Here is a 232,636-nt window from a genome sequence, read left to right as displayed (position 1 = left end):
GGAGGACTCAGTTTCCGGAGATGTGTGTGAGCTTGCCAGGGACGCTGACCAGCTCCATGGTATTGGAGATAGAGTTCACTTTTGCTGTGTCTCAGTTTATTCATGGAGAGTTGAAATAATAATAATAATACTGAACACTTTGAAATGGAAGTGTTGACCTTCCATTCAAAGATACGTATTGTGTCTGCCAGGTGTCATTGGGAGACAGTTCTTTATCATCTCATGTTTCTTGTGTCCTGTACGTTGGGGCACTGACCACGTGTGTTTCAGCCAATCTTCTCAAGAGTGTTTGTACAGCAGGTGGCCTTGGAAAGTGAACTGGTATCTCCCTGTGGAATAAAGGGGAGGTTTGTTTATGTTTAGTGTAATAAAGATAATATCTCCTTCAGTAGCCTTTTAAAAAGATGGGGGATTTTTAGAAAGCCTGGCCCCCAACTCTTGTAACACACGCCCTTTCTGTTCAGGCCCCACGGGCCCTCTTCAGCTCACCCTGTGGACGTGGGGGCTTGGGAAACGAGAACAAATGCTGACACCCTGACGATGGTTACTGAATAATTAAGTCGCTTGTCTCTGACCGAGGAGTTTGTGTCTCCTGCCAGCATCCATTTAACCATGGCAGGCTCGCTTGGCAGCTTCCACGTAGGGTAGAATCTCAGACCCTCCTCGATGCTCACGTATGTTAAGAACTGTACTCATCTCCAGGGACCTGTTAGTGAACAGAAATGACAGTCTTCACCCTCCTGGAGCTCCCACTGAATTTTAGTTGGGGAAGACAGGTAATAAGAAAAAAACTATAAAGTGTATCAGATTATGATAAATATGGAGAAGATGGATAACGAAGATAAGTGTGCTGGAAGGCAGCTATTGTTCGATTGATCAGAGAAGGCCTTGCCGAGAAGGTGACATTTGAACAGAGACAGGAAGGAAGTGCGACATCCAAGCCACGTGAATATCCAGAAACAAGCACACCAGGCAGAGAAAAACAACAGCAAGTTCAAAGGCTCTGAGACGGAAAGTTGCCTGACTTGTTGGAGAGAGATCCAGGATGATAGATGAAGGCAGCAGGAGGGGCCCAGATAATAAAGGGCTTTGTTTTTCGATCAAAGGGAAAAGCCTCTGGAGATTTGTGGCAGCTGTAATGACACAATAGAATGTTCTTCTCAAAGGTCACTTTCACTGCTCCATGAGAATAACCCAGGAGGCAAGAACAGCAGCAGGAAAACCAGCGTAGCCCATCCTCGGCCAAGGCAAGAGACAGACGGTGGAAGGAGGAGGAGGAGGTCGATTTTGCATTTTAGGTGAATTAACACCTGCAAAGCTTTTAGAACAGTTTCTAACACATGGCAAACACTTAGAAATATTATCCACGACTATTACTTTTATTGTTGCTGTTTTTTCAGTGTATGTAATGCTGTTTCATCTAACTAGAATGCTCCTCTTTATACTTATACATGAATAAATTCCTCCTAGGTTTTTAAGACTCAGTTTGAATGTGGTGTCTTACTGGAAAACTTCCTTAGCTCCCTCTGGGCTTCTGTGGCATTTTAAGCATGCTTGAATAGAACACATAACAACACGGTGTTGAAACTGTTTGTGTCTATGGCTGGCTCTCCTGTCTTCCATTTCTGCTTCACCCTTCATATTCTAGCTTCCTCCTTTGCTGCTGCTAGTGAACTTGTTTTTGTTTAGGTCACCAATTCAGGCTGACTAATCGCCTGGAGATTCTTTCAGAGCATGTGGCCTCTAATACTCCACACTTGGTCACCTTCGATGCCATCTCTTTTCTTGGGTTTCATAACTGCACAGCCCCCTACATCTCCTCTTAGCTTCTCCATCCTTGTATCTTCTCCATCCCCTTTGAATCTTGTTCCTCTAATGTGTGAAGAATTGGAGTTTCTCAAATATTGGTCCTGGGCCCTATTTGTGCCTCACTGTTTATTTTCCTTAGATGAGCTCATTTATTTGCATTATATTAGTGAGATATATATATATATTTCTCTATATGGGGGGGGGGAGAGATCTCCAAAATATGTTACTCTTTTCTGTATCTCTCTTCTGATCTTTAGACCAGACATTAAGTGTCTTCATGACAATTTGGACATCCCATAGACACTTCAGAATTAATATGTCCTGCACTGCTGTTTGATCACTCACAACAAAATATTTTTTTTCAGTCTCTCATGGCTTCTGTTTCTTCCAACTGATTGGTGAAGCCAAAACCAATCAGTGTTCTCCTTGATGTCTCCCTTGGCCTTACCATGCACCATCTTTCACACTTAGTTTGTTACCAAGTTCTAATCTTGAATCTGTGTCCAAAATAACCTCAATTCTGGATATTTCTCACCACCTTACACTGTCACGTCTAAGACGGTGATATGGATTCCCCTTTGGCTTTCTGAAATTTCCATCAAGATGCCTCCTAACAACATCTACAGTTATTTCTTCCTCCAAGCTGCTATCCATTGAAGAGATTTCTCTAGAATGCAGGCGTGATCATGCCACTCTCCCATTTCCCTTTGATCAGGACCCTCGGGGAGGGGTTAGGGTCTTCATGGTTTGGCTCCTTCCTACCTCTCTCACCTCACCCCCTACCAGTTTCTTCTTGTTCAGCCTGTCAAGCTACATTGGCCCTTTGTCTGTCCCCTTTTACAAGGGGAGAAAAGAGCTTCTAGCTTTTAATCCTCAGGCTCAAGCTAAATATAATTTTCTCATGGAGCTATTTTCTGAGTCTTCCCTCACTGTCTTCTGCATTCAGATTAGACTTTGCTACTATATTATTTCTTGGTGCCCTGTATAACACTTACATTTTATTCTTTTACTGTGACAGATTATTACACAATATATTTTCAGCTTTAGGGAACAAATACGATTCTTTTGTTTACTGCAGTACCTAGCAAAGTGCCTGGAAAATAGTAATTTCTAAATAAATATTTGTTGAAAACATGAATTAAGACATATGTAACTTAATATGTAATATATATAAATTAAATATATACAAATTTTCTTGAAGTCCCAGATTAAGTCTTACTCATTTCTGTCTACGTTGTTTGCTATAGAAAAGTCACTCATTGGTTCATTCAGTCTTACTTCTTCAACCATTGTTACATTCCAAATATTCCCTGAGTTCCTACTGTTTCAAAGCTCTGGCCTGAGTGCTGGGGAAAAGGGTATGATTTCTGACTTCATGGAGTTTAGGCTGTGCCTTGATATACATTGGTTGGATGAGCACAGCTTTTTCTTTTCATCTTAAATTATAACAAATAGTTTTGCTGCCAATGAGAAGGTTCTACCAGCCACTGTACAGGGGGCTACTATTCGAGAGAGGGAATCGTCTTTGGTCTCCCAAGGAGAACTGATGGGGATGCTGTCACGGGAATTCTTACAGGAGCGGCAGCAGCAGTAATACCATCCCGACTCAGACCTGTCTGCGACGCCAAAGCCTGGGCTCTCCCCACCAGACACCCGCTTTGAAACGTTTCGCCTGTGGACCAAAGCAAAACCCAAATCTTGTGTGATGGCCTAGTGTATGTACACATATGTGTGCACATGTAAAATGGGCAAGAAACAAAACGTAGCCTTATTCTGCGTGATGACACTTGGTACTTTTTAATTGGTTCTACCTCATAGTTCATCAACCTGGACCTGCAGTTTGAAAAACATTTTACTCTAGTGGTATCCTTAGGGACTCAGTGTTCTTTTCTTAAATGCTATGAAACTCAGATAAAATTCTGCTTAGAAACTGGTCCCAGTATTGGGATGGGAAATGGCTCCTTGGAGGCGGCAAGTCGAAGAGGACGTGAAGAGACAGACCTGGCTCCCGTTGCTGTGCTGTGACTCCGGGGAAGTCATTCTCCTCTGCTGTAAATCTACGTGTCGTAACAGACTCATCCGGTGTGGGGATCGCCTTAAAAAAGCAAACAAATACTGTGCAAAAATATTATCCTCCATTTCATCTGGAAGAATAATTGCTAGCTGGTCATAATGTTATTCTTGTTTCCATGGGCTGGAGTACCGGTTAATACATTTAGGCTTCGTGTGATCAATGTCTTGACAGAATAAACATTAACTGCCTTCCCCGATGTGATAGGCGTAGGTTGAAACAACTCTGCTCTCCCAGTAACAGTCACATGCCCCCATAGACTGTTAGTCATGTTTAGTGTGCTTACATGGCCTAGCTTTTCATAAATCCTCCCTTTTTCTTCATTTCTCTGTGTACATATCTATGTATTTGTATCATCGAGAACTCAAGCAAACATACTGTGACCCACTCCTCTCTTTTTCAAGGACAAATTACTAACCTGAATAAAGAATGATGACAACACTTAAGAGCGCTGTTGTAATGGCTGCTGATAACACTGCCTGGAATGGGGATGTTTTGTTGGCCACCTGTTGATTTTCACATCCTGTGCCCAAGTTGTATTTTTTATTAAAGTATAACTGACATACACTATTGTGTAGTTTCAGGTATACAACATTGTCATTCAGCCTTTATATACCTCGTGATGTGATCACCATAAGTCTAGTAACCATCTTTCACCATGCAGTTATCACGGTATTATTGACTATATTCCCTGTCTGTATGTGACATCCCTGTGACTTACTATTTTTATGATTGGAAGTTTGTACCTTTTATTCCCCTTCACCATTTTCACCCTATGTCCAAGTTTTGACTAGTAAGAAAAATGACAGAAACTAGAGATTTGCAGCCTAATGTATTTAGTCTGACATTTAAAGACATCTTTGACTTGGCTGTGTCTTAGCTCTTCAACCTTATTTTTTTTATTACTTATAGAACTTCATGACTTTTCTTAATAATCCCTTTTCCTTCCACCGCCTACCCTCCTAACAGGGTCCAGTGGTTTTGATTGTACCCATCCTTTATAGCTTGGCAAAAATATCTGCAGTGCTTGTATCAATTAGTAAAATATTTCTCCCTCATAACAGTTCATAAAGCTATCACTAAATAATAATTATGTTAATTGCATCATTATATAACTATAATTATAACCACTATTGCTGAAAATTTTCAAAAGCTCCTATGCCGGGCACCGTGGTACTTTACTTTCATTTTTGTAATCCCTACATTGTTATTATTCCCATTCAGTTTACAAGGGAAACTGAAGCACAGATATTTCAGTTTTCATATTCCTGGTCGCAGAGGTCAAGTACATATATATTTATGATATATAAAACACATATTTATGATCTATACATACATAGACATACATGTATACATATATGCATGTATACATTCACATGTGTTATTCATGTACACATGTGTGTATAATATATACCTGACTTCATATCTCTTGTTTGTTCTTCCTAATGCACATCTTTATGTCCCAGCACTTTTCATTTTGAAACAGTTATTTAAACTTAATGACATGGTTAGAGCACTGGTTTAAGCTTCAGGAGGCCTTGGTTCCTAATTTAGTATTGCCGCACACCCAGATGTTTTGCAAGGTCTCTTTACTCTGCCAGCTTCAGTGTCTTTAGATGTGTGTTATAAGTATCTTCTACTGAGTAGAGTACATTTTTATCCTCTTAGTGATATCTTTTGATAAACAAAGATTCTTAATTTTAATCAAGTCCAATTTTCTTTATTGTTAATGTTTTAAAGTAGACCGTATCCTGTTTAAGAAAATGTCGCCTGCCCCAAGATTATAAGGATAGTTCATATGATTCTAGAAATCCTACAACACACTGTAATTAATTTTTATAAATTATGTAGCTAGGTGTCAAGATTTGATCCTTTTTCAACCTTGATTTGTGGATGGTCCACCCATTTTCAGTCATTGAAGTTACCCTTTCTCCCCGTCACAATGCAGTGGCTCTATAACTGTGGGTAAGTCTCTGTAGCCTTTTCCCTTTGGTCTGTCCTTGCTCAGGTACTACACTGGACATTTCATCTAATGTGTTTTTCTCTGAAACACCCTCTAGCCTCTCACAGATGCAGCACTTCCATGCAGCACTGTACTGGCCTGCATAGCAGATGGCAGCCTTTCCCCTCTGGGTCATCTTGGCTTTGCTATTGGCCGCTGTTTCCCGACTTTGCCGAGGCCCAGTCTGTGGCCCTGGAAAACACGCTTGCCTATCTCATACCACTTCAGTCTCATTGAAACCGGTCTTTAACTGACACCACTAAAACTCTAGCTGGAGTTGAAATATGCTTCTGTCTTGGGCTTGCTTTTTTATAGTCAAGGAATGTCGGAAAGAGTAGAGATGAGCACTTGCTGTGTCCTTGTCAGTGAGAGACTGAGCTGGGAGGCTCCTGAGTGTGCCACTCAGCTGGTGGTTGTAACATCATCGTCGTCATGGTCAGTCTCACCCTTAACCTTAAGGAATGCAAGTACTGTTCTTAACAACACAGTGTTAAGGCAAAGTGAACATCAGCTGGCTGTCTCAACACACCTTTCCAATGTTTCCAGTTTGCTAGAATAACTGTTCATCACAGGATTGGGAAAGACAAGAAAGAATGATCTGTTCCAACTCTCCATCTTCTGTTTACATTTCATCTACCTACTGGTGGGCACCTAGCCAGTGCTCAAATACTGCAGGTGATAGATGGGAATAAGCTTTATATCGAGATGAAAGCTGTCCTTCTGGAACTTCTATCTATTTATCTTACTCTTTGGCCTCAGAACAATTCTGCTTTATTATCACTATGATCCTCCTTCAAATATTTGTTCATAATGACTCTAGTCTACTCTAAATCTTCTCTTCCGTGAGATAGCCTGTCAGTTAATTACTTCTCATCTGATATTGCGTCAAGTTTGTCTCCCCCCGGACAGCTCTGTTCTGGCTTTGTGCTTTGTGAAGGGAACTAGCGAGAATGCCGCTCCGGGGCGACCGGACCACAGCAGCAGCGGCCCACAGAACTGCGACCCCCTCTCTCATTACCTGCACAAGGCTCTAATAGTAATGTCCAAAGTCTCACTAATTCACTTCTTGTAAAAAGCAGGCAAACAAACTAATTCGTTTCTAACCCAAAGTTATACTTTTACTTACTTTACCGCAGAGAACTTGCCCACGTCTCTTTCTTCTCGCATGATGCTGCTGAGCGTCTTTTCTCACTCCTGTCTTTTTGCTGACACTTGGCATATCAGGTCATGTGGGGAGAGCCAGATGGGGAAGTGCCTCAGTCTCACTACATGGAAATTGCATAACTGATGTACTTTTTTATTCAGCAAATACTTATCGACACTTGCTGTGTGTTAGGTGTTGGTAGAAGTAATATGTAAATGCCATTTAAAGTAAGTTAAACAGTGAACAGCGTGTCAGAAACAGACGCATAGGGAATGCACCTACTTCAAGAAATTTTGCTCTAAAGAAAGTTGGGAACACAGGCTGTTGCTGAAACTGGACATGGGGTCATAAAAGATTTAATATGGAAAATAATGTAGTTTAAATATGGATTTGTGTGGACAACCACCAGGCCCATTCAAAGCACTTCTTTGTTCAGGCTCAAAATTCTTAGTTCCTTTAATCATTTACCAGAGTGGGAAAAAAATACTGTCATAAACCCTTTACAGCGCCTTCCAGTATTCAATACATAAAAGGCAAGTGATAAGTATTTACTGTGGGGTAATAAAGGAAGATAACAGTCACTCACACGCTTTCTCTGGAGCACCACGCTGTCCCTGTCTTCTTCCCTCAAGTCTCTCCCCCCCCCCCCACCGCCCGCCCCCGCCGCTCTCTTGCGCCTTTCCTTCCCCCTCCCTTCCTCTCAGGCGGGTTTTCTTTGCCCTTCTTTCTCTGAAGCTCCAAGCGCCCTTCATTGGCCTCTGTGGGAGTTTCCCGAGTCCATGTTGCCTACCTGGCTCACTTTCTGCCTGTGACTTTCTAAATAAACTTTTACTTGTATTTGAAAAATAAAATAAAGGAAGAGAACAGCTTGAGACAATCATTTTTTAAAAAAAGGTTTTAGTTATTTTTAGAGAGAGGAGATGGGAGGAGAAAGAGAGGGAGAGAAACATCAACGTGAGAGAGAAACATTGACCAGCTGCCTCTCGTATGCACCCTGACCGGGGACTGAACGCAAAACCCAGGCATGTGCTCCAACCAACTGGGAATTGAACTTGTGATCTTTAGCTTTGCGAGACAATGCCCAACCCACTGAGCCACATGGGTCAAGGAGACAATTGTATTATTGAAAGAAGACTGCTAAGAAAGATCAAAAACAACTGTGGGACTCAAGAGAGAAATTTCTTCTAGCTTTGAGAATCCTGGCAGCATACATATATCCAAATAGTTATTGAAGAAGCACTTTTCAGTACCATGTGACAATGGTCTTCCCCATTTTGGCTGCCCTGAGGGTATATAGCCAGGATAACTGCAGTCAGCGAGGCAGTAAGCGTTGCTCCCTTATCGGTGCAAACTCTGCCGATATGCATGCTTCTATTATAGAATATTAAACCAGGATCTTGATTTTTTATTTTTTTTCCTGTCCTACTAAACTCCTGCATCTATGACCTTTTTTTTTTTTAAGTCTCCAGAATTAAGCACACTGTTTAATTTAGAGTACCTGATAAAATGGAAGAAAGTCCAGTTACTGTAAGTATTTGTGAGCATAGTAGACTTCAGTAAGTTTGCAAAGGAATGATAGAAGGTGTTGCATTAGACACCAGACAACAAAACAACACAGCAGCCCTTAGAGGGACTCTTCCTTGGGAGGCCTCCTTGGTCATTTCCCGCCAAGCAGAAGCCAACCCCACAAATATGTGTTCCTTCTCCTTCTTTCTCTTTTCTACCCCCTCCACTCCAGAACAAAACAACCAGTTTCTTTCTTTGTCTAAAGCAGTACAAAATGATATCTAGGTCTTCAAAATACTACACCCGCTAAATTCTTTTGAGGGTATTTTCCCCCTAAAGACAGTTCTTTTCCTCAGATAAATGCCGATGCCAGCAGTTGAGATGATAACATTTCTAACATGTTACCTAGTGAAAGGCCAGTTCTGCCTAGGTGACTTTGAGCTAAATGTCACACTTCTGACCCTCGGTTTGCACAGTCTATTTTCCAAAATCCCAATGCCAGAGGAGCTTTAGAATTCTGAGGGTTTTTTTTTTTTTTTAATTTTAGAAAACTCATACGGTGTACTCTCTCATCAAACATACAGCAATAATATAAAAAATACATAGCCTTAAATCATCTCTTGACAGGTTTTGCTGTCAAATGAGTTACAAAAATGAAACAGCAACTCCTGGTTTTCATAATTCTGTGGGGGTTTGGAATTATGAATGAGGGACTATGAACCTATACCTGCTTCATGGAGTTGTCATGAGGAATAAAGAAGACAATGCATGTAAAGCTCTTAGCTCAGACCGTGGCACTGGCAGCTGAATTAATAAGTGGTCACCGCAACTATTGCTGCCGTACTGTAGCTCATATGGAACTTCAGCCCTCTCTCTTCCCTCTTATTGGTAAAATATTTCTGTATTATATATCTATAGGAAATTTCTGAGCTGCTCTTACATTAACTTTTTAAAACACAGCAAGCCGTCGGTGTGGGAGACCACCTCCTTCGGGCCCAGAACAGCTGTGAACACCTCCGTCCAGGTTTCCTTGTTGATAGAGTCCTGAGTCTCCCTGTGCAGAAACTTTGTCCGTCTCCCAGCCTGGCACTGATTCTTCTCCGGCAATAATTAACTAAATGCTCAGACAGGAGAGAAGGAAGCATTTCAGTTGAGAAATGTAAATGTTTACTCGGAGAACGGAGAAAGTTTTTGTGATATATGGAAACAAGAAAAAATGAAAAGTCTATAGCTAAAGGTAGAGACATATATTTTGGGACAAAAGATCAATATATAACTAGCCACATCTCAAATAAGGAAATATCGGATGGGTATGAAGCAACTGCAGCAAGAGAAAGAGAATGTGTGAAGAAAATGAAAACAATTGGAGTAGATTCTGGTTTCTGATCCTACCACTCTTAAACTAACCTTTCACATTTTATTTACTAAATAACATTAACTAAATAAAAAGTAAATAAGTCATAAAAAGTGCTCATTGCAGGCTAAGAATTGTGCCAAATATAATGGAACATATTTAATGCTGCAAAAACACATAAATGGCTGTAATTCCCATTAACAGATGAGAAAACCAAGGTTATGTAGGTTTAGAATCTTGCTTGCCACACTGGAGGCTTGGAACTGGTGTTCAGAAACAGACCTGAGTCCACCACCATATTCTTAAACATGCTGCGAAACCATCCTCTACCCCCACATTCCCGACTTAGAACATTGGTGCAGATGAAACATTCGTGTGTGTCTCTGGAAAATAGGTTAAGCCTTAATCATGTGAGCAAGTTGTTCTTTTTTCTTTATTAGAGAAGGATTAAGAAGGAAGTCTCTAAAGAACAGTATGTTGAGTCTTAGGTTGGAATTTGCTCAGAGTCCCTTGGTCAAACACAGCATTGTCCACTCGGCACAGGACAGAGCCTGGGCCCAGTGACGAGTGTTCAAGTCCCATAAATCATCTGCTGAACTTTACGTAGGCACTTTTTAACAAACACCATTAACGCAGTGTTTACCAAAGGAAACACCTTTTTCTAAAGGGGTTTACAGGAAGGATCTAATGTTTAAAAACATTATCAAAACAGGTTTAATTTTAAACCTTTAAACTTTGATAGAAAATTTGATACAAAGAAATGAAGTATAAAAAGAAAAATTTGAAAAAAAAGAGAAAATTTTGTTGTTAGAAAAGCCTTCCTTTTTGGGCCTTCATGGACCTTCTAACTTCTATCTGATTGCTCCAGCCCAGGCTTCTGGCAGCACATGGGACAGGCCCACCCTCTTTTCCTTTGAGTGACCCGTTGTCCTGCAGTTGAAGACAGTGACCCATTCTCCAGCCTCCTCACCAGGCTGGGTCTTCTCTTCTACAGTGTAAACAGAATAATAAGAAAAATGAGTTCAATTGAGGATTTTGGCTTTAGAGGAATAGGGACCCACTCAAGGGAAAAGGTAATGGATAATATTAGGAGGGACTCCTAATACATTCCTAATACATTGATGCTAGAAAGCCATCAGCAGCTGAGATGGCTTTAGAGGTCAGCTCTCTTTTCTGCTCTCTTGTGGATCACAAAGTTGCCATCTTTAAATGTAACTTTGCTTTCTCTTGGCTGTCCCCTTTTGCTCTAGACAGCAACCTTTCTATATCTTTTCTTTTATTGAAGTTTCTGCCTCCATATAATTTCATCTTGCCATGACCCCTCTTGGCTCAAAGCAGCCTTAAGTTTTCAGCTTTTACCACCCACTGCTTCATTTACTGGTATTAAAACTTTCATGCGCCTTAAATACAAACCCTGACCTTGCTCTGCATCCCCCCTCCCTCCTTCCCTCCCTCCCTCCCTCCCTGCCTCCCTTCCTCCTTCCGTCTCTGTCTTTTAACCAGGTCTTTCCATACTTCTCAAGCAGCCTGTAGCAGTGTGCCCGAGAGTCGGTGCCTGGCCACTGGAGAGATGCATTAGAGCCATGGAATTGGCTCTTCTGGTGAACTCCCCGCCGTCCAGTAAATGGGCTGTGAGAGAAACAGCGGGGACAGCTTCCTTTCACCTGCGCAGCAGGCGTCCTGACCAGGGCTCAGCCTGCCCAGCAGCGTCACATGCCCTTCGAGTCCCTTAAAGCCTTTTACGTACAAACTGCCTTCAAATACACGTGACTTGACTGACTTATCAGCAACACTGTGAAGCAGACACTTTTTTCCAATTTTAAACAATAAAAAGTGACTAGCCCCAGCTGGTGTGGCTCAGTTGGTTGGGCATCATCTCGCAAACCAAAGTGTTGGTTCAGTTCCCGGTAGGACACCTGTCTGGGTTGTGGGTTTGGTCCCCAGTTGGGGCACTTAGGGAAGGCAGCCAATTGATGTTTCTCTCTCACACTGATGTTTCTCTCCCTCTCTTTCTCCCTCCCTTACTCCCTCTGTAAAATAAAAAATAAAATTAAAATTAAAAAATGAAAAGCAACTAAAATGAAGTGTCTGGCCCCAAGCCACCCAGTTAATAAGAGTGGTCTAGACCTGTGGTGTGTTTGATCTTAAGACAAGTGTTCTTTCGTCTATCTCAGTGGCTCTCAAAACTTAACATACATCAGAGTCAGTTGGAGGACTTACTAAACCACATGTTACTGGGCTGCAGCTCCGGAGTTTCTGATTCAGTAGGTTTAAGAAAACCTGGTCTGTCATCTTCACAAGCGTCATGGTCGTGAGAGTCAAGGAGAGCCTGAAGAACTCATCCAGACTAAAGAAGACTAGGAAGACCTGACAACTCAGTGTAACACAAGATTCTGAACTGGGTTCTTTAGCTAGAAAGGACATTAGTGAGACAATTGGTGAAATTGGACTTAGGTCTGAGTGTGAGATGGTAGTTATGTTAGATCCCCGATTATAGTTACGTAGGACAATGTCTTTGCTTGTAGTGTGCACTGGTATTGGTGAGTGATGGAGCAAGTGACTCTCAAATGGTTCCTAAAAAATTTAGTGTTATATACTCAGATTTCTTCTGTGAGGCCAAAATTGGCTCAGATTAAAAACGTAATGCCAAAAACAAAAACCAACAAACCCCTCCATTATTTGTTTAGTGGATACAGTATTATCCATTCCCTCCCTATTCTATGTAGCAAGCCAAGGAAATGAAATTCATTAAAAAGAAATTTATAAGTAAAATCACTCCAAATTAAATAACTGAGAAGTAGTGTTCATGAACTTGTTGGTAATGGTGGTTTGCTCTCTTTGAGGTTATGTTTAGAAAGTTGGAAAACTAAAAGTAGAAGTGGAGAGGGTGGAATAACAAATATATCATGAAACATATGTCGAGTGCCCATTTGGAGGCACTAATTTTTCTAAGCATTTTGTGTATGTTAACTCATTACTCCTCATAACTGGCCAATAAGGGAGATACTTTTGTTAGCCTCATTTTGGAAGGGGATGAAACAGGCCCAGAGAGACAAATTAATTTCCCCCGTGGAGGAACTAGGATGCGAATCCAGACAGGCTGGCTCCAGGACCAGCACTCTTAGTCACTAAAGGAAGAATAAGGGCATTCAGGGAACAAAAGAGCAGCCCCAACACTGGGAAGCTTTGGAGAAGCTGGAGACATTGTTGAGCAAACACTATCCACTATGCACATTTGTATGGGACTTGCCAGGCACTCACATGCATTATGAAAGGGCCTCCCCACCCTGTACTTGTGGTCACAAGAGTCGTAGTGTAAACATTTGGAAAGAGAGAAATGATTTATAGCTGAGGCACTGATTGAAGACCTATAACTTGGCCAAGTACACCACGAACTCTTGATGCTTTTCTTGGCGTTACTCCCACACAGAGAACGTGCACTGTGGCTTCCTACTGGCTGTGTGTCAAGCTCACACGTACGGGGCAAGGCAAAGCCAAGGTCTGACTGACAGAACTGCTAACGATCCAAGGAACCACTTTTAGATTTAGGCAGTTTATCACTTACACAGACAGCAAAGAGAAGCATAAGTCAGAGGTGCCAGCTCCCTGTCATCTTTGACTCACACATCAAAAAGGAGGATGCCCAAACCGGAGGGACTGGAAGACTGCACGCAAGTTGTCCGGTACCCTGTGGTTGAGGAGCCAATCCCAGGCTGCAGCTAAGAGGTTTTGGTTTTATAGTCTGCTGCCGCGTTCTGGGCGGGTGGGCAGGGCAGAAAGCCCCACACCTCACAGACCCCGGGAGGCAGTAAGGAACGTCTTTGACAGCCTCCTGGGGTAGAAGAGAAGGAGAAGAGAAGGAGAGCAGAAGGCGGCTTATAGCAGCTCCTACGGGGCTCCCTTCTACTCGTGTTCCAGGAGTGTCGCGATGCGTTCCCCTAAGTCTTGGATAAGCTACAGTCCCCCCCTTTGCCTGTGTGGGTCCCTGCCAGGTTGCCAGGGGTACACGGTGAAATCATTCCTCTGCAAAGGGTCGTTGAAAGCAGGACTTAGGATCATGGCGGGGAGAACGCTTGCTGCGCACTGAAGAGCTGTCCTCTGTGAGGCTTGGCATCTTGCTGGGGGTGAGGTGTAGCACACGCTGTCCTGGTTCCCTAAAAGGTGGTGACCTTAGCTGTGGATGTGGGGGTGGGCCGTGGATTGGCAGTAGGGGTCACCTGGGCCCAAAGTCCAGGAGCCTGAAAGGCCTTTCTGCCTCCCTTTACACTAATTTGCTTTATAAACTTTTATGACCAGGTTTCCTCCTGTGCAAAAACTCCTATCTGTCACTACTGATTAAAGTCTTGCCAGATCAACCTCAGACAAAGTTTAGTTTTTATAGTCATTCCTTCCCATCGAATTCGCCTGACACAACTCATTGATTGTCTGACTATAAACTGAATACCCGTTTGATATCTACTGCGATCAGACGCTGTGAATGAATAGAACTGGGCACAGAAAGATGAAAGACACTGTCCACGCGTCTTTTTCTTCAGCCCATGTCATTGTCTCAGATTGTTTTCTAAAAAAGAACATGGCAGGTTCTAGTTTTATTTCTTACCTTCTCTGCTTGTCCACATTTTTAAATTCAAGAACCACATGAATTTGTGGAGTCTCCGTTGAAAAATCAAGCCTGGGCGGATCTTTTACTTCCCTCTAATGTTCCTTTGATTTTGCTTTGATTGGGTCTTAGTTATTCTCTGGGTTGAGTCCTCCTGCATTCCCAATCCCTTTGGATTTCTCTGCTGTGCCAGAAAAGGGGCTAAAAGTTAGCCTCAGATGACAATGGACTACTTTGCTTGCACTGTAAATAGGAAGTGATCAGTATAGAAAGGAGCCAGGAACAGATATTTTTGCTTTTACCCACACTTTAGGAGGTTGATATACTGAGCTTTGACATTTGATTATGTGTTATATGTTCATAAAGACAAAATTTAAGACTACTTTCTGCCTTTTATATAGGCTTACATTTAGGTCATTTTTGGCCATTCAGTTTGCAGTAAGTTAAGAGACCAGGCTCTAGTTGGACGTTTCCAATGACTGTCTCCTTTCAGCTTGAAGGTACAGTGTTCGATGAAATCTCAGGCTGATTCTCTCCTCTGACATTCAAGAGACCTCTTTATCATTGCCATTCCTCTTAGAGAGGGGAAAAAAGGACTTAGTAACTTGCCTCTAACAGTTTTCTTTACTATAATTACAATGAGGCAAGATTTGTGCCTCATTTGGTGTTGCTGCAGTCCCAGAATCACCACAGAATCAGATGCACCAGACGTGCTCCCTAAAGAGTTGGTGGATGGCTAATTGAATTTCTGCTCCCGATTATAAATTTAATCTCCACAAGAAACCCATTCAGAAAGCACATCCAAAATTAACTTAGAAACACTGACATTAATTTCTTTCTCCTTTCATTTCTCTTCATAAATTATTTTACAAATGCTTACTGGAAACACATATTCATTAAGGGTTTAAAGGTAAAGAAATACAAATCAGAAAAAGAAAGGACTCAAATTCAGCCCCATTATTTATTGTCTAAGTGACCGTGGCAATTAATTCATTGCTTCCAGCTTCAGATTATCATTTATAAAATGGGATAAAAGCTCTTATCATGAGTGGTTTTGTGAGAAGGAGATGAACACCATAAGCAAAATGTAGTGCCTGGCACTAATTAGTGGTTCCTAATAATATTAGCAAGTGTGTATATTTCAGACATGAATAAGGCCAACCCCCTCCAGATGTTTACAAGTTAGTCCTGGGAAAGAAGACACTGGTTCAAGTAATTATGCTGCAGAGAGAAAAAGTCCCAATATAAGAAAAGGCTAGATGGCTCTTTTAAAAATGTAAGTTTTATTATTATTCACACTAACAGATCTGGAGATGACTGCCATCAAAAAGTTTGTCAAAATCACGGATCCCAAGAAAAGGGGGCATGCCACACAGGAAGCACCAGGTTTGTCAGGAGGTGTGGTAGGAAGTGGGCAAAGCCTTTTTTGTGTGTTTCCCATGGGAAGGGGTGGGGGAGCCAGGGTAAGCAGGTCGAGGATAGGCTACTTTGAATAATTTTGGTGGCTCAGGGTGTAGGGACTGTCCCTGGTTGTCTGGCACCTGGCCCTGGGGTGATCAGTGTTAGAGCTCCATAAAGGAGGGGGTTGCCGTGTGGGCTTTGGATCTGGTGGGTTTGCACAGGGAAGGTGCACTCCCAGGTGCATTGTTTGTTGTCTTCAGGAATTAGCTAGCCCTGCAGGGCAGCGAGCATCCCCAGGGTCCGCAACGCCTCAGGGTGTGAAAGCGTTGAAAAATACAGAATAAAAAGATGCAATGACTACAATGGCTCGGATCCTAGGAAGCCTGGAAGTAGCCATGGGCAAGCCTTTTCTTACTTCTGACGAGACTCCCCACCCACCTGCTCTCTAGTGTAGCACCCTGTCTGCCCCTTCCTAGCCCCTTACCACTAGTTCTTTTCCTTGTTTGTTTACCTGTTTATTGTCCATTTATCCCATTACACTGTCAGCTCCATGAAGGCATGACATTTGCTTGTTTGGTTTACTCCTCCAGTCCTCGTCCCTGACACAGTGCCTGGCACACAGTAGATGCTCAATGAATACTTGTTGAACATATTAGTATTCTCATACTGCACACAGTAGGGCCTGATGACTGTGTGTGTGTGTGTGTTGTGTGGAGCAAGTTCCAGCCGTTAGTGTGTACACCATTCATGTCTACTGTAAGGTTTCGGTCAAGACCATATGCCTGGCAGACTACTTGATAGGCCCATCAGAAATGTATTAGCAAAGGGGTCTGAGGAGCTTCCTAGGAGAGAACTCACCTCTGGGACCAGCAGACACGCTTGAGATAGTAGCAAGCACTTCCGAGGCTGGAAGGGAGAAGTATGTCTTTATGGGTGATGCTGTATTTCTCTTGGATGGGTCTTGTCTGTGCACCTCACAGATTCATAACTTGGTGCTTCTCAGAGTTTCAGAAGGAAAGACCTGCCTTTACCAAAAGGGCTACAGTGTTTAGGGTGCTGTATTAATCAGAATCCATCCAGGACATCCAAACCAGACCAGGTGATCAAATAGGAAGAGTTTGATCACCTCCTCCTTGGAGGAGGATTTACAATGTGTTAGAAATGCAGTTGGTGGCGGCAGTGGTGGAGGTGAGTCAACCCTGAGGTTACAAAATGCTGGAAGCTGCTACTGCTCCTTGGCCAGGAGGGACAGAGGGAGAAGCTGGGCCCGGAGCTGGAGCCACCCAGCAGAAGCCGGGACAGTGGCGCCTCTGCCTGGCACGGGTGGGACCACAGGCAGAGGGCGTTTTTGGAAGCGGCTGAAGCCATGGAGAAGATGCAGCCACTGCTCAAGACGTCCCCTGAAGCAGAAGGAGGGAGAAATGGCCTGGCCCTTTCCCTTTCTCTCACCTCCGATCTCTACCTGTTCCTTCCATTATCCAATCCTAACCAGATGCAGTTGGCCAGGAAGTCCGGAAGCCACAGCATGACAAGATCCGCTTCCTCTCTAGGTCAGAGCAGAAGAGGGGACATGTAGAGAGAGCATTTGAAAGGAAATGTGCAAATGTCAAGCACGGAGGAGGACAGCACTAGTTAGTGTCCCATGAAAAGATTATGACATAAAAATGAAAGATGGCATAGACTCAATTTACCACACGATCTTGCTCTTTGAGCGTTTTGGCACATCGGCATCCCTGGCGAGGCGGTAATACCCAGGACAAACAGAAGCAGTCTCTTGCAGAGAAAGCAGTAGAAGCGGCAGGATGGAGGATGAGTGGCAGTAATACCTGATCTCCTTCATGCAGTTTACAAAGTAGCAGAAAAATAAAGAAATGGCCATGACAACTCAGTTACTTATAGGAATTTATAAGAAGTGACACTTAGTGTTAATCTTGGTTTGGGTCAGTTACATCCTTTGTCCACAGTTTCATTAAATCCTCATAACCATACCATAACCTCCAGCTGGGCCCCAGCTGCTAGCCTTGCGCCCTCCAGGGACTGTGCCTTGACTTATCTTCCTCAGAGTGTGGAGTCCCTCTCTGGTGGTGGTGACAGCAGTGCCATTTCGCCAGGGAGCCTCGATCCCTGCTCCTCTCCTTCAAGGTTCTTTTTCCTCTCTTCTTTGCATGTGAGGCACCAGATTCCCCAGAGAACCCCAGGACTTGGGCTTGCATAGAGGGTCAGCCTGGGACGCCCTGGCCTTTCACGTAGATTGTTTCCATGGCCAGCCCAGCATTTCTTTTACACAATTACAACTGGTTGAACTTCCTGGTAGTTTTAAGTGAATATCTTGGTGACTCAGCTCGTTTCTCTAAATAGGTCTTGCAACAGAATATTTTCTCAGGGTCACACCTTTGGGACTGTCCTGCTCGTAAGGTCCCCATTGCAGATGAGGAGACCAATGCTATAGATAAAAATGTCCAATCTGAGATTATACAAAGCGTAAATATTGAATCCCAGGTCTTTAAAAAAGGCATTTTGATTTTAGATCCCGAGCCGCCTCTTCTGCATGAGGGCACACAGAAGGCACACCCCGAGACACTAGACAAGATAAAGATCTTGTCATAGGGGACGTATGAGCGGGGCTGGGATGGGCGGACGGAATCCTGGAGCAGGATGGGCCAAGGTGCCGTTAAGCTGAGTCTGTGCTATGCCAGGGCTGGTGGCACCTCCAGATTGCTTCCACAACTGGATAGCTAGCTCAGCGGGTCGTGGGGTTCTCCCCACCTGAAAGAAATAGGAAGCTGGAAGAATTCAACAGAACTTCCACTCCTTTGAATCCCAGTGTGAAACCTTCTCTTCTTTTTCAATCTTCTTCAAGCCTCAAAGAACAGGGAAGGACTCTTGGAGCTCTTTGTCTCCCCCTGGCGTCGCCGTGGTCCCGGCGCAAAGGCTCGTACAAGAGGTCCTTGAGAATGCGTGAAGCCAGGGCTTTGTTTCTTGTGGGAACTTGAGGGAAAGCGGAAAATCCTCCCATTTGTTTAATGAGGAAACGTGACCTTCATGCTCTTCTTTGCTGTGGCGAGTCAAGTGGTAGGAACTGAAATTCAGGTCCGTGGTGGGTGTATAAGTAGGTGCGGGTGCAAAGGCAGCTGCTACACTTGATGCAGCAAGTAGACCCCCCGGGCTCGGTGGGTTCACCTTTTAAACGCCAGGCAGACGTCACAGATAACCTGTCATGAAGCTGGTCACTGTGCTGCTGCTGGTGACCATTGGCATATGCAGTTACTCTGGTAAGTAGCCTGGAGCGCATATTTTTCTGCTTTTCTAGTAATAGAAACACAACTAGTAAGCCTTGGCCCCCAGTGGACTGTGGTAGAGGGAGTTTTAGAACCACAGAACGGTAGGGTTGGGAGGGACTTCAGCTTTACCTCGCTGACCCCCCCATCCAAGCCCTAATCCAACACCCCTGGTTCATCCTACATGAGAGGTTAGCCAACTCCTACTGAGGGTCAACCAATGTTAGTTGTTGACCATGGTTCACCATAGTTTTCCTTATCTTCCTTAATCTTTTAGTCAAAACCTGACTTTGTAACTTCTTTCTTTTATGCTTTTGAAATGATATGGCGTCATTCTTGCTATCATCTCAAATCAATCAGGGTGCCAGGTTGGTTCTCCTGAGACATAGTTACATTTATTTGTTCACACACGCAATTGATATTTCTCGAATGGCTACAACCTGCTATGTGCTGGATAAGCACTGGAAGAGTCAGACATGAATCAGACATAAATAGTGTTCTTAGGGTGCCTGTAGCATGGTAGGGGAGCTAAGACTTCTGCAGAAGCCAGTACAATGGTGCTCATCTAGAGCTCTGTGCAAGAACTGAGGGGCGACCTGTTCAATTTCTAGGTGGGGTATAGGAGTTGGCCTCTTCGAAGACAATGGAGATTGACCCATTCTTTTTGGAGAGAATCAATTAACCACCAGAAGGATATTTGGGTGCATCTGGATCACTCTCATTCAGGGCACAGGAAGCTTTGCAGACTTTCCCTTAGAAATTATGAGTACATGCAGAGAAGGCACCCACCAAAGTGTTTATGTAAGGAGATGAATTACAAGAAACTAGGTCCTGCCCACGCCCACATCGGCAACTTTGCCTTGTGTTTATATGGAATTTTGACAAATTTGTAACTTCATCAGTTTCAGCTATTGTGGTGTTCTTTTGTGTCCAGGGACAAATATCTGTTGGCAGAGGTGGCTACTGAAAGAGGAGCTGCGGGGGGGAGTAAGTATAGCCCCTCTGGAAGAGAACTTTGGAGGGAAAATTGGTGGTAGAAGATCAAGATGAGACAGGCGAACAGGCTCAATTTTTATGATCAGAATGAGGAAATAAAAAGATTCCAAAGGAAAATGAACTGATAGCATCTTAGCCAGCAGGAGGATATGTGTTCTTATGCATATGATCATGCACATGTATGTTTACATATTTGCACACATTTTATAAAAAAAGTCATTCAAATTTTTCCCTTCTTTCTCATTTTACACTGATTCATTTTCTAGGTGAAAGTTACCTTTCTAAAACTTAGGATATAAAGTGCAGTTGTATCACATAAAAGCCTTGATAGCTCCCCATTGCCCTCAGGGAAAAAAAAAACAAACACCTCAAACTCATTAATTTGCCATTCAAGGCTTTGAAAAATCTGACCCGACCCGTATTTCGCAGCCCCACCTGCCTTCTCCCTCCTCAGCGCGCCCCAGTGGAATTCTGAGCTCCAACCATTCAGGACGGAAGACTCACCATACTACATATGCACTTTTATTTTCCTATCTCAGTACCTTCATTAACTTTGTTCTCCATAAAATGCCATTCCGTTCTTTACCTTGTCATCCTGGCATTTGCCTCAAGACATAACTCTAGCTTCTGGGAAGGCCCCTGCACCACTCTCCCACATTAGAATTAGTCGTCCCTCCTCCTGGGTTCCCATGGAGCTTTGTCCGTAGTGTTAGCACGGCCTGTGCTGCACTGTGGCGTACACAGGTCTTTGTTGTCCACCAGACCGCGAGTTCTCTGAATTCAGTACTCTTGTCTGACTCTTCCATGTAGCTACCCCAACTGGTACAGAATCATGATGCAATTATTTTTGTAGCATTGAGTTAAATTGGTTAGGAACAGTTCCTGGGCTGTGCATGGGTCCATTTCCTGTCCCCAGGTGGAGATTCCTTATAGCGTCTCTGCTTTGGTTTCCAACTTGTGGGCTGTGGAGGCAGCCCCATGTGAAGTATATCCCTGTGCGGTCAGTTGTAGTGCCTCCTGAGTGCTTACTTCGTGCCAAGGTGCAGCAGGGTGTGCTAGGCATGGGGTGCAGTTGTGAATGAAACATAAGCTCCTTGTTCTCGTGGAGCCTACATTCTAGTGAGAGGATGAAGGCAAAAAACCACTTACTATTCTAGGTAATGGTAAGAAAAAGATAGAGGCTGACAGGAGCGCCATTTTAGATACCTCTCTGAGAATGTAACATTGGAGGAGAAACCATGTGATGTGCAGAAGAAAAACATGTAGCTATCTGGGGAAAGAAAGTTCTAGAGAGATGGGACAGCAGGTGCCAAGGCCCAAGAAGACTGTAGCTGGAATGGAGCCATTGATGGACAGAGTGGAAGGTGGTGAGGTCACCGACAGGAGCGGATGTTCCTGTTTCACTTGGTTTCCCCTTTTGCTCTGCAGCTACTGCCTTCCTGGTCAACAAGGTGCCACTTCCTGTCAAGGATGCCTTACCTTTACCTCTGGACAACGTTCTCACCCTGGATCCATTAAAACTGCTTCTGAAAACTCTGGGCATTTCTGTTGAGCACCTTGTGGAAGGGCTAAGGAAGTGTGTGAATGAGCTGGGCCCAGAGGCCGCAGAGGCCGTGAAGAAACTGCTGGTAACTACAGCCTGCGGGGTAGTTGGTCCAAGGGCAGGCGCGGCCACCCTGAATGCCTGCGCTGCCCTTTCCTCTCCCACCTCCCCCCATTCTCCCTGGCGAATGTGTATTTTCCCCTGACTAATGGCTCATGTACGGTCTGCGTGTCCAGACCCTTCAGGAAAGTGCAATATTTACATTTCTGGTAGGAATATTTGAATGACAGAGACCTGTGTTCTAGTTGCGACTTCGCCATTTCCCAGCTCTGGGATTCTGCACTGGACTTAACTGCTTGGAGCCTCTGTTTTCCTGTCAGTAGAATGGTGGCTTCCTAGGAGAGCAACTGTTTTTGGAAATGTGCTAATTACATGTAAGCTGCTCTCATTTGTATTCCTGTCCTTCTGCCTTTCAGGAGGCCCTATCATATTTGGTGTGACGGCAGGATAGAGCGAGAGTGGAAGGAGGATCTTGGTCTCCTCTTCCCTGGCTGGAACTCGGTCCATCCTAAAATGTAGTGACTCCTGGACAGAATGAATAAAGCAATGAATAGATTTCAGTTTGTCCTATTGTTATTTCTGGGGGCTCTATTCAGAAGGGCCGTAACTAGATCATTTTTTCTCTTGGGTCATAAACTCTAGAGAGCCCATCGTTATAAAGCTAACTCACATTTTCCGTAAGACATAATGATTCCTTCCCTCCAAGTTAAACATCTCCATCTTATGCAACTGATCTTTCTCTGACAGTGTTTCCAGATCCCCTGTGCTTCTAAAAAAAATGTAAAACATGAAATGGAGAAGAATTTTCAAAGCCTTATATGGCAACACGGGGTCCTCACAAACCTCATTGGTTTGGAGTCGACACCATCAGAATGCGAGTTTCTGTTAACGTAGTTACGGTTGGACCTCTCACTGACCCTCACACCAAGTTAGGCCTTTACTGCAGCCGCCTCTGGCAAGCGATTTCTGACCTCGCCTCCTCTCCCCTCTGTGCTGCCATCTACAACGATGCCTTCATTTTCTTTCCAAGACGTAATTTTGGTTCTATACAATCACCTATAAAACATCTTTCGAGCTCCTTAGCGTGGCATGCCAGGCCCTCATCGACTGGCCTTTGCTTCCGTGTCTAATCTTGTCAGTGTCCCTTTCTTCACATGGGCTCTAGCCCCAGCCATGCTGAAAAGATAGCTAAATCTCTTTGCTGGTGACACTTTTATGCCTTAATGAAAATCAAGTCGTTTCCCACCCAGAATGTCTGCCATAGTCTGCCTTCAGACCTGACCTAGTGCCGGTCTCGGGACTGTTTGCCCTCCGATCCGTTCCCCATTATTCCCCTGTTCTGCTCTGTGTTGAGGGAACACAGGGGCATGAAGCTGACCCCTGAAAGGTGACTTTCTCAGGTTCCAATGTCAGCTGACTCTTGGCCTCTGTTCTGCCCCTGGGAGTCGCAGGCAGGAGACAGGTGATAGGAAAGGGGAAAGCCAGAGTGTGACCACCTTTCCCCCTCTATTTGGAAGAAGTCTCTGTACTGTGTCAAGCTGCCAGGTCCTGCTGGACAGGTCTGCGTTGGTTCTGGCTTTTGCCAGCGACCTCCAGTCCCTGGCTCTGCTTACACCACCTCTTTTCTCTCTCTTTCCACTGGAGGTGGGTAGTGGCTTCCTCCTGTTACCAGTTGCTGCATTGCCTCACCATCCCCTGTCTTTCTTTTTAGGTCTTCTCTTATCTGTTGAATTAATTCTGTGCACACTAGTTCCCCTAGAGGCACCATTTTGTTTTGTGTAATTTCAGTTGCCCACAGTCAACCATGGTCCAAAGATATTAAATGAAAAATTCCAGAAATAAATAATTCAAAGGTTTAAATCGCACACCAGTCAGTCTTGCGCTGTCTCGCGCTGTCTCACTCTCTCCTGCTCCATCCGGCCCAGGATGTAAACCATCCCTTTGTCCAGTGTGGCCGCACTGTGTGTGTCACCCGCCCATTCGTCACTCAGGAGCCCCCTCAGGTGTCTCTCAGATGGACTGACATGTTATTGCAGTGCTTGTGTTCCGGAAATCCTTATTTTACTAAATAATGGCCCCCAAAATGTTCCTGTCACTTTTATTCAAGTATATTGTTATAATTGTTCTATTTTATTAGTTGTGATTGGGCCTAATTTCTAATTAAACTTCATCATAGGTTTGTATGTGCATGATAAAACAGAGCATATATAGGGTTTGGCGCTCTCTGTGGTTTCAGGCACCCCAGGCATCCACTGGGGGTCTTAGAACGCATCCCGTCCAGATAAGCGAGCAGCTATTACTATGTTACCTTCCTCTGTCCTAAGCGTTGCAGTACTTTCTGTTTCCTGGTTGCTTCCTGGCTAAGATAATGTTGACTGTCATCCCCTCTGTGAAGATTATATTGATTTCCTGCCATTTCTTGACCCCCCCCTTTTTTTTTTTTGCAACTAGAATTGTTGCACTTTATGAAACTTCTTTTCCTTCCACATTTGACCTGCATCTCTAAGAAGAGCTGAGGTCGCCCAGCTGTAGTAATAAATAAACCCAAATCTCAGTGGCTTCCATCCACGGCCTTTTAACTTGTTCCCGCTTTATGCGGCCATCTCCCCAAGCTGTCTGAATTCTGTCACCTGCACCTGAGGAAACAGTCTTTGTCTTGAGCCTATCTGATCATTGTGACATATGAGAAGGGAGAACTTAGTGAACCAGGGGCTAACTTTTAAAAATACATACATTCTTCTATTTTTGCTTCATTTTTCCCCTTTGGGTAAGCATATGCTACTTTAATGGTTTTCAAAGTGGAATTTTGAAGAAAATGTTATGTCAGTTAATACATATTAGACAGTAAATTCCCCTTCTCAACATAAAAGTAACTAAAGGAAACCCTATCATAGACTGAACAAGCAGTGAAGCAGAAAGCAGCAGCTTCAGGCTTGTACAGCCTTTTGTTCAAGTTCAGGCTTTAGCAGTAGCGACCTGCGTAACCACGGGCAAGCTCTTTAAACTTCGGGTTTTCAGTTGCATTCTTTCAAAATGGAATAATAATACCTAATTCTTGTACTTGATGTGGCGATTCAAAGAGGTAACATTGAGAAGGACCAAGCAGGGACCTGTCCCAATAATATCTGTTGCTGTATCATCTTAGGTAGCTTTTGAAGGACCGTCCTTGAATGACAAGCATTGTCACAGTCTGAGCGTTGATTTATTCTGTCCCCTCTGGTTGAATTGTCCTCACTCCTCCTTCTCCAGGTCTCCAAATTCTTTCTCTTCTTTCAAGATGGCACCTCAGATATTATTACTGCTGAGAAGTCTTCTCAGATCTCCCAAGGGAACATGAATGGCTCTTTGTCCTGCCTCGCACGCTACTTAGCACCTCTGTTCTACCAGAGCACACTGGGTGTGGGTAGTTGATCATGTGCTCATATTTCCTGCATTAGGATTGTGAGCTGCTCGAACACAGGAACCGTGGGATGTTCCATGTGCATCCTTACTTTCTTGTTTGTAGGTAGAAGTTCTGTGATTTTAATTTCTTTACTTAATACAGATTACAACAAGTATTTATTGAATAGCTGCTCTCTGCGAGACACTGTTCTAATTTCTTATGATTGTGCCAGGAACATTGCACAAAAGAGGCAAAATCTTGTCTCATGAAGCTTACATTCTATTGAGGGTAGGCAGAATAAAGAAAAAAAATAACATTTTTTAGAAAAGATTTTATTAATTTTAGAGAGAGGGGAAGAGAGGGAGAAATAGAGGAAGAGAAACATCAATGTGTAGTTGCTTCTTGTATGCCCCCACTGGGGACCTGGCCCACAACCCAGGCATGTGCCCTGACTGGGAATTGATCCGGCAACCCTTTGGTTCTCAGGCTGGTGCTCAATCTTTTTAAAAAACTTTTAACACTGTGTTAAAAGACGAGTGCTAGAAGGAAAAAAAAATGCATCTGCTAAAGAGGATGAGCAACAATGGCCGGAGGGTACCATTTTAAGTAGGACGCTCAACAGAGTTCTCACAGAGAAGGTCACCTCTGAGAAAGACTTGAAGAAATGAGGGGCAAAGCCACGTAGTGGTCTTGGGGAAGGTATTTTAGGCAGAAAGAAGAGTAAATTCAAGGCTCCGAAGGAAGAACATGCCTGGAGGATTTAAAGCAAGGCAAGGATTCCAAATGGCTGGAGTGGAGGGAGCAAGGGAATGAGTAACAGAAGCAGCAATGAGAAGCAGGTAACTCAGGTAGGGTCCTAGCCATCGCTGTAAGGAAATTTAGAAAAACAGCTTTTGCTGAGAATGAGATGGGATGTAACAGAATGAATTGCTATAATTTGAATTATATGTTCATAAAAGTACTCTTTCTGCTTAGCATCTTTGTAACATGCAAGATGAAAATCTCCTAAGGCCTGATGTCATCATGGGAGCTCTGGGGTTGGAGACAGCGCAGCGATGGTGTGGGTTGTGTCTCCAGGGGAGTGCTGTGTTGGAGGCTGGACGAACCTGGTTGGAGTCCCCACTCAGCCTGTACCAGCTTGCAGATCTTCATGATGTCAATGACCTCTCCTGAGCCTCAGTCTCCTCCCCTTTTACACAAAGGAAATAATGCCTGACCAGCTTATTTTATGGGGTTGCAGTGAGATAATAATGTCAGGGGATCATGAAAGAAAAACGCTGTGCAGATGTTAAGAGATTCTTGATCTTCAAAAACAGGTGCCCCTGTTGGCTACACAGAGGTCTTATGGGAGGGCTGGGAGAGAAGGTAACAACAGGTAGAAAGAGGAAACACATATTGCGAAGCAGTTGGGAAATCTTCAGGATCTCTCTGGATTGCTGGGAAATCTTCAAAGTCCCTCTAGGGTGCTGGGGATGGGGGGACAGTTCCTTCTTAGCGGTGCGTTAAATCCGGTACTGATTGGGCACCTGTTTTTATTGTTTTTATTTTTGTTTTACCAGCATAGAAGAGTGATTTCAAGTTGTACAACAAAGGGGTGGATGTAAAGACAGAGAAACTCTGATAGGACATGTTTCTCAAGCTCAGGCGATGCACTGATTACGGCGGTTATGGTACCTTTCCAAGTTATGGTTATGGTACCTTTCCAAGGCACAAGTTAGACCTCAGAATCAGAGAAGGGATTTTTGGGTCACATTTGTTGGGAATCAACAGTCTGCATGTCAGGGTGTAATACAGTAGAAATCTTAACTGATTATGGTTAAAAGGATGTAATATTTGAAATGAGCACAGTCTTGAAATAAAATAAAAAGGCAACATACAAGATGGGAGAAAATTTTTGTAAATAATATATCCGATGAGGGGCTAATATCCAAAATACGTAAGAAACTCATGCAGCTCAGTAGAAAAACAAAAGAACTTGATTAAAAAATGAGCAAAGGACCTGAATAGACAATTTTCCAAAGAAGATGTACAAATAGCCAACAGGTATATGAAAATGTGCTCAACATCACCACTTAAAAGGGAAATGCAAATCAAAACCACAATGAGATACCACCTCACACCTGTTAGAGTGACTGTTATCAGAAGACAAGCAATAACAAATGCTGGTGAGGATGTGGAGAAAAGCAAAGAACCCTTGTGCACTGTTGGCGAGAATGTAAATTGCTACAGACATTATGGAAAACAGTATGCCAGTTCCTCAAAAAATTAAAAATAGAGGTACCATATGATACAGCAATCCTACTTTTGGGTATCTATCCAAAGGAAATAAAGATCACTATCTTGAAGAGATATCCGTACCCCCATGTTCACTGCAACATTGTTTACCATAGCAAGACATGAAAACAACCTAAGTGTCCATTGATGGATGCATGGATACAGAAAACGTGATACACACACACACACGCAGGCAGACACATTTGTACATAATGGGATATTATTCAGCATTAAAAAAATCCTGTCATACGTGACAAGATGGATGAATTTTGAGGACATTGCTCTAAGTGAAATAAATCAGAAAAAGACAAGTACTGTATGATTGCACTTATATGTGGAATCTAAAAAAAAAAAAAAAAGAAAAGGAACTCATTGAAACAGAGAGTAGATTGTCATTTGGTTGCCTGGGGCAGAGAGTTGCGTGAGGGGGAAGTAGGTGAAGGTGGTCAAAGTGTACACACTTTCAGTTACAAGATCAATATAAGATATATTTTGGGGATGTAATGTACAGCGTGGTGACTATAGCTAACAATACTGTATTGCATACTTGAAGGTCGCTAAGAGAGTAGATCTTAAAAGTTCTCATTCTGCCACCCCCCCCAAAGGCATCTATGTGAATAATGGCTGTGTTAACCTTATACAGTAAAAATTTTGCAATATATACATATATCAAATCAACACTTTTATACCTTAAACTTCCACACTGTTTTATGTCAGTTACAACTCAATGAACCTGAGGGAAGAAAAGAAACTGGCACTGTCTCTGGAACATGCAGAGTGCGGGTTGTCTGAATTTGTTGTAGAAAGTTATATGCATTTTTCAGTAGTTAGTAGCTGTTGACTCTTGGTTTAGCCATTTATATTATTAAAGGATTTTTGTGTTGCAAGGCAACCTACCGTGACTACAGAAAAACGGGAAGATAGTCGAACGGCAAAAGATTTGTTGCACATGTACTGGAGTTGCTTTCAGAGTCAAAGTGCTTGGGAAGTAGAGCGCTGCCGTCCTCGTCATGCTCTGTGAGTTCAGTCCAGGCTTCCGGCGCGTAGTAAATAATTTGGGGAGACTCTCCCTGGCTCAGCGGGGTCAGGTTGTAGAATGGTATGATCCTCTATGACTCATTGGCGAGAGCCACAGCAATGGCCATGGGGAGCCTACCTCTCAGGGATGAAAGAGGTATTTGAACCAGTGACAGGGCCGCACTAGACTTTTCCCGGAATCTTCTGTCCCGGACACTCTGCTTTTCTATGAGAATAATAAAGCCTCTGTGGAACAGCAATACCCTTGTCATTATATTGAAAAGAAAAAAAAGTTTTTCATTCATTAGCCCAGGAGAATGGGCTTAAATAGTTTTGAAAAACTTTCCCAGAGAGGATGCATGAAACTTTATCTCTGAAACTTCACACATTTTTTAGGGTTAAGAGGGTGTTCTTTGGAGTCTGATTAAAATCCTCTTTTTATCATTTATTGATCCTGTGATTTTGAACTTGCTACTTTACCTGGGCTTTAGTTTCCTTATTTTGAACCATTCTTTGGTTATTCTTGCTAATAATTCCTATATACTTAATACTTTTGCAGCATTAAAAAGTTTAAACATGCTCAGGAAAAAATTAGTACCGCCAGTAAAAATCTTTTCAGTGAACTAGGATGTGTGACTTCTGAAGAGGACACATTTATTCTGACTTCTAGAATCAAAAGTGCACAGTCATGTTGCTCAAAATAGGCTGCGTTTGGTTGAAGCCAGGGCCTGAATCCTAAGAACTTGCTAGGAGGTGCTTTGAGGCCTGGATCCTGGAGGACTCATGAAGAACTGGAAAAGCAGGATTTGGCTGCCCTGGAATTGTTCTGGAGCCACGTAGGTGTGTCCTTACAAACATAAGCCAGACAGAGGGAAACAGTTACCAGCCAGAGAGGGTTTACGAAGCAAGAAAAATACAAAGACTCTTTCATCTTTTTTTTCATATTTTTATGCCTCTGCACTTTAGAATGTGAAATCAACTATAATACATATTTGAGGAAACAGGCAAGAACAACAAAAATGCAAGATATATAGGCCAAGAATCAGCAACAGGGAAGAAGGGCAGATGCACAAAGGTGCACATAAGAATGAAGTGAATCATCAGTTTCACTTTGAGTTTCCAGATAGGGAGGGAACAAAAAGAAATAGGCCAAGTTACATATATACTATAATCAGAAAGGAGGAGGCAGTCCTTAGGAAAGCCATTCTTTTCCCCTCAAAATTCTAAAATCCAAAATTCTTTCCCATAAGACTTCAGAAAGTACGTATTGAGTGATATCATGCCCAATGGCGGTTTTGTTCATCAGCTGCCTGTGAATTACCTGTTAAATGTCCTTTCCCCGAGGCATGACCAGGGCACATTACTGCACCTTCCTCATTCCTCTCCGCAGTCCCTGAGGTACGCTGTCCTGGGTGATAGCTCAGACCAGCGATTTTCAACCCTTTTCATCTCATGGCACACAGGAACTAATTACTCTAATTCTGTGGCACACCAAAAGATATATTTTTTAACCATCTGACAAAAAGAAATTTTTTTGATTCATTCACACCAATGGCTGCTGTTGACTGTTACCATTTTTTCTTTTTATTTGACCATCTATGGGAAAAGAGGTCAGTGCCCCTGACTAGTCAGGTGTTGCATGTTGAAAAATTCTTGTCGGCACACCAGTTGAAAATCTCTGGCCTAGGCTGTCAGCTTCTCAATGGCTGGGCAGTGTTACCTTGGTAGCACTGGCAAAATATGACACATCGTAGTCATGGATTAAGTAAGCATTCAAGGAATGTATAAGAAAGGGATGTAGGTGGTAGGAGAAAGATGAGATTATCTATCTGTCTCTCTATAGCTATGTATCTGTGTATCCTATCTATCTATTAATCTATCTTAATTTAAGAAATAATCTAGAACTTTGACCAAAAGTTTTATACTGGAGAAACAGGCATTTCTCTGAATCACTTGCTTTTAAAGTGATGATTTGCTTTTGATTAGATGAGGCAATTGCCATACAAATGACACTTTTGAAACTACTTATTAAATGTACAGTCACCAGGGTTTAAGGAGATACACCTAATCGAACCAGCCAAAATCTAATCTTTGCTTTAGAGCCTTCCTGCTCTGAGGCTAGATTTTTTCTCCTCCTTAGATTGAGCCATTTCTCTTTGTCCATTAGGCCCCATTGTTTCCTGAATCTACTCAAAGCTTTGTAGGTGCAGCTAAAAAAGAAAATAAGAAATTCTGGCCTTCAGCTCTGGAACAATTAAGTCCCTCACATTTTTAATATTAGTAAGGAGGAAGGAGAACCTCAAGGAGGACAAGAGACCTTCCCATGGTCACAATAACCAGTTCGTAGCCAAGTTAGAAGTTGAATTTGCTTCTTCTTTGTGACTTTTGCTCTTCCTAACTCCTTCATGTTGTCTCCCTGTTGGACTGCCTCAGACACGGAGCCCCTAGGAAGGCGCTCCGAGAATTCTGCTAATCCTCGGGGTGTGGATACCAAGGGAGGGAGGTATGTGCCAACAGTCTGAATGAAGGCCAAGGCTGAGGACGCCTGCAACAAGGGGTGAGCTGATCCCTGACGAGATGGGAATGGGAAGATGCAAACGTGAGTGTTTTGGGGAGCTTAGCCGGCTTGGGGGTGAGAGTCAGGAGTGTCAGGGTTGAGCATGTCCTGATTCCAATGCCCAGGCCTGATTTCCATCTTTCAGAGCTTATGGAAAAGGAGGGGCTAAGTCCTAGGATAACATGACAGTGGCTCACTGCGCTTGCACTAGTCACACCCAGGTTATGAAATAGAGCAGGAGAGAAGAGGAATGTTCCCAGGTCAGATAGGACGTGGAAGCTGGGAAAGGCCATGCCTCCTGGAGATGGAAATGAGATAACTAACCAAAGACATAGTGGTTATTTCTGTGGGCACCTTGAGGCATGTGTAAAGTCAAACAGCTTAATCACTGTTTTCGACTGCTTTCTCCTGCACTATTTCCCTTTGCTCTCCACTAAGCACTATGGGTTAGTGAGAAAGCACAGTTTGGAACCAGGCTGCTTGGGTTCAGATCCTCCCCTCCTGCCTTATAACTTGGCCCATACATGAATCTCCCTGAGCTTTGGTTTTCTTATTTATGGAATTTAAGGATAACAATACCTCTTTTAAATAGGGATGTTAGCATTGAATTAGGTAGCGCATAAACAGCACTTAGCTTCATGCCTAAAACAGAGGAAGTATGTCATTCGTGCTAGATACCGATACACTTTTCCAGCTCTCTATTTCTGTTTTTCTATTTCACTATCCATTCTCAGGAGAGAACTGGATAAGAAAACAGCAAATATTTTCGAGACCTTAAGCCATATTGTCTCTTCATAAATCTGACCGTGAAGGATTAGAGAGATTGCCAGTCCTTCCCCCTGGATTAGGTCCAGCAAATCTGACTCTTGTTGTGAGTGACAATGCCTGATGTCACGGGCCCTTGGGTGTTCGTGCATGTGACCCCATCGTCCCACAGGCTGGGAGTGCACGAAACAAGCTCCCAGCAGAGTCGTGACGGGAACCAGTTCTCCTCTTTCCTAGTGTTTGCTGGTTTCACGTCCAGTTGTGTCTCCTCCCTTAATCCTTATGGCATTATCATCTTTAAGATGATTAAAAATCCATTGAACATTAATCTTTAAAAACTCTAGCAAGGACAAAACAAAAACAAAGAAAGTACACTTTTTCTGCTTGGGTCTCCAACTTTATTAAATAAAATCAGACCCTTTTTTTTTTTTCTGTGTCCCATATATTATTATTAAGTTGTAAATTGTAAGTTAAAATCACCTGGGAGGTCACTTTGATGAATGTTCTGGTTTAGCATCAAATTCCACAAAAGCACTTGAAAAGAAAAAGATAAAGAGAAAAAATTAATTATAATACCGACTAAATAGAAATGTTAGAATGATCACTAGGGTGTCTTATAATGTTTGAGCCATACTTTTCTTTTCCAGATCTTCCTATGTCAGAAAGAAATAAGATCAAAGATTTCCATCATACTTCACAGTTGAGAAGTCATTTATGCATGATTATCTCTTTGAATATACAAACAAATCTATTACTTAGGTGTCTATTCAAATATATACTCTCTCTATACATATATTTTGATATATTTGTTCAGTAATACATCCCCAGCACTAGAACAGTGCCTGGCACATACTATAAATTAATAAATATTTGTTGAATGGAAAAATGAATGATGTTATCTCTTTTTACATATGAAAAAAAATCCTCTGAAGCTCAAAGAGATTAAACAACCTAAGTCATGTGGCTGAGGAACTGCAAAGCAAGATCTAAAACTTCGACCTGCAGAATCTTGAATTAATGCCAGAATCACTGCAGTTTACTGTTCAAGGATTGGGTACGAGGTAGCTGCTGAGAAGGTAAAAGATGGCTTAAAGGTGGTCTGTGAGGAGGTTATAGGCTAGTGGAGAAAATAGACTCATTGAGATACAAGCAACTTAAAATGGGCGGGGAGGGGAAGCTGTTATTAAGTTTTCTACAAAGCGTTATGAAATCCCAGAGAATGAGTTACCTGAGTTTTTAAATTGTGGAGGTCAGTGATGTTTCTAGAGAACTTGTCTTTGAATTGGAACTTAGAAAATGATTAGACTCGTCAGGTGAGGAATGTGGAGTTGGGGTTTGCGGGCCAGGCATTGCTGGCAGAGGGAGAAGCACGTGCAAAGATATTGGCAATTTGTACAAATGTGACCTGCCCTGAAACAGAAATAATTTGTTATCAGGGCATCAGGTGCTTGGATGCAGGAGCGAGAGATATGATAGAAGGAAATATAAGCCTCAGGGAAGAACTTTTAACATCAGGTGAATACGTTTGCTCTGATTTTGTAGGCAAAGGAAATTCATGACAGTGGTTTAAGCTTGGCAGTGGTAGAACCAAGTGTGTGTTTGTTATGTAACCCTGGGAGCAGGTAGAGGATGGACTGGAGTGAATATAGATAGAAACAGTGAAATGGATTAGTTACCAATCTAATTAAAGGATTGCAGGAAAGATGATGAAGGACTCGAATAGCCAACAAGTCAGTGGAATTAAGAAAAAAGAATGGTATGGGAAAAAAGTCAGTGGCTGAATATTCAGAAGTGGATAGAGCTGGTGATGAGCAGGAAGGGTCCCAGAAGACCCCGAGGCTTCTGGGTTTTATGTGAGCAGGGATGTGACTTACTGAGATGAGGAACATGGGAGCAGGAAACCGGTATGTACATGACATGATGGGCTTGCATTTAGAGCAGTTGAACTTGAGATGTGGAGGGAAAACCCAGGTGGGGTTTTGTAGCAAACAATTAGTCATTTTAGCCTGTAGCTTAGGAAAAAGAGCGCAATAGATGTTTGAATTTGGAACTCACTAAATTATAACTAATAGCCCTCATGCGAAAGCTATGATGCGAAAAAGCAGGCAAGTTACATTTGGAGCCTTGAGGAGCAATGTTGTTTAAGGGGCAGATGCATGAAGAAAAGTCAAACAAAGAGAAAGAGAAAGGATGGCGAGAAGTAGGGAGAGAACCAGGAAAATGTGTCATGGAAACCCAGGGGATCAGGGGACATTCACAAGAAATGAAGGCTTCTCAAAGGTGACCAGAATCCAGTTTGCATTGCTCTAAGATGATCTAGAAGGCAGGAGGAAGGAGCAGGCAGCGGGAGCAAGCTGGCCTCTTCGCTGAGTACGTGCCTAGCATTTATTATGTGCTGGACACAGTACTTAGGCATTAGCTTTGTTGGAGTAAATAAAGCAGGGTTTTTCACTTTATGAAGTTTCACCATTTTTGTCATTTTCTCCGATCAAATCTATGTAGGCCTTTAAGGGCCAAAGTGTATCTCACCTTTGCCAAAACCACTCCCCTATGCGTCCTGGCCACAATGACACGTTTCCCCCCCTAGAAATTACCTGTAATATTTGGCTGGTATTTATCTTATTTAGCATTTTAATTATCATTGCATTTGCTCATGTCACCTTACCACAAAATTTGCACACTCTTTGAGGAGGAGGAACTTTTAGTCTAGATTTTCCCTTCATGATTCCTGCCCCTGCTTTGTAGGTATTAAGTGCTTAGGAACACTTGGTGGTGGTCTCCTCTCATTTTCCATTTCCCAGTATAGTTACGGCCGTCCGTTGGGCAGAGCGAGGGCAGCTAGACAGCTAGATTTGTTACCTTGAGCAAGGACTGCTATGTTTTTTAACAAAGATCCCTCAGGATTCCTCAGCCGAATTGGGGTAGATGGGCTTTAGATTTGATCTCTAAGGTCATTTTCCTTCATGAGTTCAACTAGTATTTACTGAATACCTGATACAGCTTATATGGTACTGCGCTATAGCAATGAGCTAGATAGATCTGACCCCTACTTTCATGTTACAAATATTTAGTATTTTGTATTAAAAATAAATAAGTTATTTGAGATGGCGACATATGTGATAATGACACTACGACCAAGTAAAGTGGTGGAGATTAACCAGGGAGTGAAAGAAGGCAGTTAATTAGAGTGGTTATAGACCAGCTTTCTGAGGAGGTGACTTTTTGGTGAGCTTGAGGACAAAGAGCGAGCCATGAGAAAAGGAAAAAGTGTTTTAGGCAGAAATGAAAGCGATGACAGAAAGCCTGAGATGTTTGTAAGTTCCAGGAACAGAAGGAACATTATTTATTCAGAATATAAGGAAAGAAATAAAATAGTAGAAGATGAGGTGTCATTTCTGAACCCAGAGCTGACTGCAATATTTTAGTATTTTAGATAGTCAACTTCCAGGGTTAATAGAGGGGGAAAAAATGTTATTTTTATATTTGGGGAATTCCCCAGGGGAGGAATAAAAAGAACTAAAATTGTTCCAACCCCTTGCGTTGCTATTGTTGTGATTTATAACAATATGACTTCAACGGGAGCCTAATCTGTACTTTGTACATAGTGGTTATTGTTCTTATTGTTTGCTTGTCAGTTTCCTCCTTGTTTACAGTAACAATTATGGGGATACAACAGTTGCAAAAGCAACCACAATAGAAAGATAAGAATATAAAAACAAACATCTATACGTTTCAACATTTGTGCATGAGGATGGTATGCAGAATTCTGCCCATTCACATGGTACTATATTTATTTAAGTAGATCAGAGGTTACAAAATGAACCCTGGTTACTTCTACACAGAAGCGGTTCTTAGTCTGTTACTGGTCGTAGATCCCTTTGAGGAGCTAATAAAAGTTAGAAACATTTTCTCAGAAAATGCAAATAGTTACATTTACAAAAATGTGAATAAAAATTTAAAGGCTATAGGTCGCTTTCACACCCAGCCACGTAGTCCAGAACATGTAATCAAAGGTTTTCAAAATATATTGTGTATCAGAATCATCAGAACTACCTGAAAGCTTGTTAAAAAGCATATCCTTAGCTTTGTCCTAGGACGGTGCAAGATGGAATGAAGGAGCTTGTATTTTGTGTAAGTTCTCCAGGGAATTCTGAAGCAGGCAAATAATAGAGCACGCTTTCCCAAATTCTGCTTAGGGGACTCTGAAGGAGAAAATTGGAGAGCAGAGGCTCAGAGAGGTAGAGGTTGAAAGTACCTAGAAATTCAGAATGAATTGGATCCCGGAGAGCCGAAGTCAGGGAGATTAACACGGGGAGAATGAACAGGGTGAGGCAGGAGTAAAAATCAGAGCTATGGAGCCTGGAGCAAGACGTGTGAGCCGTTGGGCCCCGTGGCGTGGAAGCAGATAGAGAACATTGGAAAGATGTGTAATCTGCCACCAGGGCAGTTCCTCACGATCAAAACACTCCTGTAGATTGTCTCTGAGGACAGGCTAGCAACTGTCTCTAACCCGTTTGAGTTACTCGGATTAAAGGTAGGCCTCATCACAGCTGTAGTTATTGAACACACCATTACCCACCACCTTCACCAAAGAATTACAGTGTCTGCACTGGTTGGGTCCCTATTCCTTTATCTTTAAAGACCAGCAAACTGAGGTGCACAGAGTGAGGGTCACCCAGTGAAAGTAGCACCTGTGTGAAGACCAGCACCTGGCTTTCTGCATCCTGGTCTGGTGCTCTTCCTCCTCCTTCCTGGGCCCTGAGATAAAATATTTTATGGAACCATTTGATGGGAATATGCACACCCCCAAAGAGTTCAGGGAAATAAGACCTGGGGCAGCACTTTTCATTTAAAATTGCACATTGGCATGCACGACAGTTTTGATTCTCATTCATTTTGTTGCACTGCGATCACGACCAGCAGTGGACCGCACAGAAGCCAGGCTTGTCTCGGTACTCACCCGTGCCTCAGCATGGAGCCCAGGAAGAGTGCCACTGCATCCTCGATGATCTCTTTGCCCAGGGTGTTGAGAAATGTGGGGAAATCCTGCTTTGGAGGCTTGTCTGAGTCATCTGACTCCTTGTCTGGCTTGTGTGTTCCTTCTTCTGAAAAACACAACAGAATCTCAGAAGTGATTCTCAGCAACAAGATCAGAATGTCTCCTTTGTAGGAAGCCCCTAGCGCCCATTGTACCCCTACTAAGTAACTTCAGAGCCTTGTATACTTGTGTTTATTCAATATTTAATGCCTGCCCAGTGAACGTTTTTACTTGCATGTATCACTCATTCCTGAAAACAATCAAACAGACCAACAGACATTGGTTCTCTGGTAGGTGAAGTCTAAAGCGCTCATGGAGGCTAAGTGACTTGGCCAGAGTTAAGCAGCCTGTTTATGCCCATGCCAGGACTGAAATACAGAATGCCTGTTTCATTTCAATTGCGTGGTCTCTTTCTCCATGTAATCCCTGGGCCCATGGTAATGATAATAAGGAAGATGAAATAATAATGAATAGCATTCGTTAACCACATGCATACCTTAGTTTCTTCACTAAACTAAGAAACTGAAAAGATTAGGTGACTTGCAGAAGACTCACAAATAGCAAGAGAAGATGAAACTGTAACTGGAGACCTCTCACTCTTGAGTCTTAATCAAGTGCCCTCAGAAGGAGGCTAAGGATCGAGAGAGTGAGGCTGGAGGTTGCTGTCTTGCAAGTTCCCTTGGGCTGGCTTTACTAAGTAGTCTGAATGGTTCAGGAGGTTAGAAGGAATGAAAGCGGGGCGATTAGCAGCTCCTTGTGGCCTACCCACTGGACCCTGGTGCTTGGATGGAGTAGGATCCTTGTCTTTTTATTTCATTATAGCCTCACAAGTATTGCTGCCAGATTTGGTAAATAAATAGATGGGATGCCCAGTTAAAGCTGAATTTCAGGTAAGCAATTGTTTTTAGCATAAGAATGACCCATGCAGTATTCAGGACATACTTAAACAATTATTCATAGGTTATCCAAAACTCAAATTTAACTGGGTGTCCTGTCTTCCATCTGTAATCCCACCACAAGTTTTGACTCAAGAAGTCCCCACTTCTAGACAATGTACCCAGAGCTCTGAATGAAAAAGATTTAACCAGCTTTTTGTGTGGAGGCTATCGCATTATGTTAGAAGTCTTACATCTATATCATACCCTGAAAGAGAAACTCTTAGTAAAAACATATGGCTTTTAGTACTACAAACATTTATTGCTTATTATGCCACAACAAAAGATTTGATAGGAGCACCAGTCTGGGACATATAACCAAAATTAATATGCTAATCACCAAGTATTTATCCATTTAGTTGTTGGGTTTTTTTTTCATTCAACAAGGATTTATTTCTTGAGCCTACTATTATGTAAATAACATATGCTAAGAGTTAAGGGAGAAGTGACCATATGTGGAAATGAGCCTCATGTGAAGTGCAGGGCAACCACAGTGGCCAGAATAGCTTTGTTTTTTTCATGGGAAGGGGAAGCAAAGAGAAAGTGTGTTTGTGATACTGGGCCTATTGGTCAGACACTGGGGCAGTGCCTCTGTAGCATGCCTCGACCCTTAGACAATTCAGCGATGATGCTGCAGTTCTACAGTTTGACCCAGAGAAATTACACGACTCACTTAAAATCACACATCTAGAAAGTAGCTGAGCCAGGTTTTACCTAATTTTTTTAATTCCACAGACCTTGTTATTTATATGGTATAATAATGCTTTCAAGCTATTATCCCCAGAAGACATTTACCAGGTGCAAAACAGAGGTTCCTTGCATGAAAAGTGAATTTTTTTCTGTGTTCCTATCTGCCTACTTGAATACCAGGCTTTTTAAAAAATATAACACTAAATGGTAGCTTTTCAATATGCAAAGGAGCCCTGGATTGGAGTGTGTGAAGATCAGATCCTTGTCCGCAGTCCTTGGACCATGTCTATATTGAGTATTATTAGGGTCTGGTGAATCATATGATTTGGAGTCGAACATATCTGAGTTTGACTCATGTGTTCAAAAAATTAGCCATGTAACCACACACACAATACTTGATCTCAGTCACAGTTCCTCATCTTGTTATCAGGATCAAAAGGTGTTTCATATATTGTTCATATATGTCACATATGTGTATATGTACGTGTGTCATATCTTATATATACTGCTTATCACAATACCAGGCCCAAAGGAAGCCCACAATAAATGATCGCTGTGTTATTACTACTGTTATTAAAAATAATAACAAAATGATTTATGGTAGCTTTTTCCTCTAGGGCTTTTGGTGATTATGAAAATTAAAAAATGCTGTTAAAATACTAAGAAATTTGAAAATGTTGAAAAACAAAACAAAAAAATAATAAAATTAAGAAATTGATTTACTAGAAACAGGTGATCAAAGCCAATAATTGAATATTTTCTCTTTTCAAATATGGGTTAGCGTTTATTTACATTAACTACCTGGTTGAGTTTCTTAATGTAATCATGAAGTTCTACAAAAACACAACAATGCTGATATTGGCACAGTTTATAATTTACAAGTGATTACAAACACATGTTGATTTGATCTGATGAAATTTACAGTCATCCCATTTTACAGATGAAGAAACTGAGGTTCAAAGCAGTGAACTGACTTAACCAGAGTTCATGAGACACAGAGCTGGGGCTGGCCTTCAGCAGGTCAGTCTCACCTCTCACTTTGCCAGGGCGATTCCTTTAGGAGCGGACAGACACGGTGGTCTCCGAGGCCACCTCTGCGGTAGTTCTGCGGCAGTGTCTGCCTGTGTGCTGTGCTGTGCTGTGCTGTGCTGTGCTGTGCTGTGCAAGGTGGGAAGCTGAGGGTGAGCGCTGCCAAGTTATGTTTAGAACAGTTTCCCAGGTGATATTTGCACTGTTTTCTGGCCTGTCATTCTGAATAGAGACAAGTCAAGCGCTCACTGTCTTCTACAGACCAAAAAGAAATTCATAATTAAGAATTCTGCCTGGTCCTCTGTGGTCCTCTGTGGTCCTCTGTGTGTTTGAAACAGACACGAAATAGATGCTCAGTTACAATGGAAAGAACCAAGGGACTTAGGTTTTGGTCTCGGGTGTGCCACTGCTCCCAGTGTCTCTGCTCAAGTAACTTCCCCTTTGCAAGTTGGTTTATTAACCTGCGAACCGGTAAATAATAAAACTGTGTGTGTGTGTCCATAAGAGGATTATTAGGAGACTTAAATGAGATGATACATGGTAACAATAACAGTTAATATATATTGGTGCTTGTTATGGACCAAATACTTTTCTAATTTTTTTGTCTCTTTTATTTAATTCCATGATAAATTGATGAGAAAGTTAACCATTGATACTTGATGTTACATGGGAGGCCCGGAGAAGTTCAATAAAGTGCCTGAAGTCACACTTCTGATTAGTTGTGAGGTCAGGCCTACAAGTCTTATTCCAGAGTATATATTCTTCACTTTTGAACATGATCAGTTATAATTCTCAAAAAATAAACACTCTTGGCTCTCTAATTGATAACATAATAGTGTCACTATATCACCTGAATGTATAAGAAAAATCATTGCATACTTCATACATTCACTGAGGATGGAAGATGTAACGGAAACACATTGAGTAGAAATCTACAGTTCTTTTTGTTGGAAGATCTGCCTCTGGACTCCTAGGACCCAGTGCCCAAAGGTCCCTCCCCGTCTCTGCCCTTTATGTTCTGGATCAGTGCTGTCAGTCAGCTTCCCCTGATCAGGGCTAACTGCTGCACACTGCAAGAGCTGCAACCGGAAGCACTTACCAGCATGACAAGTCAGGATTAAGGCAAGCAGTCCCAGGAAAACTGTCACCCGAAGCACTGAGACAGCCATGTTTGCAGCAGTGGTTATTGGTAGAGAGAAAGCGTCCCAATGCACCTGTAACCTTGCTCCATTTATAGGGCATTTACAGGTGACATCACCTGCTACGGAATTTACATTGTTGCACAAGATTTCTACACTGCTTGCTCTTGGATCTAATGAGTCCTGCCCTGTCTTTCAAACCTACAGTTTTTCATATAGGGAAAGAAAAGTCTACTTGGTTTTTCTAATGTTTAGGCATAAAATGGCACTGCAGTAACTCTTTCGGAGGTAGTTCCCATGCCAGCATTGACAATTAGATGGGTATCAGGCAGAATTACCATGCAGTGCCAACAAGTAGTAAATCAGATTGGCAGGTGTGCCTACTCCCTCCCATCCCCTGCTCTGAGCTAATTACTTGTCCTCCCATAAACATATCCATTCCCACCCTCATGCCACCCCCATGGCTTTGTTCACGCTCTTTATTTTTCCTGGGATATCTTCCTCATTATCTCCCCTTCAAGCATTCCTCAGGCTCAGGTTCAAAAACCCCCTTCTCTGCGAACCTTTATGATGACTCTTCCACCCTCCTCCACAGAGTTAGTTGCTCCCTCAACTGCCACGTAGAACACTTGGACTATTGTTTGGGAAATAAGACCTTTAATAGCTCTCTCCTCTTCTAGCCTCTGCATCTCTTCAGTTCCAAATGTTTTATTCACTCCGCAACCCTCAAGGAGCCTCAGATTGTGCTGGGCACTGGCCTCAGCTTTGACTTCCTTGGGAAGCTTGTTATGGTTTTTCCAAAAAAGAACTAGGAGTTTCTCTCCTGTCTCTAATAGGTGCCTGGTTATGTGTCTCTACCAATAGGCTGAAGAGTCCTCGAGGGCAAGATTATCTTTTTCAGAGTTGAATGCACACTACTCAAGGAATATATATAGCAAACATTAAAAGTAATAATAATAAAATGATTGCACACAATGAAAAGAAATATTGGGTTTAAAATGCTGCTCTGTATTTCAGATGTAAAATACCCTCCCTTTTGGATATAAACATTCAAGGGGATAAAATTTGTTTCAAGTCTAGATGATACTGGTTATCCTGAGAAATGCTGTAAGTTCAGTTCATGGAGATGAGGACTTGGGGCTTCCTGAACTTACAGTTTGACCAAAACTTATACGTTGTGACTGTCAGAGGGCCCTTCTAATAAACGGTGAATTAACTGAGGTCTGGAAAAAGGACGCTTGTCTAGTGTCACAGAGCCACGGCTAGGACATGGCCCTCTTTCTCCTGGCTTTGTACTCTTTACAAGGCACCAAACTGCACTTAAAGGCTATCAAGCAGCTCCGCTTGGACCCTTCCAGGTTTCTGCATTTTATCTTCTCAAGAAGGCGCTGATCCTATCTTTCCTAAAGAGTTGTAATCTAGAGGTAGTGGTCCACTACAGGAAGCTTTCAGCGAGTTAGCATGATGCCATCAAGATCACTGCTTAGACCTGAGCACCAGGCCTGCCTAAGGGGCTGGTGGGGAACATGTATAAAGGACCCATGGACAAAACCAAAGCGCGGTAGGACTGGTGGTGGGAGGTGAGGGTGGGTGGGGGTAGGTGGGGCAGGGGGAAGTGGTGGTGGGAAAATGGAGACAACTGTACTTAAACAACAATAAAAATTTAAAAAAATTAAAAATTAAAAAAATAACAGTTAAAAAATACATAGAAATAACATTCATGTGTCCTCTATTAACCATGGACGCTGACTTGGGGCTTTACTTACCTAGGAATGGGTAGCAATACCATTTGCGTTGTACAAGCTTTGAGCCCTCAGGGTTTAACCAGCCGAGAGGGGGCATATTTTCTCTTTCACTGTAAGAACACTGCACAGGCAGGCGGAAGCTCTGGATATTGCAACCTAAGAGAGAGGTCTGGTGGCTTCTCAAAGACACCAGCTAAGAGGGACACGCAGACAGGTCCTGAAGCAGGAGCTTTAGGCCGTCGGGGGCCAGGGAAATAGCGCCAGCCTGAGGGTAGGGAAAACTGGCTTCTATTCCTGTCAGCACCACACGACTCCCTGCATGACCTGGTTAAACACCGGCTGGGCAGGATTCAGTTTTCTCTGCCGCATTTTCTTCTCGTCCTTTGGTTTATTATTTTTAGCTTTCCATTTCAGCTAAAATGTCTCTCTTTTGGTGAAAACTTCTGTAACCCACTAATCCAGCCCAGATCCCCCTATTATAATCTTTTATATTCTCTATATTCTTCCTTACTGGCATTTAAATATTATTTTTTTGTTTGATTATTTAATGTCTCTCTTCCGAAGAGATGACAGGTTCCAGGATGGAAGGATTCTGGTCTATGTTATTCATGGAGGCAGCTCTTGCTTTTAGGATAGCACCTTACACATGCAAAATAACTTCATGAAGAAAAGCTTGGACTCTTGTAATCTTACAGTTCCCACAGTTATTACCTGTGTGACAGTGGCAAATGACTGATACCACTCTTAAGTCTCAGTTTCCTCATCTATAAAATTGGGACATAGTATAATTTCCTGCCTACTTATCTGCACTATTAATAGAAGTTAAGAAGCTGTGACTTATCTTCCATTGGCACAAGCAAATGAATTTGACTTAAAATAGAGGAAAAAGTAGCTTAAGAAAGATGATTTTACTCAAGCTGGGGAAAAGACTATGAGGACCTTCTTCCAGAATGCTATTCTTGTTTAGTGAGAAGACAGGAGAATAAAAGGCATATGGAATGCTTTAATTCCTGTGGACATTTCCATGCGTAACTGAAATTCATCAAAATGTAGGAAAGAACTACATTTTGGGGGTGGAAATAGCATAGAGAGGTTTTGATGTGCGTGACATGGTTAAAATCTTGGGCATTGGGATCAGACAGAACTGGCTTTGAGTTTCAGATTTGCCACTTACAAGTTGTGTGACCTTGTGACCTTAGAAATATTTTCTAATTTCTTTATGCCTTGGATCCAATGTCTACAGAGTAGGAACATGCTGTCTCTGAGAGGTGTTATGAAGATTGGTTCACAAAATACATGCAAAGAGTTAGGACATTACCTTGTATATATTAAGTGAAAAATAAATGGCAGACTTATTCTGTTCCGTCCTGTCCTATTCTATCCCATCTGTTTACCTTGGGTTGCCCCAAAGGAGGGAGTGACAGCCATGCAAGCAGGATTAGGGCCAATAATAATAATAATTAATAATAATAATAATAGGCCAATAATAGGTACCTGGCTAGGTACCAACTAGATGCAACATATCAATAAAGCTGTTGGGAGGCGGCCATAATTATCCTAATTTTATATAAGGAAATTTAAGCTTGGAGAGGTTAAGTAATTTTTCTCAGGTTACAAATCATGAGTGAGCTAGAGCAGGGAATTGAACTTAAGGACATGTGACTTTAAAGTGTGTGCTCTTAACTACTATATTATGTCATGCGGGCATGAGCTCAGTACAGCTCCTGGCAAAAAGCCTGAGTCACGCAAAGAACCTTACAGTCAGGCCAGTTTGTCCACGGATTAGTCCGTGTCTCCTCTGCCTTTCCCATTAGCCTCTGAATTTCCCATTGACCCTTAGTGAATGTCCAACCCACATCATGCACCACTGTTTTAGCTCAGTTTGATGTATCAGATGTGCGGGGTACAGAGGCCTTCTTAATCCTTGGCAGAAAGTGAACTGGAGATAAGGCTGCAGAATAAATACACGATGCTCAATTAAATTTGAATTTCAGATACACTGTGAGTAATTATTTTAGTAAAAGTATGTCCCAAATATTTCATAGGACATGCTTATAGTAAAAAAAAAAATGTTTCTTGTTTAGCTGAAATTGAAATTTAACTGGGTAGCTTCTACTTTTAACTTGCTGAATTGGGAGTGTTTTCTTACATTAAACCTCAGATAAGCAGTGAAGGGTGAGATTTAGAAGGTCATTTCTATCTTTCTACAACATAAGTATGTCTCTTTCCTCTGTCAATTACTTCCCTTCTCTAATAATCTCCATGGCTTCTTATTGCATGTGGATAAAACGAGGCATATTTGATTCTCAGTCAACCATTCCAGCTTTCTCTTTGCCACAGTGTAGCCTCCTGCCTTAGGGTGCAGGGTCTGCAGTCAGATCGCAGGAAGGCATTTCTGACTTTATCAGGGCTGGTGTTTCCCCAGCAGGTGCTGGGATGCTGGCACTGGTGGCTTCTCTCCAGGCTGCTATGAAGGGTCAGGATCTGCCCTCTCTTCTATCATCCCGTTAGTTTTGCCTGGGGTATCCAGCCCTCACCAACCCACCCTTCAAATACGACATCCTTCAGAAAAACCCCGCGACCACATCCCTGACCCAACCCATGGCAAAACCAATCACTTCTGCTGTATGCTCTCTCTGCAGCACCTCTATTATAATATGCAATACATTGAATCATAAGTTCTTGTTTTGTATTCGACATCTTCATTCAGCTACAGGCTCCTAAGTCATCAGCCATGCTTTGTTTATCCTCGAATACACTTTACCCACAACTAGGACTGCGCTGAGGTAAATGCAGTGGGTATTCCATGGATGCTCACTGACTTGTGAGTGGACAGCTGAGGCCAGTGGCTGGAGGTGATTCCAGAGCTCCACTGGAGTGAGAGGCAAAGCTGAGGCCAATAGATCGGTCACAAACACTAAAGGCAGTTAAGAATCCAGTGGCTTCTGTTTTTCTAGCAGCTGGAGCTATGGCTGAGGGTGTGGAGGGAACACTCCAGAAGAGGTACTTGGTCATGCCCCACTTAGGTCCATGCCTCAGAATGAAGGGAACTAAAAAGACAATGAAGCTCTAATTAATCACATAGAAATAGTGACTTTCCCCTGAATTATGAAGAACCCTAGCACTAAACTCAGGAGTGTAGATAGTTCTATGCCGGTCATATGTAAGTGGCTTGTGTCAGATAAGGGTACAATAATACTTCAATCACAAAGTTTTTCTAGTATCATGTGATATCGTGGATACCAGAATTGATTTGAAAACTATAAATTGTCAAACTATACTTTGAAAACTCTAAATGGAAGGAAAGCTGTGATGAATTAAAAAGAAGCTTATAATTTTGAGTTAATAATGGAGATAAAAATAGATCCACAGAAAACAGTCATTTTATCCAAAAGTAGACATACAGGAGGAGAAAAGAAAGAACAAGTAGAATCAAAAGAAAACATTTAGCAACACTGTGGATTTTAAGACACCATATTAATAATTCCATTAACTGTAAACAATCTAAACATATCAATAAAGCAGATTGTTAGACTATGCAGAGAAACTCACTTTAAATATAAAGACATAGATAAGTGAATGTGAAAATATGTATCATCAAACACTAATCAAAAAGAACCTGGAGTGATTATATTAATCATAAAGTGATCAATTCATTAAAAAGACATGGCAATTCTATATGTATACACAACTAACCCTTGAGCCTCAAAATCTGTGTAGCGAAAACTGACAGACAAAGTAGAAGTATACAAATCAACAATTATAGGTGGAGGCTTCAAAACTAGCCCTTCAGTGGTTGATAGAACAAGCAGAAGATCAGGAAGGATACAGAAAACCCAAATACCGCTATTAACCAAATTAACCTCAATTACACTGTAAAATACCCTACCCCTCACCAGAAGTGTGTGAGGGTTCCACTTTTTCCATGTCATAACCAACCCTTCTTATTATGTCTTTTTTATTCTAGCCATCCTAGTAGGTGTGAAGTGTGATCTAATTTTGGTTTTGATTTACATTTCTCTCATAGCTGGTAATACTGCACATCTGTCGTTCATTGTACTCATTGGTCCACTAATTTTGTGAAACAAACTCTTCCCTTCTACCAAAATCAGAAGAAATTGTAAGAAAAGAAAATTAAAGATTAGTATCCTTCAGAAGCATAAACATAAAATCCCCAAAGAAAGCACTAGCAGGTAAAGTAAGTAAGGCTTATACCTAGAATGCAAAGCTAGTTTAATATTTGAAAAAAAATCTACAAATGCAATTTACTATACCAATAGATTAAAAAGAAGAATTACGTAGTCTCCTAAATAGATACAGAAAATAATTTAACAAAATTCAATATTCATTATATGCATTTACCTCTCAGCAAATTAGAAATAAAAGGGAACTTCCTCAATTTGATGAAGAGTACCTATAAAACATCTGTTGCTAACATCATGCTTAATGGTGAATGCTTTCCCCCAAGTTCAGGAACAACACAGTGATACTCTCACTACTCATTTTTGATACTGCACCAGAGGTCCTTACCAGTGCGATATGTCAAGACAAAGAATTAAAAGGCATACTGATCGGAAAGGAAGAAACGAAACTGCTTCTATGTATAGAAGACATAATTGTGTAGAAAAATCCCAGTCTACAAAAATGCTACTAGAACTGGGAAGTGCGTTTAACAAGGACGCAGGCAGAGCATAAGGTTAACATACAAAAACTAATCTCATGTCTTTTGTACTTCCAAAGAACAGGTGGAAATTGAAATTAAAATATATCATAACCAATAGCACAAAAAACATAACAAGTTAGGTATAAATCTAACAAAATGTGTGCATGTTATATATGCTGATAACTATACAATTTTGTTGAAAGAAATTAAAAAATTAAGAGATTTATTATGTTCATGGATTGGAGTACTAAATATTGCTAAGATGTCAAAGCTTCTCAAAGTGATTTTGTACAGAAACTGACAAAGTGATTTTAAAATTTATATAAAGCAAAAAACTAGAATAACCAAAACAATTTTGGGAAAAAAACAAGTATGAAGAATCACTCTAACAGATTTCAAGACTTCTATAAAGCTCAGTAATTAGAGCAGTATTATATTGAAGAAAGACAAGCATATTTATGGAACAGAGTCCAGAAATATATTCACACTTACATGGTCAACAGATTTTCAACAAAGGTGCAAAGGTCATCCAATGGAGAAAATACATTTTTTTCAATATATGACGCTGAAATAATTGGACATACATATGCAAAAAGAAAGTCCATCATCTCCATCTATACCTTGTATAATTTATAAAAATTGATTACGAATGTGTCGTAGACATATATGTAAAAACCTAAACTCTAAAATTTTTAGAAACACATCTAGCAGAAAATCTTTGTGCCCTTGGGTTAGATAGAGATTTCTTAGATATACCAACAAAACATGATCAACACACACAAAAGGACACTATTAAGAAAAAACAAAGGCAAGCCACAGACTAGGACAAAACTTGCTTATCTGCTAAAGGCTTTACTCATATAGCCAGATACATAAATTATTCTCAAAACTAATAGGAAAATAACCAGATTTTTAGAATGGGCAAAATATTTGGACAGATATCTTATCAAAGTAGAGATGAGGATAACAAATAAACACATGAAAAGATATGCTATACCATTTGTCATCAGAAAAATGCAAATTAAAACCACAGCAAGGTATCACTACCCACTTATCAGAATGGCTAAAAATAATAGTCAAAAACAGAAACCAAAACCTGACAAAGGTAAGTGCTAGAGAGTGTGCGGAGAAATTGGAACTCCCATAGGTTGCTGGTGAGAATGTAAAATGGGAAAAGTCTGGCAGTTTCTCATAAAGTCAAATGTATGACTTCTGTCCAGAAAAAGTCCTGCCATTGTTAATGTAACGAGAATGGTTTGCACCACATCGATGTAACCTGGCAGCCGAGGAGAGTGGACTGGGATGCGCATGCATGAACAATGACAATTTCACTGTACCAGTCAGTGGGGGCGGTAGATGCCATTGAGTGAGCACATGTACTGTGTGGCTGTCGCATTCAAAATGACTGAGTGAGCAGAGCGAAAAATCTACATCAAATTTTGCATGAAACTTGAACATTCCTTTGTGGAAACTATTTGGATGACTCAGAAGGCTGCTGCTATGGGCAGCTGGTGATTAGCAGCTTCATCATGACAACATGCCTGCTCCTGCATCACATCTCGTGCAGACTTTTTAGGTGAAACATCAAATCACCATGGTGACTCAGCTTCCTCTACAGACCAGATTTGGGGTCCTGCAACTTCTGGCTTTCCCAAAACTAAAGTCACCTTTGAAAGGGAAGACATTTCAGACTGTTGATGAAATTCAGGAAAATATAACAGGGTGGCTGATGGTGATTGGGAGAGCGGTGTGAAGTCCCAAGGTGCCCACTTTGAAGAGGATTGAGGCCTCAATTCCTGTGTATAAGTTTCCTCAATCTTGTATCTTCTTCAAAAAATGTCTCTCTTTCTCATAGTACATGGCTGGATACTTCTGGACAGACCTGAACTAAACCGTACAACCCAGCAATTCCACTCCTAGGTATATACTTAGGTGAAATAAATACTTGGATTCACACAAAACACATACACCACTATTTATAGCAGCAATTTTTCAACCAGTGTGTAACAATTTTTAAAACATGCAATATCTGACTGTTTAGTCAGGGACACTGACCTCTTTTCCCTTAGATTGTCCAATTGAAAAAAAATGACAACAGCTAAAATTATACCTTTTTTTTGTCAGATTGGCAAAAAGTATATTTTTTGCTGTGCTGCAGAATTTTAGTGTGCCATGAGATTAAAATAGTTGAAAATCACTGGTTTGTAGAACTTTATTGGCAATAGTCTCAGACTAGAAATAACCCAATGCCACTTGCTAGTGAATGGCTAGACAATCTATGGTACAGCCACTTAAAGGAATACTGCTCAGTACTATAGGAATGAATTACTCATACATGGAACAGCATGGGTGAATTTAAAGTGCATTATTTTAAATGAAAGGAGCCAAACTCAAAATGTAGTATACTGTATAATTCTAATTTCATTTATATGATGTTCTGAAAAAGGCAAGATTTAATGACAGGACATAGATCTGTAGTTAACAAGCATTGAGCAGAGAGGGAAGGGCTGACTCAATAGTTACGAGGGAATTTTTCAGGGTGATGGACATTTTATGTCATGAGGGTGGTCAGAGTTACAAAATGTCCTATTTGGCAAAACTCACAGAACTTCATATTTTATGTATTACACACACATTTAAATTGTGAGTATATTATACCTTAATATTTTACTGTATGTAAATTATGCCCTAATAAAGGAGAACAAAAGTCATTGTAATGAGCGCCCTGTGGATGGTGTTGGTGGTTGGACTGGTTAGAATGTGTAGTGAACCAGCAGCTTACATCTGCATCCCAGCTCTGCAACTAACTTCCTGGATGATTTTGGCACTTCTCTCTCCCCTTCCTGGGCCCAAGTTTCTCCGTTTTTGCAATGAGAACCTTGAATCGGATGATGGCTGGAATGCCTTCTGGTCTTGGCATTCTATGATGACTGAAAAGATGATTTCTCTGGTTGCTTTTTCAAGTTTCCTCAATTTGAGACCAGGCACCTTTATTTTATTTTATCATTTTTTAAATTTTTATTAAATTTATTTGGGTCACATTGGTTAATATAAAATTATATAGGTTTCAAGTATATAATTCTGTAATACATTTTCTGTATATTATGTCCAACACCCAAAGTCAAGTCTTCTGCCCACATTTTCCCCCCTTTACTCTCTTTACCTGTTCCTACCGCCCCCCTTCCATCTAGTAATTACCATACTGTTGTTGTCTGTGTCTTTGCGATTTGTGTTTTCTTTTTGCTTAATCCCTTCACCTTTTTCATCCAACCCTAGCTGTCAGTCTCTTCTCTGTATCTATGAGTCTGTTTCTCTTTTGTTTGTTATTTTGTTGGTTAGGTTCCGCATGTAAGTAAGATCATATTGTGTTTGTTTTTCTTTGGCTTATTTCGCTTAGCATAATACTCTCCATGTCCAGCCAGGCTGATACAAAAGGTAATTTGTCCTTCTTTTTTTTACATCCCCTAGTAGTCCATTGTGTAAATATATCACAGCTCTTTTTTTAACTTGAGAAAGTTTATTCAGAAAGTCATGGAGGCAGGAAAAGTGAGCCATAGAAGAAATGGGCTCAGGAAACAGTAGAGATAGAGGGATAGAGAGAGATGGATGAAAGAGGAAGAAGAGATGGAGAGGTCCAGGTGTGCTTCCGGGAGGGGTAGGGGAAAGGGAAAAGAGGGAAACAGAGATCCACAGAGACTCGTGCTGGGTCCTCCATCCTGAGGTTTTTATCTGGAGATCTCAGGGGAGGATCTCAATAAAATAGTCATCAGCTTTCCAGCTGTGTCTCCTCAGGGTCATCATGGTCTCCACAGATGGGTCAGCTCTAGGGCAGGGGGCCATTAGTTATCACAGCAAGTCCTGTTGACGATGGTGTAGCTCTGCCTGGCTTTGCTGCTTTTCCGGGCCTGGAGCTCAAACACGCTGAGGACTAGATGTCATCTCCAGGGGTTAATGTTTAAGGGGATGGTCATGCAAGGGCTGTGGTTTTGCCCGCTAGGCTCCTGGGGCCCTCTACCCTTGTGACCCTCTGCACCTGGCCCATCATTCGTTCCTGCTCGGCTCCTGCCTGTCTAACCGCCTACTACACTCCAATCTGGGATGTGGCGGCGGGGGGGAGGTTCTTGTATTTTTTCCATTACCTTTATACCCTCTTCCACCTCCTTCCCCCTTACCCCGCCACCCCGCAGTCACCACACTGTTGTCCGTGTCCATGAGTCCTTTTTCTTATTTGCTTGATACTGCCACCCGCCAATACGCCCTGCTCCAGAGCTGTCAGCCTGCTCTCCATCTATTGGGCTGTCTCTATTTTGCTTGTTAGTTCAGTTTGTTCATTAGATTCCACATATGAGTGAAAAAATATGGCATTGTCTCTCTCTGACTGGCTTACTTCACTTAGCATAATGATCTCCAGGTCCCTCCATGCTGTTGCATGGATTTCCTTCTTTTTTATACCCGAGTATTATTACATTGAATAAATGTACCACAGCTTTTTTATCCACTCATGTGCTGATGGACACGTGGGCTGCCTCCAAATCTTGTGATTGTAAATAACACTGCAGTGAAGATAGGGGTGCATACATTCTTTCGAATTATTGTTTCAGGCTTCTTTAGCTATATTCCCAGAAGTGGAATCACTGGGTCATAAGGCAGTTCCATTTTTAATTTTTTGAGGAGATTCCATGCTGTTTTCCATAGTGGCTGTGCCAATTTACAATGCTACCAACAGGACATGAAGGTTTTCTTTCTCCACATCCTCACCAACATATTGTTTGTTGGTTTATTGATGATAGCTATTCTGGTAGGTATGAGGTGATATTTCACTCTGGTTTTAATTTTCATTTCTCTGATGATTAGTGATGTTGACCATCTTTTCATATGTCTCTTGGCCACCTCTGTGTCCCCTTTGCACAGCAAAGGAAACCCATCAACAAAATGAAAAGACAACCCACTGAATGGGAGAACATAATCTCCAATGATCTATCTGATAAGGGGTTAATATTAAAATTTATATGGAACTTATACAACTCGCAGTAAAAAACCCAAAGAATTCAATAAAAAAAAAATGGACAAAGGACTTGAACAGACACTTCTCCAGGGCTTTGGCTGAGGTCTGGGCTGAGCCCATGTTCTGAGGTATTACCATACATGACAGGTTGCCATTTGATGGGAATATCTAGGCCTGGAGTTACTCTGGCCTCCACCCTTTATCCCTCACAGGCTTCTTTCACCAGAGAATTTATGGCTAAGCTGTGAACAGCTGCCATCAACAGCTACCCAGTGCCCAGGGATAAACAAAAGCAAAGCAAACAGTCACCTTGCACACTGCCAGGAGTCCTACCCTCTAACTCTCTTGATCGAATAGCTCAATTCAATTTAGTAAGAATAATTCTCACTCCTGAGGCCTCTCCCATGTGAGAACTCATGCATTTCTCACAGTTACCAACCTGAAATGTAGGCCAATATGAGTGTAATTATCCTCATTTTGTAATTATTACAAAGAAAACACAGCCCAACAGCTACAATAGCAAAAGCGAAACTGTGGCCATTTTAATTCACTAGTCTGATGTCATTGTACTATTAAGGGGCAGAACTTAGACTTGAACTCAATTCTATCTGATGCTAAAACCAGCGATAAGAACATACTAAACCGGGATCTAGTCTGAAATATGGGAACCTGGTTATTTTTCATATACTTATTTATTCATTCTTGGATTTACTCATTTATCAAGAAATACCTTCTCACCTATACTCAAAGAGAGGACTTGACATGAGATACAGAATTGGGAGTCATCACTGAAAAAATAAAGCCACATGTATAGATGAGACTATTCAAGGATAGTGGTTAGAATTTGAAGGGAAGAGGACTTAAGCAGGAGCTTGAGAAACACAAATATTTAAGGACCCCACAAAGCAAGAAGCTCAGCAGGAGTTTAGAAGGAGCTATTGGGAAAACAGAAGGAAGAAAGAAGATATTTAGATGCTATGGACATCAAGGGAATAGCAGCTTTATGGAGGGGGATCTCTTCTGCTGTGCTGGACACTGCTCAGAGAGCAGGGAAGTTCAGGATTGCGATGTTACTCATCTGGCAACAAAGACGTCTTCATCACTGTCAGAAGGATGCTGGTGTCAAGTCGTGCCACGGTATGGTGGTGATAAACCTCATTACCTGGTGTGAGTCAATTCCATGACAATAAGCATCTTGCAGGGCCGGGTGCCTTATCTGTGCAACATGGGTGTTGACAACCCTTCTCTACTTCAGACACGTATGAGATGTAAAAAATCTCTAACGTAAGGCAGAGTATAATAAAGTTCTAATCTTGACACACAGAGGAGAAAGCATAGCCTCCTCTTGCTAATTCTGTTAACTCCCGTCTTAAACATCCTGTTGAATTCATCACTGCATGCTATAAAATGTTTTAAACTTCAAAGTCTCATGTGATTGAAAAAGCTAAAATCAGGGTCGTAGTTGTTTTCAAAGTTTCCATTCAATTCTTCCTCATCTGCATAGAGCCCCTTTCTGTTGTTCCCCGGGCTTTTATACTTCTAAAGGTGGACAGTTTCCGTAACAACATAGTGGGCACTACATAGCAGACTCTGAAGTCAGACAGGACTAGGTTTGGAAGCTTACCAATCTACCAAGATATCTACCAATTATATCTTGGTCAAGGTACTTAATCTGTCTGAATCAGTTTTCTTATTTGTAAAGAGGAGACTATAATACCCAGCTCTCAGACGTGTCAAGAGACTCAAAGGTAGCAATTCATGGAAAGTAAAATAGCACCATCTCTGACCCAGATAATATGTTTAGAAAATAATAAATTTAAAAAGTTGTTTTCTTTTTGACCGCTTTGACTGGTGGAATAGTTCTCATTTGTTTTGGCCTAAAATGTTTTCCTGTCATTCCCAAATCTTGGCCCTCGCTTTTGTCCTTGGACCTGAACAGCAAGCCTAATCCCCTCTTCCCTAATGGCTCTTCCATTGTTCAGTTTTCTCTTCTCCATGGTAAACATCTCAGTTTCTTTAGAGTTTCCTCAAAGGCCACTCTTCATCCTTTGTGAAGCCTCGCCATCATTTTTGCAGTATTTTGAACTCCAAGTTGTCTCTATTCCTCTACTGGCATTCGGTTTGAGAGCTGAAGGATTATTAATAACAAAAGGCATAATTCGGATGTGGGGTTGGAAGTGGGGAGATAGTCAGGTAAAGGGCGTTGCTGGCCGAGGGGACAGGCAGCACGGAGACAAGGGCCAATCTAAGGGCGTTCGTCCGGAGATGGTGTAGAGTTAAGCCGAAGTGAGGTGGTGGGATGGGAAGTGCTTGGAATTAATCTTGAGACTACACGTTGGGCGAGATCAGGAAGAGGCTTGAATGCCTTTTGAAGGAATGAATTCTCTTCAGTTGGCAGCGGAGATTCCTCGGTGTTTCTGGAGTGAGTGTGAGCCATGATCAGGCAGCCATTTGGCACATTATTCTGAACGTGGAATGTATAGTTGACATAAAGGAAAAGAGAAAGAAAAAAGGCAATGGTCCTTGTGTGTCAAATGAGGAGCCATACTAACAGTGGTGTGACCAGGAAGAAAGGGACAGACGTGAGGCCTCCGTAAGCTATTTGTAGGAACACTGTAACTTTCTCTGCGTCTTAGAGGATTGAGTACAGACACATTTGTCCATTTTTTAAAATACATGCTTACTAATATAACCTGTTTTTTCAAAATATTATTTTAAAATGCCTGGAATAAGAAAATAGATGTAGAGGATTGGGGAAGCTCACAGTTCTATGCAGGGTGATCAAAATATCTTCGTAGAACAGGAGGCATTTCAACTTGACTATGTTTCTGCTCTGTGAGGAGAGATAATAGGGCACTCCAGGTGGGAAGGACAAAGTGAGCAAAGGAAGGCGGAAGGAGAACTGCAGGCTGACGTCCCCGATGAACGCAGCAGGGAGGAGAATGGTGGATGCCAGGGCCTGGAGGTAAAGGAAATGGGAGGTGTTGGTCAAGGTGTGCAGGGTTTCATTTATGCAAGTGAATACATCCTGGAGACCTAACGTATGGCACTGTGACTGTAGTTAACAATAGTGTATTGTATACTTGAAATTTAATGAGGTGGTGGATCTTGTGTTGTTACCACACACAGAAATGATGGTAACTGCATGAGATGATGGATATGTTATTTAGCTTGATTATGGTGATCATTTCACAATGCATCTGTATATCAAGTCATTAGGTTGTTCACCTTACATAATTGACAAATTTTAGTTGTCAATTATGCCTCAATGCTGGAAAAAAACACAGTTACACAAAAAATAATGACTTTGAACTATTACGGAAAGACTCATGAGGAACTTAACACTGTGTGTGGTGTGTGTGTGTGTGTGTATTTACTTAACTTTATATATGTATGTGTGTGTGTGTGTATAGTCATACAAAGAGTATTAAAATAAAATCCATAAACTGTGTGGCTGAGATTTATTGTTTTACTCGTATTCTCCAAACTACTCATGTAACAAAACAATTAAACACAAACAAATTTTTAAAAGACCTAAAAGCTTTTATCAAATAAGCAAACAGAAAACTAAGAGCTTTAACACTAGAGCTCTCTGGATCAGTATGAAAATAATCAGTTTTCCATTCAAAAGAAAAATTGTTGCTTTTTTATATTATGAAAACTTTCTTTGTTATTTTAAAAATAAGTTTAAAACATTATGAACAAAACTACCATTTAACCTGAGTAAGTCAGTTTTTTTTAATTGATGGCTAATAATGACTAACAACAATAAGAAAATGAGAAAAAAATTAGCATTCCAAATAAATTACTAGGGAATTTGCTAATGAGGTCATTAAAAATTTTTCTCCACATATAATATAATCATCAACTGTTAAAACTTATTTTGAATGAAGACAATGTGAAATAGTCAAAGGACTCCTTTTGATTAAAAATTACATGTTACTTACTTTCTATATAAATAACAGTAATGATGATTCCATTGCAAAATCAGGAGCATTAGGGGCTCTGGTTTTAGAATTATACAGTCATCTCTTTGCCTCATCCTTAGCATCTTGTTTCTTCTTTTTCACTGAAGACCTCCTTTGTCCTCTTCTCTGTTCTTGTCATCAGTAATGTGCATCTGGAAATTCTTCTTTTTCTGAGTATGAGAGACCTGTTTCCCCTGCTCACTCCCCCAGTTCTGAGCTTGCCTCCCCTTCCCTCCGTTCTCTTTCTCATATCCTCTGGGTGGACGGGCTCCATCCTCCTTGTTATTTTAACTACCTTTATTTCTGTCTTCATATTCTTCCTCTTCAGAGTTGATGTTTATTACCTCTCTGATCAGGCCTTCCGAGGTACGTTTTGATCCAGCAGTTAAAAAAAAAAAATGCTTTCCCAGCTTTTAGGATTGTGATCTCAGAGTTAAATAAGTCATAAATTTCCTATATTCTAATATTGTGCAGAACATCTATTGAATTGAGCACTTTGATTTTGGTTCCATTTAGATTGAGGTAGTTATCATTTGGGCATTTTCCTTCCAGTGCGTCTAAAACCCCAGAAAAGATATTGTCACTGAGAACACTAGTCAATGAAGTTAGTTTCATTTTGTCCATATTTAGAAATCTTGGTTCTTTAAGATAACTGTGCTTTTAATTTCCCAGTTAATGACTGGAAATTATTAAGGGCCAATTTGATCACTCAAGGTCTTCATTACCCTCCCCCTCCTCTCTTATGTCAAGTTATGTTTTTCCTGTCTTCCCTCTCATACTACATTCACTTCCAAAATTTGCAAGACATTTGGAAATGAATGAAAAGGAAGACAAATATACCACTTACCAGCAAAAGAAAGCTGTAGAGGTTAAAGAACAGAATAGGAAACGGAGTCCAAAGGAGTCGAAGGCTAGTTTTGCATCCCGCTCCTTGTCCCTACACATTCACAGTTCCTTTCTCATCGGTAGTTGTTCAGAGACTGAACGATTTTTTTAAGAGGTATTATGTGATCAGAGCTGTAGTTTTGGAATACTGATCTGATGGTCATGTATGTATTTGACTGGAGAGAATAAAAACAAGCATCAAGAAATTAATTAGGAAATAACTTTATTGGCCCAAGCAAGACAAAAAGGAGGAATCAAATAACAATTTCATCCATGGGAAATAAGCCAAAGATATAATTACTGGAGGTATTGTGAAGCCAGAATTTGATAGACTTGGCTTTGAGCCTGGGTAATTAGCAGGAGAGTAATAGTGACTTCATCATGAAAAGGAAGGAAAGGAGGAAGATGAGGGGAAAGAGTTAAGTTTCACGGGGCACTTACTATGACTGAAGGGTGGAGTTTCCTCCATAGCTAGGTGGCAAATGGAACTAGAGGAATGGAGAGGCTTGTGCATCCCAAAGACAGAATGGCTGAGGCCTTGAACAGATAGGACATTTTGGATTATCAATGAACAAAAACCCCTAGTATATTTAAGGTGAGATACTGAAGAATGCATATGACAAGAAACGATAAAATAATTTGTAGGAGACTCTTGAGTGTTAATTATCTAGAGGCTGAGAAAGGAGAGAAGTTAAAGAGGTAAGGGGTGCCTATTTAGAAGAAAGGACTGGGAAGTTTTTGAGGAGATGCTCAGAGCACAGGCAAAGGTTTATCCTTCCAAATGAAGACACAGTTGTTTTCCACAGACAGGAGTGAAATATTCAAGCACAAAATAAAAAGCACATTCTACCGACCCCCCTCACCGCCATCTCTCTGTACTTTCCTGACCTCCATTCCATTCCGGGTAAAAGAGGTGGAAACGAGCTTGGTCTGGCCTCTGCAGAGAGTCAAGTGCATTGGACACTGTGAGTTTGCCCTAAAACCACCCCCTGCTTTACTCTGCGGTTTGTCCTTTGAGGCTGACTTGATTGGATTGTACGGATGGGCTTTCTTGACTGCCTGTCTTCTCTTGGGTTTGGCTAATGGGGATTAGCGGTGGGAAATTGCGGGCAGTAGGGAAGTGTTATAGGGTATTTTTGCCCCACCTCTCTCCACGCTGTGCCGCTGTGCATCAGCTGTGTCACTTTGTGGTGCCTTGGGTGTGGGAGTGGGATTTGGGCCTAATTTTAGCTCAGATTAGTAATGTGAGAACATAAATACATGACCTAAGAGAGAATGCTTTGTAATATCTGGGCTTCATGTTTCTAACTTGATCACCTAAGTTTTCTCTTTAAAACTCTGGCATTTTATGATTTTGGACTAGTGCTTTGCTATTCAAAGTGTAGTCTGTGGACTAGCAGAATCACTGTCTCCTGGGAGCTTATTAGAAGAGCAGAATTGGCCCTGGCTGGTGTGGCTTAGTGAATCAAGCAATGGCCTGCAAACGAAGGGGCCGCCAGTTCGATTCCCAGTCAGGGTACATGCCTGGGTTGCGGGCCGGGTCCCCAGTGGGGAGCTCACGAGAGGCAACCGCACATTGGTATTTCTCTCCCTTTCTTTCTCCCTCCCTTCCCCTCTCTCTAAAAATAAATAAATAAAATCTTTAAAAAACTGCAGCATTATAGATCCTACTCCCAGCCTACAGAATTAGAATATACAATTTCAAAAAATATACAGGTCATTTATATGCATATCAGGATTTGAGATATACTGAAATAGTATACAATTATACTTACTTATTAGCCGTATGAATTTGTGACAAAGTTACTGTCCCTTTCTGAATCTCAAGCTTTTAATCTGAAAATTATAATAGTCACCTAGGTAGTTAATGAAGCAAGGTCCCTGGACTCGTGAAGCTTACGTTGTTTTTGAGTCCTGTGGACCCAAGTAATCCCTGTTCTGGACTGCGGCAGCATGGTTCTGTGGATTGATAATTGGCATCAGAGGTGAGAATACATGGGATTGAGCCCTCCTTCTTTTATTTATTGTTTTTCCCCCCAAGATTTATTGAGGAATAATTGACAAATAAAACTGTATGTATTTAAAGTGTAAAACTTGATGACTATATACACACACATATATACGTATATAATGATTGCCACAATCAAGTTAATTAATACTTCTATCACCTCACATAGTTAACTCTTTTTCAAGTGTGGTGAGAATGCTTAAGAGCTGCTGTCAGCAAATTTCAAGTACACAATACTGTGTTATTAACCGAATGCATGATGCTATACATTAGCTCCTCAAGTCTTATTCCTGACTCAAAGTTCGTATTCTTGAACCTACATGTTCCATTTTGTTCTCTCCCTAGCTCCCAGCAACCACCATTCTATTCTGTTTCTGTATCAACTTTTTGTTTGTTTGTTTGTTTTAGATTCGACATAAAAATGGTATCGGGCAGTATTTGCTTCTCTCTGTTGGACTTATTTTGCTTTGCTTATCGCAATGCCCTCCAGGTATCACCCATGTTGTCACACATCAGTTCCCCTTCTTTTAAGGGCACATTGTAAGACCTTAAACAAATCATTTCAGCTTTCTGAACACTACAAATCAGACCATCAGAATGTTGGACTGCATTAGCTACCTCAGTGTATGCTTCAGAGAACACTAACTGCATGCACTTTTCCATGAAGGGAATGAAAAAAAAAAGTCTGTGGCCAAATATATTGGGAAACTTATTTCCTTACTAGGAGATCACAATACCCTTTTACCATATCAAAGGCTTCAAGAAGTACCAAGTAAAACACTGCTTTACCTTGGTGTAATCCAGCATTTCTGACCCTGATTAACAAAGATTTCTTTTTTCTTTCCCTTCCTTCCTCCCTCCCTCCCTCCCTTCCCCCTCTCCTTTCTTCTTTCCTTTCCCACTTTCTGTCACAATAATTTGGGGAGAGTGACATTGGCTCTCTGAGGCCATTTACGGAGAAGGTAGTAGTTTGTGGGTCTATTTTAGGAAAGGCAGGAGGGAAGAGGATTCTATGGAGGGCAGTCCTCCTCAGCTGCTGGTCAGGACGGCTCCCTGTGGTTGTTGGTTTTGCCAGGAGGAAGAGTCATGTTTTAATAAAAGGGCAGGGGATTAGAAGCACAGTCTTTAGGAGTTGTCTGACATTGAGCAAGTCCCTGGCTCTCAGTTTCTGTCTCCATCAGGGTGTGAGATCAGACTGATGACTGGCGTGGTTTGGAATGCCAGGGTTATGGTGGAGCTGTGCAGAGACCTATTGTTGGAAGTGCCTGCTTCCATTGGGTGAGGAGAGAGTCACGTGCCGGTGCCCTGGAAATTCACAGGCGAACTCTAGTGCTCTCGTTGTTTGACTTGGAAATGGTGTTTCCCCCAGTGAAAGCGGGGCTTTCTTTCCCTGCGTAAGAATTTTTGGAGAGTCCTACATTTGGCTTGAAGAGGGCCTCCTGACTTACATTAAGTGCCCAAACCTGTTCCACTTGATTAGAACGTAGGTTTCAGAATGACGGGCACAGTCCAGAACGAAGCCCAAAGCTTATCTCAACAGGTATTTTAAGTTGTCTCTTCTCTCACATAAAGTTCTCAAGTCTTTAATGGGAAGAGAAGAAGCATTCATTAAGTTCTACTTCCTGAAGTTTACTTTCCTGTACACTAATAAATAGAAACTGTGTAATGAGTATGTCATGGTTGAGTGCCGTGGGAAAGGAAGGTAGATGGCGAAGCATCATCCATTTTGGACAGGCAGCTCAACAGGCGAGAGCACGCAGGCGTGGAGGAAAGGGCGCTGGAAATGCAGGGAGGACTTATGTCCGTTCAGAGGAGAAGTTCTTCCAGCTGCCGAGACTCAAGACAGGCCCAGGCACGGGACTGCAGAGAAGCCCCACTTATCTGGGCAGCACAATGCAGTTTTTAAGGACGTGGACTCTGAGGAAGACAAACTCGGAACCTGCTGGAGGAGGTCATGAGGGGATGTGATTGCTCGTTGACCCTGGAGCTGCACCCAGGCAATTGGAGGGTCCTCACCTCTCCTCTGTCCGGCAGAGTGGACAGTCTGCCCACCATTCCCACCCTAGGATCATTTTCAAGGACGCATCCTTGGGAGAGTAATGTGTTGGAGAGACCATGAGGACGGCATACATGACTGAACCCTGCTCACAGCCTCGGTGTAAACTTTTTAGATTCTGTGGTGCCGGTACAGAAATGTCCTCATTTTGTCTAAGACAAGCCTTGTCTGAAAGTTCCCTTGCTTATTAAAACGGCCACCTGCTAAGCTGGAGATGCCTCTGTCTTTCATAGGCATTCATATATTTTAATAATTCAACAAGAGATTTTTGAAGTATGGTGCTGTGAAAAAAGATTTCTTCTGATCTATGTTCAAATCCTGGTTCTACTACTTGGCTGGTTTGAGAAATTTATTTTAGCCTCCCTGAAACATTACAAGTTTATGAAGATCGAATGAATGACAAATATATTGCCTATTATTAATGCTTGCCTTATATCAGCCTTCAATAATAATAGCAATTATCATTGCTAATGTAAGATATTGGAGTTCTAAAATATAAATCAATGAAAAAGCTGGTGAATGTAGGACCATAGTGGGAAAACGACTTGTTAGAGAAAGCAGGGACTGGGTCCAAGGCCTCCCAGCTCAAAGCCAAATGCTTTTGCCTCTCCATACTCGGCAGTCTGCATGCAGTAGTATCTGAAGCACGTTTGCTCCGCGGGGAAGTGTGTGACCAGTCTCAGGGAGCCCAGTGGACTGGGTGAACCTGGGAAAGAACAAAGTTAAAATCTGCCCTGCCGCATACCGACTGCATGAACTTGTGAAAGCCTGGCCACTTCTATGAAACTTCTTTCCCTCATCTTATAAAACGGTGGTAATGACCCCTGCTTGCTTCCCAGGAATGTTGTAAAGTCCAAGTGAGATGCAAAAGAAGTCTGAAAACTGAAGAGCAACAGGTGCATAAGGGATTTATATTTATATTAGGTACTTACAGGTTGACAGGGAGCATAAATTTGCTTAACCTTGGCTTATCAATGTTTTGAGGATGACTTATACAACTGGTTCTGCTTTGCAGCAGGGGGTGCAAATGGGTAAGAGTTGCTCATTCCCGGCGGCATGGATGCCTGTAAGGAGTGTTCCTGTAACCAGAATTAACCTGAGAACTGCAGCAGCCAAAGTTCTGTGCGCATTCAGCTTCAAAGAAATCAGGTTCACGATCCGAAAGTAATTCAGAGTGATTCAGAGCTTTACTTGGCTTTCTTGGCAAATGTCAACAGAGATGTAATTCATACTGAATTCTCCAGCAGCTCTCCTTTTCCCTGTCCCTGCCGGTCTGCTCCTCTCTCGCACTCTGCTGATACCTTTACTATCAATCCTGTGCCTTGATAAAAATGCAAAACAAAACAAAACTGATTCCTAGTGGCTCTTCATTTTTCTTCTCCTCTCTTATTTTTAGCTTCTATATGTTATATTCTTAGGTGACTAACATTTACTTTTTGGATGAAAATTCTCTTTACTTCTCCCTTTGTCTCTCTTCTCATTTGTCAATTCTATATCAAAAATCGGCCAGGAGCAGAACCAGAGCATCTGCATTGATTTTTTAAAGTAGGGGAGGGATTGAAATCTAATCAAAAACCCAGAACAACGCAGAACATTCTTTAATACAGTGGGGAAGGGTAAAAGTTAATGAACACATAAATTAATATATATATATATAGTTTAAATTTAGTAGTTTCATCTCTCCAAGGGAATGGCTGAAATAACAGTGTAGATATGGGGATGTGAAATTTGTTATGGGGCGAGACATAGGGTAAACTGTTGTAGGAAGATGCTTATTTTTTGATTGACAGTCATAAAAATTTTTCCATCATATTTTTTCAAGCATTTAAGTGCCTCTCTTGTCCCCTAAACTTGTGTTACTGACCAAACTACTTATCTCTCCTCCTCCTCATTTTTATTATTTTACTTTTAAAACCTATTCTCTAAACAACTTTCAAATACTGAATGCAATAAAGTTATTAGCTATAGTCACCACGTATTATATGACATCCCCATGACTTGTTAACACTCCGTAAATACTGACTTAAAGTCCTGCTCTTGGAGGAAAACGCCTTTGTTAAAAATACTGGCTCACCACCATGGGGCCCCATTTTCAGTTGCTAATCCCTTTGCTTGTGAGTTTTAGCAGAACAAGCCGCTCTCTGTTACCGTGCGCCACCTTGTGGATAAATAATGAGCTATGCTGGTGTGATTGGCAGGCTATAGCAGTGGTTTGGGCCGGAATTCTTGGATAAGAATTCTCACTCTGCTACCTCCTAGCTGTGTGGCTGTCGGCAAACTGCTTAACCTAACTGTGGCACAATTTCCTTTGTAAATGGGGATAATCTACCAACCTTACGGTGCCTGGTACTATAGTAAGCACATAGAGCTACTAATGCAACGTCCTTGTGTATCACAGTTTGAGGCATTGTCAGATATGACTAGAGTGCTAGGTAAAAGCAATCATAATAAGAAGTATTAATAATATTATTAAGAAGAAAGCAGTGGCTAGCATTTACTGAATACCTCCCATACCTACCTGTAGCAGGTGCGGTGGTGTGTTCTTTACACGAACCATTTCATTTAATCCTCACAGTAGTTCTTTGCATTGAAGAACTCTTATGCTCACTTCACAGCGGAGGGAACTAAGACTCTGAGGGAATGGATTTCTCCACAGTTAAAACTCTAACAAAGGCAGAGTTGATATAAATTCCAAGTCTGATATTACAACATGCCATCTTAACTGTTCTAAGAGGCTTGTGAGAGGATTGGGCAAGGAAGTAATATTTTTTAGGAAGAAGACAACATGTGTGTGCATGTGTGTGTGTGTTACACACAAAGAGAGCAAGAGGAAGGAGTATGATGGAGTTATGGTAATTGTCTTCAAATTGTTTAGTAGTTGCCATAGGGAAAGGAATCTTATAATTTTTTCCAAATGACTCCAGATATTGTAATATTTAGGGTGATGAAATTTTTGCCCATTTACAAAGAATAATTATCTAATAGCTAGATTTGCTCAAATATGAAGTGACCTGCATATGGAGATAATCAAAATTTCATTATTAGAGTTTTTGAAGCAGATTCTGCTGATACTTGTTAGAGATAGTGGAGGGATTGTGTCTCATTGAGAGGGATAATTAGGTATTTTCTAATCTTAGGTGTCACTATTTCTCTAATAAATTTCAAAATGCAATAATTTCCCTGGACTGCAGTAGGTTTCATGGCAGAAGCAACCCTTCAGCTACACTTGTGCTGTAGATAGCACATTTTTTATTACAACTGTAGAATAAAAACTGGTTTAAGAAAAAAAAAAGTTAATTGTAAGTATTAGGGGGTGTCTCATGAAATCCTCAGGCAGGAGAAAGTTAGGGTTTGGAACATCATCTGTCCCTCCTCTCGGTTCCAGCAAGAAATGACATATTCTTCTCCACTTGCCTGCACAACAGCTTTCTCGCTGTTCCTCTGGCCACGTGGGAGGCGGGGGCTCTCCATTGGATTGTTTCTGAGCTGACCTGTCACAGAGAGTGCAGACCTGGCAGAGAGAAATAGCACTCTTTGTTCTAATTCCAACATAGTTTTGGTGTTGCATTGTTTTTAATGAGGCAAAATTCTCGTGCTATAAAATTAACCAGTTTACATGGTGCAATTCCATGGTGTTTAGTACTTTCACAGTGTTGTGAAACCATCACCCTATTTTAGTTCCAAAATATTTTATAACCCCCAAAGCAGACCCCTCACCCATGAAGCGGTCCCTCCACTTCTCTCTGCCCCCCTGGCCTTGGCAATCACTGATCTGCTGTCTCTGTGCATCTGCCCATTCTGCATATTTTATATAAATGGAATGATACAATATGTCAGCTTTTGGGTCCACCTTCTTTCACTTAGCAAAATGTTTGTGAGGTTCATGCACGCCATAGCAAGTATCAGCACGCCATTCCTTTTTATGGCTGAATAATTTCCATTGTATGAATATATCACAGCTTGTTTCTCCACTCAGTTGTAGGTGGACCTTTGGGTTGTTTCTGCTTTTTGGCTCTTGTGAATAGTGCTACAGTTTTTGTTTGTAATTCTTTTGAGCATATTCCAGGAGTGAAATTACTGGGTCATATGTAATTCTGTAACGTCCTGAGGAACAGCCAAACAGTTTTCCACAGTGGCTGCACCATTTTATGCTCCTGCTAGCAATGTACAAGGGTTTGAATTTCTCCACGTCCTTGCCAAAACTTATTTTCTTTCTTTCTTAAAAAAATTATAGCAATCCTAATAGATGTAAATGGTATTTTATTGTGGTTTTAATTAGTATGACCCTAATGATTAATGATATCGAGCACCTTATTTTCCCCAGTTTTATTGAGATGCAGCTGACATACATCACTACATAATTTTAAGGTATACAGCATAATGGTTTGACTTACATATATTGTGATACGATTACTGCTGTAAGTTTAGTTAGCAACTATCATCTCATATACATACAATCAAAAGAGAAATAAAAAAAAGGAAGGAAAAAAATTTTCCCTTCTGATGAGGACTCTTAGGATTTACTGTTTTAGCATCTTCCATATGTATCATGCAGCAATGTTAGCTCTGGCCATCACACTGCATGTACATTACATCCGTAGGACTTACTTACCTTGTAACTGGGAGCTTGTACCTCTTCCTTTCTCCAGTATGCCCTACCTCCACTCCCCACTTCTAGTAACCACAAATCCGGCACCTTTTAGATTCCACATATAAATGCTATCACACTGTATTTGTCTTTCTCTGATTTATTTCACTTAGCATAATGCCCGCAGGATCATCCCTATTGTTGCAAATGGCAAGATTTCCTCCTTTTTATGACCAAATAATATTCCGTTGCTATATATTCCACAACTTCTTTATCTAGTCATCCATCATTAAGCACTTGGGTTGTTTCTATGTATTGGTTATTGTAAATAATACTGTTATGAACATGAGGGTGCATATAACTTTTTGAATTTGCGTTTTCATTTCCTTTGGATATATTCCCAGAAATCGAATTGCTAGATCATATGATTGTTCTATTTTAAATTTTTTGAGGGTCCTCCATGCTGTTTTCCATAATGGCTGCACCCATTTACAATCCCACCAACAGTGAGCACTTTTTAATGTACTGGCCATTTATACATGTATCTTTGGAGAAATGCCTATTTATTTAAGCCTGTTTCCCATTTAAAAAACTTGCTTGCTTATCTTTCTGTTGTTGAGTCATAGCACTTGCATATTCTGGATGCTAGGCTCTTATCAGAGAGAGTTGGTTCTCACTATTTGCAGATTCTATATTTACCGACTTGGTAAATTTTTTTTTTTAAATCCCCCAATCAATACAGTTGTGTGGTCGTTTGAAGACAGGCAGAGCCATGGAGTACGTAGTTGGCGGAGGAACGCATGCCCAGGTGTCACTCTGCCCTCCGGTTGCAGCCCTCACGCAGGGGCGAGCCGAGGATGGCGGCGGCGGGGGCAGAGCCGCGCCGCGCCGGAAGCTCCGCTGGGTCCGGTGGGTGGGGGTTCAGTCCCGACGCTGGTACCTGCTAGTAGGAAGGCCTCAGGGGTAAGTCGCTTCTCTCTTCTGAACCTTCTTTTCTCTTTGTAAAACAGAGAAAATAGAATCTGCCAGTATGAGTTGTTTTTAGGATTTAAGAATATAATCTAAGTGATTATAGCCCTTCCTCCCCTTGTCTCTCTTAATATCATATATATATGTATATATCAAAATATATGAGCAATGTTTTTTTTCTAATTTAGTGTTTACAGGACTTTTAGAATGTAAATGCCACCAATAATGAGACTAGACTCTTAAATATCTCTCCCATTTGATCGGTTGTCTGTCCACTTTCTTGATGGTATACATAAAAGTTCTTCATTTTGATGAAGCCCAATATGACTATCTTTTCTTTTGTGACTTCTGTTGAGTTCCCACTGTTCTAACTGTTGAGGGGGTGTGACATTGCTTATTTCGATCATAGATGAAGCAACTGTGCTTACATGTGTGAGGTCCCGTTTATTGATAAATGCCTGCAGAAGTGGTTAGGAGAGCAAGCATTAAACGGCTAATGAAGGGAAGAGCTGAGACTCAAACTCACCCCTGACATTATAACCTGTAGCCTTAACCGCTCTCGTGATGTAGAACAGGGTCATTATGGTGGACTAGACAAACCTACAGGGTGATCAGCTTTCTCTCAAAGAGTTCTTAGCATTTTGATTAAGAGGAAATATAAAAGCCTTTCCTTTGTAGGGGATTCATGTTTGTAGAGGATGTGTTCAACAGAACAGATCAATATAAATAAGAAATGACAAACCCTTATCACTCCCTCAGCTTCTTTGTTCCTTGTGTCTCCCAGCCTTACCTTACGAGACACTGCTAATGTTCAGCGGGGTTGGCTGTTGTAATCATTAATTACGGACACAAGAGGGTGCTAAAGGATACCTTTTCTTCTGGCTCTTCAGGCCCAAGTGTAGAAAATCCGTTTTCTTCCATTTATGCTGCTTCCTAATGTTTGAGGCAAAGAACTTGGACTACAAAACTCAGGAAAATCTTAATAAAAATAATGAAAATACAGCCTAACATACAAATATTTAGGTTTCAGGTTAACTGAAGTTAGTCCCAGAGTTGTTGATTTTGGTACCTTTTTAGGTGAACGTGGTAGAATTTCAGAACTAGAAAGAACATTTGAGAGCATCTCCTCTCCTCCCCTCCTGCACCTCTTCTTTCCTACCTTATGCCTTCCTTCCTGGGACTTGGTTAAATGCAGTCTTCCCAGCTTGGAAAGCAAAACAAATATAAACAAAGCTGTTCTTTCAATGGAGGTAGGATGCTGAAGCCCGGTCTCGGATCTTACCTTTGCACCGTGGCTGGCCCGGAGGCATGTCTGGCTAACCCCAGTGCCCCATTAAAGATTCTGAAAAATCGTTGCCGAAAGTCACGTGGTGGCAAACGGCATCCTCGGATAAAACCCTGCCCCTGCCTGTCTCTGCGCAGCCTGCAGGCTAAACAGTTTCTATGTTTTAAATGGTTGTGAAGAAATCAAAAGAATACTATTTTATGACATGTGAAAATGATATGAAATTCATTTTTAGTGCTTATAAATACAGTTTTATTGGAACATATCAATGTTCATTCATATATTTAGCGACCCCGATAAACATCACCTATGACTGTTGCAATAGACTCTGTTTCTTAGTTTTTCTAATGTCCACAAAATTCTATAAGGTGATAATTATAATAAAGTTAGATTTTTAACAGATATGCTGTACTATGTATACCAATAATAGCACAACAAAGTGAAAGAGGTAATAGAGCTTATAGAAATAACATTTCTATATCTCACATCAATTATGTTAATATAAATCTGAAGTAAATTGTGATAAATTAAAATGTGTAGAATAACCCCTAGAGCAACCAATTAAAAAATTTAAAAAAGTAGAGAATTAGTAAAGAAATTAAAATGTTACATTAGCAAATATTCACTTAATGCAAAAGAAAGCAGTAAAGGAAGAATAGAAGAACAAAAAGATATGAGATGTATAGGAAAAAAAACCCAAAATGGCAGGGTTAAAAAACCAAGATCCAACTATATTTTGCCTTCAGGAGACACACTTTAAGTTCAGAAATATAAATAGGGTAATCTAAAAGGACGGAAAAAGATATATTATGCAAACAGCAACCATAAGAAAGCTGGAGTGGTTATACTAATATCAGACAAATTCTCCTTTAAAGCAGAGAATGTATAGACTGCAAATCCTAAAATATTTACTCTGATCCTTTACAAAAAAAGTCTGCTGGTGCCTGCTCTACATACTTATCATGATTTATTGGGATGAAGCAAAACATATACATTAAAATTCTAATCATTTAAGAGCTTTTATTTGTGGCATGTTTTATACTATACATAGTATATTAGAGAAGTTCATATGCATGAACTAGTCAGGGCTGTCTAATGATGAACTGATCGTATAAGCTTTGACCTCAGAGAAATGTGGATATGATGCCAGGCTTCATCACTTATTGCATAGGCAACCCTGGGAATTATTGTTCTGAAAAGAGATAATATTTTGCACTACTGTTTATATATTGCCCCCCACCCTGCCCTGCCTTGTCTGCATACCCTTGTACTGCATGCCTTCATTGCCAGCCTACACTGTTAGGATTTTGAAATTTATGGCTGAGACAGTAGTATGAGGAAAAGATTTTGAGTCTGGTTTTCAGACTCCAAGGCCAGAGCATACGGAAAGAAGGAGACCATGAAGCATGTGTTTCACAATAGGTTTGGAAATACAGAGTAGGAGTCATGCTGTACCGCCCCCTAAGACTGCCTAAAAATTCCATGGGCTAGAGGTGTGGAGGAAAGACAGCGCTGAGTGAGGCCGGTGGAGCGCGGGCTCAGTGTGCCTGGAGGAACCTGGGCCAGAGCAGCACGATCAGCACTAAGACTCATCAGCTCCTGACAGGGAAACACCATCTATCACGAGGCGAGGGTCAGGTCATTAATGAAGATCTGGGGATCACATGTGGGTCAGTGTTGTGTATCCTCCAGCTGTAGCGCTAGCTTAGCTGTCCTCATAGTGCCCGTAAAGACCTCCTGCTGAGCCACCTGCAGAGTGCTGCTCTTGTCCTGCAAGAGTTACAGCTCTTTGGGACCTAAATTTTGCTCGGCTCCATCTAACTTTTGTTCACCAGATATGTTCTAAGGCCCTGCTGAGATGACAGGAGGTCACCTGAACCCATGCAGGAGGAGCGATTATATGGAAGGGAAGCCTCACAACTGCGCCTTGGTAGGAATGAGTAGAACTGATTTGAGGTCCAGTCTGTTCGACCCCCGTTGCACTCACAACAGCAGTTGGACTTACATGTTAACCATTCTTTTATCCTTTCTATCCCATTACAGTTAACTCTTCTAGATATTTTTCTTTTGTAGATTATAACATGAGTAAGTTTTTATAAGGTAGCGCTGAGATAAAACGAAATAATGCATAAAACAGATTAGCATATTGATTGTTTTACGATGTGTTCAGTAAATGGAGGCTGTCGTTACTGTGCAAGAGAGAATTATGTCATAATCCCTTTAGGAATTCTTATGAAAGTGAATGACTACTTGGTGTTTATGTGGTGAAGAACATTCAATTTTCTGAATGTGGAGTGGTATCAGGGAGTGATCTGATTCAGTGTTTTTCAGCCTGCTGGGCATGGGCGAGTATAGGCTGGCTATGTCCGGATAGCTGGGCGTTGTTTTAAAAAACAGAGGAGTCTGGGTCCAAATCCAGATATTCTGATGTAGTATATCTAGAGGAGGGTTCAAGATTCTTTATTATTAACAATTTGCTTCCTTCCGGGGGCTCTACTAGAAGATTCCTTTTCCTGCCTTTGCCAACTTCTAGAAACCACTCGCATTTTGGTGTGTGGACCTGCATTGCTCCAACTTCTGTTTCCATTGTCACGTCTCTCTTTCCGATTCTGACCGTCTGCCTTCCTCTAAAAAGGATCTTGTGACATATTGGACCCTCCAGGGTAATCCACGGTAGCCTTCTCATCCCGACTCCTAACTTAATCATATCTGCAACATCTCTTTTGCCATAGAAAGTAACATATTCCCAGATTCTGGGGATTCTATGTGGATCTCTTTGGGAGGCCATTATTCTATCATAGATGGTAACCTACTTTTTGATCAGGACTGTAAAATACACAGAGAAAGATGATTTCATTCATCCCCACCTAAATCCCCATATGAGCTTTTCCTTCTGTGCCTCCACCTCTATGATGCCCATTTCATTGGCATACAGGTGTCCAGAGAGGCTCACGAAGAGTGGACAATTCTAGGGTGAGATGGATGGGAACAGAACAAACCTAAGAATGAGGTTATGAATGGCTGTCACTCCTGCTAGATGACCAGTGGGCTGGGTGCTGATTTCTTTCAAAGGGATGACCTCATCATAAGCACTCAACAGGCAACCTGTAAGACTTCATATCTGAAGGCAGTAGCCTCTGTAGCTGGGCTGTGGCTACGGATGACGCGCACTGAAATGGACGCTGGCCATTCCCTGGATGTTGCCTCAGTACCGTCCTCATGGTCCTACTGACTATGTCCCCTCATTCTTTGTCCAACTAACTTCTCAGTCCCTCCTTCCTCCTTCTCATGCTTGGGAATTTACCCTTTATTACCTTCCAAGTAGGATAATTTTCTGTTATCACATATATCATCATGTCATCTATTCTCACAAAATCTCCTGTGTCTGTAGCTGAGCCAGGGGAAGTAGGTGACGAAGTTCAAAAGCCAACAACTAACTATTTCCTCTGCTTTTTGCTGTCAGTTCATGTCTAAGGCAGTGATAGGGAAGGCTTAGCCAACTGAATGAGGGAAGAAACACAGTTGAAGCAAATTCTGGAAAATGAGCATATTAATTAAAATTTCAAAATCCTATCCATCTTCATGAGTTTTAGGATTCGTACCGGCATTGACATTCAGACAGAACTTCCTAAGCCCACAACCAGTGCTCATTCTACTAGACCACAGCCCTCTGTGCTGTCTTTCACTCACTTATTTTAATAGTTTTTCAGAAACAACGTCAGGACCTTGTATTTCCAAATTGGCAGTGACATATCCCACCTTCACCGACACACCACCTGCTGGTACGGTGTCGCCTCTCTCACTGTGTGAGAGCGTCCTGTTCTCCCACTCCCGGTACAGGCGTCCTGACAAGGGCCCTGCACCGCCCTGACTTAAGCTGCTTCTCTGCCTTTCCACAATGTCAGCCAACTCTCTGACTCACCTCGCTGCCTACAAAATCAGGCAAAGACTTGTAGACAGTATCTCTTGCTGCTTCTCTTCTCCTGGGGAGAATAGGATTAGCATGCAGTTCAGTGAGCACAGGGCAGCTCCTTTTCAGCTTGTTTGTCTGGTATTAAAAGGGGGTGGGAACTGGCTTAAGGTCTGAAATGAGTTCCTTCCCACACATACCTGCCCACCCTCTAATACTCAGGTACAAGTCAAGAATGTGGACTCTGCTTGGCAGTTCTACTGGTCCAGCTTCCTTAATGCAAGTGGCTGCTTGTCTACCTCTGTCTCACCATGCCAGCTCTTCTCTTCCAGCCTTTTAGTGAAGTAGCCAGAGCAGGGAAGTAGCCTAGATTAGTGGGTAAGTTGCTCTGTGTTTGCATCAGAAAATATATGGATTGAGTCCCAATTCTGCTACGTACTAATTATGTGACCTTGGGCAAGTTATTTAACTTCCTAAAGCTTCTATTTGCTCCTCCAGAAATCAAAACTGAAGACGCCTACCTCACTGGATTGCTATAAGAATTAAATAAAATAAAATAAAATATGTAAAGTCCTTCCTGTCCTGCCTGACACATGTTACTCCTTAAGTGGCAGTCACAGTTAATTCTGTCTTATTTGATAAAAATGTGCTGAGTCCTTATGGGAACTACCAGGCTTAGTACTGTGGAAGTAGATAAAAAAGAAGGAGATGTGGTCCCTGTCCACAGAGAACATTGCAGACTAACAGGAGAGAGAGACAATACCAAAGTAAGTGAAGGGGGTGGATGAATGGGGATAAAGTTGGAGCGGAAGAACTGAGTGGAGATGAAGTTGGAACTGCACAGTCTGGAGGTGGGGTTTGGAAGGAAACTTCGTCGCAAAGGTATGGGAAAGGCCACTTTGAGATCACGTCCCATCCTGTGAGCCAAAGCTTTTCCCCATGTCCCTGTGGGAGACTCTTCTGCTCAACAGAAGATGTATCAGGACCGTGAAAATATATGCCTTTGTTAGGCTGTATTTTTGGGGATTGCTGTGGGTTGGCACTACAGCGAGTTAGGGGGCCCTAGGAAAATGGGCAAAGAAACATCTCTTTCTTCCTAGTTCACTCGCCTTTTACTTTTATCACTGTGGTCATCTGGTTCATAATTAAAAAAACATAGCTTTCCCCCTCCCTCTCTCCCTCCTTTCTTTCTTTCTTTCTTTCTTTCTTTCTTTCTTTCTTTCTTTCTTTCTTTCTTTCTTTCTTTCCTTCCTTCCTTCCTTCCTTCCTTCCTTCCTTCCTTCCTTCCTTCCTTTCTTTCTTTCTTTCTTTCTTTCTTTCTTTCTTTCTTTCTTTCTTTCCTTCCTTCCTCCCCTCCCCTTCCTCCCCTCCCCTTCCCTCCCCTCCCCGTCCCTTCCCTCCCCTCCCCTCCCTCCCCTCCCCTCCCTCCCTCCCCTCCCTCCCCCTCCCCTCCCTCCCCTTCCCTTCCCTTCCCTTCCCTTCCTCCCCTTCCCTCGCCTCCCCTCCCTCCCCTCCCCTTCCCTTCCCTTCCCTCCCCTTCCCTTCCCTCCCTCCCTCCCTCCTTTCTTTCTTCTAGATGACATTTAATCACATAATTTTCTAGGCAAGTTTTAGCCATCTCTAAAATGTGGGCCAAAAATGAACTGAGGTGTACGTGTGCCCGGCTGAATGCAGGGACCCCTGTCACCCCTAGGTAGAACATGCTGATTCTCTGAACGCCTGACCAGAGAGTCGTCACGTGTGTGGGGAGCTGACTAGGTCATTCCTTGGCTGACTAGCACACGAGTTACACCCTTCTTTTGTTCCCCAAATGTCAAAGGAGGTCATGGAGTATTATAATGAGAATCAGGGCACCCACAATATTCCAGCACTAGCCCAGCTGTGACAGTTTTAAGTAAAATCAGTCAAATCTTAATTGTGTTCTCAATAAGCAAACGAGGTGATGTAAGCCTTGCCCATGACTCTATAGAACACGCATGTAATATTCTTTGCAGAATCAGATGCTTTTTTACTTATAAAATGATAAGAAATGATAACTTTAGCTTGGACCACTTTACCTGGATATTGTGAAGATAGATGGATGTAAAGAAAAATGTATTGGCAACTTAGCCTCTGAGGCTGGTTTTCAAGTGTCGGAGAAGATTGACTATATTCCCATTAAGATTCCTCCAGGTTGGTGATTTCCTGTTCTTCCAACCTCCTCGGACAGAGTTCCTAGTTGTCTGCAGGCCCTCCTAAGCTGGTCGCTGTAGGCCGGTGAATGGGTGTTGTCATCCACCATATATGCATCCAACAAGACATGGGGCGGCCTCAGGTTTTCCAGCTCTAGTAGAGAGACAATAGGAAAGGAAGTGTTTTCCAGGAATTGAGTTTCTCCAAATGAGACATTTTGCAAATATGATAACTGCATATCAATGTACGTAAGTCATTCTTGTGACTTCTCGGATTTGGGATAAAATCCAGACTGTTGCCAAAGACTGCCAGCATTCACAGGCAGTGGCCCCAGCCTAGCTTGGGCAACCTGCAGTATGATCTGATCACATGGGCCTTCTTTCTGTTCTTCGGGTTTGCATGACAAACCCGTTCCTGCCCTAGGGCCTTGCTCCTCCCCTTCCCTCGGCCTGCAATGCTCTCCTCCTAGATTTTTACCTGGCTGGCTCTCATTCCTCATCCGCGTTCTTGTCTCAGCTCAAATCTCACTTCCTCAAGGAGGCCTCTCCCAGCCGCGCTATCGGTGTTTCTCCCCTCAGCCCCATCAGCATCTCATTCCTGTATAGCACTTATCACAATCCACAGTTGAATTATGCAGTGTTTCACTCACTTGTTTCCTCTGTATCTTCTCAACTGAATGAAACCTGCTCTCCCTGGGTGATATTACAAAGAGTTAACCACCCGTATCACATGGATCCACTCAGTCTGAATTGACATGGGCCAAAGTCCTGGAACAGGGTCTGGGAAGCCCCTCTGTCTGCCCTTTACCCCTTATGTTGCTTTATCCTTTATGGATAGGAATCCTGACTGAGGAGGATTTGGATGTGAACTAGGAAGTTTAAGGAAATGGCTATGTACCCATTAGTATAAAGATACTTTAATATTTAAGCAATCAGCATGGCCCCCAGTTTGTACTGGTTGAATATCATCCCTACTTGTCTTCTGTGTTCTGTCAGGCCTAGAACAGTGACTGGAGCTTAGCAGTTCCTCACATGATGAATTACTTGAGTGTCATCGAGTCGTGTCCACATACCACTTTCTCCAATAGGATATTGTGTAGAAGAGCTGTAAGGTGCGCCGGGTTCACCAGTTACTCAAGGGGATAGGCCATAGGGTATTGAGGCCGTGGGGTCTTTCTCAATGATAACTAATATCTGTAACCTTTTATAGTTTATAAAGTCTACACACCAATTATCTCATTTTATTCTTATAACCATCTTGGGAGGCTAGCAACAAAAGAATGATTATATTCCTTTTTCCGTTGAGTAAACACAAACCCCTATAAGTCAACCAATGGCTCAAGGCTGGGCAGAGCTGGCAAACAGCTCACATTTTCTGGGCTGGGACTGTGTTCTTTCCACTAGGCTGTCCCCAGTCCTGGAAATACCTGAACCTGAGCATAGGAGAAGCTACTGGATATAGGTGTAAAGATTCTGGAATGTATAGCTTGGGATGTAGATGCCCTAATAGAACAACTGTGGCTGGCTACAAAATAGGGTATTTCAAGCAAGAGTGACCAGCCTCTAGGGGTCTGGAGGAACAGGAAATGACCAACCTAGAGAAGTCTTAATGGAGGTATAGTTAATTTTCTTAGATACGTAAAAACTAGTCTTGAAGATAAGATTGCCAGGACTCTTTCTCAGCAAGCTCACAGGGCAGAGTTAATACCAACAGTGAAAAATAATTACAAAAATAATGTTTTGGATTCAAAAATAAACATTTAAAAATGAGAAGTAATATAGCTTAAGATGGTGTTTACCAAAATATGTTACATACAAAATGATGCCAAGAAAGGTGTTTTTACTTCAAACATGGTTAAACATTTGAAAACTTTTATTAGTTATAAATTTATTTTAACATATAATAGGGAAAATACATAGCTAGTAGACAAATTTTGTGATTTTAGATATATAACAAGTGGTTAAAGTAGGTACTTGTTTTTTTAAAAAAAATAACAGAACAGGGTAATTTAAAGAGAAATTTCAAGTGTGTAATAGTAAAGGTGACTCTCAGACATATGACAAATAAAGTAATAAGCAAGCAAATAAAACTTTTTGTGTGAAAATCATATTTCTTGAAGCTTGCTTTATCACTTTGCATGGCCTTGAACACATTCTTAAGATTATGATGCTCTGTTCAAAAAATGTGTAGCAAGGATTTAATGGTTAAGTTGCATGGAAAGGGCTCAGTACAACCTGGCACATAGAACTCAAGAAATGTTCGCTCTTGTCTTTCATTTTTATCAATAACAATGAGTACTGTTTAACCCTGGAAAGCCACCTTGTGAAGCAGAGAGCTCCTCCTTATGGAAGGCATGTAAACAAGACTAGCTGGCGATTTGGTAGGGACGCTGTAGGGGACACCCCTACATGGCTGGGAGCTAGGACTTTGAGGTGACTCCAGGTAGGAGATTTCTGTAGTTCTGCTTTCTGGGGAACTCCAGGAAGCAGGAGGGACTTGGAACCAGAGTCTTCCTCCTACATCTTGGGAGGCCACCACTTACTGCTTATCAGAACTCAAAGACCATTGCTCCGTGAGCACCATTGTTGGCTGTGACACTTGAGCTTTTCCTTTCCATCACTCAGGTCACTGTCAGAAACCACAAGCTATTGTCTCGTAGCTCTTGCCCAACCAGGAAGATGACTGCTCTGTCTTCACACTCTTCCTAACAACCGTGGGAAAGGCTACGAGGATTCCTCAGGAGTATAAAGAGGTTCGTCCTAATTCTCAATAGGCAACAAATTCCACCTTAAAAGCTCTGGGTATGGAAAATCCTTCTTTAAACAAGCTGCAATAAGTTTCTCTGTAGCTTTCATCTGCATGCCCTAGTTTCATCTCCTTGAACCACAAAGAACAAGTGTCCCCATCACCTCCCGTGGGAACCCTTCACATGGTTGTAGTCTGATGGAGTGTTTCTATGTCATTCTCCATTGTTCCCACGGACACACTGTTCTTGTCCCACATAGTTTCCAGTTCCCTCCCTTCCTAGTCATCAACGTCATGTTCTAATACAATGAGTCTCTGCTCTTTTTGAAAGCCAGAGATTGTGGAATAGGGGCTCCTTTTTTCTCGCCATAAAGGGAGCTGCCCTTGGTAACAGTTCATTACAAAGGATCTAGTAAATGTACGTACATGAAGCCATTAGTGATAGATCATGGTGTATTGGGTGCTCTTCTGAGCTCTGGCCTCAATGTAACCACTACCCCAGCCTCTAACACCAGAGATTTCTCTTTCTTGTGTCTGAATTTAAATTAAGTAAATTCATAGTGTGTGCTCTGTTTGTGTTTGGCTTCTTTTTCTCTGTTTTTACCCTTCATTGTTTTGATATTTATCATATAAAATAAATATCAGTTATGTAGCAGTTACTTGGTTCATCCTCATGGCTGTATAGTACTACACTGTATCTCCATTCTATCTAATGACTATATAAAATTCTACTGTAAGGATATACTACAATTTATTTGTTCCCCTTTTGATGAATATTTGGACTTGTCCAATCTTTGGTATGTAAACAATGTTACAATGAACAACTTTGAATTTATATAATTTTATGCATATGCAAATATAACTACAGCATACATTTCTAGATTTATAATCTCTGGGTCAACAGGTATAGGAATTTGTAATTTTGAAGGATATTGACACATTACTCTCCACACACGATATTCCCTTTACAATCCCACGAACAGAGTATTACAGAGTTTATTTTCTTAGCATGTTAAAGTTTGGGGCTTGGAGACTTAAAACAACTTCATTGTATAGTCTGCTCATGGCTGTATGGATAGAAATAGAAGCCCTTAATGGTGCTCTGCACAAAGTCACAGAGCAAATTAACTATCATCCCCAAACATCGCCCCTCTCTGGTCTCGTGTATCAGAGAGCACCAAGAAAGCCCCAAACGTCCTAGTCTGCTGACTGCTATCAGCAGGCTGCCTTCCTCTGCACCGCTCTTTCCCAGCTGCCTTCAAGGCGCAGAAAGGCCCAGCTACACACATCAGGGCTGCCAGCCTAAGAGATCCCCTCCAGTTCGGCGGCTCTGATTTCCATTCATCGTCTGAGGACTCCAATATCTGATCCTAATGTCATTTCTTTCTTGAGTTCCAGAGTGGTGTATAGTCGCCTCCTGGGTATCTGTGCATGAATAGCTCACAGGTGTTTCAGCCTCCCCAAGATCAAAGACGAATTCACCCGCTTTCTCTCAGTCTCTCCCTCTCTGCAATGAGTGCTCGCTTTACAGCCTTGTTACAGAGATTAAATGAATGGCTGTGCATAAAACTCTTAGGATAGTAACCAATGAATTTACTATGTACACTGTTATTATTGGTGGGCATAGGAAAAACCAAAAACAAATAAAATATGATACATTGAATGCTGAATGGTGATGTGGGGAAAAAATGGAGCAGGAGAGGTTGAAACGTGCTTGTAGGAACACAGGGATGCCACAAAGCAATTTTGGGAAAAATGATTTTATGTTTTTTAGAGCATTCTTCTTGTGGGAGATACAAGTGTGAGGAAACCCTTGTAAGTCAAAAAGGTGCCAAATATCAAAGGCTATGGCTGTTCAGTCTTTCTGAGTGTTTCCAAGTTGATCAGAATGCTCAGCATGTGGGACCTTCTGCCCTCTGGCGAATACCTATGGATTAAGAGTCCTGGAATAGCTGATTTTTAATTTCCATTTCAGCTTTACAGATACCATAATCCTAAGAATACTAGACAGTTTTTTAAAAATTAACTGAGTAAAATTCCATGGCTTGATTTCAAGCCAGATAATCCGTCTTTCCGTTGAAATGTAACCACAGCCTAGACCCTGAATACGTTTCTTCCGGTCCCCCTGAGAGACACATCGTTTTCTTTGAGTGATTACAATTATGTCATCCTCCTGTGTACAGATCTCTTTTTCTTGCTCCTCTTAGGCTTCTGCCTTGAATCCAAATATTTTATAGGGAAACCGCCGTGTGCTGGGTGTTCGTGGACTGATGGTTCTGAGCTCGCCAGGAGTCCCTCGGAGGATGTCCTCTGAAGAAAGTCTAAGAAGCCAGAATTGTAAGGAATTTGGGTATTATTCTAAGAGAAAGGAGAAGCCACAGGGTGAGGTTAGGAAAAGAAGTGACATGATACGGTTTATGTTTCCAATATCACATTGATGACCTTTGGAGATTAGATTGTAGGGAGGCAAGAATGTAGACAGAGAATAGCAAGAAGCTAATGCCATAGTATGGGCAAGCTGAAGTGCGGTTTGGCTTAGGGGACCTAAAGAATATCATGCTATGTAACCTATTCGCAGTCCTTGGTGGTGCTGTGATGGTGAATTGTTTGTATGTCCTAGATGTTCTCTTTGCTGGACTGGGATCATAGTGCTGTTTTTTGTTTTTGTTTTTGTTTTTTTTTAAATGGTGTTATAAACAGTAGTTTGTAGGAGTTAACATCAGTTCTCAAAAAGTGGCTTGGAATTATTGCCAAACGTCCCATTCATATGGAAATACGGAATCAGAAAATGGGGAGCACAGAAATACTATGGATACGGGTGTCAGGTGGGAAAGGCCTTTGATCTTCCCTCTCTTCCACTTAAAATACAAAGTAATAAAAGTGCTGCTGTGTAGAAGCCAAAAGCCATCCCAGAGGAAGTGCTGGCTTATTGGGTTCTTAGGCCTGAGGCTACTCAGAAGATGAAGAGGCCTGTCTTGGTAAGTCAGCAGCCTTCAGTCACGCAGACCGTGCATTTGCTGACTCAGCACGAGAGGGCACGCAGCCATTCAGCCCATTTTATTTTGGACCATATCCAGGCATTTCACTGGGAAGTAAAAGACTTAGGGGAAAAATGAAGGACGCCACCCAGGTAAAAGCATTCTTGTGTAATACAATTGGTTGGAGGTATCCATCTGGGGAAGGGTTGGACTCCACAGATGACCAATATCTGCAACTACACCTTGAAGAGAGTAGCTTACGCTGAGGAAGGATTCCAGGAAACGCATGAGGGAGGCAGTGGACACTGATGCCAGTAGCCCAGGCTTGGGAGTTTGAGCTGAGATTCAATTCCCCACTCTTTCCTCTGCTAGCGTCTGTCTTCTGCTTATCTCATTACAGAGGCTGCAACCCCTCTGCAAGGTCGGGTAGATGCTCATTGCATGAGCATCAAGTGAGAACTAGATGAAAGTTTTGTAACTTATAAAAAGCCACAAACAGTTTGTTTCTAATAATAAGGCCTCCACTGAATTGCATCAGACTATATCAGCACTATGTGTGGAGTTTATATGGCTTGCTTGGTCACAGCACTGCTAAGTGAAACTTGAAAGACACTGTGAGAAAATACCTGTAGGTGTGGACTTGTATAACGTATAGATATTGTGATTTTACATGTACGAATGTGTGTGCGTGTTTGCACTGTATCAGTGTTAGATTTGCGCTCAAATAGTCAGCTTTGATGCGATGGGGTCAGAGGCATTATGGGACACAGGTCAGAGCAAGGGTGCTGGAGTCGGAAGGGTCACTGTTCAGACTCCAGCCCATAGGCTTGGTGACAAAATTACTTAATTTGAGCTTTGTTTCATCATTTCAAAATGGTGATGGTCATCTATAGTGGATGTGAGAATTAAATGGGATAAAGAGTGTGAAATAGTCACAACTACTGATAGAAATAGAAGACTCTGATAAATGCAAGTTGTTGTCATTGTTGTTATTACTATTAATAAAACCCACCCCATGTTAATGTGTGGATGGGTGGAGACTCATGCCTAAGTGACCGCCAGGCAAGCAGCAAGATCGCTTGTGTGGGGAAGAGACGCTGCAGCGGGGGCCTGCCAGCTCTTCCTAGGGGGTGTGGGAAGTCTCCGTAGAGAGCCAGGATTTGATACTCTATACCTTTCTCTCTAGCTTCTTCTAGAAATGGAAGACGCTTATGTGGTCTGGAAATTCTGCGTGAGAAAAAGAAAGCATAAAGCATTTTTCTATAGCCTCTTCTAAAGTCATGCACGGACTTCAGCAAGACCAGCAAGGAAGGCAAAGGCACCGACTGCACTGAACAGGGAAAGGAGAAGTGACATGAGGCATATTGGGACAGCTGACGGGGCTGTCCTTGGAATTAAGGAGTTGGGAGACTCAGTTAAACATAGTGGTTAACAGAAGTAACTTGAACACCGGGCAAGGCTGGGTTCAAATTCCCTTTCTATCACTATGTGTAGTTGTACAAGTTACTTAAACTCTCTAAAATACAAAGTGGAAATAAAAACAGCACCTTTGTCATTGAGTTGAGGTAATATATGAGAAGTGTTTGGCAAAGTGATAGTATGTTTGCTACTTTTAATAGCTAAGAAGAAGAGACCTCCTCTATTTCCTAAAATTATATATTCCCTAAAACTGTTGTCTTAGTTTTTCTGTTAGGTATAGACTGATAAAGCTGTTTATTAAAAAAACAAACAAACAACAAAAAAACTACATGCTTTTCATAGTATGATTATCAAAGAAAAAGGATTTTGGTTCAAGTGGGGCCACAGTTGTAAGTGGGGAAGGAGTAGGCTGTGGGTATCAAAGAGAAAAACCCAGCAGGGAAGGGAGAATTCTAAACCACCAAGTCAAAGCTGCCAGAACAGTCGCACCTGTTCTTCTGGTGATTATGGTCCTGGCACACCTTGCATTTCAAATCTTAGAAAAGTTTATAGTCTGATTTAACTAAATAAATGGTAGCCTGATTGATTGCTTTTCCCTTACTGTTTGTCATTTTGTTAGCTCCAAAAAATATAAAACGGCTGCTTGTTCTTGACATTGGAAGACAGTGGGATAATGACAGTTCTTGGCATTGGAAGAAACAGAGAGGACTATGATTTCTGTCCCCGCATCATTACAGCACAAGGCAGCACATGAGAAGAAACCTAGGGAACAAGAGTTTCATGAAGAAATGTGGCGTAGATCTAGAATTGGAATGAGAGAGTAATAACATATGAAAATAGAATTTCAGATAGAGATAGTGGTGTGGAGAGAGGCACAAAGGCATTGAATAAAGTGCGGTGTGTTTTCACAGACTAGTAAGGAGTTTGGTGTGCAGAAGTCAGCTCTCAAGAATGATTCTAGAATTAATCCCTTGTCAAGACAGTGACACATTTAAGAGTATTGTTATTGGAGTCTAAGCTACCTTGTTTCAACATCAGTTCTATTTCTTAACTAGCTTGTGTGATCTATGGCAAGTTGTATGCCTTTGTGCCTCAGTTTCTACATCTGTAAAATGTAGGCATAATGATATTAATAAGTCTTAGAGAAGCTGGGTGGTTAGATTAGGTAATCAATGGAACGTCATTAGGGCAGAGCTTGGAACATTGTAATCCCTGAGTATTGTAGTTATTATTATTAGAGCATTCTGAATAAATTTTAAGGAGACATGTTTTGTTTTGTATTAAGACTTGTTTTAATATACACACCAGTTTCTTGAAGCTTGGCCTATAAAAGCTTTGCTTAGTAGATAAAACAGTGAAGAGTTCTTTTTAGGATACAAACCCTTATAAAGGTATAACTTGAATCTTTGTTTTCCTTTGCATAAAACACGTAATATTGCTGCTTCTATATCTGTTGTACTCAGACCCAACAGAACACAATTAGAGCTCATTATAGGAGGTTAACTAGGAAGACCATGGTACCATCATGCTATTTTAGGCTCAGCCAGTGAGCTACTCTCTTCTGCCCTATTTGGGTTAAACTCCTGATTGTTCTAAGCCTGGTTACATGGTCTTTCTTTTGAATTAGTGTTTCAGGTAAATTTAATAACCATTTTTCTCTTTTAAATACATTTAATTAACATGCTTTCTCCTAAGCAAGACATTCAAAATAAGATTATTTTAATATAATTGTTCATGAAGATGCTGGGTAATACCCAGCTGGTGTGGCTCAGTGGATTGAGTGCCAGCCTGCAAAGATACTGGGTAATATTTTTGCATCCGCGCTGTGTGGTGCAGCCAACCGGTGACAGAGCATTGTGTCCGCGGCTCACTGGCGACCCTGGCTCTGGCAGCGGGGCCGTGCTGACTCCAAGGACCAGTCCTACACAGAGCCGACAGCCTCGGCGGGGCCAGCTCGAGCCTTACGCTGTGGTGGCTCTCACGGGCAGATTACTTGATCACTTGTGCCGTGGCTTTTTATTTTTAATTTTTTGGGAAATCCATCAATATTCCAGGACTTTTGTAAAGTGTATTTAGGTTATACAGATAAAATATTTAACACAATCCTTGGCACACAGTAAATGTAAGTAGGAGCTATAGTTATCGTGCCCATTCTCACTGTCTCCCTTCGACACAGGGCAACTCTCTAAACCTGATAGCCCTTATTGCCACTTTGCAAGCGAGGAAACTGTGAAAAATACATTTTTTCAAAGCAAGAGCACAATGTGCTTCTACACTGAGATTTCGCCATAAACATAAATAATATAATAATATTTCAATAGAACTGATTTATACACTTAATTTTTTTAAATTGGGGTATTTAAAAATCAAATTAAGTGGTGTTGTTTGCCATTGTGCAAACCTATGTGAAAACCAAGGTTTAAACCCTCAATATCAAAATAGCTGAGAGGCTGTTTCACTACTGTGGCCATGGAAATTTCGGTGGGAATGTGCTATTATCTCTTCGCACTCCTGAAAACTGAGAAGCCCCAGGCAGGTTGACTCCCAAGACACGTCATGTTGAATGTTGCTTTCTCCTCGTGACACCAAATCTAACAATTCAAGCACTGACTCTTATAATTTTTGCCCCTTAAAGAATAATGTGAAAGTACACATGGGAAAACTATTTCCTTAGTCATTGATTTGTTAATGGAAGGCTTTAGTACTTGATGAGTTAAATGGTTGATTTATTGCTGAGTGGTATTCTGAAAGGTTCCTAAAATTACAGTGAGAGAATTTGTAATATTTAGTAATGATGTGAACAGAATGACTCATCAGTGAGAGATGTAAAGAGTCAAGAAAAAATAATTTCTGAAAATAATGGACAGGCCAACGTTAGCATGATTTTTTCATACAATTTCAATTTTGTGTTTTCCACTAAATACGAAGGCTACTTCTTAACAGTATATTCTTTCCTCGATCTGAATATTCTTTCAAATAATTATTTTAATGGAAAAGCTTTATTAAACACCAACTACACAGCATGCACTTGTCTAGACTTTGGGGACACTTTGTGAGAGGAAATAGACATAATTCCGGCCCTGACAATCAAGCAGGAAAGACAGGAACTTAAATGCATGACTTTAGATAAATGAAATGCAGAGGGGTTATGTCGCAGGGAGAATTTATCTTTTTCATGGGTCATAAAGGACCTTGCCTGAGGAAGGCAGGTTGACTTCTAAAAAATGCACAAAAAAATAACTCATACCCTTAGGCCAGTCTGGTTCTGTTCATTCATTCATTCATCCATCCATCCATTCTTTTTTATGACAAATGGGTATTGTTTTCCTACAACGAGATATACCCTATTGTAGGCTCGAAGGACTCAGGAATAAATAAGAACTTCATTTCTCAAACGAGGAAATAAATAAACACGTAAACAAATATAGAAGATAATTTCAGGTCCTGGTAAAGATAAAAGGGAGGAGGAGGAGAAGAAAGTCCCAACGGAAGCCGTGGAAGGGAATGACCTGGGAAGGTTGCTTTGAGGAGGTAACGTTTTAGATGAACCCCCAGCTGTCTGCGCAAACAGCCTTCTTGTCATTCTCAGTATTTCACCTTGCTTTCTTTTATCTACAAAGCTTCTGTAAATTCTAGCCAAAAAATAGAGCCTTTATTCAGGGATGTTTTGAGTAGGAAAAGTAAAACAATTTGGGGGAAAATCACCTTATCAACTGATACCAGAAGAGAAAAAACAATGAAGATCTGCCCTGGATAACATCTGTATCCAACAAAATAAGAATTTCCAAGGGTCACTGGCAATAGAGACTAAGGCCTGGTAGCGCAATAGAGCATTGAAGGCAGACGGACCGGAAGTTCTATTTCCTAATTACATAAATAGCAGTAATGGGGAAGGTCTGAGAAATACTCAAGGGACTTGTGGAGGACGGATGCTTTTACCCTTTCACAGTTTAGTTAGAAAAAGGAAGCATGATCTTATTTTTTTTTTTGTCATGTCCTGGTAAAGCCTGGAATACGTGAATTATGCTCAGTGATGAACATTTTTATTCAATATACACTTACAGACTACTTAAAACAAGAGCTTGATACTTACTGAATATGAGCTATGTGTCCCCCTCCCTTCTAAGTGCTTACATATGCCAACTCGTGGAATACTCATAGCATCTCTATGACGCAGCTATTCCTTTTTGTATTTTATATCTGAGGCAGAGAGGAGGTAGAGTGTCTTTCAGAGTTCACAGAATGGGTACGTAAAGATTCCAAGAGTCAAGCTCAAGTAGTCCATACCCAGGGCATGTAACTCATTTTGCAAACCTGTTCCTTATATGCCACATCCATGACCGTTCCCCTCGTCAGCCGCTAGGTAAGCCTCCGTGTGTTATTCTTGAGACAGTGAGTGAATAGTGTGTGGGGAGGGGAGAAAGGGGCGGGGAGACAGAGAGAGAGAATGAGAGAGAGTGAGCATGCGTGTGGAGGGGTGGCAGCACCAGGATTATCCCCCTAAAAAACTGCTGAAGGAGAAAAAAAAAGACAGTTTTTCAGGTTATTTTATTCCAGCTGCAGTCCTATTTCTCTCAAGTCTCAAAGCAAACAAATTATTTTTAACCCCTATTTTACAGATGGGGAAATTAAACTAAAAAAAGTTCAGCAAACCGGGTCTCCCCGGTACCGAAGTTTAAGCTCCTTATGGGACTACTCTCTAGAGGGATGTGTAAACAAATGAAAAACAAAAACAAAGCCATTACCTGACCTGTCCTCGGGCATCTATGGTGCTGAGATAAGCTTTCGCACACAAGGGAGAAATAAAGGGAGCTGTTTATTGTAGACTGCATAAAGTATAGTTGACCTTATGAAAATCTACATGACGCACTAGCGAAATACACCTCATGGAAGAAGTGAGTACATTGCAGTGTTCGCAGTGTGATGCTAGGGGCCGTACAGGTGTCACACGGAAGATGCTGGCGTGTCCTTATTTATTGCATTGGTGCCAAGTACTTGTATACAAGGGAATAATGAAAATTTCTTTGTAGTACGAAGAAAAAGGACATACACATAACTAAGTTTTGAGGAAAACATAAACCATATAAAAGGCTTAACACGAAAGTTCTTTCCTTAATTTAGGAAGGTTGCTAAATATGACAACTGCCTCTATCATAATACATAAAAAAGAAAAGAGAATCACATGTTCCTTTGTTATTATTACTTTCAGGTTTGTTCGTCTTCTTTCTCACATTGTACTTTTCACATTTTGGATTTTTGATAGAAAGTCATCCATGTTAATGGCACTATTTGAAAAACTCATACTCTTTTAAGTGACCATTTTACTAATGTATCCTCCCTTCAGTATTATGAAGTTCATGCTACTGCTTTTTACTTGATTAGGTTCCACGATTTTGGTCTCTATCAGTAGTCTTATTTAAGGTACTGGGATTGATAAATTTAAATGAGCTTACAGTTTCTAAATTAGATATAGCAGTTTTAATATAATTGATTTTCTCTTATTTATTTTCTTGTGATGTGGATTTATTTTCTTTTTTCCTTTAATTCTTTGATTAGATTCCATAAATTTTAGTATGTAGGATTTCAACTTTAAATAAGTAGTTATTTAAATAATTTTTCAACTGCTTTTGTTACAGATTTCTATTTCATTTAAAATCGATTCATGTTGTTCCATTAATATAAAACTATCTCTGATCATTCTTTAAATATGCATAACATGTTTTGCTTTAGACATTTCTTTCATTCAAAATGTTTTTATATATATTTATATTACTATAACTTTAATCTAAAACAAGCCTATAAAACTTGCTCACTATGTTTTTTTCAATTCCTTTTTTTCTTTGAGGTTGGTATTGGCAACCTTGTTCTTTCATTTAAACATGACTGATTGTCATTTTTCCCTAGTCTTTTAAATTAATTAAATAATTAATTAATTTGTAATTTTGTTTTAGGAATGTCTTTAAGGACATTGTTGCTAAATTTCTTTTTTTGATACAGTTCTCCAACTGTATCAAATTTGCCTTTGATTAGGGAAATTTAGAACGTTTATATTTACTGAATAATTTTTCATAACTTGACTTTTGTTATCTTTTTGTATGCTTTCTTGGATTTATTTATATTTATTGTTTGCTTATTAGTGCATAGACTATATTCTATTTGATGTTATACTTAAAATTGTTGGTAAGGAAGGAAATTCTTTTCTATGCTATTTTCTAATATAATTTTAAACATTATAATCAAATTATCTATACTTATCTACAATATATTTTTAATTACTTTTGTAATAGGAAAAAAGGCCATTTGTATTGGTACATTTTTGTTTTCTCTTGTTTAATCTGAAGAATGAAACCATATCTTTGACTATATATTTTTATTGGTTGTTATGACTTAAACTTCTCCAAAACATTACATTAATTTGGAATGACTATTAGCTCTGACTTCTCACTTTCAGCTAATGTTTCATTTTATTTTTCTCTAATATTGATTGTTCTTTATTACCTAGTTTTATTTTTACCGTCAGTATGTAGTGTCATGTCCGTATTAGTTTTCTATCACTGAACAATGAATTATCATCACCTTAGTGCCTTTTAATAACACAAATTTATTATCTCAGTTTCTGTGAGTCAGGAGTGCAGACAAGAGTTGGCTAGGTCTTATGTTGAGTCTCACTAGGCTGAACTCAAGATGTCGGTTGATGCTTAAGTCTCATCTGAGGCTCTGGATTTCTTCCAAAGTCACTGGTTATTGATAGAATTTAGCTCCTTACATCTGTTGAACTGACGTCCTCAGCTTCCAGAGGTTACCTTTCATTCCTTGACAGACTACCCTCTTCAAAATGTGGCAGGAGTGTGTATGCTACTACTTCAAGTCTTTCTGATCTTCCATCTTTGACTTTTCTCTCGACCCTCTTTGCAGGGCTCACCTGATTTGGTCGGGCCCCCCTAGGGTTAGCTCCCTTTTAATTCACTTAGAGTTAATAGATCAGGGACCTTCATTACACTGCAAGATCCCTTGGCTTTGCCATATAATATAACCTAATCTTGGCGGTGGTTTGCTTTCATATTTATAAGACCTGCCACACTCAAAGGCACTCATTCACAGGGCATGTGCAGCCCGGGGCGGGAATTTTAGGGGCCTTCTTAGAAGTCTGCCTACCATAAGGTGCAATTTAAAGTATACAGGTTTTTCATGGTCTTTGAAGAAATATTTTTAAAGACTTAAGGACATCTTTCTGTATGGGTATCTTTTGTAATATTAGAAAAAAAAAATCTTGTGATTCATTCTTCCTCTCTAAATGTTTTGTAAAAGTGTTGTAGATATAGAAGAATGTAAAAGAAACATATATTATACAATATTGGTAAGTTTGTAATGAAACTGGTCTGCTAAAACACTATTTTCTCTCATTCTAATACCTCTTGATATCATTATAAGTTAGTACAGGATTATAAAAGATTCATTTGCCTTACATTATTTATTTTTTTAGGTCAATAATATCACTCATAAAAATTTACACGAAAAAATGAAGACAAGGAGAAATCTTTCTGTACAAAAATGTTTATTTTAACACTGTATCATAGTCCATATTTGAAGGAACTTTAACTTAATTAATTTAACCTACAAGGTACTTAGGGTGAACTTCTGTGATATATATTGTATAGTAAAGAAGAATAACATAACAGTATGAAGAATGTGTACAGCATAAGTGAAATACAGTACACAAAATTATAGGTTCACTGCGGCTACAACTATGTAAAATATGTAAGTGGTTGCTTTAGGACTAGAATCATTTATGGGAAAATAGAAGCAGTTCATGAAACAAGTTGACATATGTGTACATTTTTGAACAGTTTCTCTAAGGCTATCAAAAGGTTTCTACAATGGATAAAACAAAATTCGGTCAGATTCCCCAGCACCTGGGAAAGGTATGGAACTCCTAGAGTCTGGTTTTCTTTCATCTGAAATATGCTGAGCTTTTTAGTAAGTGAAGGGTGAAATCTTCTGTTGCCATTGATGAGAACAAAGTGAATTATATTGGGAGTAGGCAGACTCAGCCCTTCCCTCAAGATGATGACTAATTAATTGACAAACCCTCCTGACTGGGTGTGACCCAGGGTTGACCCTTGTTGACTGGGAATGGATTACCTACAGAATGCTCACTTTTCCTTGCTTTTCTATGAGGTTTCAGACGTGACTAGGTCATTACAAGCAAGAAGGAATTACCAGATCCTTTCAATAAAAAGATTCATACTGAAGGGACAGAGATGATAATTTAGTTCTCTACAGTCAATTCTCTTGTCCGTTGTGGAAATCCCTTCCTGTGTGTGTGTGGGAGGTCGCCATCTTGCCTCTGCCTATAAAACGTGCCCATGCTAGCACTGAGCCTCGCCTGTGGTTTTGATAGGCAGCAAACTCACTTGATAACAGACGACCCTTTTTTGTGGAACACATCCTAATAGCACTGCCCTCTGAAACATTATTTGGGAAAGACTGAATTATAAATAATCCTTGAACCTCCTACCAAGAGCCATGTCAAATAAAGAGACTTGAGATGTAGAAGAGGGCTTATGTTACATTTTCAAAGTCCCTCAGGGGTTAAAACTAGAATAAAAGGACAAAATTATGAGTTATAGAACTATCTGAAAAGACAGTTTTATTCTAGAAGTCAGGCTTCCCCATTACTAGTAGTTCTCAAACACAGATTTGCTGCTGATTTGCTGTAAATATTATGGAGATGATTCAAATGTTAGACAGGACATAAGAAGAATTTGGAAAATTTTTGTGATGTTCAGCCTTGACTGAGCATCAGAATCTTCTGGGAAATTAGTTTTTTGTTTTTCTTTTTAAAAAAAAAGGGAGAAAGGAAGGGAAAGAGTTAAGAAGGAAGAGAGGGAGGGAGCAGGAAGAAAGGAAGAGAGGGAGGGAGAAAAGAAAGAGAAACATGGGTCCTCTCTGAGCTCCACTGAATTGGAATATCTGGGCTTTGGGCCTAGGCATTTGAATTTTTTATTAGATGCCTAGAGGCCAGCAAATGAAAACCAATTGCCCAGATTGCTTTTAAAAAATACCTGCACCCATAAAAATAACTCTCTGTTTTCATGGTACAAACCAACAATATGGCAAGCTAGGAACTAAAAATGCTAAAGGGTGGCCTTGTTTGTCTTCTGGGAATGAGAGCATAGAAACCCAGTTTCTGAGATTTCCTGTCCAAGCACATTGATTGAGACCAGTCTGTGCTACTGAATTTCTTATTTAAGACATAAATGGAAGAGGGGAGAGCTAGGGAAGGAGGAGGTAGCCTAGGAGGGCAGTTTTGGAAGCCGCCTTCTCTGCCCATGTACAATCCCTTCTTTGCACTTCATTGTACAAGCCTAAGATTTTGATTGCTTGAATCTATAGCTATTGCTTCATAGAGTTTAATGAGGTTCCTCTCATACAAAGAAGCTGCAGGACTTCTCAGATGGCTCTTACAAGGAGTGGCTTCTTGGATCACAGCAATTCATTTAATCACTCCTCTGCCAGAAAGGGTCTGGCAGGATGTGTCTGTACTGCCAGACTTCTAGCTCTCACAGTGCCAGTTGGTTTTGCCCCAACCAAGGTAGTGACAAGTTGCAGCCAGTTTTAACTGGAACCCTTGGTTTTTGCCTAGTGTTATATAGAAGTGTAGGAAAAGAGGGAGCCACTTGTGGAAAATACAGGTAGACGCTGGTCCTGGAGGTGGCTACCAGGATATCTTTCCCAGAAATCCCACACTTTTTACCCAGGGATGTGAGAAATCATGGGTCACCAGGGATACCTGAAGTCTGGGCAGCTATAAGGTATTTGTCAGATCTGTGTTCCACTGATTTATCTATATTTGTCAAGTGTCAGCTATGTGCCATTCACTATGCTGTAGGTACTGAGGATGAAATAATGGGTAAAAACGAACAGCCAAGAACTCACAGTCTGGTTAGATTTCTGTCCTTCCTTTGGCTGACTGGGAATTGGCTAGCTCCTCCTGGTGATCGTTGCCTCATTATTAACAGAACAGTAGCTAACATTTACTGGCAGCTGTGTGCTAAATGCTTTTAATGGCACATTCCTGATGAGATAAGTATTATAATTTTACCCACTTTTCAGATGAGAAAGTGGAAACATGTAGACAAGGTAAGTGGACCAAGATACATATCAACGTGAGGGTAGGCATAGGGGAGCTTGGGTCTTGCTTGCTCTTGATCTCTGGAGTTAGGGTCTGAACTTGCCCTGTTAGAAGTTCATTAATACAATCCAGTCTCCATTTGCACTGAGGATCATGCCAAGGAATAGGGATTTCACTCAGGCTCTGAGCCAGAGAAGAGAAATGGAGTTTACGGTAGCTAGCTTCAGGATCTCAAGGGACCGAATAGTCTCAGGAGGGGCTAGAAGACTCTCAGAGTTTGCAGACGGCTGCAGGTTTTCCTTTGGTGAACCAGAGGGTGAGGCGTACTCTACTAAACTTTTGCACTTGAAGGAGTCAACAGAGCACCTCAATCTGACTTCTGGGTTCAGAGGCTCAGCTGGTCCTAACCCCAGTGGGTGAAAATGACTGGACCAACCTGAAGAGCAGGGTCTTAGCCAAGTAGCCTAGATTTACTTAGGTTTTGTTCCTGTAATACCGAAAAGGCCTCACTGATGTGATTCATTTTAATGAGACTTAGGTGAAAGGCAACAGAATTGAGGTTCCTCCAGTTTGTAAACTTCGAACTATTTTATGAAGACAATAATATCGTACAATGATAATCACTATTCTCATTTTAAAAGATTGTCCCTCTGTTCTTAAATTAACTTTTTAGCTGCTCCTTCAAAGATTTACCATGTCCTTATTTATAGATTAGATGTTTCTCTTCACCAAACCGAAGATGGCATTGACTTTCCTTGCAGCTGCATTCAAATATTTACTGAGTACTTTTTAAAAACGAAGTTGGAATCATTATACTATATGTGATCTTATATTATTTTCTCCCTTAAAATTTTCAGTAATATTCCAGAACGTATTCTTTTGCCAGTCAAAAATATATCACCCACATTATTTTGGAGAGTGAATAATGTTCTGTCTACATATAGATAGACTATAGTTATTTTACAGTTTCTCTCTTACTGTTTCCAAGTTTTCACTCTTTGATTTTACTATTCACTTTATAACAGTGAAAAAAAAATCAGAAACAATCTGAACGTTAATACTGTTTTGAGTACATTTGTCCATAAATCTTTTCAGTAAGTTATTATATTAGGTCAAATGTTGATACTTTAAATTTTCTTGTTGTATAGCATCTAATTTTTAGATAGTTATATTACTTTAATTAGTGATTGGGGAAGTTACTCAACTTTTTGTGCTTCAGCTCTTTCAGCTCTAATATAGGAATAACTGTAGTACTTCAAAGAGTTGAGTTGATATATGGAAAGTACTTAGAACAGTAGGTGGAAAGTACTTAAAATGGTACATTCTATGTAATTTCTATTTTTATTATGCTCCCACCAACAATGTGCATTAATGCCATTTTTCTGTGGCGTGTTTGACAGCTTTTTAAATTGTATGTTAAAAAATACTAGCTTTCCCTGGTCAATGTGGCTCAGTTGGTTGGAGCATTGTCCCGTAAACCAAAATGTCGTGGGTTCGATCCCTGGTTGGGGTGTGTGTGGAAGGCAACCAATTGATGTTTCTCTCTCACGTTGAAGTCTCTCTCTCCCCCGCTCCCTTTCTTTCTCTGTAGAAGTAATGAAAAAATGTCCTTTGGTGAAGATAAAAATAATAATAACATAGAATAAAATAAAATAGTTTAATGAATAAAAGTAACCCCCTTTTATTTGCACTTGTTTGATTACTAGTGAGGTTTGACATTTTATTTTGTATTCGTTTAGCCCCTTTTATTTCATTTTCATGGATTTTATTCATTCTTTCACTGGCTTCTTATTATTTTTCTCAGTTTTATGAGCTCTTTTTTGGTGACCCTTTGCTGTCATTTATGTTACATTTACATTACAGACATTTTCCTTGTTTGTAAGATACCATTTGCTGTCCCTAGTTATTTTTGACTGTGGCTCAGAGAGGACTGAGAAGGCTTCAGGGACACACTTGGTCACAAGTCATCTATAAAATGGGCTTTTATAAATGACTTCAGAGTGCCCAGCAGGGTCAAATGAGTTAGCACTAAACAAACCCCGTGTTACTATGAGCTTATTACTGTGTTTTTATTTTCAGTATGTCAATAGGTAAGAGGAAAGCCACCTTTGCATTTAAAGCCTGTGGTGCTTGCTCCCAAGGGCTTCCCATCCCTCCTGTCCTGGTTAGTTTGATATGCAAATATCAGCTCTACTGACTTCCAAGCTGGAACCCTCCCCCCTTTAGGTCAAATCTCACATTACTCTCTTATAGCACGACAAGCCTCTTCATTGTAGCACTCAACACAGCTACAATTTCAGATTTACTTACGTGACTACTTGATAAATGTCCATTGCTCCCTTTAGACTGCAAGCTCTGCAAGGACAGAGACCATGTTTTGTTTTGTTTTGTTTTCCTTCACCATAGTGTTCTGTATGTTTACTATGTCTGAGTAGGCCTTCGATTAACATTTCTCTAATAAAGAATAAGTGGGATGGTTAAATATAAATAAAAGCATCTCAGAGAGCACAGCAATGCAAGGACTCAATATGAAGGGCTAGAGTGCTGATGAGGTGTGTATGTCTGGGTTAGAAAGTAGTATATTGAGGGGAGCCATGGGGGACAGGACTGGGAAGGGAGACTGGGTTTGATCATAGAGCCTTGGATACATGCAACAGGGAGCCATTGAGGAATGACGCGTAGGTGTGGCCTATAAGAAACGTGTGAAGAAGATGCATGTGTCATGCAGAGTGGTTTGGAAGAGAAAGGCTGGAGGCTGGGAGACCAGTTAAGAATCTGTTGCAAATTTCCTTTTAAAAGCTATTGAGCCCTTGGGTCAGTGTGCTGCCACTGAGGCTGGGAAAAGTGGGCCAATGTGCGTGGCGTTTCCAGAAAAGAATTGGAATTATTTATTGGCATACAGTGGTGGGCGGTGGGGAAGAGTCTCACTACAGGTATTAGTTCTGAAAGGAGCCTATCGGGTCACACCAGGTAACATCCCCAACTACACAGTCGGCTTGTTGAGGCAAGAAGAGGCCCGGGACCACCCGTGGTGTGCGGTGCTTGCCCTACTAGTGGCAGACGGGAACCGTGAAGGCAGTTGTGCTGAATGGTACATACTGTCTTCTTTTACTCATTGACTAAGAGAATGTGTCTTTGCCAGAAACGATGAAAGTGAATTAGCCAGGGCACTAGGAATTCTATTTTGTACAGGTTGGGTTTGGAAAAATGATGAGATAATTCAATGAAAATGGCCGGCAGTCTATTGTGTGGTGGGAGGGAAGCCTGGCAGAAAGGTCTGAGCTCAGTTGCATATTCTAGACTCAGTGGCATAGACATGGTGACTTCACATGAGCTGGAATGTTCTAGTATGAATTCAATTATTTCCCCTTCACTTCCCCATTTTTGTAAAAACAGAAAACTAATAATATCCATAGAGATTCACTGAGCACTTGCCATATGATATATACTTCACCAGCTTCTTATTTAATCTTATCAAAACTCTATGAAGGAGATACTATTAACCTTTTTGCCCCTTTTACAAATGAGAAAGCAGGGTCAGAGAGATCAAGTAAATTTCCCAATGTCTACAAATTGCCTAGTGATCCTTTAAAGCAGGTTTCTCAATCACAGCACTGTGAACGTTTTGGGGCAGGTCATCTTTGTTGGAGAAGGGTGGTAGAAGCTGTCCTGTGCGTCGCAGGATGTTTAGCAGATTCCCTGGCCTCTACCCATTTGATGCCACGAAGATTAACTCTCTATGACAACCAAATCAGTATCCAGACATTGCCGAATGTCCCTTGTTTGGGTCAATAGCCTCCTCTATTAAAAATCTTCTCCTGAAATTTCAACCTTAGTTGATACATTCTTCTCTATATTCTCATGCCTCTCGTTTTTTTACTGTGTTTTGTATACACCTTGTCTTCTCAAGAAACTTACTAGGTTTTTGAAGCCAAATTCTCTTACATTTAATGCAATGTTGAAAGCAAGCATCTTTCACCTTCGTTCCCTCTTCTTCATTCCCTCTGTCATTTTCCTTCTTACTCTAGACCCTCATAATTCTCACCTACACTGTTGAAGTTACTTAGCTGTGGTCTCCCTGCCTGTAGTCTTCCCTCTTCACACTACACCATTTGTTCACTAATTGAAGACTGTTTCTAAAACACAGACATGATAATACATGACTTTTTTTTTTTTTACTTAAAACCTTACCCAGAAACACATCCTTAGATGAATATTAAAGCTATTCCACATTCTATTCAAAAGTGACTATTTTACCACCTATTTATGTGTGAGCTGGGCTCAAATCAAGAAGGGATGTTCATGCTAGAGACCCTATGGCTTCCGATCTCCATCCTCTTCCTGCTCTTCTTTCTCTCTCATAGTCCTTGATTCCTCTCCATCCTTCAAAGCTAAACTTAGATACCACGGGTGCTCTTTCCCTCTTCCCTTCCTTAAGCAGGAAGGGATTCTGTCCGTGAGAGCCCAGAGGTCTCTACCAATACTGTTCTTACAGTTCTTAGCAATAGCATTTTTATCATAATTAGTGTATGTGCCTGTATGTTTTTTCCTTTTGCTTCATGGCTTTCAAAGTCAAACAGACCAATGTTTGGATCCTGGTACTCACTTTCTAGCCATGTTACTTTGGACAAGTCACTTTAACTCACTAGCCCTCAGTTATGTTTCTTCATCCTTAGAATGCATATAAAGTAATAGCTACCCTCTGCTGTTCTTTGAAAATTCAATAAAGATGCAAGGAAAGTGCTTAACATAGAGCTTGGCGGATAAGAAAAATAGTAAGTGCTCAATATATACTACCTACAAAATTTAAGCATAATTATTATTGTTATTGTCCACTTCCCCTGGAATAAACAGGCTAGATCAATTTGTTTTATACTTTGCTTGATGTTGAGGGGTGGGAGATTTACTTGTGAAGACTGAGGAGGATCCTGTGTCGGGAATTTGAAGTTACTTATTACTGTATCAATGCAGAAATGACATGGGCCAATAATTTAACCCCTAGGAGGAAAGCAGCTTTTGGAAGGATTTTGCAATAGAAACATGGGGATTTAGTGGATAATGAGGCCAGGCCGATGAAGAATACTCGGAGGAGCTGATTGGAAGGTTCCCATGGCACAGAGACTGCTGTGAGCTAAAGCAGGTGGCACAACATCAGAAAGCAGTGGGTGGGTAATGAGCATGGAGTCGAAATGCAAAAGAGTGAATGGGAGTGCATGGTTCAGGGAACATGAAATGAAACCCCGGTCTCTCAGTTCAAAGCACACACTTCCACTTGGCTGCCAGAATGAGTTTCTGTACAAAGCTCAGTTTGTCGGGACCGATGCTGCAAATCTGGTCAGAATCATTCCCAGGAGCACAGTCGGTGGATCCTCCACTGACTTATATCAGTACCAAGGCTAATCCTCCCAGTGGAACAAGGCAGAGCAGGAAGGGCTGGGATTTTTAAGACTTGATACACCCATGAGGAGCAGGGCAGACAATTTAGGAGGACCTCGGAGGTAGGAAAAAAGAGGGCTATGATATGTGTAGGTAGCCCTGGCCACATACAATGTATAGAGCTGTAGTCAGGTTGTGGGTAGCTTCAGAAAACAGGGCTGGCCCACATGAATTGACATTTGGGGGCCAGCTCCTGGAGAACATGTAATTATAATATTTATTGAGCAATTAACTATATACAAGCCACTGTGCTAAGGGCTGTGTATGTATTGTGTCATTTAATCAACACAGTAACTCTGTGAGTAGGTGCTATTGTTATTCCATTTTAAAGATGTGTTAAGCAAGGTACAGTCGCAGAAGTGAGATTTGAATGGAGATTATTTTTATTTTTATTGCAACACCTCCGCTCTTAATGAAATCATTTATGTTCAGAAGTAGGAGAGACTGAGGGGCTGTGTGGTCCAGTTTTCTGATTCTATGGAAAAGTTAACGAAAATTCAAAGGCAGGAAATCACTGCCCTAGGCTCCACAAGGACCCAACCCATGGCAGAACTGGAGCAGAAGGCTCAGAATCCCTTTGTGCTGTTGTCTACTGGCAGGAGGCCAACGCTGGAGTCGCAGGAGGGCTCACCTGACCACTTAGTCTTGTATTTCTCTTGACCAGGACCACGGCTGGCCCAGAGCCTGGGCAGTGTATATCCGAGAGCACCTGTGCAACAAGGACTTCCAGGTTTAAAGGGCTGCACACTCAGAAAGCCCTCTAGCGTACCCCCTGTGATGGCCGGCACAACAGCCGAGTGGGACAGAGGGCACACAAGGCACTCGTCCCTCTGTCCCTTTAATTCTTTTTCCTCACTTGAGTAGCTTGCTTCATGAATGATCCGTCAGACCTTATTTTACTGAAAAATGTGAACTACAAACTTCAAATGTGCCGGCATTTCCCAGTCGGAGAGAAATTTCAGTGTCCTTTGTAGGTTGATCCCCATGAGAGACAGGAAAAAGATCTTGATTTCAAACATAAAACACTCTTACATTAGAAATCATATATCAGAAAAAATTAAAATGAAATCAAATATAAAATTATAAGGCATGATAAATTTGGTTACAACTTTTGTTTTTTTCTCAGCTTTATATTCAGGAAATGCTCAGTGAGTATCTTTTTGAGAATGTGATGCTTATTAAAATCATTTTCACAGAATAATTATTGCAATTACAATGAAAGAATTTTGAATATATCACATGATCAAGAACAATAACTCACCAGATGCCTGTGTTATTTTAGTGGGTTGGACTGGACGTGAAGGAAGTGCAACAAAAGTCTAACAATTAATTCCTGTTGCTAACAATGTTAGGTGTCCCAGTTCACTGGAGTCCCCAACTGTCTCCGTGGGCGGCATAACATTTCTTCATATTTAGTTTCAATTGTGTCTACCAGATATAGTATTTGGGCTTCCACTTGCTGAATTTTTATATGAATGGCCATAGAGGTATGCCTTGTAATATTTTGTTCTCATTAATCTTTTTAAAAATGTCTCCTGTACAGAGTGGCACTGAAATTCTCTATTATAAAGCTCATGAGCTTGTAATATAACTCTGATTACAGAGAGCCTGTTTAATTACCTATCTTGAACTCAAAGCAGTTGTAACCCACATGAGGACAGGACCAGGTCTTCTTTGTCTCCTGCAAGAATGAGTTAACTCTTCAAAATCTAGCTCTAACTGCACCTTCATCATGAAGTTCTCTTCAGGTTTCATTGGATTTCACTGTTGCCTCCCTTTGTTTCTACTGCACTTTGTTCCATTAGAGTAGCACTTATTTTTATGGTATTAGGTAGTTAAATGTGTCTTGTTTTTAGCCATGTATTTAATTCATTTTAAACTACAAACTTCTTTATTCATGTTCTCAGTATAGCACCTGTACTATTTTGGTGTTTGGAACTTACTAACTAGACCTACTTCAGAAATCCCTCAATCAACATATCCAAAATTATGAGTTTACCCCTAAAACATGTCCTCCCTTTTTTATCCCTAGTGTGGCTGATGGATCTTCACCCACTCACTCTCACATGTGAGAACTCTTGGACTTAACCCTTTCTACCTTTCACCACCCACTATCTGCATCCAACTGGTCGCTAAATCCTATGAAGTTTATGTGCTAAATAACCATTGTCTCCATTCCTTCCGCTTCTGTGGTTACTTAACTAAATTGAAAGTGATATGCTTTATTTCTTTTCAACTGTGTCTCCAGACTCACTCTTCCCCTTTAATGCATATTTGGCAAAGTTGTCAAAGTAATATTCTAAGGAAAATAAGTAAAACCAGGCATTCTTCTTCTGCTTAAACTTCTTAAATAACTCAAACCACATCCCTTTACCTATAGAATGCACCCAGTGCTTCCTAGCATGGCAAATAAAGATCTTTAGGATTCAAATACTTTTTTTAATTGATTAATACCATGGACCCCTTTTATTCATCCTACAAACATTCATTGAATATTTGTCTTGCATCCCTTCTTTGCTAGCCATCAGGCAAGGCACTGTGATATATATCTATAGCCTTCTGTATATTGGGCATATCAAGATGCAAATGACATGGGGAAGGCTTTGAGAGACCGACTCTAGTAGAGAATACTCTATAAACTCACACCTATCACTAAGTGTCATGTGACTAATAATGCATTAGAGAAACACACCATTTCATGGGCATGAGAGGAGAGCTATGTTTACTTCAGAAAGTCAGTGAAGGCATTTGAGTAGTTAAGCAGAAATTTGCCACATGGACAGAGGGAAGGGCGTTAGCACAAAGACAAGGAGACCTGTAAACATTTATCATGGTCCAGGAAAGAAAAAGTCTAGTGTGTGAGAGTGTAGGCGGTTGTAGTGAGGGGCAGTTACTGGAGAGGCGACTGGTAACGTCTGCTGGGCTAGGTTTGAAGGAATGTTGATGCAACACTGGTGATTATGAACTTTCTCTCACTTAGAGACCTCTGCGGTTCCCTATTAGTCACTCAGAGAAGAGGGAAACAATAATATTTGCCTGCCAGGTAAATAACCCTGGTACCCCTTTGTGGAATGAGGAGGAGGAGGGAGGAGACCAACAACTGAGAAATCAGTACAGAGACCATGGAAAAGGGCTTGAGTTTTGTGAAGAATGAGAATGTGAACTGAAGTGGTAGTGCTGGCAATGAAGAGCAGGCAATGGATTTCAAAGAGAACCTGAAGTCGGAGTGAGCAGGGCTTCTTTAAATTCAGGGACGTCCAAAGGGAATGAAAGGAAAGACTGTGATATGATCAATGAAGGCAGCTGGGGGACAACATAAAAGAGAGGTGTGGTTCTTCCTCAGCAAACACAAGCCCTGACAGTCCTGGACGTTCTGTTCAATACAGGAGAATGTTAGTTGTTGAACAACGAAACAGAACATAATGGAAAGCAAAACAAAGCCAATAGCCAGGCACACACCAAAAGCCATCTTCTCTCCCTAGTACTCACTCGCAATGACAGATACATGAGAGTTACTGTGAACTATTTTAAGACCCTCATTGAGAGGAAGGTGAAACTTTTAAGAGCAGGCACATGATAACAAAGTGAAGGGAAGGATAAGTAAATACTAATTAAGTGAGGTAATATAGCTCACTAGTGGAACTCCTACCCAGCAGGATTTTCCAGAAATATGTATAATCTTACTATTACAAATCGTATACCACTCCTCTCTCACGCCCTACACTCAGCCGTAGTTAAGAATGTTTGTTTCTTCAGTTTATCGACCTCTCCTTACACGTGCAAGGGCTCCTCCGCACCCTCTGCTTGTAGTACAGTTTTCGAAGCATTCTTTCCTCTGCTGCGCTGAGCTATAGGAAGGACGGTGTCTCTGCCAGAGGAGAAAGTGCATTTCACTCCTGGCAAGTGAGACTAGAGTTAGAGTTGGTCCCATGTTAGTATGAACTTTGTGTGAAAACTCTAATTTAAAAAAAGTCAGGACTGTTACTACAACCTACGAATTACATATACATACATATACATTTAGACTATACACATGCACAGTAGTACCTCCTCGTCTGCCTGCACGTGGTTTGCTCCAAGACCCTCAGGAGAGGCCTGAAACCGTGGATAGTACTGACCTCTTATTTATTCTGTTTTTTACTTATACATACATACCTATAATAAAGTCTAATTTATAAATTAGGCTTAGTAAGAGATTATCAATGATAACTGATAATAAAAATAGAACAGTATACTATAACAAAAGTTTTGTGAATGGCTTTGGGGCCATTATTAAGTAAAATAAAGATTACTTGAACACAAGCAGTGTGGTACTTTGACAGTTCATCTGATAAACAAGACTACTAAGTGACTAACTCAATATTTATGAGTTCTGGGTATAGTAGTTTGCATCTTCTTGATGTTTTACATAATAGCATGTGCTATGTAAACTTTTTTCTAGCTTCTTTCCCTCAGCATGATTATTTTGAGATTCACCCCTATTGTTGCATATATGAATAGTTCATTTGTTTTTATTGCTGAGTTCAGTATTCTGTTGTATGGATATGATACTTGCCTTTATCCGTTCACCTGCTGATGGACATTTGAGTGGATTCCAGTATTAGGTTATTCCAATCAGACTGCTTTGAACATTCCAGTACCAGTCTTTATATAATGATACACACATACCTCAGAGGTATTGTGGGTTCAATTCCACACCATGGCAATGAAGTGAATATCACAATAGAGTGATTGACACAGGTTTTTTTTTGGTTTCCCAGTGCATATAAAATTTATGTTTATAATATACTGTAGTTGGTTAAGTGTGCAATAGCATTGTGTTTAAAAAATAATGTCTATACCGTAATCAAAAGTACTTCATTGCTAAGAAAATGCTAACCACCTTCTGAGCCTTCATCAAGTAATAATCTTTTTTTTGCGGTGTAGGGTCTTACCTTGCATTAGTTAAAAAGCACAGTATCTGTGAAGTGCAATAAAATGAGGTATGCCTGCTCTCATTGCTTTTGAGCTAATAGGAGTATAATGGCTAGATTGAATAGGGATATGCTTAACTATTTAAAGAAATGGCTAAATTATTTTCCAAAGTGGTTGTTCTATTCTGCAATGCTCCCAGCTCTGTATGAGAGTTCCTTCACATCTTCTCCAACTTCAGGATGGTCATTTTCTTTTTCATTACAACCTTTCTATTCAGTGTGTAATTGTATCTAATTGTGGTTGTACTTTTCATTTCCCTAATCACTATAGATGTCAAGCATTTTTTCATGTGTTGTTTGTTTTTGATAAAAATACCTGTTCAAATCTTTTGCCCATTTTTTTCAATTTGGCTTGAAATTTGGTTCTTATTATTGAGTTCTGAGAATTCTTTACAAAGAGATATGAGAAAACTTGGGGGGGTGATGGACATGTTCGTTATATTGATTATGGTGATAGTTTCACATATGTAAACATATGCCCAAAGTTATGAACTTATATATTTTTAAACATTTAGAGTATGTCAATTATATCTCAGAGAAAGAAGGGGGCTGTGCATATTTGTAATTTTATATATTTATAATAAAAAGGGAAATTGAGTTAATTGAAAAACAGTTTTAAATGAAATGACTATTCAAGTAATTGCTTTAAACTAATCTCTTCAGCTTAAGATTTTGTGTTAGTCTCAGTATTGCAATATGTAAGATAGGGCAGCTTGTCAATTTTACTAAATTTATACAAAACTTTATTTGTACTGAAAAGGTACTTATTTGTTAAATCAACCAATTAAAATACTTGAAAAGGAAATTAAGTTTATAAATGTAGTTTAAAGAGCTTTATGGTATTTAATTGACTAAGTTTTTAAGAGAGATCAAATAATTTTCAGAGGCTATTTTAAAGTGATTTTTAAGATTTGGTTAATTTAAAATGTTTTATATATGGAACAAGAAGATTTGCAAATTAATTTAATTCCTTAAAAGGGAAGATATAATTTTACTGGCTCAGCAGTCAGACAAGAGAAAGAGATAAAAGGCATCCAATTAGGAAAGGAGTAAGTAAAGCTCTCATTGTTTGCAGATGACATGATAGTGTACATAGAGAACCCTGTAGACTCTACCAAAAAACTCCTCAACCTAATAAGTGAATTTGGCAAAACAGCAGGATACAAAGTCAACATTCAGAAATCAAAGGCATTTTTGTACACCAGCAATGCAATAGAAGAAGAAATCAGAGAAAAAATACCATTCGATATAGCAAGAAGAAAAATAAAGTACCTAGGCATAAATTTAACCAAAGACATAAAAGACCTGTATGCAGAAAACTATACAACATTGAAAAAAGAAATTAAGGAAGACACAAATAAATGGAAGCATATACCGTGCTCATGGATTGGAAGAATTAATATCATCAAAATGTCCATGCTACCCAAAGCAATTTATAGATTCAACGCAATTCCTCTTAAGATACCAATGACGTATTTCACAGAAATAGAACAGACATTTCAAAAATTTATATGGAACCATAAACGACCCCGAATAGCCGCAGCAATTTTGAGAAAGAAACGCAAAGTAGGAGGGATCACAATACCGGACATCAAACTCTACTACAAAGCCACTATACTCAAAACAATCTGGTACTGGCACAAGAACAGACCCATAGACTAGTGGAACAGAATAGAAAGCCCAGAAATAAGCCCAGGTCTCTATGGACATCTAATATTTGACAAAGGGGGCAGAAGCATAAAATGGAGCAGTAATAGCCTCTTCAACAAATGGTGTTGGGAGAACTGGACGGCTACATGCAAAAAATTGAAATTGGATCATCAGCTGACACCATACACAAAAATAAACTCAAGATGGATAAAAGACTTAAATATAAGTCACAACACCATCAAAGTCCTAGAGGAGAACATTGGCAGGAAACTCTCAGATATCCCACGCAGCAATTTTTTCACTGATATGTCTCCTAAAGCAAGGGACATAAAGGAAAGAATAAACAAGTGGGACCTCATCAAAATAAGAAGCTTCTGCATGGCAAAAGAAAACATCAGCAAAATGACAAGAGAGCCAACCATATGGAAAAATATATTCGCTAATGATACATCAGATAGAGGTTTGATCTCCAAGATATATAAAGAACTCATTCGACTCCACTCCAAGAAGACAAACGATCCAATCAAAAAATGGGCAAAGGACCTGGGCAGACGCTTTTCCAAGGAGGAGATACAGAGGGCCCAGAGGCATTTGAAAGGATGCTCAGCATCACTAGCCATCAGAGAAATGCAGATCAAAACCACCATGAGGTACCACCTCACACCAGTCAGAATGGCCATCATAAACAGATCAACAAACAACAGGTGCTGGTGAGGCTGTGGAGAAAAGGGAACCCTAGTACACTGTTGGTGGGAATGCAGACTGGTGCAGCCACTGTGGAAAGCAGTGTGGAATTTCCTCAAAAAGCTGAAAATGGAACTGCCTTTTGATCCAGCGATTCCCCTGCTGGGACTATACCCAAAGAACACCAAAACACCAATACAAAAGAACCTATGCACCCCAATGTTCATAGCAGCACAATTTACAATAGCCAAGTGTTGGAAGCAACCTAAATGCCCATCAGTAGATGATTGGATCAAAAAATTATGGTACATGTACACAATGGAATACTATGCAGCAGAAAGAAAAAAAGAACTACTAAATTTCGCGACAGCATGGATGGAACTGGAGAGCATTATGCTAAGCGAAATAAGCCAGGGGGCGAAAGACAAATACCCTATGATCTCACCTATAAGCGGAACCTAACCAACAATACAAAGATGCAAGGAAAATATGACCAGCAACACTGAAAGGAAAAGAAATCAACAGAGACAAGAGGGAAGGAGGGAGGGAGGGGGGCTGGGAAAGGGAAGAGAAGGGGAAAGTCAAGGAACATATAGCAAGGACTCATAGACAAAACCAAAGGGGAAGAGCTGAGGGAGGGAAGGAGGAAGGGGGCAAGGGAAAGTGGTGGGGGGAGGCAGAGACAAATGTATTTAAAAAAGAAATAAAGAAATAAAGAAAAAAAAAAGAAAATCTGTCACTCCAGTGCCTTCTGTAACAGGCCATACTCTAGTGCAAATAAAGGTTTGATGACAAAACAAATAGCCTTGGGACTTGTGGTTTTGACCTGGAAAACCACAAAGCTCACAGCACCAAAGGCAGAGTTTTTTCCCTTTTCACTGTCCATCTCCTCCAATGATCTCTTATGGGGATAGTCCACAAGGACACCATCACTGTGACATCGATAACGTCATGGGTATTAGGTGTGATATGTTGATTGTGCTTCTCTACAGCCTGGGGAATCAAAGAGAAAGAAACCAGCCCATCAGCCCTGCAGAATATAACAGCGCCTTATGTCCATGCTGCTCCTTGAAGGTGGCCGAGGGCTGGAGTTTAAAATCTCAGCAAAAGACATCCTTAATAAATAATGTAGCCCTTTAATATATCATGCTTTTTTTGCAAGATAAATTCACAATTCCTTCCAAATGTATGTTGTTGCACCCTTTCCAAGTAGCTCTTTGGACTTTGCTACTCATGGTTCCATGGTCTGTCCACCGCTCTCTCCCTTCCCTTTCCTGGGAGTCCTGAGGGCTCCTTTTCCTGTGGTTGCATTAAGGCCTCTTCTCATCTCTTGGCAAAAAGGCAATCGCTGAGGAGTACTTAGATTATAATTGTGTATGAAAGTATACCTATAACTTTGCTATTTTAAGGCACAGGGATGAGATAGGTAGTTCTCAGGCCTGGCATGGGTGCACTGATTTTCTTCCTCCCAGCCAAGAAGTTTTTAAAATAACATAATAAGGGATACAATTCTTAATTTAAAATTCTAAATCTACCCCGGCCGGTGTAGCTCAGCAGATTGAGTGCCGGTCTGTGAACCAAACGGTCGTCAGTTCACTTCCCAGACAGGGCACATGCCTGGGTTGTGGGCCAGGTCCCCAGTAGGGGGCGTGAGAGAGGCAACCACCCATTGATGTTTCTCTCCCTCTCTTTCTCCCTCCCTTCCCCTCTGTCTAAAGATAAATAAAATCAAATAAAATTCTAAATCTGTGATCCTGTTTGCCACCACAGAAGCTCAGTTGAGCCACATAAAGTGAATCATGGCGGGGAGGGGGTGGAATGAAGAGTTTCATTTTAACGCAAAAAGCATTGTGCATGGAATTCATGGTCAAGACACTGTCTGGACATCACTTCTTTCATCTGTGCAAAGAAGGGGCTAAGGACAGAGTTGGCACCAGCGTTCCTTGATAAAAACAACATAGCAGCGTGTGGGAAGGGGGCTGCCTGGCAGTGCTATATGCATTTAAAGATTCTCAAGTTGGTGGCACAACAAAATGGGGTAAAGATGGGAGATTCAAGTGGAACTGGAAGGCTAGAGCGAAGAAAGATTTTCATTCTGAATACCTTTCTGAATCAGAAGTCTCTTTATGACAGGAAACAAATGACCTCCCTCCTATGGAAATTGTTTTTGTTTTTCTTTAAACTACCAAAACACAGATGTGGGAAGGTCAGAGTTCACCAGTAAACCTTTACCTTTTTTAGAAAGGCACCCCGGGTTACAGGAGGGGTTTCAGTGAGCTCACTCAGTTTCCCCGAGGGATCTAGACTTGAAGTCTAGTCGTAGTCACAAGGCTCAACAAACCTTTTTGGAAAGAGTTTTTAGTCAATATTTTTCGCTTTGTAGATTGCAGCTACTCAACTCTTGCCATCTTGGCACCAAAGCAACCATAGGCAATACTTAAAAGAATGAGTGTGGCTGTGTTCCAATAAAACTATTTATAAAACCCGAAGGCAGGCCATATTTGACCCATGGACCATAGTTTCAATGAGTTAGAATGACCATGGGCATAAAAATCAATTTGATGGTGCTGTGGTCTTAAACCTGCTCTTGGCTGAGTATGTAACTTCAAAAAATTTCCTTTCCTTCTCTGGAGCTCCTATTTAATACTGATTAAACATTTTTTATGTTGCCATAAGTTTATGGGCCACATCTATTTAATGCTCACAGCAGCCCAGTATGCAGGTGCTATTATTAGCTTAAAGCACAGTTAGTGAGTTTCAGAGTAACATTTTAACCCAGCTCTGTTTATGTTTGAAGTTCCTAGTCTCAATTATAACTAGACTGTCTCCTCATAAAGAGGAGACAGTGAATTTGAACTGAATGTTCCCTAAAGGTTCTTTTATAGCCAGCCGTACCTTTTTGATGGAAATAGAGTTCTCTGTAGGACATCGCTAACGTCTCATTAAGAGATTTGCTGAATTTTTGTTTTGTTTGTAAGCTCTAAGCTTGTTTTTGCCGTTGGTCAGCTGCTGGAATGACACACTTTACGGAAACAGAAGCCTCCCTGCTCAAAACAAGGTAAACCCAGCTTCCCCGCCCTCTGCAGAACACCTTGACTGAGACCGGTTGCCTCTTCCCAGTGCTGACACTTGCGCTTTGACTCGGAATGTGTGTGTTCCACTCGTCAAGGAACACCATTACGTTGTTAGATGTCTAAGCTAATGAGAGATAAGGCCTCATTCACGAAAGAAGCCCCTCTAAGGCCTCTAGGAGGCGGTGCACAGTTGTATCTGGGACCTACAGGCATTCAGTGTGTACTAAAAGGGCAGTAAAAACGTAAATGTTCTCATTAGCCTGTGCTCATTTAAAAACAAAGTTTCCCATCAAGTATCTTTAGAAATCAGATTAGGGTTAGATAGGAAGAACAAAGGCTTCAGAACTTGGGTAATATATTGTGCAATGTATACGCAGTGCGTTCTCAAGAAATGACAAGATTTTTTTTTGCCATTTCTGTTACGTTTTAATTTAAAGAGAACTACATTTGATGAAGTTATTTGTTTAGAAAATACATAAGATTTATGAAACCAGCTGGAAAATAATTTGCAAGGTTATATATATGTGATATGATTTTTTAATCTATTGCCTTTAGATTAAATATTTCAATATTTAGTTGAGAGGGCTATTAGAAAAAAAATGTATGCTATAGAAATTTCTTCCTGTTCTTTTGGAAACTCAAGGTTAGAAGGAGATGGATGCCAGAAAGTAAGTAGTACAGAAGGTAAAACTTGGAAGATAAGTGGAAGTTTAAGGAGAAGCCCAGGGAAAGAAGGAAATAGTGGGCAAGATTCTTCTAGACTGTAGTTAAAGAAAGAGAGAGGTAAAAATAAGACAGAAGAAATAAAAAAAAAATAGGAGAGAGAGATCATGGAACCTGTTAAAAGGCAGGAGGAAATGTAAGAGAAAAAGAGAAGTTGAGAAATAAAGAGGATGATAGAGGAGAAAGGGAAATGGAGGCATCAGACAATGGAATAGACAAGAAATGAGAAGCTGTACACAGGCTGCGCTGGACAAAGAATCAAAAGCTAGCGATGGCTGTGCAGGTGAGAGAACAATCGCAGAGAGAATTAGCAAGAAGGAGAAAGAAGGAACTCAGAGGAAGGAAAGGGAAGAAGATGGAATGTGAGATGAGGTTACCGATGGCCTTCCCTGACCTACTCTTCTTAAATGTCCCCTCCCACACAGCGTCCTCACTTCCTCTTCCTTCACTTCTCTGCTTCACTTCTGTCTGTGTCCAAACCTGACATCAAAAGGGAGCAAGTTGGTAACACTTGAAAGTAGGTCAGACTGCTTCCGGGAGGAAGGCAGAAATGACGTGTCTCATGACCTCCTTTGGGGTGTCAGATGAGTTTCAATTTAAATGCCTGCCTTGCCGACAGCGGCCCCGGCATGGAGGATTCTCCTGGACTCAGCGGAACAGGGCACAGGGGTCAGGTGGGGAAGCTTCTCATGCCCTTGGTAGCAGGCGGTTTGTCATCCTCAGGCTCGAACGATAAAAGAACTGATAGCACTCTCTCTTAAGACCCAGGTTTTATCTTTTCTTTTTTTTTTTCCTTACGTTTTTTTCTGGGTTGGTAATGATTTTCCCAATTTTTGGTATCCAACCTTGGCATATAGATAAGTTCAAAGTCATAGTTTTAAAGGATTTTGTTCCCTGAGACCTTCTTCTCTAGTCATTCATCGCACTCATTTACCAAATATTGAGGCTTCACTAGATATCAGACACAAGGGATTAAAAGAAAGCATTAAGATGAGCTCCTGCACCTAAGTCACTTGTAGTTAAGGGACTTTGGCCAGTAAGAGGGCAGTGGCGGTTCTCTCTCAGGGATGTGAAACATGGCGTCCTGTGGGACACGTCACCCAGCCTTTCAGGGATGAGGGTCGGAGTACAGTGGATGTCAGGAAGAAAGTAGTACGAAACCTGAAACTTGAAAGAGTCATAGGAGTAGGGCCGGGTGTAAAGGAGAAGAAAAATAGCGTCTGGGCCTAGGAATAGCATGACTTCCCAGGGAAAAGGGAGTACTTCCGCTGGCTGAAGAGAGAGGGTGTGGTTAGATGATGTGTGGTGTGGAGCAGGGGCCTGTTGATAAATCCGTTTAAAAAAGTAAAAGCCTTATTCCCACCACAGGCTAGTTCAAGTTTCCAGCAGTTTGTCAACTCACTTGCACAATTCCTGTGTGTTTCATAATCGGCCCCGGAAGGCCGTAGGAGCCAGCTCCAGCACACCCAAAGTAAGCAGCAGCCAGATCAAGATGGACCTCCAAGTCCATACTTGAATGCAAAGGTTTTGAAAGATACTGAATCTGGAAGTGACAGGGCTCCATCCTTCCGATAGGAAGGTTGTCCCACCAGCTCTGTAGGGGAATGGACTGAAGGAGGGTGAGGGCAGAGCAGAGGTAGTAGCCTCTTAAACCAGCCCCCCTGAACGTAAACCTGAAATTATATGGGAACATTTTGTTAAATATAAAATTATTGTTCAGCCTTTCTTTGCACTCTCCTGTCCCCTCTCTTGCTGTTCCTGTGTCTACAAACCACTCCCACGATTCTCAGCTCGGCATGCGAGAGAGTGCATGATGTTGGAAGCAAGATTGTCTCAGATCTGCACATATGACTTCTCTGGTCCTTTGTTATGTCATAAATGAGATAACTGCCTCCTAATAAAACAAATGAAAAATGGATTTATTTAATTAGCTATATGTTTGATCTGTCTCAGAAATTCTGCCACCTATGTCAATATTTTCTTTGGTTGGTAACTCAAATACTTTTGTAAGATACGTAAAACAATTAGTTTTTACTTTTTGGAAACTTGAATTAGCACAGTGGTCTGTTTCTGCATCCACCAAGTCTAATATGTTGTTAATGGTTTTAAAAACCCACTTGGACTCTGGGTGGGAAGGATTATCTCTGGAGATGCGAACTCTCCCAGAGGTGAGCGAGCAGACTGCGGGGCCCTGCTCCCACGAGGCCATGGAGTGGGCCCTTGCACCTTTTGCGTGTGCCGTGGACACCTGTGAAGGTGTGGTAATGCCTGTGGTTTTTGTCTCAGAATGCTTGTTCATGTACAGCATAAGATCCAGAGGGTTATAAAGAAACCAGTGACTGTATATTGAAATGCAGTTATCATAATTATTACAAATTTGTGATGAGTAATGCATCTGCTTCTTTAATATGCTAATAACCTACCATAATTTCTACATAGTGAAGAATATAAATATTTCAAGTAATATGATGTGAAAGTATCTGTGATTTCTGTTGGTGACAAAATCAGAATACTGTTTGTACTGCTTATACTATTGCCTAGATCATAATTAAAAATGTGTACTAAATTTTAGTTTGAGATTACAGAAAGCATTTAAAAATATTTTTAAAAGTTATTAAAGGCCACAAACCATGAGGTTAAAACCGTGACAGTTAAAAATTCCTATAGAGGAAATTTAAGCCTCAGGTTCTAGGGTATGGGGACTGTTAGAATATATAAACTTTAGAGTAGTGTTTTTTCTTTAATATTCCCCAGATTTTATGATCTGTGTCCTGAGAAGGTAAAATATATCAACATTCCTTGGCCAAGGTAATGTGGCGCTGCCACTGTAGATAGAATGGCAGTTGGCACTTGTTGACAACTCACAGTGTGGCAAGCACAGTGCTAAGAGCTTGCCAATGACTGTTTTAAGAACGCTCACAAGCCTGGAATAGGCACTACTAATATATCCATTTTGCAAATAGTAAAACTGAATCACTGAAAAATACATAAGCCACCTCAAATCTTGTACAGCTAGAGGTTGGGTTGGAAACTCAAGGGTGTTTGACTCCATTGTCTGTGGTTGGAACCATTTTATCAGTTTCCCCTACTCCTAGCATTTTCATGGATTTTTATGATACTACCCAGGCTATTATTCACGTAATATTTTTCTCTAAGTTGATTAATTTTAAAAGAAAAATTCATATTTTCATCATACTTGGAAGGCTTATTATTATTTACCATAAAAAGAAGGTGATCATGAGAATATAAATACAAGACCAAAACAAAACTGCTCATTCTTAACTTTTTAAAATGAAGATTATCAAGTAACGGAAGTGCTAAGGCTATACTAACACCATCCTGAGACTTTCTCTTTGAAGTAAAGCAAAAAATTCAAAATTGATAAGGGAATTATTTTTCCACTATGTGATCAACATTGCCTAAAACCCACTAAAGCTTCTTCTAAGCTACCAGGGGTCCCCAGTCTCTGAGAAATGCGGCTCTGCCCTGGGCTAGGGCCACAAGCTACGTTTGCTGGTCCTAGAAAGCACACAACAGCAACAACAACACACGCCGTGCTGAGGAAGCAGGGACTAGAGGACAAGGCGTCCATTGCATGCAATGGAGCAACACAGGAGTATTCCTCTGGGTCCTGCCACTCAATCACTGGCTGGTTTTATCACCTATAAAAATCAAAGGGGGGGTTAAAAGTATTTCTAAAGTCCCTTCTACCTCTATCACTTGAAATAATTTGGGGAAACTTTATTGAACCTGCAACTTTGTGACCACCTGGAGGAAAATAGGAGACATATTTACTTACAATTGATTTTGCTCCTAAAAGAATTTAAGGGAGGTAGAAAATAATTATGAGAAAATGTTTTCGAGAGCATTGAAACAGAGAAATGAGAAGTGATATTATGTTGTGCCTTGATGAATGTTTCTTCGTTTTGAGCTTGAAATTCTCAGAGCATTTGGTTGAACTGTAGATACTGGGGAAGTTTCTTTCCTGAGTAGATATTAGGATCATCCGTGTGAAGAGCAGGCCAGCTCACCAGAAGTTAACAGTAACGATGCCCAGGGAGAAAAAGTGAGCCCTTAGAAATCATAGAGCAGATTCGAATCAGGAAGGAGGGAAGAGAGCTCCAGAATTCTCAGACGTCAGCAGAAACTCCACCCATGGTGGAATTTGGGGATTATTACATAAAACTTAGGCTTCATGCTTTCTTGTTGAGTTTTCCTGTCTGTCTAACGAGAGTTTCTAGATGGGATAAAGACCTTCAGGAGGTCTTTGTTCATGTGTGCTTGTCAGTAGAAGTTTCATCTTTTCCCTATAATGGTGTCTTAAATGTCAGAAGGTAGAGTAGCTTAGTAATGTGTTAATAGGCAGTAGGCAAAACACAATATAAAATGCACAATTCTTGACTCCATCTCAGAGATATTGATTTAGTGGGTTTGGATGGAGCTTAAAGAGTTTTAAAAATTATTTTTTATTTTTTTAAAGATTGTATTAATTTATTTTTAGAGAGAGGGGGAGGGAGGGAAAAAAAGAGAGAAATATCAATATGAGAGAAATACCAACCAGTTGCCTCTCATACGCGCCCTGACCAGGGACTGAACCCACAGCCCAGGCATGTCCCTTGATCATGAATCGAACTGTCAACCCTTCACTTGGCAGTGCAGGACCCAACCAACTGAGCCACACCAATCAGGGCAAGAGTGTAGTGTGCATTTTAAACAAGCATCTCAGGTGATTTTGATGTAGATAGAGCATGAACCACATTTTGAAAAACACTGGTTGAATCATTAAAAGTACAGGTATTAGAGACAAAAGAGTCTGGGCTTATTAATTATACACCTGGAGCAAATTGCTTCATCTCCTGAGTTTCAGTTTCCTCATCTGTAAAATTGTAATAATAATAATAAAAATAATAATAAATAAAATATCTACCTCAGGGGCTTTCTGAGGATTAAATAAGATTGTACTTATAAAGTGTTTAAGTACTTAATGCAAGGGGTCATATTTGTTACTATTAATTTTTTACTATCTAAGCTTTGGGTTTCATCTTAAAATGATCAGAGTATTCTTTACAGAGAGTTCTCTGTCATGTCGCTAGCAAATATGCTTGCCATTAGTGAACTGTCAGCCCCACTGGTCTTGTTAGAGCTACACTTGGGAAACTAGCCATGCTGTCTATCTGTCTGTCTATCTGTCTATCTGTTTATCTATCTGTCTGTCTATCTATCTATCTATGTCTTTATGCAATTCCATTTTTCAATTGGAATATAACATCCATAATGCTTAGGGTGCTAAAGTCACTTCTATATAACAGGGTCAACCATAAAGATTCTCCATTCTACTGCTCCTAAGATGAACGTATGTATGAAATTCATTATATTTATTCATTATTTCTCATCATATATGTAGTCATTCCTTAGCCTTGATCTAGTGTGTGAGAACATCCTCCCATTCTATTTAGTACAGGATAGGAAGAAAAATGTTGCATTATAGTAATTTGTACATGTCTTTCCACCCTCCCCCAACACACACACATTGAGGAATTTATGTGGACACTATTCATGTCTAGAAGGCTACCCAGCATGTAGCACGTGCTCAGTGATTGTTTATCGAATAAATTACTGAAAATAATATGCTGTTACAATTCTTACATCCTTTTACAAATGATCATTTTCTGTGACTCAAGGTAAAAACCATGGAAATGTGTTTATTGTATTGTCACTCTAAAATGTCAGTTATTGGCTTCTATTTCAAATAAATTTATCAAGAAGATTCTATAATCTAATCTTAGGACTTCCACTGGAGAATTCTTTCACGTGGGTCCTCTTCCCACTCTGTAGATATGCCTGTGTATTGGCCTCCAGTGAGTATAGCGTTTCCCTACTCAGCACCCTACCCTCCTCCTAGCGGAAGGCTGATTTTGTTCTCAGTCCCTCTTCTCCGATAGCCCTTTGCTTCTAGGAAGCTGACCGGACCCTCTGGGCCTGACCGATGTGAGTGAGGCACATGCAATTCCCTTTGCCAGCAATGAGCCAGAATGACCCGAACCACGTGGCAGTCAATGGAGTGTCCCCCATGGGCTTCTGGAACAGGCATCTCCCTCCTTCGAGGAGACCTGAAGAAGACATGCGCTCTCCTCCTCGGGCTCAAAGCCAGGCAGTACTGCAGCCCGTTGGCCTCCTGCCGCAGGGGGGCATAAACTGTGACTGGAAGCCTGCTCTCCCTCTCGACTTCCTGTTGTGGAAATAATGAGTCCCTTTCCAAGTAAGTTCTTGTCATTAAGACAGGCTCCTTTCAAGTAGGCCTCTCTGCACACTGTAAACAGTGGTTCCCCGTGAAGGGACGTAAGTGAGCAGGGCCCGAGGTTTTGCCAGCTGCTAAGGAGTCCATAGGCACCGTTGGTATTGCGGCCAGACAGTGCAAAAGAAGATACAGCTTCTGGCTTGTGGAACCCTAAAAACGATCGGGTGATTTCCAAACAGGGTTCTCCGAAAACCTCAAAGAGTAACAAACCAATTGATACTCAGTCCTGGGAAATAAAATTTAAGTTTCAGAAAATGTTCTTAACTAGTAACCTTAACTAGTAACTAGTTACCTGGATAGCCAGTCCCTATCCAGGTAACAGCACGTGAGATACTCACCTTAGCAAACTTTAGATGCCTGTTTATAAGATGAGAAAAATACGTAACTGACTTGTCTCCCTTAGCAGTGCGGTGAAGAGAAAACAAGATGCAGCAACTGAAGGAGCTTTGTAAATAAAAAAAAGCACATTCCGCATGGAAAAGGTGATTTTGTTGCTAACACTAATACTTTATTCATTTGCTATGCGCCCTATCTCCCACCTACCTCCAGGTTGTTTCTTTGCCACAGCTTTCCAAGTAGTAACTTGAGGAGTTTTCCCCTTTTCAAAGTTGGCCAGTTTTTCCATTTACTTTTCAATGCCAATACTTCAGCATGAACATGTCACTTCATCAAACCTTGAACTCCTAGTTCATGCTAAACATTGTACATGTCCACATGATTAGAGCTGATTTATCCTGCCTCACTTGGGAATTATAGACCCATTAAATGACCACAACCTCCATTCAAAGACTTCTAATTCATAGGTGTTGCATCCAGGGTTGGTGTTTACATATAAGGAAAATATGTAAACACATTTCCTTAGAGAAAATCCTGGCAGCCCTGGGAAAAATAAACAAAAAGAAGACCTATTTTTTAAAGGCAACTTGAAATTTAAATCACCAAACAGAATACTGAAATAGAACACTAAGCCTCAACACCCACAGGCCTGGGAGGTGCGATGGCAGGAATGTCGGGTGTGTGAACCTTGGCAGATGCGCACAGGAGGAAGGGGAAGGAGATGACTTCATGGGAAGTAAAATTAGGGCAGGTATGGTACACCTTAGATGAGTGGTGCCATGATAAGCGCTAAATCAAATTGGGCACAGAGAACGAAAGCCAAAATATGTATGAATGTATAGATATACAGATAGAGGCATCATACATGTATACACGTGTGTATATACATACAATATAGTACCTGGAGGTTTTAAAATTATAGACTAATGTTAATAATACTAATAATAGAGAATATAAACTATTGCTAAATACACTATCTCATATTCTCCTCATAAGCCTGAGGTGTAGATAGGGATTGTTAATTAGTCTTTTCATGTGAATAAATAAAGAAACTGAAGTTCAGAGAGATTAGCTGATTTTTCTAAGGTTGTCAGGGTTTGAGTTGGAATTTCAATGGATATTTCTCAACTCAGAGTCTAGGGTTCATCCCGCTCTCTATCCGGGATCAGAGTCTCAAATGTTTCCAGGCATCTTAAAGTGATTTAATCTAACCCACTTTTAATTTAAGGACTAACCCTACCTTTGATGAAGAAAGAAAATAAACATATAGTTCCCGTAGCCAAAGAGCTGGATCAATTTTTCACTCTCCCTCTCAGTACCCCCAAAATGTTCACAGGACTGAAAAACACAACAACTATCCTAGTATCTTGCTTTCAGTTCTTGTGGCTCATATGTGATCAGGTTCATGCCATGCTAATAAAATAAAATAAAAAGATAATAAAATAAAATAAAATGAAATAAAATAAAATAAATAGAAATGATACCCAGAAAAACTTAAGTTGCATGACTCCTGAGAGGAGGGAACACTACACTGGGTGCGGATTGCCCCAGCTTTGACAGTGACTCACTGGGTGACCTTGAGCAAGTCACTTATTCTTTCTGTGCATCAATTGTGTCACCTGTAATGTGAGGGAGTTACAAGAGATGACCCTGGAGGTCCTTCCTACTCAGAGGTTCTGACGAGCTGAGTGGAGGTGATTGTGTCTCTAAGCAAGGGCAGAGAATGAGTGGCTTCTGGAGCTTCCTTGTCTCCTAACAGTTTTCTTTCAATAAAAAATGGCAGAATTAGATAGAAGCCTTCATATTTATTGAGTCCTTGAGCTCTTTTCAATGGCATTGATTGTTCCTGCTTCTCTGGGGAAATTTGTTGATATAGCTCAGCCAAAACTGGTTTGGGAAACCTAAGCTACCCTTGGAGGAAAATTTATTTTACTACGGTGAACTCTTAATCCCATTAACAAAATCTTTTCTGAGTTATGTCCAGATCCACCCATGAATCCTTATTTCACTGTTACTTCATTCTTGCTCCTTTCCTTCCATGAATTATAATTTCATTCAAAACTACTGGGTTATAAGTTCTGGATCATTGAATGTGATTGCTTCATACACTGAATGGAATACTGTTCTATCATACAGGTTAATAGAGGTGGTGACTAGGGTGACGAGGTGATAACATTTTACCCTCAAGCAATCATACAGAACTGAATTGCTATGCACTTCAATGTTGTGATGAATTGGACTCTGTGCGTATTGTTTTCCATACTCCTCACTAACTTAAATGGATTCGAGGGAAACTTAATGTATAGTGCTTTGGTGTTTGAACCAGGGAACCTGAGTCTGGTCATGGTTTTGCAACTTGCTAGCTGACTATTTTAAACCCAGACTATTAAAGGTAAATTATCTGTGCCTCAGCCGCCCTCATCGAGACAGTGGGACTTATGATTTATATAGTGTCAATTTCACAGAGCTTTTGGGAGGATCAAATAGATGACATGTCATATAATTCCAAGAGTAGCCTGGTTATGTTCAGTGGGATTTTAATGACTGGAACCTGGAACTCCATCCACCCACTGGGATGGGACAGTAATCGGCAGAGATCAGCTGCAGATGGCACAGCTAGGAATTGTAGGCCAGCCAACACAGTGCATTACTGAATAGAAGGCCATGGCGATTAAGGCAGACTGTCTAGCTGACTAGTTAACAGCATGGCTTTTAAAGTTTAATAGACTTGATTTCAGATCTTCCCCTTATTAACAATGTAACTTGAAATAAGGGTTTAGTCTCCTTGAGCCTCAGTTCCCTTATCTGTAAAATGAAAGTAGTAATATTTTTTCTATAGTACTATTGTGGGATAGTATATGTAAATCCCTTAACAATCTCCTGGACATAGTAAACTGTATTGCTGTTATCATTAAGCTTTTAGCATTAGAGGAGTTCCGTATTAAATTTGGGGGAGTGGTTTCTCGTAGAGGATGCTTAGCATTATGGCAGGAAGTTGAGAGGACATTACTTGGGCATCTAGTCAAGTGATAGCATCAGGGAATCTTATCAGCACGTTGCTGGACTCCACCTAATGTTCTAGGATGGTGGGAAGATAGGGGGAAACTTTAAGGGGCTAGGACTTTATTCATGTAAATAGGACCAGGGGCCAAGGAAAAGTCAAGTTAGCGGCATTGACATCTTGAGGGGTCCTGGAGCACTAGGCTGGGATGAATCCAAATGAGAAGCCCGGAGGCCTTGACAGCTAGTAGTAGAACATAGCAACCCGAAACCAGCTGGGATTTCATGAAAAGTCTTTGAAGAACTTTTAAAAACTACGTAGCACTAAACTTATGTAAGATGGCATTAGCATTAGCAGAAGGAATGTGGACAAGTTTCTTCCCAGGAGAAAGAGGACAGTTGGCAATGTTTGAAGTAGACCTATGACTTCATGCACACACCTGCAAGGAACCGTCTGTTGGGAAAAGCATTTGCATAGGTAGATAGCAGTCAAGGGAGTAAGCTCCTGAGGCACCAAAGATTGAGTTGTCACGTGATAACTCTTCTCTAAGGCAGTTTCAGTGTCTCAGTCTGAGATGTCTGAACTTCATTGTCCCTCTGCTTCCTCAAAGATCACATTGATTTTGACTCTTCAATGAATTAAACCACATTGATTAGCACTGATGAACCCATGTTCCATTTTTCATGCATCATAAAGAGAATTTTAAATTTCATCAAGTACAGTTTCTTTGACAGATGAGGAAGTTTTGATGAAGTTAAAAGGCATTTTGAGCTTGCTCCTTAGGAGTGTGACCTCATGCAAGTTACTTAACCTTCTGGGGCTATATTCTCCTGATAGGAAAAAGGAGAAGATAATTTTGCCAGTATATTTCAGTGCTTTGTTTTTTATTGAATGTGATGTTATATATGAGAATGCTTATAAATGGTGAAGTATACTTCTAGGTAAATGGTTAATCAGTTGGTAAGATTCTGAGATATAAATCTACAATAGAGAATCAGTTTCTTTTCTACTTCTGGGACTATGTTGACTGGTTATGGCTGCTTTCCTCTCTAAATTCAGTTAAAATTATAAATCCTTACTTTTTCTTTTCCATCCATGTAGGACTGTACTTTTAAAATTTTATATTAATGAGAATTACTGGGGGAACTTGTCAAGATACAGTTTTTATAACCCTTCTTTAAGAAATTCTGATTTAGTAGGTCCAGCTAGTTAAGGCTCAGGACTCCAATACTGGCGGACCATGAACCTCAGTTATAGGAATATGAACTGAAATTTGTCCCTGGTGAATTACTTTGCTATTAAGTGATTGGCGGCACATCTTGTAGCACAAGAGCCCAAAGGTGGGAGACTGGACACCTAGAATTTATTCCTGGCTTAGATACCAACCCAGTACTTAGTACAAATAAGACTTCAATAAATATGTACCTTAACGAATGAATGGGATAACTTGTCCTGTGACCTCGGTAAATACCACTTCCCCTATAGGCCTATAGGCTTCAGTCTCTTCATCAGTAAAATGAAGAGGTTAAACTTGTTAATCTCTAATATTGCTTCCAGCTTTGAATGTCTTTGACCCTTCCAATTCTGAGGCCAGCTATGGAAACAAGTGGTAACTTCTGGAAAGTTGTTTAAGCATCTTGAGAAGCAGAGCTTGTTTCTTCCAGCAAATAAAAAGGTACACAGTAGTATAACCTGATTGCTGATTCAGCCTCCTATTGACCTGAGTTAATGCATTCCTGACTAATTTCATTTCAGAGACTATCTTTAGCTAATAGAAGAATATTGTGGTTAATTTCTTAAGATAGGGTACTTAATTTTAAGAAATTTAGAGATAATGCCTTTAAAATCCCTATACTTTTCTCATGTTATTAGTAAGTGGATATGTTTTGTCGCTAGTTAATGAACAGCTTTGGGTTTTGGTAACTAAGCCATATTTAATAATCTAATAATATCGAAGACCAGGGAGAACTAAAAAGGAGCCTGATTAATTTGGTCAAGCTACTGTCTTATCCTGGATAACTGTATCATTCCCCATAGCCTTTTCTCCATTTCAGTTGATCCTTTGTTCTGCTTTCATGGTTCTTTTTTCAGAGTGCGCGCGCGCATGTGTGTGTGTGTGTGTGTGTGTCTGGTGCAAATCTTCAATGGCTGTCTTAGAATATTCGAAAGGTCTCATTATTTCTCTAAATTCTCACACCACCCTCTTTTTGCCATTATGCCTCTCTTTCGCAACACTGGGATCCTTAAACTTGAATTGTCCATGTTTTAGTTCAAGCTTTTTCCTCTGCTCAGAATCCTTTTTTGACTCCATTTCCACTTCTCAAAACTTAAAGCCTAGTTCAAATGTCACTTCCACTGTGTGGCCTTCCTCGGTTACCCTGCCTGAATTTAGTGCCCCGCTCTGAAACCCCACAGTCCTTTTAAAAGGGGAAGAGTCCACCAGGTGGAAAAACAAGGCCATTTCAGGCAAAAGGAATGGTGAGAACTAAAGTATAAACCAAAATATATATATATATATATATATATAATTATGTAAAATAATACACGGTATAAATTTAAGCATTTACTACATACTTTTAAAATTTAATTTGTAGTAAAATATAGTTGATATACTATGTTATATTAGTTTCAAGTGTACAACATACACTTGGTATTGATATTTATATACCTTTATGATGTGATCACCACAGTATATCTAATATTAATTATGGGAACGGTAATACTAAGACTATATACATAAAACAGGCTTACATAGAAAAAAATATAAAATGAAGACTCATGTATCTATCACTCATCTGAAGAAGTGGCATATGATCAAATATATTGAAGCCTTCCTTGTCTTCTCTAAAAAGACTGAATTGTTCTCTTCCCATAATTGCCTTCTTGGTTTTGTAATTATTAGTTTGTCTGCTTCTGTATAAGACTGTACACTCTCACAAATCACATTGGTTATTTTTTGTATTTCAAGCACTCAGAACATAGCTGGAACTAACGTAGATTTTTAAAATGTGAATTATTAAATAAATGATAAAACAATTACCATTGAGCATATCCCTTGTCCTGGGAACTGTATCAAGTGTGGAGCTACAGTGCTGGGCAGAAAGGCACGGTTCCTGACTTTGTAGAATTTATAATGTTTTGGGATGTTAGCAACAGATGTGTAAATAATAAATTAACAAAATAGCTACAGATACGATAAATGCCATGACAGAAATCCGGGTGGTGCTTTCATAGAAAATAATGAAGGCCTTTACTTTAGGTAAATTTTTTCAGGGAAAACAGTGGCATTTAATTTGGAACATGCAGGTTGAGGTAAGAAGGAAGTCCTAGGAAGAATCAGGTAGAATAACTTCCCAGGCAAAGAAACCAACAGGAATAAAATCCCTGCTTTAGGAAAAAGTTTGTGATATCTGAGAAACAGAGAGAAAAGTAATGCAGTCAGAGCCAAGCGAACCGTGACAGGAGCACATCAGGGAGACGAAGAGCTTGGCAAAGATGAGATTACACAGGCCATTGGCCACAGTAATTGTTTTTCATTATAAATGAAACACAGATCTGTTGGATGGTTGCTAAGGAAGAAAACACATGACCTGATTTTATTTAGATCTTTGGCCTTAATCTGCTTTACCTCTCTGAGCCTTGGACCACATAGAGTCATTGTAAAGATGAAGTTAATACATGCAAAGCACTTAAATAGTACTTGGCAGTGTGGGTGTATTCTATGTATTTATTATTATTATTTTTTTAAATAAAGCAATCTTGCTGTGTGCAAAGAATCATTTGAAAGGGGGTTACGGGTTACGAATGAAAGTACTACAACTACTTAAGATATCAAAAGTTAGGTGAGAAACCTCGGGGGCCTGGCCCAAGGGTGGCAGTTGAGGCGGCTGATCAGAAGGTGGATCTTTAAGAACAGATGCTGGATTGCATATGACAGTTGAGAGAAACGGAAAAATCAAGGCCCATTCCTAGGTTTCTGGCATCATCAATTGGGGGAACGGTGGTATAATTTACTGTAATAGGGACAGTCTGCAGGTGAGGGTCAGGTTTGGGTGGGGAAAGTCAAGAATTACATTTTGAATGAATAAAAGCAAGGAAGCAAGTGTGGAAGCATTGATAATGAAGCTAATACAGACATAAATTTGGGATTTTATGAATAGAATTGATAAGATGTTAAAAATCACTTGTAGGTTTCTTGCTGGGGGTGGGGAAGCTATAATGGCAAGAAACAAAAGCAGAGGAGACTTGGGTGTGAGAACAAAATACTGAGTTTGGCTTTGGATTTGTGAGTAATAATGATTGAGAGAGTTAGAAGTTTGGGTCAAGAGAGAGATTGAGATTGGAGATAAATATTTGGAGTTAAACTCATATAGCTGAAACTTAATAGGTCAAAAATTAAATAGTAACACATCACATTTAAGAGGTAGGCTGTGAAGGCAAGGAAGTCAAGTAAATGAGATATAGAAAGAACATTCTGTATGATACAAGCATATTTGAAGAGAGTAGTACCAATGAAATAAAAAGCAGAGACAGTTCAGAGAAAAATGTAGTAATCATGTCAACTTTTGATGAGAAATTATACTAAATTTTTTTTTAAATAGCGAATGCTTAATAATTTTCAGTAAAATTGTTAGAGAATGAATGAGAGACAGGAGGTAGAAGCTGTAAGTAAACACTGCCTTTTTTTCTCTTTTTACATTTTTATTGAATTCATCAGGGTGACATTGGTTAATAAAATTATATAGGTTTCAGGTGTACAATTCTATACTCCATCATCTGTATATTATACTGTGTGTTCACCACCCAAAGTCAAGTCTCCTTCCGTCACCACTTTATTCCTCCTTTACCCTCCTCTGCCTCCTCCCCCACCCAACACACACTGCCCTTTAAAGGAGCTTGGCAAGATGAGAGGCAGGGAAAATTGGGGGGAGCAAGTTACAAGAGAAAGATAAGAGATGTCTGTGGGTTAAAGGAAAAACATCCTGTCATGGTGACAATACTATAAGGATATTTGATAAGGCAGGGCACTGAAGATGTGGGAGTGCATGCAATACAGAGACGGAGTGGGAGATCAGGCATGGGGAATTGTAGTCATCTTTCCCCTGTGGCCAAATGGAAAAAGGGTAGGTCAGCTGAAGTCACAGATGTGTTATTAAGTGGAAAGAAAGAATAGTAAATTGAAATTAATTAAGGAAGGTAATGTTAATTTTCATTCCATAAATACCCCTTTGCTCCTGATTTTTGTCAGGCACTCTACTGGGGACATTCTCAGTGAATAGGCCGTGCCTACAGAACTGAGACACAAAGAAGTTAAATGTCCTCAAATCATAGAAGGAGTAGGTGGAAGCACTGGAATTCCAAATATATGTGGCCGAATCCAAGCTTGGTTTCTTAAATATAAGCTATACCCCACTTGAAAATAGCTGGCCTTTGTCAGTTAGATCTGGAATTTTGCAAAGAGAAGTGGTGGAAGTATGTGGTAGTGAAGATGAGATAGTACCTGATATTTGAGCATTGGATTTAGGTTGGAATAAAGAGAGAGCAAAGCTGAAAAGGAATTTTTAGCCAGAGGAAGGGAAGAAGGAACCTTGCATGTGGTGAATGTGAGGGGCAAGTTTAGTGGAAAAGTTAGAAAATGGGAAAGAGGGAAAGAAGATGATCTTGATCAGAAAGAAGACTTTTAAGTTTTGCATTTGGGACTGAAAGAATTCCATGTAATGATGAGGGCTAGGGTGTGGCTTTGTTGTGTAGGTTCCTACGGTAGTAAATTCCACAGAGAAAACTTACAGGAACACTCAAATACACTTAAGTTGAGGGATAAAATAATGCAGGGCAAAAAACTCCACATACCTTACTAAAATACAGAGGTTATAACTGTTTTATATAGTTGTCAAAGTTAGATTAAACTATATGGATTATTTTTTTTTCAAGAAGGGGAAAATGTGTGTTTAGAATATTTTCCCCCAGACATGGAGGAGCCATATAAAGGGTAATTTTTCAATCATTCAGAAATCTTGACCATATTGAGTAACTCATTCTCTGTTGGCTTAGGATATCCCTTCATTTAAAAGTATTCCCTTTACCTTTATGCTCCCTAAATGTGCTGGCCCCAATGGTTTAACTGATTCTTCTGTTACCCATGGCCAAGTTGGCTATGTGTCTAAGATATAGAGTTTTCAGATTCCCAAGAACTTCTCTACTCTTGGTGATACCTCAACTGAGCTTCCTTCCTATCGAGTTTGTTCAGTTCTTCCCTCCTTCAGATAACATCTCAGGAGAATTCCCACCCACATTCCACTTGAGAGTCCCAGCTGTTTCCTTCCCACTCAGATATTTTTGATAGCTCTAAATATATCTCCTGTTATCTAGTGTTTCTGTCTTCTTCCTGATACAAGTAAAATTCCTCAAGTGATAAGAGCAATAACAAATCTATGTATGGTAGTTTACAAAGGTTTCCATAAGCACACTTTTCTCTTCACTCCAACATGAGAAAGCTGGAATTATTTTCAATTGACTGACTGATAAAAGAAGCCACATGACTTATTCAGGGTTGCTTCTCCTAGTAAGTAAAGGTGACCAGTGCGAGAACTTAGGTCTTCCAAAGTCAAACCTCGTCTCCAAGAATGTCATCCTTTTAAAGAAATAGGGAGTCTCTGAGTTGCAAGAAGAAGATTTCTGGTATCATCCATCGCAACTTTCTATTTACTGCTAATATCCCATCCTCAATATCCTTGCAGAGGTAGGCAGTATATTACCTTTTGAGGTAGGTTGGTCCATCTTGGATTGTTTGCTTTTCCTTGTAATGAACTAACATGGTCTCCCCATAATTTCTACCCATGGGTCCCAGTTCGCATTCTGTGGCCACATACACTAAAGGAATCAGGATCCGCTTTCCCTAGACAGCCTTTTAGTACTTTCAGGAACTCTTCCTGGGTGCAATGCCACTTTTTTCACCTTAGTTTACAGGACATAGTTTTCAGGCTCTTTTTGTAGAAATAGCCCTCCTCTAAATCTGCCTTATTTCATTAACCATATCTCTGAAGCATAGAATCTACAGCTGAACACAGCACTTTAGTCATGTTCTATTCAATGGATTGGAGCACAGTGTGGGTATCACCTCCTTTGTTCCAATGACGTGCTACTGTGAAGTCCAAGGTCATGTGGACTTTTTGGGGGTAGACACTGGTGATTTGTGTTGAACTTAGAGTCAATTAGAAGTTTGGATGATTGAGTTTCTTGTGATAATCCTATAGCAATTGTACTTCTAAACCCATAGATCCGATAAAGCCCATCAAGAATTTTATGGTAGAAATTACTGAGCTAGAAGGTTGACATTGAAGAGACCCTGAAGTTTAAGAGTTGGAACATTGTTTTATTCACATAAACTACAGTAATTATAGGTAGTACCCATTATTACTTTTATTATTTTCTTAATTTGATTGTAAGTCCAACTTGTTAACAATGTTTTATATGTCTCAACTTTCTATTTTTCTTATTTTTATATTTTAAATTAAAACAAAATTATTATGTTCTAAAAGAAAAATTAAATCTTTGATTCAGTCAACCACTGTAAGAGTTATCCCAGGATCCCTTACATCAGGTCACTCTTCCCCCTTCCAAGGTTAGAATCTATTTATCTTCACTGATGTTGGCTTTTAAAAGTTGTTATGGTTCTATTAAAATATACACAATGTGCATATAACAGACTTTTAATGATGTTCCCCCAAACTAAATATACTTGTTTAACCAGTATTTCTTCATACTCTCTTCCAGTAACTGCCTTTATCAAGGGCTACCACTCTCGAATTGTTTTGCCTTTTCATGAATTTTATAAAAATGAAATTATATAGTATCTTTCTTTTGTGTTTCACCTTTTGTTCAATGTCTTATTGATGGCATCTAAATTGGTGCTTATGTTTATACATTGTTTGATTTCATTGCAATACAGCGTGCCATTGTGGGAATATACCAGATCCATTCTATAGCTAATGGACACTTGGGGAGTTGCTGTGTTTTGGAGATTAGGAGTAATGTTCCTGTAGACATTCTGGTACATGTATTTTGGTGACAGGTGTATACATTTCTGTTGGTAATTAAGAGTGGAATTATTAGGTCAAAGGGTATACACCTATTCAGGCATGACCAAATAATTTTTCAAAGTGCTTATATTAATTTACATTCACAGTATTTAAGAATTCTGGTTGTTCCATATGCCCATCATCACTACATTTTTTGCCTCATTTATTTTAGAAACTCTGGTAGGTGTGAAATTGTAACCCATTGTAATTTTACTTTGCATGTTTCTTGTGACTAATTATATTAGCACATTCTCATGTTTTTTGGTCATCTCAGTATCTTCTTTTGTGACACATGTTTGTGACTATTTTAAAAATTGTGTTGCCTGTATTTTTTTCTTATTGATTTATAATTTATTCATGAATTGTTGAATAAATGTGTTGTAAATATTTTGACACCATGTCAGTTGCCTTTGCCAGGCCCTAAAGGTGTTTAAGTGGTGTGAAGTTTTTAATTTTAATACACTCCCATTTATCTTTTCTAAAAAATATGGTTAGCAATTTTTTAAAAAAATAAACTTTAATGTCAAAAGGAAAGTTTCCTGTTTTCTTAAAAGCTTTATTGTTTTACCTTTCACATTTTAATCTCCAATTTGAAGTGGTTTTTCGTCTGTGACACGAAATGTTGTGTGTGTGTATGTGTGTGTGTGTGTGTGTGTGTGTGTGTTCATTCCTGCTTTCATATCTGATTCAGCACCCTTTTTTTGAAAAGACCTTATCTTTCCCAATAAGGCATTACTGTTCAATGTTGCCTTTTTCATAAAGCAGTTTATTGTCTGTATTTGGATCTATTTCTGGATTTTTTGTTCCATTGGTCATTCTGTCTACTCCTGCACCAACAGTATGCTGTCTTCTTATTTTATCTTTAAAATAGGTGTTTGCCTTTGGTCATATTAGTCTGCTAGCTTTGTTCTTACTTGAGATCGCCCCAGCTCCTCTGGGCCCATTGTGGCTTCATATGGAATATAAATTCTACTTTTCATTTTCTACAAATTTTCTTGCTAACATTTTGATTGTTATTGAGTTAAAGTTATATATTAAATGTGGGAGATTTGAAAATTTATAATATTGAGTCTTTTAATACATGAACATGTATTTCTCCATTTATTTCAGTTTGCCTTTTTTTCCAGATATGTTCCATTGTTTTCAGTGTAGAGGTTTTGCACATCTTTCATTATATTTATTTCTAAAATTTTAGTGTTTCTGATGGTATTGTAAATGGCATCATACTTAAATTTTGTTTGTTTATTGCTGGTTTACAGAGTGACGGTTTCCTAATGACCTTGTATATAGCAATCTTGCTAATTCTGCATATTTATTCTAATATATAATTTACAAATTCTTTTGGGTTTTTGTGCATACATTTGGGTTGTCCATGAATTAGCACAGTTTTATCTCTTCCTTTGTAACACTTACCTCTCTTACTTCCTCTTCTTGCCTTGTCACATCGACTAGCACCACCAGTACAGTGATGAATACAAATGGTATTAACAGAAATCTTTGCTTCATTTTCTACTGTAAGTGAAAGTTTTAGTATTTCACCATTGACAATTACGGCACTTCACTTTCCTTCCCATATTCTTTGTGAGATTCTAGTTTGCTGACCTTTTTTTTTTTTTTTTTTTAACATGTATTGAATTTTGTGAAAGGCTGTTTCTGTTATCTGATCACATGGCTTTATTTCTTTTCTTTGCTATTATTGCAATAATATTGATTTGTTTTTTGAATATTACTCTACTCTTGCATAGTTTGAGAAAACCCATTGAGTTTTGATGTGCTTCTCTCTCTCTCTCTCTCTCTCTCTCACAGTCTCTCAATCTCTCTTCCTCTCTCTCCCTATACATACACAAACTCTTAACATGTTAAGGGTTTGTGTATCTATGTTCATGTAAGAGATTGATTGCTAATTTTTTTACTTGAAATGTCTGTCTGTTTTGGAATTAATGATATTCTGGCTTCTTAAACAAAGTTAGGACAGAGTTAGGGGTTGTTTCCTATTTCTTTGTGGACCTTTCCAAATAACAGATTTTATATTCTTAATACATGTGAGACAATTCAGTTTTTTAAAAAATTGTTCCTCTGTCACATTTCAAAGATTGTGTTTTCATAAGAATTTTTTATTTCATAAAATTATAAATTTGGTAGTATGTAGTTCTTCGTTATATATTTTCACCATTCATAAAATATTTTGTAATTAGCTCTTTTTGATTTCTGATATTGATAATTAGTGGCATTTTACCCTTTTTTCCTTGATCAGTTTTACTAGGGAGTTTTCTGTTTCACTTATTTCTCCTCTTTATTATTCTTTCCTTTTAGTGTCCTTAGAATTTATTTTCTATTCTTTTTCAGGCTTCTTGGGATTAAAGCTTAGATTGTTGATTTCTTGTCTTTTTAAAAATTGTATTATATTGACTCTGCTATCAAAATGGTCCCAATTTCCCCCTTGTCCCCCTCCGTCCAGCAACCCCCTCTCCGTCAGGTAGTCCCCACACCTTTGTTCACGTCCATGGGTCATACGTAGAAGTTCTTTGGCTTCTCCATTTCCTATGTGGTACTTTACATCCCCGCGGCTATTTGTTCAAGGCTATAAATTTCCTTTTTCCCTTATTACCTTAATTTCTAAGCAGGAATCTTTTTTTTGCTCAGTTCACACATTTTCTACTTCTTTGTGAATTTCTTATTTGACCAATGTATTACTTAGAGTTCTTTTTTCTAGTTGGTTGAGTTTTGTGTTATTATCTATTATTTTGTTTATATTTAAATATTTTGATTTATAACTTGCATGCAATAAGGTATGCGTATCATAAGTGAATAGTTTGATGAATATATTAGCATTACCTATTCTTGAACATAATACAAACAGATTCATATAATATGTGTATTTTTTTGTTTTCTGGCTTCTTTTTACTCAGTATAACGTTTTTTAAGTATTTATTTGAATGGATGGATGTTACTATTTATTTCTGAGTAGTATTACATTATATGAATCTATGACTCTACTATTGATTAATATTTGAACTTCTCTGATTTGGGGATGTTATAAACAAAGTTGATAATCCAGATTTTTGTACATATCTTTTAGTGTACATACTCAGTGCATTTCTCTTGACATTATACTAGAAGTTTCATGGATGTGTCATGGGATAGGCAAATGTTTGGCTTCAGGAAGTGATGCTAAATAGTTTTCTAAATGGCTGAACCAATTCATACTCCTGCTGGGGATGAATAAGAGTTCAAGTTGCTCAGTATCCTCCGCAATACTTGACATTGTCAGTCCTCTTAATTTTAGCTCTTCTGGTGGGTGTGTAGAGATATCTCATTGTAATTTTAATTTGCATTTATCCAATTAATTACTATACTTTTACCTTTTGATATGCATATTGGCCTCTTGAATATATTTTTTAAAGTGTTATCCAAGTCTTGTGCCCATTTATTAACTGGGCTGTTTCTCTTTTTCTTAAAGTTCATAAAAGTATAATCTATTTTTGGTTTCACACTTCCTTTCTCTTCGTCTGTGTTTCTATCCTTATACCAAATTTATATTATCTTAATTACTGTAGCTGCCTAGAAGGTCTTACTTAGAGTCTTACAGTTTAAATCCCCCAAATTTACTCGTTCTTTAATATTGTTCTGGCTATTCTATGTACTTTGAATATAAATATATATACTATGTTATAAATGGTGTTATTCTATTTTATTTTCCAACTATTTCTTGTGACTATATAGAAATACCATTGGCTTTTGTATATTGACCTTGAACCCAGGACCTTGCTAAATTAACTTGATTAATGATAGTTTATTTTATCTTATATTTAATGCTTTATGTCCACAATCATGTCATCTGTGGAAGAAAGATGGATTTACATACTCTTTTCCAAATATTGTAAACTTCTTCTGAATTTTGTCTACCACTTATTTAGAATGATGAATAGAAGTGGTGATAGCTCTTATCCCTTTTCACTTTCTGATCTCAGGGGACAAATGCTAGTATTTCACTATCAAATATGATATCTCTAGTTTTTTAGACATTCTTTTTTCAGAATTTTTAGAAGTCTCCTATAGTCTTGTCTTCCAGTTTAATATTTCTTTCTTTTAAAAGATTTTATTTATTTATTTTTAGAGAGAGGGGAAGGAAGAGGGAAAGAGAGGAAGAGAGAAACAGCAATGTGTGAGAGATACATCGATCAGTTGCCTCTCATACACCCCCAACTGGGGACCTGACCCGCAACCCAGGCATGTGCCCTGACTGGGAATCAAACCATCATCCTCGTGGTTCACAGACCGGCACTCAGTCTGCTGAGCCACACCAGCCAGGGTTAATAATTCTTTATTTGATTTTGTCTACCCGTTTGATAATCTCATACATTCTTTTCTTCAATTCTAAAATTTCCACTTGATTACTTTTAAAGCTTCTGGTTTTTGGTTAAATTCCTCATATTGTCATCTATTTTGTTCATGTTTTTGTTCGTATCTGAATTTATTAATCACAGTTAACTAAATTGTTTGTTAATCACAATATCTGGATCTTTTTTGCATCTGCTTCTTTTGCATGTTTCTACTCTTAATCATTAATTATATATTTTTCTTGCCACTTTGCTTGTCTAATATTTTCATAGTATTTTGGACACAGTGTATAATATAATCATAAGGCCTCTTTCCAGATGGTAGTATTTTCTACTGGAGCTGTCCAACCCCTACATTTTTTTTTTTTTTTTTTCCTTTTACATGAATAGGATGAGAGCCAGACCACAGCGATCCAATCAGGGACAAAGTTCTTTGGGAATAAGCAGTTTGCGTAAAACTCAGTCTATGTTTAGATTCTGTTACAGCATTCCTGGACTTTTGATTGAGAGACTGTTGGGTATGTGCCTTGAAAAACTGTAGGAAATCAAATTCTGCCCTTCAGAGATTACTAATTTAATTTTTGTGGTTCGAGAAAAACCCTTGGCATGATTCAAGTGCTTTTGAATTTGTTGAGATTTGTTTTACAGCTAATAATATGATCTATCTTGGTGAATGCTCCATGTGCATTTGAAAGGAAATGTGAACTCTTCTCTTGCTGGGCAGTGTTTTTTAGCTTAGTTAGGCCAAGTTGGTGGTAATGTCAATGTCGTTTACATTCATTGTGATTTTCATTTGCTTATCCTAGCTATTACTAAGACAAGACTGTTTAGATCTTCAAGTTTAATTGTGATTTGTCTATTTCACCTTAGGCTCTATCAATGTTTGCTTCATGTATGTGATACTCTGTTGTTGGGTGCACAAATACTTAATGTTATATAATCTTCATAATTTAGTTCCTTTTTCTTAATGCAGTACCCTTCTTTTCTGGTTCTGAAATCTACTTTGCCTGATATTACTATAACCACAGTGGCTTCCTTTTGATTGATATTTATACAGTACATATTTCCCCATCCTTTTACACTTAATCTGTGGTTTTATATTTAAAGTGAAATTTGCTGTAGATGCTACATTGTTGGGTTTTTACTTTTTATTCAATATGAATATCTCTACCTTTTAATTGGGATATTTAGACCAGTTACATTTAATGTATTAATAATATTGGATTTGGATATACCATCTTACTATATATTTTATGTTTTTTATCCTTTGTTTTTTGTCCTGTTATTCCCCTATCTCTACTGTTTTGGGATTGAGTAGTTTTCTGTTACTCTGTTTTAATTCCAACTTTGCTAATTAGTTATACCTCTTTTAAAACTCTTTAAGTTTTACTTCAGTGTTTAGAATATACATTTTAATATTTTTGCAGTCTATGATTAAATATTGTGCCAAGTATTTATTATGTAATAACCTTATAGTATATTTTAATTTTCTTCCTCTAATCATTTGTATTATTGTGGTTATATGTTTCATTTCTTCATATGTAATAAACCCCCAAATATATTTAACTATTTATGCTTTAGCATATAACATCTTTTAAAATTATTAATATAATAAATAATGTTTAAATTTGGGTTTGGTGTTTAGTAAAAGTGAAATCTCATCTCTTCTCATTTATTTTTATTTGAGGTGTCATTGACAAAGTTAGGCATTTTTCCTTAAAGAACACATGACCCTTCTTTTCCGTGAAACATTTGTTTTGTGAGTTAAGAAATACTCCAATCCAATGAGAATTTAGTGGTTAAATTATTTTAGAAAATGCTGTATATTTTAGTTTTCTTTCTAGGAATTTCACATGTATATTAGCACTTGAAAGAGGTTGTGCAGTCAATTAAGGTTATTTAATTTGTTTAAACCGAGATTGGCAAGCCACATTTTACCCTAAAAAGCTTTTTTTCTAGCTTTTTATAAATATTTAGTCTTCTATAGAACATATTTTGAAAATTAATGTTTTAGAATCTATAAAACATTTTTTATATTGTTCCTAAGTTAAGAAAGGCTGAACAATTTATCATATTTTATTCAATCATCCTTTAATATACATATATTCTTAGAAGTAAATTGAATGGCTACCACGTGCCAGACATTGTAATTTATACAAATAATAGTGAAGTTGATTTCTGAATACAAATTTTCTGGATTCAAACTCAATACTCTTTCTACTATGCTCTCTGTATGGTACTATTTATATGATTAGTACAATAGAAATGTATTTATGTAATACCAATTATTTCTAAGACAATATAACATGAAATGTAAAATCCAAACCTAGCTTTTGTTTTTTCCCGGGATCTTGAGTAAATTTCCTGTTCCACAGAGCAGTTTTCTATATCTGCAATCCTAGATGTACCACAAAATAGCCTCTAGGTGTTATTCCATAAAAGATGAGAGTCTGACATGTATCTTAAAATAGAGGCAGGTATGTGGTTTTATTTTCTTTTTAATAGGCTTACTTCGCTTTATTTATTTGTATTCAAGCATTACATGGTGGCCATGTAGTCTCTCGTGTCTGGCTTCCTTTACTCCACACAATATCTTTGAGATTTATTCAAGTTGCTACCTTACATTTTAATGTCAGTAGGACTTCAGTTTCTCAGTCTATGCAATGAAAGGGGTTGGGCCAGATGAACTCTGAAGGACTTTTGAGTTGTGACAATAAGTGAGACACTCTTTCCACTAATTTGCAAGAATGAAAATGCAGGAATTCTGACCTGTATCAGTTGCCATGATACCATGACAATATTGGGAAAGGCAATTTTGAATGTGTAATCCAGTGAGAGCATTGACATTGTATGTCTGGGCCGGAAACAATTTTATGCACCTGTGCTTTGTAAGCGACAAGCCTGCGTTCTGTCTCCAGATGCCCTCACTGATGTCTGCCTCTCATAGGCGGCCTTCTTCCTTCATGAATTACTAACTCAGGTTGCCCACATTACAATTTAAAAAGCCATTGATAAACAGTCTTGAAATAGGACTAGTGAAAAGCACCACACCATGCGTGTGGTGTTTGAGGAGTTCATGGTATTAGGAAAACGCACATTCAAATCTCCTATGTGACCTTGGGCTTCACATCTACATGTGGGACCTTGGGCAAGTCAGTCTTAAACTCTCCAAGGCTGACCTGGGAGTGGAGAGGATGATAGCTACCTCACAGCGTTGTTATGAAGAACCAAACAAGATAATGCATGCAGAGTACTCAGAGTGCCCGGAATACGGGCAGCGCTTCATCACGTATAGCCGTTCCTGCTGTTGCGTCTTCTCAGCAGTGTGTCATCCAGTGGCCCTGCAACTGCAGTGCCTCACTGAGGTTGCCTTTCTCTGCCAGTCCTGTTTGTTTGCATTTGCTGGGACGAAGGTGGGTAGAAGCAGTGAGTAGTGAATAGCAGTGAGCACTGAATGTTTAATCAGTCCCATGTGAAGGGAAGCTTTCAACAGTGAATGGAGTGGGGCGGTTCACTGAGAAGAACAAGCAGTGGTCTGAGGGATGGCAAACGGGTTCTAACAACTTCATTAGTCATAAAACACTTCATTATCTGACTTTAGTGGTAACTAAATCCCTTTGGAAAAAACAAAATAGTTAATGATTTAAAGTCTGTGTTTTTCGTCGAAGTCTTGTTGTGCCATTTACTCTCAAATTCCTCAAACTCTTCGAGAGATATTTCCTCATGTGTGAAAGCAGTATAATGTGCAAAGGAAGAAAAGGGCTGGGTCAGATGAGTTGTGTTTGAATCCCAGTGTCGTCATTAACACTATCTGTGAAATATCAAACAAGTTACTGTCTCTGCTCTTCGGCTTTCTGATCTGTAAAATGGGTTGTTAGTTGTTACGGAGATGGGCTAACATAAGAACATTTTGATAGTGCCTGGCACAGAATAGGAAGTCAACAAATGTTAGCTCTTAGTTACAAATCCGCATAATGATGTGGTACTTAAATGACTGACACAGATTTTAATGATAATTCAAATAAACATTATAGATTATAAAATGAAGGACTGGAAATATGATATTATTAGAAGATTTGGGAAAAAATACAAATCTTCAGCACCAAATTAATGACTTGATTACTTTTTAAATGGAAGTATACAAATAAGTAAGTGGAAGTTGTTATATTTATGGTTTATAAGATCTATGTAAAGGAATACTCTTATTTTTGCTCTGAAATAGGGAAAACCAAGGGGAAATTTTCAAGCCAGGCAATAAATAATAATAATGATGTTACTGATAATAACAATAACAATAATCATTAAATACTTTTTCACGGAATAAAATCTGAGAAAGAATGCAGAGTTCATTCTCAGATGAGGTCTCCACTCTATGGAGCATATATTCTAATGGGAAAGACAACAAGTAGAGAAGTAACAGTTTAATAGCAAGAGAATTCCAGGCAGTGGGTGTTCTACACGGAAAATAAAATACATCTTATTATGAAAATGACTGGAATTGGGGATGCAATAGATGGAAGGTCTGCTCTAGATTTGGTTGTAAAGAAAGACCTAGCTGAAACAAATATTCAAGTTGAGCCCTGTATAGGAGTCAGCCAGTCACAAATCTAGGAGAGGGACCTAGATGAAGTGAAATCCCTAAGATCCCAAACGTATGAAATGGCAGAGCCTGAGTTCAAACTCAGTTCGTTTTGGCTTTAAAATCCTTACTCTTTCTACAATGGAGGAATAAGAAGACATTTATAAGCCAGGATGTCATCAAGGTCAAAGGACTCATAGGCATACATATATTCCAACAGGTAAGCCATAGCCATATTACGTGGACTTTGAAAAGCAGAGATGAGTAAGACCCTCTTGATTCTGTGGCTGGGAGGAGTCATCAGAAGATTTTTGTGGATGGAAATCACAAGGTAAGATTGATTTTAATTTTTTTTTAAACTAAGTTAAGACTTTATTTTTAGAGTAGTTTTAGGTACACAGCAAAAAGGGATTTCTCATATACCCCCCGCCAACATCCACACACATAGCCTTTCCCATTATTAACATCTTCCACCAGACTGGTACATTTGTTACAGTTGATGAACCTACATAATAATCACCCAAATTCCATAGTTTACATTATGGTTCACTGTTTGTGTTGTACCTCCTATGAGCTTGCACAAATGGTTAATAACACGTATTCATCATTATGGTATTACACAAATTATATTCACTGCCCTAAAAATCCCCCGTGCTCTGATTATTTGACCTAATCTCATCCCCTGCCTCCCGGCAACCACTGATCTTTTGACTGTCTTCATAGTTTTGTCTTTTGAGAATGGCATGTAATTAGAATCTCACAGTATCTAGCCTTTTCATGTTGGCTTCTTTCATTTAGAAATGTGCATTAAATTTTCCTCCACATCTATTTATGACTCCGTAGCTCACTTCTTTTTACACTGAATAATGTTCCATTGTCTGGATGTACCATGATTTATTGGCCCGTTCACCTACTGAAGGTCATCTTGGTTGCCTCCAAGTTTTGGCAATTTTATGAATAAAGCTGCTGCTGTGTGCAGGTTTTTTTGTGGAAATAAGTTTTCAACTCCTTTGGGTAAATATCCGAGAGTGATAGTGCTGGATTGTATAATAAGATTAGTTTTGTAAAAACCTGCCAAACTGTTTTCTGAAGTGGCTGTGCTGTTCTTCATTCTCACCAGCAATGAATGAGAGTTTCTGTTGCACCACATTCTTACCAGCATTTGGGGCTGACAGTGTTCTGGTTTTTGTCCTCTCTATGGGAATGTAATGGTGTTTCATTGTTGTTTTAATTTGAATTTTTCAGATGAAATATGATGTGGTGCATCTTTTCAAATGCTTATTTGCCATCTGTGTATATTCTTTGGTGAGGTATCTGTTAAGGTATTTGGCCCTTAAGCTCTTTTTAAATCAAGTTATTTTCTGATTGTTGACTTTTAAAGAGTTCTTTGTTCTTTATCAGATAGCATTTGCAAATATTTCTCCTGGTCTGTGTTCTGTCTTCTCACTCCCTTGACAGTGGGTTTCTTTGGTTTTTGTTTTTTTTTTTTTTTTCCTCCCAGAGGAGAGGTTTTTAATTTTAATGAACTCCAGATTACTGGAACTCCAGATTACTGGTTATTTCTTTCTTAGATCATGCCTTTTGTGTTGTATCTAAAAAGTCATCACAGTACCCAAAGTCATATAGTTTTCCTACTGTGTTATCTTCTAGGGCTTTATAGTTTTGCATTTTACCTTTAGGTCTATGATCCATTTTGAGTTACTTTTTGTGACTTTGTGAAGTGAGTCAAGTCAGTGTCTAGATTTTTATTTTTTTATTTTTTGCTTGTGCCTGTTCAGTTGTTGTAATACCATTTATTTAAAAGACTATCTTTGGCCCTCTGTATTGCCTTTACTCCTTTGTCAAAGATCATTTGATTCTCTTTATGGGGGTCTATATCTGGGATTTCTGCTCCATTGATTATTTATCTCTTCTTTTGCCAGTGCCACATTGCCTTGATTACTGTAAGTCTTGAAATCAGGTAACATCACTCCTCCAACTTTGTTTTACTCCTTCTCCATACATTGGCTATTCTGGGTTATTTGCCTCTTCATGTAAACTTAAGAATCAGTTTTTTGATATCCACAAAATAACTGACTAGGATTTGGATTGGGGTTGCGCTGAATCTATAGATCAAGTTGAAAAAAACTCACAACTTGATAATATTTTTTTCTATCCATTGACATGGTCTATCTTTTTACTTATTTAATTCTGTGATTTCATTCATCATAGTTTTTTTGTAGATTTTCCTCGTATAAGTTGTGTACATATTTTGTTATATATACACCTAAGTATTTTATTTTTGTGGGTGTTAATGTAAATGGTATTATGTTTTTCATTTTAATTCCATATTTCATTGCTTATTAGTTCCAGGAGCTTTATTATTGATTCTTATGAAGTCTATATCATGTCATCTGTGAACAAAGAGAGTTTTATATTTTTCTTCAAAATCTATATATCTTAATTTTTAATGGAACCAATAATAGTTACCATTTATTGAGTACCTACTAAATCCTAGAAATTTTCAAATATTATCTAATTAATTTTCATAATAACTGCGAAATAGTTTAATTTCCACCAAAGCTCAGAAGTTTTAAGGAATTTTCTGATGCTTTCATGACTGGTAATGGTAGATCCAGGACCCAGAACTTGGTATGTCTAATTTTAAAGCCCATGTTTTTCACTCACCATACTTCTGTGCTTGTAAAGCGTTATAGGAATGTAGATCAAACAACACTTTGCAGGACTTGAGATGGTTGGAGGCATCAAATGTAGTAATTAAGGTGCAAGTGTTTTATAATGTCTGGGACCAACATTGATGACAGGAACTATTCTGCATGGACCAAGGGACATTCATAAGTGTAAACACATTCAAGGTGTTTAAACTTTTCAAATGTTGGGAGAATAAAAAATGAAGTTTCCCTTATCAGAAGTATTCACTGTCTTTAAGAATCCTATCATGCGTTGTGTAAAGAAAAGTGAATGCATTGACTTTATTCTGTTAGATACATAGCTATTGAAACAACAACAACAAAAACCTTCACAATTTAAGCATTAAAATAATGTGTCCAATAGGTTATCAAGTCAATCTGTTAAGGTCACAGGAAAAAGCCAAGTGGACAGGGAAGGCTCCTTGTAGCCACTGGGACTCTCCTCTACCTTTTTTTAAGGTAGTGGACAGATTCCCTGATTGATGTTCTCTTCCCATAACACTACATCTTAAAAGTTAGGGGAGAAATGAAGAATCAGCTAATCCTACTTCCTCATTTCACAGATGTGACAACTAAGGCCCAGAGAGGGCAATTTTCCTAGAATCTAGCTTTTTTGATGATGAAAGAAGTGCTCAATTTTATTTTTCCTTTTTAAATTAAATTTATTGGGGTGACATTGGTAAATAAAATTGTATAGGTTTCAAGTGCGCAGTGAGTGGGTGTTTGCAAAGCTGTGGTGTGGGAAAAGCACAGGGGACTGGGAGTTAGGATGCGGAATGAGCTCTGGCCTTGCTACCCTGTAGCTATTGGTCTTCAAGTCAATGGCTTCCCATCATCGGGCCTTATTGATAAAGTGAAGATATTTGAATATACTAAAATATACCAAGGCTCATTTCCGTTCAAAGACAATGATAATTTTGTGACTTTTCATAACTATACACCTAGTACTTTGGGTACTGAACTCTCAAAGAGTATATACCCAAGAGGGTTGAGTGTGTTTTCTTGTTAGGGCCTTGTCTGACAGGTTTTCCTTTGTTTTTTTTTACCAACCCTTTCCAAAGAAGCTCATCCCTATATTTACCCTCACTGCTTAATTCCATGAGAAACGGGAGGAAAAGTGTGCTCAGGCAAAGGCATCTATTTTGCCTTAAGATGCTAATCATTTTTCCCCCTCTGGAGAGGAGATGTAGAGCCAAGCGGTTTTTGTTATGCAGACACTTTTGCCGAGCTCACAAATGTAGGTCAAGTGGGCCAGGAATGAAGGTTGAACTTCCATGGAAATCACCGAGCCCAGTTCTCTCCACTCGCCTTCCTTCCCAGAAGTCAGAGGATAGTCCGCATTTCCACCATAAGTAGGCTGCCATTTTTCCATTGCGTCACAACTCTAAGGTGAGATTACACTAACTCCCAAGAGTTGTTTTCAGAGCACACCAGTTAATTAGGCGACAGGACAACAGGGTGGAGTGATACTTTATTCTCCTGGATGTCTCCACACCCACAGAAGATTTGGCCTAGTGCCACCGCCAGCCACCCTCAGAGCAGTGGCATCTTACAATGCAACCACGCCCAGATGACAATAAATTGTATGTTTTTAAGGACTAACTTTAATGAAAAATTACACACATTAATTAACCTAGGGACAAGAGAAGAAAACGTGTCAGCTCTTCCCTCCCTCATTCCCTACCCCCACCCCATTTTTTTTCCCTTGGAATTTTGAGATGTAATGAGCTAGCCTTGTAAGTGAAAATACCTGATAAAGAGATAGTTTGAGGCACACAATACCAGTCTGGACCAAGATCAGTGACTGGCCTTTGTTTGGCAGCTTATAGCTCATAGAGTACTTTCACCTATATTGCTTAATTATATCTTCACAACAAAACTGACATGTAGATGACAACATTTTTATATTTTATAAATGAGAAAATAGGCTCAGAAATGTAAATAAACATGTCTAACATCACTCTGATAAAAGGGAGGACCCAGTTTTTTAACTCCAAATCTCATTTTTTTTTTTTACTCTTTTTCTGCTGTTTTACTGTTTTACTGCTGTAAGCTCTTCCCTAAGTGACTTAACGGTCGAATGTTCTGGTCAAAAGACTCATCAATTAATTCACTATATATTGAGTGCCGCTATGCTCCAGATAGTGCTGCCTTTGAAAAAAATTCTTTTTTAAATTATTTAATAGACTAGATTTTTAGAGCAGTTTTAATTCATGGCAAAACTCACAGGAAGGTACGGAGATTTCCTTTAGAACCTCTGCCCCCACACAGACATGGCCTTCCCCATCATCAACATCCCCCACCACAGTGGTTCTTTCATTAAAACTGATGACCCTACACTGCCACATCAGTTATCACCCAGAGTTCATAGTTTACACTAGGGTTCACTTTTGCTGTTGTACATTCAATTGCTCTAGACAAATATACAGTGACATGTATCCTTCATTGTATCATACAGAGTAATTTCACTGCCTTAAAAATTTTCTCTGTGAAGGCAATATTATGACATTGGTTGATATACTCAATTAGTAGAGTTTAACGGGTCTACCTTTTTCTTGTCCCCTTAGTGCCTTTTCCAATGGGCCTCACCTCGTGAGAATTTAGAAATTTAATCTGTATCCACAGTCTTGCTTCAGCTAAAGGTGGAGACTGGAATTAACACATAGACTTCCTAATTCCACATCAAATACAATAACATTCATGAACTTGCTAATGAGTTAGAGGCTTAAGAAGGACTGACAAGAGTAAGAAGAGGCATTCACCCTACTCCCATCCCCAGCTAGATGATAAGATATTTTCTCTCGTCTGAAGAAGGGAAACGTTTGAAAATTTAAGAGCTTAGAATCAGCAGTTTGATTTCCTGACCAATTTGAAAGGGTGTCACTTTTTTATGGCTCAAATGACCTGCACTCCATCCAGGAATGTGTGGCTATTCTTCACTGAGGGTGACCAATTCCTTGTAAAGGCCTTACGACCTGGAGTACAGTAAGCTGTCCAAAGGAAGGGGCACTGATGAGGAGATGATGCTCTACCCTGGAGGCTATTAGTGTGTGCCACTAAAATTAGATGCTGATTGTTGGCACTTCCTACCAAATACCAAGTACTTTAAAAGGCTCAGAGGTGGATTCCCCATTGTAATCTTTAGTTCAATGTAGTCAGCAGTCTTAACAAGAAGACATTTCTAATAACAGCTAACCCTGTGCATTCTCTATGTACCAGATCCCATTGAAAGGCTTTACACGAGTTACTCCACGTAATTCTCATGGTCATCGCTATTACAGTCCTAGTTTAGTTGTGAAGAAAGTGAGAGTTTAGGTAAATTGCCCCTCTTCCCATGACAGATAAGCCAGTTTTTGAACCCAGGTAGCATTACTTCAAAGCCCCGCAGTTAACTTCTAAGTTATATCATCCTTCTGGCTCTCAAGTAGGCTTCACTATGGATGACTTAAATTGTTACCGGCAATGAGAGTTGCTTTAGCTTTGTCACACACTCGTCCCAATCTGCTCAACAACCCTGTCAAGAGGGTGGATGATAATGCTCTTACCATGGTTTGCCTGAAGTCAAACTGCTAGCAAGTCACACATTTCCAGAAAATCACTGGCCTCCGTTGGTGCAGATTGGAGACCCGGGTCTTCTCCGTCCAGATGCTGCGTCCACCAGCAGGAGGTGGTCCGGGGAAACCCTGAAACACTACTCTGGAGCATTATGAAGTGGGAGTTTCTGAAGGATGAAAATGACCCTCATCCCATCAGAATAAATGCTGACATTCGCAGTTAGATCATACAGCTCAGAGGATGGGCCACTGAAGGTGTGTGGAACTTATTTTAACATTTAGAGAATTAAGAAAAAATAACTCTGTCTTAGCCCTTGTATCTTCATCTATAAACTAAAGAGAATTAGATGACTTTCAGTGTCTTCTCTAGCCCTAAAAATATCAAACTAATTTTTGAAAATAACCTTTTTTTAAAAAGCGATATCTACTTCATACAAAAAAAAAAAACTTAGAAGAGAAAAAGAGAGAAATATAAAATATCATGAGTAATCCTAGTAGATGGGATAAGAAATGTAATGACTTTTTGGTCAATCTGTATCTATCTCCCTTAATGCAGAAATATATAAATGTTTTAAAAAACAGTATGTTAATGAATATGAATTTTTTTTCCCTAAAGTCAGGTTTATTGAAGGGAAGTGTATAAAGGCAAAACTTAAAATCTTGGGTGTGTAGTTACATGAATTTTGACAAGCATAATCACTTGTGAAACTACCAGCATAATCAAGATACAGAATAGAGCCATCACCCTTAAATCCAGGGTGGGGCAAATGTAGGTTTACAGTTGTAAGCAAGGAAACATAGATTATTTTTGTATTACTATTCCTTAATTATTGTATTATTTTCCATATGAACAACTGTAAACCTACTTTTGCCCCACCCTATATTCTCATTTGCACCTTTGTAGTAAATCTTCTTCCTTAGTTTTGAGCCTGGCAACTTTGGTCTAATTTATGCCTCTATAATTTAAAAATGTCATGTGTAAATGGAATGCTAAAGTATGTAATATTTTATGCCTGTCCTCTTTCACTTAGAATGATGCTTTTGATGTTCAGTCATGTTGTAGCAAGTGTTAATAGTTTGTTTCTTTTTATCCTTGAGTAGAAATCTGTTGTGTGGATGTACAACAGTTTGTTTATCCATTCACCAATCGATACACATTTGGATTGTTTCTGGATTTTGGTGATTATGAGTAAAGTTGCAATAAATATTCTTGCATAGGTTTTGTATGGACCTAATTTAATTTCTCTTGGGTAAATACCTAGGAGCGAGATTGCTGGGACATACAGTAAGTGTATTTTTATGGAAAGAATGTAGGATTTTGTAGTCTATGTGGGGGGAAAAAATGGGGAGAAATAACTACAGATTCACAGGAGTTTGCAAAGACAGTACAAGAGGTCCTGTGTTACTCAGCATCCCCCAATAGTTAAATCTTACATCATTATATCAAAACTAGGAACTTGACTTTCACTAGAGGCATGCGTATATAGTTCAGTGTTATTTTATTGCATATGTGGATTTGTGTCATTATCCCCAATCAGGACATAGAATTTCCCATCACCACAGACATCTCTCTCATGTCATCCATGTGCAGTCACATTTCCCTGCTTAACAGCCCTCCTTGACCCCTGGCAACCACTACATTGTTTTCCGTGTCTATAACTTTATAATTTTGAAAATGTTACATGAATGAAAGTAAATGAATTTTGGAGACGAGCTTTTTCACCCAGCACAATGTCTGTGAGATCCATCCAAGTTGTTGCATGTAGACATAATTCATTTCTTTTCATTGCTGAATAGGAGTCCATGGTGTAATATTCTAACGTTTGATTAACAGGTTACCTTCTGAGGGACATTGTGGTTGTTTTCAATTAATTGTGTGCCAGCTTTTGTGTGGGTATAAGTTTTCATTTTTCTGGGATAAATGCCTAGGTGTGCAATTATTGGGTGGTATAATAAGCATATATTTAGTTTGTTAAATAAGAGCCAACCTGTTTTCCGAAGTGGCTGTACCATTTTACATTCCCACCTGCAACACATGAGAGGTCTGGTTCCTCTACATACTTGCCAGCATTTGATTGGGTCACTAGTGTTTATTTTAGCTATTCAGACATTGCATTGTCCTAAAACTATTTTCTACTCTCCCATTTTTGCAGTCAAATGGTACTACATGTTCGTTTATGAAGAACCCACATTATTTTGCGTCTGCAAACTTGCTAATTCAGTTCTGAAAAATCTGTCACATTCCCATCCCCTCACGTTCAAATATTCTTAACCCTCGAGGCCCAATTCAAACGCATTCACTCCATCTGTACTTTGTTTATGACACTTTATGTTGTATGTTCTATTGAGTCATTTCTTTTCTGGTGCAAGTATTATCTTCCCTACTACATTGCTAGATTGTTTAGGCAGAACAGTCTTTTTTACTTATTTTCTTTCTCCTTACTTTCAGCATCTTGGGGTCTTAAGCTTTCAATTAATAAAATTCAATATGACTCCTACAAATGGATATGGATCTACATTTTTTACTTTCATTAATATCACATGGGAGCGCATCACTCCAAATAAATAAAAACCCACTAAATGTAAATTAAATTCTATCTTACATTTTAAATTCAACTCCTGACACCAGACAGTGTTAGATGCTAACTAGTGATATAGTGGAAATTAAAAATGTCAGGTGAAAGGAATTATTGGAAGAAAACTCTGGTTTTCATAATTATTTAAGGAGTAATTTATTCATGTAAGCTGAATTTTTCAGATAGATGAAGCTATATACCTTTTTAATTGTGGCTCTTTTTTTATTTTTTATTTTTTAGAATTGAGTCTAATTTCATCAAGCTCTCTCTATCTAGAAGCCAAATATCTGTATTATGTGTTAGCTTTACTTGATGGGCATCTTTTTAAAAACACTTCCACAGATTCAATTGAACAGTGATTTATATGATTATTTTCTACCTCTTCTACTACACTGTAGTCTCTTAGAAGTTGGAGACCAATCTGTTTTATTTATAGGTTTAATACTAGGCCCTCATACATCTCAGGCAAATGTAGGCATTCAGTAAATATTTGTTGTATTCATTTGGGGAGTATTACAGAATCTGTTGGATATACCATAACACATTACTTTGGACTTGCATATTTAATTTTTTAAGTCCCATTTTAGTAATTTGGTTCCATATCTGAGAATAAATATGATTTCATATCTCTTATTACTTTTATTTGTCTCATGAATCAAGATTGTAGTATGGCACAATAATTAGTGCTATTTAACTTGTTACTAAATTTATTTATTTATTTTAAAGATTTTACTGATTTATTTTTGGAGAGAGGGAAAAGGAGAGAAACATCAATGTGCGAGAGATACATCAGTTGGTTGCCTCTCGCATGTCCCAAACTGGGGACCTGGTCTGCAACCCAGGCATGTGCCCTCACTGGGAATCAAACCAGCGACCTTTCAGTTCACAGGCCAGCACTCAGTCCACTGAGCCACACCAACTTGTTACTTGATTTAGTAGAAATGTTGTCTTCAGACCAAGTTTCAGCTTGACCACTCGCAAGCCATGTGGCCTGGTCACTGTGCACAGCATTCCTGGTCTCTCTCTGTGTGTCTTAACTTCCTCTTCTTAGAAGGACACCTGTCAGTTTGGATTAGGGCCTACATTAATGACCTCATTTTAACTCAATCGCCTTTTTAAAGCCGTATCTCCAAATATAGTCACATTCTGAGGTATTGGGGGTTAAGGCTTCAAATATGACTTTTGGAGGAACACCATTCGCTCCTGATGCTGAATGTTTGAGATAAAATAGTCACAGATGTTGGTAATGTGGTCGTTAAAATGCTTGGTACATGCTGGGCTCTGGGGTTTGACCACTTTTATATGCATTGATGCCATCACCTGCATAGACCACTGCTTACAGATTGTATAACCTTGGGAAAGTTATAGAATCCCACCAAACCTCAATTTCTTTACCTGTAAAAAAAGAATGGAATGATACCCTTGAGGTTTATTGTTGTGCCTGTCACTTAGTAAGTTTCAGCTTCTATGCAAATGCTAGCAAGTTTCACGTTTCTATGCAAATCATTTTATAAAGATACATAGAGCGCTTCTTCCTAATTTTACTTATAAATCTAACAATTTTGATCTTGTTTATTGTGTAGACACATAAATATTGTACATATAAACTATGTAGTACTCTTTCGCCAAAATTCAGTATATCCGCTATGAATTCATTTATTGTGATTTTTTTTTTTTTAAGACTGTAGCTCCACAAACCTGTTTTCTATAGTCCAGATTAACCCTAGAAAACTTTACGGTGTGCTGTGAGGGACAACATGGAGCCATGGAGCCGGGCTCAAGTAGTGTGAACTGTAGGGAGAAGCTGGATGTTGTAATTAAGAACCAAATATAACCCAATAGGTAAAACTTAATATAGTCAAAATTAGACATTGAACTTTTGTATTTCCTTAATCCTAATCTAATAAAAGCAACAATTATATGTATAAATAGCAGGGTCTGTCTACTCAGTCATCAAACAGTGCCCAATCACCTGCTCTTAATAAAATGAGATGCTTATCTCCATATTTTCTTAGCCTTTATAGACAAACAGAAAGGAATTCTCAAAGGGAATAAAGTTAACTGTTAATGGAACATTTCAAGATAATAAGGTATGTACGGACTGTTCTCTAGTTAGTGTCTTCCATAAAGAAGAATACAGTAGAGATGGTATATGACTAGGGAAAAATATCAGACTTAAAGAAAATTAAAAATTAAGAAAAGAGAAAAGAAATTGTCTCACCTTCTAAGATCTGTTGGGACACAAACTTTTCAGCCATGGTTAGAGCATACTTAGTTTTTGCCAAGTCAGTATGAGTGTGTGTGTGTATGGATGTGTGTGTATATGAGTATGTGAGAGAGGGGGATCTTAGGAAAGAATTATTTTAGCAGTAGAATGCTGTATGTAGTTTAAAGCTCAATGTCTGGATTCTCCTTCAATTGCTAGACAGGCTCTGAGATAACCACACAGAGTATAAAAGGTGAGAAAGTGACAAGCCTGGGATTACCACCCAACCTAATTCCTACTCTGGGCTTTGTTCATAGTACCATTTGGGGCAGGTAAGGAAGGATAATAACACCTCCTCGGCCACCTCACAGCATTGCGTAACCAAATCTAGAGAAGCCATGAATGGTAGATTGTTTGGAAAGATGTGGAAGGTGATTTGATTGCAAGGGACTGTAGTTATTTATGAAACTATTGTGATCAGCAAAGATGTCTCTGCATAGGAAAAGAGAAGATTTGAACAATGATCTCGTAACTTTGGATTTTGGAAATAACCTTTTGTCTTCAGTAAGATTACTGGCCCACAACATCTTGTTTATTTCATACTTTTGTCATCTCTTCTTTCTGTATCAGTACCCTGGATGTGAATACAGATTCTAGGCCACTTGATACATGTGTTGAATCGTAAAGTTTATACTTTTTATAACTTAGGTCTGTTTCTTTTAATGAGGGGAAGAAGGTTACATGTTTGATGAATAATTGAAAGAGCTGAAAAGAAAATATGAAAGTTAGAATTTAAGAAAAGTATTGATTACCTAAAATAAAAGTATACTGATAACTCAAACCCCCATTCTCTAAAGCCTCAGTCTCATTCATTTGAATGTAAATTCCATGGTTTTCTGAAGTGAGAGATTCACAGAAGTGTGATGACTCACGTCTGGATTTACAACATTTCCTGAAATGAAATGGAGAAAGATCTCTGCTCCGAGCCACCTGGCATGTGCTTCCAATATTGGAGGTGCTCACTGAGTCTTCTTTTGGCTCCCCTCTCCTCTTGGAAGACGTTATCAGTTCCAAGCCTCTTATTCATCATTTCAGGAGGTTCTGGGTGTCAGCGAGAAACTCCCCGTAAGAAGGAAACCAGCTCCTTCAGCCTTTCCTCATAGTAGAGATTCTTTAGCGATGCAGTCATATTTTGGTTCTTTTGTTCCACCCTAGTGCCACTTCCAGTCCTGGGAATGTTATCCATTTGGGCTAGATTTGGGGTTCATCAGAGTATGTTACACAAGTCAACAATTCTATTGTAAGACATCAAACTTTCTTACCACCGAAATGAGAATGTATGGTTGGGGCACATTTCATATAGTCAGAGCAGATGAAAGATAAATAATTAGTATTGGTATGTCAGTATTTAGAGGACACTTTTACAGATGGAGTTGAGGAATCAATGATGTTTGAAATCCAGCAGTGACTTTTACAAGTTATAAATGACTAAGGCTTTGATTTGTTTCAGGTATTGTGGTTTAGAACATAAAAAAATGAAAAAGACTACTTATATCTTGACTTTTTAATTTACCTTGAGAACTTGTTTGGGATGTTATTCTATGATAAATAAACATAATCTGTTGTTAAGGTCCATGTTCAAGAGATGCTGACTTTTCATGGAATCTCAGGAATTACCTGCTATAACCATATCATTATAGTGACATACAAATGCAAGACCAGCTCTCTTTAACTGGAAAGCTTATCACATACGCTTGGAATTGTTCTAAGCATTACATACACACATACATGAGCTACCTCTAACTCTTACAAAAGTTGTACGATGTAGTCTTAGTATCCCTATTTTACATATTAGGACACTTAGGCTGAGAAAAGATAAGTGACTTGCCCAACATGACATAGCTATTAATTGTTAAGTCAAGATTTGGACCCTAATCTATCATATGCCAAAGTCAGGTGTGTTTCCATTACACTGTGTTCTTGCAAAGACAGGAATAGAAACAAATTTCCTGTCCTCTTTCTATTAAGCCAGCAATTTTCAACCTATTCCATTTCATGGAACACATAAACTAATTACTAAATTCTGTGACACATCAGAAAGTACAGTTTTTGCCTACCTAGCAAAAATATAGGTGTAGCTTTGATTTATTCACACTGGACAGCTATTGTTGTGTTGGCTGCTGTCATTTTATTATTAGACAACCTAAGGGAAAAGAGTTTAGTGCCCCTGACTAAATAGCCAGGCATTTCATGTTTTAAAATTTCCTGTGGCACACCTGTTGAAAATCACTGCTTTAAGCTATGGTAGACACCAATTTTCTATCCTGTAACACTAGTGCAATTTGAATTTGCTTTCCAGGCCACTAATTTTACTAAGTGGCCTGAGAGACAAAGCCAAGAGACAAAGCTAAGAGCACTGACCTTGAAACTAATGATTGTACTTTTTTCAGGGAATAAATTATTTCACAAAAAAAAAAAAAGAAAAGGAAATAGTTTGGCTTTGATGTTTTTCAGAATGGTGACATGATCCCCAAATTGTCTAGCTTTAGATCAGCTGTTTTGGAAAAATCTCTAAAAGGGCTTTGATCTCATAAAGTTCAAAACTTTCCTTTGATGGGTGCGGAGACCCTGTGTAGTACTGGAATCAAACATTTTGGTGCTGGCTTCAGTCATCTTTGTGCATTTCTTCGGGTGCTCTTGAACTTCTAGAGTAAAAAGAAGATACTGCCCTGGCTCGTGTGGCTCAATGAATTGAGTGCTGGCCTGCAAATCAAAAGGTCATGGTTTGATTCCCAGTCGGGGCACATGCCTGGGTTGCAGGCCAGGTCCCCAGTTGGGGGTGTGCAAGAAGCAACCGATCGAAGTGTCTCTTGCACAGTGATATTTCTCTACCTCTCTTTCTCCCTCCCTTCCCTTCTCTCTAAAAATAAATAAATAAAATCTTTTTAAAAAGTTGCATTAATATATTTATAGTTTCAAATATTTTATTTCTTTTTTTTCTTCTTGGGAGACTAAACAGTGAGGCAATATAAGAGTAAACTTAATTTAGAGGAAAACTGATGGAACCAAATTTTTCACACAGTAACTTGGGGAGCAGTGGGCTGTGTGTAAAGTTAAACCTTAAGTCTCCAATGTTTATGATGATGATGTGTGACTAGACTCTAAGATAAAGCTTTAGAATATAAAACAGCCATCAGACTGAGCCTTTTAAAAAGTAGGTATGTGTAAGCTTTGATTTCACAAAGCTTCTGCCTTTGCTAATCGGTCATGGTAAAGCGGTATATGCGGAGCTGAGAAACTGTGGGCCTTGTGGTTTCCTTTCAAGTGCCACCTCTGCTTCTGCCACCTAAACTGTGTGTCCATGGGAAACTCATCACTCTTTCTCTGAGCCTTGGTTTCCCCATGTATTCTCGTGTATTCGGTGTTAGGACTTCGCTAGTCATCTATTAGGATTGCTCATCTCTCTTACCTGAACCTGTAACACTGAGTGGGGACACTTGGAACATCTGTAGACGGGAGCACCAAGGCTCCTAGCTTCTCTCTCTGTGAAGCAGCTTTCTCCAGATGTGGTGAAATCTTTACATGTTTACCTGACTGGTGGGACAACTAATCTGTCTTCTTTTTCCCTTCCCTCCCGCTTAGGAAGGGGGCCCAGCGAGAAATGCATTTGTCTACGAGGTAATGAGTCTTATGTGGCTGAAGAATTCAGTTCTTAGAGAGGACTGCATAGTATCAAACTTTGAGTAAGGTCCTTGGATTCAATTGATTGCCTTGTGAGGTGTAGGTATCGTGAAAACATACTAAAACTACTTTGTAAACAGACATTATCTGTTCAAATCTGCCCCCTTGACAGGATCCTAAAGGATGGAAACTAAAGTGATGTGGTATATTCAGTCTAGCAGGACCTTGAACAACTGGTTTTATAATGTTGCCTGTTGCTATGGGTGTGTGTCACCAGGTATATATAAAGTAAGCTGCATCCCCACGGGCTCAGTCCTAGAGCACCAGCTGGTGAGCAATGCACAGAGCAGACCTGTAACCAGCTTACATCATCTTTATCATGAAGGTAGCCGCAGTGCCAGTACTTCTGACCCTGGCTCTTTGCTTCATCCAAGGTAAGCAATTTGCATGTAATGTAAGCCTCTTGCCACACACCACAAAGCCCTGGGCACAGACTGGCCCCCCTCCACCTGCCCAGTGTATATGTGGTATTAAAGACTTTCTATATGTGTATGTAATCCTGAAATATCTTGCCAGACACACAGCTTTAAAGAATTATATATGTGGTTTTAACAACTATGTTGTTATATTTAGAAATGGCAAGTAATTTGAAATGATCTGAATTTTATCCATGAGGAATTATTCCACGAGTTCTACACTAGTTCTAAAAAGCTAATGGATTCTTCTTTATCTGACCCCTTACTGAGCATACCAATTCATACTAATAGGAGTTATGTATATAATAGATGTTTAAAACTTAGATGTATGTTTTATATATGTATATATTTAATAGCATATTTATAAACAAGATATTAAAGAATTAAATTCAAAAAATCTATTCTTATTTTAAAGCAGTAATGCCTTCTACTGCTTTATTTTATTCTTGTGTTTTTAAGTCCTAAATAGATCAAAGGTACTTATAAAAGGTAAGGAACTTTTGTCAGAGCTGGTGGTAGGTTTTTACATTTGCTACTTGAATTTGAAGGGAACACGAGTTGCCTAGAGTTACCTTGCCCTGAGGCATTTACATTTTTAAAAAGGAATCCCTTGACTGAATTTCAGGAGAACATTATACACAAATGACACCCATTTTCTTAGAATAAGTGTGTGGATATAAAAGTTTCTCTTAATGAGAGAGTATAATAAAGTCTATTATTTTGATTAAACTTAATTTTATCATATCTCTAATTTTTGTAGCTATAATAAGGGGGTGGTGTTACCAGAATTCAGAAAATTTAATTTTCTGTATATATATATATATATGGCAAATTTTTATGCTACATTATACTTTCAAATTATAATTGCTATATCAATATTTGTTATAATTATAAAAGAGGTCTGATGTACTTTGCTATGAGAGGAGTTTAGAAATTAGATATTTTAAGGAAGTCAGAGAGCATATGAATATTATTTCCCAAAGTAATTGGACCTTTCTGAGTGATTGGATCTTTGTGAGTGTTTATTGCAATTTCCTGGCTCAGTGCCCTCATTTTATTTGCCATGGTAAATTTTAATATGTTCAAAAATAATTTGTGGTTTTCTAACATATTTCCAGTAAAGTAAGCAAGACAATGTACAGAGTGGATTATTTGCTTTATTTATTAAATATTTTACATTCCTTTAACTTTAGTGTTTGCATTTTTTTTTGGGGTCCCAGATGCTGCCAGTGAGGAAGAAAATCAGGTTAGTCCTGCTTTTTCTGTTCATTGAATACTTTCCAAGATCTCTAAAGAAAAGTGGTTATGGCTAAAATCTTAATGTTAATAATACAAACAGCTAGTAATGTTATACAGACAGGTACTAACAGCTTTTGCTAAAAACATAAAAGCAGGTCTTTATGAAGGAAGGCATGAATCTCAGACACACACACACATATCAATGCATTAATAATAATGGATGTCAGCAAGAGGCAATCTACCGTACTTTAGGAAATGCTTTAAAATTCCATAAACAAACCAACCTGTGAATCAGTATTATTCTCTTTAACATCCGAAGAAGTCATGACACACACAGGAAGCAGAAAGAAGCTTTCTTGTGATTATTATGTTAAAAGGGGGTTGGCTCTATCTTGTATATTGTCAGTCTATGTGCTTCATTCAATAAATATTTCTTGAGCATCTGTTATGCCTCAGACCTTGTTTGAGATGCTGGAGATATTCACAAGTTAAAAAAAAATAATAGACAAGAACCTGCTCTCATGGAGCTTACATCTTAGTGGAAGAAAACAGACGAGTTAATCAGTAAATTAATAAGACATATCGTACATTAAATAATGATTAGCGTTAGGAGAAAAATAAAGGAGGATGGGAGATAGGCATTTGTGGGGATGGAGGTGGTATCGGCGCTTCCTGGGACAGTCAGGTGACTTCTCCCCAAAGTGAACGGGAGAAGAATGATCTGAAGGTGAGGAGGAAGTGAAGATACTTGCAATATATAGCAGACCAGGCAGAGGTCCTGACCCAGGCTGGTGCTTTCCTACCTCTTTATTAGAAGCCTTTTATTTCAGAGATAAAAGAATCATTTTCTATAGAAGTTAATGATTTTATCTATCTGAAAAAATTCAGCACTTAAATCAGTGCTACATTACGTATACAAGCAAATATTTGCTATGTCTCAAAAAAGTCCTGAACAATAAAACAGTAAAAGAACACTTTTCTACAATGAAGCTATTAGAACCATGGTAAAGTGTTCTCTTGCTGTATTTTATTATAACAGTATTTTTTTTTCAAAAAGAAACTTCTTACAGGAATGGGCTCCTTCCTCATAGTCTCTATTATTTCCTTGAAGTTTGCTGATGAAGCGGAAGCGTAGAAACCTCTACAGTATAAGCCGCGTGGTACGGGAGAGCAGGGAAAAAAGGCTGGAATTTGGGGAGTCAAAGAGCATGCTCACCGAGGTGTTGTATAGTGATAAAAAGAAGGGTGTTGTGTAAACCTCGTTGTTCATTGAGGCCATCATTTGTTTCAGAGTTTGTGAGAAGGGGTGGTGATTTCCAGTGGATATATCAAAAATTTGCCCTGATTTTTTTATGCCACTAAACTGTATTTCACTACAAAATGTTTTAGCAACCTAAATTTAGCCCTCTCTCATGCTGGTATAAGCAAGAAGAACACCAAGAAGTAATTGTTTCTCTGGAGCTATTTCTGACCACAGTCCTTGGGTATTTTGTCAGAAACAAAAACTGTCGATTTAGTCTTTCTTAAGAGCAGGAGGCTAAGCTCAGTCCGTAGCTCATGGGAAGTTACACACATGAGCCAGAACAGCACGGAAAAGCACTGAAGTGATCTGCCAGGACCTTTACCATGGGCTTAAATTTGTCATCACAGAGGGTTATGCAGAGTCAAAAGCAGCCTTGCGGGTGCTCTAACACAGAGAAGAAGCAGTGCCAGCTCCCTGGGACATTTCATTATGGTGCCTGGGGAGGGACAGTGGAGGACAAGGGACTGTATTGCAGCCCATGAAGGAAACAGAGGAGCTTGGCCCTAGAGGGCTCCAGTTTTTCTGAGAGGTGGAGAAAACACAAAGAAGAGCGACAGTAAGGAGATGAAAGGAACCAAAGTTACAATGCAAGTAAGCAGTTGCTGGAAAGCCATCGGCCCACCTCCCGATGCCTTTTTGGTCAAGGTCTGCTTCTATCCGGGTAGTTGGGACCATGCTACATTTTTCCCAGAGAAAAACCCAACTGCTGCTTTCAGTTTTTACAGACTTTTCCTGTTTCATAACTTAGTCTCATCTTAACTAATTAAACATTGTGAACAAGTTCCTTGACCTACTCTCTGGGCCTCAGTTGTCTGATAATTAAAAGCAAAGTGGGTCTTCGTAGAAATTATGGGCTCATCTAATTGTGGCATTGGAGATGTCCAGTTCAGGAATTATCCTTATTGATAACATTCTTATTCAATCAACCACTAAATACTATTAAAGCCGCATTCTAATGTTTTAAATATTTTTTTAAGACCTACCACACAAGGGATGCATTTATTATTATTATTTTATTGACTGATTTCAGAGAGAGGGAGAGAGACACACAGACACAGACACAGACACAGACACAGAGAAAAACATTGATTTGTTGTTCCACTTATTTATGCATTCATTGGTTGCTTCTTGTATGGGCCGTGACCAGGGATTGAACCTGCAACCTTGGCCTATTGGGACAATGCTCTAATCAGCTGAGCTACCCAGCCAGGGGCACAAGGGATGTATTTCTGTTACAACGACACTAGGCTCTTCTCTGATTCTATGACAAAGTTTCTGTCTAGATTTTATAGAATCATTTCTATCTGGCAAGCTAAGCAGTAACTTGCAGTGTTGACATAAGATACGATAAAATTAGAGAAAAGACACAGATATGGAGAAGCCCAGTTGTCTTTCTGTTTTCAGAAATTATTACTGTGCTACTCAGATAAGATCACTGGGTGGTGATAATAAACTTAGACATATTAGTAGGTTGCTCTTAGCAAAATTTCCCAGGGCTGGTCTCTGACATTACTAAGTTACTTTTTTTCCATCATTACTCATTCTGCAAGTGCTGCCTCTATGTTTAAGAGCCTAGTTAGATTCATCATAACCCATTAGATGGTAAGCAACATTTAGACAAGTATCCTTCTACTTACTGCTGTATCTATGGCACCTAGCGAAGTAATTTTTTTAAGTTTCACTGATTGAATAGTTATTATAAAGATATAGGAAGCTGAATAGAGTTCTATAGTCAATCCTTTGGAAGAGGTTGTATTTGTCAGAGTTGGGGTGAAGACTTGATTTAATTTTCTTCTGATAAAAGCATCTTGAAGTAAGATTTTTTTTTTTTTTTGGCAAAATCAGAACAAAACAAAACCCCCAAAAACTTAGATTTCAAAGACTTGCCCTAAAGGTTTGGTGGATTTGCAAAACTAATAGGGAATATAAATCATTTTAAATAATAGAATAGGTGAAAATAAGGACAATGGATAGAATTTTAAAAATGAGAATTCTCTTTTCACGCATTTCTTAATTCGATATATTTTATTGAAGGACTCCTATATAGCACTCGGTGTTTTTTTTAAGAGCTTAACATCAATGGTGCATTTGCATTACCTGGTAAAATATTATTCAAAACGATCTCCACGGTCCTCTTTACATGGGGGGCGGTGCTGGCACTGGCATCAGCCAAAGAAAGCCGAGGCCAAGTATGGGCTCCGTGTCTTGAAGCGCGTCACACAAATAGTAGAATAGGAGTTACAGAGAATATGCCAGAAATTAAAAATGAAAGACTAAATTAATGAAGGAAAAAAGAGAAAGGCTCAAGCCGGTTTGGGGGAAACTGGGCGGTGTTTTCGTAGATCCACACGGTTTGGGTCTGCTGGTAGTGGCGGTGTTAGTTGTGGCGGTGGTGACGGGGCTGATGGTGGCTGCGGTGGGGGCGGGGGCCTCTTTAAGAAAAGAACACCAATTTTTGGAAATATGAAATGGCTAGGCCCCACCCAGGATGCGACCGTGAAGGGCCTGGAATCAGAGGCTTCCTTAGCGTTTAAGCCAGTCTGTTCCTGTTCATAAGGCCTGAGTGGATCTGAAGTTTATTTCAGACGAGGAACTAGTCTAGAAATGTTTTCCAAACATATGTGACCAAGGAATCCTTCCATTCAGCTTTTAACTTTAGTCAGCTTTTTAATTTAACAACTGGTAGCACTTCTAGGAGCTGGTGTGTTGCGGTGCGTCTTTTGGGAACGTGGGGGGCGAACTAAGTTTCCGGTGTTCACCACACCTAGTCTTGGTCCTCCAGCAGCCTCTCAAAGTCCTTTTTACAGCACTTTATGACCTGCTGTGTGCTAGGTGTACTTTATATGTGTCATCAGCCTCTTCCTATAACACTGTCTACAGCACCGAAAACAACAGCGATAATAAAGGAGGAGGAAGAGGAGAGAGGGAGAATCTGCTTATTGAGTATCTGCCATGCATCAGGCATTCTTTGAGGGCTTTTTACATACTTGTAATATGTCAACCTCAGAAAGCCTGTGAACTGTATACATTTATAACCCTTATTTTTACAGATAGGGTAAGGGATCCTTGGAGAAGTTAATTTTCTGAGGTGACTGGGCTTGCAAATGAGAACCCTGCAATATAAACATCAGTCTTTTGACTCAGAGTGCCCTGTTCTTTCCACTTCACTAATTGTTTTAGATGAACGCTTATAAGGTGAATTTGCAATCCCCAACAGACAATACAGAGTTACCATTTTTTATTTGTGTTACTTGTAGCAACTGAGCGAAAGTCTTCCATGTAAAGGGAGTAGTGGTTATTAAATAATGTTGTTTTAGGAAGTTCTTAGAAGGTAAAGCCTTGCTTTGATGAGGTTTCAGCAAATACAACATTTTTCTTCTTTCCCTTAGGAAACCTGCAGTGCATATCGGGTATTGATGAAACACGGGAAGTTGTTCTGTCCCCAGGATGAAAAACTTCTGAAGAGCCCTGATGGAATCAGGTTCCTCAACAGATGTGCCACATGCAAAGTGATACTGTGAGTAAATTTCTCTTCCAAGTGTTTGAGTTACCAGATGATCTCTGAGCCAGTGAATGCATTCTTTTTAATTTCCTGTCAAATTTATCTTTTAAATCTAGAGGCTTAAATAAAAATAGTTTGTAGATCCCTCTGGCATCTCTCATCAGATACAGTTGGATAGGTGCCGCCCATCTGGAAAGATTTGATAATCACACAAGTGGTATTCCAAAACACCCGGAGGGCCCACTATTAATACCATCTGTAACACTTAATAGTCTTTTGAGGATGTAGTTCCAATCTGAGTTTCCTGGCTCTGAAGAATTAGTTTAAGAAAGAAAGTCAGATTTCTTGGGCCTGTTAAGACCTGACTCTTGTACCTCAGGACTAAGAAAAGCCCCTGAGTGTGACACCAAAGCGTTCTGGTGGCAGCCAACCAGCGGAAGAGTGTATGCGGGATACACCCTGATCTGGGAGCTGCCAGTGCTTTTAGACATTCGGGATTAAGCTGGGATGAGATGGACTAAAATGTTAATTGTAGCTTGCAATTACCTGCAATTCAGAAAGAATTAGTGTCCCGGAAGTGAACCAGCATCTTTACAATGCACCTTAACGTCATTTCCTTCTTTCCAATTGACACCTCAAAAGTGGAAGGTGGCTTGAGTTAAGAATTGCAAAACCTCCGATCCAAGGGTCTCAATCTGATTTTTGAACAGGGAGGTCGTTCTCAATTCCTGACCAACACCAAACCTTCAACACTGGTACCAAGCCGATACGAAGCTTACCCATTTGTGATAATTATGTGACAATTAGCTTTTTAAATGCCAGGCTGCTATATGTCAGGGGATTTAAATTGACACAGTCAATAATAGTGGCATCGTGAAGCTCTGATCACATGTGCTGCTTCTAATAAGAGACCGTGGGAAGATGCGGGAAGGCAGGGCAAGATTTTGGGTGGGGTGAGGCCCAGGGAAGGTTGAAAGCTGGGTTATTTACTCTTGAAAGAGGAAAGCTGTGTTATTTACTACAAAGTTTCCTTCTTGTCTCATAGGGTGCTTTGATAGTCGACTGAAACTATAAAATAATTTACAGAAAACTAATTTAAAACAAATGTAAAATGCCTTAATGCCCATAAGGCAATTTACCACTTTAAAGTCACTCACTCAATTATTATTTTTATTACCTATGTAAATTATATTGGAGTAACCTTTTTGTTTTGTTTTGTTTTTTTTAACCTGGAAAGAAGACGATGGTACAAGGCATAAAAACTATCTTCAAATTACTAAATTTGCTCTGTGGGTCCTTAGAGGTTGGAACCAGTACAAAAACAGGAAGGTGGATTTTGGTTCAGGGTTAACATGGCTTTTCAAAGAGAGCACCCCAACAATGGTACAGATGGCTTTCACGTGGGTGCCCATGTGGGTGTGGGATGTATTTATGGAGGGGTCATCTGCTGTGCAGTTAAAGGTAGAGGTTCTTGCCTCTAACCATGGTTGAGGTATTTTTCAGCCCTGAGGAGAGATTCATGGTACCTGTTCTTGTTTCTAGGCATATCTCTATTTCTGACCTGCCAGAGTGGGCTAAGGAGAAGAGTCAAAATTAAGTTTACTATGTATGCTCTTATCCCTAAAGTTGGGGCAGAGCATGTGTGAACTAGGCTGTTCCTCGCTCTCTTCCAGGGAACAAGAAGCAGAAACCCAGAAAAGGGCCAGGCGCTTAGCAAGAGTCACCGGGGCCGCTGCCCCAGCGAAGGTGAGAGACTATTTGGAGTCAATTTGCTATACTTACTTTTGAGATTATGTTTGAGTCTATGTAGAACTATTTATTTCCTAATTACTAGGTCATACCTGTTGTGAAGCCAACTACTAAGAAGGGAGGGAACGTGGCTTAGCTCATGGGTGGGCTAAATATCCGGTACAGCTAGTCTGCAGGCCCAACCCATGACCCAACTCTCTGAAAACATCTTGGGCCTTGACAGACGCTAGGAGGTGGAGTCAGTGTGATGCCTTCCTTCCATTGTCCTTTCTCATTCCTTCTGTCCTGTATTAGCTCCAGCAACAGCCTTCCGGGGACTGTACAGCTAAGTTCAAATCTCAGAACTCTTGAGTGTTGCCTATGTCTCTTGGACCATTTAATGTATCTCGCAGTCTTATTTTTTTCATCTGTGCAGTGGGATGTGGGTCAAATGAGAAACCAAGTTTAAAAAGCCAGCTACAGTGTTTAACATGTGTTAGCAGGCATTGGACTCTATTTCCTTTTTCTTTTCCTTCCGATTGCCTACCTTTTCTAGTACCTGGAGAGTTCTCCTAATTTAAATAGAGTTGCTTGTTTTTATCTATTTTTCAGATTGGGGTTTAGTCCAATATTTGTTTGAGAAAAGTGTTCTGTGCTAAAAACATTTTTTTAAATAAAAAATGATATAAAATAAAAGATGCACAAATGCAACCTACCATAAAATCATTTCACTTTGTATGTATCTTTTTATTTATACAAAAAATAAAAATTCTAGGTTCGGACTGGAGAAAATTTCTAGCCTACAATGTCTCACAATAAATGATTGACAAAGCTTTGCTTATTGCCAGGTATCCTGACAACTACTCACATCTCTCCAGGTCTCTTAGTAGCTTCTTCTCCAGTGTCTTCTTTCTCTTCTTCCTCTCCAGTCGCTACCAAATCATGAAAATGATCAGTCATGGCCGGCACACCCAAATTACCGTAATGTACTGGTCTAACCAATCTGCCATCTCCCTCGTCAATGTTACCTAGGAATGTCTGAGAACCTTGGCCTCTGCAGAAAATCTAGCCGATCAAATTCTTTGCGTGGGCTCAACCAGTCTCACTTTTAAAACAATCACACAGCCACCATTCAATTAGTCAATTTGAAAATCCTTTATCTGAGCAAAAGAGACCTGCTTCTGTGTTCTACGACCTCTATGGGGGTCAGAAAATGTTATTGTAATTTTCAGATCTACCTTTGTCTGTCACATTTAGACAGTGGCTCATTCTGTATGATTCTTCTCATCCCTTGTCCTCCTTTTTCCTTTATGAAAAACTGAAAAATCAATGATGTTTAAAAATACAAAATACAAGCAATGACAAAAAATGAAATAGACACATATCCCAATCTTAACAAACCTGCTACTTAAAAATATATTACTAGTCAGTTGTTTTCATAGGTAGGCACACACCTACTGAATTTTAATCAAATAGGATTTTTGAGAAAGAAAATTAGAGAATTGTAAGACAATTAACATTTCATGCCTGAGTTAGAATTTTTACTTCTCTGTAAAGTTTTTATGGTTACATGTTTTGCTCCCCAGGAGACTACTTATAAATTAAGGCAATTAATGTTTGGCCAGTGGCCTTTGAGGTAATTTGTTTAGGTTTTTCTTGTCTGTTTTGGAATAGGTTTGTGCCATTACACTGTCTGTTTCTGTTAACATTTCTCTCCGCTACAAAAGAGAATAATCTACCCATTTTTTCTGCTTAGATTCCTCCCACCACAAATTAATGCTGACACGCTCAGAATAATGTGCTAATTTACCTGTTCAAGAATTCCCCTCCTATAGACATCCCCTCTCTCGCACCATCAATTTCTTCTTCACCAGGAGGTCATTCTGTCACCTCTCGGCTGTCCTATCCAATCCATTCATAAGTCTTGTTGGCAGTCTCTAAAGTATTTTATCCCAAATTTGACTTCTTTCACGGTTTTCATTCCTACCATCCCAGGCTTGTAGCTGGAGAGCAGGATGACAGCTGGGGGCGGGGGGGGAGGGGAGGGACTGAGCGAAAAGGACTCATGGACACGGGCAACAGTGTGGTGATTGCTGGGGGCAGGGGAAGGGGATATAGGGAGACTCCGTGGCAATGGAAAAAATACAATAAAGATTAAATTTAAAAAATAATTTCTAACCTCTAATGTGTTTGGTCCATGTGGAGACTTGTTTAATTGATTGGTTGGTTGATGATTCCGTGTTTCTCGTTGATTTAGGCTGCTACCTTTGTAGGATATTAGGGTCATATGTGTATATGTGTGTTTCTGAGTTATCTATTCTGTTCAGATTAGTTTATTGCTTTGGTAACTAGTAAGATGTTTCCTTTCTTGGTTCATCTTTTTCTAACTTTATTTATGCATAGATTGCTTTTTCATATAGTTATTATAAATTTAAAAAATTAATGAGTTTATGAAACATCTAGCTTGACTTTAGGAACCCAGTGTGATTAGGGATACAAAGAATTCATAAATTAATTTGAGTAAAATTCACTTTTTCCAATATTAACTTGCCCAACTCAAGAGCACAGAATACTTTCTCATTAATTTCTATAGTTTCTGTGTACTTTATTAAATTTATAAAGTATTCTCCAGTGATTTTTATAATTTTTTCTAACATCTAGAAGATTTATAAATGTATTGCTATTTTGATTGGTATTTTGTTGTTTATGATATTTCTATCTGGTTATTGCTGGAATAGAAAAATTCTGATGATTTCTATAGATTGGTCTTATATCGAACAACTCTTTGATACCTTCTGTTAATTCTGATACCTTATTTGCTAATTCTTTTAGTTTTTTTCTTGGTAGCTGATCACATTATCTGTATAGAATAGGAGATAATAGGAATTTTTAACTTCCCTTTCAGTCTGATCACTTCTTTATTTTTTGTCTATATATCATTGGCCAGGATCTAGTGTTCACTAGTTAAACAGTAGTGAGGATAATATCAAACTGCCCTGTCTCCCATGTAATAAGGGAGTACATCTAAAGTTTCTCCATTAAATATAATGTGTACTATAGGTGTTTTTTATATAAACTGTAGCAAGTTGAGGAAGTTACTTGCTGCTCTTAATCTTCTGAATATTGAAATAATTTTCAGGCTTTTTGTCTACTCATGTAATAAATTTCTGGATGCATTTGCTAATGTTAGAGTATTTTGGTTTTCTTAGGGTAAATCATACTTAACCATAATACATTTTTAATATATTGTTGAATTTGGATAGTTAATATTTATTTAGAAAATTTGAAATTATTTTTTACAAGTAAAATGAGTCTATACTTTTCTCTTTTTAATTATTCTAATGTGGTTTAGGAATCAATAGACAATTACCCTGACTGGCTGAATAAAGAGGTCAGCAAGTCTTTTCCCCAAAATACAACTATAAATCTAAACAAATTGACCAAACCAATCATTGTTACGACTCTGGAAATCGATGAGTGGTCTACATCAACCTGACAAACATTTATGCTTGAAAAACTACTGACCTTTGGATTAGAACCGTGGGAGTCGGTGATGCTCTTGCTTTAGGGATGACTCTAACCTCTGCTGCCTCCTTGTTGTAGAGGTCCTATCAAAGCAGGACAGGCCATGGGGGTCAGCGACTGCACTGCTGTTGTTGAAAGGGGCTTTCCTGGCTTGGGGTTGTGGACAGCACTCACGCTCAGAGATGTTTTCAATGGAAGCAGCATCTTTCATCAAGAGTAAGGAGCATGGCCTGAGGTTACAGCGTGACTGGGGCGACCATATTTCTGGCTGAGTTTTCACACACTGGCAGCAAAGACCAAAGAGAGAGCAACCAGTTCGCATAGTTCTGGTTGGGCTCTGCACAAGCACGTAGAAAACACATAACACAAAAATCCCAGGAGAAACCATAGAAAACACATACAGAAAAAAAGTCCCAGGAGAAACCTGGGGCCCAGGAGAAATACTGACGTGGATGTAAAAATGGCCTGCTCTTTGAATGCCCTCCCCAATGTATACGGGCCCGCCTGCAGAGGGTAGGGGCCTCCCGGGACTGAGGTGTTTGAGCACAAACTGTGTCCAGTCGTTGGCCTAGAACAGGTTATACAGATGTGAGGGAAAAAACCCTAGAAAGCCATGCTTAAAAAAAAAAAAAAAACACAACTATAAATCTTTTTTAGCAGAAACATCATCAGCGGCACACTAGGGGACAAGAAGAAATCATAGATGTAGCCTAGTCAAAGATAACGAACAAAAATAATACAGCAAAAATAATCTTTACAGTAAAATCATAATCCTGAGTGAAAATATTATCCAAAAATGCCTACTTTTCAACAAAAAAAATATGAAATGTGCAAGTAATGGGATGTGTGACCCATATTCAGGAGCAAAAAAAAAAGTTAATAGAAACTGACTGTCCCTAGGTGTTTGATTCGGCAGACAGACTTGGAGTAGCTATTTAAAAAGTGTTCACACACTAAAGAAAACCAAGTTTGAATATTCTTTAAAAAGTATAACAACAGTGAATAAAAAAATAGAGATTTTCAGTGAAAATATGTATATTTGAATTATAACCATAGTTCTAACAACAATTCAAGACTTATGGGTTTCAGCTAAAGCAGAGTACAGGTGTACATAGAGTCATACCTCGGTACTCGTCAGCTTCAGAACTCGTCCAACCCGGTACTCGTCGCATTTTGACAAGGAGAAATGTTTCAGCACTTGCACTTGCTCAGGACCATCGCACTTGCTAGAACTTGTATGAGTCACAGCGCTGCCCCGCAGGAGAAAACGCTTCATCATTCATCAGCTGTTGCTTGCTCACCACTCGTCGGTTTCAGCACTCGTCACGAGTTCCGGAACAAATTAAAGAGTACAGAGGTACCATGTATACCAAACTGTAAATTCTGGAGTTGAAGAGAACAAGAACTCCAATAAAATATTTAATAGAGAGCTCAAAAGCAGCTTGGAAGTTACATAAAAAAGAATTAGTAAACTTGTAGAAAGATCAAAGTTAACAGTGGAAGTACAAAGAGAAAAAATACTGACGAAAAATGAACAAAGTCACAGAGTCCTCAAGATAACAACAAGCCTGACAACGCAAATAGGAATACAATAGAAATATTCAAAATACAGCAGAGAGAAAAACAGAAAATTTATCTGAAGAAATAATGTCCTAAAATGTGTCAGATTTGAAGGAAAAAAAAAAACCCTTTACATTCAAGAATGTCTACAAGTCCCAAACAGGATAAATACAGGGAGATTCATATCTAGGCCCATGATGATCAAAATGTTGAAATTAAGAGAACATTTTAAAGTGACAAAATAAACTGACATTTTATATACAGGTTACAATTAGTGAATGGCTTCTCTAAAATAATGAACACTAGAAGGCAATGGAATGACATGCTCCATGTGCTGAAAGAAAAGAGTGTTAATCAATATTCTATATCTACCAAAATTATTCTTAAAAAATTAAGGCAAAATAAATATATCCCCATGTTAATGAAATATGACAGAATTTGTTGCTGTAAATCTGCTTTACAAATAATAATAAAATTAGTCCTTTAGCTGAAAGGAGATGACTACCAAATGCTAACTTGGACATACAGAAAGAGAAGCACCAAAAATGGTAAATATATGGGTTAATATGAAGTACTCTATAAAAATATTTTTCTTGTTTTCACTTAGCTTCTTTTAAAAATACAATATGGTATAAAGCAACAATTATAATGCTGTTTTATTGAGTATATAGTTATAATACATATGATAGCAATAGTGCAAAAGGGGAAAAAATAGAGCTATACTGAGGCAAAGTTTCTGTATTTTATCAGAATTACGTATTAATCTGTAGTAAATTGTGATAAATTAGGATGTATATTGTAATCACTAAAGTAACTGCTAAGAAAAAGACATGTAATAAATATATAAAATACAGGAAAGAATTTAAAAATCCCACTAGAAATATTTAACCCAGAAGGAGGCAGTTGTGGAAAAACAGAGAAATAAAAAGACAAGAGCATATTGAAACAAATTGAAACGACAATATAAATACAACCACATTAATCATTGTTCACTGTACATGATTTAAATATCCAGTTGAAAGGCAGAGATTGTTATATGATTAATAAGCAACTATAAACTGTCTCCAATAAATACTCCTTATACTGAAAGACACAAAGAATCTGAAATGATCAAGGGGTAACCCCATGCCAAATACAAGGGAGCAGGATTTGCATTACTACTACCTAACAAAATAGACATCAACACAAATAGTAGAGACAATAGGACATTTCATAATTTTAAAAGTATGAATATTTTAGGAGGTAAAACAATTATAAATGTGTGTGTACCTATAGAAACTCAAATAGAAAATGTAACCATAATGTTTAGAAGTTTTAATACTCTCATAAGTTGATAAACAACTAGACAAGATATCATCAAATGTATAGAATACTTGCACAACACTATCAATTAACGCAACCTAAGCTGATAGATATGGAATGCTCCCCCAGTGGTTGCAGAGGTGCATTTTCTTCCAAGTAACAGTGGAACATTCTTCCACGTAGACTATATAATAGCATATAGAACATATCTCAATAAACTTTTTAAAAATTAGTTTTTCTTTATGTCTTCTATGAGAGTTTTCTAATCTGATCCTCTGGTTCAGAAATTCATTATATTCGTATCTATCCTATCTTTATTCTTTATATTGGCTTACTTATTACTATTTAAATATTTTTGGCTACTAAAGCTTCTCCTTTTTCTTCCTTTATAACTTTTTTCTTGCTTCATATTGCAGGTACCTTCCCTTATCTCTCTAAATCATAGATACACTCTCAATAAATTATTTTTTATGCATTCCAATAATTCTGCTTCAGTTGATACTGAATGTTGTTCATATCACCATATTTTTATGTTGTTTTCCTCATCAGATATGCAGATATTTTTACTGTAATATTCCATAATGGCTTTATTTTGTTTTCATTTGCTTTTTTCTGCTAATGTAAGTTAGATAATATTCAAGGTCAAGCTCTTGTGCTTTCTCTCCTGGCGAGTGTAAGCAAGGAAAAGGGTAGACCCACAGCTGAAGGTTCTGGAACCAGTGTTGCACACTCCAGTTCGCTGCCTCCCCACCAGGTCAGCAATCTGTCTGTAAGCTCTCAGAAATTGTCAGCATTAGCAAGAGGTGTTCTCTGTAGGCTGTGATCCACCAGGCCTTGGGGTTTGGAGGGGGAGGAGGAGGTGGAGTAGTAAATGCTTGCACCTGTTCTCATTGCCTCCCAGCTGGGCTTCGCTCTGCCCTGTCGTCACCCTGCTAGCACCTGTGACCTGGTATGCTGCTGTTGACTTTCTGATGAAGGGGGATGGCAGGGATCGTGGAAGCGAATGATTTTGATTTGTATTGCTGATGCTTCTCTAGTTGCAGCAGAAATGATTTTTGAGAGAAAACCAGCAGCTCCCCTGCTGTTTCCTTATACTTCGTCCATACTTCTCTCTGCCCACTGAACAGAACGATCTAGTTCCTACCACAGATCCTTTGCAATGGTAGGTCTCTATGCCTAGAATGTTCCTCCCTCAGATCTTTCATGGCTGCCTTCTTCTCCCTGACCTCATCTCACCACGAGTAATACCGCTGCAGCGAGATCTTTCTTGACTCTATGTTAAAAACAGCTGCCCTTCTACATGCTACCTCAGTGTTCAGTATATTTCTCATGACACTTATAATTTAAAATTATTTGTATTTGTTGCCTATCTCTTCCTATTAGGATATTTCTTAGAGCATGTATTTCTTTATTGTTTTGTTTTGGTTTTCTTGTAGTGCCAGTGTTACATCTAGTGGAATGCCTAGTCCCTAATGAATATGTAAAGGCTTTGATGGAATAAATGAAAAACTGAATGAAAGAAAATAACACATAGAACCATTACTTTTCTTGTTTTCACTCTATTTTTTACAGCTTATGACATGAATAGTGGAGTATGTTCTCTAGCTTTTCTTTTCTATTTTAATTTTTTCCCTTTTCATTGGCTTCTAGGAATGTTTCTCAGTGTAACCTTCTGTTTTATAAACTCATTATATATTTGCATTTATGCTACTTTTATTCTTTTATTTTACTGTTGTTCAGTTGCAGTTGCCCCGCCTTTTTCCCCATGGCTCACCCCTGCCCCGGCCCTCCAACTCCCACGGTCAGTCCCCCCCATTGTCCGTGCCCATGAGTCCTCTGTTTGTGTTCCTCTGCTTTCCCCTTCCCCTTCTTCCCCCCCATCCCCCTCCCTCCTCCCCTCTGGTCACTATCAGTTTTTCTTTATTTCCAAGTCTCTGGTTCTATTTTGCTCATTTGTTGATTAGGTTCCACTTATAGGTGAGATTATGTGGTATTTTTCTTTCATCCCCTGGCTTAGGACAAATACCATTCTATTTTTATTCTGTATATTGTAGGACATTCTAGGTTACAGGTCTGTATTCTAAATGTTTCATATCTATAACTAAAATATTTTTATTATGATAATAATGACATCAAAAATTTTACTCTGCAATGTGACATCATTTAAAAAAACCCTCCAGTTTTATTCTTTGATTTTAGATAGAAAGTAAATTTAAGTTATCTCTGTATCTCTTTTAGTTAGCTTATGTCACAATACTAAATTGCCAAACAGTGTTTCATCAGTGTTCATTTGGTCTTCAGCGTAAATCTGTAATGTGGGTAGGGCGTGAATTCCATTTTTCAGATAAAGAAAGTGAAGTTCAAAGAGGTGAAGTGAGTGGGTGGCTGATCTGAGATTTAAACACCGATCGTCAGTTATTACCTAGTGCGGTTGTTTTTCTCACTACCCAGATTTGCTCCTAAGTATATGTGATATTACCAGAATCATGACTTGGGGATTTCTCTCATTATTCCCAAAAGGTAATTAGTTTTATTGGCTTGACTGTCAGTAGAGAAAACAATAGTGGCAAGAAAAAATGACAATAACAATAAATGGTTACGATGTACTAGATACAGTTTTAAATGTTGTACTTGTATTCATATATTTAGATCTCTTTATAATCCTGATGATTTGCTAATATTTTATGCAGTTTACAGATGAGGATACTAAAGCACAGAGTGGTTAAGTAACTTTCCCAAATCACACAGCTAGTAAGTGGCAGAGTTAGAACTATGAACCTGAAGATCTGGCTCTTGATCACTACCTTAATCTGTAATAATAGAAACTTTATTGCAGCTTGTAGTTTGTAGGGAGCTTTCAAAGCACTTATCTCCAATACCCCTCTGCAGAGTGGCAGGCAGGATTTGGTAGTCAAACAAAGGTGATTCGGTCTATCTACCACAGACAGCAAGCAGCTGAAAAACTGAACCCTTATTTCTTAAATCCAATTATACCTCTGCTCTTGAATCATGTTTTAACTGTCCATGATTTTGTTAGCTCATTATGGTTCTCCTTAACATGTTTTTCTTCTCCAGTGAGTTATATTGTTGTGGACTTAAAACTACCGTAATTATGTACCTAAGGAATATTTCATCTATTGATATTATGATGGTCTTCAATCATGTCTCTTGCAGTTGAATTGCAATGATGTCAGGACAGGAGAAGGAGATGGGAACTTTGCCTGTCCCCTTGGTAATGTGGCTGTTTGTGGCACAGATGGGAAAACATACAGCAGCAGATGTGCCCTGTGCGCTGAGAACCTGTGAGTATTCTCCGAAGCAGGCCTTCTCCCTGAAGCATGTTCTCTAATAATTACATGACATTTTTTTTTCTTACAGTCTTTAATGATTCATTTTGTGGGAATCAGTCATCCATAAATTATTAGGACCACTTCTTTTACTACATGTAAAGAAAAAATAATTATAACACTTTATATTTTATAAAGCACTTTTGTGTGCTAATTATCAGATGGTTATTATTATCTCTGTGAAGTAGAGAGACATAAATATACACACATATACATAAACTTATATATGTATGCATACACAAACATATGTATGCATACACAAACATATGTATATTTACAAACAATATACTACCCATACTCATTTACTTATTTTCTATTTTTGAGTATACTATTTTTCACAGAGAATTCAACTTATGTTTATTAAGTGCTCAGTAATTTATAGTACAAGAGTAGGTAATTGAGACTTTTATTATTGAACATCTTCCCATCTCTTCAACCTTTGCCACATCACTAAAGCATCTTGCTGTCCTATATTTTGTTCCCACTTGGTTCTTTCTCCACCCTCAATAGTAGGTTTGGTTATTGATTGTCTTCAACTAACAAGATAGTGTACCTGCTTTGCAGGTTCTGACTTGTGACCTCAATCTTGAGCTGTGCGCTCTTTAGTTTTTGCAAATATACAACCAATGTTTGAGAAGGCTAGTTAGGGATTTGATAAATATTCAGTCTTCGAGGTTCCACAAGCTTTATTTCCCCTTGTAATAAGTATCTCAATCAAAACACAATGGAATTAAATCACTGTGATCTCTCACATGACTGCATTTTTAGAAATACACTCTAAAATTATACCTTCAACTCTTACCAAGGGTCAAGATCAAAAAACAGGAAACAAAAACAGACATGGAAAGAACATACAGGTTTTTATTAGATATACTTTTTGTAACACTGCTGTGAGCACACTGCACATTTAGCTCCTACTGTGTTTTCTGTGGAGAATCCTGTGATAGGCCCTCTAAATCTCTGGTTCAGGGGACAGTTTCTCTCTCCTCATTCCTGGTCTGCTTCCTGTATTGTACAGCGAAAGTCATACTGCTCGTCACATTTCTTCCTTAGCTCTGTCTACTAGAAGACTCTGGAATTACATTGGAATTTAACTTTTTGGTTTTCCTCAGCTGATATTTTTTTATATAACCCTTTACTTATCACTTTAACAACTTAGTTTTGACTCTTTTTGTTTGTTTTGTATTTTTATTGTTTTAGAAATACTTTATTTGCACGCTGCCTTATCTTTATAGAAAGGAGGAAGCATATCCTGCATTTATGGCTTTATGTTTTCAGATATGCTTTAAAGCTCTATTTGACTGAATAAGATTGATTATTAGGAGTTTATGTACTTTCCATGAAAAACAAAATATTAGTTAGCATAACCCAAATGAAGAATAGTATAATGGGATGCTAGATTGAAACCAACAACAGCAAAGTTCCTTGGGGGCATCTAATACCTAGTTATAAGCTTTACTTTTCCCCACACTTATGATATGGATCCCCTCTGGATATAGAAAAAAAAATTCTGGAAATAACATTTACAAGTGTGAATCTTATTGGCCCATCAATGTGGTTTCATTCGACTCCAAATTATAAGCATAGGCTCTCCTTAGAAAGAGTAAGTAAAGACTGTAATGCGACACCTGTTTTCAAGAGCAAAGGCTCACAAAGCAATGAAGTTAACACTTGAATGATGAGGCGTTCTCTGATACTAAACTGCTGTGTCTAATTTTCAATTCCAGTAAAACCACATCTCAAATTGGCATACAGAACGAAGGGGAATGTGAAACCAGCAATCCAGAGCAGGTGAGGACAAATGTCAGGTTGGCAGAAGCAGTGGGGGGCTGATTTCCAAGAGAAAGAGATGCTTGCTTCTTCTTTCTATAACGGGGTGGTTGGAAGGAAGTAATTTTTGCTGTACCTGAACCGGGATACTGCTTGTTTGATGGAAAACAGTGGATAGTTTCTGAAACTATTTGGTTGGCCAAAAAGTCCGTTTAATTTTCTTCATAAATAAAAAACACATTTTTCATTTTCACGAATAACTTTATTGATTTGGATATTTTGAACATGTCATCTATCTCCCACACAGTTAATGTTAATTGTTCTCAATGTCTCAATTTGAGCGCCATCAACTTCAACTGGTCTACTGACCATGGAGCATCGTCCAGTGAGAAATCTCCAGCATTAAACTTTGCAAACCACTTTTGACACATTTGATCAGTCACAGCACCTTCCACATGCACTGCACAAATCTCTTTTTGCATTACAGTTGCATTTTTACCTTTCTTGAAATAGTAAAGCATAATATGCCAGAATATGTTGCGTATTTTCTTCCATCTTCAATATTAAAATGGCTAGACAAAAATGCACCAATTTTGCTAAGTTTTTGAATTTTATTTTTTAAAAAGATTTTGTTAATTTTTTTTTGAGAGGTGAAGGGAGGGAGAAAGAGGGGGAGAGAAACATCAATGTATGCTTGCATCTCACGTGCCCCCTACTGGGGACCTGACCTGCAACCCAGAAATGTGCCCTACACTGGGAATCTAATCAGCAACCCTTTGGTTCGCAGGCTGGTGCTCAGTCCACTGCGCCACACCAGCTAGGGCAGCTTATTTTTTTTTTTAATGCATACTGGTATGATAACTGTCACAATACAGTCTAACAAAATTGTCTTGAATGAAGTTAAAGACATCTAAGTGCTACTAGCGCCTTCTTACAGAAAAAGCCAAACTAACTTTTTGGCCAGCCCAATAGACGAGATTACTTTGGTAGATAAACCTTTCAGCTCGATTTGAGTTTTCTATGCAAAGATGGGAGGGAGGGACGGAAGGGAGAGAGGGAAAATTAGTTAAAAGGGTTAAGTGACACTTGAGGAACTGAACCGAGGTTGAAACCCCAGCACTGTCACTTGCCGTCCGGAGACCTTGGGCACATTACTTAACCGTACAGTTCCCGTGTTTCCATGTCTAAAAACGAGATTTGAATTAAATAGCTCCTTTTTACACTAAAATTCTGTGAGCCTGTGATGTTAGCGGAGAGAAGCGAATGTCTCACTATGTCACACTTGACTTTTTGTCACTGAATGATTTTCCTAAGTCAAGGTTTAGTGCCCTCTTTGTATGAGCCTGAGGTCAGGTCCAAAACGTTTAGCCCATATTTTAAGTCTCTGTGTGTGTCACCCAGAAGATTGTGAGCAAGTGGAGGGCCAGGACAGTGTTCTTTCTGCCTTAATTCTAGCACACAGTAGGTTATCCGTGTTTACGAATAAATGAATCAATAAGTAAATGAGTTCTGTACTTAACCATATGAGTTACCCAATACTGGGCTACATTCGCACGTCTGAGACTGCTTGCCCCAGGTGGCCAGTGTGCGTTGGACCGAAAAGTAATGAGTTCTAAAAAACAGCTGAAAAGAGTGCTGTAAGAATTACAACCAAGGTGGCAAACGTCCAGTTTCTTTCTGTGTTCTAGGATATTTGTAGCGCTTTCCGGCCTTATGTGAGGGATGGCAGACTTGGATGCACCCGGGAAAACGATCCAGTCCTCGGTCCTGACGGAAAGACGCACGGCAACAAGTGCGCCATGTGTGCGGAGCTGTTGTGAGTAGCGTGGTCCCCAGGCAGGCCCTGCGGGCGGGCCTGACAAGGGTGCGCTGGTTGCTGTCCTAAGAACCGCTCCCCAGAGAGAGGGAGTGCTTTCTAGGAGGCATGAAATCCTTTGTCTCCATCAGGTGAAGACAGAGTGGCTTTTCTCTTTTTAATTCCTATCGTCTGCTAAGGTTTCTGAAGAGGAGAGAAGATAAGGTGCTTATGCTAGTTATTAAACTTAAGACTATAATTTGTTTCATTATAATGCCTTGAGAAGGCTCAATGTTTTGTAAGTCATGTTTTAGAATTTAAAAAGCACTTTCATTCATATGGAATAACCTAGATAAGTCAATTATTTGACACGCATTGCTTCATTTGGACATATATAGAGACTCTGACTAAAATGACAGTCTAATTTAAAATAGCAACAATAATAAGGCCACGTGGCTGAATTCATTATTAGTGTAAAAGGTGGAATTTATGAAAGGGAAGAACTGTTGGGTTAAATCTTTCCCTGGGTGTCTGAGAGTCAGGAACTGAGAACCAGACACTGAGGGCCAGGCATGGATACAGTCCAGTGAGTCTTTAATATTCTGGGTGTTAAACAACCTATAGACCCTCTAATCCCTACGCCAGCAAGCCTTAGAGTGCTCTGTGTACATCACTGGGATCTTTCACATCTGGACAGAGAAGATTGCAGATTAACATACTTCATACCCCCTTTAAAAATTACAGTACACTATTGTAGAATTTAAGGGCATGTCTTATCAGGTTTACAAAACATTGATTATCACTGGTTTCTAGATTGTATATCAGCCCAATTTCCACTTTTTGCAATCTGGAGGACTTGTGCTTTTAGTGTTCAAACCTGCACTAATCCTGTGACTTTCTGTTTCTTTTCATGCACTAGCTGAAAAAGAGATTTTGACTTCCTTAACCCCTGGCTTCTTTCTCTGTAGAACTAAGATAATAATGCAGGATGAGACTGAAATTGAATAATAGGTGATATGAAAGGATTTAAAAACTCAGCTTCTTGTGGTTTTTATTAACAATGATGCTTTTACGCTAAGGCAAACAAATACTTTACACGATATAGAAAACTATACCAAGGGTGTGGAAGACAGTATTTAAAATACTCAGTTTGGTTTCACCTCGTCCCAGCATTGTTCTAGAGCTCGTGGTTCCGCCTGCTAAAGGGAACTTTCCAGAGAATCTCCAGTTTGTCAATCAAGGAGCCACACCCACCCAGCTGTACAGAACAAAGCCTCTAATTGACTGTTGGTGACTCAGTTTTACACCCTTCCTTATCTTTAGCAACTTTCTGGCTCAGACATTCAAAACAGGGCAAAAAGGGCTTGTCTCACGTACATAGATCAGTTTAGCAAGGTAGAGCAAAGGATACGAAAGTGTTCAGCACAGAACCGGGACACTGAGAATATGACCCAGCCATAAACTGACCGACTGTTTTCTTTCTTAACAGCTTAAAGGAAGCTGAAGAAAACAGCAAGCTACACGATGAAACCAGAATTCGACGAAGTGCTGAAGAGGTAAATTACTCACCAACACAGTTTGGTTCTTGTGGCTACAAACATTAACAGACATACACTGGCATGTTTGATAATGTCTTTGTCCTTCATTATCACAGTGAACTCTTTCCCTTAATTTCACAATTCCCCAGGTTGACAATTCCTTGTGTATTAATCATTAAATTTATTTTTAAAACAGTATTCCCCATCTAAAGCTCAAAATATGAAATTTTCCTCTTTGCTAAAAAAAAAAAAAAAAAAAAAAAAGTAAATCAGAAAGTTTATGTAAATTAAATTCTGCTTAATTTTCACCAGACTCTTTCTGGCTTAGTGTAAATTAATCTTGCTTTGAGTAAATTATGGAAAATGCAACATAATAATATAATAATATAAATTAGACAGGAATAACTTTAAAAATAATTCTAGAGTCTTTTGAACACTACATCTGCTGGCATCTTGTACGTACAATCTCATTGACAGAAATCCGAATTATTCATTTTCTCTCTAAGGTCATTACGTTTAGTGAAGCCTGCATTTATCAAAGCCTTGCTTCTGTTAAATGAAAATCTCACATACATATTGAGATTGTGGTTTTAAAAATACGCTTAAAATTAGTTAAAAAAATTTTTTTAGATGATTTCACTCTTCCGTCCAGCATGAAAATAGTTATTTTGTGAATAGGATAGGCATGATAGGTGAGGCAGCTGGGCTTTCTTAAATCACCGAGGCTATTTTGAAAGCTACTTTCGGTAGCAGTGACAGCAGTGCCTTTGCTGAATGGCAGCTCTTTGTTGGGAAGGCAGGACACTTGGGTTTTAGCCTTGGCCCTGTCATGCCGGGCACGTGTGGAACTGAGCGAGTCATCTCTTCTCTCTGGGCCTCCCTTTTCTTCTCAGCACAATGAGGAGGCTGGCCAGATGATTTCAGTTCTGCTTTCCTGTCAGGTTGGGATTCTACGTCTTGCTCCCTTTTGTTTTAATACGAGGACACTATTTTTGTGGATCGTAGGGCGTATGTTTCCCTAAGGGAGACACAGGTCCAGTTTATGACAGTCAGGCCCTGACCTTGCCCTTCATAATGCTATTCCATGAAGCAGATTTCCCACCGTGTATGAGGTGTTGAGTGTTTTAGTTAAGAAACAGGAAGCATTCAGAGTTGTCGCCAATTTGTTCAACACTCACTGAAATTTGAAAAGCAGTTTTTTAGTGGTGGTTGTTATATTTCAGTCAAAAACCTTGGGTCATTCTTGAGATGCATTTTCTTACTCCACTAACACAGAGAGTTCTTCTCCCTTGTCTTTCATCACATCTCAGATGCTTTTCCCTTGTCCTTTCTGTGGCTGGTGTCATTGTTTTGGTGGGGTGATTGGACATGACTGTCTTAAATTGGACAGCTTTACAGGGATGGCTCAATATCTGCCCCATAATTAAACTGTCAATGGGTTGCTCACAAAAGTATTTCTTCAGAATTTCCTCGGATGAATCACAACTTATAAATTGAAATTATCATTGTTTCTCTATGGGAATCATTGAGCATTAATTTTACTACCGTGTTATGACTACCAGGTGACTGTCTTCTGTGCCTGTATTCCTAGATTGTTACAACCAGGAAGTTTGGAGCACACGCATTGCTCCTTCAAAACTAAATATCTTTGTATTGGGAGGAAATTATGATTCTCTTTTAAAGTGTCCTAATCAAACGTGGGGTTTTTTGTTTGTTTTTTTTTTAAGATCTAGAAAAGGTCCTAAAGAGTATATGTTCCAAAAACCTCTTTGTGTAGGTGGTCCGACCAGGACCTCAAAGGTGGCCGGGACTTTGCTGTGGTCTCCCAGTGAGTTTGAAGTACAACCTAGCTGCCCCAGGTTGCTTCTGACTCCAAACAATGCTCTTAATGCTCCTGTATTCTTGGCTGACATGGGAAGATGAAAGTCACACAGTTGAAGAGAAGGCTAAAGGGAAGCATTTGGGGGTAGATTATATTATAGTAATATATGTCATCACAAAATATGTTTATTGACATAGATATTCCCAAGTCTAGAGTAATTTGAGATATATGTATGTATGTGTGTGCTTGTAAATGGAGCCCACATCAAAGAGTAGAATTTTCAAAACACAAAGAAAAACCTGAAAGAACTGAACCAAGGCATCAGGAAATCTGGGAACAAACATCTCAGACTTTGGGGGGAAGTCACAGCCTTTTTATGGAAATATTCATCTTGATGTTCTACCTCTCTAAGTTGGGAGTGAATGAAAATTAGACCCATGCTCTCTGAGGTATCCATCTCTTTTATTAGACATCTATGAAGAAGGCAGAGTATACAAATATGATGCACAGGTCCATCGAAAAAACAAACTAAAGTGACCATAATGCTGTTGGATACCATCCTATTTTTCTTTTCTTTGGCAACTAGTTTGGATTGTTTCTGACTTGATCCACATTAAGGAGCATCTAAACATCTCATCTCACACATTCTATATTTTGCACATTGGCAACTTTGTTTTTTGTCTTGGCTGCTTCATTTTGTTAGAGCTCCATGAAAGATCTTTGGTGGTTGTTTTTGTTTTTTTTTTAAATTATCTTTTTTCATAGATTTGAAAGTTAATAAGAACTATCTAGGTTTAGAAAATACTTTTTCAACCTTAATCTTTCTAAGCCTCTTTTACCTTTTAGTAAATACACCACATTGCAGATACAGATACTGAGTAATATCACAATGTAATTACTATTTCTTACTAATTCTCATTAACATGTTACATGTGTTTACCAACACTTTTGGGACCTGGCATTCTTTGACTATGAACCCCTGGTGTACATATTCTGTAACAAAATGTAGAAAAGTGTTAAATATAATTACTTGTCTTTTTAAAAGGATCTCTGCAAGGAATATAAGAACCAAGTGAGGAATGGAAGACTTTTTTGCACACGGGAGAGCGACCCCGTCCGTGGCCCCGATGGCAGAATGCATGGCAACAAATGTGCCATGTGCGCCGAAATTTTGTGAGTAGAGACGTATTTTCTTTGGAGCGGCTCAGAAGGTGAAGTGGCGATCGATTGAAATGATGAGTGAGAACAGTGCTGAGGTGAAGAATTGTTGTTCAGAATTTTTGCAACAGTTTGATGTCCTCTGCAAATCATAACACCACCTAGCGAGCAGGTCCTTATGATGGGCGTCTGTCTGAGGGCAAAGGGATTCTATTTTCCAGTTGGAAGACTGGATTATAAAATGCTCCTTCACACTTCCTCTCATGACCTGTGTAGGCCTTTCCATGAGATAGTTACCATCCAGAATGAAGGGAGATGCAGGTACCAAGCCTTTGATGGTTTCCTTCAGTAGCTGTCCCATTGTGACAGTCACCCTTCTCTGAGATCCTTGCACTCTCTAAGTGCTTTCTTTATGCTCTCCCATGCCAGTGTGTCTCAGCCTTGGCCAGCTAAGGTCTTCTCTTCTGTGGCTTGCATTTCATCATTATCCTTCCTTGGATAAGGCCTCCTAAAATCCCTAACTGGAATCCAATCCTTACAACTCAGTGATTTTATTTTATGACGGTCATTGCAGTTGGTAACTGGATCACTATTTCTTGCTGACTATCAGTCTTCCCTCCTGGGCTGTAAGCTCTAAAAAGACAGGGAATGTGTTTGTTTTGTGTACTACTGTGCAATATGCCCAGGGCCCAGGGTAATGCTGGCCAAAAAATAGTTACTAACTCAGTGTGTGAATGAATGAATGAATGAATGAATGGAGATCCCTGTTATCAGGAAGCTTAAGGCTAAATAGCAGAAATAAGCTATGGCTGTATGCTCACATGTGTGCGCGCGCACGTACGTACACACACACACACACACACACAGTGCAAGACCAAATGAAAGCATCCCCTAAGGGGAGAATATTCAGGTATGAAAATATAGTGACAGATGTGGAACTCATTTCCCTTTGAGGTCTGAGATGTCCTCTTATAGAAGGGAGAATTTAAGCTGGAGAGATCTGAAAGAGAGGAAAAGACAAAAAAAAAAAAAAAGATCATTACAATGGGAGGAAATGGCATACATGAAGGCAAAATGAAAGAAAGGGGTACTTTGGGGAAATAGTGGGGATTTCAATGTGATAAGGGACTTTAGAGTGATTATAAAGCGTTTCTACAGGAACACAGGAATACTTAGCTGTTTTTCCACTTGTGCCTAAATTTCCACTTGTATAGATTGGAAGCATCTGTAGTTATTTATTTTTGTTCCTTTCTCCAGAAAACGGCGTTTTTCAGATGAAAACCTGAGGAAAGCTGAAGAAAAAGTTAAAGTTAAAAGAGAAATTGAGGTGAGGGTTAGTTTGATTTGTCTAGTTATGACTTCTGTGGTTTGTGCATGCCTTTTGCTCTACAATGCATTTTCAAGATTGGTTCCCTTTTCACCACCACTGATAGGTGTTCTGGAAACTCTAGTTCTTATTTTATAAGATTTATAAAAATAAAATAATAACCATGGCAGTACAATTTTAAAGCTCTACTTGGAGGAAATTAATCAAGTCATATTAGTAAAATACTTCCACATTCCTAAATGAAGGTATATATCAAAGCATTATGTGAGTTCAAAGTTTGATGTGCATTCTTCTTCAAATGTGTGGCGGTTGTTTTAGAGGTTTTCATTTTTGAAAGCAATATCAATGGAAAATTTTAATATGCTCTTAAAATCATTCTGCATCACACTTTTTAAACGTCTCAACCAGTCATCTGCCTTTTTGTATACTGTCACCTTATCTTAGATACCTAATAGCTTTCCTTTGTGTTGATGCATGAACGTCTTGCCTGAGGTCTCTACTTCCAGCTAACATCTTCCTCAGTCCTCAAGATTCAATTTCTTTTCCACATTGTTTTCATAGAGAAGGAAATATTTCCATGAGCCAGTGGCATTATGAAAGTACAACATTTGAAGGGATCCTAGAGTATATTTGGACCATTTCACTCCATGAAGAAATCCCATTTCACTTATTTCTTACACACAGAGTTATCCTACGTTCTTCTGTCTTCACATTTTTCCATCTTATTGCCCAGGTCTCATTTCCACCTGCTTTCTTCCTTTCAACCCTGGGTTATGAAGCCCCTTTAATTTTATTTCTCAAATGTCCGTCAACTGTTCTTTTATCTTTCCTTTCTAATTTCTTCCTTCTTTTCTTCCTCCCTCCTTCTCTCCTTCCCTTTCTTCCTTTCCTTCTTTTCTTCCTTCCTTCCCTTTCTTTCTTTCTTTTCTTCTCTAGTTTCCCTGACTTCAGTCTCTACTTACTCAAATCCTCTACACATCTGGCTGGATGGTCTTTCTAAAATAAAGATTTGATTATATTCTTTTTGCTATAAATAGTTATCATTTTCCCATTTCCTAAGAATAAAGTCCAAATGCCTTTCACACAACAGTGGCCTAGTTTTGACTTATCTTCGAAGTCTCCTTTTTGACCAATTCCCTAACTTTTCTCTCTCTGCCCACTAATTCTTTAGCCACTATGCTCATGGCTACAATACCTTGAAATAATATGTTTCTTTATGTTGCTATGCCTTTGCATATTTTAATTCTTCTTGGGGGACTTTTTTGCCACATTGTTTTTCTGGAAATTATCCTAAAGATACAAATCTGATATAATTTCTTTACTGAACTGCCATGAATCAGTCTTTCCTTTGTGCTTGTACGCATTTTAATTCAGACTTGTGCCATGTCTGAGCTTTTTATATTGTAATTCCTTATCCTTTTCACTTGAGTAATACAAGAGCTAAACCACATTTATATTTATATCCCCTTAACTTCATACATTTGCTGAAGATGTAAATAGATGAATATTACAGAGAGACAAATATCACAAAATTTTTGGATGATCCTAAATCCTGAAAGTTTTATTTTTCAATATTTTTGATAAAGAATACCTAAAGCTTATACACAGAGAACTGTATCTAAACTGTCTCATTTTCGTTATTCAGAAACTCTGCAGTGAATTTCAGGGCCGTGCAAAGAATGGAATGCTCTTCTGTACCAGAGAAAATGACCCTGTTCGTGGTCCGGATGGGAAAATGCACGGCAACTTGTGCTCCATGTGTCAAGCCTTCTAGTGAGTATCAAGTTTTAGATTGTCAAGGAGAGAACGGAGCTTACAGATCACCAGCTAGTTTCACAGATGGGGAAACTGTGGCTTGAAATAGGGAAGGGAGTTGAGCACAAAACACTGAAAATGTTAGTGACAGAACGGGGAGTAAGTGCCTAGCGCTATGTAGTACAGGGTGTCTCCTGGGTCCTGTCACTCATTCTCAGCACTGGGGCATCCTGAGCGGCATGAGCTTGTACAAAGGCCAAGTTCCTCCAGAGGCACAAGGGCCCAAAGTTAGCACTTAACGAAGAAATTGATTACGAGAGTTAAAATTGCCGATAAAACAACCATGAACCCTTATAGAATTACAGGAAATGCTACTTTATATAACATTTCTCAGTAAGTTAGGATTGACAGTTTGCTTTCAAAGTTTGGAACCGCTCTCAGTTTACTTGATTGAGCGTAGTTTAAGTAATTGATTTAGACTTAGAATCTATGGCCTTGTGAATGATACCCATGTACGGCCATGGTTACCATGCAAGTCTGTTGTTGAAAGCAAATTTAAGCTCATTTGGTTTCTCATTATATGGCCTTTTTCTGTGCACCCTACCTGTTGTCTTTAGATAACACAGCCATGAGTAAGCGACACAGTTAAGTTGAATGACTAAAGCATGCTGGGATAGATAGCTCATAGACTTGAAGGGAGAGACCTTGACTACTTGTAGTCATATCCTACAAGTGTAGCCACAGCCCTCCCTGCCTCACCCCCTGTCTGTGAAAGCGGGGGACCAGCCGATGTGCTTTGCTAAGGCCACTTTCAGCCTCCAGGTGTAACGTCACCATGGTATTAGTTTGGATAATCTCCTTTATGGATAATGGTATTTCTTTTCTGACCACAGGCAAGAAAGGTAATTTATAGAAAGCGAGTTTTCCAGACCCACAATTACTGTCTTTCTTCCCATGTTAAGCAGAAACTATGAAGAAGTTAGGGTACCTTACCATACTGGAAGCTGTTCTGCGGCTTCTAGTTGGGATGTAGAGACAAAAGGACAGAATTGCTCCTTCCTGCGGCGGGAGGAGAGGTTAGCGGTGCAGGCACGTGGAGAAACCCCTTCCTGCGTTTGGTCCCACGGCTGCTCTCCTTTTCTCTCACGCAGCCAAGCAGAAGCACAAGAAAAGAAAAATGCAGAAGCAAGAAATAAGAGACAACCTGGAAAAGCACCTTCATTTGCAGTGAGTGGAATCCATTCAATGAGCCCTACTTGGAACGATAATTTGAACATCCTTCCAAGAGCTTAAAGGCTGGAATGTTGCCCTTTCAAAATAACCAGAAACTCTCAACCCCTCGAGCTGGGGGTGCCATCGACACGGATACTACGGGGGGCTTGCTCCGTTCTCGCTGCTTCAGGGACTAACCATGCGCAATAAAAATAACCATCCGAAGCCTGAAAAACTGAGTTCTAGTTTCATCTCTCACACATTGTCCTGGCTTTTGCTTTTACCACTTTTCAGAGACTCTACTTATAGATTTTCTACAGAAGAATTTTTGAAATTTCACATCTGAGGTAGGATAAAAATATCTTGATCACACACACACACGGACACACACACACAAAGGCATGGCTTTTTACCTCTGAAATATCACAGTGTTCGTTTCCATAGCCCCATTAAGTTGTTATCACCTGTTGCTCAGAAGATGAAAGTCTCCTAATTTTTCATCAAGGTTCTGACCTCCCGCTTCCCCAACTGTCCTCCCTAACACAGCCAGAGTAAAGTTTCAAAATATTAATTAGGTCACAAAAGCACACTGCTTAAAATCCACAAATAGCTCGTTATGTATCTGATCAAGGCTCCATCTCAGCCTCCGCATCTCTCTTCTTCTTTGGCTTCTTACCTGCAATCAGAAACTGATGTTCTGCTATGTGTCGTGTATTAATGGTTTCCTGCTTGTGTCTCTCAGTTTATGTTAACAATCTAGAACGCATGTTCCCCAATCCATTAAATGAGAGTAAATCCTATTTCCTCTCCATGGTGTCACTCACATTATTCCTGTGCCCTCACGTTGCCCCTGGTTTCCACAATCAGATTTCATGGTCCCAGCCTCTAGAGCTCTTTGACTTTTTGTACCTATCTGTTTACACTTATTTTATTCTGTTTAGTTTATAGTGGAGTTTACTTGTCTCTTTCTTTTATTATACTGTGACATCCTCGTATGTCATTTTTATTTCCATCTCTTAGCAACTGATGGGTGTTGTTTGTGGAATTGCACTTTACATTTGAGAGAAGCCCCGCTAAAACCCTGGACTCGAAGAAGCATGACATTAGTTTCTGCTAATGCAGATGTTCCAGTCTGCAGCTTTGAGTAGGAATGAAGGAAGTGTATGTCCAACTTATTTCTCTACATTGACAGGAGCTGTGCAGTGAATACCGCCAATTTGTGAGGAATGGCAGGCTCCCTTGCACCAGGGAGAACGACCCCATCCAGGGCCCAGATGGGAGAGTGCATGGCAACACCTGCTCCATGTGCGAGGCCTTCTTGTGAGTGGCGCTGCAGCTAGAAAATGGGGGAGGGTTTTGTCCCTTCTGCTATGTTTATTTTTTTAGCTTTATCATATTTTATTTTTAAAAGTGGGTCTGTTTCTTGTCAGTGGTCATTTTATGCCACATTTTTGCACGCTGTCGTAATTATCAATGAACAATTCCTGCAGTTCAGTCACTGACTGGTTGAGTTTTTATGGAGGTGAAAAAATGTAGAACAAGGAGCTCACGTACACAGAGTGGGATATGAAGTCACCCGAAATCACACCACTGACCCCAAAGCAAACAACCCCATATGCAGAAACAGTGCCTCAGTTCACACACAAGACCCAGGGGAGCGATGTGGAAGAAGGAATGACTGGGATCTGGTGGCGTTAACTTGTCTCATGTGTCTTGTCAACTTAGAGAGCTTTGTTGAAGCCTAGTCTAAGCCCCCAACCCCTAAATTTCTCCAAGTAACCAGAAACTTTCCATCACAGTCAGCAATTGTAAATTTAAATGTGTGACTGTGTGCTTAACTTTTCTCTCTTCCACTAGATAATTGTTATTATTATGAAGGGGATTAAGCCCCAAATTCAGATTGATCCTGTGCTTCCTTTCTATTTTCAGTTATGAGAGGGCTACTTCAACAGGAAGATAAAAACATATTTAGAGGAAATGGAGAAATGTATAAAAACCATGGCCACTGAGGATTTTGAGGGTTTGGCACACTCAGCCAGAGGAAAGTCACAGCCTGAAATGTCCAAGTCATTTTTGCCCTTAAATGTGCAAACAGTGCTGGTTCTAGGTTGTCCCATGGGTGAAGGCGGGCCAGTGAGCGAAAGCTCTGGAAGACAGGAGGAACTTTCCACTGGATTGAGGGCTTCAAGGATGAAGGACCTACTGTGGGATTTCAAGGATATGTAGGTAGAGAATTGGCCGGCAGATTAAAGCAAAGCTACACAGTAATCAGAGACACAGTTGTGAGTGTTGGAAGTTTAAAAAATCACCCCTGGCCTAGGGCTGACAGCCTTAGTCTGCTTTTATAGCTCTGTGTCCTTGGGAAAATGATACATTCTGTCTGCCAGGCTGCTTATCTGTAAATTATGGCTGGAAGGGTACTTTTGCTCCATGCAGTTGTGAAGGCTTCATTAGTATGAACACAAGGTTGGGCACATAGAGTTTGCTAAACATCAACTGTAGCAATTAAGTCATATTTGAGATCAGTTGCAATCTGGAGATTTTATGATTCTTACTCATTTCTTTCTTAATCACTCGCTTTTAGCCAAGCAGAAGAAGAAGAAAGGAAAAAGAAGGAAGCTGAATTGAGAAATAAAAGGCAATCTGAGAACACAGCTTCCTTTGAGGTGAGGGGACCTTCTCCCGGTCAGAGGCATGTGGCCTCAGGATCCACAGATGATGTTCATGAAACCCATAAACTCCCCAAAACTATTGGGGACATTCAGGCAGTTTCTGTTTGTGTGTGTTTGCATGTGTGCATAGACATGTGTGCACATGACTCTTTTTTGTCTGAAGAGCCATTACTTTTAACTCTTGAAAATATTCATATCTTCTAAGAACTATTTTTAAAATGAGCCCATTGCTGATTCCCATTTAAGAAAATGTCCAAATATCAGCAGTTTTTGCAGTATGATGCCGCCTGTGTTTAACACCTCAACCTTCCCTCCTCGATTTCACAGGAGCTGTGCAGTGAATACCGTAAGTATGTGAGGAACGGCCGACTTCCCTGCACCAGGGAGAACGACCCCATCCAGGGCCCAGATGGGAGAGTGCACGGCAACACCTGCGCCATGTGCGAGGTCTTCTTGTGAGTGGAGCTCAATGCTTCTGATGGAGTTCGGGGGGGTGGGACTAAGAAATCTTCAAACAATTGTGAATAATGCATTTTCCTTTTCAGTGTAGTTATTCAACTTTGGGCGTCACATTTAAGTACATGAAAACACAGACACGCAAAACCAAATTAGCACGTAGAGAGCTGTCAGATGATAATTATTGTGATGTAAAGAGATATAGAATAATTTCTTTTTGGATATTTCAGAAAGAACTCAATCTTTTATTCAGGGTAGAAAGCACTCTATGATAACGTTACTCATTGCTTTTAGTTTTCTAAAGGACTAACAGCTGAAATAAATGGATGCGATCACATGTAAATACCATGGTACACAGCAAATTTTAAAAGACTTTATTTTAGTTCACTACCTCTCTACTCATTTTGTGTGACCTCAAAGAATAGGATTAGGCTGGATGAGAGCTATGGGGAGACAGGTTTGCGCAACATGGAGGTGGACTTCGCAGCAGTTAGAGAAGGAAAGGCTACGTCAGGGATGGTGATTCTCTCGTGTAGATTTACAGGGGACTAACATATAACCGTAGAATAAAAATGACATGACATGCTATGTCTTCTGAAACAAGCCTGTGGCGTTCTTTAAGTCTTTTGGTCATTGTCCAAAGGGGTACTCCAATTTATTTTCCTATGCGCCAGAATCTCTTATTTAGGACTTAGTCTTTCGGTCTTTCCTGGTTGAAAGCAATGTGGCCAAGCAGATTGATCCTATAGTGTCTGGGCCATGGAAAATCGATTAGGTGGAAGTCAAGATGACGACCACGTAACTATGTAATCAACACTTATTGAATGCATACAATCCTCACACATTTCCTAAGGGCTTTGCTACCTAATCTCATTTAATCTTCACAACAAAGATATGAAATAGGTTCTGTATTATTACAAGTTTTAGATGGAAAGATAAAGACCCAGAGAAGTTGAGGATGATAGAAATATCAGCACTGGAAAAATGAAGAAAATGATAATGTTTTTCACTGTGTGGTGTAGACAGGATATAATCTTTCAGCAAAGCCGTAATCAACTTCCAGTAGTTATATTTGTCTGTATTTGAGCTTGTTTAAGTCTGTTTTTCTTTTACCTCTACATTAATCTTCTGGTGACAAGGAAGTACTTCTGCCATCTAGTGGTCTGCTACTTCCTGGTAACTTCCCAGTATGGAAAGGAAATGCTTCTTGAATTTTCTAGTCAACTTAGACTCATGATAAAGTTCAGATCAGTTTCCCTTTTAAAGAAGTATGAGAATCATCACAATTTTGGAGCTATTGTAATAATTTTCTCTCATCACTAGAAGATACCATATCAAAAAAATAAAATTTTATCACCTCATATTTTATAGATATGTTAGCCAAGAGTGTTGCCTTTCTTGAGAATCATTCTTCCTTCTATAGTCTTTTCCTGCACACTTTCAAACCATATGCAAACATTTTTTTCAACTTTTTAAATGTTTTAATTTGAAAAATGAGCAAGTCTTAATGTTGATTGGAACATATTAAAACATTTTCACAAATTATGTGATTTTTCTCTGTCTATATAACATGACTGAATAATTGTGTTATAGATTCAAATATTTTATAGATCCATTCACGAAACTCAGCTTGCAATACTGTTAGTTATGGTCAAGGACTATAACTCTCACTTCATTTCCATCATATGCTTGTTTTTGGAGAATTCAACTTTTAATAATGATTACAGTGATGATATACTAATCTCTTATATCACTTTTGTCAATCTTTTTATTATTGACCAGATACTTATTCTAATTGTTTTACATGTATCAACTCATCCCATGCTCAGAACAGTCTTACGAGAAAAGTACTCTTCTTGTCTCTTCTGTCCTTCTCTACCCTTCCCATGTAGAGACGAGAAAGCCACAAATATGTTAGGATAGTTTTTGTGTTTTTTATGCAACCTGGTTCCAGAGTTTTTCCTCTTAACTACTGTGCTGTATTGACTCTCAGCAGCCAAATATCACCACCTTTATATAAAGAGTTGTTGCAGATGCAAAAGAAATCAGGCAATGAGAAATTCTTATCGCAGTATATTTGCTGGGAAGCTAAATAGATTTACTGATTAAGGGACTTTTTCTTGCACCCCATTCTTTTGAGGAGAGGTGAATCATTCTAATTTATTACCCAATAAAATTACAAACTACTGTGATTGGATCTTTGGGGTTACTTGAGAATAGTCAAAGCAATGAATGTTCAACTTGTAAATGTTAAGGATCTATTCTACTGTATTAAGATCCATTTTTTCTCTTCCTCTCCCCCTGTTATGTACAGTAAACAAGAAGAAAAAGCAAGAGCAAAGGCTAAAAGGGAAGCTGCAAAGGTAATTTGCTCAGGAATGCTAATGCTACACTATGCCTTGGCATTTTTTCCCTCTATAATAGCATTCTAGATATCTCATTAACAATAATATTTTTCTGTTCAATTTTTATGCCTGAAATGAACAAAGAAAACCTTTGACCTGAGGGCAAATTAGGTCTTGATTAAAAGTTTCCAGAGTACCAATTTTATTGCATAATAATTCAAATTTTGAGTTTGATTTCATAAAAATTGAGTGCTGATTTACTTTTTTAGTGATATTCTCCATGTTTGGCTTTTCTTAGATTTCTGCTGTCAGGCACAGAGTATTAATATCCATCTTTACAATTTACTAATTTCAATTAATGTCATTCAAACTTCTATTATTTCTAATAGAGTACAAGATCTGTGTCATTCACATTAGTCCAATTTACAAAACAAAGTGCACAAATATTTATCATATTTGTTCTTTGTCACCTCCCAAATATGGAGGAATACTATTATTCTCATCTCCAACTTAATGATTACTTTGTAATTTTTTTGACTTTCTAATTATCCTTTATAATTCTATATTTCTACAAGTAGCAGAACAAAGTCTGTCTGTAGGTAGATAGAGACTTGCTCTCCTATTAAAGCCATATACAGGATTTACCTTTATGTATTTTGTCCCCTAACAATAGCTGCAAAGTATAAGCCTAATAATTTATTTGCAGAAAGCTGACACAGTTTAAAAGTTTGCCATTAAACCAACACACTTTCTCAGTAACTTACTTTCTGTCTGCTGGAACCATCATTTGTTGGCACTTTAGAATTGAAAATTCGTTTTATCCATCATAGCCGATCAGTTGCTTAGTTGTCTTAGATTTTTCAAATGATTCTGTCAGGTTGCTTTTTCTCTCCTCCCCTGTTGTTACTCTCCTGTTTTAAACCCACATCCCCCGCTTAGCAAGGAGCCCCCAGAAAGGCGCCAGCTTCTCCAGATGTCATGCTTATTTTCTCCTCTTTATATTTCAGATACTTCTTTATTTCTTAGTTTGAACATGTTTTTGTTTCTGTTTTTCTCAGCCTTCTAAGGACAAGTCAAGGCTCAGCAATATTTTTTGCATATTGTTTTATTTTTTCAACTTTATTAAGATATAATTGACATATAACATTGTGTACTTTTAAGGCGTGTAGTGTGTTGATTTCAAAATGATTACCACTGTAGTTATAACTAACTCCTCCATCACATCACAGAATTACAATTTGTGTGTGTGTGGGATAAGAACATTTAAGATCTACTCTTAGCAACTTTCAGGTGTGTAATATGGGATTGTTAACTGTAATTACCATATTCTATGTTAGGCCCCCAGAGCTTATTTGTCTTATAACTGGAAGTTTGTACCCATTGGCCCCCTTCGACCATCGTCTCTTCATTTGTCCCGCCCTCCCCATCCCTTGGCAACCACCACTCTTCTGTTTCTATGAGTTCAGCCTTTTTTTTTTTTTTTTTTTTGGTTCCACATATAAGTGAGATCACACAGTATTTGTCTTTCTCTGTCTCACTTACTTTACTCAGTATAGTGCCCTCAAGTTTCATCCCAGCTGTTGCAATGGAAGGATCTCCTTTCTTTCTCATCAAGGCTCAGCAAATATTCTCAGTTCCATTCCTTCTGGGCCTATTGACTCTTCTCACCTGCGATCTTTCATTGTTCTCATGGACTGTGACCTGCAACACAACACACACATATATTGGCCTTTATCAATGTATCAGCCTTCTTCTACAACTAGATGATAAGCCCCCTCAGGAGAATGATGAAGATGTTTACAGATCCATTTTGGTTCCAGTACAGTTCTGAGTCTATGATGGGAGCTTTGAAAAAACTTACTGTTTTACTGCTACATGTAATGACTTTAATTTTTCCTCCTTACTCTGTGTTACATACTTATCGCTTATTCTTCATGATAGACAAAGGTGCAGGAAGGGTGGGAAACTGCTCTGAGGAAATATTTTCTTCATTTTCCAGGAACTCTGCAGTGAGTTTCGGAACCAGGTGAGGAACGGGATGCTCATATGCACCCGGGAGAATGACCCCGTCCGCGGCCCGGATGGCAGAATGCACGGGAACAAGTGTGCCATGTGCGCAAGTCTGTTGTGAGTACCGCCCTCCTCTCTCCCACTGCTTTTCTTCATCATCCGTCATTCCCAAGTCTCAGTTTGTTCGGAAATGTGTAGAACACATACAGGGGGTTGTATGCCAGGCAATTTTAAAAGCATATGGACAAGACATTAAGTGATGTTGAGTCACATAGTGACAATGTTTACTCAGTAATCCTTCTACCTTCTAGCTAAGCCTTGAGGAAAAGTCTTAATTTGGTGCGAAAATCCCTATAACACTTGATAATCGCTGTTCATGACGAAAAGAGGGCAGAATCTTGACAATCTAGATGAAAGGATGTCTTTGATCTCTCTCCCACCCCACCCCTAACATTTTACAATTCAGATAAGGGAAAACCATTTGGACAGAGGTCTATGAGGCCAGTATGTAAAGACTGTTAAAATAATCTGAACAACAAATGGTCTAGAGGGAATTATATGTATCCTGTCAGGGACATTACTATACACAGGTGAAATAAATACTTTGGTAAGTGGTTTTGCGTAGGGAGTTAAACTCCTAAGAGGTAAGCCCATATCTTAGATGTTTATTAAAATGTCATCTTGGAAGCCCAGTTTAGAGCCTAATAGGCCATTGTGCTGCTGAATGGGACCGGAGCTCCATTATGCGGGACAATATAGGAGAAGCTGATGATATATTAGCACCTCTGGTTCTTCTCCTTCTTAGACTCCTAATCCCCTACCAAGCATCTAAAATAAATGTTGAGAAAAGTATCTGAATAATACCTGCTGAAAGAGATGCAAAGTTATTGTCACATATCTTGGTTCAGTCTTAAGTATAAGATTTAATCTCCTTAAAGGAGAGATTGACAGGATAGGCCAGTAAATGGTGGCCTGAGATTCAAAAAATCAAGGCTCTTCTCTCACCTGCTGGAATTTCTCATGATGTGGTGATGACTAGGTTAGACGTGATGAATGCTACAGACTTTTTCCAGCCTTAGTTTGCTCCCTGCCAGTAGAAAATGACACAAATGCCTGCATCTTAGGCTCATGATCAACCTCAAAATATTAGCTGTTGAACCTTCTTGAGCTAGAATCATTAGTGCAGTCTAAAAGTTGAATTTCAATTTGAATATTAATACCATTAAAATAATACTTAAAAATTTTTATATTGCAGTGAAATATGGTTGATTTTGATTTTGAGCCCATTATCTGACTTGGTTTCATCCCTTGCTTTCATCATGAATGTGGTTATTATTTAAAATAAATAGGAAAATTTTCACAATTTAAAAAAGTCAAGGCAATTGAGGCTTTTTTCAGGTTATTGGTTGAAGTTACTGACTGATTAAAAAAAGCCCACTTGAAGTTCACAAACTGATAAAAAAAATGCTAATTTTATTTTTTTTAAAGGGCATTGGGCACTACTGAATCTATCTGCATTAGTGGGCAAAGTAGTAGCACCTCTTGGACTGGATAAATTTGTACTGAAGATTGAATCTGACCTTTGGTCTGGAAGATCCTCATTCCTTCTGCAAATATATGACCAAAGATAATGAGGAATTGTAGTTAGCTCGTATCTTGTTTTGTTTTATTGCAGCAAACTTGAAGAAGAAGAGAAGAAACATGATAGCACGGAAGGAAAGGAGAAAGGTGCCTCTGAGAAAGTGAAGAGAGAAGCAGTACAGGTAGTTCCTTCAGGTCACCAGAGCCTTGTCCCTTCTCAGTAGGCAAGGCCTCGCCCCTCCTCCCAGTCCCAGGGTCGGTAGTGACTTTGCAAACTGAGAAAATGTACTTGGATTCTCATGTATAAGAAGATCCCTTCTTCCTGACTCCCTTTATTCACACCCAATTTGATCTGGTTGCCTGTGCATTTGAGAAGAAGTCAATCACCCTTTTCTCTACTGACCATGTGAACTGCATCATGCCAAGGAAGAAGTATATGCAGATTGTTTTGTTGCCTAAATGCAAACTGGTAGAGGCAGATTTTAGACTTGTCCCCATACCTTGTTGTATAAAGGTGTTTAATTAAAAAAGTAAACAAACAGATTTTCATCCCAATTAATTCTCTGTGATATTTTGGGAAATTATTCAATAGCATCTTTGAGCCTTGGGTTTGAACCTGTAACATCTCACATGATGATGATGATGGAATGGCTATTAATTACTTAATTGCTACTGTATGTAGTGTGTCCTTACAACTTCATTACTGATGTTTGTGGTAATCATTGGGGATTTGTATTATTACCTATATTTTAAAGAAGAGGATTCAGAGGCTAAGATAAGAAGATAGGAAATATAATTAGTAATCTGAGAGCAAGCAATGAGACCATAAATTCTGGCTTTAATGCCCATGGTGTACTTTAGATTTACACACTCTTCCAATTTGTAATTTTCCTGTAGTCTGTGCCTCAGATCTTTATTACTTCTTTCCTTTATCCTTTTCTAACTGGGAAGATCTCATTTCTTCTCCCTGCCCCCGTGTTTGCTTCCTGCAATCTACTGTGAACTCTAAAGCCAAAGTAATTATTTAAAAACATAAGATAAGTAATGTCGCCTTATCAGTGTCTTCTCAGCTCACTCAGAATAAGAACCGAGGTCTTTCTAGTGGCTGACAGTGACATGCATGATCTGACACCTCTCAGACCTCACTTCCTACCGTTCTGTTCCTTGCTGCCCTTGTCCAGCCTTCCTGGTTACCTTGCTGCCTCTTGGACATGCCAGTCACTCACTCAAGGCTCCCCATCTTGTGGAATCAGTAGCATGGTGGTTAAACACCTGGACTCTGGACTCAGACTGGATTCATGTTCTGGCTTCATCTTCCTGCTGGTGGTCAGACAGTTCATATTTTTGCGCCTTAGTTTTCTCTTTAATAAAATAAGGATATTATTAAGGATTTATTATTGCTGTTGTGATGAAGTCCTAAGAACATATCCGTGTGTAACAGCTCAGTCTCTCACATATGTAAAGTCCTCAGCATTGTACATTCAATGAATTTTGCCTCCTACATAGTCTTGCTCATAGTCAGTCATGAATGTCCCTTCCCTCTATCTGTCAAAATTCTGGCCACTTTTTATGGCTCAGAATAAGTATTAGCTGCTTCCTAAAGATCTTCTCCATTTATACAATATGCCTAAAAGCTCTATCATCTATTATGTCAATAATTTTTCCTTATTCCTCAATTATATCATTTGCTTTATTTTAACTGATAGATGCTTCTATGTATTTCTTCAAAAGAAACAAAAAACTCTGTATTGGTTTTCTATGGCTGCTCTAACAAATTTCCACAAACTTGGTAGCTTAAAAACAGCACAAACATTATCTTACGGTCCTTTAGGTTAGAAACCTGACACATATCTCACTGGGCTAAATCAAAGCATCGGTAGGGCTCTGCTTCCAGAATCAGTCTCCAGGGGACAATTTGTCCCTTTGCTTTTTCTAGCTTCTAGAGGCCATTCATGTTGCTCAGCGCTTGGACCCCTTTTGTCATCTGCACAGCTGACAACATTGCATCACGGACTGTACTTCTGTAGTCACCTCTCCCTCTTTCTGTCTCGTCTGTCTCGTCTCGCTCTTCCAGCTTTAGGGGCTGACCCTTTGTGTTTACATTGGGCTCACTAGGACCATCTCGGGTCATCTCCCCAGCTCAGTCTCCCCGTCTTTAATCACATCAGCAAAGCCCCTCTGCCCTGTGAGATGATATACTCATATTTGCAGGTCCTTGGTATTAGGGCTTATACAAATCTGGAGTTGGGAGCTATTAACCTGCCTACCCCAAATTTCCTTTAAAAAGGAACAAACAATTATTCTTCTTTATATCTCATAGTGCCAAGCAGAGAATAATACTTGCATTAAATTGAAGTTTTTCTAATGAGATAAGTCACCGCAGGTTGAGAAGCGTCTTGGCTAATATCAAGCTCTTGCCATGCCTCCATTGTGTTTCGGGGCATTGTTGCATTGTTTTCAGAGGGGTAACACGGGGGGAGCTTTCCAATATTTATTAACCCGATTCTTAAATCCTCCCTCCTTTGGCAGGAGCTGTGCAGTGAATACCGTAATTATATGAGGAACGGCCGACTTCCCTGCACCAGGGAGAACGACCCCATCGAGGGCCTAGATGGGAAAATGCACGGCAACACCTGCTCCATGTGTGAGGCCTTCTTGTAAGTAGCGCCGTAGCCACTGCCACTGCCGAGTGGAGAAGATACTTTCTTCTGGGGCAGACAACAGAGATGATAGTGAAGGTTTTCTGTAGGAGGTAGAACTTGAAGGCTATCTTGGCACTGAGTTCTGGGATTTCCTCTTAGAAAGCCATAGAGCTCGCACATTTCTTTATAGTGTTCTCAGTGTTCTGGAAGGGACTTGACTCCCCTCAAGGGAGGACCGTGTGCTCAGAAGAAATTCCCCGGAGTGAATCGCATACAAGGCTGCGATTTCTGTTCTCTGCATACACGTGGTCATGAATAATCAAAAGATGTAATCATCGGGCCTAACAAATTGAAAATTTGTTAACACCTAGTCACTATTTTTAAGTATCCTAGCTGTATTCCAGGAAGAAGGAGAGTATCTTTATTTTCTAAAAGGAATATTGTAGTGAAAATTATTTAGTGGCTTGCTGTGGCACGTGTCTTATTTTTTAAGTAACACTTATAGCAAGAAGAATAATATGGAGGGTGTGCATTTAACTTTCTACTTTGAGCTGTGGAAGGAGTGAATATTTCTATCTGAAGAGATTTCCCCTTTAGGATAGCACACACTGGGTGCTAGGAATGATTCTTCTCCTCTCTCTTACAGCCAGCAAGAAGCAAAAGAAAAAGAAGAAGCTGAATCCAGAACAAAAGTGAGGAGAGAAACTAAAAAGGTAATTGTCCTGGAATGTTCATGCCAAAAGGAAAGGATGAGGTTTCGTAGTTTTTCTTTAAAAAGAATTTATGAAAACACTGAAGGCCTGTGTAAGAGAAATCAAGGTTCTTTTAGTCCAGGGGTTGGCAAAATTTTCTTAAAGGGCCAGATAGTAGATATTTGACGTTGTGGCTATTCAGTCTCTGTCACAAATACTCTAGTCTGCTGTTGTGGCTCTAAAGCAACCATAAATAACATGCAAACAAATGGATATGGATGTGTTCCAATAAAACTTTATTTACAAAAAAAGGCAGTGGGCCAGATTTTCCTCACAGGCTATAGTTTTACTTGCAGATTCCTAATTTACTTCATCCGCAATTTGGAAAAAAAAAAAGAATGATTGATTTGAGAGAGCGAAAGTCTGGGAGGGGGGCATCGATTTATTGTTCTACTTATTTATGCATTCTTCATTGGTTGATTCTTGTATGTGCCTTGACCAGGGATCGAACCCTCATCTGTGGTTTATCTGGACAACGCTCTAACAAACTTAGATACCCAGCCAAGGTCCTTTCCCATATTTTTAAATGAAGATTTAAAACAAAGAGAAAAAAAGGATTTGCTTAGAAAGGTAGTGAGAGTATTGATTTCAGAATCCATTTCTTCATATTTCACAATCGAAGAAGGGAAACAGTGGGATTCAAGCCCAGACTTGCTGACTCCAGTCCAGCCTTACTTCTGACACACCGCGTAGTTTTATGGTCACATTTGCTCAGACCCGGTGTGCTTCTTGCTTTACCGTTAAATATTTCTGGTGCAAGCATTTTGGGGAAAAACAGAAAAGCAACTTTCCAAAATAATATTTTCTCGATTTCAAAAATAGTGATTCCAGGTAGATTTTTCCAAGTTTGTGGTCATTTCCTTGCCCCCCTCAAAAACTATTGGTACTAAAAATCTAAACAAAAGCATCATGCTTAGAATTTTATGATTGGTTTTATATACACTTTTATTTCGCACAATTGTGAGTCTGAATTTAAAAATATGAGTAGCTCATATGATTCACTTTTTAACATCTGCAAGAGAAGTTTCTTCAGAATGAGACGATTTCTGATTTCACATTAGCTACTACCAACAAACTATCCTCTCATGTCCTATTTCTTTTGCTGAGCATGACCAGTTAGGGAACCGGGCAGTGAGCTAGAAGGAAAACGCACTTTTCTCTTCATTGACTTTCACCTTGAACTGAAATATAGAAACAAACAAAACCCCATAAATTCAATCCTAATTGCTACCAGTAATTAACTATCATCTTAGGTGATTTGCTTATCCTCTATCAATTCCTCAGAGGACTCTGGAGCTAGCACTTACTGAATACTTCCTATATGTCAGTCATTGTAGGCCTACATATATGTATTATCTCCCATTATTTCTGTAACAGTCCAGGACGTATAGTGAGTACCTAGTGCATATTAGCCTTTACTATTTTAGCCAAGTGGAATATACTACTCTTACTCCCACTTGATAGATGAGGTGACTGAGGCATAGAGAGGAACCCCGCTCCCCCAATCTGAGATCTCTTAATGGCGGGTTGCAATTATAATTAACAATGAGATATAGCTGTCAGCACGTTAGTGCTTATCTAGACACACCTGGGACAGTATGTTAAATTCTTTAGGAAAGGAGAAGAATTCAGAATGAGAAATTGTGCAGATTGAAACAGAATGACTGAGGTATCTGATGGTTAGCTCTTGGCAGAGAACTTAAGGACTATGGGAGAAGGACAAGAAAGCTTCCTCCAACTATCTGAAAGACTCTCGTGTGGAAGAAGCAAAGGATACTCGGTTCTGAGGGAAATGAAGTACTTTGACTTGCCTTACTGGTCTGAAGGAACATACTCATCCTGATTGCAGTGACATCTTAGAAAAACCAAACCTTACGAGTAGGGATCCCGTAGACTGCATTGTTTTCTAAGAGCCCCCAAAATAGCACCCCGCTAATTTGCGGGAACTATCTAGTAGAAATTTTGAAATGAACTGTATGGAGGGTAACGGACTTCTTTTACGGCAGGGGTTCCTTTGCAAATTAGATAACTTCTGGGCAGGCATGATGTAAAGGGGATTGAGATACAGTGAGGATGGTTGTACCAGATAAACTTTGAAGTTCTATCTAAGCCTGATTTTTTTTACTCTATGACTGTTCTGTTTTTTTTCCCCTATTATGACAGAGATGGACAATAAAACACTGCATAAGAAACGTGACCAGTCCTTAGAGAACCCACTTTATTAAAAGACTATTGCTTGCTTGTGATTGCAGGTTTGGTCTCAATTTAGGGGCTAAATCTCAAGGAAAAAGAAAGATAAACCCTATTTTAAATCCCATGTGCTTAGGAGAAATTGAAAGAAACAAGTGCCAGAAAAAAAAGTCCTTAGGTCCCTTTCTCTTTCTTCCGGGAAGCACTTAGTAGGAATCCAACAAAGTCATGTCCAGGAAAATACCCACGCTCTTGCCTTTTCTCCTCCATGTAGGATATGTGCAGTGAATTTCGGAGCCTTTTGCAAAATGGAAATCTTTTCTGCACACGAGAAAACGATCCCGTGCGTGGTCCGGATGGCAAGACCCATGGCAACAAGTGTGCCATGTGTAAAGCCGTCTTGTGAGTGCCCCAAGGACGTCCTTGCGGGGGTCAGCAGAGCGGGGGCGGCAAAGAGCCAGGGAGACAATAAATGTTGTGTTTGTCCTTTCCTTACATACGAAAGCAACTAATGATTATCTGTAAAGCAAATAAGATTTAAAAAAAAATTTTTTTTTACATAAAGAAATATGTTCTCTTAAGAATATTCATTTGTGGGCAGTGAAAAGGAGAATAAGAGAAGGGAGGGACAAAAATTAAGAATGCTACAGGTGACAGTAGGGAGTGGCAGTGACCCAGTGTGAAGCACCTAGAGCAGGGGAAGTGGGGGGAGGAGAGTGGGTCAACACGGGAGACACCGTGAAGGGGAAATCACATTATATGGCAACAGCTGTCTGAGCGGAAGGAGAGGAGCATTTAGAGGTGACTCCGGGGATTCGTTCTTCCCAAGAGGTAGAGAATCCAGGAGGGAGAACACATTTGGTGGAGAAGGTAGTTATTTTTGAACCGCATAAATATGAAGTATTTGAGAGTACTACCTGGAGAGTCACCCTGAGGCTTCATGAAATGCTAGTTAATTGCTCACCTGCTCTTGCTTGTGACTTGTAAATATTGGTTTTCTTCTACTGCCATGTGGACTCTTCCAGGCAAAAGGACTCCACGTATTTCTTTCTTTTTTTTAAATTTTTTTTTTAATTTTCAAAAAGGGCCTGCAACGTAGTAGATGTTCAATAAGTGCTGGTGAATTCTATACCAATCTAACTTGGTCAAGTGATGACAAACTTAGAGACATGCATTCTGCTCTCTGTAATCTATTATTCCCTGCCTCCCACTTTCTAATTTCCAGCCAGGAAGAAGATGAAGAAAGAAAGAGAAAAGAACAGGAAAGTCAAAGAAATGCCAAAGAGCATGGTCCCAACGGTGGTGGTGGAGGAGGGAAAGCTCAGGTGAGAGAACCTCTAACTTGATCACCAGAGCAGGCTCACCTCATTGACAGTCAGACCCCAGCATAGCCTTCGATAGTACCAGGTGAACGTGTGTAGCGCTGAGTCTCTCTAGGGCTCATTTTGACTTCTTTCAACCTGGAAAAATTAGCACGATGACCCTATCCCAATGTCCTGGCTCCTCTTTCTATGGTCTGCCTCTCACGTCAGTCGTCGATGACAGGACGGTTAGTGGTATAAATGTGGAGATGTTCCATATCAGCATCACATGTTCTTCATTTTTTTTTCTTATTTTCTCTTGCCCTGAATGCAGTCACTTTGCTGAGGTATACTATTGATTCAAGGTAGCATAATATGGTAAAAGAGCATAGGTTTTGTGGTTTTTTTTTTTTAAGATTTATTTATTTTTAGAGAGATGAGAAGGGAGGGAGAAAGAGGGGGAGAGAAACATCAGTGTGTTGTCGCCTCTCATGCACCCCCTACTGGGGACCTGACCTGCAACCCAGGCATGTGCCCTGACTGGGAATCGAACTGGCAACCCTTTGGTTCACAGGCTGGCACTCAATCCACTGAGCCACACCAGCCAGGGGAAGAGCATAGGTTTTGGAGTCAGATAATTTGGGGTATGACACTGCTGCCCCCTTTCACTCAGGACTTGTGAAGCATTAAATGAGTCAGTCTATCTCACTGAATTCTAGTGTCCCTGATTTAGCGGTGCTCTTACAGAGATAATGTAAAATAACTGAGGCAAGTGTGTAACACATTTCCTGAGATACTTTTCAGTGTCAGCATGACAGTGCATGCAAGCTCACTCCTTGAGTGTGTGAACACAGTCTAATAAGATTACAGCCACCTTATTGCTCTTACGGTCTTGGGCTATTAAGACCATTTCTTTGCTCCAGATACAACTCAGGCCCAGTATTTGCCTTTGATAAATTTTGGCCTTCCTGTTTTTCTGTCTTTTCTCCTTTAGAAGGCTGAGTTCTCATTTTCAAGCAATAGACATGTTAAAGACCCTTTGTCTGTTTTCTACATAATTTTCTTAAACCTGTCTTTCTTGGCATTTTGCATAACTTTGCTTTCTCCCAGCATTTCTTTCTCCTTTCTATCTGAACAGAGGTCAGCAATCTTTTTTTGGTGAAATCCAGATGGCAAATATTTTGGGCATTGTGGATCCTGTGGTCTCTGTTCTAACTATCCACCTCTGCAATTGTTGTGGGAAAGCAGCTATATATAATGTCTACATGAATGAATGAATAAGTGAGGATAGTTCAAATTTTATATGTAAAACTTTATATAAAAACAGGCAACAGGACAGATTAGTCCTTTAGGCTGTGTAGTTGGCTGACCCTTGATCTATGCTATTAAATTTCAGCAACTTTTTCATTCCCCTGTATAGAACCTTAAAAGTAGCATTATTAGGCAGGGTAACTAACCTCGTAGAATACGGGTGATTCCAGCCCCCTTTTGCCTGTGGATAGCAATCCTAGTTACACCCCTTGTAAAAGAAAGCAGACAAGAACTTTTCTTACTCAAATTATTAGCAAACTTAGTAACAACACAGCAGACCAAGTGATCCAGAAGGCCTGCTCTCATCTTCCCTTTCAGGACCAATGTGCTGAGTTTCGGGAAAATATGAAAAACGGGAAACTCAGCTGTACGCGGGAGAGCGATCCTGTTCGTGACGCTAATGGCAAAATGTACAACAATAAGTGTTCCATGTGTAAAGCGATACTGTAAGTGTTTCTCTCAGCAGGCTTGCCTAAGAGATAGCCACATAGTCCTCCTGAATGAATGGCTATTTCTCCTTTATTGAGGGCTCCCTCCCTAAAGATTATTCTTTTTGTTAATTCCCACATATTATCTCTTTCTCCTGCTTCCCCTAAGGAATGGTAAGAAGCTAAAAAACACATGCTCTAAGGTCACTTTCCAGATCACTTTCTCTCTTGGGCTCCATACTTTAAGAAATAATATTATAATATTGTTGACCTACAAATCAAGGAAGTAGAATGGTGAGTTAGTGGGAAATTAAAAACTCTAGCTCATCATGAAAAGGTGAAATAATTGAGGAAGCGGGACTTGCTTTAAGTATCTGAAGGGTACCTTCAGGAAGATGGAAGGAATTCAGCAGCTTCTTCTCTGTTGCCCTGAGAATGTGAAATAAGACTAAAGGATGGAAGTTAGAGGGAGATACTCTGGACACAAACTAAGAACACTTTGAAATTACTTGAGTTGCTCTACCTAGAATATCTACCTGGGATGAAGGAACTTCTTAGTAACTGAGTCAACTGTCCATCATGGGGGATATGCAGAGATTCTCTGTGAAAGAACAGGTTTAGGACACGTGAACTCTAAGGGTCCTTTGAAACCCGAGGACATGTTAACAAGATAACTATTGACTCTTTTCTCTTCCAGGGAAAGAGAAGCAAGTGGAACAAACAACTACTCTGGCTACAGAGCAAATGATACTGAATCAGCATCAGGGAAGGTGAGGCATTAACTAGGTTTCAGAAAGAATGGTCTTCCTGTAAGTCAACACTTGGCTGTCAAAAATATGGAAAGGGGGTGTCAATGTTGCCAGCCAGGATCTTGTCCTTAGATCAGGAACCATCATTAATGCAAATATCACTGGTAGCTTGTTCACTGTGGAAACTGAACACCAAGTGGAAATCTTTCAGTCTTATACTTTACAAAGCACTTTTATAAATAGTAGTTTATTTAATTCTTTAAACACCCTGTCAAATATGATTTTGTAAATATTATTTTATGGATGCGAAAAGGAGGTTCAGTTGCTGTAACAAGTTACTATCAAGAGCAGTTTACAACAGAAATTTATTATCATATATATCTGGAGTTCAGAAGTCCAAACTGGGTCCCCTTCTAAAAACAAGGTGTGAGCAGGGCTGCGTTCTTTTGTGGAGGTACTGCTTCTTTGCCCTTCCCAACTTCTAGAGGCTGCCTGCATTCCCTGGTTTGTGGCCCTCTAAACTCAGCAATGACCATTTGAAGCTTTTTCAAGCCATATGCCTGTGAAACTGGCTCTCCTGGTTTCCCTCTTGCATTTCTAAGAGCCTTTGTGATTGCATTGGGTTCACACTGATAATGCAGAATCATCTCTCCATTTTAAGATCAGTCAGCTGATTAGCAACCTTAATCCCATCTTTGATCTTAATTCCTTCCTGCTGTGTAAGCCAACAATTTTACAGGTTCCCGAAATTAGGCTGTGGAAGTCTTCGATATACCGCCTCCCACAGCAAGGTTAAGTGGCTGCCTGACTGACTCTTAAGTCAAAATCTTCAGATTTTCTTTCCTTTCTTTTTTTTAAATACAAGTGAATGTTTATTTAGAAAGTTACAGAGATAAAGGAAGTGAGCCAGCTGAGCTGCATTGGCTCAGGAAACAAGTTACAGAAGTGAAAAAACAAACAAACAAACAAACAGAAAAACTCACAACCAACCCTTGGAGCTTAGGAGAGAGAGGCAGGGAAAACACACCTGGGGGAAGACAGTGGGGAAAGGCTCAGGCAAACACCAGAGAGAGAGCCGCCAAAACCTTCAGATTTTTCAAGCACAGTCAAATTCTGTGTGAAAACAGCCATTCCCAATATGATCTTTCCTTCTTTTCAGGACACGTGTGATGAGTTTAGAAGCCAAATGAAAGATGGAAAACTTATCTGCACCCGAGAAAATGACCCTGTCCGTGGTCCCGATGGCAAGACCCATGGCAATAAGTGTGATATGTGTAAGGAAAAACTGTGAGTACTTTTCAAAAATGAGTCTCTGATTGTGCATCTTGAAGTATAACGATCATTTTTTGAGATCAGTTTGAGAAAATGACATGTTTCTAAGACAGCTGTAGTAATTAATGAGGTGTTTGTTCACTTGGGTTGAAACATTTCTTTCCATTTTTTCCCCCCAGGGAAAAGGAAGCAGCTGAAAAAAATAAGAAAGAGGAGAATGGCAGGCAAAACACAGGAGAAAGGAGCAATGAAAACCAGGTACTGTGTTAAAAGTCAAATTTGGATGGTTGTTTGTATGGTTAATTTATCCAACAAATATTGATGAAGTAATGCCTAATTTGTTGTAGTCATTTGGATCTAATAATGGCAGACAAGAAAGACATGGCCAGACCTTGCACAGAAATAGCACCTAACCAAAGCCCCCGAGGGCAACTCAAATGCAATTACCAGACATTTGTAAGGCCAGTGACAATTGTCAAATTATAGGTGTTATCAAGTGAATTTCCTTTCTGAAGTTTTAAAACAAAAGCAAAAATTAAGTAACTGAGCAAATAGATACAATTACAAACATTACCTCCCCTGAGCACAGGATGATAAATTCTTGACTTGGCATTACAGTGCCATCTTGTGTTCAATTTTGGGCTTTAACCTATGATGTTCAATGCTTTCCAACACCAACACATAGAATATGTCACAGCTCAATCTCTTCTAATCCGTCGATGAACTCCAATTAGAAAAGTAAAATAGTGAAATTTCCCCAGGAAGGTTTTCCCATCAATGAGGTGACTTTTCATTAGGTCTATACAGACTAAACAAAAACAAAACACTAATAGTAATTATCATTTAAAAATATGTTAGAGATAGCTGTTATGCATTTTGGTAGATGAATGAGTCTGTGAAAACTCTTTATTGTACAACTTCAAATACTATCTACTGGCTATTCTATTTATAATCTTGCTCAGTTTTTTCATTATTTACTATCTACTTTAAGAATGAATAGCGAATGAAACATGCTCTCTATAAATGTATACATAAAAAATATTCAGATACTGTGTGTATGTGGCAAAAAAAAAAAAAAGCAAACTGTGCTCTTATCTACATGTGCAAAATGAAATAAGCTTTACAAAGCATTTGCATTACCATATTTAAACCTCCCCAAAATCTACGCAGTGGATGGTGGTGTTTTAATGTTACAGTTCAGGAAAACTCACAGAAGTTAACTATAGACAGGTAATAAATAAAAGAGCCTAGCATTTCACCCGTAAAGCAAAGGTTGCAATACAGGAAGATGGATGCTCTTATAAACATACACACATTGAAATGTTGGGCACCTGGAAAAGAAATCACTCTAGTAACTTCTAAATACGATAGCTGTGAGACTTTTAATATGTGAATTCCAGAGAATTTTTAAAATGTTTAGAAAAAGTAGGTCTAGAGTTGTTTGGGGGCATCACAATGTAAAGATAGAAGGATAACTATAATCTAAATTACTATTTTTAAGGTAATCAATCTTCCCACATCTCTATTTGACTCTTTGGGTTAACGGATGTTCAAGACAAACTTCTGTAGATGTCCCAAGCTCTCAGTATAGGCCAGATCCTGGGGACTCAATTCCACTGGCTTCTTTTTAAGGTTCTTATTTTTCAATGAACCAAAAAGACAGCTCTATCTTCTCACAAATGCATAGGAATTTTTATTCCCCGCCAGGTAAAAGCAATGAAAAACAGAAGAATAGCCTGGTCGTACGGGGGTTTCTGATCACAAATCCAACATTGACTTTCGTTACTGAATTTCTGTGAGCGTTATGCTTCTTATCTGTAAAATGATGACAATGGATATTTATCCTGCAGGAGTTTTATAACAACTAAAGGAAATCTGTTAGAGCAGCCAAAAAGTGCCTGGCATATGATACAGATTTGATTTCCATTTTTAAAAATCGTTATTGAGGAAAAAAGCTAAAAGTTGACAGATTAGTATGTTTTGCCCATGTAGCATCTTGTAGTTCATTCCAGGGCTTTTTCTGCAATGAGTGACGAGTACAGTTGTAGAGAGGTTTGGGGTTCAGCCCACTAGAAAACTGTAGAAAAACGGCATGGGCTGCCTTAGGAGGCAGTTACCTTGCACTGGGGCAAGACAGTTACTTGAGAGGGATGCTGTGGAAAGGGTTCCGAGAAGATACCGAATACAGTGCCTTGGAAGTACGTTCCATCTGCTAAGTTTCCTTTGCTGTAGGCTGTCTTCCCCTCACACGTTTTGAGTTTAGGTCTTACCCACCAACCCTGTGTGCAGTTCCTCAGATCAGACTCTCGCGTTGACGCGCTCCTTTGCTCCTTGTCGCAGGATCAGTGCCATGAATTCCGGACCATGGTGAGAGACGGGATGCTCCCCTGCACCATGGAAAACAACCCAGTGAGAGGCCCAGACGGCAAGATGCACGTCAACAAGTGTGCCATGTGTCAGAGCATCTTGTACGTGATGGGGGTCGTTGATCAGTTTGCTGTATGGGGCCTGTTGGCCTAAAAAGAGTTCCTCTTAATTTAGAACGTCAGGCACTTGGCATCACACGTTACAAATGTAATAATAGCTCCTCACTTGACAAGAGGGTAGTAAGTTTTTAAAGCACTTTCACAAGAAATTTTTATTTTGATGTGGAGCAGCATGACTATACCCAGAGCATGTGGGATAGGGGGATAGCTATTGGATGTGCCCAAATTACTGACTGGCAAAGAGGAAGCTCATCAGCTAAGCAGTGTAGGACAGGCCAGTTCATGCTACAGGGACTCAGCTCCTCCTCTATGTGAAGGGAATGATCATTTCACAATAGTTTGTATAGGGATTTGAGGAGATAATATGAAAAAAAAGTTTATAAGCTTTAAAGCACAAAAACTATATAGTGAACAATCAATACTGGAGACTTTAGTTGTACTTTTATAAAAATGAGAAATGAAGCAACTCTCCATGTGAAACCCATAAATAGACTCTGCTAGAGGACCGTATCATTCTGAAAGCAAAGTAACTGAATTTAGGAAGGCTGATAGCATTGCCAAAAATAGGAAATTGCCAACAAACAGGACTTATATTAGTTAAAAAACTTATTTTAGATATTTTTTAAATATGAGAATACAGTGTTAGATTTGTTAATGTTTAGAACTGGAGAAATATTTGATTAAAAAATTTTCAATACTAACTGGAAAAACTACCCTATCTGTTTTTATTCTACAGTGAGCGAGAAGCTAGTGATAGAAAAAGGAATGAAGAAAAATCACACAACAAGCCTTCAAGTGATACAAAGGTTATTTCTTAAAAGATATGAAGAAAGCTATTTTACTTTTCACCCTCAGATCTTGAATTCTGAGGGTATCTCCAGTTTTGGGATAATGAAAATGCCAATCTTTCGCCCTAAAGGAAATTGATCTTGCCCATATTGTCATTTTGGGTATAAAAAGGCTTTTTTTTTCTGGCATTGAGGTTTAATGTTTTTCTGATTTTTGTAGAGAATTCTCTTACAGTGTTCAATGATTGCTTTCATGTCTCCTCTGGGGAGAAATGTGGCTTGAAAAATAGAAGGTAAAATCCTTTACCACCTCAACTCATGCCTGTGTCTGGCACTAAATGTGAAGTGAGGGTTCAGGTGGCTTGTTGACATTGATTTTAACAATTCAGTTAATAAACATTAATCTCAAAGCCTCCCCTGTAGCTTCCCCCTTGATGTATTTTTTCTGCTTCCTTCAGATGATTTTTCTCAGCATCAACAAATCAATAGTGTGCATGCATAATACTGCCTTTTCTGTTTGCTTTTCAAGACTACAAAGACGACGTTGTCATTCACTCCTTTCACAGTGATAATCCCATTTGTAGAGTTAGATCCCTTTGAGAGTGTCCTTTGGCTGAGGAAAATGGGGGATGGGAAGGATGAGAGGAAAGGGCGAGGGACACAGGATGTTTTATCACGTGTTGTTTTATGTTTCCCTGCATTTCCAGGACCAGTGCAAAGAGGTTCCGAAAGGAACGGAGAATGGAAATGTTGGGCAGTCTGGGCATTCCTTGGCCTCTGTTGACCAGATAAGCGAAGTGAGTCTGAGCCCAAAGCCAAGACAGAATCTCCTGAAACCAAGTTTGAGAAAACCACCAAGCCAAGAAGGGAAACAGCCACGTTCACTTTTCTCATTTTCTAGGATGAGTGCGGTAACTTTCGGCAGAACCTGAGGAATGACGAGCTCATATGCACTCGAGAGAATGACCCTGTGCGTGGTGCTGATGGAAAGTTATATAAAAACAAGTGTTACATGTGCAGAACTATCTTGTGAGTAAGAGGATCCTGTTACCCTTTCCATTTGTAGGGGACTGCAGTTTTAGAAACCGCTGCCTTTCAATAAATGTGTGCTCATGAACCATGGGGTCTTTAAAATAAATTTTTAGAGTCAAGGTCCTTAATTTGATGATGCCTGATATAGGTGAAAGAATGCTTGGATTTGGAGACAGGAAATCCAGATGTAAGATCTAACCATGATATTTACTAGCTATGACTTAAAAAGAATTGTTTTTCAGCTCTCAAGATTATAAGAAATTATTTCAGATTTTTGTTCCACACTGGATCAGACTCAACAGAGAAGTCTTTTTTTTTTTAATGTGGATTTTTACACCGCAAAATATAGGAAGTCAACCTCCAGGCCTAAGGAATTTGTTCCCGAGAAAGGGTTTCTAGGTTATTCTGGTGAACAGCTATATTTGGGGACCTATGGGCACGATAGATAAGGATGACGACAATAATCACAGTCATCATCATCCTCACCCCCAGGATTCATTTAGTTCTTCACAGAACGTTCTTTGAGGAGGAAATTACCAATACTGCCCTTTTGTATGTTCTAGAAAAATCTAAGCTCAAGGATTTTAAGCAGCTTATCTAAGATCACACACCTATTAAGATATGAGAGCTCCACACCTGAGCCCAGCTGTATATGTTTCTTAATGTGTTACCCTGGTCACTCTGCGTTCTTTTTTGAACATAGAATGTCCTTTTGTTCCATTGCATTTTATTAGAATTGTTTAACTTCCCATGGGAAGTTATAGGAGCTTTCTTTGTCGATATAACTTTAAATTACTTTTCATTTTCTTCTTTAGTCAAAAAGAAGCTTTGGAAAGGGCAAGACTCCAAGAAAAGCCATCTCAACCTCGATCTTCTGAAGAAGAAGACAGTCTGGTAAGACTGACTTTTTCTGAAAAGCTACTTATTAATTTAGCGTGTTGATTGTGGGAGGTGAGGGGCCGTAGCCTCTGTAAATTGCATTTCCATAGAAAGGGCTGGGAAAGGCTGATTCAGTACAGCTGCAAGTCCTTTGAGGATTAAGTGTAGTTCATGTTCGGTGAGAGTTCCGGGGTTACTCACCAGTGCCTTATCCTGTGCTCTTGGAGATTTTTAGTCACAGTCCAAACCAACTTGGTACCTTTTTGACATTTTAAACAGTGGATGTGTAATGAATGTCACTTATCTCACATGTGGTCGGATAAGTTGTCGGGAGGCTCAATTCCGTAATTTCAGCAGACCAAAAAGAGTCCTCACCCGGCTTCCTCGACTCCCCATCCCAAACCAAATCCCTTCCCCAGAAGCCTGGCATGCTGTGCTGAGCACATTCATGCTGCTGGAATTCACAGTAGGTAATACTGTTTATTTAAATTATAGCCCAGGGGCCATCAGTAGTGTATACCTTAATGTAAATTAGCCTAACTGGATTGCTTTTTTAGAGCTTTGCCAAGGTCAGGAGCAAAAGGGAGGAACGGGGACATGAAAGGATGAACTATATGTGCAAAGTGGAATCTCAGATTGGGCCCTAAAAGGGAGATTTTTCCATCTTGTCAGAAAAGAGAAAGGTATTAAATATGAATGTCACTTAATTATATGCCCAGTTCGCATAGGATAATAGATGAGCTGTACTAGTGAAATATATACTAATTACATATGTCTACTAAATTAGGCACTACACTAGGGATCCCTAAACAAGGAGAAGAGTTATTCACAAAATCAGTTCTTTTTCCCCAGCTTTACAGAGATATGACATACAACATTGTGTGAGTTTAAGATGTACAATGTGTCAATTTGATACTCATATTTTGCAAAAATGGTCACCACCATAGCATTAGCTAACACCATCACCTCACCTAATTGCCATTTCTTTTTTTGAGGTAAAACATTTACGATCTACTTACTTAGCAACTTCCAAGTATATAATGCAGTATTATTAGCTGTAATCACCCTGCTCTATATCACATCACCAGAACTTGTTTATCTTACAACTGAAAGTTTGTAGTCTTTGACCAACATCTCCCCGTTTCCTCCTATCTCAGCTTTTGGTAACCGTCTCTGGCTTTTTGAGATTCCCCATATAAGGGATAACATACGGCATTTGCCTTTCTTTGTGCGACTTATTTCACTTAGCCTAATGCCCTCAGGGTTCATCCAAGCTTTCTTAATTCCAGGATATCCTTCTTTATCTGAAATGAATAATATTTCATTTTACACACACATACACGCACACACCACATTTTCTTTACCTATTTATTGGTTGATGAACACTTAGGTTTTTTCCATATCTTGACCATTGTAAGTAATAAATTCTGTTCTTTAAAAAAACATTTTACTGAAGTATAATAGTCCTATAGAAAAAGTGCACACATCGTAAGACCTGTGGTATTAGCACCTTAGATCGAGAAATAAATCACTGAGAGACCAGAAGCCCCATCATGCATGCTTCTTCCTAATGCACAATCTGGTTTCGAACTGAAATTTCTCTTGGAGAAGAGAACCACATTTATTACTTTTCATCTATTTAATCATTCCTTTGTTCGTTCTCCAAATATTTATTGAGCATCTATTTTTCCAAGCATTATTTATGTGTTTAAGCACAATAGCGTCTGTCTGTAAGTAGACAGACAGAACTCTCCAGACTCATGGAGTTAATTTTGGAAGAACATAGATAATAGATAATGTGAATAAATAAAATAGAAAAAAGACGTGGTAAATTCTGGGTTACAATTTTAAGCATGCGACGCAGGAGGAAGCTCTCTGGGAAGGGGACATTTGTCCCGGGGCCTGAGGAGATTGACTGCACTTATGTAGGGGAGCAGGGAGCATTCCAAGAAGAGGAACAGCACAGCCCCGAGGACAGCAGTGAGGCCAGAGTAGTTGAAAGAGAGTGACCTCAGGGAGAGAGGTAAGGGAGGGAGTCATTAAAGTAACAGGAGGCCAGGTTATATGGGATTTTGTAGAGCATTTTGAACATGGTGGCTACCCTTCTGAATGAAAATTTTGAAGAGGGGTGATGTGATCTGATTCGTATTTTAAAAGAATAACTGTCTCTTCTATTGAAAATGCACTGCAGCGAGACAAGAGCGAAAGCTAGACAGTTTGTTAGCCATAGCAGTAATCCACAGAGAAGATGATGCTGGTATGTGGAGGTAGCAGTGACGGCGAAGGTCAGGAGAGGTGGCTGGATCCTGGGTCTCTTTGAAGGTGGAGTCAGAATTCATTCAGAGTTGATATGCTATGTAAGAAAAACAAAAGCATCCTGTCCTTGCTGCTTCTTTGTAAGGCTTTATCTTCATAATTTTGAACTCTGTAGCAGCAGGTACCTAAAAAATGTTTAAAATATACATGGGTTAGTCCTGCCTTTGTCAGTGATTCATAGAAGGGGCTCATCTAAATTCTCCTTAAATATTTCTATCAATTTGGAACCTACACGTAATCCAAAAAGAATTCCATTTAAATGTTTGAATTATTTATTGAAAACAAAAATTCTTATGCCTCTGAAATGAATGTCAACAGAGTCAGTACTATGAAATTTTCTGTTTCTTCTCTGTGTCGGTGTCAGAAAGTGGTTGTCAAGGAATTTGTTAATTTCATCTCTTGTCAAGTTTATTAGCATGTAACTGTTCATAACATTGCCACATTATTCTTTTAACATCTATATTTATATAGTAATACTCTTTTTATATTTAATATAATAATTTGCATTTTACAAATGGTTTATTAATTTATTAATCTTTTCAAACAATTAACAGTTGACTTTGTTCTGTTTTATATTTCATAAATTCCTCTTCTTGATTAAGTAGTTTCTGTTTTCTATGAGCTTAATTTGCTACCTTGAGAAGAAAGTTTAGATCATTGCTTTTAAAACTTTATTCTTTTTTAATTATGTAGTTACAACTTTATCTCAAGTTACTGTATTAACTGCTTCAGTTTGAAAGCTTAAACTTTCATTATTATTCAGTTAAAGCATTTCTATATTCTGATTACTTTGAGTCATAAGTAATTTAGAAATATATTGCTTAATTTCTGAAGACCTAGGAACCTTATCACTATATTTATTACCAGTATTATCCCACTGTGATCATAAAACTTACATTTTATGACTAATTCTTTGGGTTTTATTGACACTTGTTTAATGGCCCAGAACAAGGTATAGTTGGTATTATTTCATGTGTACTTGAAAAGAACTCGTATTCGGCAGTTGTTAGGTATGAAGGTTTATAAATATCATTTAAGTCAAACTGGGTAATTTTGTTTTTCACATATTCTATATCTTTTTTTGTCTGTGCTATCGATTACTGAAAGAAGTATGTTAATATTTCCATTTATGTTTGCCAAGTTGCCTATTTCTACTTTCAGTCAGTGAGTTTTTGCCCCGTATATTTTGAGACTATAAATACATGAGCGTTTGGGATTGTTATTAATGAACATATTATTTTATCATTAGAAATTCTCTTCTTTATCTCTGCTAACAATTTTTATCCTAAATTCTACTTTATGTGATATTAATATAGATATCTATCTAGCTTTTGTATGGTGAATGTTTGCACGTATATATGTTCTATCCCTTTAATTCCAACCTGTTGGTTGAAATAGAAAGGTATATTTAAAGTATACTTATAATCAATATATAGTTGATTCTTTTTGTTTTTCCAGTCTGATAATTTCTGTTCTTTAATTGGAGTACTTAGTCTTCTTATTATTTAATGTAATTACTGACACAATTGTATTTAAGTCTTCTATAATTTTGTTTTTTAAGTTTCTCTGTCTTTTTTTCCTTTGATCCTATTTTTCTTGAGTTAATAAAGTTATATTGGAATCACACTTCTAAAACTCTACCAAAAAAACAAGTATGTTTCCTCTTCTACATAAAAAAAAAATTGTTTTATCTTGGGAAACGTACTGAAAATGTATCCTGAGCCCTTAGTATGTACCAAAGTGTGTTACACATGCATTTAAATGCATTATCAGAGTTAATCCCTTAAAACACAAACTGAGACAAGAGCTTTATTATTCATGCTTTTCAGATGAGAAACTAAGGCTCAGAGAAGTTAGGTCAATCATTTCTCTAGTTTAGTGGCAGAGCTGGGACTCAATGGCCCATGCCGTTCACTAGTGTTTACCTCTGAGTCTTTCCTTTTTAGACTGCATATAACCAACACCTTCATTTAAGAAAACAACAGTATTATTTTTTGCATGATTATCGTCCTAGTCTTCTTCCTATGGGCAGGCCTCAGTTTATCTGTGCCCAATATCATATAGAATTTCTGCTTTCTTATTGCTTTGTTCTTTCTTGTTTCTTGGTTTAGCTACTTATCTTCCCTTGTATAAAGAAGCCAAATTCAGGATATAAATATGTGAAGTTGTTGACCTGCATGACAGCTTCTTTACTAACCAGTTATTCAAAGGTGCTGGAGGAAACCCACAGGATCCCCCCTAGCTCATCCCTCGGGAGCACCATCGAGCCATCTGACCTGTGTTTTGTTTGTTCAGAATGCTGAGATGTGCCAACACTACCGAGTACTGCCCAGGATGGGTTACCTCTGCCCAAAGAATTTACAGCCTGTGTGCGGTGACGATGGCCAGACATACAACAATCCGTGCATGCTCTGTCATGAAAACCTGTAAGTGTACAAGTCGCACCATCATGTCTTCCAGTGTGGGGGCTCCTGCCAATGGCGTTTGCCCACGGTAGTGAAGTGATAGCGGTTTGAGGGGTGCTGCAACCCGTGTACTAATCATAGCGGTTCAAAATGCAGATTTTGTGGTTGTCATCATTATATCCAATAGAGGAAATTTGATGTTACCCCTTTAATAAAATTGCTTAGATACATTACTGAGTGGAAGAGAAAGGAAAAAGTAGTGGGGTTACAGCAGTTAGAGAAAATCTCTGTAAGCTCACGTACACTCACGGGAGTCCGAACATCATCTACCCTTTGACTAACAGAAAAATGTTGAGAATCATTGTTATATTGAGTCAGCCTAGCCTATAATCACTAACGGACCTTATGCCTACCTGGTAGTCACAGATTTCCCATCCTCCCTAAGTCCTCTTCTTGAAGCAGGAAGTGGTATCATGTAAAGGAAAGCACACTAGGGCAAATGGCAGACCTAGCGTCTGCTTTCAAATTTGTTACTTTCTGCGCATCTGTGGGCCTATTATCTCATCATTCCGAGACTCAGTTTCTTCTTTGGAGAAGTGGAGGCAGTTCTCTGAACCAACTGACTTCCCCAGGGTTACTAAGAATTGTTCTTTTAAATTAAGTACAAAGGATTTGTTTTAAGACTTGTGTTGTTGGTGATAGCTTTGTAGTTGCTTTTCTGCTCAAATGCTACCCTCACCTCCAGTCGCGTTCCTCCCCTCTTCCCAGCCTCCATTTGACTATCTTTAAATGGGAGCATGGTGGCAAATCTTGACTTTCCCACCGCACCCCACCGCATACTTCCGTGGCAATCCACGTGTGTTCTAGCCTTCGTAGGACAGTGTAAGCAAGGCCCAGAATGTGAGGAGAGGCCTGATACCCTACTTTTAAATCCTGGAAAAATATTTTAATTTACATTTATTTCCTTTGAAGTCAAGGAACTCGTAGAAGAGAAAAAAAAGCCACTCTACAGTTCATATACTTGGAATAAAATCTGAATATGAGAGCTTTATGTGTCTCCCATCTGTAGGCGAGGCAGGCACTTTCAGAGTCACCCCTCCCCGAAGCCCCGCTACCTGCTATGGAGGGGCTTTGCTGTCATTGAACAGAGGGGGAATCTGAGGCTCAGAGAGTGCAGGTAGTTTGTTTCAAGTCAGGAAGCTAGGAAGTAGATCAGACAGGATTTTAACCTGTTGCTGTGGGGATGATGGAGTCTTCCTTTCTCTCCACTATGTTACTGTTGTATGCAAAGCAGGAGTTCCTTAGAAAATTGAGGATCAGAGAGTCCTTTGATAATATGAAGAAAGTTAACATCTTTCCAGAAAAGAGAAAAGAAAAGAAAAGAAGAAAAAAGAAGAAAAGAAGAAAAGGAAAAAGAAAAGGAGAGAAAATGATGGAACATTAACAATTTATATTCATAATATCTGTGGACACATTCATCTTTTGATGTCTATCCATGGATCTTACAGAGTTTTAAGTATTAAGAAATCCCTGTTTAAGGAAGGAGTACAGCCATTCAGCAGTTTGTTACTATACAATGCCTCACCTTTTCCCCAGAAATCCTTTAACATCTCTTTATTGTAAATGCCACCCGGTGTTCTTCAAGCATTATATTAATTATATAAACCTGTAACAAATGAACATGTACTTCAAGGGAACTTTACAGCAGGAAATCCCCAAAATAAGAATATTAATAAGAGCATATGCCAGCGTGGATTATTTATCTAATGATAAAGAAACTGGGAGTATATATTATGAAGAGAAAATTCAGGCTATCCCAGGCAAAAGGAAACAGTCCTGGTTTCTGCTGACTCAGAGGAAGCTATAGGGGAACTATTTCGGCCTGAGCAATGCCCAAAGACAAAGTGAACTGCCTTGTTAATCAGTGAATTTCCCATCACTGGATCAAACAAGTTGATGTTTAATATATAATATTTCTTAAGTAAGAGGCATTAACGGTCATACCTTTTGAGCCTTTCCAGTTATAAAATTCAGACTATATGATTGTATCTTGTTATGAAATATACCTATATATGCAACCTCTATTCCATATATATTTTGTTTATATAAATGTATTTATGCGAAATATATTTTATAATCCCCACGTTACATTATATGTACTCAGTAAAGCCCAGTTTCTCTCTGGGCTCCCATTTCCCCATCTGTAAAATAATGGCTTTTGGACTACATGATCTCCAAGTTTCCTTCCACCATTCCACAGTTCTGTGAGCACAGAGGCGCATGAAATGCGACAGAATAGATCCAGGGCTGGGAAGCAAATCCGGAGCCAGATCGGAAGGGAGAGACTCACCGTGCGCGGTGCCCACTAGGAAAAAGTTGAATGCAGATCCCTGGCCCGACCCCTAATTTCAGTTCTGGTTTAATGCCCAGGTATCTCCCACATAATCCTTGTTTTTTTATTTTCCCCCTCTTTGAAAATGACTCTCTTCTGTTTTAGAATACGCCAGACTAACACGCGCATACGCAGCCAGGGGCGGTGCGAGGAGAGCGGCATCCCAGAAACGCCGCTCAGCGCGCAAGCGTCTGTAAGTACCTTGGAGCCCCTGATGGCCGCTTTAGAACCAATTGGTGGGAATAATTCCGTAATTACTGAAATATGTGGGAGGAATAATATAGTATTTAACATTTTAAAGTGTGTACTGGGATGCTTACTAGGTTCTTTAGTAACAGTGTCCCTGACGTCATCTCCCCGAGTACGTTTTCTTTTCTGTGCGCACAATAGTAAATGAGACAGAGACCAAGAGAGGCCAGAGAGCAACAGCACTAGATTTTAAACCAGTTCTGTTTAGCTCTCATATCCTTGCGTTTTACATTGCATTAAATTACCTCCCGATATGAAAAGTTGACTTTTCATTTAAATTCCTACAAGGACGTTTTGACACGCGTTACTGAGTTTGACGGTCTCCCTGGTGATTGCATGTGAGGAGTCTCTTCCTTTAGCAAGATGATATGTAACTTGGGGGGGAAAACTGGGAATATTCAAATAAAAGAAAATCCTTTGTAACCAGATAAATATGGGTTCACATTCTAGCTTTGGATGTTCTTCATATGTGAGAACTTTGGCAAATTCACATAAATATCTAAACTAAAGATCTTATTGAGGTATTGAAAGTATTCAAGAAATGCTGACTTCTAAGCATTTGGTACAATGTCTAATAATGGTGCTTATTATTATTACCACTATTATTATTATGCCTAAGAGACCAAAGTATGAACTTAGAGAAACAGACCCTGCTATAGTGCTTATGTTTAATAATTTTAATGAATTCTATTTTACTAAATTCATATTTGATAATCACAAATATATTTATATTTAAGTAAAGCAAACAAAATTTAATGAATATAATAAATAGTTATTTATTATTATCCACATTATTATTTTACTCCCTTCCACTGCCACAAACAGCTTTGGCAGTAGTGGAATTGGAAACTGTTCTGCCAGATTTGAGGATCGTAAATAACACTACAAAGACCATATTCAAAACAACTACTGAGTGAGCCTCCTATGGGAAACCAGAACACCAAGGGCTATACGCCAGCTGTGCCTGGTTTCACACTAGCAGCTGGAGGGCAGGCAGAGCATGGGATGAAATCAGGTGATCTTTCTTTGTTTCTCATGTCGGCCTGACAAAGTCATCTCTCTACCCTGCATCTTTACATGTCCATAAAGAGAGGGCTGCAGTTTTTGCTTTAGTCCCTGTATTGTGTTTGCTCTCTTATTACACATAAACTTAGTGGTTTTCCCCTTGTTTTATTAGCCAGAACACACTGTCCCCTCATCTCACAAACACACCTGGCCACATTAGTCACAGAACAGGAAGGTAAAAATAATCTTTTTACAAGTCCTATGGACCAGGTCTTAGAGCACACCTTGGTGCAAACTCCTTTAGGAAACTTGACAAAAAAACGCTGGAGGAGGAAGTTGCCAAAGGACAATATTGATACGACGTATTTATTCAAATAATGAAGAGCCGTGCCAGGGCTAAGCACAGAAGGTTTGCCAGGGAGTTCCATCCTTTCATATTTGGGGGTTTTCTTTCCACTAGAATTATGTAACAGTCATTATTAACGATAGGAATTATTTCTGATGTTAGCAGACAGAATCAATCATTAGGACAGAAGGTGTCCTGCCACGCTTTCAGTTCCCTCTGCGTGATTCAGTTCTCTGATTTGGGAATCACCGAGGTGGGACGGGTGGGCCGTGGCCCAGCATTGCTCCGATAACTGCTACAGACTCGCACGCTGGGGGTCGGATCCTACTGCCTGGCCATTTTCCGGGATAGAAGTTTCCCTAGGAGGGTCTGGACTCCCAAGTAAAGAATAAAAATCCAGGAAGTCACAACTTGCCTAGAAAAATAGACCGAGGATCCTGGAACCTATACTTTTGCTTACTATCTAAGAAGGACTTTCTGTTATACAGTAAATGCTAAGGTTAATATAACCCTGCTAGGGTGTCGTGCGCTTTTTCCTTTTGCACCCTTACCAGGGCGGCATCATTATCTTCCCCATTTTACAGGAAACCCTCTTGGAAGAAACCCTGCAACTTACCAGTTGTTCAGTGTTATATCTTAGGTCAATGTAGACCTTCTGACTTGATTTCTTATGTTCTGCCACTGTTGCGTAGGGGTCAGGGGGCCCTGAATACCTGGGGCTCTGGAGAAGGCGTGACCTCAATTAAAGAAAGATTAGCTTTGTCAGGAAATGGCTGTATTGCCAATATTGTTTTGTGAGACAAATAAGTGACAATCCTCAATTCAATGACAAAGATTTCCAGGGCTTTAACCAGACCATAGCTTATCACTCTCAAACCAAAGGAAGTCTCACAATTTTAGTTTCAACGTGAACGCAGAAGTAGAGGTTTGAATTTGCAGTGACCTGTTACTAGGACTCTGGGTGATAATGTGTAGTTATATGGAAGAAAACTTTCCAAGACCTTTGTCCCCTTTTAAAAAAAGTTGTATTGATTTAATGTTTTAAATGTTGATTTAAATAGTATATAAACATTGGGTGAGTCAGGCAAGGAAGAGAGCCGATTATATTCTCATGGTCTAAGACAAACTGTGAGCCTAAAGTATTAGTGTTAGAGGGATTGGATATAAGCCCCGACCAAATGTGAGACCGTAGCACGTCACTAACCGGCTCTGAAGCTCAGCTTCCGCCTCTGTGAAGTGACGTTCATAACACCTCTCTCTCTGCATGAGGGCCACATGTAATCGAGAGCAGGGGTCATTTTTGTACCTACCTCAACAGGTAGTACATACTAGATGTTTCATAAAGGATTGTTGACACACCTGAATGAAATGTGAAAGTGATTTTAAATTGTGAGCTCTCGGCAACGTGCAGGAGTCTATAGATTTCTTTCACTATGGTGCAGCTACAAATGTGTAGCCCACATCTGCACAACGTCTATGAATTTCTACCATCTAACCTGCCCAACTTCTCTTCCAGAACAAAGGATGCGAGAATTGGTGAAAGCCATGAGGGCAGATGTGTACCCCAATCCTGGATTGCCTACCTTCACCACCTGTATATACAGAGAATTCTTCAGAGCTCATCTTATTCGCTGTAGAAAACAATAGAGAGCTGTTGGGGGAATGGACTCACTGACTTTCAGTCTTCTCCATCTCTTTCGTCCTAGATCCTGTGATCAGAGGGCACAGAGACGTCTCCACCCAGCCTGTGCTCTGACCACAATGCTGTCTCTGCCATTATTGTTCAATAAACGTAAACACAGCACACACCCTTTCTGGGATTTCTTTGCCACTGCCTGACTAATAGGACATTTTTTTTTTATGAAAGTTGAATAAAGTCTACCCTTTTGTCTTGCTAAGCCCATTGGTGGACAGAAATTGCTCGCTTTTTTTTCTGATTCAAGTTGTTGTCATCATTGGGAACAGACGTAGGGAGATATGGGACCCCAGGTAGCCAACAGCTGTATAAAGCTGTATGAAGCAGGGTCTCCTTCACTCTCGGTCTCCTTACCTGCTCTTCAATCTAGCACCTCTATTTCCGTGGACAGGATAACTAACCTCTCAGTTACATAAGCCCCATCCAATGACACAAACCAGTAATTTCCCACATCTAATCATGTTGCCTCTTGACAATATCTGTATCAGGGCCTTGGTTTCATAGCCTGGGAGAAGACTGAGGGAATGAGAGTTCTCAATGTGTGTAAGTCTCTATAGGCAGCACTGTCCGATATAAATGTAATTTGAGTCACATATGTATTTTTAAATTTTCTCACAGCTAAAAAAAATGGGTAAAATTAATTTTAATGTATTTTATTTAACCCAATATATTAAAACTATTATTTCCAAATATAATCAATATCAACTTTTTTTTTTTACTAAATATATGATATTGATACGTATTTTATACTTTCAGCACATCGCAATTCAGACCAGTCGCATTTCAAGTGTTCAGTAGCTGCATGGGGCTGGAGGTTATTAATCTAGACCTACTAAGCTAATACACGTGAGAAATAAGCCCGCTGGTGACAGACATCATATGGTCTCACCTATAAGAGGAAACTAATGAACAGAATAAACTAATGAGCAAAATAGAACCAGAGGCATGGAAATATGGAACAGAGACTGGCAGTGACCGGAGGCGAGGGGGGCAGGGGATACGGCTGCAAAGAAGGAGGAGGGACTAGTCAAGGAGCGCGTGTGAAGGACCCAAGGACGTGGACAACAGGGTGGGGGTGACTGGAGGAGCAGGGGGTCGGCTGGGTGGGAGGAGGGCAAAGGGGGGAAAATTGGGACAGCTGTAATAACAAAAGATTTTAAAAATAAAATGACATATTGGTTCTGAGGGGGAAAAAATAAAGCACATGAGACATCTATCAGGAAATACAAACTTTAAATGAGGGTGGATGGAATACCAGTAACTCTGTCATGCTCAGAACCTTGCTACTGGCATCCAGTGACAGCACCAAGATATGTTCACATTTACGTTCTGGGCCGGGCCTGAACGCTCCCTAAGTGAGAAAGCCTGTGGAGAACCCATTGAAGTGCCAGTTTTCTCAGCTACAGAGGAGCCGTTGGATTTGGGAAACTAATTTTACATTTTTTCTTCTGCTCCATTTAGTTTAGATCTGTTGTCGCTAGGCTAATTATAGAAGGATCTGGTGATCCATGTCCTTTAGAAATTCGTAAAAATAAATCAGTTTCTATACTCCCCCCCCCCCACTATTTTACCATTAAGCAAAAAGAAAAATGGCATGTAAGTCATTTTTCAAGCATGACAATTTCAGGAGGGGAAACGTGAGGAAACAATATTGCTATTTGGCAATTCCAAGATGTACAGGATGGGTTTAGAATTTCAACAACATGTGAAACTGTATCTCATTCCTGGTTATTCATAGGAAATCCAGAAACTCTGTCTTCATGGTCAAGACATCCTATTTTTCGAGATGTAGTTGCTTTGTTATGCCATTTTGAACATGTTATTGAGATATAAACAACAAACTCCCTATACTTCTTTCATCATTTTTATTACAATTATGAACATTAGGTAATATGTACAAAGACATTGTTATGCCACCCTTAAGACTTAATCAATCCTGATAATCACTCTGAGCAGCAGGGAAAGACTGTTGGTTGGATGAAAGGCGGGTGGCGGACAGGGCGGTCTGGAATGAGATGAGATAAGGGGATGGAGCAGGGCCGAGGGACCCAGTCAAGGTCGGGCTGAAGTCGGGGTAAGGGTGGCAAATGAGATGAGGACCAGGGAAAGCAGAGAATGGGCTGAGGGTCAAGGATCAGTTACAAGTGCGACTGTGTTGAATGCATTACTTCGGATTTTTTTAAAAGCTGAAAGTTGATTTTCTTTTGAGTCACCAGTTAGATGTGTCAAAATGGTCACAACAAAATGACTACATTAAATATCAAGTACACCCCAAGTCAAGTCTCCTTCCATCACCATTTTTTCTCCTTGTGCCTTCTTCTACCTCCCCCCATCCCCTTTCCTCTCTCTGGCAATCACCATACTGTTGTCTGTGTCCTTTTTCACCTGTGCTTAATCCCTTCTCACCCAGCCCCCAGCCCCCGCCCCTCTGACAGGTGTCATCCTCTGAATCCATGTGCCTGTCTTTACTTGGTTTGTTAGTTTATTTTGTTCATTAGATTTCCCATGTAGGTGAAATCATATGGTGTTTGTCTTTCTCTGACTGGCTTATTTCACTTAGCATAATGCTCCCCAGGTCCATCCATGCTGGCACAAGATGCAACGCACAATACAATATACAAATGATGTACTGTAGGATTGTATACCTGAAACCTATATCATTTTATTACCACCACACCCCAATAAGTTCAGTTTAAAAAGGAACAGCATAAACAAGATTTTAAAAAACAAACAAGAAGCAGTCTTTCAGATGGTCATCTTTTCTTATCACACCTTTTCCATATAAATTATTAATGTGCCAAAATTCAAAATAGAAACTGTTGGAGAAAACATAAAATAGCTAGAAGGCAGTGGAAATAAAGTTCAGGAGAGATAAATAAATAAACAAACAAATAAACAAACTTCTGATTTGCTTCTTGAGTTACATCCTGATGGAGAGGAGGCAAATAAAAACCAGACCCCTCTGACTGAGGTTTCCAAAACCAGCCCTAACGTCTAAACCAGGCAGTCACAAATGATCCTGAGATGGAACTAAAGCAAGCAAAGCTATTTCTCTCCTGGTCACTACCACAGATTATACAGTTCTGTATAATATTTCATAACCCTTGTTTAGCATATGGGTTTTCATAGATTCCCCCAACCCCCAGGTCAAACTCCTTATTTTCTCATGGAAGGAACTCCCCTGAAGTCTTCCTCTTTCTTGCACTTGTCTAGACTATGGGCAAGTGAACATTTTCTGTAAAGAGCCAAAATAAACAATGTTTTAGGCTTAGTGGTGGGACATTTAGTCTCTGTCACAACCACTCAGTGCTGGTCTTGTGTAAAGAAGTTAATTCACATTATGTAAATACATATACACAGATGTGTTCAATGCAAGTATACTGACAAAAAGAGGCGGCGGGCGCAGTTGGCCCTGTGGGCTGTGAACCAGTAAGGGGCAGGAATCTGTCTCCCTCCTTCTTTGTATGTCAGTTGTCTTCTTTTTGCTCCCCTCTGTACTGCTAGTTGCCAACCACATCTCTCATTCTATGACAATGATAATGGAAATGATAAATGTTGACATTTCTAAATATTTAATGTGTGTGTGAGACTGAGAAGCACAATTCAATACTCTTTTCTGATGTTCTTGGTTGACTTTGACCAAGGCCAATCTCATATTTTACACACATAGATACGTGAATGAAGGGAATGTGTTCCCAGCTGACGCTTGCTGTGGCCTTTACCAGTGACCGGTTGATGGCTGTATCCCTCACAGGAAAAAGCATAACAGGACATTTTGTTTTTTTTCCCCTGACACCATTTTGGCACACAGATGGATCTCTTTTCCTTTCCAGTATTGAAATTACAGTTCCATCTCAATATGTGACTGTAAATCATTCTTCAAGCATGAAGAGAGAACAGAGACACAGCTTTGTCCATTGAAGATCAGTCCCAGGAAAATAAATCACAATATTTGTTATCCTTGATAGAATTTTTATTTGTCCATAAAGGTCCTTCTGGTTTTTTCTGAGGAACTGCTTTCCTCCAGGCCAAACTGTTTCAGTACTTGTAAATATCTTTCAAGTGCATGGATATCTTACATTTACCTTATTTTTCTTTGTTTATGAATTTTAGACCCTTTTTCTCTTCAGTAGCCTAAACAGACTTGATTGCCTCCATCCTTTATAGCTCTTTTTTTCTTGTTTCATCTCCAAATGACCTCTTCAAAACAAAGATCCTTTCATGCCCCGGGTTAGATCTCTGGGAAACTCCTTCTAAACAGCCGCACTGCACTAGGGCAAAGCGTGATGAGACAAACCAGAAACCTAGACATGGTCTTCCCCTGCCCTCTTTATCCTCCGCAGAGGTCATCACCAAGTGCGATACACCTTTGCCTCAAGCCATCGCCACCCTTTTCATAACTGACCACAGCAGCCTTACAGATGACCTTCCTGCTTCAGTCTTGGCCCTTTCATTCCGCTCTCCACTCTGAGTCGAGTAATGATCTGAAATCCAAATCTGACGGCATTATGCGTAAAACCCTTAAGTGGCTTCCCTAGCTTCCAAGATGAACTCCAAATTCCCCCTAACATGCAAGGCTTCTGTTCACCCCTTTAGCTTCAACTGTTGCGTTGCCTTCCTTACCTTGAACGATTATCTTGAACTTGTTCTTATATGTCTCCTCTTCCTAACATATCCTTCTCATCCATCACTGGTCCTTCTCCCATTTTTCCTTCTATTTCACGAGGTCCATCTCTCCGAACTCTAGGCTAATTTGTCCTCCTCTTAGTCAAGGTGCAGCTCACTTTCGGAATCCTTCCGTGACCTCTTTTTTTCCCCCCTCAGAATGTGAATTAGTTATTTCTTTGTTTTGGTCCCATAACATCCTGTCCTTACACCTATAGTACCAGCTGTCACTGTTTTGTACTTACTTATTTACAAGTCCATCTCTCTCACTGGACTATGACTCCTTTAAGTAAAGAGGTAGTTTAATGTTCTGGTTTATATCCTTGGGGCCTAGTACTATGCTTGGTATGGAACAATTGCTCATTCAGTGTTGTTCAGTGAACTTAGACACTTAAGGATTTTAAAGGGAAATTTAGGATGGACATTCTCAGTGTTGGCCTATGACATAAGCCTACAAGAATAGGGGAGGACCACTATTTTTCAAAGAGTTTTCAAAGAGTTTCAAAGAGATTTTTGCCTTCCTTTCGTAGTACCAATTAAAAATTGCTGGCACCAACGGTTAGAAACAAGCTAGTTACAAGCACATATGCACTTATGAGATGAGCTTCCCCGCTCTCAGGAAGACTAGATTCGTGAAGTGTTTATCAGAAATATGAGCAAAAGCTGCCGCTACAAGAGAATGCAAAGAACAGCATGAGGCCAGAAAAATATGTTGTGAGGTGTCTTGTTGAAATTAACAGTGTGCTTCCAACTAATTGATTGTTTTTTATCAGCTAAAATGTGCTATGTAGTAGTAAACAATATCAATTAAGAAAAGGTTATTATTTTTAGAATGATAAAATCCTTGATTGACAGAACTACAAGAAAATTAGAGATGATTTATTCAGCATATTTAAAATAAGGGAATCCTGAAGCAAGGGAGGGAAAGTAATTTTTTCAGCTTACCCAAAGGAGTGTAAATCAGAAATACAAATTCAAGTACATGGCTTTTAAGCACATGTTCCTTATACCACTTCCTCTGGTCTTATGAACCCTAGTTCTATGCTCTTCATGCAAATAATATTATCTACCTGATTATGTTTTTGGACAAAAGGAATGGATTTCTTATTCAGTGATCCTCAAAAATTGTTCATTATCCACAGAAATGATCACTTCTGGAATACTTCAGTTCCAAACCCATGGAACTGATGTCAGAGGTTTTTAGCATAGAGTAATGGGAATGAGAAGTGAACTCCAACGGTGTGACTTACATGAAAGAAGCAATGATGAAATGAAAAGTTGCCAGTTTACTATATTCTTATCTTTCACTCCACTTTGCTCCTGAAATGTTAAGTGAGAAAGTTGCCGGAACTGTTGCCAAGATCTCAAAACAAGAGTTATTGACAAGTCATGTCCACAGACGTTATTTGCTTATATCCCAGCCTCTGGCCCCAGGACAAACACTAATGAATCATGCTGGAAATGCCACATCCTTCCTTACCCAGAGGCTAAGGCTGTTCCTGTGCACCCGGGAGAGGTGTAGGCAGCTGGATGAGTCCAGTGTTCAGTGCCCGTGAAAGGATTTCTGGTGGCGCTGCTTAACACCAGATTAGCACCGACCCAGACACACAGAAGATTCTGAAGAAGGATGAAATGTTGATAGTCATTTTCATGTCAATATATCAAATGAGAAATAATAACGCGGCATCAACAATGAAAGCAGAATTTAAAAGCTATTATCTAGCTCCCCTTGTACCTTTCTTTCCCTCCACCACAAACTAGCAGGAAAAGATGTGTAGGACGTTGAAGGTCAACCGAACAAAACCATACAAATGTTATAGGCAAGCAATTACACTTTGTGGCTTGAATACTTGAGAAAGTAGACAAAATGGAAGGAATAAAATTTTCAAGAACAATGAAAGGGGCTGCTGCATGGCTGCATCCTGAAAAGGCACAAGACTCCTGAGTGTGTGACTAAAACAAGTGTCTCACACACCCTAGATTCAGGCTCAAAAATACCCTTGTCTCACGTGTGGCATAGAATCAGGGAGCACCCTCAGTGAAGGGAACCATCAGTGGCCGGCTGGGACCGTCATGATGCAGGCAGCAACCAAGAGTGTCCAGGCCAGAGGGCCTGCTCTCTCTTTCTGAGCGCTACCTCAGCATCTTAGATCCTCATAAACTCCAGCGATGAACGGGACCAGATCTCCCCAGATCCGGGCAGAGTAGGGGAGGGGGACTCAGAATAAAATGTAATTCTATTTAGAGACAAAGAAGGACTAGATACTTTTGTACACCTGCATTTACTGATCAAAACTCGCACCCACTCTGTGTGAGACCATATTGGGGATTATTAAGGAGTCACGCCAGCACATGCTCAGGTCAAGGGCTGGCTGCCCTAGAGTCACAGCTAATCAATTAGTTTGGAAGCAAAACCCTTGAGCCTGTTAAGCAACTGGTAATAAAAATAGGTGTGGATCTTTTGAAATGGCTTTCAATGTGGACAATGTATTGTGATGATGCTGAGTTCACATAATTCTCTATACTGTTTTTAAATTCTTAGGTAATTACTGAGTAGGTGGCAAGATGAAGAAAGAAAAATTCAGTCTTGCTTGAATTTGTCGATGGGATTAATTTCTTTGTCCTGCCTATGGGAATTTCCAAAACGGGAGGAACACGGGAGGTATGTTTTTAGACCATATTCTTGAACTGTGAATTAAAGAAGAGAACAAAATATAAAAGACATGTTTTTCCTGGAGAAGAAGGCACACACAAATTAAAACCTGGTTGGGGAAGAATAGATATGAAAGTGAAAATGAGAGAGGAAATGAAGACTCCTAAATTTTCCTGATTGAGTTATTGCTGACAAATCTTAGCAGAGTGGAACTGGAGAGAAGCCATTAAAAATGGGATTTGGTATCAAGGTTTTGGGGGAACATGTTGACCTTGAAGGTACTATGGGGTGCCTAGAAGGTCATGTCCGGTAAGAAGTGGAGAACTCAGTCTAGGACCCAGGTAACAGGTCCACCCTTACCTTCTTTGGGAAAGTAAGTAGAGGCAGAAATCTCATGTTGACACAGGGCTGGGTGGTGGTATGAGAACGGATGACAAAGCAGAAAATATCTTGTACCATTTCCAGGGGATCTGAGTCACTGAGAGGCCTCACTCCCTTTTTTTCCTATTTTTTTTTTTTAAATTTAAGTTTTGATTGGAAGCTCTCAAAAGGATTGACATGGAACCTTGAGGTTTGTGGTGAAAATGCAGGTGTTCTTAAGTCCTGTCTTGTTTCTATTTAAATTACTACCTTTAAAAATATGTTTCATTTATTACTGGCCTCATAAAATGGCATTTAGGAGGAAAAAATATGCTTCCATTTCTTAATTAAAAAGCAACAATGAAAAGTTTGCAAACTACAGACCCAGATGCTTGTTTAGGGCACCACCGACTCTAATATCCTCTCAGCCATTGTTCTTATTTCTAGCCCCTTAGAAATGGTCAGTCTAGTGAGATGCTCCACTGTAACTTGGGAAGATCATCCCCTTCAGGAAAGCTTCTGAAGAACATTTCTTGTATTGTGCCTATTTCAAACATTGATGGAGCCTTGAAATATGGGTGAGGTATAAGTATTCAAATTGCACAATGGCGTAAACTAAAATTGTGCAATTCTACCTGAGGGAAAGAGGTAGTATCAGAAAATGGAAAGTATGAATGAGAGAAAGACTCCTTTAAAAATTAGAAACAAGTGCAGTAAGTTAATGCAAGGTGATAGGATCTGAAATTAGAAGATCTAGTTTTGGTCAAGATTCTATCAGTCAGTCGCTGTCTGCCTTGGGGAATTTGCTTAACTTCTCCAGTCTTTGAGTTTGTCCTTTGTGAATTAACTCTATCTTAACTCTATCTTCTGGAAAGGTGATGTAAGGACCACATGCGATAATAGGGATGAAAGTGTTAAGTAATTGGAAGTCACTGGGCCTGTATTATTGAAAAGAATATTGGTTATTTTGGATAGACAGGGGATTGCGTTGAACAGAATAGCATTGGTATAGTCTTGAGAAGTATGAGGCAGTATGCTGAAACCAGAGTTTTCATTATAAATATCCATTTTATTTATTAAAGTAATATATCTTAATAAAGGGGGAACAAGTATTTTAGGAGAGAAAGAAAGGGCTAGAATTTTGTAAAACTAGCTGTCCCTACTATGAACTATGTGACTAAATAGAATTCATGGAATCTTTTTGAGTGTTTTGTTCCATCTGCTAAATAGCAATAATACTGGTCTACATAATTTACCAGTTTCATCATTTAACAAGCCTTCACTGAAGTAGCTTCATGCTCTAGAAAAGCAAGGTGTTACAGTGCTAACTATTCATGTTGTCTACTGCTGTACATTTAAAAGAAATGTCCCCATTGCTTTTACTTTTGGTTCACAAGCTGGCACTCAATCCACTGAGCCACACCAGCCAAGGCTGCTTTTACTTTTTATATTTCAACTTTCCTACATTTACTCTAACCTTTTAAAGATTTTATTTAAGTATAATTAGTATATAGTATTATATTAGTTATATTAATTTCAGGTATATAACATAGTGATTCAACATTTTCATACCTTACAGTGTGATCACTCCATTAATTCCAATAATTATCTGTCACCTTGCAAACTTATACCCTTTACACATATCATTTTATGGAGTGTCTCTTGTTTTTCTGAAAATGTCGGTGATGAATCAGGGGGCGGAACTGAGGGATCTCACTGCTAACTCTACACATATCATTTTAATTTTATTTCTCCTTCCTGCACCTATGATTTATTTGTCCTCAAATATAGCGATGCCATTGTATTTGCTAAGCAATCAAAGGATTATTACACAAAACAACTTTTGGTAGATGAGTTACAGGGCGTAAATGTTCCAACACTCTATAAATCAAGATAATAAGGAAGCTTTCCTTGAAAAAAAATGCCCTAGCTTGGGAAAACAGCCAATCATTGAAAGGTCAACTTTTAATGAGGGCGGGACCTTGCCCTCATGTATGCACTATATATCTGTATGCATCAGGCAGACTGTTCTCTCCCTGTTTCTCCCTCCTGACTTATTGCTCAGAGCAGCGTATCCCTAGCACTCATTCATCACCATGATGAAGACCATCACCGTTTTTGCCATTCTCGCTTTAGCAGCCACCACATGGGCTGACTCTCCAACTGGTGAGTTAAGATCCCTTTTAAATACTCATGCCTTTATGTTAGCTGCAATATATTTAGCTCTTAGTAATTACAGAATGCTGAAGTCAAAGGGAAATGTAGAAGGCATTTACTTGGATTGATTCTGACTGACAAAGTGAGGGTGGTCCAACTTTCAGGAAGAGGAAGATAGATGGAGAAGAATGAAAGGACTGTAGGCTCTTCACTCCGTTCTTGGTCGGAATCCTTCAGGGTTCTGACTTGCCCTTTCAGAGACCTCTTATGCAACTGTGGGATCATCACCCAACTCTACCCTAGGCATGCCCGCAGGAACTCTTGGATGCCTGTGACAGCCCTTCCTTCCAAGACCAGAGACATCCCCACGTATTTCCCCCCCGAGATCACGTCTCTGTCTTCACCCTGAGTTGGCCTTGAATAAAGACGTGACCTCTCCTAGGTCAGGCCTGGGCAAGGGACGTTGGGAAACGGTTTTAGGTACTGTGAACAATGAATTCAGCTTTGCGTGTCTAACCGTGGAATTTGCTCTTTCTCCAATTCCTTCTCTCCAATTGCATCTCATTCCACTCTCTTCCGGATATCAAGCAAGAGGAACACAGGTGAGCGCCCCCTCCTCTGTGTGGTCTTTGTGAAAATGGAATCAGAGTTAATGTGCCAATGGAGCTGGGGGAGTAGTTAAACTGGCTCATGTTGGACTGAAGTAATTCCTCAGGGGTCATACTCTTCCTACTTTTCTTCTCCTGGTGGCGCTTCTGTCTTTTAAAGGTTGCAAAAGGAATCTCCTTGCAAAAGGAAAGCAACAGACAAAGGAATTTTACTTTTGGGTAGCATTTTAAACTTTTCTGATTATTTTTCACATTCATTGTTCCTTTGGACTTGCATTATAACCCTAAAAAGGGAGACTGATATTTCCTTCATAAACAGCCAATTCTTATTTTCTTAAGGAATGTTCTAGGTCTGATTAATTTTTGTAACACAACACCCAGTCCATAGAAAATCTGCTAGACATGTTTGCAGAAAAGTTGAAGAGGCTAGTATTCTTTCCACTCTTTCTCTCTCCTTACCATTTCGTTATGAGAATGACTACGGAATTGAAGAAAGAGAACATAGGGCATTAATTTTTCTTCCAATTACAGGTGGACTGCTCCAAATACATGGGAAAAGGCACCAAGATTCCATGCTCAAGGATATTCAAACCAATATGTGGCTCCGATGAGAAAGTTTACAGTAATGAATGCATGTTCTGCATGGTACAACAGTAAGTATGGCATTCGGTTTGGAGACTCTCCCTTCTTTTTAAAGATCACAAGGTCCACATTGGCCAAAATCTGCTTGGTTTTTAAAAATGTAGTTTGATAAATCCTACCTTTTGTCAATATTCTCTGGGCATTGCTTTGTTAAAATAAAAAAAAAATTAGTTATATCTCTAAGGATAGCGATCCAGTCAAATTCTCATTCATATTATACAGTATCCCTTGGGCACTAGCTGCTACAGATACACATTTTTATTCCCACATTACATTTAAGGAGACTGGTCCCAGGCAGAACATGTATCTTGGTCAAAGTTATATGAATCTCCTGTGTTACATTATTCTTACTGCATAATAGGAACTCAGAAGACAGCTGTCTCTATTTAGACTGTTAGCCATGGACGTTATTATGAGACTTTGAGCTTTCCTTCGTACTCCAAGAAAATTCATATTGCTTCCTGTGGTTGCCTGAAAAAGTCTGGGGGAGAGAATGAGTGAACAAATGGGTAGTTGGAACCAACTAGAATCCCCACTGCCACACAGCCCTGCAAATAAATATTAACTCCTCACTGGAAACAACGTCTCAGCTTCTGGGAGAATGAAAGAATGGTTATTACCACCTGTTGAATTCACTATTTTATGATTAGTGGTTAAAATCATTGGCTTGGGTGTCAGACACCTGGATTAGCATCCAAACCGCCCTTAGGAGAACTGAGACCAAAGGCAAATACCCAGTCCACTACCCACTTCGGCGTTCTCATCTGTGAGAGAGAAATTAGAGCAGCGCTTAGAATCCACTGTGATGAAACATAGCAAACCTTAGCTAAGCAGCAGCCACAGAACGAAGGTCCATAGAGATGAGCTCGTCTTTCTTCTCATCATTTTCCTCCCTCTTTTCTCTTATTTTCTAGCCCTTCTGAAATTTACAGTCAAGTGTAATATCAATTGTTATTCAGAATAAAGTCTCTAGGCTATGCAAATACTTACAGTACTAAAACCATAGGAGTTTAAAGGCTGATGGGATCTTATTGATTGTATTTTCTTATATCCTCTTTTTAGAGGTCAGGGATCTAATACTCTCAGAAAGGAGAAGTAACTCTAACAAAGTTACTTACATTGTTAATGCCAGAGATGGATTTGAGCTCATTTTCTTTTTTTTTTTAACTGCAAAAATGTTTTCACATTATTCCTTTTTTATCTGAATAGTCATGGGCTATTTTCTAAAATGCCCTGTCTCCTTTTAGTGTTGATCTATTTTCTTATGCTTTTATTTGTTTGCAAAATGGTCATTTATCAAATATATTAATGGTGAATATTGGTCAACTGGAGTAGAATATTAACCAGAACTCCCCATTCTTAGTCCTGGTCAGACAATACAGAATGACATGTGACTGCATTATATTCCGTAGTTCATGAAGGAGCAAGAAACGGCATTACCCATTCAATAAAATTTTCTCTTCCAGAGAAAGGGGGCTTGAACTCAGAAAACTTCATGATGGGCGATGTGTAAGTACATGCAGAAACTTTATTAATTCTTAATATAAAAGGTTACACTAATTCCTCATTTTGATACAGAAAAACTACTTTAGAATATGTAATTTAAAATTATCCATGACTATGTATAAAGACATCTGGTCAGCCTAAACAGATGACCTGAAGTGTAATTAAGTTACTGACCTGGAGGAAGATTTCAGAAACTTTACTCAGAGCCCTTAACTGGGGCAGGTGGATGTACATATGGTTATTTTCTAACACTGCAACTAATTAGCAGGCTAAGAAGAGGATTTCAAGGGAATTAGAGGCTCAAGGTCAATCCCATAACAGTAAAGGAAGTTATTTCTTTAAAGGCTCATGCAAAAAAATTCAAGAACAAAAGTAGAAACAATTCAAATGTAAAGAGCTATGTGAGTGGATGCCAATTATTAGAATAAAGTTTGAAACAATATAAGACTGTACACATGTAAAAGACAGTTCCTTTTAAGGACGGGCGCCTAACCCAGTTGGATGGGCGAGAGAGAGAAATGTCATCATGAAACTGTTATAAAAGTAGCTGAGCCAACTATTAAGGAGAAATAGGAGTTGGTTTGATGGACAAAGTGGGTAAGGCCACGTAAACTCGGAAAAACACCATCAGCCAAGGCGCAGGGACGGTGAGGGGCAGGAAGCATGCGTGGAACTCAGTCCTGAAACTGCCTAGCATGAGAGGCAGAGCAGAGAGCCTGGGGGACAAGCACGGGCCACGAGGCGACTTTCTGTTGGTGGAGAATGAGTTAAGTGAAGAACAAGATTGAATTTGGTTTGTAAAAGGAAAAATCGCTCTGGCCCCAGTGTGGAGGGTGATTGAAATGCCAGGTAATGCGTGGAGGCTGGGCAATAAATTGGCAGATAATTGCAAATATGTAGGCAGGACCTATTTAGGCCTGAATAAGGTGAACGACAATATGGTGAGCAGAGGACTGATTTGGAAATGAAGTGCAAGGTAGAATCCACAGGATGTATTTGTCCCTCAGTTGGAGAGAATGAGTGAGAGAGGGAAGCCCTGAACTTGAGCGGAGCTATGCCTTGCTGTGATGGGGGTCCTACCATCGGCGGATGAGATGACGTCAATTGCAGAGAATCTGTGTTTTTGCGTATGGGATTTTGGACTAAATGATCCCTCGAGGTCTTTAAAAAGTTTGATTTTCTGTGATTTAATGATCTGAAATTGTTTTCTTTTCTTTTTAATTCATTTATTTTATTTTTTGGACATGGACAGGTTGCGTGCACCGGTTATTCCCCTATGTGCACCATGGAATACAAACCCCACTGTGGATCTGATGGTACAGTGTATGCCAACAGATGTATGTTTTGCAACGGTGTTGCGTAAGTGCTGAATTCAATGTATTATTTGCATAAATAGCCTTTCTCACAGAGCCAGAACCCATCTAGGCTACCGAGTAAGCTGTGTGCTGTTATGAAGCATAAGAGAGATGGTTCACTGATTATCATAATATTTTACAAGAAGTGAGAAGAGGGAAAGAGAGAGAGGAAAATAGAAAGGATGTGGAGAAAAGGAAGAAATGGAAGTTAGAAAAACAAGAGACTTGTTACAATATTTTCTAGTGACAGATAAAAGAGAAATTTACAGACTTTTTTTTTTTTGACTCCTGACACTGGTTTTTATGAGCACATTGATTTTTTATTTTTTAACTCACCTTGCTGAAGCTTTGTGCTTAATCACTCACCTTTCATGCTGTGTATTCATTGGACTGGTTTGACCTAAACATATGAAACTTATTTAAGTTCTCCAAATGATTTCTCTTGTAGGAAGAGCCGCGGTGAGCTCTATTTGGCAAATTACGGACAATGCTGAGTTTCCCTGACGCTCACGGACACCGACTTTCCTTTAGCAGATTCCACGTAGAGAGCTAGTTTCCCTGAGATGGCTGTGGGGACATGCACAAGGATTTGATTCCTCAATAAAAGAATCTCAGCAGAAAACTGTTTGGCTCATCTCTGTGTATATGATTCTTGTCTTAAGGGGCATATCTATGGTCATTTTCCTGAACTATAAGTCACACAGAAAGAGTTCCTCTACTCCCACTGAAGTGGGTACTGGAGAGATTATACACATACTGGTGAGTGAAGAATATGCTCATAGCCTCCCATTTTAAAATGACTCAAATTTTTCAAGTAAGCATGTGTCAAAGGGTGGACCTGACCATTAGTCTTATATTTTTTGCTACATTAATGAAAAGGGGAAAATTCAGGTTTGGCAAAAGATAGAGAATTCACAAGTACTATAACCTAATCAGAACAGACCAGAAATAAGATATATGTTTTAGGTGCTCCCAGTTAAAGGGGACTGAGTTGCATATGGGCATCAGCAAAAGAAGATCTTGTTGATCATGTTGGGAAAGAAATTAAAAACAACATGATCTGTTTAAGTGTCGAAGTCACTACAAAGACCCGAGAGAAATTCAAGGTAGTTGAGACGAACGAGGGTACAGACATCATTTCTCTGGGGCCCCCTCTGGCCGGGAGAAGGCTCCCTTCCGCAGCTTCACATAGATTTTCCTCTGTGCTTGTCTGGTTCCTAGTCTCCCCTTCTTATAAGATACCAGTTGTAGAGGATGGAGGCCCAATCAATGACCCCAGTTAACCTTCATTACCTCTTTAAAGATCCTATCTTGAAACACAGTCAACTTCTGCGGTACTAGAAGTTTAGGCAGCATACGCACGTTGGAGCCTAATTCAATCTGTAACAACCACCAAAACAAAACTGACAAGTAACGTGAAACCTGGTGCTGGTAGTAGACTAAAAATATCAAACATGACATTTAATTCTATTTTTTATTTAATCAAGTCTTGCTATTCATCTTGTTTGATTTAATAATATGCATATGGCGTCAATAAAATAATGTATAATCTGCCCTGGCTGGTGTGGCTCAGTGGATTGAGCATTAGCCTGTGAACCAAAGGGAGACTGGTTTAACTCCCAGTCAGGGCACAGGCCTGGGTTGTGGGCCGGCTCCCCAGTGCGGGGCTCATGAGAGGAAGCTCGCACTGATGTTTCTGTCCCTCTCTTTCTCCCTCCCTTTCCCCTCTGTCTAAAAACAGATAAATAAAATCTTTAAAAAAATGTATAATCACAGAATACTTTTTGTGGGCTTTAAGAAGGTAGAGATTTAAGGTTAATATAAAGTAAAATGCTTTCCAAGTCAAAAACAGCAAAATAAAGATAGTGATTATATGTTGATAAAAATAATAATATAGATGTGGTGTTATTAACTGAATAGAATGGCTACTGTATTTTTTTAAAAAATTGTTTTAAATACTTAGAAAAATGTCTTTAGACAAAAACAGAGCTTATGTAAGTAAACTGTCTTTTTCAATTTATGGATTAAAAAAGGAAGTTATGTAATTATTGCATAATTATATATATAAAACATAATTTATATAAGTAAATCTACTCTATAATATATAATATAAATTAATATATTTTAGATATATTAATATATAAATATAGTGTATTTAAATATAATATATATAAATTACAATTGCAAACATTCATCTGCTGAGATAACAAATCTCAAGAGGAAGAAAAGACAAAGTTTAGGCACATTATTAAAATATGAAGCCATATAAGCATAAATCAGAATTTAAAAATTAAGACTTCTCCACACTTTGAGCCTAGATTTTAGGTTTGTACTGTTTTTTAAGAAAACACATGTGTGTAAAATGTATCCAAGTATTTTCTTCTTGCAAAAACATCCTCTAAATTGTTGAAATATACTTACTAACAAGGTCTGAAATCAACTTTTATTGGGTTAACCTTCAGCACATTAGTAAACTCTACTGGCCTAATCTTTAATATGCCAACACACCCATTAGTAACCTGCCATGGGCCAGCACTGGCCAGAGTCAAGGGCCCCCTCTGGGGGTGCTGTGGCCTTCCATACTCTTCACGGATCTATGAACCTCCTGTGGCCATACACACATTAGCTACTATTTTGCAGGGGGTGAGTGAGCGGGAAATTGTGCTTGCTGATTGGCTTTATCTCTGTCTGTGCAAAGAACAGGCTAGTAATTCTGTTACCCAAGTCAAAGCTCAAGAATAGGGCAGGACTTATCTGAAGTATCCTTTGCAAATATCTTGCCTATTTGATTGGTTGCCTTCATGTTTTGTTGATGGTTCCTTTTGCCTTGCAGAAGCTTTCTTAATTTGGTGTAATCTTGCTTATTTGCTTATTTATTTTTACTTTTGTTTCCCTTGCCTTGGGGTCAAGTTCATGAAAACACCTTTGAGACCAACGTTCATCAGTAAGTGGGTAAAGGGAGTCAAATATATGGTAACAGAAAGAAACTAGACTTTGAGTGGTGAGCCTGCAGATGTCTAACTATCATGGTGTAACCTGTATAAACTATGTAATGTTACCCCAGTAAAGTTATAAAATAAAAGAACAGAGCAAGAGACTATGTAGGTATGACTAATGCTGCCCTATGGCTTCTATATGATCCCCGAGAAGGGAAAGACTTTATTCCACAGCCTGGGGCGGGACTGATAATTGTGGGGTGGCTCTCCTGTGATGGAGAAATAGCTGCTGGGGCTTAAAAGGGGGGCTGCTCAGGACTGGGGTGGAGATGGTGAAAGAAAGGGCTGGACTGTAAAAGTTCTGTAGGTGGGTAGTGGAGGCGAGACTTTCCTGTCTGCAGGAGGACAGTGGAAACTTAGCTTAAATCCTTTGAAAGATTTTGGTGTCCCTGGACGGCGATAAGAACCTGCTTGAGACTATAGAGCAAGGAGCTGGTTTTTGAAAACGTTGGTTTGATGTGACATTGTAACATATCAATTTTATATATATATATATATATATATATAATTATTATTATTATTATCTTTGTAGCTAGGGATAGGAGCCTGACATCTGGGGACGAAGCCCCAAGATGGAGCTTTTGGAATGAAGCCATGGTTGTAATCGATAGACCAACAGTTCTCTGAGGGACATGTAACCCCCTAATTTTACTTTTTCTCTCATCCCAATATTAGTTCAACGGCAATTTGGGAGAGTTTGGAAATGCTAAAGATGTGTTAACCTCATTTCTTTCCTATGATGTTTATAGACATGTCTGTTATCTTATTTTTTTCACCTATTAAATAGAGCTACATGGTGATAATATGCAATTCCTTTTATAGTAAGACGTTTTGCTTCACTTTTGCCTATACTGAACTTGTAGAATTTATTGTTTGACTTTTCCTTTTTAAAATTCATTCATTCATTCATTCATTCATTTATAGAGGAAGGGAAGGAGGAAGAGAGGGAGAGAAACATCAATGTGAGAGAGAAACACCAATCAATTGCTTCTCGTACAACTCCCCGACCTGGGAACAAACCAGCAACTGAGA

At 39.5% G+C, this 232,636-nt stretch overlaps 4 protein-coding genes across 4 annotated transcripts; 3 read left to right on the top strand and 1 right to left on the bottom strand.

Moving 5' to 3' along the window:
- Window positions 1-13,469: 13,469 nt before the first annotated feature.
- Window positions 13,470-219,133, top strand: SPINK5 (serine peptidase inhibitor Kazal type 5). Its single transcript, XM_054568601.1, has 37 exons — window positions 13,470-13,612; window positions 134,514-134,624; window positions 149,278-149,434; window positions 150,697-150,722; window positions 155,408-155,535; window positions 157,194-157,266; window positions 166,810-166,937; window positions 168,710-168,773; window positions 170,441-170,568; window positions 172,037-172,103; window positions 174,953-175,080; window positions 176,323-176,392; window positions 178,038-178,165; window positions 179,299-179,374; window positions 180,552-180,679; window positions 181,944-182,025; window positions 182,359-182,486; window positions 184,802-184,850; window positions 186,832-186,959; window positions 188,518-188,605; window positions 190,953-191,080; window positions 191,712-191,778; window positions 194,282-194,409; window positions 195,233-195,332; window positions 196,938-197,065; window positions 197,745-197,817; window positions 198,956-199,083; window positions 199,248-199,326; window positions 201,409-201,536; window positions 202,291-202,360; window positions 203,050-203,139; window positions 203,244-203,371; window positions 204,190-204,268; window positions 208,865-208,995; window positions 211,472-211,632; window positions 212,793-212,855; window positions 219,006-219,133. Exons 3-37 carry the CDS (start codon window positions 149,380-149,382, stop codon window positions 219,131-219,133), a joined length of 3,483 nt encoding a protein of 1,160 aa, XP_054424576.1. The 5' UTR covers window positions 13,470-13,612; window positions 134,514-134,624; window positions 149,278-149,379.
- On the top strand, window positions 18,999-22,313 carry SCGB3A2 (secretoglobin family 3A member 2). Its single transcript, XM_054568218.1, has 3 exons — window positions 18,999-19,159; window positions 21,590-21,789; window positions 22,181-22,313. The coding sequence occupies exons 1-3, from the start codon at window positions 19,105-19,107 to the stop codon at window positions 22,202-22,204; spliced, it is 279 nt and encodes a 92-aa protein (XP_054424193.1). The 5' UTR covers window positions 18,999-19,104; the 3' UTR covers window positions 22,205-22,313.
- Window positions 32,248-40,620, bottom strand: CUNH5orf46 (chromosome unknown C5orf46 homolog). The gene is made up of 3 exons (XM_054568219.1): window positions 40,551-40,620; window positions 36,720-36,864; window positions 32,248-32,293 (listed from the first exon to the last, which is right to left on the bottom strand). Exons 1-3 carry the CDS (start codon window positions 40,618-40,620, stop codon window positions 32,248-32,250), a joined length of 261 nt encoding a protein of 86 aa, XP_054424194.1.
- Window positions 219,134-224,353: 5,220 nt separating the features above from the next.
- On the top strand, window positions 224,354-229,230 carry LOC129066566 (double-headed protease inhibitor, submandibular gland-like). The gene is made up of 6 exons (XM_054568217.1): window positions 224,354-224,506; window positions 225,086-225,099; window positions 225,637-225,758; window positions 227,214-227,256; window positions 228,506-228,612; window positions 229,057-229,230. The coding sequence occupies exons 1-6, from the start codon at window positions 224,437-224,439 to the stop codon at window positions 229,100-229,102; spliced, it is 402 nt and encodes a 133-aa protein (XP_054424192.1). The 5' UTR covers window positions 224,354-224,436; the 3' UTR covers window positions 229,103-229,230.
- The last annotated feature ends 3,406 nt before the right edge of the window (window positions 229,231-232,636 follow it).

This window comes from Pteronotus mesoamericanus, unplaced genomic scaffold (assembly GCF_021234165.1).
Source record: "Pteronotus mesoamericanus isolate MK-2021 breed Mesoamerican mustached bat unplaced genomic scaffold, CSHL_Meso_final contig_2, whole genome shotgun sequence".
In the NCBI taxonomy this organism is placed as follows: domain Eukaryota; kingdom Metazoa; phylum Chordata; class Mammalia; order Chiroptera; family Mormoopidae; genus Pteronotus; species Pteronotus mesoamericanus.
Note: the sequence above shows the minus strand (reverse complement) of the source record. Positions and strands in the feature narration are given on the sequence as shown.

Coding starts and splice junctions, on each gene's coding strand:
- SCGB3A2 (XM_054568218.1), top strand. CDS start 19,105: ATGAAGCTGGTCACTGTGCTGCTGCTGGTGACCATTGGCATATGCAGT. Junction 19,160..21,589: donor TGGCATATGCAGTTACTCTG/GTAAGTAGCCTG, acceptor TTTGCTCTGCAG/CTACTGCCTTCCTGGTCAAC. Junction 21,790..22,180: donor AGGCCGTGAAGAAACTGCTG/GTAACTACAGCC, acceptor TCTGCCTTTCAG/GAGGCCCTATCATATTTGGT.
- CUNH5orf46 (XM_054568219.1), bottom strand. CDS start 40,620: ATGGCTGTCTCAGTGCTTCGGGTGACAGTTTTCCTGGGACTGCTTGCC. Junction 36,865..40,550: donor AATCCTGACTTGTCATGCTG/GTAAGTGCTTCC, acceptor TGTGTTTTTCAG/AAGAAGGAACACACAAGCCA. Junction 32,294..36,719: donor GGCTCCATGCTGAGGCACGG/GTGAGTACCGAG, acceptor TTTCTTTTCAAG/TGCTTTTGTGGAATTTGATG.
- SPINK5 (XM_054568601.1), top strand. CDS start 149,380: ATGAAGGTAGCCGCAGTGCCAGTACTTCTGACCCTGGCTCTTTGCTTC. Junction 155,536..157,193: donor GCCACATGCAAAGTGATACT/GTGAGTAAATTT, acceptor GCTCTCTTCCAG/GGAACAAGAAGCAGAAACCC. Junction 194,410..195,232: donor GCCATGTGTAAAGCCGTCTT/GTGAGTGCCCCA, acceptor TCTAATTTCCAG/CCAGGAAGAAGATGAAGAAA.
- LOC129066566 (XM_054568217.1), top strand. CDS start 224,437: ATGATGAAGACCATCACCGTTTTTGCCATTCTCGCTTTAGCAGCCACC. Junction 225,759..227,213: donor ATGTTCTGCATGGTACAACA/GTAAGTATGGCA, acceptor TTTCTCTTCCAG/AGAAAGGGGGCTTGAACTCA. Junction 228,613..229,056: donor ATGTTTTGCAACGGTGTTGC/GTAAGTGCTGAA, acceptor TTTCTCTTGTAG/GAAGAGCCGCGGTGAGCTCT.